This window comes from Argiope bruennichi, chromosome X2, assembly GCF_947563725.1.
Source record: "Argiope bruennichi chromosome X2, qqArgBrue1.1, whole genome shotgun sequence".
Taxonomy (NCBI): Eukaryota; Metazoa; Arthropoda; class Arachnida; order Araneae; family Araneidae; genus Argiope; species Argiope bruennichi.
The window spans coordinates 99,777,858-100,066,215 of NC_079163.1; the positions used below are offsets into that span (position 1 = coordinate 99,777,858).

Below are 288,358 nucleotides of genomic sequence, written 5' to 3' on the forward strand. Positions count from 1 at the left end.
CTTTATTAATTTTCATTCATATTCAGCGAAATTCCCTTTCTTTATGTCATGTTGTGCAACAGTTTTCTCCAACTTCCAAATCATGCTAGATATACTCACAAGACTACCTATTGTTGACCTTGCATGAAATAAGTTTGTCTCATATAAGCATGAAAGATTTTTAACGTGAATATAAAACAAATGATATGGTAAGAGAAAATTCTACGTGCTTTAACATTACATTTGTCTAATACTATGCATGCATTTTGTAGGTAGTATTTTATTTAAATAGATTTGTATGGTATTAATAAAGAAAGAAGGAATAAAGAGAGAATGTAGTAGATTTTTTACTTACTTCCTGAAGTAACAGAATTTTCCAATCTTGAATAGTGTTTTCGATCACTATTCACTAGTTTGATATTTTCGAAATTCAATTATCAGTTAATCGATTAATTTGGTATAATTTTGGTTTCCTTACAGTGATACTAATTGATAATGATTATGAAAAAAATTCATTTCAAGAATCAATAGTATTTTAATAATAATTAATTATAAATTAAAAACCAAAAAGCAGGAAATAAGTAAACGAAAAATGTTTTTTTTTCTTTTCAATACACTATTAAAAATGTGTTTGTGAAAACTGATTTTATTGAAGCTATTCAATTATATGCCTGTTATATTATTTACTTGGAAAATAATGCCGCAATTCGAAATTATCTAGTTTCGTGAATGGAAGATTTCAAATCAGAGAAATGCAATCACAATTTCAGTTTCAATATTTACTGTTGGAGAATAGAGTGTCAATGAGCTGAATAACAAGATGAACATAAATAGAAAAAGTTCAAACGCTTCTCTTGTAAAATTCCATTTTCTTCTTATTTATCCAGTTTATTATTTGTTCATAAGTTACCTTGAAGCTATTTCAAATGATATTTCGTATTTCGCTTTTTAGTTTACATCTAACTACATAATTGAAATATTATTTTCTTCAACGTCAATATATTATTCTAAATAAAGGCAATAAAAAGCATCCGTGATAGTTTGAATTGGCCTTTGTCCTATTTGAAAATGCACTTTCTAGCCCATTTTAGACATAATTTATGATTTCATTTAAATTTATTTATTCTATCAAATTATTTTCCATCTAGTAAAATATGCCACTAACAGCGACAACCGTAATTTGCTTTCCCGAAATCTATTTTACGCAGCAAGTTAGAGTATGTTCCAAAGAATCCATCATTAGGAAGTAAACGAAAATTATGCCGGCAAATTGTATACTTCAGTTAGGAAAGTAATAAAATTATGACAACCAGTTTTTTCTATCAATCATCTTAATTCTTTTTATAAAGTATAGGTTGCGTATGTTGTAAAGATATATGCATATAATTATTATAATTTGAATGATATTGATTAGATATTTTTATATTTAATAATTAGTTATACTGAATAACATGATATTTCTATAGCGCATTTCGAGAGTTAAGCAGCACTTTCGTACGACACGGTTTATTAGTTACTTTAACACGATTCGAAATGTAATCAGAAGTAAAAGTGAATGGTTTGCAAACCGTTCTTAAATTATGATATGGATTTCTGCGCAGCACAAAAGGTTCGTAATCTGTTTACGGCGATCCAAATTCTATCAGTTTTTTGGCGAACACAGGGGAATTTTCAGTTCACATTACGGCGTATTCATATATAGTTCGTCATTTCTGCGAATATCCAACGAACCTGCAGGATGGAATTTGAAAATCCAGGCAGATTTTAATTTGTGTATCTTTATTTCCTTTCTCTGTTTTTATTTTAATTATGGAATGTTCACAGAAAAATTAACCAAAATTGATTAAAATTTACGAAGTTATATCCTTCCACTGAGATCCTTAGCTCAAAGAAAAGGACCCTTACAATAATTAATTGATTAAATAAATTAATAAAAATTCCAAGAAGGAAATCAATGCTGAAAAGAACATATCACAAGGGCAATGTAAGAAAAAGATGTTATGTTTGATAGATTTCAATCGGAATGAAAAAACGGAATAAAAAGAACCAAAGGAACAGAAAAAGGTTAGTTTTAAGATATAAATAATGCAAATGCAGCATATTTTATACAATTTTAGCTTTTTTTTACTATTAACAATGATTTTATACAATTCCGGTTGTATACAATTAATTTTCAATTGTTATTCAATTTCATTTTAAACCGCCAGCCGTTTTCGACGACCAGCTTGCTTGCTTTAGTTAGTTATTAATTCATAATGCACAGTATTTAAAATTTTCTCTTCGTGTTTGATTTTTTTCTATGCCTGGTTTCGAAATAATATACCTTATTTCCTTCAACAAAAAGTCTTCGTGTGGTCGAATGTTCCTTTTTTTTAGTCAAAATTTCTAAAAAAAAAAAACAACAAAAAACAAAAAACAACAACAACAAAAAAAAAATATGAATTATGATTATTGAAAAATTAAAATGAAACTTAAATCTGCAATAGGAGACCAAAGCAAAGTTGTTATTTTCCATTATTACACCATAAAAAAAGTCAACGAGAAGTTAGTGTGAGAAATTAGTTCACTATAGAAAATGTATGAAGTGAATACAAAAATATCACTTTACTGATTGAGCATGAGTTGAGAAAAATATTTTAAAAAGTGTGATTGTGGTAATGGAAAAAATAGCCCAAACAATGAATAAATGAAATTTTACTTTGGGGTTAATGTATCTAAGAAAGCAAACTTTGTTAATCATAAATTTGACAATGAAAAAAAGAAATGTGTCTAAGCAAACAAGCATCATTTTAAGTTTACGCTAATATTTATTTTTTGTGAAAGAACCCAAAGAACTCCGAATCCAAGCGCTTCCTCTCCTTTATTGCCGAGTGGCAAGTAATTGTTAATGGTTCGCGGTTGGTTTCTTATGAATAGTTGCACGGATTGTTCGACTTGCAAGTTTGTACATATTCGCTGTAATAATCAGCCTTGTTACTAAGACACCCGGGAAATATAAATGATAAGACTGCTGCCTGTAATAATACGGGAATAGGTTACCACGCAAAATAGACCTCATTACTAACGTATCATGCATCCACCACTCACAAGGAAGTATATGTCTCGTCATCGGGGATGGAGTTTTTACTAGTCTCATCATAATCATTATACCTGCAGGGGAATCAAAAATCTGCTTACTTCTCATCGTCATATACAAAGATGGCCCCCTAGAAAATTCAAATTGATATCGATATTGGTAAACATAAAGCTGCAATTTTGTAGAGGGAAAAGGGAAAAAATAAGAAAATTTTGACATTTCTGTAAAAATGTTTAAGAATTTTTGACTGAAAAAGAAACTGATGAGTCAAATTTCGAAGATATAATATTTGGAATTACAAATTGTTAACATCCGTTAGTATGAATGAAAATGAAAAAGTAGACCTTTCTATTTGGAGCTATAGTTCCAAATAAACTTAGTTGAAACTATATTTCTTAAATAAAGATCCTATGGCTGGAAAAAGTACTAATTTTGAGAGAGAATTCATAGCTTCGCTTATAACGAAATTTATGAAGGTCCATTATCTGAAATTTTGTAATCTAAATTAACAGCCTTTTTCAAACTCCAGATTAAAGATAATCAAACTTCAATGAATGAAAATAAAATTAAAAATTGAGACAAAATAATTTGGTAATTTAATACAAATTATTTTACATTTCTTTTGGAGAAAATTATTTTAATTAAAATATTCCTTTTATGTATAAATATATAATATAGTGGGCATTAACTATATATTCCCCACCAGGGAGTGCCTTGTTTCGCATAACATGACATTTTTTAAAACCTTAATTACCATGGTGTACAGAACAGCCTGTAATAATCATTGCAATGTTTAATAGTAAAAATTCATATGTTATAATTTTAAGTATTATCTCTATCTCTATATTTTTTTCTTTTAAAACTTAAATATTATCCGTAAAATTAGACATATGTTGTATTAGTAGCCTGATTTATTCGATAAAATGTGATTCCTCAAATTTAAATCAAAGTATTTATCAGACTCGGAAACGAATTGAAAGCGGTAAGCCGTACTACTTTAAATATTTTTCTGCCGTATGTTTTCTTAATAAATACTAGAATTGACTTAAAACTATTATAATTTTTATTTAGACAGAGTAATAATAATTATTTATTGAAAAATAAAATTCCTCTAGAAGATATAAAAGAATCATTTTGCGAGAATATAACACAATTTTTAAATTCATTTTCTAAAACTAACGGCGGGATAGTTATATTCTTATTTATAAAATAAATGCCTATTAGTCAATTGATGAAAAATCATTTAAAGATACTTAGGGGTGTAAATGTGATAGATATTTGGTCAAATAGAATGACCAGTTTCGTGTTAAGTAAATACAGTTTTTTTTTTTTTTTTTTTTTTTTTTTGTCATTTCTGCAAAATGTATAATAGAAATGTCTAACATTCTTTAATATTCTGTTATAATGTTTTTTGCGTAGATGCATATGGATTTCAAAATTAATTACAATTAATTTACATTTTAATATTCTACTCTAGACAATGAAACACGTTTTTAATTTCTATTTTATAGTATTTCATTTCTCTCAAACTCTTTCTCTTAAAATATTGACATTTCTCTTGAAATTTTAATCTTTTAAATTTCTCTTAAATCAAATCTTATTATGCCAAGTAAGTATTGTTTTATATGCACAAAGTAAAGAAAAATGCCCATTTTATACATTTACGCTTATTAATAAAAATTACCCTTAAATAATATATTGAATTTATTTATTAATGAATTAACTTGCTTATGAAATAATTAGCTTGATGAGTTAACTAATAAAATACTGAAAAATATGCTTTTCTCTATTTTTATTTCCCTTTTTGTATATGTCAAGTAAGCATTATTTTCTATAACTGTACGTAAACATTTCCTAAAATTTTAAAATAGAAATACTTAATTTTAAAGCCGAATTTATTTTTTCAGAAATTTCCTAAATTTAAAAATATATTTCGAAAACAAACGGTTAAACTGATTTTGATTTTTAACCAAATTCTGGCATATTGCTTCAATCCTCGATTTAGAAATGTGCTAGTCTTTTAATACAGTATAATTAGAAAAATATGTAAAAAACAGAATTGCAAACCTTTTGCTTTGCTTTAGTTGAAGAATTAAGTATATACTTCTATATCAAAATTTTTAGAATTTTTAGATAAAAATTTTGATTTTTTTTATTCTTATGACAGTATTAAATTATTCTAAAATTTTCTTTCTTCATTTTTCGATTGTTTTTTAAACTTGGAATGGACAAATAGGCAATTTCTGGGGATTACATGATCAGATTAGCATTATTTTTTCACTTTTGGAAGGAAAAAAAAATTTCTCTTGTCCTAATTTTTAGATCCTGCTTTGAATTTATTTGCATATTTTGATTTTTTTTACTTGCAGTCCTTAAGATTTATTTATATTTCTTTATCACGTAATTGCAACTTATTCCATATTTGTAGAAAAAATTTATGTAAATTAGTTTCACATTTAATATCATCAAGATTAAAATTATTAAAGCTGCATTAAGTATGATTAATGAAATATAATAAAGACTTATTCCTTTTGTTACTGACAATTATATGATAACTTTTTATGTTATTTAATTTTGAGTTGGTGTTTTTTCTTTATTTTATTCTTTTCTTTATTTCTATAGTATCAACGTCCAGACAATTATACATGTATCCATTTCCAAATTTTTAAAAATATGTTTTTTACTATATTTAGGGGTTCTAAAGAGCTTTTTTTCCTGTTTATTCAGGAATTTTGTTTGTATATTTAAATTTACGTATTCAGGAATTTTGTTTGAGTACCTGAAGCTTTGAATTCGATTATACTACGTATCGAACGTTTTTTTCAGAATGAATCAATTTCATAATTATAAGTTTGCTTTTGTTAAATATTTTTTTTTTCTTTTTTCATTCTAAATTTAATGTTTATGCGCTTGTTTTGTGTTTCGAAGCATTGGAATACCACAGTACTTTTTAAAATTAAAAATAAGTTAAAATTAATTTATTATAAGAGCACTATTTTCCTATTTTCAACTAAATTTTAATATATATACATTCAGTTAAAATTCTGAGAGAGTAAAATGACAATTCGTACTTAAAAAAAATATATATATACAAGTTTTTTCAAAGAATCTGCACAGACCAATCAACTTTGCGAAAACTGAAACTTCTGCGCAGACAGATGAAAGCACGTTGTGGGAGAGTTCGCAACCTGTCTCTCCAGCTGATAACCGATTGCAACTCAATTATTTCTCACTAGTAACTTGAACTTTCCTCTTTTTACTTTTTAATGTAAAAAAAATCTACTCCATCTGTCGAATTTCACTTTCTGGGAATCGGGTTGATCCCACCATCCAAGACGAGAGACAGAACTCCACAAAGTGGATTTGGACCCCTGATCACCCCCCACTGCACAGCACCTGGCTCTGCGTGTCGTCAATGCTTCGCTAACTTTCCATCCGAGAAAGATAACAATTGGAACAGTTTCAAGGTTTGGGAGGAGGTGGCGTACGACTGGACACAATGTGTTCCTCAGAGCGAATCTTACTACTTCTTTCTGGTAACAGAAAAGAATTGAGCGATACATGTTAAACACATCTTCTCTCCAACGCACTCTTCTTTTCATTAGGCCCATCCTTCCCCATTCAATTTCACTTGGCTGAAGATGGACTAACCTTCAGAAAAAAGAAGATTAAAATAAATGAAAACCGTCTGCAACTGTGGAACGCTTCTAGCGAAATCAGAGCTATCCGCTGGTACAGGCATTTCTTTTTAGATCTCCAGCCTCAACCTTTGGACCATTCTCATGCCCGTTTGGTAAGTATTAGGAATTTTGCTAAATCAATAGCCCTTAGCTTTCCAAAAATGGTCGTTTTACATATTATTGTACATTTATCTTAAATATCACTAATGGACTAAGCTCAACTGTACAGTTTCAAAGTTGCAAACATTTTTAAACCCTGTCTAAAAAATATTATGCCTTCATAGCAAGATTTTTCATATGAAAAAATTGTTTACAAAATATGAAGAACGAAACAGAATTAGAAATATGATGGTACGGAATTTACCACGTTGGCTTCTGCTTGAGCCCTTTGACTCACACATGCAATTCACACTTATAATCTAATTTGGTAACTTCTTATCTATTATGGAGATTGTAAAGAAGAGGGTCATTAATTAGGCAGTAGCTATTAAGTAAAATTTGATCATTAATTTACAATATGAAAATATATGAATTTTATTTACTATAAAATATTTTATAATAAATAGAAGTACATTATATTGTTTATATGATATATAAGAAATATATTAATATTATACAATAAATAATAAAATTTTATGTAAAAATTATTTATATAACATTTTATATTTTATATAAAATACAAAGTTTTTATTAAATTTTCTTAGAAATTTTGTTTTGATAAATATCACCTGCATTGATTTCACAATAAGCATAAAACTTAATTTTAACTTACAATTAATGCAATTTTTCTCCACAGATTGACAATATGTTAAAAAAAATACTTTTGGTTTCCTATCTTACTAATAATTTCATAAAATCACTATTTTTAATAAGAATAAATAAATTGATGTTTTAATATGCATTCATGAACTGTCGATGAAAAATAAATTTCTGCTAAAAAAATTATTTGATGGTCAAAGATTTTGATAAATATGGCTAGATAGACATATTTTTAGAAATAAATGTTTATATTTCCTTGTTTCATACAATTAGATGGTATTATATTCATAAATAAACATATATTAATAGCTATTGTTCTAGATATTCATACATTTAAATTATTCTAAGCAATTCTCTTTAAGTTCTCCTATCTCAGATTAAAATTTTTATGTATGATTTTAAAAAATATCCCAACCGCAATTATGTAGAATCTGTCAAAAAACAAATTAGGTCTATAATTATGTAGCAACTAAGTTGCAATTAGATTTCTAATCTAAAGTCATTTTAATGCAAATTTTGTTCATGGAAAATCTTTTACAAATTTTTGGAAATGTTAACCGTAAAATTTATTCTAAAGATATTAATGAAAGATGCTTCCTCTTTTAGTATGAATGTTTTGTATTCGGACTGTGCTGAAAAATATGTTGATTTGCCCGTATAATAGTTTGAAAAATAATTGAAAACAGCTTGCTTATTTTTTATAATACAAATTTATACTTGTAGCTTTTTATGCTTTGTTGCATTTTTCACGTCTAACAACAGGACAGTATTAAATAATAGACTAATTGGGCTTTAGCAAAATGGTGTCATTGATCGAAGAGCGTCTAAATATTTACTGTGCTGATTTTTTTAAAATTTTGTAGCAACAAATTATTTATTTGTAATTTTAAATATGTAAAAAAAAGTTAAATGTTGAGTGGAAAATATAATTAGGTCTTAACCAGACATTTATCTTTTTTGTGATGTCACATAAATACATTTATCAATTTAAAAAAATTATGCACATTTAATGCATGGTTATTTTGTGTGTGCTTTTTATGTTATTGCTAATCATGTATATGATTGTGAGGATGGAAGCTCATTTGTAAAGTCGTATTTTTAAAAGGCTCCGAATCATGAAATTGTAAATTGTTAATTTGAGAACAAGTGACTTTTTCCTTCTCCATTATTTTATTAAATAAGTATTTTCACTGGATCACAGGTGTTTCTAGATACAGTTTTGATAGGATGTCAAATAACTGAAGCTCTAAGTGGTCCACTTTGAGCTTCTGAAAGAAACTGATTCGAACTGATTTTTTGTTGTTGTATTTAATTACTTTGTATAGTATCAAAATAATATTTAAGGCTCTATTCTTCTTAACGCAGCGAAGGAAACTTATCAACCTCATTAAAAAATGTTGTTCAAAACAAAAAATCCGTGGCACGAATAAAGAAGATTATGAAGCTTTTACAAAATGAAGAAATAATATCACTATTCAATTGAGAATAACTTTAAATATCTTCATTCAACCACTAAAACATTTATAGCGAATCTTTTCATTCAGTTGAAAATGACTTTACATACCTTCAGTCAACCACTAAAACATTTATTGCGGACTTTTTCATTACCCGTTGTAAGATAATCTCATTTATTCTTATTTCCCTCCATTTATATTCTATATTCTAAAGTAAGCTGAGAAGATGATCGTTTCCCTCCCTGTGTTTTAATAATAAATAGTAATCTTATGTTTTCTCAGTATCTCATCTTTGAAAGCTACAAAAATATATTTTTAAAAAATTAAATTGCTGTGTAATCTTTAAGATTTTATTGTCTTAAAAGACTACAAATAGCCAATGTATATTAAATTTCCTCAATTAATTTGATTTAACTTTGTTAACAACCCATTTTGAAACAACGCAAGAGTTATTTAATTTCCCAAATGTAAAAGATGTCACATAAAACATCAAGAATTCAGACTTAGGTTCATGCTTAATAACTGACTGTTCAAAATCATGAGGCTTTAACATAATAAGCTGGTTTGGTGCGCATTTAAATATGTTGGAGTCAAAAGTTCTCCAGCTAGTGTGATGTAGAAGCTTGGAGAAAGGGGTATCGGCTCAAACGTCGACCTCCTCATTTAATATGGGCTCAAAATTAACAGATATGTTCCAAAATAACCATATTGTTGCTTCACAACGGGGCGTAAATACAAAGAAGAAAAACAATGTACCTAGAGTGGATAAATAGCCCCCATACTTTGAGAACATAAGGCATTTTGTAAATAAACAAAAAAAAAACCTACTAATTATGTGGAATAATATCTTCAATTACGGTATTATTATAATCTAAAGTTGGTTATACCATAGATAATTTCCATATGACATGGTTGTTAATTTCTTAAAAGAATGCTGTGTGAGATGAATCTGCGTTATTCGAAATTTTAAAAAAATACCTTCAAACAAAAAAAGAGGTCAGGTTTAAAAATAAAAAAAAAAAAAAAAAAAAGCTATGCTGTCATATTTGTAAACGAAGAAAAAATATTTATTTAGTTAATTTACTCTAAAAGTTTGATACATTAATATGCATTAAATATATTTTCTTCGTCATCACTATTAAGGACTATTATCTAAGGGCGTTTTCTTTGTCAAAAAGATCTTCATTTCTTAACTTTCTTCCGTATTATTTTGGCATTATTCTCTTTAACTTTATTATCTAATTCAGTACATTTTAGACTTAAAAAATTAGTTTACTCTGATTTCTTTTATCTAAGAGAGTTTCATAAATTTCATTGCAAGTTACTAGATACTGGTGAAGCTCTGTCTAAATATCTTTAGTGAATGAGTCTTCATTTAAGAAACATAGTTTCCAACTGTTTCGATAAGTCTTTTTTTAAATAAATTTTTTAGACTTAATTTGGTTAATATTTGCAAGGATGAAATTTTGAAATCGATTTGTCGCTTACTTCCTGGAGTACTATAATATTCAAGTTTTCTATATTTATGGGTTCTCGATAACAATACATTTTTTTAATATTTTCAAAATGTTATTTTAATTTCAAAAAATATTTAATCTAAATTTGACCCCATACGTGTGACATCACCTGGTAGTGAATTGGGAAAAAAATTAGATTTCAAGAGTCAAGACCACTTATTATAATGAATAATAAATTAAAAACTATAAAATGGAAAATAATTTTTAAAAATAACTTTTTTAGTACACTGATGAAAGAGCATTTTCAAAAGCGGCTTCAAATTTATTAATGTTAAGCTTGTTTATTTTCCCTTGTTCAAGATTCCTCTGATATGTATTTGCTGTATTCTGTATGTAATTTTTCATCAAAATCATTGCTTGACGATTTTTCAGACTTTTAAACCACGTGATTCCATGAGATCCGAGTGTTTTCATTAATTTTTTAAAAAAAGTATTAGAGTGAAACAGTGTTAAAAAATGCCTTGTTAGGCAAGAGTTACATGTATGTACATCCAAATTTAGCCTATTCCACACACACACACACACACACACACACACACACACACACACACACACACACACACACACACACACACACACACACACACACACACACACACACACACACACACACACACACACACACACACACAAATCGATTTTTGGATGTTTATCTGTCTGCATGAAATAGGTCTTCAGGATTCTAAATCGGTGTAAATATTTTCTAACAGAATTTATGAGCATTTTTTAAATCGGAATTGTAATCGTTTATTGCTGTGATTAATAGTTTAAACTTTTTTCCTCAGACTATGATTTTTCTAATGTAATAGCTATTATAAACATAATATCTCCAAAGGTTTAAAAAAATTGAATTTAATATGCCTTTTTATAAAAGTAATAAAGATAATAAACTGACATTATTGTTATATAACTGTTTTCTAAGAAAATATCAGAGGTGTAATAAGAAAATAAAAGGTGTTTCTAAAATCACGAGACGAATTTTAAGAATAGGTCAAGCACACAGAAATAAGTTTTTTGATAATAAAATATGGAGTCGAAGGTGAAAACGGCAGCTCCAGTAGGAGACCGTTTGTTAACGAATTATAAAGTGGCAAAAAATGATACTTCGAACACACCCGGAAAATTTATAAAACATTATAAAATGGTTTCCTTTTTTTGTTTCTTTGTTCTAATTGGCTGTTTTAAACTCTTTTTGAAATTTTTTCCTAGATCTGGCGTTTTTCATACTGCAAATACCGCTCCGATACCAAGTATATTCTTTTATTTTGACTATTATACTTCAACAAAACAAAAAAGATGATATCATTTGAAATTTTCGAAATTTTGTCACTGCACTCATAACTATGAAAATTGAGCCATTGATTCTCACATCATTTTTCGGCACATTCCTTGAAACCTATTAATCTATAATTTCCTTCAGATTCCTTAAATGGTATGACGGTAGGGAATTCATTTATTTGCAAATCATTTTTATGATTACTCATTAATTCAATGGCAAAAGCCTTCCTGCAGCGATCGCTCTTTGCGATCTCATATTCTGTTGTAAAAAGGACTATTTTCTCTATGTGTGACTTACTTCTAAAATTCGTCTCATAACTTTTGAAATATCTTGTACAAAACTGTTTGTTGTTAGACAGTATTGTGGCTTGATAATTTAAGATTAATCGAAATAAAGAAAACTTCCGATTCTGATGTATTTTACGGAGGATTCAAAAATATCCTTGAGTATTTTCCAATTTCGTAACATGATCTCAAAGTGAGCAAGAAAAATTCGAACCCGATTACGTCATGCAGTCAGCGGTGACTTCCTTGATGCACTGAAAAGTTTTTGTATTTGCGGTTGACAACAGCTAGAATGTAAATAAAGATATGCGTTAAAACCAGTTTGGATATTAACCCCTTTTCTCATCCTGACTCGAAGTGATTCGAAAATATTTTATATTGTCAAAAGATAGGTTTTTTTTCGCTTTATTTGAAACAATATTACAGTATTTCGTATAATGAAGTGCATCTACAATTTCTTAGTTCAAAAAAAGTTTGTTTTCTTATTTAGAATGAGCCGTGACAGTAACATACGTTTTGAGTGCATGAATATGACAGATTGGAGTTGTTTGGTAATTATATATTGTGACACTTATTTGGAAATTGAAGATGATAACCTTTCTTAGTACAAATCCATACACTCGTTGTTTCAAGTTCATTATCAATTTGGTCTGGGGATGGAATCGGATTCAACCGATTTTCTAATGTTATGGAAGTAAGCACATATATACTGAATTATTGTATTTTTATCTCAATTAAAATAGTTTCCGATTTTGATTAGAGCATTTAATTTTTGATCGAAAGAACTGTATTAATAAATATTTATAGGACCTTAGATGCCTTATTTTGGATTCATTCTATTATCTTTTCACTGTGTGAATGAAGCCACCGGAATCATCATTTAGCAATAATGAATTATTACTTTGCGAATTAACATCAGGAAAGGGGAAAAGACGTGTAATTGTTTACCAATGATCGTCCTCAAAGAACAAATTCCGAGTCTAACCCTAAGAAGCGGTGTTTTTACAACAGCTTTATTAATTGGCCAACTAAGACATTCAATGTTCCAAATCACGGCGGCTAGGATTAGAACCGTCAATATATTTTTTTAAAACTCCTTTATTGATACCCAGTATCTTCATATTGGTCTAAAAATTAAATAAAAAGTTATTTTGTGTTACAGATATTTGATCCGTTTTCTTTGAAAATGGTGTAAGTTCTTTTTATGTTATACGGCGATATTTAAGTTTCTGAATTTGAATGATTTGAAAAATATTGAAATATTTTAACACGCTTATTTTATATTTTTTAAAATATTAAATTGATTTAAATTTATTATATGATATTTTTTTTAAAAAGTTTATAATTTTGATGACATCAAACGGACTTGCGCCATTTTCAAACATACATTTGTTTATTATATATGAGATTTCAATTGAATCAAACTTCTTTGTGAAATTTTTATTAAATATTAAAAAAAATTAAAAGGTTTTATTCAATATTTCTTCAGGTAATGCTTTTTAAATAATAACAACTTTGTATTGATATATGCCATTATGAAAACGTTTCTGAAAGTAGTCATGATGTATTAAAGGAGTATATATTTACATATCGCTAAATGTTTCGATGTTCCTCGTCAGAGATTAATTTAGTGTTTTAAAATCCGTATTTTCATCAAACGAAATTTTATACAGAATTGTATATTTTAATTTTTAAAATCCTTATCCAACATATGTTTAGAAGTTTACTTCTTCACCATGATTTTTTTTTTATTTTTGCCTTCTTACAAATGCATTTTCTAGTCGTTTCATCGAAACAAAATCAGCTTGATTCATTTCATGTAAAATAATTTGTTTTCGGCAGTGTTGTATGACTTTGAGGACGTTTAGGAATGGACAGTAATTTTCTTCTTCTTAGGGATAACTCGATAGTTCCAAAATCGGCATCATTTAGTTGGTAAGAATATCCAGAATATAAAAATTTGTGATCAATAATTTTTATGATATTTTGGAATAACGGCACAATTTTAAGCCATATTAAAGCTAATTTTAAATTCCTATTTTGTCCAGTATATATATCGCTGTAGGTTATTACATTAATATTACTATTAAATAAAGAAGTTATGTGGTATAATTTTTGAGCTAAATATGTCTTTGAGGAAAGTGCACTTACTACACTTTCAATGTAATTATATTTGTAATTTCATTAAATACTTCAGTTTATATTGACAAAATTTTGAAGGATATTTTCGGGAACTCTTTTGAGATTAAAAAAAAATTCCTAGAAGATTGCATACATTGTTATTATTAACTAACAACTTGTCAAAAATGGACTTAACCACTTTCAAAGAAAATCGCTCATTTAAATATAATTTCACCTTCACAGATACTTTGTTAACTGGTAAGATGCAGACACCCCCAAAGTCATTGCACTTTAATGAATAGTAGTTAATTAGTGGTAAAGGAGAACGGCAGAAGACAAAATTAATTAGGTATTCAATTTTATTTAATTAGTAACAAATTTTGTCATTACATTAATGCAGGTACATTTAATGGGAAAACAACTTTTAATTTTCCAACAACTAACCTTCGATGAATTGTGGAGTTTCTGAAATGGCAAATTCAATCGTACATAGTAATTCTATATTTTATCTATTTCTTGAAAAAGAGTTTTAATTTTTGTTGCTGTGAAAATCGACCAAATGCAGATTTTGCAACCATTTTTTCATATTTTGTGTTTGGAGTAAACTTAGCATTTTTATAATCATGTCCAAGTTTTATAAAATTGAGCGCATGAAGTTCGCGCTGGTCACTAATGATAGAGAGAAATCTTTCAGGCTGAATTATTATGATTCTTATTATTATTTAGTTTGCGTATATATTTAAAGATTGAAAATCTTTATAGAAAAAAATATCATTTGAATATCGCTTTTGTTGAAATTTATTAAGTAAATGGCATGTAATTTAGAAATGCAATGGCGTTATTTAAACAGTGTAGACAATAAATACAAATATTTTAAGCAGATGCTTTTATATGTGTATTAAAAAGGAAATTTATATGTGTATTAAAAGGAAAAAATATTTATAAACAATCTGGAGTGTAAACAATGAAGAATAGAAAAGAAAGGGAAAAGGTTATAAACACAGACAGACAGACAGACAGAGAGAGAGAGAGAGAGAGAGAGAGAGAGAGAGAGAGAGAGAGAGAGACTTATTGAAAAATTATTTTCATTTTCAGTATATTGATTAAAGCGTTTTTTATATTTATGGTTTTTTCCTTTTTGGCTTTTTATATATTCAGGAATTCATGCTACGAAAACATTGGAATCTAAAAATTAATATTTCTCAAATTTTCTGGTGGCACTACCTTTGTGAATTTAATTTTTAGCTTTACAAACTAATAATTAATATCTCTAAAAATATTAAAATACTCTGTTTTTATCAGGAATCAATAACTTAAAAAAATTCCAAAATTATAGCACGTTAGGAAGTGAATGGAAAATCGACTGAAAGATTCCGTCCTTACATAAAACATTCAAAAAGTAAGTAAGAACTTTCAATAAAAATATTACATTGCTATCGGCTATGGCGAATCAGTTAACTTTTATTTGTTTGGTTACTGTTCTGCTTTGAAATTATACTAGGGCTATTATTGGGTGGACTTTGAAATGTAATTGATTCATGTTACCATGATACATGTGAAATGCGCGCGACGAACATTAATTTTGAAATCCATCGCTCAGTTTTCAGGAGGAAAAAGAATGTAAAATCGTAACACAGTATAAGATAACGTATAGTTAGTTGTTAGATGATAGCCTGCGTAGTTCAGTTGTCGATTGTAACGTAACGTGATTCCTTTTTAAGCAGGATCATATAACAAGCACGGACCAAAAGGAACCCTAATGTCCAAGTGTCCATTAACAGACTCAAATAGTGTATCTGTGGTTCAGTTAATTCTTAAATTTATGAATATTCGATTTCGCAGAGGAGACTCGGCAATTAGGACATCGTGATCTAAAATAAAAAGGTAGAAATCTAAGCTCAGTACTTAAAGAGTTAGAAACAAATATTAACTACACTTTTCATTTTATTGATATTTCTCCTAATAAGAAGCATCCTATGAATTTGGTTTAGCGAGTCTGGATGATGACTTCTGGAATTTCTCAGCTTAACCTTTATGTTCATTTTGTATAGTGAACCATACATACAACTTTATAAAAATATACTGTTATTATTTTATTTTTATGTTTGTACCCCTAAATATGTATGTTTATTATAAAATACACATGTCTAAATGTTTGTTCTTACACATTTTTATATATACATACCTATATAGATTTTTTTTTTTTGCTTTTCTTCAAAAAAGCAATTTTGCCACGATAAGGCTTAATCATTTGAAGGATTTATTAATTAAATTAGAATTCCAAAATTCTTCGGCAGAGGGCGATCCAATAACTGGTATGAAAAATTGTGTTTCTAATACTGAAGGGTAGAAAATCACTGGCATAAATTGAAACCTAATACATATATACTGAGCCTGATTTGACTCGACCTGCACTGTGAAGTTCATTCAGCGAATAAATCTGAAGAGCAGGAAATTCTAGAGCATATCCGTGAAAACAAGCTCAGTCTATTGTTACAAGACATGTCAGTTAGCCTCATCCTTCTTTAACTGTAACTAAAATACATCGTTTCGATTACTGACAAAATGTTATCCATGTCTTGGATCGCGTTTTCTTGAGTTGTGAGTTTCTTCACAAACAAATCTAAAAATTATCTGAAAACTTTTTGATGCAGATCTGATGGGATGAAAAATCTCTAATGCAGTGATTATTCAGGGAATTTGGGAGAATAGTCAAATGATAAAAGAGGTTCGAAGAGTTGGCGAGACAAAAAAATCTTTTGTAACTCATACAGGAATTGATAAATTTCAACAACATAGAATCAGATATCCTTCTTAAGATTAAGTGAAATTAACAAAATGGGCATTTTTATATAAATTATTCGGCATAATTTTATATAATTAATTCGGAAAAATTCTATAAAAACTAGTCTGGACAGAGTTTCAAATAATAAATGCAGAGAATCGCTTCCCAAATGCATCTCATTTCTGTAGGACAGGTTGGACTTCAATATCATCATTTATCAGAATTTGATACAAATTATGATAAATGGTACCAACAAAATTCTTTAGATTTGGATCGGAGTTTTCTTGAAATATGCAGGTTTTCCTTGAGTTTCTCGTCGAGAAGCCTGAAGATAATCTTCTTTATGGTAAACATCTGTCAAATTGTGCCAGTCCCCTAATAAAACGAGTAAAGGTTGGTTGAAAAAGACTTTATATTTTCTGTACATTAGGAAGACATAATGGCGCGTTTTTCACTTTATAAAGTCGAATAAGATGATGGGCAGAAAAAATACTATTCCCCGGGCATCACTTACCCTTGCTCCGCCACTGCTCCTAATGCATCCCATTTTTATAGGGCACCTCATCCTTCCGCCAAAGGTGCGAATCCTCTGTAACGGACCGTCCGCCAGACACGTGACAGGTACCGCAAGTCAGCCGAGAGAATCCAATCGAAAACCACGTGTTTTGCAGATCCCCACAAGAGGCCGAGTAGGCGAACAGCTTTGAGGTGTTCGACCGGGTTCAGTTGCCCACGCGGGTCGAGCCTTCCCCAAGTTAACCTCATTCGCTTCTGCCAAAGCGTCTCCGGCCTCAGTCGAGCGAGAGACTTTTCCCTCTGAGGCTTCTCCACTTGGATTACATTTGGTCAACAGAGCAGCATGAGAGCGAGGTAGGTTTCACTTCATTGTCTATTCCAGACGGGGGAGAAAGATGGGTTTGAAATCAAATAGAAATCGGATTCGGGATGTTGATTCGGCTTAGAGAGCAACTTTCATTATTGTATCCCTTTATTTCTTTGTAAATATGCTGATTTTTTGAAAAATTTATTTTTCTTTAAAGAATTTAAAAAATATATCAGTTTATTTGGTGCAGATTGATTCTTTTCTTAATTTCTGATATTGTTTATGGTAGGTAGATTTCAGGCAGGATTTTTTAAACTGATTTTTATGAATATCGAATTTAACTAATTGTCTATTGTATGCATGCTAGTGGAAATAGATTGAGTTGAAAAAGAGTAGAAATTGTATTTGAATAAATTATTTGGGATGTCGATTCCACTCAAGGTGTTTCTTTTTTCTTTATAAAGGTATTAACATAAAACAGCTCATTCAGATTAATAAAAGAGCATAAAATTGATTGTATGTTTCTGATAGTTGGGTACAGAGTGGCTATATACTTCATTTTCAGATTTTGATTTTCAATATTGGTTTTGGTTAGTTGTTATTTTATGAGTCTAAAATTGAACTGTTTGTTCATTGCACAAGTAATGGGGTGAAAGCAAACTGACTTAAAATTAAATGGAAAATGGATTCGATGGAATATTTAGTGAGTGTAACTTTTAGCATTATTTCCCCTCTCTTCTATGTGAAATCATTGCAATTTAATATTTATTCGAATTCTACATGAAATTGTGGAAATGTTCGAGCTAATTTGGCAAAAGAATCCGTTTTATCTTTCATACTTTAAACTGCTTTTTTATACAACTAGAATTGTTTTTCAGGTTTAACCGAAACGAATCAATTGATTTCTTCGTTCATTAATCTATTTTAATTCTGAAAATTAAGACAGATATCTCAAAATACAACATTTCTAAAATAGTAGGTTTGCAAAATATGTTAACATTTGGGACATTGAACATTCTTATTCAAATTTGACCAAAATAAATGTATTGAACTTTAAGATATTTCAACGCATTTGAGATTAAACGATTATGTTCCATGATTTTTGCATAAAAATCTTTCAATCTGTATACATTATGCGTTATATGCATCAATGCATCATTTCAGCATTCGGTGGAAATGGTTATTGCATTCCACATGGTCGAAAATTAAATTTTACCTTTAAGATTATTAATCGTTTCAACTTATTGCCAGCATTTTTGTGATTATTTCTTTTGTCTTTCGTTGATTTTAATTAATTTATATGAATATGATTTCACGCTTGAATGCTATATTTTAAATTTAAAAAGATCATTTTAAAGAAAACCTTATATAAACTTTGAGCAATTTTTTTTATTAGGTCGAAACTTTTGATTTAATAACAGAGTTTAATTAGGCGGCAAGTCATTGTGCCCACTTACCATTTTATTTCATATTTTGTTAAGAAAATATTACTTAATATTTACAAAATTAAATTAAAACATCAAGCAATTTCCTTTGTAAAATCTAAATGCACATGAGAAAGGGGAAATATCGTCTAAAACCGAATGATTTTATGAATTCTCCATTTTATTACGTAGGAGGTTTCTTAGAAATTTCGACAAGTTCTCTGCGCAGGTAGTGGATCAAAGTTCGAAGGCTTTATTTTAACAAAAAGGAAAACCAGAATTCAGCAAGGCTGTTGAGTCCGTACTTATTCTCACGATATCACCTTGTGTACTTTTAACATCCATAAAGAGCAAGTTCAAGAACATAAAAGTGATGGTTAAAGAACTTTTGACGTCTGTATTCTTCTTGTATGTCGTAGAACGAATACCGGGATTTTTGACGACGCTCTAATATAACGATTTTCATTGTTGAGTAATTGTGCCTGCAATTTTTTTTTTCTCTTGAACCACGAACGAGTTTTAAAAATATTTTCTATACGAAATTACTGGTTATTTTAAAGATTTATTTAGATGAAAAGCTTATGAAAAGAAAAAAATAGCAATAAGTGAATAATTATTTTATGTGGAATTTATAAAATTTTAGCCAAATAATTGTTTTAAATATATCACAGGATTTTGATACTATTAATTATTAATACCTAAAAACTTTTCTGCTATTAATTTGCATTTAATTACTTTTGAGGGTGGGCTTTTTATTTTTATATCAACAGAATGTTTCTTATTAAGATTTATAAATTTGTTTTCTCAAATAATTTTTTATTTTATTTTTAAACTTTTTATGTTTTTTGTGTTTTATTGAGGGGTCTCATTCTACCAATTGAGAATAATTGCTTGCCTAAAAGTGAACCATTTAACAAAGAAAAAAGTTTATTATAATAAAGTAGTGAAAAGTAATCACATTAAATAAGAAATAATAATATTTAGTTTTAAAAATTTGATTAACAGAAATTTTAAATTCTTTTTTAGTAAGATTCATGCTTTTTAAAAAAATCAAAATTAAGTGGATACAGATTTTTAGGAGAATAGTTTGATATTTCTAGAGGATAAATTATATTTGAAAACATCAAAAATTATTATTCAACCTGCTGCCAAAAATTAAAAAAAAAGAAGATAAAATTTATGTTCGAATCTTTTAAAAGTAAATTTAGATCATTATCTAAGCAACATTTATTTTCCATCACCATTTTTTATAATCGTATGGGCAATTTTTTAATCGTGATCTTATGAGTATTTTCAGTTTTTAAAAATGGGTAATTTAATTTTTACAAATTAATTAAAATGAAAAAGGTCTTATGTATACAAGAAAAACCCTGTTATTATTAATTATTTTAAAGATTTTTTTGATAAATTAATAATTTAATTAGTAATGCTAGTATCCATTGAGCATATCGTTTTTCTAATGTGGAAACTAATTATTTATGATCCATTCAGCCAATTTTCTAGAGCTTTTTTTAAAGACTTAAATTCCTTAATCTTTTGATAATTTACAATAGTTAGTTATTCAATTATTAGGAATTTTTTCATTTTCATAAAACAATTTTTATCAATGGTTCTAAATTTTTTTTGCAAGTTTAACGCATTGAATATCACAATATAAATAACTGTATTCATATTATATCCACTTAAAGAGTTAATTTCAAAATAACTTATTGCATTATTCCACCTTGACACTAAGCGAATAAATAAAAAAAAAATAGCACTAAAAACCTTAATAGTATGTCCTTCATTGTAATAAAAATTGCATGCAATTTGTTACATTGTAAGTAAATCTTCTCTCTTTTGTTCTTTTATGAATATGATTTTTCGTTTAACGTAAAATGAATGAGTTAAAACATAAAACAAAATGAAGTTTACCAAAAGTAAAAACGCGAAGAAAACCTCTTTATAAGTGATTCAAGGTCTTATATCGCGTCCTTCATGAAGTAATGACTTTCACAACAAATTTTGCAGTTTATCTGTTTATGGGTCACGTTTACAAACTCTTTTGTAGTTTAAACACATGGTTATTCCCATAACATTCCCTTTCCTCATTCTTTTTCCCTTCGCGCATTTTTCCTTGCGGTTTCATAGATGATTATTTTTCTTTTTCAACAAACTAAAATGTAAAAATTGTAAACAAAAAAAATTAGAAGTAGATTTAAAAAAAAAAAACTCTTTGATATTCTTCTTCCTAACTTTTAATATATATATTATACAGATACTCTAATGTAATCGACGTGAATGAATAAATCTAAAGAAAAATAAATGAAAGAAACATTATTAGTGCTTTTTCATCTCTCTTTTATTTATTTTTTTCGTCTCTTTTCTTATTTTTAATAGCTTACTTTTTAATTGTTTTGCTAAGTTTTATTTTATTTTGTCAAATCCACGACAATATCATCTATTATTATTCTTCAAATTACTACCAACCCTGAAAACCAAGCCTTGTTATATTCAGAAAATCAGATGACTTTTAGTTTATGTGAGATTTTCTAGCGTGATATTTTAAATGGTTTATCAACTTCAGTGAATTTCAAAACCTAGATTTGTGTTTCATAAAAGTTTACTTCCATATTAAAAATCTGAGCAAAAATCTTACTATTTAATCCATTTTAATTACTTTGTTTATATCATTTGCATAATTCTTTAATATCTATTCTAACAGGCAGCTATTATCATTGAAGTTTCATGCTTATGTTATTATATGAAGGACAACAGAATGAAATTTTCATCTGAAAGAAATCAGATATCATTTCCTTCATATCTGGAAGTTATGCGAGGCAAAATTTAAATCTCCTAATCCTTTAAGACCCTTGTCTTTCAAATGGTTAATTTAATTAGATTAATCTTATTCAGAGTCTTATACCTTCTGATTATCCGTATTAAATAATTTAAACATAATGCTATTGAAAATATTTTTTTCTAGTTGAGTACAGGTGTAAACACTTGGATGCTGCTGATAAAAACTCTAAAAATTAAAATATATATATTTAAAAATGCTAATATTTAATTTTATTGAGGTGTCACATCAAGAAACATTTGTTTACAACTCCGTCGTTATCTTCAAGTTATATTCCCTTATAGACAAAACAAACAATTCATTAACAGAAATTAAAAATCTGTAAAGTAACTTTGAAAAATGTTACATATTTCATTTAAGCAATGAACATGATCTAGAAGCCGTGACAAAGTGAAATTAAATTTTGTATTTGTTCATATTGGAATCTTCTCTTATAAAGCCAAATTGAGCCTGGTGCTTGTGGTTATTTATTTAATTATGGACGGAATTTTAAACAACTCAAATTTTGATTTATTTTTAATTAAAATTCTATGCCTTTATTCTTAATTCTTAAAATAAGCGACTTTTGCATGCATCTTGTCTTATTTGATATATGTTGAATGTTGTTACATGAATGTTCTGACTAAAGTATAAAGTGACAAAAAAATCTTATAAATAACTGTAAATTACTGATAATTCTGTTACTGATAATTACTGTTAATACTGATAATTGTTCTGTCAGTCATAAGTAGAAATGCTTGTCATTATTTATTTTAATTAATATTAAGCTATCATTTAGTTTCTTGATTAATATTTAATTAAATAATATAATTCTGATAGAAGAATAATTAACTAAAGTTCTAATTCAAAAAGTGAAGCGTAAATAGACCCGACGCAATTTAATAAAAGTTTCCAATAAGCAATTGTAAGATTTTCTTTTGATATCGTTGAAGTAATACATTATAACAATTACTCATTGAATGCTAAAAAGGAATGTTAACAAGTTCATTGAATTAAACTTTTGAAAAATTTTCAAATAAAAAAAACCTTAAAAAATATTAAGACCAAATTATCTGTTTACTGAATTACAATGTCGACAAAATTAAATTAATTTTGCAATATAAAACATATTTATTCAATAAAGACGAAATATTTAAATTTTTTTTATTTTTCCGAGACAGATATTTGATGATACTTGAGTGGGCACATCGGCATAATAAATGAGATCTATTAATTCTTTAATTGAATGCGAGAATTCTTCTATAAAAAGTCAGTTCGATCGAAAGATAGAAAACAATGAATAAATAAAAACAAAATAATTTTGATACTTTGAATATGGAATGATTGTAATTTATTTTTAGATTTCATTTCGATTTATTAGTTTGGCATTATGTTTTGAAACTATTCGAGGGATGTTTTGAAAAGGATTGCGCAATTTTGAACGGTGGCCGGATAAAAAATGCAAGATTAGAGTCCTTCCTCTCCAAATATCTACACCATACAACGAAATCTATTTTTAGGAGGGGGGGAATGGATGAGCATGAAATTATGAAGAATCTGGCCTAGTTAGATACAAAATGTATGCAAAAAAAGTTGAAATTAAATTTTTAAAAAATTTGATTTAATTACTTATTATAACTAGTCAGTACTAAAATTTATCGGTAAGGACATAAAATAGCATTAAACGAATAAGCCAGCATGAATTAGTAATGAAGTTTATTTTACCTCGTTAAGCATTAAATCAAGGATTCATATTCAATGAGTTTAATTTGACAATAAATTTATCCAAAGTTTAAATCTCAATACATCGCTTGTTAATTCAATTTTTGAAGCTAGTAATGACAATAGTCGATGAAGTAAAAAAAAAAAAAAAAAATGCTGGTTTGTATAAAGTAACAGTTTTCGTTCAATAAAAAAAAATAGATACTACATCAATCTAACTCGAATTTTATTTATTTTTTCTGAAATACTGAAATGGAAAGTAAATGTGTTCAATTTAGCTGCGTTTACTTAGTTAAAAAGGTTGCAGACGCTCGACCTTGGTTAATAAAAAAAAAAAAATTAAAAAAAAAATGACAGTTGGATTACTTGGAAAATCAAATACTTTCATGTCATAACTATTTTACTTTAAAAAATATAACAAGAAAGTAACTTCTAACTCTTTCTGAAGTGCTTACAGAAGTTCTTTTGTCAGTATTTGAAACAAGTTTTTTGAATCAAGGAAAAAAAAAAAAAAAATACGCTGATCTAACGCATTACTTCAAATTTATTATATACTAGTTAATAAAGTTCAAGCAAATTTTATTTAAATATTATAATATGCAAAACCTGTTTCAATACATTAAATATTGAAATTTTAAAAAAGTTCAAAAACAGCGGTAGAGCCGTTCAAAGTCTTAATGTTGTAGAGTAAATGAGTACTAACAAATTTCTTTGTTTCAAAAACATCTGTATTCAATTTTCCAAAGAATTGATAACAACTAGAAGAAAAATTGCACAAAAATGAATTTGATATCTTTGTAAAGGTAAAATTTTTAATTTTAAGACTATGCAAATTTTTTCAGAATAATTTCCTTTAATACTTAATTAAATATACTTCTTCAGATTTTAAATCTGAATACCAAATTTTATATAACTAGTTTTCTTCCTGTTGTCGTGTCTCGTATACTATTTGTACTAACTTGTGTGTGGACAACCGGACAGACAGTCTTCATTTGAAAGAATTTCTGTTAAGATTTCAAAAATATACAAATTTGGATTATAAACCGTATATCTAATTTCATCCGTCCAGCTCAAAAAGTTTTTGAGTTCTCGTCTTCACAGACAGATATAACTCCAAAAATGTATTTTTCTGACGCAGTGGGGTCTGGAATGTGGAGATTCGTCAAAATCTTAAATTTGAATTATTTCCAAATTACAATAGTTTCTTTTTGTCTACTTCGTAAACTAAAAAATAAAAGTGAATCGCCCAGGGGAAAAAAAGGGTTGATTGAGATTTTTTTCAATTTTGCAGGGTTTTTTAGAGTCTTGTCTACGTTTATGCTTAAAATAATTTTTTTTTAAATCTTAAATTCGTAATACATTTTTGTAATCCTTTCAAAACAGCTGAAATTAATTGTCCAAAAGAATCACATGTTTGTTTATAAGAACTTTAATAGTTTCTTTTCAATGTTCACTTTATTACTTTGTTAAACCCAAGATAAAATATACATGAGCTGATTAATTATTTTTTTAATGTGAAATGAGCTAACAAGGACAGGTTTAGATATTTTTTAATTTTGCATATTAAAGCAATCTAAAAAAGAATCGAAATACACGAAATCCACTCAGTATAATTTGGATTATTAAATTTTACAACAAAATTTAGTGTAAGTTTAAAGTTGAGGAAACGATATTTCATTGGAAGATGTGTATAAGAAAATTACAAAAGATAACAAAAAGTTACCTTTTTATGCAATGAATTTAAAACTTTTTAAAAGAATGGTTAAAAGTTTTTAAGTATGCCTATCATTTTCTTATAGACCATAAATTATCGTATAAAATGCATGAGACTCATTAAATGTGACATTCATTACTTTTTTTTCCTTCTGAAAAGTATGAAAGAAAATTGAGTTGAATAACCGAGCTACTAGCAGATTTAGGAGGATTAAAAATATAAACGAAAATTAAAATTTAACTTTGGATAAAAATTGTTGAAATCTGCTGTCATTTTATGTTGTTGTTATTATCAATTTTAAGGAATTTTATTGGCTGATATAAATGTTTATATATATTAAAATTTATGCAGATAGTTATTTAAAAAAGTAGTAAATAAATAAATTGTTGTAAATATAATTTTGTATACGTAATTATATTAAGTAGTTAAGTCATTCAATTAGAAGATACCTTAAAATCAAACACATAGTGAAATTTAAAAAAAAATTAAATTAGGTTCGAACATCTGATACGAACAACGTAGCGTGAGGATATTTCAGGCTTTATTCACCTATTGTTATTTTATCTAAGAAGTTTACTCTGTATTATATAGAAGAAAAAATGCTCACACAAAATGTACTTTTATCGCCACAATTACTCCAGGAATAAATTCTGTATCTAAAACAATTAAAAATATATTTAAAAATGTTTGGGAATGACAGAAAGAAATATTCAAAAATGAAATCAATATCACTGAAAAGCTTATTCTTTGAATTTTAATGTGGTGTAAATGGTTTTAGTGCTTTAATATGGTCTGAATTTATTAGGGGAAAATTTTTTAAATTTTGATTAGTCTTTAGTTAAAAATATAATTAAAATTTTGTTTTTTTCTTAATGAATACCATTCACCAAAGAAGTAACCACGTGCCTTATTTAATAGTTCTAAATTCAATGACTTGGCCTATATAATGTTTTGAAAGAGTATTTAGCCATGCATGTTGTATGCTGCAATGTGCAGGTAGTGTACCAGCCTATAAACATTTTCATATTAAAGTCATTCCACAGTACTATGAAAGGTTTTGAGAGACGAGGTGGCTGAGTCTTATTAGTTATATTTAGTAAAAATCTTTTTAACACACAATTACTTTGAACAAAAAAAATCCATTCTACTGTGATCAAAACTAATCGAGTTATGAAACTTTAAATTCCATTTTTTTAAATAAACTAACCGCTGCCTTGAAAATTTCTCGTTTCTGTATACCCGACCTACCGCCTTTTTGACACACGATAATCAAAATGGCTTTACTGATGCTTAGAAGTTCTGAGGGTGCTGTATTAGTTCAAGTGATGCTTTCTTTATCTGATCAAAATCCAAAATTATAAGATTTGGGTGAAAATACCAATTATACAATTTCGAAATGGTAGGTATTAATACATATTCCATCTTCCCTTTAATGGCTGCAACATATAAGTCACATCTATATCCCTATTCTTACAAATACATTTATTCACGTTGCGAGTAATTTTCAAAGTAGTTTCATTTGTACCTGTTAACTTTTCTGATGTCAACAGTTGAAATCGAGTCTACATTTAAGAATATGTCACTGTACCACTCGAAAACTTCGTTATAAAGAATAATCGTTAAATATAAATTCGCATATTAAGTTATAAAAGCTAGAAAGAAAAGACTGAAAATTATCTATTTTATTGATTTTAACACATAACTCGAGCTGTTAAAAAGATACCAATCTTATTTCTTACAGGTTAATTATGAAGAACATATTTTTAATAGAATTTTCACACTTTTATAGAAATTGAAATGCCTCATATATGAAACTTTTTTGAAAATGTAATTCCCTTAGTATTATATATCAAATGCTGTTAGTATTTTTTTTTCTTCAGGAGTTTTTTTTTTTCCTTCTAAGACCTCTTCATTTTCATCTTCAACGCTCACTAAAGTGCCTTCAATGCATTCCCTTAACAACTGGCAATATATCACGTTTCGCAAATTATTCAGCGATCACACATTTTCTTTATGAAGAACATTGGACAGTTCTGTATCTTCAGCAGTTCCAGTGTTTTCTAGATGCTGTTATTTCCCCCAATAGGCGATTTGATTGTTTTTGTTCGAACTTAGCAAGAACTCGGGGTACGTTGTAGGAGAAAGAAAATTTGAGGAGGAAAAATCTGGAAACACTTCTAGACTAAAAACTAAATAGAAATGGTCTTTACGATTGCAAGAGAAAATATTGGCCGAAATAGAAAACTTCGATAAATGGAATAAATTGATTGGAGACTTTATTGCATTATATGAAAAACTAATGCAATGCATTCTCTTGCTTACATCTCACCGGTTGATTCTCTAAGCTGAAATAAATGAATCAATTTTATAAGTGTCTGGAGAACAATGATTAGATTACAGAGCAATTTATGAATATTTCAAATCGTGAAGATATTAAGTGGGAAATAATAGTAAAAGATTTTCATTGATAAATGTATAGTAATATTTGTAATAAATCCTTTTTAATGTTTAAAATCCTAATTACTGAATACTAAAATAATTTATGACTGATATTTCAGAGAAAGATTTGACAGCAAAGATTGTATTAAGAGTAATTCTAAAGAATTTTCAGTTCACATTTCCCCATAAAATTCTATATTACACAAAAACGCTTTCGAGTTTTGAATTTTTAATATTTGAAGATGTATAGTGGGTCTAACTGTTTTAAAAAGATTTTCTTTAATAAATTTCATAAATCAAAATAGTTTTTATTCCTTAAAACTATTCTAGAAGAACCAAAAGAAATAAAATATGTAATACAAATAATTTTAATGAAATTCTTATGCTTTTGTCTTTGTACGAAAAATATTTATTTCATAAATAATATGCGATTAGTAAAGAACTAACTATCTTTAGTAGTAAATTCAATTAGAAAATTTGACGAATATTTTAAACTTATAATCGGTAAAGCGCTTCACGATAGATTATGCCGTTAAATTGAAATGTATTTCCTGTGCAAGGACCGAAAACAATGTTTCAAATATATATAAATAGGATTTCATCTAGTTTCTGTTCCATTGCATTAGAACTAAGATAAAAGAATTAAATGTCACGCTTCGTTAACTTGTTATGAAAAACTCCGTAGGGAAAACGAATTTCTATCTTCATCAAAAACTTATCTATATGAAGTAGAAAATTCCATACAAAACATTGACTCTCAAACGAAAAAAAAAATTATATCGTGAAAATTCTTTTGATCTTCATCTTTCGATGATTCTTGTTTCAAAAATGAGTCATATCCTACGCTTTTTTTTTTTTTCCTGAAATCCGGGTGAAATGTTCTACTCTTGATTCGCCCTCAGAATCCGGGTGAAATGTTCCACTTTAGACTCATTTTGAGAAATCGGGTGGAATACCCCAGAAATCTATTACGACTACATCACGTTCGAAAAAGACATACCAAATATCTGTAATTGGTGACACTTTAGTTATATGACAAAAGTTACGAGGTATATATCATCATATTAAGTCCAACAGTCTTGAATATGGTCCTTTATGCAGTTTGAAATGTTTGAATAAAATTTTATTCAAAGATTTTAAAAATTAATAATTTTCAAAATCCAATCTTTAGTGAATTAATTATTATGTATTTTGTTTTCGGTATTTAAATGAAAGTGTTTGATTTTATGGAGTTATTTCTATAGCTCTCAATGACAAAGGAACACTTTCTTCTGTGATATAGCTGTCGGAGTTTGCTTATTATGAAAGTTAGGAATAAACAGCAGCTCCCTGATTCGTTTTTAATTTTTTGGTGTCAAATAGACTTTTAAATTATAATCTGAATAAACTTGCCTAAACTAATACGCTTTCAAATGCTACGCAATTCGAATAAATTTTCATAGAATGTAAATTTTCATTGAATGTGCGAATGTCCAGAAAGAAGTGAATCAGTTTCATAATCTGAACGCTCCTACTGGGATATTTTCAACCGATTTTGAAAATGTTATCTTTCATGTGAATATTTTTCTAATTTAGAGGGCTTTAGAAATTATCTAATATGGGAGTAGAAGTAACACTAAAAAGCATTTTTAGCGTAATTCTTAAGTTTCGGAGAAAAAGAAATCACTTCAAAGCGTATAAAATAATTATATTATTACTAAATATTTGAATTATAAAAGGTCAAAATTCCCATGAGAAATTTGAAATAATGTTGCAAAATAAATTTAAAATGTCTATTCTTGAATTTATGCATAATTTAAATGCATATAGTCGCTTTACAAGCAAAAAATTATCTCAATCTTCCAAATTTTACAACAGGAAGAAACAAAAACTGGATTTTTTGTAGCCGATAAAGAATATTTTTTTTTATAATGATGATCGCATGTTTTTTCTCATGCTTGATGTGAAAAAAATATTGATTATTGACTGTCAAAAAGTTTTTTATCTTTTTTCGGAAATTAGAAAATTGAGAGAATTGGTGCAGTTTGTTAAGCAACGATATTCTAAACTCCCTATTTTTAGGATAGTATTAAAACTGTAATTGATTTAAAATTTTACGGAAAGAAACTGTAAAATTTATTGCACTTTGTAGTTATTGTAAACAAGATGGCTAAATTAATAGTTTATAAATAGCTACTTTTACACAAAAATGAACCTCACAATAAGGAGCAGGTTTGCTATTTAATTCTTTTCTAAAATGGAGCATACGAATGGATTAACTTTCAAGGCTGGTATTCTGAGAAAAATGTTCAAATAATAATCATATTTGAACATTTTCCAAGTAAGAAAGAACATAATCGAATATCTATTTCATTAGAAACAAACAACTTAAAAACTTAAATTTGCGCATTTACTTTAATTCTCCCTTTGTAAATATTCCCTTTGACGTGAAAGCGTGCAATGCCCTTTATTTCGAAAATCAGAAGGGGGGGGGAATTAAAATATTCCTACTTCTAACTGGAATTAACTATCTCAGATACCTGCGATTACCTTCTTCCATGAACACCCTGTCGACGACCTTGTAAAATTAATCGTATAACATTTAACAAAAGCGAATTTATCTTCGGATTACAGGTGAATGAATAGACTTGAAGATAAATGGATCATTTTAGACAGGTATAAGAAGAAATAAAATTACTTGACACAAAAAAACAATAATGAAATCTTTTAACAATCTTAATCTCCTGATCGTTAATGGTTAAACAACATTCCCCTCAAGCGTGTAATAAATCATCTTCAGAAACGGATTCATCCGGAGGGATAAACAATTTGTAATATTGCATCACGAGAGCAAGGTTTCAAGAAATACCTCGATTCAAAAGTGGAACCCATTACAAGTTCAAAGGCTACATTTGTCTAGATTCTTATTGAGGGCAAACCAGCCCTCTCTAACTGCCCACACATTTTTCTTTAACTGCCGCCTCCGACATCGGCAAGGTCATCACTCCCAGCCATCGTCTACCTTGCAAGGGCGGTCGTAGAACTTCTCATTCACTCGATGGACAGCGAATTCAATATCGATTACAAGTTTATGCGAACGGTTACTCACAGAAAGGGAAAATTAAAAGTGACTGCAAAGATGTGCTGATGACGTTAATGCATTATTCAAGAAAAGATTATATCAAATATTCGCTCTTTATTTCTGGTGGGCGATAGCTTGCCAAGTCGATGGTTTGATATCTTTGAATGTTAGTATTGTAGATGAAACGAATTATTAAACAGATTCACCAGTCCATTCCATTACTTAGGAGAGTCGATTTAATTTAATGATTGTTAGATCATTTGGAGAACCTCCAGTGGAAAACTTGAGCGTGAATTAGGGTTTTACTTGCTATGTGTACTTTACCATCTAGCAATCTCACCATGCTCTCATAAAAATAAATTTATACTTACATAATGGTGTAACTTAGGCGAATGATTTCACAGAAAGAGAAAATTTAAAGTGTTGGAAAGGTATTTTGGTAGATATTGCGCTACCAAAGATTCGCCAGAAAGAGTGTATATATAAATATTCGCTTTCCAGGGTTAATGGAAAGAGCTTGCAATTAAGAATGTTTGGTTTCTTCATATACTTGCTCTGTGTAAGAAATTTTTAACTTATATAATAAAGGAATTCATCGCGTGAAAGAATAAAACCTTTATGAAACGACTTCATTAAGAAAGATTCAACGTTCAAGTTATTCTCTTAGAAGTATAAGGATGGCTATTGATAGCAAATTTTGCTAAGCAAAGCTATTTGATGTCATTTGATCCGAGATTTTTAGAGGTCATTGAGCATCTCCTAGGAAAAACTGGTTATACATTTACTGTTATATTTTTTCAGAATTGATGCATGGTTTCCGCCCTTTCATCTAACATAAAAGATAGAAATTTGATTAGATATCGACAGTTCGCCAAAGCCTTATGATTGCTAATAAATCGAAGTTTCTTTAACTAAATGTGGTTTTAGTTAAATTAAATGTTAATGTTTAAATGTTAATTTAGTTTAACTAACTGTTGTTTAGTTTTTAAGTCTTGATTGATCCTGCATCGAGGTTTTGGATTGAGGCATGTTAAAATTTTTTAATAAAATGTGGATAAAATATAGAAATGTGAAATTTCACAGATATTTTAAAGTGGACATTTAACATACTTTTCCAAATTACGAGGGAAGTCTCAAAATGTTGAAGCGAATTAATCGTAATTAAATAATATAAATTTGCTGCTGTATTTTACAAGATAGATAACTAATGTCAAGACAGTAGCTGGTCTTAGAAACATGATTTGATTAAAAATTGCAGTAATTTGAGGAAACGATATGTTTTATTATTCTAATCTAATAAATTATAATTTGTCACAAAGATATTTTCTCAAAAAATGTTCTTATTTGATAATTTCCTTATCTATTTAACCGGAAATTTTTCATTTTTTTAATGAAATTGCAACCACTTTTATCTTCTGTTTATATGTAACATTTGCGAATGCTTCTCAGAAATAATATCATTGTATCATCCTCCAAATTATACAGATAAATTAGTCCTTTATATGTCGACGGTACTTAAAATCACCGTTTAGATTATGCTTATTCTTCGTAATATGTCTAATTTTTTATAGTATTCGAAAGAAGCATAATTAGCGAAGAGTGTAATTCCGACACCAATCATTAGATATCGGCTAAAGGTAGAAATTACGAATTTTTAACTTTTAATCAAATTATTTTTATTAATTTAAAAAAGTTTTTCCCTTTTTCCTGGGCTTAGTCTCACCCAAGACTGATCTAATGATACATAAAATTGAAAAATTGATGGGAAAATCATTGAGTAAATAAATTAATAAGATGCGATTTAAAGGGTTACTGTAATTATATTTAATCCCTTAGTCGACTTGGGCATGCGTCATGCGTGTATCGAATTTTGCTCCTCAACTTATCTGTGAAAATTAAATCAATGAATGTTACTTTAATTTGATGTAATTATAAAATACAAACACTTCAAATAAACCATGGTTTCTTAATTGATTCAATAAAACAGCACATTCCCAAAACGGAAAGTGTCTTACCAGAAAAAGCAAAAACTAAGTGTTTAATAGTGAACCCTATTTGAAATGCAAAACATTTCAAAATAAAAATCATTTTCTTCCTTTCTGCTAAAGCAACGCGTAAAAGCCATGTTCTTCATTTGTGCTGTTCTATTGATTTTAATAAACTCTCTTGACGAAGTCAATTGAATCGTCGTAAGCATCCAGTCTAATTATTTTATAACAGAGTAAGTTAAACGTTTAAAAAACACTATATTTGGCTTAAAGAGTTGAAATTCTATACAAAAATAGAGTAAAATATTACAATTAAATCAAAGTCATGAAACTAGAATAAACCTGACTACTTATACGAGTTAAAATTACAATGAGATTTGTGTGATCAGGGACAGATGTCCATGATTAAGAAACGCATATTTTGAGTATAAGTGGAATAATCTCCATTGATTACGAATTGATCCATATAAAGCTTGAGAACATTTCTGAAGCTGAGTTGCGTGATCAAAACTCATCGCCATCTAAGAGATCTTATTTTGAAAGCTAAAAATTTCAAAGCATCTTGCTAGATTTTTTAAATGGAGTCAAACTCCTCAACATTAACTGGAAAAAGAAAAAGCACGTTAGGTGATTCACATGCAGTAATTGTTCTAAGAAAATCGAAATCGCAGTTTTATCGGAACGAAAATTCAAGGTTATGTAATCTCGCTTTGAAGAAAAAGAATGACGAAACAGATAAGGCTGAAAGTAACGATTTTAAGATCCTGTAGAATGACCAATGAATCCTTTTTCAAAATAAAAATTGAATTTTGTGTTACAAAATTATCGTTGCTTGTTTCTTCTGGTTAAATAATGTAACTTTTGAATTTTAGGCAGTATTATTACTGATAATAGGTCAAAATGAAATGAAATAAAATTTGTACTGTCCATTAGAAAACAGATTCCAGATTAAGACATTACTGAAGTATCTCGGATAGTTAGAATTAACTCTGATTCCCATGAGCCAAGGGACTTGGGACCTCATAATTCTGAAATTCTCGAGTTCCCTCTTCAAAAATGACGCTACTTAACTGATGGATATTTAATGCATTTGCATTAGCCGGGTTCCCAAATTCTTCAGAGTGAACTATCCTAATGCACAGGCATGCTCCACAGGGTTTTCAGTCAATCATTTAATGAAAGTAACGATTGGGAGAAGGTATTTCTCTGAAATATTCGAGCGATCATTCTACTTTGATGCAACGTGGGTTTCGGGCGCTTCAGTATGGAAAGAGTTAAAGAACTCCGTTCAAATGACATTAGAGAGGAAGAATATTGACCCTAAGAACATAAAATAAAGGTATGGGTTTCAGGAAATGAATCCATGAGAAATATTCTAAAAAGAAAAATTAGAGAAATCTATGAAATACACCATTATATAAATATAATCCATATGTCGTTGTATAATAATGCATTCATAGTCATTTTATATATTAATGATGGTTTGTAAATGCTATAGGAGTGCAATAAATAATAACTGTCATAAACACCAATTATTTATTGAATTGACACTTAAAGATATAGAGTTCAAAGGGAAAAGTCTTTTTTAGATGTTTACTTTGTTTTTAATAACTTTTTTTTTTGTTTGTAGTTTATTTCTTTTCTGGAATTTATAACATTGAAAGATGGATTTCCTATGATCTCTGGTGAATTTTATTGAAGTATTTCAAACAATACTGTATTTTTATCTCATCTTGCTAAGGTTCTGGACTTAATTTCATATCCAATTACTGAACCCAAAACAATTAATAAAGGAGTATAGATTTCCACTCCAATTGTTCATGCATTTTTATGTATCGATCAAACTAAGGACAATCCCATTTCATCAAAAAAGCAAATTCAAATACTGAGAGTCATCTCAAGTCGAAGTTTTTTGGTATCTTTCGAATCTATTTATGAATTTGTCCCAAGCAGTCCAGGTTTTCCCGTGAGAATAACATAGAAAAAAGAAGCCGACATATACAGCAGTGACTGAAACGCTCATCTCCCTGCATCAGATTCCATTTGTTATTCTTTGCAGATAAAATAACACCGAAAATTGCTAGCAATGCTATTAAACTAAAATCAAATACCACTGTCGACTCTCTCATTAACATTAATAATTATTTCTCACATTCGTTACTGAATATTATTAAAGTAAGAATTGATTCTTAGATTTAATATTATTTTTATACACCTTTTATAATGTTGTTTATGGATGATTTATCTCGTTATACACGGAGAACCATGCTAATTTTTAAAATTGACATAGAGCATTCATCTAAATAACTTGTTGGCAACGTCTTTTGTTTTTTTATGAAAGCTTTTAATTTTAAAGACATTTCTGTGATAGAAGTTCTTACTAGAACTATTTTATACCAAAGTTATTCCTTAAATTCTACAATATATGTAAATCAAATAAAAAAAAACTAAATGAATATCGACTCCTATCGATATTATGATTTTTTAACCATATTTTTCTAATAAAATGGAACATTCACTCTCAAATTTCCAGAAATTACGAAAAGAGAACATTTTTCAAATGACAGGAAAGAATACAAACATTCATTTCACAATTTCTTTAAGGCTAAAAAAAAGACAAGGATTATTATTTTGAAAATAAATACATCGCAACATAACATAAGATAATAAGTTAAGACTGCTAAAAGTAAATCCGTAATTGTGCACTTTACATAATTTTACGTTGAATATATATATATATATATTGATATAAATTATTCTTGTGAGACAGTGAAATGAAGTTATTTTCTGCTGATAATTTTATCAATAGAAAGAGGCCTAGTTGGATAAAACGAAGAAAACTATAAATCTTTATTGTTACTTTAGAAGCATTAACAAGATCCAAGCGTAAAACCAATTTGGCTTTATATTTTTCATGTGTAAAAACTTTTCAGAAAATGGGATGTAATTTATTTTTCTCTTAAAAATTGTGTGTATAATTGTCGTAGAAATTTCACTGAGTGATGGACGATCCACTAGTCTAAAGATTTTAGTAGAAATCAAGTTGAGTGAAATAACTGAAAAATAACTCTTTCTTCTAATTCTAGGATTCACTAGACTTGTAGTGCTGAAAGTACTAATATAACATTAACACGTATCTACCATTGCCTAAGTAAATCATGTGTTCATTAAATTCAAGATATTTAATTACCAATATTTCTTGAAATAGGGAAACCCATGCTCTATTGTAGTACATATTTTGAAAAGTTTGAGAGAGAGAATTCTTCAAATGCCGATTTTTAAAAATTAAATCTAGTTAATCTTTTTTAAAACGTCAAAAATTTACTTATGAGTACAAATGAAAAATTTATCAAAACTGGAACAAATCAGGGACTTTTTTTTAAATTGGAAAAAAAACTCAATACTTAGATATCACATTTATGAACGTCCGGCTCCCAATTCTGCTGAAGACTGTTCTGAAAGAATGACTGATATAAATGTCAAGCCTGACTTTCAGTTCTACTGAATACTCTTCCACATGTATAACTCGTTGGTATAAATTAACATTAGTCTGACTTTCAATTCTACTGAATATTATTCTAGATCCATGACTAGTGTAAATTACAGTGAGTCTTTATTGTATTATCTCCAAGTTAGTAAGATGCGAATTTAAAAGAGGGGATAATGACAGTTATAACTTGTTCGAGATTTTTTATTTTTTTCTTACTATTTTTCTCTTTAGAAACACATTTGTGGATTATTATAAAGTAAAATTGCTTTAAATTATTTGATAATTATACCAAAAAAACAAACATCCATGAGAAATTTAGTTATGGTTGCAAATGGCCATTTTATTCAAAATTGGAACTATATTCCTTGGTAAAACGCAATGAAAAGGAAAATATATAATATTTTTGTAAGCATAATTGATGAGGAAAATGTGTGACTGGACTAATATGATATCGGAAATACACTTTGTGTGTTGTTGTTGATTTAAAATAAAGTTTTGCGCCAATTATATTTCCTTAAGAAAAGAATGTCTGAACTATGATTCGAACCGGATTCACCTTTTATTATTTTTTAAATGTTTTAGTCCTACATTGGACCAGGTTTGTTTCCAGTTTCGAGTGTGTACGGCAGTTAATTTAAGATGAACCGCCTAATTTGAACAATGGTTAAATGACAAAGTACGCAAAAACTGCCCCACATTTTGCTTAGCTTTTTGGTGGGATATATTTAAACCAATCTCGAAAAGTTGAAGTTAATGTCAGTCATACAGTTTAATTTTTTATAAAAAGTTTTTCATTCAGTTGGCAATGCTATGCACCAACGGTAAATGTTTAAATACGTGAAAAAATTACACAAATCAAAGAGCTTTAGTAAGTTGTGTGTGCTGCTATGATTAAGGTTGGTGCATTGTGTGATGCAGTGAATTTTTGTTGTTCATTACGATATGTATTCTTTTATTATGAGTGGATAACTTGTGTAATAATAAAAACGTGTTTTTATACTAATTTTGAAACTGTGAAGTGGTGGAATAATATATGTCCCACCCTGTTACAAAAAGAAAGTACTGAAATGTGATTATTTTTTTCTCATTTGAATGATGTTTTATGTTAAATAATCGAAATGAGTGTTTTTTTATATTTTTTATAATAAAGAACAATTCTGTTCAATTAATGTTTTTATTTTCTTTAAAATCGTTCACCTCAAAGAGTTAACTTCATCTAGACCCCGCGTATGCGATGGATCGTTGATAAAATCGGCTCTCGATCCTGAAGTACACTATGACGAAAATTAGAACAAAACAATTCTTTTATTTTAAGCATTATATAAAATCTTTGTAATTTAAGGTTTTCAACAGAAAGTTTATACAAAAAATGAAACTGGCTGAGATCATGTTAGAACAATCAGTTGAAAACGTTAAATGTCTGGTCTGACTGAAAATTGAATTTTTGGGATTCTGAACGTTTGACGTATGCAGTACTCTAGCGTTATAATTAAAAAAATTATTTCTTGCGAAAATCTCTCAGAAAATACAATTATTTTTTCATTGCGACATTTCAAAATTAACTAAGACAAATAAGTGACTTTATAACCAAACAAAAATGATTAAAGATATAAATTATTTTAATGGAACAGCCAAATTAGTTTTGTGTCTTGCTTTAATTCTCTATGAAAGGTTCCCATATTCTTTAACTTGACTTGTTTCAAGTTCATGATGAAGGGATTTAATTTTGAGCAATATTTCCCTTACTTCCTAATGTGTTGGATTTCTAAAAATTTTCAACCATGTGTATTCTCGATGACGATAAAATACTGCAATATTTTCAAAATTTAACTGTTAATTGACCGATTAATATAAGTTAATGATGATATTCTAGAAGCTGTTGCTTGGTAGTGAATTTCAGAAAGAAATAATTTCAAATTTGCACATTTTTTTTATAAAATGACTTAAAAATTTAAACTGAAAAATAGCAAATAATTAAAATAAAGATAATTCTTATCTGCTACTATTTTAATAAAAATACATTTTAAGAATTGTTTTTATTAAAATTGATCAAAACTTTATTTTTAACAATCATTTTAAATATCTTTAGTGAGTTTGATATTGGATGTAATAAAAAACTTATCTTTATATTCATAAACAAGAGTAAAAAGAGAAAGAAAAAAAAATCCCTTCATTAGAATACATAATTTGCATGCTATTTCAATTGTAAATAGACGAACATAAAATGAATTTTCACTTAATAGATTAAAAAAAAACATGAACGATTATTTTTCCTCTTATAATCATTCATTAAAAAATGGTCTTTATTAACTTTATTAAGTGCAATAAAACTGTGACCTTGATATCAATAAACACATGTGAAGGGGGCCAAGAGACAAACTATTTTTTAAACAAATGATGCATTCTGTTTCTATTTAAAATGTGCAAACATAAAATCCGTCGTCGCTTCTTAATTATCCAGTGTCTGGAATCGGTTGATCGTGAAGAGAGTCTGGAATCTATGGAGAAACAATGACCTTAGTCGTGAGTCGGGGATTTTTTTTATTGGACGCTTTCTTTTGATCGGCGCCGTGGAGGCCTCTTCGCCAGACGCACAAATTACTATGGGCCGGTTGGCCAGTAACTTGTGAAGGGCTGAAAAATGGGCCCATGATGAATAGAGACTGTTTGTTAACATTTTATTTAGTCCCCATAATAGCGAAAGCAGATGCTACAGTTGTTCAGAGAACCATTTAGACATCATTTTTTTTATCATAAATCACAATTTTCATCTTTTTCGTTTGATTGCATTTTTGCATTTGACGAGAAATGTCCTTTGGCGTTCAGCAAGGTCATTATTCATGGATTGATAAAATCATCCCCCCCCTTTTTTTTGCTTTGCGCTTAAGTGAAGGAAGAGATAAATTATTATCTGATAAAGGTGCGCTCCGCATGTAAATATCTGTTCTTGATTTTTATCCTGATAGAACAGTGAATTCGAAAAGAATTTTTTTATACTTTCTAAGGTTGAGCATTTTATTTGGTTAGTTAAATAATATCGTCTATTGAAATAAAATTACATTAAGCCGCATCCTTTGGATTTTGAGACCCCAGACATAAATGTGGAATGAAGCCTTAATGAATAAAAAAAAATAGTTTTTAATATAAGAAAATAACATATGCAACATACATTCTTATCTAAATAGTAATACTGATAAACACCAATATGAAAGAAAAACAAGATTGATATAATTATATATTTTTTGCTTGAGAGGTTTTTTGTACATCTGAAAGTACAGGAAATAAATTTGTTGAAAGATTATGCAATTTTGTCAATTTCTGATCTGCATATTGTGTAGCACACTGCTAGGTCAGATGATCAACCATGGATAATAACTGTAAATAATATAGTGCAATAAAAATTTTCCAATTTGAAAATTTTAACTTCAAAATTCTTCTCACAAATATTTTTTTATAAATATATATCTTTACATTTTTCCAGTCTGCCCATTTTAAGGAATGCTCAAGGATTAGATGTCCATTGTACTTGAATATACCTGAATGCACTACCATCTCATTAACGCGAATTTTTCGATGTTTACTTTTTTTTGCGCCACCTTTGACTTAAAGTCCATAATATCTACAGCTTATAACGCCCGTTTTTAGACAAATGTATTTATTATACATGAAATATTATACTTGAAGAAAATTTCTCATGAAAGAAAAAGCTAATATCGGTTTGTTACTACCTAGTGTTAAAAGGTCCGATACAATTCATTTTGCTAATTTGTTTTTATTTTTGCAGCTCTAAATTCTCTCAGTGATAGATACAAATTTATATAAAAAGCAATGCTATAACAAAGGCCAATGATTAAATATGATGATTTTATTGGTTATGCGAAGATAGCCCAGCAACTCAAGGATTAGTCTACTTTAGAAAAATTGATTTTTCCCATCTAATTCTAGTTCATTTAATTAAATCTCTTGTACTATGCGTAAGTATTTTACTTGTTGAAAAATTTTTGACTCGGTTATTTGTAAAAGACTTGTAAAGAAAAATGTGACTGGATAAAAAAACTTATTAAAAGTTCGTCCCAATCACATTTTATCTGAAAAAATTCCATTCATGTGTTATAAAAATATTTTAGCCGCCATCTAGTCAAAGGGCATTAGTTTCCGCCTTCATATTTGTCGCATATCTTTTGTAATCTCTTTTATTTATTTTGAAGATTTGAGAAAGAGGTTATTACACTTAAACAGATTTTGATCAAAAATAAAAGGCATATATCCGTATTAAAACAAATTCAGTTTTAATATAACTTCTCTGAATGGAATTTAGAGGATAATATATTAAAAATATGAAGAATTTTCTTTCGTATTTTAGATGCTAATGTACTGAGATATTGTAGATAATTCATGAGTAAAACTTTTTAAAGTGTTCGGAGAATAATATATTAAAAATATGAAGAATTTTCTTTCGTATTTTAGATGCTAATGTACTGAGATATTGTAGATAATTCATGAGTAAAACTTTTTAAAGTGTTCGTGTCGGAACATTTACGAGGAAAACATAATCAGGTATAAGAAAAGGTTGCCGATTTGTGGCTTCTTAAACTTTTTGCAATATGCGATGATAAAGAAGTAATTTTAACAAAAAAAGCAGAAGAATTTCATAGTTTATTTATTGTAAACAATGTTAATTAACTTTTTAGAGATATATTTTAAAATAAAAAAAAGAACCATAGCAAAAAAATTGTATAATCGATTCAATTACGGAAACAGGTTTCAAGAATTGGACCACCAATTACTATAATAAAGTTGTCGTAATTATCAGTACTGTTAAAGCGAAAGTAATTTTTCAAAATTGAAACTTGATCTCAGAACACAATGAATGAACCCAAGTATGGCAATATACCATCTCCTATTTTATTATACACTATATCATGTCTTCCTTTTTCATCTCTTGCTTTATATGATGCAAAGTCAAGTAGCTTGCATTTTTTTTCCTTTTTGAATCAACATTTGATGCCTTTAATGTCCTTTTATTGCATTTTTACTTTTTAATACACGAAGTATATAAAGAGAAATTATCATAATTGTTAAAAAATTCGAAATCGAGATTTTGACGATTCTCTTTCTTGAAACTTTCTTGAGTCCGAAAACACGTTTTTGGAATATCTGTCCATCTGTATGTGAATACAAAATCTCAAAATCGCGAAAACTCAAATGAGTTAGACTGGTGAAATTCGGTATATGGCCTATATATCAAATTTGTAGATTTCTATTAAATTTTGAGTGAAATCCACTGTGAAGATATCTATGTCGCTGTTTAAGTACAGATGAACTTGTAATTACAAATCGTAAAGAACTATTTGAAAAGAACTAAAGAACTATTAAAATTTGATACATAGATTTAAACATCTAAAGTGTAGATATTCTTACTTATCAAATTTGAAATCAAATCTGTCAAATGATCTGTACTTTCAAAAGCTTTTAAACGCAGTAACTCAAAAATGCAATGTCTTGAAGATACGAAATTCAGTATGTGACTTTGTGACTATAATTTTAGTTCTGTGATTTTGTGACTAAAATTTTAGTTCTGTGTCAAATTTTGGTTTTAATCAATTGGAAAAAGCCGTCTAAAATGCACAGTCGGGTTTTTGGTAGTTTTGTATTAACCATTCCTAACGATTAAACCCCAAAAGAGTGCACTCTAATAGGCTCTTTTATAATTATTCGTTATGGAATGACGTTCGTTACTGACATGGAACATTTTAGAAAGTATGTTAAAAATTTCTGGAAGACACTGCCGCTTGTTTCTTTTGGCATGTTCCACTTTGAAATTATAAGGGGAACTAATGAATGCTTTCTGGGCTATTCCTCTAGTTCAAAATAGTAATATAATTGATTTAAACTGTCCAATTTTATGCAATTATTTGGAATCCAAACAACTTTCTTCCCTGCGCATATAAAGATATATATTTTTCAAAGGTATAGCTAAGGATTATTTATCTTTTGTTAAAATATTTAATCGGTGATATTTAAATGTGTAATACTTATTCCATAACCAGGTACCGGTAGAGTTCTTTCTAAAAAATTGCTTTATAAAACAAATTTACATTGTTGCATCATAAAATTAACAGAGCCTTCGCGAGTGTAGTGCCGCTTCCAGTGGCAGAATTCTAGCATGTGCCCCCCCCCCCTTTCAACGCTTTCTCAATAACATTTCTTCTCTTCTTATCTCTAGTTACAGATTCTTAGCATTTTGGTTTTCCCCTCCTCCCGGCGGGCTTGTAACTTACATATTTTATGGGCAAAATATTTAAGCTACGATACAAGTACCCGAGTCTAGATTGGTGGTCGAAATTTCAAAATTCTTTCTTCAGAGAAATTTGAAGCAGTAAAACCTTATTAGATAAAAATAATTTATTCATCTAATGGTTATGGAGTTTGAAAACTTCATGAGATTTATTAAAAGCTCTCTCTTGCAAGATAAAAATATCAGCTTAGAAGCGTTGCTATCATATCTGAGCAAATTTATTACCATTTGTATTGAAAGTTCATTGTTTGTTTAACAATAGAAAAGCGACTTGGTGGGGTTGAAATGCAAATTATCGCACATCTAGAATGAGTGTCTGTAATTTATTATAAAATGCTAGCATGTAGAAATGAAATTTGTTTTATACATGTTACATTCAAGGGCAGCTTATCAGTGTTTGAATATTTTATTTGGACAACATCCAGACATTATTAATGGTGAAAATATATGTCTGAAATGGAGTTAACGTCTAAAACAATGTTTATAAGCTGTTATTTTTCCATGTTTATTTTCACTGGACTTTTCAATTATTCTAAAAGTGTGTTTTTAAAATCTTACAAAAACATGTTGGAGAACAAATTTCTGTAGTCTTTTCATCAGAAGTAATTTAACATTCATATTTCTATATGTTTGAACTTTACTTGATTTAAATGCTGTTTTATGCTTTAGTTTTTAAAGGTTTAACTATTAAGATATTAGAACAAAACAAGATTCAAGATTTGCATTCGTTATAAGCATTTCTACCATTCTGAATTCTTTGAAGATTTTAATAAATCAACGTGGAATTAGTTGAATATTTAGCTAAATATCTGTTTGTTTTCATTCAAATATGATGAGTAGCTACCTAACTTGAAATTCATGTCTGAAAAATCATTAACGTTAAATCAATAACGTTTCATTTCTTTCCTTTTCAGGTTTCGGATCATTCTGTTGACAGTTCTGCTGGAGTTATGGCTTCAAGTTCTGTTATCCTCCACAGAGATGGTGGAAGTCCCCATCATTGGAAGAAAGACACAAAGAATTGTCTCGAGAGTGACAAGAGGCCTTCGATTGCACAAAAGGCAGTTGGGTCGATTCACTCAGCATTTAAAACCTGCCAAAGAGATTGATCCCATACCAGAGGGACCCAAAGTACTCATGCCCAGGATATCACCCGAAGAAATGAAGAAGTTTATTGATCAGGCCGCCGATCATGTTCGCTTTCGAATGGAGAGCACAGAACCGAGCATTTACAGAAGTGGTAAGAAAAAATTCCAATTCCGAAACTCGACTAGAATTAGAGGTTAACATGTAAATTAGATAAAACTTGTAACCAGTTTAACCTATCTCTATTCATAACATTGTGTGTGTGGTGGTGGGGATTAGTGATTGTAAGAATGCCAAATTTTGGTGGAATGTGTTAACAGCACTTAAAATAAATAGCACTTAAAATTTCCTAAAACGAGGAAAAGAGGAAAATAAGGCGAACACAAACAGTAGGAACTTAATTTTATAGATGTCGTGAGGTAATTGACTCACAATCAGGGTGCATATTATTTGTAGATTGCAAATGGTGTAGATACGCAAAGGAGTTTGAAAATTAGCATAAAACACAAATGAGTCCATGGAATGTATACTTATTATAAAGTATACTTACCTCAATTTTAGAAGTCTGTGGTAAACTGTTTTTCTAATTCTAATTGGAGACGCTATTCTTAATCACTTCAGAATCAACAAAAAATATTAATAAATATTTTGATCACGTAATGTGGTTTCAATAATCAAATTAATTATCAGTTAATTATTGTTATTCTAATACAGTGATGCACAAACACCTACAGCAGACGAAAAGATTGACGTAAGTTCCCGCCAAATTTTCTGCTGCATCGAAATATTTGTTTTATTTTATTCCAAACCATGTTAATTTATTAATCACTAATCTATCAAATTAATTAACAAACCAATTTAATGCTACACAATAAGTTAATTTCCCTTTTTAAATCGATACCTTCTGAAAATATTTTAATATACAATTATTAGAATCAAATGGCCCTTTTAAGAGTTAATTCATGCATATGAAGTAAAAAATTGTAAGGTGAAAATGTTATTTTTAACTAATTGTTTGCTTTCATCTTAGTTGAAAAAAATTCAACTAGTAGTTTGTTTCCGTTGTGAAATGAATATAATCAAAATCTGATGTTATTGTTATTTCTCCCTGGACTGCTAAAAAAAAGGATAATATTATTTAAGACGCCCTGTAGATGTAGATATTTGCTTCTTCCTTTATAACGATTCAAAGGCTTTACCAAACATTTTTTTCCTGCACGTGCCTCCATTGACGTTGCGTCGCGATTGCATTAAAATTTTGTTTCTTTTTCAAAGCTAATCTATGGGCAAATTTCATTTCCCTGTTGAAGATATTACTCCCATTTCCTTTTGTATTATTATTCGTAGGCGCCGTTTAAAAAAAGAGTAAATTAAACGGTTATTAATGCCCTTGAAATTGCTTCATAATTTAATAATATTTTATTTAAACATTGAATTTTCGTCTGCTGTTAGTTTCCAGAGTATATTCAAAATGTGAATGTCGGAATTATAGCATAATTGCACTTTGTTTTATTACATTTATTCAATTGTGAGCACTATATCGTTTACATTTTATACTTTTTTTTTTCATTTAAACCTTCTCGGAAGTATATAAGAAAGGAGGGGCAATTGAAAATCGAATAAATGTGGGTTTAAACTACAGAGCAAATGCAAAGAACTTCTTTTAACAAGCTTTCATTAAAATATCTTAAAAACCTGCCACGGGGGGGGGCAACGATATCTTAAGATGATCACGGATGAACTCCCTTCACGAACCCCATAGAATGTATTTACTAAACATTCCAGCCCAATTTCCCTTCACAGCGGAGGCCCCTGTTTTTGCTAGGTAGGAAAAAGATATGAATTTGAGTTGTTCATTTAAAACTGGCGATAGCTGAATATAGAAGGTGTTTTTTAAAGAATATTATTGAAAGGTTGAATATTCCTCATTGATAAAATTAGAAACGTGGAAGCAATATAAGCATGATTTAGAGTTCTTGATTTTCCATTTCTAAAAATTATGAATCATAAATTGTAATAGTTTTAGAATTGGTTTTAATAATGGAGATTTTGAAAATTCAGTTTTACTTCTGTAGTTGATAATATATTTAACTTTTTTAGTTTTACAAAATTAATATCCTAATTAAAATTTATATTATTTTGACCCCATTTAGAGGCTTTAGAAATGAGAAATTATTATTAGAAAAAGATTTAGGCGAATAAGAAGTTCTTGATTTTAAGAATTGTCATTGAACTGTTAAAAATCAGAAATAATAAAATTAGTTTTTATAAATATATGTTTATTAGTGTGTTAAAAGGCGGAATAATATTTTATTTACTTCTTTTTAATCATTAATTTATAATTTATTTTTATGATTATAACGCAATATTGAAATAATTTTTAATTTCATTTTCAAGTGGTGCTACGAGTATGGTGTCAAGATTAAGCTAGAGCAATCGATTACTCAATCGATTATCGTTCTGAAAATATTAACATAATGTACAATCATCGAGAACGTTCAAAGTTGCATGATTTCAAAAATGTATCCCACCAGTAAGTGAATGAAAAATCTATTAAATTATTCCATTCTTATAAATATAAAAAAATGAAGTTAAATATGTGTTAAAAAAGATTAATTTTTCTTAAAATGTGAAATCTTGACAATTTTATTTTAAGAATATCTAATCATCAATGTGTAATAAGTTCCAGTCATTTTAAGGCAGTTAGTAGATATTAAAGTACAAAAAAAAAAAAACCTATCTTTGAATAAGCCTCTATATAATTTTGAGATTAATGGTTGAATATTATACGCCTCAGGGCAACGTGAAATGGTTATTATTACCAGTTTTTAATCTACCGCATTGTCATCTGTTAATTACCTGAGTATTCTCAACTTCCGAACCATATTGGAATACAATTATTATTACTTTTGTGGATTTTTATAGCATTTATTGTTTTCTGAACATTTTATAACTACAGGATGTCTACAAAATACTGTTACATATATTGAATTATTTTATTTTACTAATATAAAATGACAGATATACCAATATGATGTACATCGAAAACGAGTATTTGCCTAAAAATAATTTGATTTGAATTCATCTCCTTCATTATCGATAACTAGAAATAATCTCTTATACGGCATGATCTTTCTAAGAGATAGTGTCCCATTCAGGCAATATTGAAGCTTTAAGAAAATCCAAACTTCTTAGTACTCACTTTAAACTTTCAAATCATCCGCATGTAAAAATCTAAAAGATTTAAATACTGTGAAGAAGGCAACTTTTTGCTTGATAAAATTCGAACATTTGACGTGAAATTAAATGTGTATTGATTTGCCTGGGTGCGATCTTGCTGAAATATCCAAATCTTTTCGAGATAAATCCGTTAACATGTAGTAATAAATTTTTTAACTATATGTCCTGTTTTGTAATATTCTGTATCCATTTTTACCCCATTGTCTATGGATATGAAAGGTAATTTCCCCCTTCTTTGAAACTACAGCCAAATTGTAATAGAAATTTTATTCTGAAAATGTTTAACGATTTTGAAGGTTTTCAGATATGTCAAAATTTACTGCACCATAAACTGGGACAGCTTCATCAGTTTTTGAAGGGGAAAAAGATTTTTTTTTTGGTTTCCTATTAAATCTCTATATCAATCAATAAAAAAATCCAATGATTTCATCACATAGAGAAAGCATTTAACGATTGCGTTCATCATTTTTTACAGAAGAGTTAGTACTAATGAGCAAAAGTTTTTTTTTTTTTTTGCAGTTTAGAAAATATTTTTTCTAATGTCTTTTTTTTGGGGGGGGAGGAGGGGTTGATTTTGATTGGTTTTTATACAGTTGGTTAAGTTGCCTTTTTCCAGAGTAACTCTGCCAATACTGTTTTATATTTTGAAACATATAAATGTTTATTTATATTGTCATGTTTCTATAAAATATGAAACTAATGATCTAGACAACTGGTTTATGGTGCTTTTGAAGTACTGTTATGCATTGCTAGTTTATAAAGCAGTTGAGAGAAAAATTTACGGAAAATTTGCTCTAGTTGACGATATATGTGACATCATTTCAAGCGTCATAATATTGTTAATTTTTTCTTCATAGGAAACTATTATTCTGATAATTTTTTTCGTTATCATGCCAGTTCAACACTCTTTTTCATATTTGTACTTTTTTATTATTTGTGCGACAGTCAAACCTTGAAATTTTCTTTTGATATAAGTTTAAATATCCAGGTCTTCGTTTATGATAACTTGGACGGTTATACATTCTGTTCTACAGCTCTTTTACTTGCAGAACTTTGTGGGTTTCTTTGTATCTTTTCACGAATTCTCTTAATGCGCTCTATTGCAAAAACTGAGAGTAGACAACTTAGCCTCTTTTTTTTAAATTTTTTTTTTATCTTTGCAGCTATAGACTATTTATTAAACGATATTTAGCTCAATATATAAATGCTCTAATAGAGCGAAGACATTTTAATTGCTTAAAAATTGTACTTATATAAAGGATCAAATTCAGATCTCTGAATATTATTTATTTGTCTTCCGTCTTTAATATAATTCCAAAGTTTAGATTCATTCAAAAAATGGTGTATATTAATAGCAAATCCATTTCGTCTAAAAACACACAAGCTTTTAAATGTGGAACCAGCGGGAATGGTTTCATAGAAACATTGTCGTATATTCTCTAATAAATATTTTTGTGTATTATTAGCTTTATGCTAATGGCAAGCATTACAAAAGATCCGAATACAGTGCGAGCTCTGGCGATTAATATGCAAACACTCGAAAAACGAATATCCGTTTTAGATAATTTTATTTCGACAGATTAAAACAAAAATTTTACTAAGAAGTAATCACAAAATCACATGTCATTTTCCCTATATGTAAGTTATTGAGTTTTTTTAGTTATGGCATTCACATGCTTGTAAAAGAACAGATCAATTAACAACCATCTCGGTAACTGATTTGGTTTAAAATTTGATAAATACTTGCACTTTAGATGTTAAATCTTTCTACCAAATTTTATCCATTTAGCTGTCTTTGTTTTGAAGTTATCTTGCTAACTTATATCCGGGCAACCAAATATATAGATTTTCTCGGATGGATTTCTTTCAAAATTTGATAGAAATCTTCAAATTTGGAGTAGAGACTATATATCAGATTTTATCCATCTGTCTCAAGTTAGCGCGATCACAGAGAGACGGGTAGAATTCCAAATATGCTTTGTCCGGACTCAGAGAAAACGAACTCAGAGGACTCTGAAACGTGGAGTTCAGTGAAAAATTTCGAGTTCGAATTTTTTGACAAACACAATACTAAATTAACTACAAACACATAATTTTTATACTTGATATGCGAGAAAGTAAAAAAGCATTACAATCTCGATTAGGTAATAAGGAGTCACATTCGTTGATAATATTTTGATAACCCAAAGATCAAGCTTTCTCGATTTTCTTTCTTCAACATACTTTAATGCTCTCAATAAATTTTCATTTCCGAAGGGCAACAGATTTGGATTAGTAAACAGAGTTTGTGAAAGAAAAACTGTTAAGAACTGGGAAACTAGTTGAATTTGTCTTTTTTAAACTGTGTTTGTGAGCCAATTGCTTTTGATGCCTTGAAGGAGTGGCTAAGAGCAAGATGCTAAAAATAGCTTTTTTTACCAGTTAGCTGTGAAATTTATGAAGTAAATTTTTCTGTACGGTTCCTGTGTAAAAGGTATATTTATTTCAGTTTCTGACTCCTGAAAAATGTCATCCAATAAAGTTAGTTCGCTACAATTTCGCACCCTGCTTCTAGAATATATTTTCACGAATTATTTATAATTCTGATAAGTAAAGAATATATTTTTATTAAACATAATATCAAATTGAATGACACTATAAGCAATCAAAATTTAGTTCATAATATGCGTTATTTTAAAAAAAGATTCGGCATTTTAAATTAATCCTCTTGCGTGAATCAATGTATGTATCAGTTTTTCGTTATAATTTTACTCACGAAACAATTGCATATTAAATAAATTGCACCATTGTATTAATTTTTATTTAAAAATTATTTAATTAAATGATTTATTAATAATGATTTAATTATATACGTTTCATTCAAAAGTATTTGAATATATGTGCAAATCCTTGTAGATTATAGAGATTAAAAATTACTCATCCTTGAAAAGCTAATTACCTCATACAATGAATGCCTTAAAATTTTTATTTTATTTTACTTTTATTTTGCTTTAATTTAATTTTTTATTAATTTTACTTTAGCTTTTATGATTTACAGTACGAAATTTAGGTTTCTTGAACTTTTTAAAGGTCATTTTATCATCTGAAATAACTATTTTTAATGATAAAGTTTTGTTTTCCCAAAGATTGTAAAAAAAAATTAATTTGATTTAAATCTACAAAAAGGTGAACTAAATAAAATGCATAGAATAATGGAACATAGAAATCGATCAACAACTGAATTCTGATCAAGTCAGAAGTAACAAGGAAATTCAATTGCTAACTTTTCTATATTCAATTACAGAATAAATGAATAAGATGAATTTACTGCAACCACCCTTAACAATAAAAAATAAATTCAATGATCGGCATGATAAAGAACTTCTTTCTTTTTAAAGATGATCCTAATCGAATTCTTGTAAATAACCCAGATTTGCGGACAACCGGATTCAGGAGGTTGAGGTTATAGTTTGAGTTTCTTGCTAGTGACAGGCCAGAACGTGCTTTCAATAAAAACAACACCAAGGATATTCATCCCTTGTCCCTGACCTAGAATTAAGAGATCTTTTTTTATGCCAGCTTCACACCCACACAGTTTACTTTTTTATATTGCGAGCCCTATATGCAGGTTTTGAAGTGCCATTCAATGTCAATCCAGTTTGTACTGCATTATAATGACAAGTGTTTTATTACGTGCTTGCTCTGCCTTGTGGACATAAATAGTTACATAGATATTTTTATTAGTTTGAAACATTCTGAGTTATTGAACTTGTAGTCTTGAACTAGTGTGATTGTTTACAGGGAATGGTGACCTGGCCTATAATTATTGACAGATTTACAATCGAAATTTCAGCTCGTTTTTTCATTGCCGAAAGGCATACTGTGAACTTTGGAGGAGGCAATTCAAAGTATGCAAATACGATTCATTAAGCATTTTATAATACTTCAATTTGAATTCTCCATTCTATGATTGGAAAATAATGTTTCAATACCAGTTTTTTGGAAAATGTTTCAAACGCTAAATTAAAACTTTGATATCAGTTCTGGAAAAATGGAGAATGTTCAAATGTGAAACTACTAAGACTGTGAATTCAAATAATAAATTTAAAATAGATTTGAATTTTAGATCGCGATGCAAAATGTTATTATAGAAAAAACCTCGCCGCTTATTGAAAAAAAAAAAAAACCTAAATAAATCGTAATCAAAAAATGTAATTGGGATTATAAGAAAAAAAAAATGAATAAAAATCAAAAAGCATTGTGGAGTTATTTATTTACTCCAAGATATAAAATCGATTCCAAGTCTTGGGAGAAATAAATACGAGTGGTGAGAAAAAGGAGTATTTGCTTAAGAAGAGCAGCGAGAAAGATAATTTTGCTTTTCTTACATCAAAATTGTTCGAAGAAGAAATTATTTTCACTAGTATGTTTCCAATTTAGATATTGTTTTCATATTCTTTTGTTTTAAACCAAGTTTGTTCCGTTTCTTTGAATACATTCAGTAAACGGAAAAGAAAGCATAGAATATTTAGGGCACAAGAAAAATATAAAAGCAATACTTATGGCACAAGCAAATATTGTTATTTGCTTTCTGTCTAATGACTAAAGATTAAAACATAAGATATTAATTTTTGATTCAAGGTGTATATTTCTATTTCTATGTTCTATCAAGATATTTTTTTCCTTGTTTCGAACAATGCAAAATTTTTATCTGATGTTTGACATATTCGAAGCATCAGAGTTTATCGCACTTGTGACAAAAAATGGATTAAGCTGGAACGAATAAAATTATGCGTAAATGGTTAGTTATGTTAAATGAAAGACGAAGAAAAGTTTCAGTTCAGAAAAGTATTTTTTCAATTGATTATTTTATTCACGATTAACCGCCTTTAGCCAACAGCTGGTTCATTGAGGATATTGATGTTTTCTTATGTATTATTCAATACTCTTATGTATTATTCAATACTCATGATTATCACAAGATAATATTTTGAGGCATCAAATTGTGACAGAAATTAAAGCCGTGCTAGGTTAGTAGATATATGCTTATTTTGTTTATTATATATGAACCGCCCTAATGGAACCAAGTCCCATGACATCATTGCTCCTAAAAATGCAATCGCCTGGTTCATCTAATTTTCGCGGTATTGTAATTCCACTTTATTATTCATCATTCGAGTTACACAGATATTAAATAGAATAATTTCCCCTCAGCTTTCAACAATGGAAGATCACGCGATTTGATATTTGATGAAACAAAAAAACCCAGAAAAAATTTGCACAACTATTAAATTATATCATAAAAAGAAAATTTTTAAATTTTAAGATGGTATAAAAATCATTTTGGTCTGTAATATTTTTGGGAGGTGTTGTTAAAAAACTTTAACATTTCGTTTAATTTTTAATTAATTAAAACTCTAATAAAAAATTTTTAAAAATCGCATTGGGATGCACATTTTTCTTTCAATATATATTTTCCCTGAATTCGGTGGTTCTGGGTTTAACGGTTTGTGACTTGCCAAGACGCACACATTCATCTTTATTATTAGAGATTAATTAAAGAAAATCTCTAATAATAATAATAAAGCATAGAAAATACTATAAATCTCATGCTATTTGTATGAAGAAATCAGGGGTAGCAGTGTTTCCGAAACTTTCTCTCGGACTGCTTTATGCACCTCCATCCGCATAAATGTGTGGAACTAAAGTAATGTACCGCGAATGCCTTGCATGGCACTGGCGAACAATAGTTACGGAATATAGATCTTTAGTATGAATCTAATATTTAAACTGAATTTGTAGCGCGAATATGTATTTTGGATGCATTTCTTTCTAATCAATTAGAAAAAAAATTGACCGGAAACAACAGTTGAAGTTGCAAGTTTACATACCGAATTTCATTGATTTAAGATATTGCATTTGTGAGTTAGTGCGTTTACAGGCATGCGAAAGTACAAACTGACAGATGATCAACCATCTGACATAATTATATCAAAATTTGATTAAAAATTTATATTTTTGATGCTAAACATGTGTGTTAAATTTTATTTATATATTTCTTTCAGTTTTATGGTTATTTAGCTCATTTGTACTAGAACAGCAAGACAGACAGATTTCCTCAGAATGAATTTCATTCAAAATTTGAAAGAAAACTACAAATTTGGTTTAAAATCCATATACTAAATTTGAATCGTCTAATTAAAATGTTTTAAGTTATCGTGTTCAAGGACTGATAGAATGCAAAAATTGTATTTTAGGAACTCGGAAAGGTCTGAAACGTAGAGATTAATCAGAATCACGAATTCGAATTTTTTTGAAGTTTCCAATACCTTCTCTGTACTTCGTATGTGAGAAATTAAAAATAGTTCTTCATAGTAAAAAAGTTTTTATATTTCAGATTTCTAATTTGAATTTTCACTAAAGTTAACTATATTATGTTTTTAAAAGAATCTAACTATGGAATAATATAAATTTTAAATTGTATGTGGGTATAACACTTTAAATTAGAGACTCGTTTTGAAAAACATTAGTTTTATATTTATAATCTAAGAACTTTTAATATAGGTTATAAGCGTAATTCATTGCAAAATTTTTTATTTCATTCATATTTGCAGGGGCTGTTCAGAAGCCAGGTACACCAGAATACTACGCTTCTGCAACCACAAGAATCAAAATGGAGGCGAAGAATTACTCAAGAATAGCTTTAATCGCAGAAGAAGCAACGCGGAGAATAGCCAACGCGTAAGTACAATGAATTTCAGATGGATGGTTGGAAAGCAAACTCAGCCGTAGTCCTCGTTATCGAAGTGCTGTTCAAAATTACTACGTGCATCCCTGAAAAGGCTTCGTGTAATTTCGAAACGAGACGATGGTCTTACGAATTAAGCACTAAAACAAAAGAAAGTTTTGAAATAAGAGTTGCTGTTGGAGTATGTTAACATAATAGTAGTATAGTATTATAGTGTACTGTACAATAAATTTTTGCCCATGATTTCAGATTTATTCTACGTAAATAAATTTATAAAAAATTAGTTCAGATTAAATAAAAGAAGATTCAGAATAAAATGCTGCTTAAAAGTTATTTAATGTGTGAATATTGCGAATCATTACAATTTCTAAATTTTATTCATTTTTACCTTTTACAATATGAACTAAACTAAAGTATGTGTCTTCAATATTAAATTCGCAGACTAGGCAGAAATGAAAAATAAATTTTCTGGCTCCTAAAGTAAGGCCCAAGCAGAATCTTCTCATAGAGTGAATAGGAATATTAGGTGATTTATTTCAGTTATTAATGAAATCTTATGGATAAATACTTCTAAGAAATATACTGAATTTAAGTGGCTTAAAAGTCCAAGAATTTAAATTTAAGTTAATTGTTTTAATGGCATTTTTAACTGAGAAACTATTTTTATACACCATTTTTTTAAAAATAAATTTGTTAGAAACCCCGTCTCTCTTTTTCTTAAATCTAGAGTTAGAGGTTATTCAGTCTCAATATTTGCTGGAAAGGTTTCACATATATAGTATTAAAAACATTTAAATGGTTTAGAATAAAAAAATAAAGAAAAATAATTTAATCATTTCTAGAAAGAATGCTGTCTAGTTGATTAATGAAAGTTTGTTTATTATTTCATTAAATTTTGTAAACAATTCAATGAATAATCTAAAGCAAAAGTGTTTTTTCTTTTAATGTAAATAGTTTTTAGGGGTATCTCTAATATATGAACCATTTCTACCATTTTGTTCTCTGTTGTGTATCCAAGAGAAGTCGTGTTTATATGATAATCAAAGTGTCTTCCGGTATTTAGTCAATTAAATATCCGATTCTTCAAAAGATTCATCATACATTTGGGACTAGTTCATTTAAATTTGTCTTCATGTCAATAATAAGTATTTGCCCATCCTAAGGTCGCTACCATTCAGGGAGTGATGCGTCATGCAATGCAGCTACAGGCCAAATGACAAAACTCGCTCAAAAAATTTTTTTTTCTATTTTTTAAAAACAATTAAGAAAATAATAAAAAATGGTTTTAGTTCCCAATTTTTTCGATTTTACTCGAGTTTAATTTAGAAAAATCACGATTCATTTATTTTTAGAATTAAGTAAAGAGAGAAACAAAGTTGCCAGCAGCGAGATTCGATCCAGGGGCCTCACGCATAAGAACCTATGGAATGATTTATATCTAAGACGAAACCTAATAAAATCTGTGAGATAGCGTTGAAGAATTAAGAAATGCATGAAAAAACTGTGCTCTTTCGAGAAAACTTTCGGTGCCACTAAATTGCCTCTCATTTTTACTCCATCTTCGCGCTTTCTTTATTTGAGAGATAGTATTTTTCTACCACATAAACTAAATTGGTTTAAAATTCCGAGGTCCATCTCCAACAGCTTTCTTTTATCTATAACACAGAATACTAATCAAGTAAACAGTCAGAATTTAAAAAACTTGCGTACTTTTTCATGAACAAGGCAGACGGTGAATATAAATTAATGATCTCGAATTGTCTGTTTTAACCATTTAGAATCCGTAATAATTAAAAAGAAAGAGCTTGTTTATAGTAGCTAATGCAAACTAGCTCTTGTTCAAAAAGAATAGTAATAATGAACAGGTGTTTTCAGACTACAAGCAGGGTAAATTTTTTCCTACCTTTTCGTTACTAATGTTTGTCTATTTTATATTCTGGAATACACACCCAAGATTGCTTGCGCATCACTTCTTATCTTTTATCTCATTCGTGTTGCGCAGACAAGGGATTTTCCCCTAATTAATCCTGGTAATGAAAAGTCAGAAACAAGCAGAAATGATCGTGGCTGATTTCTAAACAAAGGATGATACCAAAAAAGTAGAAAGGATTTTCCTTGCTAATGAGTGGTTCTGGTTACATTGTTTTGGATATCAACTTAAACAATAGGTCAATGTAAGCTATTTAGAAAGGAAAAGCACTAGGAAACGTCTCATAAAATTATTCAGTTTGCGGTAATATTAAGAACTAAAATCCTTGTGGTTTTTATAAGATATGAATTTGACAGAAAAGATAATTATTTATATTATCTCGGAAAATTCATAATTATGTTATCTCGGAAAATTAGCAATTATGTTAAAGCATACATATAAGTACAAATAGAAATTAAGGTGAAAAGAAAAACATGCAAGGTAAAAAGCTAAAAAAAAAAAAAAAAAAAAAAAAAAACATTTGTTTTTTTTTAAGAAGACTTCGCCTTTTTCTATTTGTTCCATCCAACCCCACTTTTTTTTATTTAAATTAATGCATTAGCTCCTATTAATGATGAAGTGAATAATCCACGATTTCAGTAGCTTTTTACTGACACTTTCAAATTAAAAACTTTATTAAGATCTATAAAATCTTAAAGCAATAATAATTTTTACTTTTCCTTTCATTTTGTTTTATGTCGAAAAAGTGTTCAGTTTTCATGATGTAAGCGAGGTATAAAACTACCGACAAGTTGATGTGCATTAGACTGCATTTTTAAATAAATAGAAAAGAATTGCTTATTTTGCATCAAATATTAGATTAAAAATAGCATTTATAAAATGCATATACATTAAACGATAAGGATGATTTTTTTAGTCTAACTTTAGTTTCATTTTTGGAAATTTTAACTAAGTAGGGACATTTAAATTGCTTCATAATTGTTTTAACAGAGTGAAGAAACGAAGAAAAAAATGTTTTATCGTCATATTTATTTTTTTACTGTCAAAGCGATTATTCACTGCCTTTTACTGATTTTTTCCGCCTCTCTGTTTACATTAAGTTGTAAATGTGTTTTTTCACAGATAAAAGGATATTAATCTAACCATACATATTTTAATCCAAACGAAAGTTTATCACTGAAATCTTTGAAAAATAAGGCAGACAATCGAGCCGATTCTTTCTTTTAGCACTAAATATTCCATTCACATGACGATGTTCGTCTTACTTTCTTGAAGTTGCTTACAAAAACTAAACGTTTCGTAATGCAAATTTTACTTTTTGCAGCTTTCTAACAACTTTCTTAAACATGAATTATGAACTATAATTTTGACGTATAGAAGCAATAATTTGATTGGAAAAACGGGCCGCGGTGGCCTGGTGGTAAGGTCTTGGCTTGGGAACCGGAGGGTTTCAGGTTCGTGACCCGATTCCACGGAAGAACCGTCGTGTAAGGGGGTCTGTTGCACGTTAAATCCGTCATGACCAAACGTCCTCCTGCTGGTGTGGTGTGGTGTGGAGAGGGGATGCCAGCTCAGGTGTCGTCCTCGTCATCTGACCGCGGTTCAAAATTACGAGGTCCGTCCCAAAATATCCTTAGTGTTGCTTCAAACGGGACGTTAATATAACCAAACCAAATTGATTGGAAAAACATGAGCAATAATAAAAAAAATCATTTGGGAATTTCATGCAAATTATAATTTTTAAATTGGCTGAAAACCATTCCAACTGGAATATATGAGTGAGAAGAGGAAATTAGGGGAATAAAAATAGTGATAATCCATATTTCTATTAATCTTTAGTGTTAGCATCTTCAGTAGATGATTGAAGTTTTCCCTTTCATAAACCGATTCATTAAAAATTGCGCTTCATTAAGTGAATCTCTCTATCTATTTTGCAGAGAAGGGAATATATTGATTGAATTTTCTTTATAAGTACAATAAGCAAAACATCCATAGAAATTAATTTTTAAAATGATGTTTTTGGTCTAATGTTTTAATGTGTAATGTAGTTAATAATATTATGTGTTAGAATATTTCGTACAATAAAATGCTTTGTTTTCTTAATAAAGCTTTTCTTCAACCGGATGCCATGTTTTTATAATCCTCAAAATCAAACAACGAGTTTTACATGGTTATTAAATCAGCAAAACAAAAATTATATTGTTTGAACTAAATTGTTAAATATAAAAATGTGCATTACATTAACAAAGTAAGAAATTATATTAAGATTTTGAACATTGTTTCTATTCTCTTCTCACTCTTTGAGGCATGATTAAAAACACATTTAAAACGATTTTATGCATGGAATAATCGATGAAAAAAATCACAACCGATCTGCAGCAGGGGTAGAGGTCCTTGAGTCTGATATATTTTGAAATTTTTATTTTTGGAAATACTTACCAATTTGCATGCTACAGTTGGTAAGTGTTTCTATCCATCCAACTTTACACTATTTTAAATACTAGAATCATATACTGACTACTATATACAATTGTTTTCCGAAATGCGATAATTTTTTTCAGTACAGCTCTACTGTTACTATTTTTATTGGAAGCAAAAACATCCTTATTTATATGATGAATTTTATAATTTTTTTAATATATTTTTAGTTAAAAATTTATTTTAGATTCTTGCGTGGCCCCATATTTTCTAAGAAGTGGAAAATACGAGGCCATCTTTGAAATTTGACGTTTGGCCAAAACATTTGCCGGTGTGCAATTAATTAACCTCTCTTCAGGCTTTGACGTCGAGCTATTCGTCCGTCGTTTTATTTTGTTTCTAAGCTTATTATGCAAAATTAAATCTGATGCAGAAGTTTTCATTCATTACTAAAATTGTGTCAAATTTATATGCATATTAATAATTCTATAGACGTTTCGTTGAATGGAAATGGCAACAAATCCAAAAAGAAATCTTATTTTAATTAATAAAGAAAACCAATGCATTAACGAGTTAAAAGGACAAAGGATGACTTCGAAAATGCATATTCTTATAATTCTTATAATGCCAAGATCTTTGTTCTTTCAAATCCAGTCTTTCTGTTTTGTGAATTTGTAAACTAATGCATTGACAATTCTTTTTACTCTTTTAATACACAAAATATCATCCAGTTTTTCCTCCATATTATTCTGCCCTTTCCCACTGTTATTCATTTCATTTTAATTGGAAAATTTTACATTCCAAAATGAATACAAAATGGTTTCTATATCTGCTTTTTTTAGAAAAGGAAAGGAAAACTTTTAATTAATAAAGAAAGTCAACTTGCATGTGAACTACATAATAGTCATCCAAGATTTAGAGCATAGAATTTTTATCGATGAATATTTAAAATAGACTTATGTTACTAGACATAAGAATTTTTCTCTGAAACAAAGGCCAATATCGAGCATGATATGTGTGAAATTCATCGACAAACCTTTCCCTATATCGTCTGGGCGTATCTCGTTTGGGCTCAATGCACTCATTAATTGGCTGGAGACGGAAACAGCAGGTGGTTTACTTCTTCTTTTGATATTTTATTCAGATGCGTGGGGAAGGGCAGCCCCCCTTTTTATTTCCTACTTCCCCTTTCTCTCAAGGTGGCCCACTTTTACCCTTCTTTCTCGAATTTTAAACAGTAGAAGTGAGAAAGAGGAAGGGTGCTACTTTGATATGCGTGACGCCAACATAAATCTCATTCTTATAATGCGAGATTTTGGGTCGAGGAGAGGATCTTCAAATGCGTGGCACTAATTTTGTTGTTCGAATAAACAGAAAGAAACCGGATATAACAAACAGCAATTTGATTTTACATCGCATAATCATTCTATATATATGTACGAATTCACTTTGTTTTTCTCATGGGATGCTTGTTATTTTTGTTGCCATTGATGGCCGCTACTGTTGTTTCGTGGTTTCTGTTATTAAGGTTGTCGGGCATTTCATTACCTGATGGTGTTATTTTTTGTAGTTTTTTTTTAGATTAAATAATGTAATAAACGTTTTTACATATTGAGCAGTATTGTACTTCTGAATAGTTTGTAGGGAAACGATGCTTCATGAAATCAAAATCAACATAATATCAAAAATATAAATAAATAAAACCAAAGTACATTCTTACCGATCTCATTTTAAGTTTAGAAAATAAACTCAGAGGAAATTAAATACTTTACAATAATTCTGATATATAATATAACATGATCAATATAATACTATTCAATGTTATAAGAAAACATGCTCGGGGGGGGGTAGTAATTTCTTTTGCATAACGTGTGAACTTGAAAATAACTTATTTAAAACGATTATTGACATAGAAACTGTCATTTTCTATTTTATCCAGCATCACAGTATTTTAAAAATAAGTATCATTCACGGTGTTCCAAAAAAAGTGGAACAAACATTTATTTCCCTAAATATTGCATCGAGGTATATGCTTCCAATTGCAAAGATTCGTTAAGTAAAGTGAACTAATTGCATGAAAACGCTTTGGGTTCTATGGAGACTGATAGTAAAAAGAAATTATAAGTTTCCCATACTGCAAAAATGTCAATTAGTAAAATGCTTCTCTTACCTTCACTTGATACCAAGACTTCTATGAAATGTGGTGAATTGTAATTACTATGATTCTGATAAAATTTTGAAGAGATACTGAAAAAAAATATTTTCATCCTGTTTTTTATGATGAAACTATTACTATTTCAAGAGACCAAAATATGAATATTTACCTTTATATCTTGATTATGATTTCAAAATGTCTTTTTAGATTTAGATCCAGAAATAATTTAAGATATATAAAAACGTTAAAGCTTCAGGTCTGCAAGAAAGTATCTTTAAAATGATAACTATGCGGCTTTCCTCTTTTGCATTTTATTTTTATATGTGTGTGTTATGTTTATTAAGGATTACATTTCAATGTATGAAGCACATAAAAACTTTTAAAATGTAAAAAAAACATAGAAGCTAATATCTCATTTTATAAATTTTATGCTATATTTGGAGAGTGCATATTAAATAGCAGTATCTCTTAATAGCATGAGCCATTTTCTTAAAATCTGTGAGAGTTGAAATAGCATATTGCGACTTACATTATAGGAAAAGATAAATTATAATAACAATTTAATTTAACAGAAATCTTCTTGTCATGATTTTCGGACAGTAAACTTATTGTAAATGGTATATTCGGAAGAAATCATGCTCATGCACAAATTTAATTTTGAAATTCATTACGCATCATGCAGTAGTAAAAGGAATCGACGTCTCAACGCAGTCAATGGCATACACAGCTCATGCGATTGCGATGCTATGTGGATTAACTATATTTTTAATGACATCCAATTTAATTTCAATTAAATTTTACGCTCAATATTTTTTTATCGTCTGCTCAACAGTTTCTTATCGCCTGTTTTTGTTTTCGATTTTATTTCAGGTTTTAAAATTTATTTGATGTATATTTTCATGTAAAGTTTTTCTTACATTAATTAGTAAATGAAAACATTATTAAGGCAAATAAGGAAGCGTCTTTTTTTTCTATATTTTTTGAAATAAAGGAAATTCATTCATTGAATATTATAATTTTTTTTAGTTCCGGTTTGGGTAGACAAAAGCGATAAATCTATAAATTTAAAAAAAAAAAAAAAAGCGTGGATGAAATATAATTCCGAACATGAATGAGAGAATTTTGGGGGGAGTGTCAGTATACTTTACATTCCCTCGTCAACTGCAAACCAACTTCGATTTGTCTGCTCGCAGTCTATGAACCTTTCAGTAAGTCACTGGCACCTGTTCTTTTGAAAGGATATTGCAATGGAACGGAAGCCTAACGGAGATTCCCAATCAGTTTCTCCTGCGCAAGACAATGGCACGGGCACCTGCACTGGCAGGAAACTGATGGATTCGTTTTCCCCCAACGGAAATAAAAAGAGAGTTTACACAGCAGATATTCGAGTCAAATCGTTTGCTGAGATATAAGAAAGATAAACTGCGTTTTCGAACTCGAATATTCCATATAACGTTGTGCACGTTAACGTAAGTTAGAATAAAGACAATTTTTGAATAAGGGCAGAAAAAAATTTGTTTTTGTGTGCGTGTGTGTAAGTTTGCGCGCTTTAAATTATAAATTGTTCGGACTATGGGTATCTATAACTTGCATTTGTGTTTAAATATCAGTTTTTAAAAGATTTTTTCTCAAGATGGTATATAATGACAAAAAAAAAAAAAAAAGCAGGAAAATCTTAAATGAAATCAAAATAAATTGAACCTATTTTATCAATAGTAAAACGTCGTCTGTTATTAACAAAAGCCCATAATTCTTTGTTAATATTAAAAAGCAATAAAAAAGAATTTGATGCAGACTAATTAATATTTGTATTAAATTCATTGAAAAAGGTTCTAAATAAAAAGAAAAGTGCCAAATTAATAGATATGGAAAATTATTGGAAAGATTTGGTCCCAATTACTAAAAACTTGAGGATCACTACCTTAAGAGATGTTAAAATCGATTTATTTAATCGATTTTGATAAATCCCCGCATTTAGAAGCTATAGGAGAGCTATGAGACTGTCACAATGAGAGATACAAATAGGTTTGCAGACTATTATTAGAAATTCACACCAAGTCATCCGATACTATTACAGATTTTAACATGCACAAGTCCCACTCGGGCCATTATACTTTATAGGAGCCATGATTTGCATACACGCTTTGCAGATGATGAAAAGGTCATTACAATGTACTTTCAAATTGTGTTGAAATGTATTCGATTTTAGATGGGCCTGAAACAGCGCATTTATAATTTTCTGTAATTATTTCATTATTAAAGGATAAATAATGATTAATGATGCTTAAAATATTTAATGTGGTGATTTTTCCTTTATAAGAATGCTGTATTTTAAACAGAAGTAAAAATCAACGATGTTTCTAGGGAATAGGAAATGTTAAAAGTGTAAAAAATTATTTTTAAGCTTAACAAATAATCAGTTTTTGTATTTTGATTCGCTGATTTATTGTTAGTGATAGTGAATTAATAATATATTTAACACGTTGCCGCATGACTCGTCTGTAGTTCACACCTGCTATCGAATTGTCCCAAACCAGCTATCTAATTAGATAACTCCTTCTCTATTATAATCCAGAAATTGCAAGCGGGGCAATTCATTAGATTTATTATTAGGTCTGCATATCAGACATGAGTGCTAATCAGATGTGCAGATTATGAAATAAATTACTGTAGTCATTAAGGATTCTGTTGAAGTAAATAAGATGGAAATTTCTATTTAAATCACACTTACTTTAAAAACTGAATCAATTTATATAATAAAAGCCATCTATAAGCAAGATTTATAAATTAATGAAAAATGACTGATTATTCTTGTATTAATCATGCTATATATGAGAAAAATAGACATATCGATTCGGCAATAAATTTTAAAAGAATATAGCATAAAAAACAATATAGGTAATAAAGAGAATTTATTTGGTAAGCTATTGAATTAAATACAAATGAGTAATTTATCTGTGAAATTATTTAGTAATTTTCTCCTCTTTTCTTTAATGAATTTAGCCCTCTTACCACCAATAAGATTGAAAATGTCTTAATTATTACAATTTGACTGACGAGGCTGTTATAGTGTTGCATATAAATAACAATTCGCTTCATTCTAAAATAATTGGATTTGTCCTGACCCCATGCGTATAAATGGTTGTTGAAAAGAAGTGAATTTAAACTTTCAAAAAATAGAGTATTGTTCCAAGTTGGAGGGTTAATCATGACTTTATTGAAAATAATAATGACAATAATAATTAGAAAAAAATCAAGTATTTCACTAATAAAAATAAATAAACTTAGAGCGCATTTAGCTTTTAATGTTGTGAGGAATTCGGTGCAATTGACAAACAATAATCACATGCTCATTATCTGAATACATAAACATCCGTAATACTTGAAGTTTACATTTGCGTGTCCTTAAATAATGATTCAGTAAATGATATTTTATCTAGTCATTAACCTGATAATGGAAGAATACGCCAGCATCTGTCTTTTTCTCAAATAAATGAATTTTATTGTATAGAGTTGCATAAAACGAAAAAAGACAAAAAAAAAAAAAAAAAAGAGAGAGAGAAAGAAAGAAAGAAAGAAAAGAAGTCTTTCTTCTCTTTTTGGTAGGAGATTGCACACTAGAAATACATGTGATGTCGTTTTCAAAAAGATTCAGAGTTCATACATATCATCGGAGCTACGCGAGATAGCTCTGAATTTCTATGAAATTCGATAAAAGTATCCCAAAAATAATTTCAAAAAAATCAAGAAAAGCATATCTAACAATAAGACGAATTAAAAAAATTTTCATACTTGATTTTCTGGTTTAATGCACGATAACAATATGTATGTTTGTGTATAAGCTATAAGCTGTTTCACAAAACTACAATTGCTAAAATTTAGCATACGAAAATGAGGATTTGTTATAAAATTTCTGTGGATCTTATAAAAAGTATATAGCCTGCTCAATTTGTTCTTTGTAAAGTGGATAGTGTACATTTTTTTCTTATTTTAAGTTTACATATACTTTTTTCGATATTTTGAATGGTTTAAAAATATGGCTTAGTTCAAAATTCTAATTTTTTTACTGATGATTGAAATCAATTAATCCGGCCAAGTGATTTAATAAATAACACGAAGTTTTCAGCGAAATTTCAGAATTATTAACTCAATTATTTTCTTTGATATACTTTTGATATTTTTTTCATATGTTTTTAATATTTTAAGCATCTTAAAATTGTAGAAAGAAAATTTTACTGCTATTTTCGCCTTTTATTCGAAACGAAACAGCGTTTCTTCGAATATTCTTAGTAAATTCTTGAGAATTTGACAGATACACTTCAAATTAAAGCAGTTATTTTTCAAGGATCCGAATGAAAGACTAAAAAGTTGCATCTTAAAAAGATTTTTTTAATGCAAATATAATTTTTTGCTTTTTTAGCCAATGATTCTCAAACATTTATTGTTTGTAACTCAACTATTTAATTTCTTTCTAATCCTAATTCTTTCTGAATCTCAACTATTAATTAACTATATAATTTATAAATCTGCTTTTTTCCAATGCATTTTTCATTTTTAAATAATGACTTAAAATTATATTTTGTATTAATTATATGCATTTACCTATTTTTAATTTTATTTTTATGTAGATAGTATATATAATATTTTAGTCTGATTTCGAATATTATTGTTCACGGTTTCCTAACATTGGATAAATAATACTGATTTCTTGCCTAACTGTCTCCTATGCGAAGCGCAGAGGAAGTATTGTAATCGGCAAAAGATTCAAACAGATTTTTATTAATTTCGTCGAAAAACACAATCATATTTTGATGTAATTACGGCAGACGGTTGATCGACAGTCGTATCGATCGATTTTGCTTACGTATAAACGCAGTGTAATAATTTAAAACAATGAAATTCTGTATGTGAACTTGTGACTACAATCGTTGTTTCGTATCAAATTTTTTTTAGAATCCGTCAGAAACAATGACATCCAAAATATATATTCACACTATAGTTTCAGTGAAAAGACCTAGATTCACTCCGAATATGTATATTTTGTAACCATTTTTCGCTAATGTCATGCAAAAATATTCTTGACCTTACCAAAGGTCCACAATTTTATGCGAGAGAAAGTGAGGATAAGATTTTTATTTGAGAGTATGCTAGAAAGTTTGGGGTACTAGAATCCGGCAGAAACAATGACGTCCAAAATACATATACGCACTATAGATTCAGTGAACAGGCCTAGATTAACTCCAAATATGTATATTTTGTAACTATTTCTCGCTAATGTCATGCAAAAATATTCTTGACCTTACCAAAGGTCCACAATTTTATGCGAGAGAAAGTGAGGATAAGATTTTTATTTGAGAGTATGCTAGAAAGTTTGGAGTACTAGAATCCGGCAGAAACAATGACGTCCAAAATACATATACGCACTATAGATTCAGTGAAAAGACCTAGATTCACTCCGAATATGTATATTTTGTAACCATTTTTCGCTAATGTCATGCAAAAATATTCTTGACCTTACCCAAGGTCCACAGTTTTATGCGGGAGGAAGAGAGGATAAGATTTTTATTTGAGAGTATACTAGAAAGTTTGGGGAAGACCACTCCTGCTGGTTATCATTGTCTACGTGAATCGTATTTCACTCCCTTGAGATTGAAAATTATATTTTTGAACAATTATTTTTGTTAAATTTCAATATTTATTACATAAAATATTAATTATATGTTAATTCACAATCGATTATTCCATTTCAGTATTAATTTAATAATATATTGTATGCTTTAAATTTATTTAAACCTTAAAAGTTTTTTGCTAATATCGATTCACCTTATAATTTTCTGAGAATCCCTTTTGATTCTTACATTTTTCTGAAGTCTCTTTCCACTGAATATAACAATCCAATAGTTCACATTAAAAAAAAAAAAAAAAAAAAAAAAAAAAAACATTTCCATCACATATAGCAACCAAAATACAATTCTTTTCTAATTTTTTTTTCACTGAGCTACTAAAAAAACTTTTTGAATATCAGATTCTATATTCAACAACAACAAAACGAAATTCTGGAATCGTTTCGGTTTATTTTCCGGCTGAGTGAAAGCACAAATAGTTTGATGAATAATGCATGGGTTGCTGTACGGTAGTTTCTCCTTTATTAGAATCGGACGAACAGCCTTCTTAAATTTGAATAATTTTCGGATAATCCTTGAGCCAGCAAAACTTCATCATTTTGAAGAGAGTCTAACTTGCATTGACAAGAACAAAAGGAATCACTGCAGAATGATAATAGTAATAATGATAAGACCTACTAACCCTAACTTTCAACTCCGCCTTGTTTGTGTACATTCAACAATGCCTGAGGAGCGTCGAATGCGGAAATGAGTGCAAAAGATGCTCCCATACACTTTATTTAAGATGATTTCTTAATGATGGAAGGATTTAATGAAGATTATACTACAAATTCTTTCGCAAGAAAAAAAAATCCCTCATCGTGAATTCTTCATCAACAAATAAACACCTTTGGCAGTTCGTGATAATGTTGTTGATTACAGAAAACATGTCAATTGCTGACCAAATAAGTAAACAGAATAACAAATATTATTAAGCAAAAAATTCAGATCAGTGCCATGCTAACAAAATGATTTTTATGCCATTTAGATTTATGAATGAAACAGGATATTTATCACGGAATTTTCCCTACTTATCCATAGTTTAATGGTTTATTAAACTGTGTGTCGCGTTCGTCGGGTTAAAGATCATTGGGAGTTTGAAAACAATTAGAGCTGCAACTTTAAGGGTTTTTTTTTAATCATTTGTGAACAAAATTAGTTAAGGGAATTGTATTGCCTTGAAATATTTTATTTAAAATTATAAAAATTATTTAAATTGAATTTGAATACATTTGTTTAATTTCACTTCATTTTTTTATCGAATTGCTTCCTAATTTTTCATTACATCAAGACTTAAATTTTTCTTAATAGAAAGTTATTAAAGAAGCCAGCTATTTTACCTTTTTTAATCGTTATCTTCGTATGATAATTAGATCATCATTGGATTACTAATTTAATCTTTTAAGAAGTTACATTACGAAGTGGTTTTCTTATTGTCAATATTATTCTTGAAATTATAAATGTTTCATTCTATTATTTCTTATGAAGCTTTACACCATGATTGGAGAGCGTTTGGCACAAGCGTACAGTCGAATTTTAATGTGTCAAATGCTAATTTTGAAAAAAATAAAGAACCAACACCCATGAATTAAGAGAAGGTTAAAATGAAATGCATTACTTCGACTAGTTGTCTAATTTCATAAATTCCCTGAAGAATGGGAAAAATGATTTCACCTATTTTCTCTCAATTTATTCAAAACAAAGAGAGAAAATGAAGTGTAATCGAACATATATTAGAAACTGAGCAGCTGTAATTGAAAAATGGTTTATCGCATACATTTCTTTGATTTTGTTTTAAAACCTCTTAAGTCCAAATTCTCATGAAAATAAGATTTACTCGGATAATACTAATAGAAAAATTTTAGAAATATCATTTTAAACCCTTCGTAAATCAGGTCATAGAATTTCTGCTCCTAGCGTACATTTTAAATAGCTATTGGTGTCTCTTGAAATATCTCTATTTTCCGACTTAATGGGTTTTAAACAAAGCCGATGACATGCGGTTTCTGAGCAAAATGTTGACACTTTAAAAAAAAGCTCCTGAATATCTTATTTTCATGATTTTTAATTTCTTTACAAAAATAATAATATCAAACCTTTAATGGTAAAAAAAAAAAAAATGTGAAGAATTTGTATAAGAATGTGATGCTCTTGTAATGAATTTTCAGTTGTTAATCCTTATTGAACAGAATTAGTTTTGATGTAACCGAAAATATTCTGAATTATTTTGAGTGATTTCATTTTATGAAAACAAAACAAAAATAACGTAAATATAAACATTTTACTTTCATGTCATTTCAGGTATGAACTGAACAAAAATCAAGTAGCTTATGGTTTACCAACAGCTGACATCAGAGGAACTATTTTAAGTACCAACTGTCCATTCGAAGTGGATTTTCCATGCCAACCCAGAAAATATCGAGCATTTAGTGGCTATTGTAATAATGTGCAAAATCCAACATTCGGCAATGCAAATCGTCGATTTGTTCGTTTTTTAGCGCCTGATTATGCTGATTGTAAGTGAAACATTGCGTTCTTTTATTATAAAATATACTTTAATAAATTACCACCAAATTAATGTTTATTTTTAAATATTGAAATCACCTACATTAATTTTAGTTGCAACTAATTTGCACATTGTACAAATATATTGAATTTCTGATGTCTCCATATTTATCCGCTTTAAAATCTCCCAGAAAATAACATAAAAAATTAAGCAAAAATTTCAAAAACACGGAAATCACAAATTATCAAAAACACGACCACCTGGCCATCTCAGCCGTCCAGTTTATCTGAACGATTGAACCGTCTCAGATAATAATAAGGATAATGTGGTAAATAATGGTAAAATCATTCTATCAACCTCAACCCATATATAAATCCGTCTCTACGAAGGTAGTTCTGCCATCGGCGATCGATGGACCAGTTAAGTAGGAAATACCATCATTTCTATACCTGCAGCAGAAGGAAAATTTGCCTACAATTTCTTATCCACATACCTTACCCCCCCAAGAGTAACTCCAGATAATATGTATGGCCTATACTTATGAAAAATACATGAACACCAATAAATTACGATTAAAGGTAATAAATTATTTTAATTAATTCAGTACCTGAAACAGATTAAGAATTTGATATAGATTGAAGTTAATACCAAATTGACATCATTTATATCCTTTTGTGAAGCAAACGTCCTTGAAAGGACGTGGGCCATAATTTATCAAATGCTTAACACAAATTCATAAAGTATATTCAAATAACTTCAAGTATGAGTATTTTTGAATATAATTCTTAATAATAATCATGCTAATTTTCAAAACCTGCGCACTTTTTTCTAATATTCATGAAACTCTTTATGTCGTTGCAGCGGTTTCTTTACCAAGACAGTCATCTAGCGGAGAATATCTTCCAAGTGCCAGAGAAGTTAGTTTGTCCGTTCATACAGATTCTGACAAACCTCATACACATGTTACTTTTATCTTGGCTATCTTTGGTGAATTTGTTTATCACGATTTGGCTCACATTGCACAATCTGCAGGTAAGCTACATTTGAGTATTTGTATCATATCCAGATTAGACGTGTATGTAGCTTATGAAATTCTAAATCTAATATGGATCAAATGGCATGATCTAAAATTTTGCAAACAGCAAATTAATGATAATGATAATAATAAATAAATAAGTTTTCGAAAGATGACATTTGATATTTGCAGAAGTAGATGTAACTTTCCGAAATAAAAATGAACGAAATCAATGAAATTGAGTGAATTTATTGCTTTATTTTGTTTTTGTATAACTTTTATATTCATTGTATAACTTTATTATATGACCATTGTTGTTGTTTGTTAGGACTTTGTTACTATTGTTATATTTATCTAAGCATTTCCATGTAAGGGGGTGGCTTTTATGTTGATTATGTTAATGTGATTTGATGGCTGCTGCTCTGTTTTGAGACATCTGACGAATTCTTTTCGAGGTCGTTGGAATTTATGTCGATTTCTGATTTTCGGTATCGACAAGTGTCGCTTGTGTCTTTTTGCTAGGTGGAGTTGCTTATGGCGACGCCATCTATTATTTCCGTTTGGCCTTTGGCTTGGTCGAGGTTTGTTTATCTTCCTAGATAAAAATGAATACAAACAATGAAAACTGACAGTGACAGTTTTTTGAAAAACGACACATTTTTTCTGCTAAACAGTTAGGTGGTTTATCTCTAGTTACCTATACAACTGCAACAAACAGAATAACGATATGACTGAATATACGGAAACTATTAAAATAGGCTAGATATATTGTTAAAAATATTGAAAAATTTCAAATTTTAGTTCTACGCGCTCCTTTTTCACACTATGTAATATTTCTGAAAACAAATATATATTTTAAAGCTATTATTTTACATACATAGTTGAAGAAAATATGACATTTAAAAATACAAAATCCAAATTATTTATATAAATTATTTGCATATAACTAAAAAATTTTTAGTGTATTAGAATTGAGAATTTAGTATAAATTTAAAAAAGTCCAAATGAATATATTTTGGCTCAGTTTGCTGATTTCTTTTCTGAATATTTTCTGATTCTGTTCTAAAACAATAACTGTTTTAACTTGTTAGTAAGAAATTGTTATATTTATAATAATGAAAAATTGTATTTTACAACTATTTTTATTATTGATTAGGATACCAAGGTAGTCGTATTAAATGCTGTGGGGTTGAAAAGCAACAGTTCCACCCGGAATGCTATCCAATCCGAGTTCCACCCACCGATCCTGTTTTTGGACGAAGAAACCAGAACTGTATGGAATATGCAAGATCTTGCACAGCTCCTAGGATTGGATGTACTCTAGGACCTCGTGAACAAATCAATCAAGTGACATCGTTCTTGGACGCCTCTGTTATCTATGGATCTTCTGTAAATGAAGCTAATAAATTGAGGACATTTAAAGGAGGAGAACTGAAAACACAGAAAACACCAGCCGGACGAGAATTATTGCCAGCAGATACAGAGCAATCTTATTGTAAAGGTCTTGGAAAGTCCAGATGCTTCCTCGCAGGTTAGTAGTTTTCGTATGCATATTTATCCTTTCAAGTGGAGAATTGTAAAATTGGTTTGAAAAAGACCAGTCTCTTCCATTAGGTATTTTCATATTTTCATCATAGTTGAAAAAAAAATCCCTTAAAATTTAGCCATGACCATAGTATATTGAAGTAAAAAAAAAAATTACGCCCTCAGTATGAACAGTAACTGTATCGAAAGATGAAGTCAAGAATCGTTATTTTAGGGAGAAATCATGACTTTTAATGTACTGAATCGACACATTTTCAAAATGAAGTTCTTGCAAGTATTTCAGATGAGAGTTCCCAAAATTGATACCAAACAAAACAGAAAGGAAGAAGCTGTAGTCAAATAAGTCTTCATTTTTTTTTTCATATTGACCAAAAACAGAAGCTCCGTAAGTCACTTCATAAAATATAAATACTTTCAGTTTTTTTAAAGTGAAGTTTTTCTGTCTGAAGAAATAAATATCTGTTTCATAAGTTTTAGAAAAATTAGCTCAATTTTCCCTGCCTCACTGGATTGTTACCAATATGAAATTAACAAAAATCAAATCATTTTATAATGAGAGAAAATTTTGGTGAGACTTAAATTGAGAAAAAAAAAATTATGAAATTATAAATACTAGCACCAAAAATATCGACAGTTCAATATGGTCTTTGTATAATAATTTCAATTTAACAGCGTTCTTAAAATGAATTCGTTATAATCACTTTGATTCAAATTTAATTTTAACTTTTGAGCTATGTGTGTTTTTTTCCATACTTCTCAATCAATATGCGCCTAAATTAAATGCTCTCACAGCTAATAATCTTCTTTTGAAGATATATAATTTCTGAATAAATTCTGAAATTTTCTTCATTCTACTTCTGCTTTTGGAAATATGTCATCATGAATTTCATCAGGTGTGTTATCAGGCCATGAATTTAAGAACGAACTTTCAAACGCATCTCAAAATTGAACATTTTCTTTGACACCATAAAGAAAATAAAGATACCATTTAAAGAATTCATTCCCTACTTTCTTCTCTAGAAAAAGTATTACATGCATATATTATAAATGTGTCCCAATATTAAAGCAAGATTTGAATTTGCCACCATTTGCGCAGTAAAGTGTTAAAACCCTATTAAAAAACCATTTTATAGCTGATAGTTTAGGGTTAGTAAAAATGGAGCGTTGCACGATAGAACAACGCATTAACACAAAATTTGAATTAAATAAAAAACACATTTTTTTTCTTTAATTTGTTATATTTTTATTAAATCGTAAAGTACGCAGGATAGGGTTATGTATGGAATAACACATAAGGCAAATGAACTCCAGGGCTTTGCTGGCACATACGCATTCTTTCGTCGGAATTGATTGTTTGTACCCATGACCATTTTGCTTAAATGCGGTTGAATTTTGTTGATAGAGCGTTGAGTTTCCTCCTTCTCAATGTACGCGTGCTTGTAGGCTTGTTGTCATAGGCCTTTGACTTCAAATAACCCCATAAAAAGAAATCTAGTGTTGTTAAATCACATGATCTAGGGTATCAATTCCCAAATTTTTCGAACTGTGGCCGCCAGACTTTCATTATTTTTAAAATATTGTTCAAAAAGGAAAATACACTGTAACTCTCCATTTTAAACGATCAGCTGTCAAAGAGCTTTTTTAATAGGGTTGTCAATACTTTACTTCACTAATGATGACAAATTCAAATCTTGCGTTAATTTTGGGACTCCCTTATATCATAATATAGAACTATTTATTATGTCTAAAATTCGCCTATCTACTAACTGAAACTTGTTATTCTGCTATAAAAAAATCTGAAATTTAGTTTAAAGTGGAAAATTTATAAGCAAATATTTAAATAATGCACAATACTTTTGTTCATATACTGAAAATACATTTGCACATTGGTTTTTTCATTTAATTATAGGCGACATTCGCGTGAATGAAAATGCAGGATTAATCGTTATGCACACAGTTTGGGTCCGAGAGCACAATCGACTGGCACGAGCATTAGCTGCGCTGAATCCACACTGGGATGATCATCAGCTTTTTGAAGAAGCCCGAAGAATCGTTGGAGCTGAAGTAAGAAATTCTTGCCATACCTGTAACACTTACAACATCACGATTTATCGTGATTGTTTCCACGAAGATCAAACGGGCGATATACTTTATTTTTATTTTTCTATATTGTTAAAAAAAATCTCAAACTTGTTATTGAATGTAGATTATTTTAGGAAGTATTTTACGAACCCGTTTATAAACAATCAATGCAAATATTTCTTTATATTGTTTTTTGAGAAGATTTTTGATAGCATCTGGAAAAGAATTTTGTACTCAGTTGACTTATTTGAATAATCTGATTTCGATGCAAGATAATTGGTTAGTTATTTTATAATAGGTTATTTTTTTATGCTGAAAAATATTTTTATCTTTTGAAACAGAAATTGACATTCATTTATATCAACGATATTATTTTTTTTTCAATTTCTAAATAAATTTATGTTTGAGCAATGATAAATTTGGATTTCCTTTATTCTCTAGGTTTTAATATTAAGTTCCTATTAAAGATTTCCTTCTGAAAATAAGAAGAAATGACACCAAACTTTTTATTATGACTCGGAGCAATAATCTTTTTTGTTGGTTTAGTTTAGTCACTTATCATTAGAAATTCTAAGAGACGTCTTTTTTTTTTTTTTTTTGGATGGACATTGAAATTTCTGATCATGATTGTATAATGAAGTTGACATCTCAGAAACACCCCATTTTCCCGTATTTTCTCGTTAAATCAGTGTCAGGGCATTTAAAGAGCATCAGACTCTAATACACAGCCTTTAGAAAAATTAGATCTTGATATAGAAACATACCGATAACATTCTTCAGAAGAAAACGATGCTAAGACCATATTCGAGCAAGGAACATAATAAAGGAAATAAATTGTAAATGCAGAATTCTCAAATTGTTAACCCGTTAATCGCACATATGCCATACGGGAATCGAATTATCATTTCTCAAGCATAAATTTAAATTAAATCATTAAAAGTCGTAATAATTCGGTACAAAAATTAAACATAATCCAATATGCAGAGTATTGCACGGAATCTAGTCATGATTTATTATCAAACATTTAGAAAAAGAAGGTGTTATCCATTTAGATAATTAAAACCTAAAATATTTAAGAATATTAATGTTCGTGTGATGTATGAAAAACCCAACTGTTGAACTTACAGTTTCAATTGAAACTGGAAAATAAAAGATTTAAATCAAGATTGTTTTCTAAATAAATAAATTTAGGAAATGGTGATGAATCAAATATTTTCATAATAAACTATTGTGGTCTGGTTTCGAAAACCGAGGAAAAAAATATTGCAATGTCAAACATTCTAGACATTCTCATTCATTCTAGTATTGGTCTGGTGTGAAATTTCGGAGTGTGGTGAAGCAACTCTATACGATAGTTAGCCTTGTCAGGAAATATTGGCTGAAATTTACGAAATCCATCCGTAGAAGCCTTGTTAGAGTTTCAAATATAGGTGTTTATCTAATAAAACAGCGTTATTTTACTTCGTGATGCTGACTCTTTTCAGTTTTAAGAATTTACGTTTAAGATCAGTGCGAAATTGAATTTTGTGTAAACGAGAATTTGGAATCATGAAGCATGCTGAAAAATTAAATGTTCGTGTCCAAAACATGAAAACGTCTTCAAAAGCTCGGCTACCTTCGGTTTATTTCATTCTTATAATCATTTTTGCTTTGTCGTATATGAAGTAGATAAAGAGAAAGTATTGAAATCGCAAAAAATTTGAACTCAAAATATTGACGATTTTCCATGTTTCGGACCTTTTTGAGTCCATTTTTGTTTTATATCTATCATCTGTGTACACGATACCTCAAACGCCTTTTCAGGTAGATGGGTGAAATTTGGTGTGTATTCTTTCCACCCAATTTTTACATTTCTGTCACGTTTTGAACTAAATCCATTTAGAGAAAGTCTGTTAGTCCGGCTGTCAGAATGCAAGTTAACATAACTCTAAAACAAGAGAGCTAGATGGATAAAATTCGGCACACAGATTTAACATTTAAAGTGTAGGAAGGTACCTATCAAATTTGTAATTAAAGGTCAATCGGCTGTTGGTCTGAACTTTCGTAAGAATGTAAACCCGATAACTCAAAAACGTAAGGATTTAAATGTATGAAATGTGTTATGCGATATTAAGTGACTTCATTTGTAATTCTGAGTCAAAGTTTCAAAGGCATGCGATAAATCGCCTAAGATTGCAAGCTAATAGACTCTTTCATAACTATTGTTTACCATTAGCATGCAGTTAATAATACACAAGTACATTTATTAGAGAGTATATGAGAAACTATACGAGAATATTTTATTAATTTGATTCTGAGATTAATAGGGGAGATTCCAATAAAGAATGTTAACTTTCAATTATCAGCATAAATAAATTTTATAAAACGTGTAATGTTCATGAATTTTTTCTTTCAGCCTAAAATCATCATGTCTATAGCTAGAATCAAATTAAAAATATATATATAATTCAAAATCTTCTTTTCTGTTACCATACGAGGCCCGAAATATAAAACTTCTTGAATACGACCTACCCCATTTCACATTGTAATCATTTCATACTATTTTTTAGGTTATATTATTATAATTTGAATTAACGCGTTCACTAAATAAATTTTTCTGCTACCTAATTAGATGACCACTTCTGTTTTTAAAAGCCGTATTAATTGATTTAAAAGCCGATGCTTGAGATGCTTATGAGTTCCATATAATTTATATACCGATTTATAACATTGGCGAATGATTACATTTTAGTCTATTGGTTTATTTCAGTTATTATTTAGCTTATTAGTTGAAACATATGGTTATCCCATGTTCGGACCTTACAGTTAATGAGTTTATACTATACAGTTCAAGCGACGAATTATTTTATATTTTTAATCGCACCTAAATAGCGATTAAAAATAACTGAAAAGTTGCCGCCTTGTTCAACTCGAATGTATTGCAATTAAGCACAAAAATATCTAATGCGAAATCGATGAATGTGCTGAATGATATGTGCTACTTGCGTTAATTCAACTTTACTTTTGCTTCTGTTTCGTTTCTAATAAACTCAATTTGTAATTTCAGCTCCAACACATTACATACAAGGAACTACTCCCAGCCATTCTAGGACAAGATATAACAGACAAGTATGATTTGCAACCCCAAGCAAGTGGGCACTACACCGGTTATGACATCAATCTAAATGCGGGCGTGTCGAATGCTGTCGCCACGTCGGTTTTTTCGTTTTTGTTTTCGATGATGCCCTCCCACTTCGAGCTCTATTCCAAAGAATACAAGAAAGTCGGCTCCAAGCCCATGAGTGAAACATACTTCCAGCCTTCGGACATGTACGACCCCAACAAGCTCAATGAATACTTACTTGGACTTGTGAGTCAAAAGGCTCAGAATAGGGATGAGTTCATATCAAAAGAGATGACAAACAATATTTTCACGGAAACCAATTCAGGTAAGAATGATTGCTGGGAAAAAGAAATGGATGTTTTGGTTGGAAATATAATATAGTAGCGTCAGATTTTAATTTTAGATGAATGCTCATCTGGTAATTTGATTGCATAAAGTATAGCTTAGGAGAAAATGATGGTATTATGTGTGGGTTGTTTCCAGACTTTTAAAACTTTTCATCCATGCTGAATAGAAAGTGAATTCATATTCACCATAAAGATCGTGAAGGTCATTTCATATTTCACCAAAACCAACAGACCGTATCTGCACGCTCATTTTACTTGTTTAAAGAAAAACTGAAGGAACGATTATAATAAAAGAATTCAATATACCTAGTTATTAAATCAACTGCAGAGGTATAAAGTTAAATTATATATTCAATACGTAAGTATACACACTGCTGAATTTCATTTCATAGCAATATTGTAGGTCATTATCTATCCGAGAAGTAACGTAACCGAGGTCATTATCTATCCAAGTCCAACCAAGAAGTAACATAATGGGAAAAAATTACCATTTTTGTTTATATTCAACAAATCCACTTTTTATTACTTGCTAATTAATTCTGAAGATTTATACAATTGTTTTGCATAAATGATACATAGGTGCCTTATACTTCAAGCGAGGCTACTATTTTGGAAAAGCAGTTCTTCTTAGTATCAATTCGAGTGCACTTACAGGTTGAAAAATGGGAATAAAATCCATAAGCGCGCGCACGCACACACACACACACACACACACACACACACACACACCATAATGTTTTACTTTAAATCGAAACGTGTGCCATATTTCCGAATATTGCTTACAAGAAAATAAACATCTCCATCTTTCATTTAATTTTTATTTTGATGAAATCGTATAGTGCATGCGTGAAAGCATTGAGGGTCTCTGTATCTTAAAAAAGAAATATATATATATGTAAGCAAAATTTTTGAAGCAGAATCATGGCCGAAGACAGAGAAGACAATTTAAATTTTTAACGATTCAGAATAAATAAAATAGTTAATCTTTAAAGAAAACTAAAAAGAGATAAGAAGAAATATAGAAAGGTGTAAGTAATGTTTGCTATTATTATTGTTTTTCAAAAGGATTCATACATGTTGGCTATGCTAGGATAATCACATTCTAAAACAATTTATAAAAATAAATGCCGTGAAAGGGAATTTTTTTGAAGCAAATATGCAAACTATTATACCTCTTTATGTAAATATGAGTTATTTACTGATAATTAAGAAACGAAACATTTAATACATCATAAATTTTCAATTCGTAAAGACTAGGAAAGTTGGAACTGTTCTGATTAATCTTATAAATTTAAAGTAATAAAACTTAAGGTAAAATCTTTCATTACTGTAATAAATTATTTAAGGTTTGTTCTTCCTCATATTTTAAAGAGATGTTATATTTCTTAAATAAAAATGTATAGTTAGAAAGGATATTTGATTAATTTAATATTTCATTTAAGAACTACTGAGTTTCCTTCTTAAGATAGCCCCCGAGGAGGATACTTAAAATCAATTTTATTAAACTTCTTAAAAAGAAATATGTTCAGTATTATTTTCTAATAATTTTATGCATTTAAACTTTTCTATAACGTTTATAAGAAATTCTTCAAAAGACGAGTTCGGATAACATTTTCGTTATACTTTATAAAATTAATATTCATATAAATCTAGGGAGTAACTTAATTGATAAAAATTTTTTTTAGTTTTCTTGGCATTTTAATTATTATTGGCATTTTAATCTGCCTTTCCTGTCTTTGGTTTTCTCTGATTCGTCATTGGACTATCATTTAAAAATTATGTGGCTTTCAATACATTTCATTCATTCCTATCGATATAATATAATATGTAAGAAACTCAATTTATCCACGTTCTTAAAATTAATTATTTTCTAATCATTTAAGTTCAAATTTCACTTTAATTTCTAAGCTTTCTGAAACTCTCCCATGCTTCTTAGAAGTCTACACGAGCCCAAACTAGATGCAATTTCAATTAAATTTTTGGAAAATTCCTTTTTGAAACTATATAAGTTCTGAATACATTTCCACACCCTGATTTTCCAACTATCTGTTTGTTTTGGTAAGGTGTGCCGCGCACTGGTCATGAATTAAATGAAGAAATCTTATTGACTGCTGAAAATGAAACTCTTTTATTAAGTCATCACCAGATAGATTCTTCATTCCTCTTCTGTACAATTGCATTCTGTTTTAACGGCTATTTTACCATCTTTTGTACAGTCACATCCTGTTTCAATAGCTACTTTTCTCTTTTCTGTACAGTCACATCCAGTTTCAACGGTTATGACAACGACCATACCACCCACTCATTTTATCGTTCCTCCTCTCGGGCGACCAACCATCAACAGAAGATAAGATCTCAATGCAGAAAATACCTGATATCCTTTCTAATGAAATTTAATACTTAGTATAATACTGGGTACTTTATTAATAAAAAAGATGCACCTAGAAGGGGCGCTGAATAGGTAATTTGCGTCTGTAAGGATGGACAGTTTTGAGTAGCTATTTGCTGATACGCATCCTCAAAGATAGAAAGACTTAGGCGGCTATATTAGTTGATACTAGTTTAAAAAAATGTTAAAAAAATCCTTTTTTATCATTATTAATGTTTTTTCTTTAAATTTATACAGTTCTTCACTAGCTGACAAATGAACGTCATGATAAAGAATGAGTCGTTATTAACTGAAAACAAGATTTCATCATTACGACATAATCTCAGTAGGTTAAATGATTTGAAGGAAATTCAATTTAGGAAAAAATAAACAAAGAAATTACAGGGATATTTTATATCTCTTTAAGCAATCTTATGTTTTAATATGTTTAGAATAATCGAACTTTATAAGCAAAGTATAAATGTATAAGTTTTAGGAAAACTTATACATTTTCTAATTTCTTTATCTGAAACCGATATTCATTAAACATTAATCGAAGTTTGACTGAAACTAGAAATTTCGTCTGATTGGTAGGAAAACGCCTTGAAAAATGACGAGCTTCAATATAAAAGGAATGTATAAACAGTATACGTTTTTACTTTAACATGAGAAAGAGAGAGGATATTTTTTATACATGATATTTCAGCACTAATGAGCCATGACTGGAAATCTTCAAAGTTGAAATAAAGAATCAAAAGTTTCCAGTTTTTAATATCTTCTCGAAGGTAGAAGGCTTCGAGTCATTGTAAATTGCTGCGTTTCAGCGAAATTCACATCATTATCACAAATGTTGCAAGAAGGTGCTGTCTTATGTTAAAATTTCGAACTGGTTGTTGATCATTGGCGTTATTGTAATTTAGCGGAATGACAGTAGGCTTGCAAAATTCCATAATACTAATTGACCAGGTTATAGACCAAAAATCATTCGTGATAAAGTCTCAGCTTTGGAATTCATGGCTCCAATATTTGACTCTCTGTTTCACTGAAGATCCACTATACTTGCTGTTCTGATCTTCGTGAAACCTTTGTCTGAAATAGAAATTCGGAGAGTAAGATGTTACTTCTAATGTCGCTCGCTTAATGTGATTCCGATTCAAAAAGGCGAAATCCGTTGTATCGCTTCCATCGTAGGATTAATCTAGAAAAAGGACCGATTAATCGAATGAGTTAATTCATTTCAATTTTTTTAAAAATATTTTTTATATATTAATTTTGTTTTTATAATACAATCTTAAGATTTTTATGAGTAAATTATGTAATTTGATACATTTTAAGAATTATATGCAGTAAATATACAGTTTGGCGTTTTAGTTCAGTCGTTTTAGAAAAAGAGACCCGTTTTATTCTAAATATGAAAAGTTTACTTTGGCCAAAACATGAAATGATCGGAGCTGCATATGAATATGACCCTTGACTAACAACTTTTATGGTTCTTCAGCAAAAGTTTAAAAATATGCATCATATCTGGAAATTATTATAAAATGCTATTTCTATGTCAAAAAATTCCTACGAGGCATCAGTATTAATTGTATTATGTTCTCAACTTCGAAAATTTTGTGAAATAAGCATTCTATTATTAATTATTTTCGTACTTCTTTCTAGTTAAAATATAACGACCAGACGCGACATGCATTTATTAGATGCAATATCGCTTCATTCAGATTATTTTTAAACCGGTTTCAGTAAATTTAATGCTCTAACCAAAACACATGAAGACCATTAGACCATTTTCACTAAGTCCTTTTTTTTTTCCAACTTACAAAATTTTTTATGTTATCACTTTAATAGTATACGATTTTCCTCTTTTAGCAACCACTTAAATAGCATCGTTTACTTTCATAAAATTTGCATGAAATATACAAATCGCTGTTGTAATTCTTGATATATTTGTAAGGATGGGCAATTTTTTTTTTTTTAAGTGAGACGGAACAGACCTCGTCCGAATCTCTATAAAATAATACTTTTAGATTTCCCATTTTACTTTTTCATTTTTATTTTTTTTATTTTTTCTAGAATAACTGTAAACTTAAACATGAAAAAAGGTCAACAATTTTAAGAATGGAGAAATATTAGATATGTGATTGGGAAATAACCTTTTCTGCATTCTTTATACATGAATCCTTTACATAGTATTCATGATGTACTTTACAGAAACCCACGCCAATCATTTTTAGACTATTTTTCTCCTCTCAGATGAAACACCCTGAATTAAAAGAGAGCCTTTTCGTTTAGTTATTCCTTTTCTATGTTGTTATTGGTTTTCTTTTTGCATCGTTCTATTTTGTTCGAAGCATGTGCAATGTTTCTATTTATTGCTTAGGAACGCACGCACGCACGAACCTCTACTATTTTATGTAATAAGTCTGTAAGTTATTAAATACAAGGTAATCGAAATTAAACATCAATCAGAAACTAAATATATCTTATTAATAACGCAATTAATTGGCTGTTACCAGATATATTTACTTATATACATAAAGCTGATAAATTTGCGGCAGGAATCAGAGCGCATTATAAATATTATAATATTTTTAAGCTCACCCCTATTGTGGTGAAATTGAAGTAGCGCAGTGCATGTGCGAAAGTGCTGAGGTTTACTGATTTGAAAATGGATTGCATATTGAATAATTTCTAAAATATTTTTACTTGTAACTGAAGTTGTATGCAGTTAAAATCCAAAAGTAAACTGTGAATGGTAGCACGTTCTTTAAAAATTTTTTTAACCGAATTACATTTGATTAATTGATCTCATTTTGTATGAAGAAATGTAAGAAAGCAATGCATTTCTGTTAAATATGCCTCATCATTTATTATTAATGAAATGTATAAATTATATGATTGGAGGAATACAAGCAGGTACCTGTTTAACAGGTTCCTCATATTTTGTTTTCAGTTTTTTTATCTGAATTTATAACTTATTTCTGAAATGAGGGAAAAAAAACTAACAATATGATTTGAAAAGATTTCTTGGAAAAGATTTAAGGAAAATAGAAAAAGCACAATAATTGTTAAAAATTAAGACGATTTCTCTATTCTCCCCATTCTTCACAAAACTGGTAAAGATTTGGTATTTGTTCATGATAGCAAACATTCATTTCTAGGTGCAGGAACAGATTTAGTAGCTTTCATATTGCAGCAAGGACGAGATCATGGAATTCCCGGATACACCCACTGGAGAAAGTTTTGTCGAATTGATCCAATCATCAATAACTTCAGCGATTTGAGAGCTGTCATGGCAAGCGAAACTATTGAGAAACTTGCTAGAATATACAAGTTAGTATAACTATTTCATTCTTGTTCATACAATGTTAATACTTTAATTTAGGTCTGTATTATTTTTCCAAAAACCTAAAATCGATGGTAAGTGAACAGCTTATTGCGGTAAAGTGAGCTTTAAATGACTTTTGATTTCAAATGTCTGTTGAATTAAGAAATGGGAACTATCAAGAATAAAACTGAACAAGTGCAATTCTTAAAAAAAGCTGAGAATATTTTTTTAATGCTTAAATCAGATATTTAATGATTGAATTCCAGCTGATTCGTAGAAAATTCTGTATCTTTGAGAAATTTCTTGCGATTGCCTTACTACAAAAACATTTTTTTAAATAATTATTTCAAGAATTGTTTTTTGATTATTATATAATATTTTCGGAAATTAAATTTTTCTCTATCGTAAACAGTTATGATCGATAACCTATTGAATTCGTAACCATTAAATAATTACTAATATTAATGTGTCTATCTTATTGCATAAACAGGAATGGCGCAATTCTGTTCTTATCAAGATGCAGAGAAGAAATGGTTGTAAAAAACTATAGGGATGAAAGACTGATATTATTAATTTTTGTATCTTATGAAGTACTCAATTTTCACCATATTTTATTATAAAATAAGGTGCTTGTGTGCCTTTTCTATTTCTAGCAACTAATCTACTTTCGATGTAAGACTATATGGGTCATTTGCATTACTTATGACGGCTAAGGTAGAAAAATTATATTATACCGCAGGCGCCATTTATACTGACTACGCCATTACCAAAATCAAAAGTATTTTCTTCATAAATTTAATTTTTTGAATTTTAATATTTTAAAGCATATTATTACAATTGTTTAATATTAAATGTATTTTATCCTATTAGTAATTTTAAAAAAAATTGATAACGTTTATAATCGGCATGACTAATGCTAGTACCTTTTTTTTTTGCAGTTTAATGATAATCTCTAAACAATTCAATTCTTGCTCTGCGATAGATTTACCAGAAATGTAAGGGATGATTGAGTAACACTTTAGAAACGAAACTATTTGCAGAAAAATATATTTTTAATATTAAACATTAAGAAACTGTAAATAAAAAAAGCATGTTATCTGAGAAATCGTTATACCTAATATAAAGTATATAATAGCAGTTTATAATGAAGGGTTAATAAAAGATTTATTTTTCCTGATGACACTAAAATTCGCCTGTAAGAATTTTGCATCTTATTTTTGAATCCTACTCTTAGTTTTTATTTTTTGAGTCATAATTCTTTAAATCTGTATCGTTTTGATTATTTAAATATTTATTTTAAATGTTCATGTATTTTTAAAAATATTTTTTAAGGAATGTTCACGACGTCGATCTTTTCACTGGTGGTTTAGCAGAGACTCCTCTGAATGGAGCTGTTATAGGACCGACTTTTGCCTGTCTGTTGGGGAGACAGTTTCACTACCTTCGTCGTGGAGATCGGTTTTGGTACGAAAATGATATACCACCATCTTCCTTTACCAAAGGTATTAACAAGTATTTTTTCATTTAAATGTTATAATAAAACAAGGTACACTTTTTGGGAGCTGTTAAATGCTTCTGAAAGCGTAAGTTTAAATCTATGAAAAATAATTTTCATAAAATAAGTTTGCAAAAAGAAGAAATTCCGAAAGATTGTTTTTAACAGCCCTTTTAAGCTATCCACCCATCCAATTAGTAAATGCAATTTTTTATTCATTTATTTTTTATCTCTCATTTTTCTATACTTATATGTACAGTAAATAATTTTCATTTTGCTTCTAACCAATAGATGGCAGCACGAACGAACGTTTTATTTAAAAGCATTTGTCCTTTTGTCTGCTGCCATCTACTGGATAAATATTGAGATATAAGATATCTCTATTTGGGTAGATTTTGATTCTCTATACAAAATGACCTCTCTATATATAACTTTGGTAAAACTAAAACTTCATTCTCTTGATTCTTTTAAAGGAAAAATCTTTAAACCATTTTTGTCAGTCAAACTCTACCGCTACTCCGACATTGGAAAATAGAAAATAAAATAAAATATCAATTAATGATAAATAAAAAAAAATTACTATCAAATAATACAATAGAAAATTTCAATAAGATTTTAAAATCAGTCATTTTTTTTTTTTTTTTTTTTTTTTTTTTGCTTTTTTATCTGACATATTGCAACGTTTAAAATAAAGCACTGTGAACGTTAACATTCCTTCTCCCCCACGTGTTCCTGCTTAGATTTGTCCCACAATTTAAAGAATCCTAATGTAAAATTTAAAAATCTATAATACTCCTTTTAATCGTGAGAAAATTAATGCGTGCTCTTGATTTTAAAGTAAAACTTAAAAACGTAATTCACTATAAGTGAAAAACTTATTATGTAAAATGAAGCATACATTTATTTTCAATTATTTATGAACCTTATCTTGCATCGGCTTTGTATTTTTAGAGGCAAGGTTTACTATTCTATTTTCTTTTCAGAACAACTCGCTGAGATCAGGAAAACGACTCTAGCTCGTGTATTATGCGATAATGCAGATTCCGCTGATTTCATGCAGCCATCAGCAATGTATATTACTGACCCATTTCTGTAAGTACAGAGTGAAATTTGAAAAAATATTAAAAGTTCCATATTTAATTTTAAATCGGTTTTGCCTGAATTTTATTAATTAGTTCTTACTAGAAAATAAGTGCATTTATTTATATAAAATTATTACTTTATTAGGAACGCATATCAGACTTGCAGTTCAGCTGATATTCCTGCTATGGATTTGTCTAAATGGAAAACTCGTAAGATATTTTTTTTAAAAAAATGTTTATTATTCATGATGTTGTTTTTGATCAGCAATAATTATGATAGTTTAAAAAATGTTGAAACTTTTCTCAGTTTGCTTTGGAGCAATTTAAAAAAAAATGAGCTACTTGGAGGGCAGATTTAGACATCAAAATATTAGCAAATATGTACATTGATTGATCGATTTATAACTTTATATTTCTTTATCGTATGTTTAATCTTATCAGATCATTTTTTTCAATCCAATGTACGAGTTTTTAAAAGTAAATTTTTGCCCTTTTCCGTTGGATTGTGCCAATTGTGGAAGAGTAGATAAATAGTATCTTTATTTTTTTAAGCATGATAGATTTAAAAAAAAGTGGTGAATATATGAAACAAGATTTTATATTTAGTATGATGAGAAAAATTTGGCTTATGTTGAATATCTTTAATACAAAAATAATTCGGAAGCTTTCTGATTTCTCAAAAAATCATCAGCTTTCAAATCATGTACTACATAATTCTCTCAAATTCGATTGGGTTAGAACATTTTTCTTTGCTTTTTGATACTTTAATGCTCACTGCATTACCTGAATGCATTCAACAGCAGAGGATTTGATGTTCTGATAAAATTATATTAAAACATATTTTTTTAACATTACTAATTTGCGCTATTGTATAGAACATATATCCAGAAGTTTGCACAAAGAAACTCTGAGATGCAATCATAGCACTTGATTAAATGCTGAATTTTATTATATCTTATCGTGTTCCCAAATGTATAACTATTTTGATTACTTTATGTGTAATAAAAAGAAATGACACAGGCATTTTAAAATCTTCTTTAAAATCATCGATTTTTAGAAAATGTATCGTATCAGTTTTTTTAAAATCTGGTTTTTCGTCTTATTTCAGTATCTCCTCGTTTTCAAGTATCACCAGCAGTTTTAAAAGATTCTTTGTCTCGGGCTAAAAGGCAAGCAGCAGCTTTAATGGAGAATGAAGAAATTTCCATCAATAAAAGTAAGCCAAACTTTTTTATTTGAATTTATAGTTTTATTATTTTCTGTTCATTAATAAAAAGTAAATCTGATTTTTTTTTTTTTTTTGTAAAATACTTTATTTTGTATTCAAGTTCTGAAACATATTTATCTTGATACATCTTTTACAATCCTTTTATTGGCAATAACAGTATGTATGGACATGGTATCAATGAGAGTGTAATTATTAATTAGATGTTTATCACGAATAATGTGATATTAGTCATTATTTAAAATGCGGCCTCGTTTTAAAATTATAAGCTTTCAGATATGCATCTAAGTTTCATATTATATGCACAAAACACTGTTACCTTCATATAAAATGTATTTTTACTTTTGTTGAGTTTAGACGTCTATACGCTAGTTTTCTTTTTATTATTTTAATATGTCAACTAATGATTGTTTATTCTGTAATGCAAAATTATTTCTGCAGATGAGACTTTAAAAGCCTCATTTAGGTAGCACTAAAAAATAGTCTGTAATACATGGTTCATTATATAAGTTTGCTTAATATTTATTTTCGTGCATGGGTATGTTTATTTATATAAATAAATGAGAAATGACAAAACTAAAAGCCAAAATTACTTTTAAGAATGCATTCAAATGATAAATACAAGTATTGACTTGACTATCCAACATGCCACATAATATTGTTTGATATTCTACAATATTACACAATATTGTTTAAAATTACGAATTGTTTATGATATTACGAATATTATACAATATAATACTATATTGTACAATATAAATGTACGACTGGAATTGTCTAAATTTAAGGAAACGTTTCTAGTTTTCTGCTGTTACGCTAATTAAGCCTGAAATATAAAATTTATTAGATTTCAACAGAATTTAATTAAATTATTTATTTAAAAAATAAAATTATTGCTATTCTTTTCTTTTCACATGCATAAATGTGTAAAATTATCGTTGGGGTCTATCAAATAATATAAAACTTAATCGTGCTGAATTTTTTTATAGAACAAGGTCTGGCTGGTAGTAAAAGCCCACAAGCAGCCCATTTAAGTTTCTTACGACCAAAACGTCAAGCTCGATTGATTTCTAATCAGTCGGTCGTCTTAGAATTTGCCTCTCAAAGTTTCGCTAGTAACTTTTTAAACAGGTAAGATCACAAAAATTTCTTGATGTATATAACATAAAATGATTATACATCTCAACGAGGAATTTGCTTTTTTTGACATTGATAATCATTTTATATTAAATTTGTCTTTCAAAAGCGAAAATTCCTTTATTTTGCCTTATCACTAACTATTTTTTTCAAGTTAGTTTTTTTTTTCAAGTAATGAACGACTTAATAAAAATATTTTCAGTCAAACAAACACACTATTTTTATTGAAAAAAAAAACAATAACGTTTAGTTTTGTTTATTCTGTATCATAAATGTTACAAATATTGGTTGACATTTCTGTATAAAAAAAATTTGAAAATTTGTCTTTGCTTAATTATTTATGGTTTAGAAGTCTTGGAAGCGTCATTGTATTCATGTTGTTTGTAATTCGATATAGATAACATAAAATCTTGGTTATAACAATTTATTTTTTTTTTAAATTAAAAATGCAGCATATACAGCAAAAAACCTTAAAATTTATTACTATTTTCAGGTATTAAAATATTCTATATACTATAAGAATATCAAAAATTATTATTAATCAAAATTCTAAAAAGGATTTAAAATAATATGTATTTTCAAACATAATAACAGGTCATATTATACGATGTAAATTATATATTTGCTCATAATAATTACAAAACAAACTAGCAGAATATTTGAATTTCCAGATTTTTTTAAAGCAAAGAATTCAGATTTATAGAAATTTTAAATGGTTTTTGTTTAGCACAATAATCTAAATTTTGATTTCATCATGTTTGAAAATAAATTAAAATTCATTCACATACGTTTTCTTAATTATTTTTTGCTGTTTTCTACAGAAATCAAAGGGATGAAGAAAACGGGCTTGCTTTCAACTCCCTTCAAGACTTGATGTCAGCTTTACCCAATGTTGACGTGACTGATTTATTAGATATCCCTAAAGTATTTGATTGTGACGATCAAACTCTTCCTTGTGACCACACATCGAAATTTAGAACGATCACAGGATGGTGCAATAATCTCAACAATCCAGAATTGGGCAAGAGTATGAGGGTGTTTTCCAGATTGCTTCCACCCATGTATGCAGATGGTATGTAGAATAATTAAAATTAATTTGCTTCTTTTTTGGGGGGGATAAGTTTTATTGAATACTTGCTAATTCAAAATTTTATATTCTGTAATTATGCTAATGGAATAGAAATACCATGCAGAAGTATTCAACCAAATATAATAATCACATTTTTTTCCAAATGCATTTTATGACTGATGGAACCTTCAACAAAGCTGTGGAAGGAAATTTACTATAATAATATAAAACTTAATGATATGCTAATATTTCATATTTTGAAGTTTATAATAGTTCATTTAAAAGTTAATAGAAAACTAGTTTAGAAATAATAGTTATTTTCGCTGCATTTCTTTCGTATAATTCCAGTTACTGGTTTTTAGTATAATTTTAAGTTACTTGATCAAAAAAATTTTTTCAGTGAATATTTTGAGAGGCTAAGAAATAGCTTTTATGAATCTGTCGAATTTTTAGCATAATTAATTAATGGGGCTTTAATTGTTTCATAGGAATTTTTAAATTTTGGGACTTCGTTGTTAAATTCATTAAATGTTTTTATTCTTAAAATTATGACTGTGTCAAGTCTATATTTGTAAGGAAATGATTTATTCAATCCTATATTGGAGAGTTAAAAATTGTGTATAATATATTTAAATAAAATTCAGCTTTCAAAAGATTTAAAATAACAAATCTTAATAAGATAAATAAAATGAATAATAAAAATACTTATAGAAATAAAAAGGCGAAGAATTTCTAATTTCATAAGTTTATGTGATATATCAAACGAGTAAATCTGTTTTAGAACACATAATAATAATATTTTTCTTTGATTTTTAGATATGAGTTCTCCTAAGGTTACCGGTCGTTTAGGCACGCCTCTTCCAAGTGGAAGAATAATTTCAACCCAGGTACATTACGATGTGCAAGCTCCACATGTCAGATATTCTCTTATGGTAATGCAATGGGGCCAGTTTTTGGATCATGATATTACATTCACCCCAATGAACGCTGGTAAGTTTGGATTTTAGAGCAATAAATAAAATAAAATTAAGTTTGTTTTGAAATAAGATTAAGTTAAAGAATTTAAATTCAAGTCTGATCGAAAATAAGACATTGTTGCTTTATTAATTAAATATCGTTAAAAACTTTAAATCATGAATTAAAATATAAATAAAACATGCAGAATGTATTTTATAGGACTACGAGATAAATGCTGAAAACTACATGCGGTAATAATTCCTAAAACAGCAATATTCTATAATCAAGCCATATTCATATTGAGTACCATACTGAATTTATTAGAATGCTCATTGCATGACAAAATGTGTTCAGATGTAGCGATATTTGAAATTAGAAAAATAGGAATATTACATGAGAATGATAATTCTGTCAGATGCTTCGAGACAGGTGATCAAGAAGGTTATAGATGCCTTGGACATCGGTCTCTGGAAGTGCCATGGGGATAAACCATTAGTGTATTTATGCTACTTTTTAAAATCATATATAATGAAGAATATATTATCACACCCATGGTGCCAATTACATCTTTTAAGTCATTAATGATCACCGAGAAGAGGCGAACATGTTTTGCCCTGAGCGCCGCTTACCCTCGCTACGCTAATGAATAATTGAAATTTATTATCAATGACCAATGGGCACATATTATACGTATTTAATTGTTCAAGTAATGTTCTGTGAAATAATGTTCTGGTGTAAGAATCCTCATATTCTGCATGTTATCATTTAGATCCTGAAATTTTTTATAGTATTGTTAGTTACCAACTGTTATCAAAAAATTATTCCAGAGACTTTTGATAATATTTCTCAATGTTCTCTAAGATGTTGAAAAATTCAAGGATATAATTTTTTAAATTTATTTCAATATAAATCTTTTTTCTCTCTCTGCAGCTAATGGTAAGCCACTGGACTGTTCCGATTGTCATTCAGCGACAACAGTACATCCAGAATGTTTGCCAATTACAGTTCCTCCTGATGACCCTTTTTATCCAGCTATCAACAGAACGACCGGAAGGCCAACTTGCATTTCTTTCGTGAGATCACTTGCTGGTCAGCTTACTCTAGGTAAGTTATTTATATTTAAACAATTAACAGCAATGAATATTTGAAATGTTAGTATTTCAAATTCCGAAACCCAAAATATATTCTTGATGCTGTATCAATTGAATTTTGTGAGATATTATTCATATTTAGAATTAACTATAAAATTACTCCTGAATATTGCTTAAATTTAATTTTTCTAAATTCTTATCCTTTATTTTAATTTGTGTTTAAAAAAATGATTTGTTTTTCTTTCTAAGGTCGACGAGAACAACTGAATCAAGTGACTGCTTTTGTTGATGCTTCTAATGTGTATGGTTCCGACAGATGTGAAGCTCGTATGTTAAGAACTTTCATTGGTGGTAAACTGAACGTTACTAGGCATCCTCAAGGAGCTAAAGATCTTCTGCCCCAAACAAGTAATCACAAAGACTGTGTGGCTCCGTCTGGTCTTTGCTTTGAAGCTGGTAAGCATAAACTATTTCATCAGTTTTCAATGCAGAAAAGTGCAATTTTAATAGCATTTCTTTATAAATCAATTACTAAATTTTTCAAATCCTAAATGTCAATTAATATGTGATGTAAAAGGTAAAACATAATACATTAAAATATCTCGTTACCGGCCGTATAAAAATAATGACACTTTTATAGGTACAAATTTGCATTCGATTTAGGTCAGTGAGATTTAAAAAATGCTAATTGATTAATGAAGAGGAGATGCAGGCTTGGATGAATGCAGGCAATTTTGTTCCCCTGGTATTCGCTTTTAATGATGAAAAAATAGGCGAACAAAAACTGGAAAAGAAGAAACGTGATGACGAAAATGGAGAGGATAAAGACAAAGACGACTCGAAAACTAAGAAAATTATGTAAAAGGAAGCAGAAGAAGAATTGCATAGTTTTGTGAAATTTTCATAACATTTTATTGCAATGTTAATTTTTGCCTCATTATAAATTATTAAAACTTCAGTGATTATCTTGTAAGTAGGCAGATATCATATTAAAAGTTATCATACTAAAAGTCCACAACTTTCATATGATAATACATGCACAATTATTTAAAAATGTTATATAACATTTTTCATAAAATATAAGATTGCGTGTATACGTTTTAACTAAACTGGGCGATTTTTTATATTATTTAATTGCGAGCAATAAATTGAAAATAGCAGAATTCGTATGCTACAATCTCTGTAGCTTATATCACAAACCACATATAAGTTAATTTTAAAAACAACACCTTAACAATCGATTAACATGCGCCATCACCTGCTTCAATTTTTCAAGTGGAGGAAATAAATTTTTAACAACCAATAGCGAATATTTTTTTTTTCGCATCTAGCGTAATATGCGGTCTCATGTTCATATCAAATGTGGGAAAAAAATTCAGAAAAATCGGTTATTGATTGCAAAAACTATTGGAAACTGAAGTAGATGGTGTTGCTTGCTAATCGGAGAAAATTAATATATTTTCTGACATCGGTGTGGTCTTATACCTGCCATTTAAGAGAAATTTTACTTTATGATGTAATAAATTCATCACTCAAATCTTCAAACAGAATGAAGTTCAAATATTTAATTAAAATTTTTAAATAAAAGACGTTTAGAAAACGTTATTAAAAAGTAATTTACAGAATATTTTGCTACTACTTTAAATAATTATTTTTCAGAAAGTTAATTCATTTGTATTTTTACATTAATTAGGAGACTCCAGAGCAAGTGAGCAGCCTGCTTTAGCTGCTATGCATACTATATTTATGAGGGAACACAATAGGATAGTAACAGAATTGCAGCGTATTAACCCACACTGGAGTGATGAAATGTTGTACCAACATGGTAAGTGTTGCTTTTGAAATGCCTCTTTTTAGTGCCTATATACCCATTTAATGAATCAGTTGTAATCAATTAAGTGAATTTGAATGCGAATAGTGTTTATGCTATTTAAAAAGATTTCTTATGTTTTGCTTAGTGTGCATATCTTTTTCTGCATAGGTCGCCGTATTCTGTCAGCAGTAATGCAGCAAATCACTTATAGTGACTTTACATCTCGAGTCTTGGGAAAAAGCTTTGCTAACAAATACGATTTGCTTACTCAGACGGATGGCTATTTCGATGGCTATGATTCTAAGTGTGACCCCACAATTTTCAATGAGTTTGCAGCTGCTGCCTTCAGATTCGGACACAGTCTCCTGAAACCAGTGTTCGACAGATTGGATAGAGGATATCGTGTGCTAAATGATCCATTGCATTTGAGAAAAAGCTTCTTTAACTCTGATATGCTGTATGCTTGTGAGTATTTGATTTTTTTTCTTTTAATTAATTAGAAGAGAAAATAATTAGTTGAATTCGAAGGAAACGAAAGTGATATAATTCTAAAGACATGGAAGATTCTTCATTTTCCTTTTTCAACCTAAATTACAAAAATTTCCGTAGTAGTAGGTTTGTTTCTGATTTATAATAAATTACATCTTTATAGACCGTAGCAAAAAAAAAATGAATAAAGTGACACAACATTAATATTTGCTATTGAAGCATTATGCGCTATCAAGAAAAATCAATAAAATTTTCTTTTTTGTAAGAATTCTTGCGAAATCAGATATTAATCGATTGTATTCTATTTCTTTGAAACGGCCTTATCTATAGAATACTAAATCTATTATTTGAAATATAAAAAAAAATGGTTTTCCCATATATTTGTAGGATGTCAAGGATGTATATTATTGTCCGATTATCACACATTCAATTAATTTATCCTCCGGTTAAACTTTTTGGAAAAGCCAATTATTCAAATGGCTAAATATTGGTAATATGACCCTAAAATACTAAGTAAAAGAACATAGGTTTTATAGTCTTGCAGTATTGTTCTTTACAGCTTTTGTTGCAAATAACGCTGGCTTATTATGTGGAGTAGCTACGAGAAATAGATCTTTTATATGAAGTGCCACATATTAAATAACGATTTCGATTTTCAGATAATTACTTATTTTCTTGTTATTTTTCATTGGTATGTAAAAAGATTTTGAGTGGTTTGTTTTGGCAAAAGAGCACTAAAAAGGAATATCAAGTAGTACATACTGAAGAAAACAGCCATATGAAACTATTTAAAAAAATCCAGTTGGTGAAGAAGGTGAAATAAAAATTTTAACATTCTAAAGCAAAATTTTATAATAAAAAAAGTTTTTTATTCATATACTTCCTCTCAGTTGTTTCTTTACCGGCGGAAAATTTCTCATAAGAAATTTTAGAAAAATGTCTGAGAGGAACGAATATACATGAGACGTTTTAAAAAGATTTTTTAACCAATGACATTTTTATATACCTTTCTTTAGCATATAGAAATATTTCCAACGTTTTGGTCTTTTTATATTCCTGTGAGATTAAAAAACAATTAGAGGTGCATGAAACTAAATGAACAGAAACTCTCCCATTTCTTCATCTCATGAAAATTTTTTTCTTAATGTTTGTTTGAGGGTTAAAAATAGTTATCCGAAAATCCTACATCTTGATTGTATGGAAAATATTTAAGCGTTGTCTATTATAATTTTTGAACTTCTCTTGAGTTGAGCCAGCATTGTGGAACTTTGTATTGTCCTGGAAAAAGAGAACACTGAGAAGCAGAATGGGACATCTTTTTAGCCGATATGCGGCACATAACCTTTTTCAAAGAGACATGCTGTATCCGTTATTTGTCGGTCATCAAGAATTAAGTCATTTTTGTCAAATTTTCACTCCAGTGACACGTTACCAGTTCCTCAACGGCACTAGTTAAATTTTCCTTCGTCATTTTTAAGCTTCTTGCGTCTTGTGCCATTTATGTACTTCTGACTTTGATATTTAGTCATTAGCAATTAAACCATAACGTATTTCATTTGTGTAAAATTTCAGTAGGTTTGATGCTTTCCTTTATTAAAAATTCAATGATTATTCATTGCAACTTAAGTAGATATGCCCACTTAACCTGCTATCGAATAAATAAATGAACATATGAAGAATAAAATGACGCTACATTATTATTTAAACTTTAAATAAATTATCATGGTCACTATAACAGCATTTGTCAAAATCACCATTCGCTAAAGTCTCGCTCATAATTAATTTACTCACTTAGTATTCATTTAAATTTATTACTCATTACAAAAGCAATGATTGGAAAAATCTCTTCTGCATTAAGTATTTAAAAATTTTTTCTCAATATCTTTCATTTTAGCTAATGCCATTGATCAAATCTTGAGAGGATTAGCAACTAGCAGCATAGAAACTCTGGATCATTCTATTACAGAAGAAGTAACTAATCACTTGTTTGAAAATAAGCAAGTACCCTTTTCTGGGATGGATCTCGCCGCTTTAAATATACAAAGAGCTAGAGATCATGGAATACCCGGATACAACGAATACAGGCAATTTTGTAACTTAACTAGGGCAAAATCATTTGAAGATTTAGCCAAAGAAATACCTTCTCACATAGTAGAAAGGCTAAAAAGAATTTACAGGTAAGAAAATCAACAATATTATAATATGCATGATTTTTTTTCTTTAAATAAGTTTTTTTTATAACATTAGATTAATATAAATTAATTTTTAACTGTTCTCTATCTAATATTATGATCTACAGAATCTAATAAATAGGATATAAATATTTGATTTAAATGAGTTATTTGGAAAAGGAAAGTAGGATATATATTGTTACCAGTTTTTAATATTATTTTCTTACTTAGTTAATTTCATGGTAAGGAAGAGAGTTCTATAGATATTTTTAAAGGTTTCTGAATGGATGCCAGATTAATGATCTCTAGTCATGGTGACAAACTTGGCGACTTTGGTTACAAAAATTACATATCCCGAATACTCGACAGCCTTGGCGATAGCTTCATGTTCGAGTTCCAATATTTGTTCAATAACCTTCGATGCCTTCTCGCTAGAGCTTTTAAAAACGGAGGCGCCACCGACAAGAATCAGCCAGTCAATGTTCGAGTCGATTTTAACGAGAGTAGTTGAACAAATTTTATTTTAGAGTGCAGATCTCCAGCGAAATTTCTTTGAGCGTTCTACAATGTTACGATTGTTTAAAAGCAATTTACTGTAAGTTTTGTTTTTGTGTACGCTTAGGCTGTGTTTTGTTACCATGTATTCGAGTTTAATGGAGTGTCGTTATCCATTACTGAGATGTAGAATTTTCACCGTACACCTACTGGATCGATTACCAAACCATTACAATAAGTATATAATTATTTTTTGAGATGAAATGGCAACAGTCTAAGAGGAAAATTACACTAAATAATTTTTTTTGAAAAAATTAATAAAATATAAAAAACTACAGGTACTTTAACTGGATATTGTTCTTAATTACAGCCATATCGATGACATTGATTTATTTTCTGGAGGTCTAGCTGAAAAACCATTGCATGGAGGCTTAGTTGGACCAACTTTCGGCTGCATTATTGCTAAACAATTTTCATTTTTGAAAAAATGCGACAGATTTTGGTACGAGACATCTAATCCTTTGATTAGGTTTACTGAAGGTAAGGATTACATTTCATTAAAATTATTTTTCATTTTTTGAAAAACTGCAATGTGTGTTGTCACGGAATTTATTTTCAATTTTTTAGTATTCATAACTTAACTTTTCCTATAAATTTCAGTTGCGTTTTACCTTCTACGATTTTTGTTAAATTTTCTTTTGATTGAGGATCTATAGGTGAAGGCAGTTCGTTTGGCCAAATGTCAAAAGATTGATACCAAAATATCTTTTGAGAAATGTGTATACATACATGTATTTAACTTTTCCTTCCTAAGCGCATCATAATTGGTATCAATTTCAACATCTATAGGTACGACTATCAATTATAGTCTGAGAGGCTCTCGTGTGAGGTATGAGTAAATTAATTGTAAGCGAGTTTCATAAGTGTATAGAAAATACTGTCCGTTTACAGATATGGAAACCACTAATCGCTTTTGCGCCTTCACTAGTCTTTCTTGATGTAGAATAAAAACAGTCGATTAAGTTTGTCGCTTAAGCTTAATAATGCTTAAATGCTCACCTGACAAAGATCTCCATGAAGGCATTCTTATTCTCGATGTATTCAAGGTCGGATTAGTCCTTCTAGCGGTTCTTAATCAATCAAATCTAGAGGATCCCTTTCTCCTCCAAATTTTCAAAATCAAATAATTTTAATCGATTTTAATTAAAACTACTTATATAAGGATTAAAATACCAAAATTTGACATAGCAAAACGCTTAATTGCAGATTACTTTTTTAATTGTTGATTTCAGTATATCGCATGCATAAAAATGCAGAATTGAATTTTAAAAGTTATCGCAAACAAAAATGCAAAAAATGGCAAAACTTTTCTTAACACAATCTAAATACTATTTAATAATGGAATCTGGAGTTTTTTTGAAATTTAAGAACTCCATATCTTTTTAGAATTATAAAATGATATATATAATTTAAAGATGCAATTAATGAATTAGGAATATTATCAGAATAATGTTTCCAAATTAATTGAAGCAATACTTGATAATTTAAATAAGTTCAATAGCACGGCCTTTATGTTTAGATGAAAGCACAAAATTAAATATTTCTCAAAACACTGCAAAGAAAAGAAATCGCAAGGGTTCTAGGATTCTTGAAATTGTAGGGCGCCTCGGCAATTGGCTACTTTGTCTATTTAATAATCTGGTTTTGTACGTATCCCTGCCTTTTGCTGAGTAAAATCGTCCATAAATAATGTGTGCTTCTTACTGATAGCCTTTGAGAACTGGCTGCGCTTTTATGTTAAATCAGTCAAAAGAAAATAATGTCAATTAGAAACTATCTAGTGCAGCATGAAGTTTATAAAATAGAATCAATAACTAAAATTATTATTATTAAAAAATCTTATGGAATCTTATGGAAAAAATCTTTGGAAGAATTCGGGATAATGGTATATTTGTTTACTTCTCAATAGCAGAACCTTACTCCGCACTCTAACGTATAGTGGAGATACTTTTTATATTAATTTCTTCGCTAACGTTAGTTAAAAAATAAGTTTCTCAATTATCTCAGTATATTTTTTAATTTTAATAAATTTTTTAAAGTATGTCAAGTATGTTTTAGAACAGCACTTTTTATTGTTTTAGTTACTGGATTTATATTCAAGCACGGTGGAGCAATATTACGTGCATTTTATTGTTGCTATATAATTAAGAATTTTTTAAAAAATAAAACAAAAATAACGAATCAACTTTATAATGTTACATGTTTAAGATAAGAGGCTCAAAACTTTTTTAAATTTCTAAATATAGTATTATTTCATACCACACTAAAGAGACATTTCTTTGAGATTCAAAGCCGTTACTTCAGTTGATAATTTTTAGAGTATTCATGTACAGACTGGTATTATTGTGCGATGGATCAACTGTTATGCTTTAATTATAAAACTACTTGAGGACGAGCAAACTAGACATTTAAATAAAGGTACTAAATAAGTCATCTAGTTAAATGTAGTATCAACATGAAAACAATGTGTAAGTCATTATAATTATTAGCAATTCTGTGAAAATCTTTTATTGCCTAATGATAAACGTTAAAAAGATTCTAACCTCATGACCTTTGAATTAGTTTCAATTTTGCCACTATTATCTTCAATGTAGGATATTTCATTAAAAAGGCAATAAAATGTGACTCATTTTATAATTGTAAAGGAAATAATTATCCTTTTTTATTACATATTAGTCGCGACTACAGAAAAGAAGTTAATGAATAATTTAACATTGGTGGAACTAATTAGGTATAGTGAAACGAAAAATTAATCGCTGAATTTATTAGCAAGGTGAGATTTTTTTGTTAAGTTAGAACATTATAATTAATATAGAATTCCATTAAATGAAGCATCGAGACTTTTTCTTCCTAACATAATATTTATTAACTGATTGTTAAAGTTTATTACCAATACTATTATGTATGTCTTTTGTAAAGATCAATTCATAAATAGTGTGACCTAATAAGTTCAGATATTTCTTATTTCATCGAATGCTTTCTTTATTTTTCTTGTGAACAATTTAGCTCAATTGACAGAACTACGCAAATCCACTTTATCTAAAATTATATGTGATAATTCCGATTCCATTGAAAGTATACAAAGATCTGCTTTCGACCTACCAGATCCATTCATGTAAGTATTGAGCATATTTTTTATGATTATTATCTTTCTTTCCACAATACTATTTTGTTATAGTTAATTTTAAGCATTACTCACGTAAATTTTTTTCAGATAGCACAATTTGAAATAATTTTTCCTGACGGTTTTATTATATATTGTACATTATCGGTTTACACAAGTTTCATTTTATTCAATATCTTGCGATGAAACACATCAGATCTCTTTATTTCCATTTATTCCGAATATTCATCAAAGAAAAAAATAATTTTAATAAAATAAAAGCTTTAAAGAAGAATATTTCAGTTTTAATATCAAACTTCTTCTAAAAAAATTAATGCTCTTAATATTTTAAATCTCGCATATCATCGATTACCTTTGGTAAATATGTTAGTATAAAATTTTTTTATTAACATATTTACAAAGCCTATCAGAATAAAATAAAAATATGTTTTGAGTGCATTATATATTTTTCTTGAGTCTCAAGGGGATATTTTCTAATAATCAATGGATTTTTTTTACCTTCATCTTTTTTTTTTCAAAAATAATTCTAACTAATCAGTAATGTATATGCTAGACCATTTTTTTAAACATGTTTTTCATCGCATTCGCTTAAATGCAGATAATTTCCTTCAAGTAACGTTTGATAACACAAAAGATCAGAAAAAGACTAGATATAGTTATCATTTATATGTTCTTAGTTTCTGCCAACAAGATATAAATAATTCATTTCTCCCCTTAGTATTAGCTTTGTCATGAGTGAACCCTCTTTTGTTGATCGAAGTTTGAGAATTCATTAATTTAAACTCAGAAACTATTTCCCGCTTTTTTGTGTTTCATAAATATATATTACATTTGTTCATTACATCGATGTATTTTGCTAATTTTTAGTTAGTTATTAATGCGAATCATTTAACTCGATTTTTTTTTAATTTTAAGAAATGCACTTAATTTAATATCTTTTTTTGCAATTGGATGGTAATTTCCAATTCGAGAATATGCTAGGTTAGAAATTAAATTTATAAAAAACAGAATACTTAATCCACACCACATTATGTGTAATTTTTATATTGAATTATCTGATTTCAGCATATAAATTTGAAAAACGATCATTCAATGCCCGCATTATACATGGGCACAATGATTAAGGGGTTAAGTAAATGAAAGCACTTCTTCGAAAATTAATGTTCATTAAGCAATGCCACCGACACAAATCAAAGCTGGACAGGAAAAAAACACACACGAATTTTACCTGCAAAAGAAATTCCATTTACGCTTTGCTTCATGCATGTAGTTATCCAAAAAGCGGTAGTACGGTCATTAGTTGAAGGGAAGAATTACTAAATGACTCTTTTTCTTTAATATTCTCCCTGGCACAGCGAAACCAACATTAAAGTTAGTGATTAAGTTGGAAAGTCGGTTTGTCGAAAATATGGAACGTTTTTTTTTTTTTTTTTTTTTTTTTAAGTACTAGAACATGTACCCGTTTAGATGGACTTTTATCCTGTTAACAATATCTCGGATCTGATTGTTACATATTAACTAACGGAAGTTGTAATAGAAAATCTCATGCACATCACATAGTGCTTAAGAAGCAAAGATATTATTTGAAGTACATTTTAATGTAAATATTTTACATTATAAATTTTGTTTCCATCTTCTTATCTTCACAATCCATAATGTTTTTAAGAACATTCAAATCCAAACTAATCACTAAAATTGGTTCTAGAATAAATATAAAATAATAAAAATTGCAAACCTCAGTTCATTAACCTTTGTTACAATCTGGCATAAAAAATGTAACTAAAATAAGTTTACGATATCATGATGGATTTTTATTCATGTTTAGCGTTATTCAAATACCGATAAGTTAGTCAATTTAAACATGAAAAAAAAACTGTCTCAGTCACTAGACTTTAAAACAGAAGTTATTTCGCATTCAGTAAAGATGACAAGGATATTTTTAACTCCAACTAGCGTTACAAATGGCGTTGGACACTATATTGACTTTTAATTTTTTAACCATTCTCACCATAAAATTATTTGAATTTGGTTTCTTTCATTGCTTGGGGAGTTATATTTTAAAAATCTGCATTAAAACGTATTTTATAAAAATAAATTTAATACATATATATTTTTTAAAAAAATGGTATTCCACTACGCTTTGTAGTTTTTGAATTAAAGAGTAAGAAATCTATTTGTTGAAAAGGATTTTATGACTGTTTTAATGCTTCACAATTAAAAAAAAAATGAAAACTTTTTGGTTAGTGATCAGTCAAACAGTAATAATTGAAGACTAGATATACCTTATATCTTGGTTCAGGAATTTGGTAATAACTTTCTTTAACTATCCACAAGATTTTAAACAAATCATTTGATAAACTTTTAAGCAGGAAGGTTTTTGTTTTTCCTCTTTTTACTCCTCCCCCCCCCAAAAAAAAATCAAACAATTTCGATTTTTGATTTCAAATTATTTTATGCAAAAATTTAAAAAAGTATTTTATAACATTTTTCAAAAAAAAAAAAAAATCATATAGTCACATACTTTAAATTGTGTCTTTCCATCCTCGAACTCTAGATGATTCTTCGGAAAAGGGTTGAAGTTTATATAGAATTTAATTTTGACAACGTAAGACAAAAATAGCCTTAACAAAACTCAGGTCGACATGATATATTCACTGTTACTTTTATATTCTTAGGAATCCCCGCGTGTCTTGTTCCAATCTTCCAAGCATTGATCTGGAACAGTGGAAAGAACGTGTTTCTTGTACAGTTGGAAGAGTAACCATTGACGTTGGTTCTGCCGACAGGATTTCTCCTTGCGTCATGTGCACATGTACGAAAGAAGGGGTAAGGAAATATTTTTATTTAAGCGTGATCAAATATGATATCTGATGACAAACTTATCAAGATACATCCAACGGATTCAAATCTCGAACTTGAGATCAACTGGTCTAAATGTCCAGAATTTATTACCAGGTAACCGCGATTCAAAGCAAAACTAAATTTAAAATAACGGCAATCCATATTAGGACGCTATTACTTTGCAGTCCTTTGTTGTTAAAATTAATAGATATCTTTGTCATCAATAAAGCAGAGAATTAGTAAGTAGATCACTTATTACTTTTGTTCTGAATTTCATTAGCACAACCGAATATTTTTGCCATAAGATTAAGAAGCAAAAAAGAATGCAACATATAAATAGCTTTGCCAACTTTGTGTGGTGTTTCGATTCTGTTCTTCAATAACCTATTATTAATTAATTTTGTAAAAGAAAGATAGAGGAATTTTAAATTACTCATTTGTACAAAGAGTTATAAGGATACATATAATAGAATAAGTTTCGTATATATTTGTGAGTTTTGAATAAGATATATTATTTCCCATAGCTTTAAACTAGTGATTAAAAACAATTAAAGGAAGCATATAAGTTAATATATATTTAATATTTCACCATCAGTATAGAACAATGTATCGAATATAATGTAATAGCTAAAGTCTCTCCTGAATATTATATATCATAAAAAAGATATAAAACTCCTGTTATTCTCACATATCCTTTTTAAACTAGAGATTTTTTCAGAAAAACGAGAAAGCGCGTGCTCCCACTTTTAAGATATCAAGAAATAAGATTTATCGTTCACTGTTAGTTAGTCTGGCTACTCTTACCTTCCTTAGCATAGTAAAAAATAGAACAGGGAAATAAGATTATCAGTAGGGTGATCAGGGGCTTAACATATTCACTACATAGAGGAAACTGGATTATAATTGATTAGTGGTACGACTGTTGCTCTAGGCCTGCGGAAAGGAAAAAAAAATTAGTACAGTATCTGCAGATCCTATACCAACAAAAAAAGTTAGCTTTGGATGTTTTACAATAACAATTTGCAAGCAGATTTGTATCAAATGATATTAATTCCAACATTTTCTTTCAACAGCCTATCTGCCAGTCCTTGAGAATCAACAACTGTTTCCATCTTGCTTCTACGTTTTCAAAAGAATCTGTGCTGGCCGATCATGTGTGCAAAGTCCAATGTGCTTACGCCTTCAGAGCTTTCCCGCAAGTGGATATTGCGAGAAATGGCCGCATTTTGAGCAACGGAAACAGGAACATTCTTGGATTCAGTACATAGCAGCAATAAAAAAAAACCCCAGAAGACGTGTATTTTATGCTACAAAAGTAGTCATTTCACCTATTCATGTAACGGGAACTTTCATCCACCGACTGGTGTCATTGCACAGAAATACTGGATTGATAAGAAAATGAGTGGTTGATAACTTGCCATTGATATAAAGAATGATGTGATAGATGTGCATTCAAGACTTTTACTCATATGAAAATCTAGTTTTTATGCATTGCCAAGTTCTCACAATGCCCATTTTTTTAATGTGATAAATTCTTAGCCCTACTTCCATCCTTACTCGCTTGTGTTTTTCATATTACCTGGTACATAATTTGATTATCACACAAAACTCCACTATAATATCGTGGAATTTAAAGAGAATAAATTACGAATCAAGGTGACCACTCGAATAGTGACCTGTTGCTAAATTCCAAACAGAGACAGGAATATCCTTCCAATTAGAAAAATGTTCTAAATAACGTAAGTAATTATATTTTATGTTGATTTAGTCTATAAACGCATTGCTCATAAAAAAAATTACGAAATATTAATTTCTGTACAGTTTCCACAATCTTATTAATTTTATTGACAAATATAGTGTTGATTTATTAACGGTTTAAACTTAAAAAGTTCTGTACTTCTTTGATTAAAACTAACCAAGTTATGAAGTTTTGAATTTCAATACGTTAGGCCAATCAGTGGCTATCTCAAGGAGGCGGCTTTCTTAATGATTGGATTTTTCTCAATGTGGCTCTTGAAATAATCTAAAATAATGACATTTTCTCTTCATAAGTTTGTCAATTTGGATAGAAGATATGTGGAACTTCTCCCATTTAAACTTTTAATGCATCAAAACTATATTAGTCAATAAAACTAATAGAAGGGAGGGGGTGTGTATAAAAGTCTAGACTTCCTAATATTTTCAGCAATATAGCTATTTACGTCACACAGAATATTTTCTCTGCAAGACGTATACGTTTGTCTTTGATTGTATAGAAATTAGTAACTTGCACATTTAGAGTGGTCATTTTGCATTTAATTCAATTTTGCCTTCCATTTTCTTTAATTTCCATGATAAAAAAGAATTTTAGCTGATAAATATCATAAATTTGTAACAAGACACAAATAGAGTGGACACCTTGTGTATTAAATTAATAGAATTTAATTGGAGATTCTTTCATAATTTCATTTTTTAAAAATTATAATCAGATGCAAATGTGAAACATTTTATATTTAATGCTCATGTCTTGACCGTATCTAATTATGCGGTAATGTCCTATAAAATTGTGTCATTTCTACTGCTACTCTTACATATTATTTTACTCTGTCCTGTGACGTCCCGTTCTTTTTCCTCTTGAGAGATGCGTAGTGGATCCGAAAATAAAATTGTTGACGGGAATGTTATTTGATCCCATTATCTGCCAAATGACTTTATTGTTTATTAGATAAAGAAATTTGTCTTAAGATTTATTTCATATCCATTAATATTTATTGTATTTTTGATAGTTAATTTTGTATTTCATCTTTTTCATACAACTTTTTCATAAAATGCTTATAATAATTCGTTACATACCTTATAAAAGAAAATTTTCATAATACAGTGGAACTTGGCTAATTCGTAGCTGACATGGACACAATAAATATTCAGTTTATTCAGAAAAACAATTTTTAATTTGAAAACTGTAGTTAAGGTTAATTTTAAAAGATTCTATGATTTGATTGTATTTGGATGTCTCGTCAATCTTAAAATAGATATTCTATAATAAATAAATAGTAATAATAATTAGAATTAATAATTTTAATAAACAGTATTTTGAATATAAAAATTTTACAATCAATATGTAACATTTACCTTCTATATTGAAATTTTATTGATTGTCGTTTCAATTCAGGATATCTTAAAGAGGTCATCAGGTGACCTAGGGCCTTAAAAGTATCCACTTACAATCACTCAGGGCACAATATATAGATTCCTTTAACTAACTAAAACTATCAAAATAAAGGAGGCTTAACAATTTTTAGTTTTTTGCATCAGCATTAACCAAAATAAATCCGAAACATAACTACAATGTAATATTATCCAGAGAAAAATTCGATCCAACCAAGCTCCACTGTATTAAAACAGTTTTTTCTATATATACTTTAGATAGTTTAAAAATCAATGTTAGTTAATGTGTATTCGACATTTATAGGAAAACTGGTAAAATATTGGTTAAAAGGGTATTGCACTATTTCTCTTAGAAAGGAAGATTTCTAAATTTTTAATGAAGAAAAATTCTTCTTTATCCCATTTCAACAACAAGGTGAAATCCATGTAAAAACTAAAGAAAAAATAGTTCCCATCAGATTTAGAAAAATTTATTTATTTATTAATTTCTATTCTAATACAATCCCAATGGTTTAGTTATAATCAGTGTAAATATATATGTTTCAGTTTTTGTGACTATTACTTACTTGACTAGCTCGACAATTGTAAAAATAAATTTACATATCTGAACTAAAGTGTTATTTATTTGTTCATTTTTACAAAGATTTACCATACTCTTCCATAAGAAAAATAGCTGTTTTGGTGTTTACAATCAGTAAAACACCAATCTTTGCATTAAGAAAAGATTGTATTTACTGATGCATTTATTTCTCGTAGCATATTAAGTATATTCATCGAAATAAAAAGTGTTTATGTTTGAATTCATTGTTTACATGATAATAAAGTGTGCTTACTTTTAGATGTTGTCTTAAATTATTATGAGCACTGGAGATAATTTTCGTCCAGATTTTTGAGTAAGGTTTTTTTGTTATCACCATGATTTATGCACTTGACATCTCCAAGGTCATTTCTTTGTGGACTAGAACCAGAAATCAACTTTTGTTTCAATGGCAGGAGACTGCAGCCACATTTGAAAGGGTTATCTGAAAATAAAACAATAACAAAAGTATCCTTAAAACGTTTTAAAATCACTCTTCGAAGGTGGTTTTACTATAAGAAGTATAATTAGTAATAACTGAAGTTGACAGTACACAAGAGGACGAGAGAAATTACTTCAGAACTGAATTGCGTTGAATGAGTCTCTTCATCAAAACATTATATAGTAAGTTTTTTTTTAAACACACACTTACATTTTTATTAGAACGCTGAAAGGATTAAAAAAGGGATTTTTTTTTGTCAAAAATATAGAGATAAAATCTTAAAAACATGAAACAATCTTAGGAATGTTCTAAATAAGTTGGAATTTTAATAATATATTTTAAGTTTTTAAAGAATTATTTTCAACACCGTTAAGTTTATGATTTTGTTTTAACTTCCATATTTTTTATAAAAAAAATTTAGTAATGAAAAGAGAAAATATTATATTTTTAGTATTTAATTAACATATAAAATATATGAAAGCTCCTTTAATATAATTATTGTAAACCTCATTTTGTATTTTTTTTTACCGAATAAGATGTCTCATAAAATGAAAATTTAATTAAAATTATTCGATTAAATAATAATTAAGGGATTAAAATATCAGAACTCGATTGCTTAAAGGAAATAAATAAAAATTCGATCAACAATTTCATCATTATAAATAGAGTTAAATCAAAACGTGTAATAAAGAGATCCGTGAGAGCAAACAGTTGAATATCGTCAAACAAAATAATAAATATTGTTCACAAATATTTTCTACTGAATTATATAAATTAATTTTGAATAATTTGCCATCATATACAGCTCAGCTTTCTTCCTAATATTGATTTATGGTGCTGATTTTCGGTATACTCATGTAGAGAATTGTTTTACGGTTATAAAAAATTATTGCATCTACGTTTTTTTTATAATTTATTAAATTTCTCTAATGGTATTAACTCATATATGTACATTTAGTTTTTTTTTATTTAAAAATCTTCTAAAAATTAACTTTGTTGGATAATAATTTAAGAGAATGAGACCAACTTTTCTTTACATCGACGAATTGTTTCCGAAGCAAAACTTGTAACTGAAGATATTAAAATTTACGGTTTATTATAGCGTAATATGAAAATATTCAAAAACAACATAACGTTTTTTCTAAATGTACGATTTTCTAATCAAAAACTATTCTATATTCAGGAATTGCTTTCAGTTAATTTTTGAATGAAACATATACTTACCGCTAATATAGAATGACTGTAACTGGCTCCAAATAGGATCAAAAACAATGTTTTCAAAATTTCTAAATTCATTAGCAGATAAGTCTAAATACTTTAGAGCTGGCATATTTTCGAACATATCTTCTGGCAATGTAAAGAGTTTATTGTTCCTAAAATAAATAAAACATACATAATTTAGAATAAGGAATATCAGTTATTGTAAAATTAGGCATTTTTATGTTTAGCCGTTATTTTTAAAAAAATTAAGCAAAATAGAGATTACAATCTCTAATGAAAGAAATTCGTAATTTCAGGAATTTTTTCCTTTCGATTAATTTCGTTAAAACGAATTAATGGTTCGTATAAACAATTCATACAAGTAAAGGAAAAAGTATTACATTTTTTATATTAAATATTATGTGTGAATGAATATATTTGCATTTGGACTCATACACATTTATTGAAAAATAATTAAGAAAATGAAGCATTAACTAATGATAAATTAAATCCATTACCATTTAAACCGTAAATTTAAATGAAATATTTTACTTCAATAATGTTTTCAAAGTTTTTTTCTGATAAATATTAAAACTGTGCAGACATGAAACATTTTTGAAATTTTTTTAATTCCAATACATCATGGCAACGCACTTAGTTTTGAGATTAACCACTTTTAGAACCCCTCATATTAAAGAATCATCAAATGTATATAAGCAAATAAATATTTGATTTTTATATAATGATTGATTTTCGATGCTGTTTAATTAGATGGTCATCTTCTATTTTGGGAATGTGCTGTTGTCGCACTTGAGGTGATATGGATTTTCGGCTATTTTCATATAAAATTTTTATATCTATGAAAAGTTAAATAATTGCTTATAAATTTAAAATTACCGTAAATAGATATGCAAATGAAGTTCATCTTCACAGTTAAGGTATTAATTTCTAATTAAATCTCTTATTCTTCACAAATATCTGCAGTTTAAGAAGGTGAGAAAGTATTTAAAGAACTCAATACGTAATTTAAATTATTTCTATTCTGAAAATAATTATTTAATGTTTTATTTTTGGTCCAATTGTATGTCATTAAAATATTTTTTGTTGAATGATGTATGTCATTCAGTAAGTAATTTGAAATATGATTTTTTTTTATCCACAAATAAAAGCAAAGGAAGCTCTTAATCATTTGGAAAATTTTCTGGCCGATGCTCACGCTTTGGGGTTATACTGGCTGAATGTAAATAAGAATCTTTTATGTCATGGTGATGACGTGGGCTCATAGAATGTGAATGCTGACATTTTAAAACTTGAAAATTGAAATCTTTTAGGAAACAGATACTTGAATAAGCGAGGAAGCAAAAGCCTTTAATTAAAGCACCCCCCCCCCGAAAAAAAGGGATAGTATTGAGAATAAAAATATTTTCAGGCGATATATGTTACAACTGAAAGATATATCTTTGAAACATACGGAACACATCGTTTAATTGTGAACATCACAAAAATTCAAGGAGTTGGTTATACAAAACATAGAGAAACGCAACTAAAAAAATGTGATATATGATCAAAAAATGATTTTAAAAAGTTTTTATTTATTATACAATTTTCCCAATGAATTATTTTATATCATATACAGATTTTTCAAAAAAGTTTGTGAAGAATATTGCATTTATTATATTATTTTGACTTTACGAAAGATTTTAAAAATTTGAATGATTGTGAATCTTATATTTTTGAATTATATAGTTTTTTATTTCATCTTATAAATGCATATAGTAACTTAAAACGTTTAAGCACTATTCAATTTGTATTGCGTCATGAAGCATATCGTAAAATACAATATTAGCAAATGGCATGAATTCAGACAAAAACAGAAGAAATAAGATCGTAACAAAGAGTATAGTTTGATTCCATAGGAATAAAAAAAATTGTAAAATTAAGTAATTTTCAAAAATGTAAAATCAGTAGATCCGTTTATTTTAAAATTATGCATTAATTTGCAAATAAAAAAATAGAAATGCAGTTATATAGAGAATTCATTATTTGTCATGTATTTTACATTATTTTGAATCTCCTACAGTTTTGTAATCCTTATTTATGACTATTAAATTATTTTAATGAACTCCATGCGCAATTTAGAGCATGAATTAAATCATAACAAAAGCATGTCAAGACTGACGATAACGATGACATCCGTGCCGAAATAAATTTCAATACAAAAAATATAAACGGCAGGAATGCATGAAGTTGAAGGCCAGTAATTTGAGCATTAAAGAGATAATATGTCATTCCTCATTATAACTTTGTAAAGTTAATAATTTTCGAAAGTAAAAAAATGTATAGACCATTTTTTTTAAAATTCATTTTTAAATAGAATTGGAAAACGAGGGAAGTTGATTGTTTTCGAAAGGTAAAAAAATAATCAGATCGATGAATTTGTATTAAAAATAATCATAAAGTGGCACATGCATTTCACATGATATTCACAAGAATTTATTTTTCCATATTTTGTAAATTAAAAATGCTAACATAGATCTCAAAGTTCTAAAAGATCTAATGGGATCTTAAAAGATATATGGATAAAACGATCATTCAAAGATCTAAAAGATCTAATGGAAGTTTTATGATGTATATATGAAAAAAAAAAATCCATTACCTGAAGTCCAACTTTTCTAAACGAGGAGCGGGATTAGCAAACATGGTTCTAACCAAATAAGGAAGATAGTTTCCGGCAAAATTGGCTTCTCTGAGATTAATAAGCTCAGGGAAAGCCTGAGGATGAATTCTGTAAACCCTGCTGTATGCTACTGTAATGCTTTCTAATGATCCACCTCCTATTTCTGCAAACTCATGTCCGACGAAATCAATGGGAGATAGGACGATTTCAAACCTCTTCAACTTCTTCAAGTTCCTTACCTCAGGCCAGTACCATTTCGAAGGATCTTGTGTAGAAGTAATATATACTTCTTCCAAAGAATCTTCAAGTCCATCAAATGGGGATGGTTTGTAATTCTGGACTGAGTAAAGATTATCTAGGTTGCTGTCTTCTAGGTACAGTCGTTTCACTGACATACCAGAAAAAAGACCAGCGGGGAAGAAAGGAAGCTGAATTTGTTTTAGCTTCAAAAAATCTATGTGGTATCCACGGAATCTTTGAATTTCTTTTATGCCCTCGGTACTATTTATAAACCAGCATTCAACTTTAGTACCATTCCCTTCATAGAAGACGCCATGTGTGCACTCACAATTCCTACCCAATTCTTTAGGTGGACACTGAGCTTTGATAATAGCTACTCCTATCAGCAGTATAAAAATCAAGCACAAGATTTTCATTTTTTCGTTTCCTGAAAAAATAATCAAAATTAACTCCATGTATGACCAACAGATATTGAATAATAATAATGCTTTTAAATACTTGATTTTAATTTAGTGTTAGGCATTTAAATATCATCGTCTTTTATTATATATACATATATAAATGAAATGAAATTGTGCAAACTCACTTTAAAAGCCTCTAAAGAGAGGCATATAAAAATTAAGCAGTGTTATATATACTTTGATACCATCAAAGCAAACAAGTGTTGAATTCCCATCATCTTACTTGATAACAAGATTCTTCTCTTTATACTTTAAGAAATACGCTTGATAAGATTTATTGTCCTATCTTTTATGCGAGGTAATTGATAACGTTTCTTCTTTGATTTAAATTATCGATTCAACCCTGAAATTCTGAGGAGTTAAGTATTTGATGAGATTAAATCTGTAACAGTAAATTTATACATTGGTGACTACATGTTCTGCAAGGGATATAAGTCCCATTTTCAATTTTTTCAGATTATTTAGTGAATTCTCAACGATAATAAAAGAAATTCCAGAATATAATATTCATAATTATTTAATCTAAAAATTAGAAGATAAAAAGTCCATATAAAGTAATTTTCAAAGATGATTTAAAATTCTTCCAAAATAATAATAGCATTTTGCAATTTCTTTTGAAACACCGCAGTGTCAATCAATAGTCTTGCAGGTGGGAAAAAAGGGACCAAGATGTCATGGTTAAGTAAATTTTATTTTCTGCATAAGCGGCAGATGACAATTCAGGCAGGTAGTTTGTAAAGAAACTCTTCTGCTGATTAAAAAAGAAGACATTTTTCCTTTCTAATATTCAAAAAATATTTATAAAGGATTGAAAGCAAATAATATAATAATAGCATTTACTTGTATAATTTAATAATAGTATTTACTTGTCATTATATTATGAATTACAAAAAACATTATTTATGCAAAATTTCCACTCTAATCGTTGGTCAATAGATAATTTGTAAACCGTTAGAAATAGGTTTACACTTCCATTTGGAAAAATGATACAACTATTTAATTTTTATACAATCCGCCGGTCCTATCGATTATATTTAGTAATATATTTTTGATATTAACATCTTAAACAAAACAAAAAGTTCCACACATCGAGTTATTAAACGTATATCTTTAATCTCGAGGATTTTAATACCATATTATTTGCAGTCTCGAGAAAGATTATATATATATATATATATATATATATATAACCACAAAGCGCTTTTTCGAAGCGACCGTTGATTGGCCTAAAAATAACTAATTTTCACTATTAAGTCAGATTTGGTCCCTGTAGAATATAATTTTTTATTTAAAATGTTAGTATGTCAACATTAATTTATAAAATATGTCTAATTGGACAGAGGGACTGCATTTAAATTTAGACTTCAGAATTTTTTAGGATCATATTTATTGACTAAATCAACATAAAATATTAATCTGTTTGTCATTTCGAGTATTTTTTCAATCTTAGGTATATGTCTATCACTAATGGTTTAGTAATTAGTTGTTGGGCAACCTTTTTGGAATAATATTTATTACCTGACTCAAAAATTATTTTGAATAGTTATTAATTTAACCGTTATCATTTATTTCGTCCTTTAAAAAAAGTCCAAAAGCTTGTAATTTTAGTTTATCAGTTTATGTGTTAATAACCGAAACAAAAAAAGGAAACAATGAAATTGAACATACAAAAAAGAAACCCCTTCTGAAAACTTTATTTGGAAAATCATTTCATATTTGTTTGATTGTTTAAAAAATCATCTTGAGTTTTCGAATATTCTGATGTATATCATAAAATCTATTATTACATATCGTCTTCAAGTAACGTTTGGTTATGTTGATGATTTATACAATATATAATCGTAAGACCTGTCTAATTGTAAAAGAATACAAATGTCATTTTCCTAATTCTCGGCATTCTTCTAGGAAGTGTGTTTACTGAACGGTTTAGAGTTTAAAAACTTCAGACTTAATTAGTTTAGTTATAATGACGTTTTAAAGCAACGTTACGACTATTTTGAAACGGATTTCCTAATTTTGCGCCGCGATCAGCTAACGAAGACAATACCTGAACTGGTAACTCCCTCTCTAAACATCCGCACCACACCACGGGTACAAACTACAAGATTTTTACATTTCCAGATAGAAAAGGGGAGGATAAGGTATTATACATGCGATGCAGAAATTGACATTTTCGCTTATTTTCCAATTTACCCTCTGCCTGTGTACAAACAATCAGCTCAGAACTCGACATTCTAAAACCGCCAATGCAGAGAATATTTCAACGTAACAACTGGCATCCACGTAGTATTTGTGGAATCCACGAATATCTGACTACAACAGTTAAATAGACCAATCGATGTCTGGAATTTTACAATTAGACTCTGCCTTTGGTAAAATCAAAGCCTTCTTTTCTGAGAAGTACAATTTGGACAGAGGAATATTGCTTTAATCCAGATGGAAATATTGATATTCAAAGCTATCTCTTTTGAACAGTAAAAATCCATTCTTCGCATAACAAGTTCATTAACAGTGGAAATTTTCTATAAATATGTAGTGTAATATTTTTAGAATCTATTTGATTGGTTCTATTTTGTACAACAGTATGCTTGAATGGTGACCGATATATTCTGTTAATTTTTATTACCTTTGTGTTTGAACTAAAAAATGGAATTGGTTTGCGCAGCACACGCTCTGTAGATCTTTACCAATGAATTCGAAAAGCACACGCTTTTATAAGATCACTTGTGTCTTAAAGAATTCCATCTTTAAGTCACAAGTAATGAATTCACTCGCATATTTGCAAGTATTATCAAAAGTATGCAACTTTGTATAGGTGTCAAAGGTGTTCAATATGAAAAAAGTTTTTAAGCATTTCAGTAAATATTATCTGACTATTTTTAAAAAGAATTAATGGAAATAAAAAATGCTTCATCATTTTCTGAATCTGTCCTTTTAATAATCTTTCATGATATTTATAATATGCCTGAAAAATGCAACAATAGTCTCTTTCGAACATCCGTCAGAAGTATGGGAAAATGGACTAAGTCCATATATTTGCCTTGAAATATTTCAACGAATTTTATAGATAGAAGCATGGAGAAAAATATTTTTCTAACGGTCACATTTTAGCTATGGGGACTCAACAAAAATTTCGTTTTTCGAACATTTTACTATCTTCCTCTACAAAATCCAAAATAAATTCATACATTTAGGTATTTTATTTGATAAAATTTTACAATTCGAACTAAATATTTATTTATTTTTTTCAGAAAATGAGCACGTGTTTCACTTTCTTGGAGCACCATAATAAATATATATAAAGTGATTAAGCTTTAAAATTAAATATTCATTTTTGCAAAATACATTTATTACAACTTCTAGTGTTTGAAATAGCTGTAAACGTACGTGATAGATTCCTGTTACTACTTTAAAATTATGATCTGATGATCTTTTTATAAAGTGAAATTTTTTTTTATAATCTTTAAAGTTTGAGAATAACTTTGTTATGTACTTATAACAATTTTTTTGTTATTTTTTATAAACTATTAGTTTATTTTAAGCCCAAGTTTAAAATAAACCTATATCATTAAAATGCAGGTAGATTAATCAATAATTTCTTGGAAATGATAATGAAGTAAATCTTCATTATCATTTTTCGGATAACATTCTCTTGCAAATCCAATATGTTCTTTTGTATTTATTTATTTAAGGTAAAACTTTCCATAAGTTTTTAATAATGCTATATCTGCTTTGATTTGGTTTCTGAAAGCTATTATCAAACTAATATGAAAAGTACAAATAATTAGAAAAAAAATCCTAAAGAAAAATAAAATTTTGTCCATTAAAATTATCTTTCAATCCAAAAGAGCAACAGCATAAAGAAAGAATTAATAATTGATTAACACATTTTTCTGTCACTGCCGATCCCATCTATCAACTCTAACAAAATTCATCGAGGTTGTGTGAAAAGACTTATTGAAAGAAAAATCCTAAAAAAAAAGAATTCTTTGACATCAGAATTCAAATTGCTGAGATCACAGGGGATGTACTTTACAGCTTTCTCAATATTTTTTCAGGCATTGCAAAGTGCTTGTTTTTCTGGAGTGGGGTTAATTTCAAGCTCCTCTGTGTAGGACTGTCAAACGAGATGATGCATATGCAGTGAATGTCTTGCCATAAATTACTTACGTAATACATATAGAAGGGCTCTATATATCTATACAAATTTTTTACACAGGCGGCCAGAATTTCGAAGCTCGGTAGGGGAAAAAATGAAACTCGTATTTATTACCAAACTTGGGCTCTAGAGTTCGAAATTAAATCGAACCCAAGGGACAAATGCATCAGACGCTTGTCAACTCCCATTGCTTCAGCCCTGCCGTTCAACCTGATTGGATCCCAAGCCCAACCAATTCTCCCTTACCCCGAGTTTCTTTTCCCCAACACCGAGTTCCGTCCCATACCTTCAGTTTTTTTCTCTTTTTTTTTAATCCATTCTCCCTATCTCACTTTATATTATTTATGTTTTTTGAGAAATATTCACCCTACCCGCAGAAGTGAACTTAAGACTTAAGGACAGTTGGTAATTGGTGAGAAGTTTTGAGGAAAATGGTAATTTTTTTTTCTTTTTTTTTCCGGAGACTTTATTAAAAAGGTTTAGAAATTGCTTTTTCTGTGAACTTACTTGCTCCCACACTATGTGAAACTTCAATAAAGTTTATGAACTTTTTTTCTTGTTTTTTTTCAATAAGTCATTTTTTTTTTATTTGTTATCAGTTTTCGAAAAGTTATCTGGTTTGAAGATATTGAAAAATATTTAGTTTCTTACTGATTTTTTTTCTCTCTTGGCCTTGGAATCTTTTTAGATGAGATTCTGTGCGTCAGATAACTTAAAGCTGAAATGACAGAAGAAATATTTTTCTAAGAAGTATTTATAACTTAGATGTTATTTCCACAAACTTATATACTGTTTTTCAAAGCAATGAAAAAACAACTTTTCTTGAATAATCGGTTTATAGCTAAAAGTGACCAAGGCAAAATGAAAGTTACAGTAAGTTATTATATTCCCGTTGTTTTAAATTTTCATTTCTGTAACAGAAAAGTTTTTTTGCATGTCAATGTATGTGCAGCTTATATTGTATGCTGATGTCATATTAATATGCGTGACAGAGATTGCATTAAAAAATAAACATTAAAACAGTTTTTCTTTATTTTACCTGGTCACACTTTAGTGTGATGCACGCCGTGAATTGCATCACTTTTAATATTGGTATCCATTACAAATTTATGATGAAGGAAATGAATGTTATGTCACAGTGTAGGAAAACAATTGCAGTGAAATATTACATTTCAAGCGCATTTACGTTTATTCGGTGACAATGGCCTTAAGTTAACTGGAAGGTAATTAACATAACGTTAATAACATTCCAAATGGAATAAAATGTTAATTACGTTTAATGCTAAACTTTAATTAACGTTTTAATGAAATAATTACTTAAAATATTACTTACTGGTCAAATATTACTTAAAAAACTTATGCAAAATTAAAATTACAGAAAGTCTCTAAATTAATTCGAAAAAATTATAAAAATTTATTTTAGAACATAAATATAAAACTATGATTATATATGCGTCTAATACAGTATTTCATTAAACCTTTTAGAGCAAATGAGTCACTCTGTTTATTTGTTACTACTGTTATTACTTTGTTTGTTTGCAGAATTTATTTCCCGATTAGAAAAATGAAAATATAAGAAAGTATGGCATTTGTTACTCTTTAATATATAGCAAAAGAATTTTGTAAAAACTTTGTTTGCTATTTTGAAGCTATTTGCTTTTTTTTTTTAAAAATCACTATTCTCTTTGAGTGGTTAGAAATTATGTGATTTTAATTGTTCAGTAGTATGAGATATTCATTCGGCTTTAATTCATAAGTTAAAGCTTGCTCTACTTTCTGTGTAACATTAATTTAGAAACTCAATATTTGTTAAGTGTTTACTCGCAAAATTTTGTAATTTCGAGCTTTTTAAGGATTTTACATTTAGCTTGTTTCGAAATTGCCAAATGTTGTCCAGGTGATATCGAAATATGCACCATAAATTGGTGTAATTATAGTTTTGTAGGACTGGTAAAATGACAAGCGGCCTCGGACTTAAGGGCCCCCAATATAAAGTGTTACAATTACTTAGATACATAGACTTTGCTGGTAAAAGTAATTTTTTAAGACTCTTAAACATTCGCCGGTCACCCCATACTGTCTGATTTCTCCACTGACACTATACCCTTAATTTATATGGCCCAATTAATGTTTATATGAGAGTGAGCTTTAAATTGGAGCTTGTTTGTTTATATTAACGTCCCGTTTTAAAGAAATTCTTGGGTTTTTTTGGGACGGACCTCGTAATTCTGAACCGCTGTCAGATGACGAGGGCGACATCTGAGCTGGCATCCCCTCTTCAAACTTCCACACCACTAAAGCGGAAGGACGTTTAGCCCCGGCGGATTTAACATGCACCAGATCCACTTACACGTCAGTTCTTCGGTGGAAGTGGATCTCGCCCTCCGGTTCCGAAGCCGAAAACTTACCACCTGGCCAGGTGGTAAGTTTTCTACCTCCTTCCGGGCCTTTTTTAAATTGAAGAAGAAAACAGTTAAAATAAGACTTGCTAGCTTGACATACCGAGCAAAATATTCTTGAAATTCAGTGGAGTAAAATTTCATTTTGTTGAACAACTGTGGGTCATACTTGAAATGACAATGCCCTTTCCACTGTAGTGGCTCAGGGATTTAGATACTCTGGCAGAAGTTACAAGGCCATCTCTTCATATCATAATCTAACGACAATCTGACAAGGGGGCCAAAGAAAAATATTATGCCTTGGAAGCCACTTTCTCTCATTACCTCTTATTTAAAACTTATACTCATAATAAACTTATATTACTCAAGTGCCGAATTTTCAAATCGACATTTAAATCAGTGATTTGCTAGATGACAAAACTGAATCTATACCATCAAAAGGTTTTCAGCACAACACAAAAGGTTTTCAGCACTTTTGTTATATCTGACGATATAATCAAACGCTGCCAGCTTGTCTGAATCCCTATTTTTAGTTCGTAAGTCACACCTACAGTTAAATTCTATGAAATATTCCTTTCTCAGATTGTGCGAAGTATACTTATCAATAAATTCATTAATTTTAAAATGTCCAGGGAAAACCGTTTTACTATCTCTGATCAGACTACTATCTCTTAACAATTTTAAAAACTACAAAAAAATATGAATAAATTGATCACTTAATGTTGTTTTAACAATCAAATTAGTAATTATTAATCCTCATCACTACTATTTTGAGATAGTAATGTGCCAATATCTAAGGCTGAAAAGAAGGTTGGCATAAATTATCATCAATTTTTTCAATGAATTTTAATATTTCAATCTCTTACCTTAAACCTTAAAGAAGCCTTGAATTGGCTCTTAATGATTAATTAATTAATCAAATTAATTTTACCTAATTAGCAGAATAATGTTCGTATTTTAGGTCAGTCGCTATCCCAACAATATTTAAATATACTTTTACTAAAAGATGGCTCTTTTGAAGATTAATATTATTAATTAGGGAAAAACATCAAATTATTTTTTCTTAAGAAAATATCTAGGTAAATCTTCCTTACAGAGAAGCTTCAGTTTTTTTTATAGCAGTATGTATAGATTTATTTAGTTATAACAAAAAATATCCAAATAAAATCAATTGTAATATTTTAGTTATGAAAGTAAATATTAATAATTATTAAAATTTGTAAAATTGCATAAAATATCTAAGTAATGCTTAATATACTACAACATATGGGTGTAGATATCTAATATTTGAGGAGCAGGTTGACTGAATTTTAATCGTCTTGTTTTCCTATTTGGTTTTTTCGCTTCCAAACCAAACCAAACCATGCGACATTTTAGATAAAACTTAAGTAAATGGGGAAAAATATCTATATATTTATCAAATCATTTCTGACATTACTTTACTTTGATATGAAATTTCAATTTTCTTTCGTCATAAAATATAGTTATATTTTTCATTTCTCCCCATAACTATTCAGTGACACTGTATATATTGGACATTTCGAGTGAATGCAAAGTTGGCATAGGACTTTTGTAAATTTACCTTGAAATAACAGTCATAAATATAATTAAAAAGGAATTTATTTTCCAATTATTATGAGAATATCATATCTGATAGCTATCTTTTTCTGAGTTCTCGAGTTTCCTTTGCCAATCCTATATCCAAAAGTAGATAATGCTTAATCCTTAATATGATATATTAACTGTTCACACGATTTTAAGTTATTATTTTGTTTTTAAATGATAAAAATAAAAACAGTTTTTTTTTCAGACCTTATTTGCTAAGATTATAATATATTATGAAAGTTTCCTTAATTGTAAAATGGTGTTAAGAAAATTAGAATGGATAAAAGACTGAATATTTATATTTTCTGAAGAAATTATTTCTATTTTTATGCCATTCAAAAACACTTTAAAGCCTTAGTATTAATTTATCTAAAAAGATAATAAAAAAGGAGAATTGCATTAAAATTTGTAATCGATTGAAAAAAGAATTCCAAAAATGTTTCTAAAAAAAGCTAATTTCTGCATATATAAGGTAGAATTTTAATTTTAAAACAATATCTGGAAACGCAAAGAAATACTGTAAAGTTATAAATACTATTACATAATAGAAACGAGAAATTAATATATGTGAGGAAATATCTTTAATAAAATAAACAATGTTTCTTCTGAACTGTAGATGGCAGCACTATGTAGTTTGTAGATACTGAAGCTAAATTTGTGGCTTGAATTTGTTGCGTTGCAGTATCAGCTGCTACATAATCAATGGCCTTTTTAATTTAAAATCTCAAAAATGAAATTATAAACAATGATGAACAATCGTCTTTATTTAATTCAATTTAGCAAAAATTAAATTGTCTTAAAAACAGAATCGAGGGAAGAAGATATTTTATCTTCCCCAATAATTTAATTAAAAAGGCTGTGCTAAATCTTGAAGTTTTAAAAAACCGTCAAAATGCTTTTAGATAATCTGCACTAGGCATAAATCGAAATTCTTTACATTTTTTATTGTTTTTTACTCAAAATTGCAAAAGTCCAAAATCATTTTTTGGCTTTTGATTTTAGTAATAGTGTTATCTGAAGTAAAAAAATATCAATGATCTATGCAGCAAAAATAATTATTAGATAAATTGTGCTTCGAAAAGTTAAACAACGTATTTAACTACGTACTGCAATATTTAATAATGAAAACGACGAAAGAAAACATCTCTTTATATCATTTTTAATATATTTTGTATAATCTTATTCCAATAACTAATTACTGAATTACAGACGTATGGATACACATTTAATTGCATATTTCTATTAAGGATATTTAAAAGAAAAGCATATATATATATATATAGTTCACACCATATATATTCTTCTAATAAATTATACTTATAAGCCTCTGACTTTGCTCATTCAACTATTATATTATTATATCATACTGTTTCTTTTCGGATCGTACTATGTATATCTCACCTTCCATAACAAATTTCTATAATAATTTCGCATTAGTGATAATTGATCAGTTCGAACGAATCAAAACAAACATAATAAAGAAAATTGAATTCGACAATTAAAAAAAAAGGGGGGGGGTTGCTTTAAAAACGCATTTCAGAAGCATTTAATACCTGATGTCAGTAGTATTAGTTATTATATTGTTAACGAAGTTTAAAATGAACTTATTGCGTAGTATTAATCATTAAGAGAATAGAATAGCCATTATTTTTTCAGAAAAATCCTGCCTTTTAATGACATATTCAGGCACGAGGACAAAGAGAATCTTAACAGAACGATTTTCAGAGAGATCACATTGTTATTAATAAATATATGCAGATCATATGCGCAAAAATTGCTATTATATCATACATTGCTGATATAAAAATTGCGACAAAGAAAAAATATCTCCTCTATGAGCGGATCTTTTTTGATATCATAGGTTTTCAGCTTTTTTTTCTTTCTTTTTTTCATTTTCGGTCTAATAGCTCCTTTTCTTAAATTAGGAAAAAAATTTTAAGAGCTTTAATTACTCGCAAACAAAACGAGATATTCTACAACATTGTTACGATATCTTCACAATAGTGTAACCCATTTCCAATATCGAACAAACAAATTAAAATACAGAACAAAATACAAAAATATAAAATATTTCTTATTGAATATTCTTAGTTTCTGAACAGTCTTCTTCATAAAACTGTTTGAAATTTATTTTTGTTTATTCTTTGGTAAGTTTCCTTAATTTTTATATTTACGTAATAGATGATTTAATGCTATTTTACATTTCTAAATGCCAGCTCTAATTTTTGGCAGAATTTTATTAAAAAAAACATCGCAAATTAAAAGCTAATGCATATTTTTTGTTCAAATTTAGTATAATCATTTCTCAACATGTTCTGCAATTTCTGAAAAAGGAAATAGGCAATCTGCTCATTTCAAAATATTTTGTAGTAGTATAATGGTTCACTATGACAAAAAAAATCCATGCTGTTTATTTGTCGAAACACAATCTTTAAAGAATGACTTGAAGGAGAGCTTCTTCATTAGTTAAGAAACTAGGAAATATATTTATTAAGCTATCTGCAAGAGTCTTAGCAAATCATTTAGTAAGCTTTTAAACTGCAGGATTTTTGCTTTATATCTCTTCTTAGCTAAAACCTCCAATTTTTTTTTTAAATTGATATTTAATTGGTATATTTTCGTTTTATGAATTTTTTAAAAATCAATTTATGTAAAAATTAAAAAAAATATTACCATTTTACAGCGTTTTTCAAAAGTTATCTTGAAAATCGTCACATTACCTTAAAGTCACAGCCCGTCCTTTTATTAATATATTAAATCATTACTTGAAAATTTCTCGAAAATAGTCCTAGCTTTAGAAAGCATTATTTTTTTCCATCATCTTTCTATTAAGAGATTAATGAATTGTGACAGATGATATTGATTTTAAGAGAAATCATGAAAAGTTAAGTATATAATTTTTCAGTTAAACATAAATACAAGCTGTCAGAAATTATCTGTGTGGAAATATTTGTATTCATATCTTTGTTTAAAAAATATTGTTACATCTTCATGCTGCAATTTCTTAATGCTTTCAAGCAAATCTCAATTGATTAATTTTCTAAGGAAGAATATTCTTTAAAGAACCTGATTAATTATTTTTATATGGATATTCGTTCATATTCTTTTCTGATTTGTAAATACATCAATTGAATATGAAATTTTCTTCCTATTAGCTCCAGAGACAAATTTTTGGTTTAACAGTAATTCTATAAATTTTCACTTTCCGACAGAGTAAGAAAGTAAGATCAAAATGTTCGAAATTTCAAATGTATCTATTAAAAATATTTAAAAAAAATACTAAATCCAAGAGGAATAAAAGAATTATATCTAAGTAAAATAGGTACTCAAATACGACCGAGAATTTTTCTAAGAAACATTACATCATTCAGCAAGTGGATAAACTTAATTTAATATTATATAACCCGCAGGATCAGATTCTCTTCTATCAGATTTCTTCCCATTCTGTTCTATTTATATCAAAGAAATGAGTTATTAAAAATGGCCATGCAATTTTCTTTTAAATCCTGTGCATTTGATTTCATTGCAGACTGGGGGATCAATTAATGAAAGCAATTAACTTCTGCAAATCAATCAAAATGGACCCACCATCGCATTATTATATATGCTTTTTATTCATCCCAGTAGTTTTTAAATTGAGAATTCATCTTAAATTCAGTTCCAAATAAAGTAAAATGAAATTCTACATGCAATATTATACAAGAGAAAATTTAATTACAGCACAAAACGTATTGATGTAAGATAAAGATCTGACAACATTTTTTATCATAATTCAGGAAGCGATTATATAACGAATGTTTTTTTTTTCTTCTTCTTTTTACAACGAAGAAATATTGATACGACCACTTGAAAACGGTCATTATTATTTTTATTCAATTCATATGCATTTAATTTCAATATAAGAAGAATGCTTGCTTTATAACATTAATTATTTAAACAAATCTATCTTGGAAAGAGTCTAACTGTTCGATCGTTTTTTATGCTTTTTATTTGCTAAAATAGCTTTTAAGCTGTGAAAATTTCCTAAAAACTATTTCAGATAACCTAAAACATTTCTACATTGATTAATCCATTGGAGAAAATTTAATCCAAGTGCAATATACATTGATACAAGATAAATATCTAAAAACAAATTATAACATCACTCAGGCGGGAAATTTCCAACCACTATTTAATAAAATCAAAAGAAGCATGTAATCATTTCATTGATTTCTAATTAGAATTAACGGGAATTAATTCATCCAACCAATCGTGGAAACTAAGAACAAATTCAAAATAGTGTATACATGCATTAGAGCTAAATTTAACTTAAACGTAAACACACATTTAATGAAGATCTAAATTTACAAACAAATAATACCATTATTTAGAAAAAAAGTGTACAAGCATTATTTTATAAAATAAAAAGCTATAAATTTAAATTAATGAAACTGAAACGGCATGTTCTTAAATCAATAAGCACAATGCAGACGACTCAATTCTGCCAACAAGCAGTATCACTGGTCAAGAGGAGAATTGAATATATTATTTTATATAAACAAAAGCATCGGCCCAAAATTTTTTTCTTCTCACCACTTTGAGAAACGGATTTTACTTAAAAACGCCCTCAATGAAAATTTCCTCGAAATCCTGTCCACTTCATTACGGTTTCTTTTGACTAGTAATCGGCAATCTCTAGGGAGGCTCCTCAGTGAAAGGTTTGGTGTGGTTCCTCTCCAGTCCATTCGTCAAGTGGGGCAGAGTGGCGTTGATCGACGATCTGCCTCCAGATCGTTTCGAGCGGCTTCTTCATTTGTCTCCCAGAGATGGATTGAAGGAGGAAGGCCAGGATAATCAAACAGTAACCTTCCTTCCGTCAGAGATCGAAAAGAAACAAACAAAAACGGAGAAGTTCCCGCAGAATGGATTGCTTGCGGTCTAGGGTCTACAATGGAAAGATGTAAGCTTTGATGGATTGGAAGGCAAATATTAGGGACTTTGGAGGCTGAAATCTTGGGGCCCAATCTCACGCCCCCTATCTCCATTTTGCTAGCCATCATTTGTCTTCGGCCCAAATGCCTTCGACCGCCACATTCTGACTTTGCGACCAATGATTTGTGGCGACAATCGCACTTCACGATTTCGCAAAACAAATTGCCTTGTTGTTTATCTCCAGCTATCAGAGAGGTTTCACGCACACGCGCCCAAATCTAGAAGAGACCATATTTGGAAGATGAAAGCTTTTAAATCTTAAAAGAAACTGATTTATGTACGTTTATCAACTTAAAATGAATTCATGCTTTGCCGTTTTTTCATTTGACATACAGCATATATTCCACAACGACCCCTTTCAGTCTAGAAAATAAATAATATAAAGAAAAAAGTTGTAAGTTTTTTTTATCAGTGTTTTAAACAGAAAAAATAACTTTTGTATCGAGCATTAAAAGTCAAAGATAAAAATCGTAAAAACGTGAGGCTCAGATAGAAAGGTTTTAAGTAAATTGTAATCTTAATCACATTTATAAGGCATTTTAATGTTTATACGCTGAATGTTTGAGAGAGCGTGGCCTTATATAGCCCCATTCTGGCTTTATTCAGCCTTCGTTATGGCTTTATATAGCGTTCTCCTAAAATTTTCAGCGCCAAAGAGAGTTTTGTTTTGACGTTTAGATATTTGATAAAAAAATATTATTTTCTTTGTAATGCATAATTAAAGGCATTTTTACATTTAATATTTTTTAGTTTTTATTTATTATGACATACGTTGCAACTTAAAAAAAATGAGTAAAACTTCTAAGCTAAGTAACTGAAAACAGTCATGTTGGCGTTGTATCTCTTTATGTAAAAACCCTATATCAAATCGTCAGGTTTTCTTTAAGTTTAGATCCCTATTTTAAGCAGTCATACAACATTTTATAACAAAGAAAATTACTGTATATTATTTATCCAGATTTCTAAGAAAAAATATTCTAATTTCTACAAAATTTATAATTTTAATAATCTGCTAAGATAGTAAATATTCTAGAATTTTGGATAAGTAAAAATGATTATTTAAATTAAGCCATATTTGTATTAAAAAACTTTGCCCTCATCTATGTCGTTTATCGCCTAGAAAAATGCTTCACATCTTTTAAATCATTGCCTTATAGAAAATATTGAAGAATGTTTCAGAATTATAATTTCAGTATCAAATGTTTGATACAAATTATGAATTAATATTAAGTTAGTAACGAAACAATCTCTTATATACAAATTGGGAAAATGGTTTGAAAATATTGGATTCTGAAATGTTATAACAAAAATTCATTTCCATTTATAGAAATGCTCATAAATTTCATTGCTTAGGGACAGAAACTGTTTAAAATCATTGGGAAAATATAATTAGAAAATTTTTAGAAGAATTTAAAAGGAAAGCCGAAGAATAATTTTGCTTTGTCCCCTTACATAGAATAGCGCAGCATTAATAATTAATATTAGAATAGCTTCTGAGTCATTCGTATAATTTTCTTTATTTTCAAGGGAGGCGTTTATTTTTTAAATTGACAAATTTTTTTTCGTTTCAAAATCTAACATTTTTATGTTTTCCCGTTCCTCATTTGTTGTTTCAGTTTTATTATTTAGAAAATCATTGATCAAAACAATTTGCACTAAAATTAGAATGAAAGGAATAATATACTTATAAATTTACAAAAGTAAGTCTTATATGAATAGTAAATTTCCAAAAGAATTTGCATATTTATTTAAAAACGGATGTACCCATGGAATAATAAACAATCAATTAGCCAGTAAAAAACATGTTTCACACTTGCAATGTAGTTCTACTATATAGTTGGTTGGGGGCTGTTTGGCACGAGAGTCAGTACTGGCTAAACTGCGCCACACATATGATTAACCTATGACTTGGCTATGAAATAGGAAGGTTATATTGTAAGGGGAAGGTATCAGTCTATCCACAGTTTCCATGAGTGTTTCAATGCTATATGTATTCAATGGGCAACCTAGCAATTGCAGACAGACACTTAAAAAAAGACATGGTTGCTGATTCCCGTTTCGTTAGAGTTACTTTGTAGGAAGCAAACTTTTCGGCATGTACAAGGAACGATGTTATGTCAGAGTGCAAAGACGGTTAGATCACTAATAAGGACAGGCGGTTGCTGAAATTTTCATTGGTCCGATATCGTATGCAAACATTATCCAGATAATATTCAGATGATATAATTCTTTCATTTTTGGGTCCATTTGAACCAAAAATGTCGAATGCAAGTTCTATGTGGCAAATATTTATGCCAGAATGGTAATTTTTAAACTGAATTATATTGTAATGTAACATGTAGTGATTCTGTGAAGGGACAATAATGATGCTGAATTCACAGTCTAGCACTCTCAATAGTAGAAACATATAATTTGGTTTATTGAATCAGAATCCCATGTTCAAACCAGTGGTTTTTCCTAGGTTTAGAGAACTGTAGAAAAAGTCTCTTTTCTCGACTACTTGTTAAATGTCAAATGCGAAATTGGAAATAGCTATTTTTCTTACGGAGCTATAGCTATTTTTTCTTTTTTAAGTACTAAATATTTTAAAGTAAAGTTTTTGTTTGGGCTTCAAATGCTAAATCATTATGTAAATCCTATTTGCTTGGATGTACTAACATAAAAGTTTAGGAAAAGTCATATATTATACATAACGAAACAATAACAATTGAAAATAAAAAATAAAAAAAAATTGAAAATCATAGTAAAAAAAATATTTTAATCGCAACTTAAGGGGATGAAATTAGAGCGGATAAAGAAAAGTAACGTTTTCTGCTACAGTATCGACCAATAAAATTAAAAGATACTGCTATCACTCCAAACAATATAATAGACCATAGTAAATAGAAATGAAATGATTGAAGAAATTAAAAGTAAAATGTGCACCACTAAAAGAGAGAAAAAGCAATGCAGAAGCCAAACACATTCTTTTATATGTTAGACTGAATTTTTTCAGTGCAGCAAGTTGCAAATTTGGCTTCTGTCGGTGTTGATTTTGATTTATATGTAGTTTTGTATATATAATGTCACAAATAAGTGCACTTGATCGAAATGGCTTTCATTAAATATTTGAATATTTTAAAACGGGAACTTATATTTTAATGATTTTTTTCATTTACCCTTACAAAATAATAAATTAAGTTTTCAGAAAGTAAGACACTTATAAAATGCAAGATTTTAATTTAATTGTTTTAAATAGTTTAATTTGATTTTTTTAACTTTCCATGCTATTATAACTGAACATTCAGCTTGAAAAAGGAAAGAGGCACATTCTTTTTGCAAAAAAGGTGTTATTATATAGGTGTATATTGTTAGCTGTAAAAATGAAATAATAATCTCTAAGAAAACACTGATGTAAAGAATCTTGTTCAAAAGTATGGTTAAAAAATAATTAATAAGAATTAAAGGAAATTTCATTTTATTTTCCTTAGAAAATAGCTTTGAGATTCGTTCCCTTCTTCAAACTGCTAAGTTAATTATATTAAACAAATTTGAAATACAACATACTTTTCAATTTGTAAGCATTTTTAAATATATGAAATTACGTCGAATGATTGTACTTGCAGAATTAGTACTTATAATCTAGCTAAAGCAGTATATCAAGTGAAACTGCAGTGTTAACATCAAAGGTTGTTTGATACCTCATCAAGTTTATTAGAAAAAAAATGAAATCTACGATCGCAAATTTCAAGTAATCATGTCAGAACATTATTATGTTTTTGTCATTATTTGTCTTAAGTAATTTAAGCCATTAAGCAGTTTAAACAGGTTTGAAACAATCACGAGACTTCTCTATCGGTCTCTATCCCTCTCTCTATATATATCTCTCTCTTAATATATAGTGGTAGTTTTTTGAACTTTCATTTTTAATTTTTCTAGCTGGCGAACAAAGTTTTAGAGTTCAACCGATTTTGAGACAAAAAAAAAAAAAAAAAAACATCGTTTTTTTAAATATCGACTTATGCTTAATCTGATAGTCTCGTGATTGTTTCAAACTAGTTTAAACTGGTTAACGACTTAAATTAATTAAAACAATTCGTAAGAATTCAGAGAATAAATAATTTGGAAATCAAGTTGTAACTTTAGTTGGCGATAAATCGCCAAATGTGACAACCTTCTGCATTATTTTCTAATAACCCTAAAAGCGAAAAATTGATGCCTCAAAAGCGATAAATCGCCAATTTGTTGTATACGTATTTTGGGGCTTCAAAAACCTCAAACCAAAACAACATCATGTTCTCACATGATAAGAACGAATTATATGATTACCAAAACCCGTACTATAAACATTTTCTGACGATAGCACGATATTGTCATTAGGAATATTGTTTTTCAAAATATAGAGTAGTCCTATGCTTGTTCTATTTGGTGCTCTGTAGAGCTGATATCATATTTTTTGGTACACCTACATACTGCATTACACTACATATCGCACTGCGAAACGATGCGAGTTGACTGATTAGAATAGCGTTCCATTTTGAAGCTAAACGAGGACAATTCAGGCACTAACCTGACAACTAAGAAGACTAATCAGAAAGACATTCAAGATATTTCAAAACAATGCATTTATATGATAAACTCAAAGTTTACCGTTCTTTTATGAATAGTGTATAGGCAAAAGTGAATCGATGATAGTAGTTATAGAATTTAAATAAACGCAACGCTATATCGGATTGGTGTTAAATATACTTGCGGAAAAATGTAATTTGGGCATCAAATATTTTTTCACCAGCTTTGAAATCTTGAAAAATAATTAAATTCATTTGTTGAGTTTGATGAAACACCTCGCTATACCGACACAGTGTTTAGATAGCATACTCACGGAATAAGCGTAATCTCTATTAAAAATTCCATTTATCTATTTTGAAATGCAGCGAAACAAATAAATTTCATTATTTATAAAATATTTAGAAAAAATAAATTCACATACAATATACCTTTATCTAATTATTGGAACTGAGTGCAAGTCAAATAGACGAAAAATTAAAAACAAAGAAATGCTTAATTTTGGCATAGCTTGCTATTTATAAAAATAATTCAGCTTAAAAATTAACTTTAAATTAAAACCAACATCAATAAAGCAGAAAATTTAGAAGTATTTTTTGTACTACCGTACACAGACATTCTTTTAATTTTATTCGTATTGGCTTATGATAATTCTTTATACAAATTAAAATTCTTTAGAAATTAATTAAATTCAAATTCATGTTGACGAAAGCAAACAAAACATTTTTATTGAAGTATTCACAATTTATAAAAAAAGAAAACGCAATTAATTTCAAAATACTCTAAGGATTGAAAGAAGAAGGAAATTTTAATCCTTTTCCACTCTAAAAAATTATTTCATATAACGCCATTTATTCTAATTGCTAATTTAAAAATGAATGAATGACTGGAAACCATGTTTTGGAACCACAAGTAAATATGAATTTGTTTTAAAATAACTCTATTCTAGTTATAGAGACTTTTCCGCAATTCTAATTAGGAAATCCTATTAAAACTATCTTTCACACTCTTATATGAATAATAAAGAAAAGAATACCAAGTTATTAAAAATGCCCATAATTGCAATCTTTAACAGACATATTCTACCCACTCTTCAATACTGATCTCTATTCACTGCCGTTACTTAAAAATGGACGAAGAAATTAAACATCTCTTTTTAACCAAATTCTTTTCCATTCTTCCGGGAAACTGCATTAGAAAAGTTTTTGAGAACGGAAATTGGGATGCATGTTCATAACATTTTATTAATTTACGCCAATTGTAATTGGTCTTTAAAAATATAGAGATTTTAATTTTTATTTAAAGATCTCTTAACTTTTCATCATTAATAAACCTTTGATAATCCTTGATACTGATTAAAATTTTTGAAATTTTATACCAAGAATGGCATTTTTAATTTTACCATACTATGAACAATCCAAGTATATTTCGCTTCCATTTATTTTCATTTTATTTAAAAGCGAATAAAGCGAATTTATCATTTTTCCTGAGAATTTTGCGTCGGTTTCGAAGTCGAATTAAACGTTTTATATAAAAATACAGTCTCTTAGCATTGGTTTTGGTCTCTATCGAGCACTGAAAGTAATATTTTATGACCTAATCCCAAGGAAACTCTCATATAATATCCTAATAAGACGCTTCTCTATTTATTTGAAGTATACTTTAATCTTGAGAAAAATTATTCGGTCAATTAAAATGTAACTCTAATATTCTTGATAATTTTTTAAATTCTTTATTTCTTTACATATATTAGGCAATTTTTAATTATTTAATAAATGTATACAACGATACATAATCCGTTTAAAATAATTTTTACATTGTGCTAGTTTTATTAAAAATCATTCAGCATCTCTGAGATGAAACGAAGGAGGAAACGGAAAAAATATTACGTAAGTATTAAACAGGAATATTATTAACAGGAACATTAACAGGAATATTATTAACAGGAACATTAACAGGAATATTATTAACAAGAATATTAAACAGGAATATATAAAGGAAACGGAAAAAATATTACGTAAGTGTTAAACATGAATATTATTGATATACAATTTTCATGTTATGATATATTTGAAATTATATGTGACGAAATATAATAAAACCAAATATTAAATTGATTGTTCCGATGATCTATTGATCTGCAAAAATAAAATATAAAATGAAAAAAATAAATTGAAATGAGAAATTTGCCCTTCCAAATACAAGTATTGGAGGTTGAGGCATATTATTTATAAAGAAGCGGAATATGTTATATAATATGTAAACAGTTTGAAATTACATCTGTTAAAGTTAATGAAACGGATAATTAAATCGATTTTTCTTATTATTCAATTAACCGATCATGGGGCTGAGTTCTTTTATATGCAAAATTTTTAAATGCATTTTACTTGACACTACAGGTATCGTTCATATTTTTCGATATTCTGCACTTTTTGATAATGTCATATTGAAAAGAGAAATTTGTGATTTAAAACATATAAATTGTTGAATTGCATTATTTATAAATAAATGGAATTCAGATTTTTTTTTTTCACTTTCCCAGTTTATCAACTTTATTGATATTTTTAATTTCGTGACTCTCTAAAGGCAGTTAAGATTATGGGACGAAATTTAAAGAAAATGATATTTTATTTGGGTGCCATATATTTAAAAAAATGTATGGGAAATATTTTAAAAAAATTTGAAATCAAATTTATATATTTCCTTATCACCGCTATTAAATCATTAACTAATATCTTAAAAATTTATTTATAATAAAAACAATACAGAATTTCCAGATTTTTTTTTGTGAAACTATTATTTATAGTAGACACTAAGTTATGAAAACAGTTGATTTTTAAATTTAATTAAAAACTAACTAATAGAATTTTTTAGCTATAATTCTCTTCAGATTAATATTAAAATAACTAATCCCGATATATTCAGGATTCTGGTAAAAAAAGAACATCACTTTTAGGACAAATTTCACTTGACTTCATTTCGTACTTTGTAATTGAGTGAATAATAATCTTGAAAAGAAAACATTATAAAAAAATTAGGAGAACATTTCTTGGAAGAATATAATTTTTTGAAAAGAGTTTGGCAAAATCAGCTTTAAAAAACAATTCTCGAATTTTAAAATTCGACTGCTCCGATTAACCTTTTGGGGTAAATGATATATTCTATAGATGTTTCTGTTAATTAATTTATAGCACAGGAGCTTAAAACAGATATTTATTTGTTTTGCATATATCATTAAAATAATTTCATAATTATTCTACATTTTGCACGTTTATTTTATATTTAATTTTCTGGCTAGGAAATATCAGATTTCTATATCATAGATATCTGCATTTTCCTTCAGAACAAAAAACAAATTAAATGCATTTTTTCCCACACAAATGAAATAAAAAAATAAAATTAATAATCAGCAAAGCATCGGAAAATATTTGGTCGAGTTTAGTTAACAGAATTAAAGATATCTTTTTATATATAAAAAAAGAATGAATTTTTCAAGAAAGTAAAATCTTGAATAATCTTTAATTCGATAAATTAAAAGATTATTAAAAAGTAAAATTGGATCATCTTTTCAAGAAAGAATCTTGTGTTTCTAAACGATAATTACGGAGAAACACGTTATTTTCTACGCTTGCATTCCTATGTAAAATAAAGTTTATCTTGGATATGTTAAGCGGGTAGATTCGAAGAATGTATATTTTATATCCTTTTCAGATATTCATAAATTTATATTGATTTAATATTGCATCCAGCAAACACACGGTAATTATTTCTAGTACGCAAGTTTTTAAAGTTTGAATTATATATATTGTAGTTTTATTATATAGTAGTTATATTTAGTTTTATATTGTAGTTTTTAGTCTTTTACAAGCCACCACTTTTCATGAAACAATTAAGCGATTTGAACTTCTTTTCAACAATGAAAAGTATTGCTAAATTTATGTATAAATAATTTTAAAAATTTATTAAAATTAGATAAAAATAGGCAACTTAATTGGGGTTATTGAAACGATGATCTCTTACATTTTAAGGTGATATAAAAATGACTATTAGATTCGAAAATATATTCAAAAGATTTTGTTAAAAAACGCTAAAATTTTGTTTAATTTTAATTAATTAATCAAAATTCAAAAAAAAAAAAAATCGCCCTGAAGTGTTTTTTTTTCACACTCTAAAGTTTATTTGTATCAAATATATTTACTCTAGATCAAATGTTCCTTCTGCACTAACAGGCATGCACACATTCGCTTTTGTTTTTAATTGAAATAAGCACTTTATTTAAAGAATTGATCAGAATTGAGGGAGATTGCAATTTAGAACTAATATTCTCCGTAAACGTGTTAACTCATGCATGGTATATATTCCTGAATTGTTCGGCATCCATTGCAATGTTTAATTACGAATCCATTTTATGCATAAAACTAAATGTGGAAAAAATACTGATGATTTATTTACGGTTTAAAAAGAATATGCTTCACTTAAATCTGGTATCAGAACTGAATAAATAAGCGAAATCATTTTCAAATATTCTATTTACATCTCCGCAGACTTTTAAAACGAATCAAAAAGAATTCAACTGATTTTTTTTCTTTTTACTGATCTTGTTTAGATTCGTTATGAAAGCAGGAGGTTTATATGCATTAATTAAAGGAGTTCCATTGAAATAACATCAATGGTTATTTTGATTTCATATCACTTTTCCACTTCATTTATTTCTGATATATGTTTGAAATCTTTTTCATACACTTTTAAAACTGATAAACTCGTGTTTTCTCCACATGTTCATTTCAGATTACTTTTTTAAAATATTTTTTCCACTTTTCGGTTCATTTGAGCATCGTTTAATGAATGAACGTTAAACGCAAATTAATCGTTTTCCAAAATACTCCATTCAAGTTAATAATGGTACAATTCAGTAAAAGGTATAAATATTTTACCCCACAAAAATGCTTTATTATGATATTGAGATGTTTAACCCTTATCGTGGCAAGATTGCTTTTTTGAAGAAAAGCAAAAAAAAAAAAAAAAAAAAAATGTATATAGGTAGCTTCTCTACGCTATAAAAAACATAAAAAAATAATAAAAGAAAATCGTGTAATAAAAATTGTTTAATAAAACTAAGTTAAAAATTATTTTATAGTGGTAGTATATTTTTATAAAGTTGTATGTATGGTATACTATACAAAATGAACATAAGGGTTAAATTACTAGAAAAGTATACTTTTAAATCGTTCGGTCCCAATTCCCTCAAACTTACGGAATACCTTCAATATAGCGCTGAAGTATACAAAAGATATCTATTGTAAATAAATTTAATCAAAGTTGTTCTGTACTGCTTTACAATAGTATCTGATAGATTTAAATGATCAGTTATTATAACAGAATTATTCTTTAATGCAGTGACTATCTACGGAGATACCTCAATTCTCGGATTTCTTTAAATTTCTGTTTGTCAGTGATCTCTCAATCTCGATTCTTCAGAAGAAAAAGTATATACAAAACCAGCATGTGTTCTTCCTAACACTGTTTTATACGTTAACTAAATGTGATATATATTGTTTTTAATTTTAATAAAGAAAGATGATTATGGATTTTGGTTTCCTTTACTAACGTATATATCCAGAATTTAATACATCTATACAATATTAATGATAAGACCACGTACCAAATTTTATTTATCTAATTCATTGTGTTTTTGAGTATCGCGTTTACATATTCAAGAATATGCAGATCGACATAGGGTTAACCCACGTATGGTATTAGATTCATATATTTAATTCAAATCTCAAAATCTATAGATAAATCTACATGCTTAATTTGATCTATCTAGCTATTTATATTTTTAAGTTACAGTGTTCACACGGAAAAATATTATTCAGTCTTTGAGAGAAATTTGTAAAGATCACATAACAAATCTTATAGCTTCCGCTTTTGAGTAATCATGATTAAAGGACGATAGGTAAAATTCCATTTTTTTTTAACTCGACGATATTTGAAACGTGGATATTTGTTGAAATTTTCAAAATCAAATTTCTTTACAATGAAAATGCTTTCTATCAACATATTTCGTATGCGAGACAGTGGAAAGATAAAAAATTTAAAAGAAAACAAATTCAGAAAACAAACTTTAAAAAATTACCTTCAGTTTACACAGGAAGTATGCACCATCCTTAACAATATGTGAGTATAAATATATGATTACTTAAAGCAATTGCTTGATTTTGAAATCGTATTCCAGACAATGGATTCGGTATGAATATCGTATTTAAAACTCAGGTAACAAAATTTTGCTGTCTCAGATATTTTTTATGATTACAGCATTTTGAACTTAGATATGAAATTTTTTGAAAAAGTGTATGTGCAGAGAATTGGGTTTCTAAGTTTCTCTGCGATTCATTTCCAATGAAGTTAAATTTAAATAAAGTTTTTTAAATATTGAATTTGAGAAAGGACTATTTATTTTTATATTCAAAGAAATAACGCGAATTATAATTTAATAGGAATTATTTAAAATTTATAAATTCATTTAAAGTGTAGCGGAGTACAATTGAAATCGACACAATAAGTTCCACTTTGGGGGAAGACTGGCATTTAATACAATAATTCCTCATATTTATTGGAATTCATTCTACTTCCGAATAGAACCGGTATCCTTCTAAAGGCTGAACATTCTTATTTGAAGAGAAAATCTTAGAGGTCTTCATTGATCCTCTTCTCCATTTCCAAACCGACTTCTTTCTCCCTATAGGCAAACAGAGCTCCTTAACACAATAGCCTTCGTAATTCAACCCTTTTACTCCCTCCCTGTTTGATGACAGCCATTGATAATGGATGAGGAGGTCCCTTTAATGCCGTAAATAGTCGCCGAATGACATCGCCTTCTTTTCCTTCCCGGTTGGATGAAACGAGCAAGTGTTTCATTCCTGATGCTTCCAGAACCGGGATTAGAGGGGATTGCCGACGGTACGGTGAGTTGGATCCCCGCTAATCAAGCTTAGAAACCAGCTTGCCCTTGCCAACAAACCGTCATTTATTTTCCTTTCGCTACTTCTTCGACTTGGAGACTAACCTTTCGGAAATGTGATATTCTTGGGAGAGAATGTTATGTCAATGATATTGCAGAAACAAAATTATTTCGCATTTGGATTGGTTTGGGGGGGGGGCAAATTAAAGTGTTTCTATACAGACCTCTGTAGGAAAAAAACTTGTCATAGGGATTAAAAAATTCCATCCGATGTATTTTAGAACACGAAAATATGACAAATATATTAAAAATCCAAAAATGAATGATAGAGAGCGATAAGCTTTAATGTAAGATTAATACATTCGTCGTTGCATAGAGTATCAGTCATAGGCATTACGCATGTAAATTTCAGGGGGTATAGAAGTACAATGAATATTAACAATAATCATAGATGCTTAAGAAGAAAATTTAATTAATGTATTAAATATGAAGCACCAAAAATGAATGATAGAGGGCGATAAGCTTTAGTGTAAGATTAATACATTCGTCTTTGCATAGAGTATTAGTCATAGGCATTACGCATGTAAATTTCAGGGGGTATAGAAGTACAATGAATATTAACAATAATCATAGATGCTTAAAAAGAAAATTTAATTAGTGTATTAAATATGAAGCATCATTAAGAATTCTAAGTTAAAAAAGGTAATTGGATTAGATGTTTCTTTTCTTAACTTCTTTTTTCACTCCATTTTTCCCCTCACGTGATGAAATGCTACCTTTCGAGATTTAACAGCTGTTATTTTTTCTTCATAGTCAACTGAACAGAGATTCGTTCTTTCAAATCATTCTGCAAATCGCATCAATAAGTCCAATTAAATCTTTAAAAAGTTAATAGAAAAGTATTCGTTTCATGCTTCTTTTCATTTCAACATGTCTTTTACATTGGCAAATTCTTCTTTGAAATTCTTTTTTTCTCTGTGCAAGGTTCTAGGAAAAAATACAAAGAGCTTGAAATTGAAAGACATTTTGTAAGAAAAATTTTTTGGTCGAATAGATTTTTAAAAATGACGAATTCTATAGGCAAGATTTTCTTACATTCAGTCTTCTTTCGCATGCTCCAAATTAAATCAATCGAGCGTCGCTTCTTGGAAAGTGTGTTAATGCTTTCATACAAAAATTGATTCAAGCTCAAAATTTTAAAGGGTGATATTTGGAAATATTTAGTACACAGTTGCAGCTATGAAATTAGGTTCTTTCCCGTTCCTTTCTCTTTTCATATTTATTGTCTTGTTTCTATTTCTTTTATTAAAATTTATTTCCTTTAAGAACTAGGGAAAGTATGCTACGTTTTGTGAAATACAAGATATCCAGAAGATGTATTAACTACCTAAAATTGCTGAAAAGTCTTACAAAAGCAGAATGATATTTTTGGTATCACTATACATTAATTCACTGATGTGTATTTTAGACTCATTAATTGAAAAATATTGTATTGTTTCTTCTAAAAGGCAATATGTTTAAATAAAAACCACAGAAATTTCTTAGATATCATTTTCTTAAATTCATTGCATGTTTCATTATTACGGGAAGTTAAAAAATATTGGATAACATCGTCTTCATTCATAGTTAGTACTATAAAAGTGAAACTGTTTTTCAGTTCTTTAAGTGGGAGGTTCTCTTTATTTTTACACTTGATATCTAACTGTCTATGCTAGTTTCAATTATGCATCCATTACATTATTTGTTGAATCCTTCCATCACCGTATGAACTCCTGAGTTTTAAATATTTTTTTATGAAATTATGTTCTGCATTACTTTTATATAATTGGCCATTTGTAGAGTAACTTTTTATTTTTCGCTCAAAAGATTCACACTTGTCTTACTTTGGTTTCAACAATTAGCTTTTCTATTTACTTTATTTTAATTATTTTCTTTCCTCTTTATCCACTCTTATATTCAATTTTGTTTTGTTTCACAGGGTGAGAAACAATACCTAACGTGTTGACTTCTAGACTGAATTTCTTACAATGTAATTTTATATGGGTGTGCCGGTCACTAGGGATCTCCACGACAGTCAAGGTGTAAAGAGAATTGCAACTTTCACGACAAGGTAACTCATAGAAATTTGATATCTAAATGCAACTAATTTTTTTGTATGCAAATATTATATCCGATATAATATTTAATATATATAGAAAGGAAGAGCTGTTTTCATTATAAAACAACATAAAAATAACTGCTTTTGAAAGATTTTTTTTTCTGAACGCAAATTGAATATTTGATGCAACACTATGAGTTTCAAATTCATAATCACAATTCAATATGTTCCGAAAAAAGAGTTATGAATGAAATTCTTCGAAATTTAATATAATACATGTGTGTTGGTTCAAGAATTATAATGAATTTATTTTCATTTTAATGTACTTGAAATAAAAACTTAATGTTAAAAAAACAATGAACATCATGCCATTTGAAAGAGTAAAAAATAAATGCTTTCTTTCATTATAAAAAAATTCATTAAAAATATACACCAGCGCAAAAATAAATAAAAATATTTATAACATATGCATATTATTTGTAAATATTGTGGTATAAGATTTCATTGGATAACAAGGAAGCGAATTGTAATTAATCTTATTGAAACTTGAAGAAAAAGGCAAAAAATATCTATTATAAGTATTTTTATCAACTATATTTTTAAGTTAGTTTATTAGTTTTTTCAAACTTATACATATTATACGTTTTTGTTATCTGCGGAATTCCTCCTATTTTTTGAGATTAAAATTGAGAAATTGATTTTTTTTAAGTTACAAATTTTTCCAATTCTTTTAAGAATAATAATTATTATCTTACAATGCGAAATTAAAAACCGCAAAATTCTGATGAATATATAAATATCGCTACGAAATATTTTTAAATAAATTTATTTCAAGGTTAATTTCGTCTATTGAATTTGCATTATAAATATGAACGCTGTTCTATTCATTCCATTAGAATCAGTTTATTCAGCAAAAAGTGAACGCTTGCAGTGAACTAATCTTTACAGACTCAACTCTTCACCGTGCATCTTTTTGAACTCTTTTAACCTTGAAAAAATTGCGACCCTGTATGTGGAAAAAAAAACTGCTTCAAGACTGAAACACCATTTAATATCAGTAAAATAAAGTATCGAACAAAGCATTAACTGATGATAAACAAAAAGAGATTAGGTTAGAAAGATATATTTAGAAATTGTTAACGAAATTTTTAGTTCTATTTCTCATTATCTCAATAAATTACAAGTCTTAAGAAGCGATATTATGTACATGCTAAGTCATAAATATTTATTAGATAAATTTTTCTGGTTGACTCCTCTTAAAAGAATTTCTTTTATTAGAGCTTTAAAAATTTCATACTGTAGTATCCTTTGTGTATTTCGTTTCAGTTCAATATTTTAGTGAAACAATCGCTACAGAAGAATCCAAGTAGAAACTTAAGTTGTTAAACTTTTCATGATCCATCTTATTGATATTCGTCAGTTTCCTTTTTCTTTAGAAAAAAAAAAAAAAGGAAGAAAGAAATACGATTCAGTCTATGGAAAAATTATTATTTAACCCTTATCGTGGCAAGTTTGCTTTTTTGAAGGGAAAAAAATGTATGTAGGTAGCTTATTTTATATATTATATTTTTATATTTTATATATATTTTTATTTTATAGTGGTAGTATATTTTTATAAAGTTGTATGCATGGTATACTATACAAAGTGAACATAAGGGTTAAAGACCCAAATTATACCTAAAAGTAGGAAAAAAATATTCAAAGAAATAACTAATAAGAAACAACGTAATTAGTTAATGATAATAATTATGATTAAGAGTGATTAGGTTAAAAATATCTATGCAGCAATTTTTAATGAAATCTTTAGAATAAAGATGATTTCTGGTGTTCATTTTTCTTTTAGAATATTGAAAGACGTAATCAGAATAGAGAACATAACACTTAAAACTCAAATACCTGTTTCCTTTCAGGGATCGAGATCATAGTTAAACAAATTTTTAATAGAACATTTAATGATAAATGAAGAAATACTTGACGCATGGTAAGTATTTCCTCATTGAGTAAAACTCAAATAAAAAGGTACTAAAAAATGTATTTCAAATTCGATTAAAATTGTTAGGCTTTAAAAAGAAAATAAAACAAATTTCTAATTTCACAATGTTGTTTTATGATAGATATAAGTCTTTTTCTTTTCTTTCTCTTTTCAATATATACAACAAAATAACAACAAAAAATAAATAACCAACACATTTAATTTGAGAACGAAAAATAATTGACAGAAAGATAATTTAGATACATTGTTATTCTCCCATGTTCAAATGATGTAAAATGAAAATAATGAGCTCCATTAGCAGAATACTTACACAAATTGTTTTTGATTGATCAGTAAAACAATGTTTGGTTTAATTAACTATTTTTTTGATACAGTTAATAATAAACAGACTGCGGGTCAACCAAGCTTTTTTTATTTCTTTTGATGGTTTAATTAACTTATTGATTCCCAGTTGTTTATTTGATCATTAGTTTTTCCTTCATTTACACATTTATTTAAGGAAAAAGGTACTAGTTCTCATTTTTACTTAATCAGATATTCCTCCTTTTCCTAATACAAATTTTTACCTTAAAAATTTTATATCTGCTGTTTCATTTTTCATGTTTTTAAATTTACTTTTCATGTCTTACTTTCCAAGTTTTAAATCGCTGAGAAGATTTACAAGCCTTTTTATTTGCCCAAATTTTTCTCTTTAAGAGTTTTGACAGTTTAATTATTCACTTGTACCGATATTAAATATATTGAACTCGAATACTCGAAAATATTGAACAGTTATTTTTATTTCATTTTCGCACATCATAGTAAATATTTTTAGTATACTTTAATAACAGCAATTTATATCAATTTGCACGTCACATGATTAAAAAATGCCCAATCATTTATACTGTAGTGGCGCCATCTATTGCTCTTTTAATTTCTTATTGCGATACTTTTACATGAATAAATGGGGTGATGTGAGCACATTCAAAATACTCAGATATACACTATTTTTCATTAAAAGTGTATAGGGCTGTGTTTTGATAGAAAATAAAATTTGACGAAAGATTGAAGGTAGAAAATTTGTAAATCATTTAAGAAAGTAAACGTGATAACAGTTTTTGATTGGTTGACCTTTTGGATGCAGAATGAGAGTCGTGCATATATAGCTCTTAAATAAAAAGATACTTCAGTTGTATGAATAAAGTATGCTTATAGTTAAGTGCTTAAAATATAGCTTCACCTTTTTGCTTTATTGAGTGGCCAAAAAAGGTCAATCTGGACTACCACATATTCGTTTGAAAATTTTGCCTTCGATTTCGATAAATTGTAATAGCATACGAATAATACGTTAATAAGAATCCATGTCCGAACGTCCTCATTTATTTGACGGTCGAATTCACCTTATATGAATCAACAGTGCAATGTTTATCAAAGTGAAAAAAAAATGCAATCCGCTTATGTAAAACTGTAGAGTGTATTTACACATTCTGCGAACAATTTCGACTTGAAAAATCCCTTTTGCTTATAGGAAAAAAAGCTTTGGGAGAATTTCCAACAAAATATACTACTAATTTTAGTCGAGAAACAAATAACTCTAAATAAATCTTTTCAACGCACAGTCTTTTAGGCTCCAAAACATTAGAAATTGAAAAGTAAACAACATCAATCGTATATACTGATGGGAGGAAAAAATAAAGGTAAATATTTCTGACACTTTAAAATGTTTAGTTTATAGGACTAAAAAAAAAATGTTGCAAAATTTTTTGAACTCATCGATATTAACTATAAATAAAATCATTAATAAATACCTATACTGGATGCACAGTCCGTTAGCTCTTACTAAAGGAGCATATCAGATATGAAATGAGAAGTTTCAGTATAAATAAGCAGAATATCGCTTAATTAGTGGGCATAATAACAGTGTGGCCCTATGATGACGGTTGGTAACTTTAAATGTGCGTGGAAGAAAGAGGTGGATGCATTAACTGTATTGTAATGGGGGCCATCATTCGTCCATTTAGGTGCCTGAGCGAAGTATCGATTCAATCATTCATTTCCCTCTGCGCGCTTCGGCATGACCACGGTAGTTAACTTATGGTTAACAGAATTAAGTAAAGTTTAATTATATCATCGTTCTGATTTAAAGCAACACTAGGGATATTTTGTGATGGACCTCGTAATTACGAACCGCAGCCAAATGACGATGACGACACCTGAACTTGTGCCTTCTCTTTAAATTTCCTCACCACACCAGCGGGAGGACATTTGGTCCTGATGGGTCTAGTGTGAACTAGGCACGCTAACATGACAGTTCTTCGGTGGAGTCAGGTTTCGAACTTAAAAATCTTTTTTCCTTTAGCCGAGACCCTACCAGCACGAAACGTGGTTACTAGGGAATATGACAGAATGAAGGACTACGTAGAAATTATTGAATGAAAAGGATTTGGTCATACGCTCAAAAATGTCGTAATATAACAAACATTTTGTATTTTTTAAAAGAGTATGTTGAAACGGAATGATTTAATTCCGATAACGATGCAAAGATAAAAAAAAAAACCATCAGAGGAGTACAGAAGATTTTGAACGAATTTGGCTATTTAATTAACGAATTTGGTTATTCAAGCTCTTTTTAAAAAATGGCAGTAATTAGTTTCAAAGGAAACTTGTTTGACTATGATTTATTATGATAACTTTATTAAAACAGTTAAAAGATAATTTAATAGTTAAGATAAAAGATAATAGGCATTTTTGCTGTTGTTTTTATTCAAATGTTGCTCAAAATAATTGCCATAATTGGACAGTTAAACTCAGTGAGACTATTTTTTGAAACATAAGAGTAATATTTATAATCACTAATATTTATCATAAACTGAAAAGGGAACAAGTGAAAGAAAGACCAATAGGAGTAGTTTCCAAAAACTTGCTCTTATACTCTCTAATAAAGGTGTATCTTCCTTCATCGCTGATATGCGGTTAATACACAAGTATCAGAAAAATGAATATGTATTTTGGCTGTCTTTCTTCCGACAGATCAAAATCAAAATTTGGCATAGAGCTACTACTGTAGTCACAGGATCACATAAAATATTTTTATTTAAGTTATTGCTTCAAAATTTGATGGAAATCTATAAATTTTGTGTAAAATACAAATACCAAATTTCATCCGTCTAGATCAAAGTGATTTTGAATTATCAAGTTTACAGGCAGACGTAATTCCAAAATATATAATTAGGACTGAGAACGGTCTCAAACGTGGAGATTCGTTATAATCTCGAGTACAATTTTTTACAATTTTCTACAATCCTTTCTCTTTGTATACTTTGAATACGAGGCAGTAAAAAGCAATAAAAGATCATTAAAGACATCAGATGTTGGCTTAAAATGAACGAAAACGCAGGCTAACTGGACTTTATTGTATGTGAGAAAACAGAGGAATAAGAAATAATACATGTCATACTTGGACTCATACATTATGTGCTAATGTTAATCTTAAAATCGAAAAATAATCTCACTATAATTGTGCTTGAAGTAATTGGTGACCAATTTTGGAAACCAGTGTCCTAAACTGACTGATAACATGTTTTTTTATGCTATTTTCTACTTTAAGACTAAAAAAATTAATTACAAGTCATCCCAACGAGTTAAATAAGAAAACCAGAAAAAAAATCAATTACATTTTTAGTAAAATTACTTCTGTATCGTTGTATATTAGAAAATATTTTGGTGGCGAAAATTTGGTATTACTCCCTTGCTTAGCAAATAGTTAGCTAGTTTGTACAGAAAAAAATGATGAATAATGATTTACATGTGGAATTGAGGAAAAAATCTTTACAGAAGAAAGTTTAATAAAAATAAAACAGTAGCTAAAATAAATTAAATTTAGTAAACAAAATTTAAAAAATTTAGCGAATTTATGTAATATTTTCAAAACTTACTGCATATGTGTCCTTCAAAAAGCAAAATTTATTTTTTCTTTTGGAAAAAAAATCCTCTTATAAATTTCAAAAATTTTAATCGATGTCCTAAAAAACTAACTGATTGTTAACACATTGTAATTATATAAAATAATTTGATACTCATTTTTTGCCTGTAACTATCTGTCTCCAGAAAATAGTATCTTTTGATTGTCAGAAAATTTTCAATTTTGAGGAAAAGATTAGTATTCATTGACAGATTTTAAACAGACATCATTTGATTAGGTTTCATATAAATTACAGAAACATTTGATTTTCAGCTATCAAACTATCAGTGTGAAAGCCTTGCGTTCATAATATCTCTCATTATATGAAATCCTGCGTTCATAATATCTTTCATTATAGGATATCTTGCGTTCATAATATCTCTCATTATAGGAAATCTTGCATTCATAATATCTCTCATTATATGAAAGCAGTGGCAAAAAAGATAAAAAAGTTATTATAATTAGGAAGTTAATTATAATTATAAACATAAACGCTACGAAATGATAAGAATTTTTTTCTAAATGCTGTTTCAAAAAGCAATGCAGAACAATATTGAATTTGAAAAATAACGAACAGATCTGTGTGTCTTATTATGAATAGAAATATTTCCCAAAGCACCTTTTAGAGTATAACATGCACCTTATTTTTAAGTTTGTTTACTTAGTTTTCTTTAGCACTTTAGTATTTTTATTTCATTTTATTTATTCATTGTTCTAATTAAGTACGCTTTGTGATTTAAAAAAAAAATAATAATAAAAATCGATTTTTATCTGAATTAATTTTGCAATACTTTTTTCTGATGTACAAACAAAATAGCACAAATTTCCATAAAAAAAACCCAAGCATCTGCATTGCTGAGCTTTCAGTTATCTTTAATGGGAAAAAAATGAAAATCCAATATCTGTACCTAAATAAGATAGCCCAATATTTGCAACTAAATAAGATAAGTGAAATTGAATGGAAAATGCAGAACACTTCGTAACTACTTTAGCAACTTCAAAATAACTTGATTGAGAAAAAGTAGAAGAATTTCTTTTACTGCTTAATCTTCGCCAAAGAAATAAATGCTAAGAAATTCGATGACAAAAGACTCGCTTACTTTTGTTTAATACTTACGTGTTTGTGACATTCTTTCCCTTAAACCGCTGTCTTTGATTGGCGGAGAAGCGTTTCCAGTGCTTTGGGGATTTATTTGAAATTCGATAGCCTAAAAATTGAGAAAAAAGAAAAATAAATTTCGAATTCCAAATAACGAGCCCAACTTACTTTTGAAAATGAAGCAAATGCCAGAATTGAAACAAATAAAAATAGATTACATATACGGCAATCTCGTCTTTAAGTGGAAGAAAACCCAATTTTTAAATATAAACTCTCGAGATTTCAATTCGAAAATCTGCAGCGGAACAAATCAAGCTTTGTAAATAGACTGATTTCCCGTATTTAATCACAAGCGAAAAACATTTTTGATAACTTCCGAATCCATCCCTACGGTATTAGCCCCTCATAATAAAACCTTCGTCCCAGCTTTATCATCTTTCCTTCTGTATCGAATTTACCTGAGTGATGGTAGCACGCCAATGACTGTATTGTAGATTTGGAAATTGCCAAGAGAAATCATTTAATATTAAGAGAAATTCGCTTCTTAATCTGTTTCTTTAAACACAAAAGTTGATCTGTGACACGTGCATTATTAATCTGAATTCATTCGGAACTCGCTGAGAATGAGGTCTCTTGAGTTGAAAAAACAAATCAAATCTCTACAGAATTCGAGGCATTATCAATATCAACTTTGAGTGAACCTGAATTCTACAATTTGAATGACTTTAATTTGCTTTGACCGGGAAGTTCGTTGTCCCCATGGTACAGGCTGATTTCGGTGGTTCGAGAAAAAGATACAAAATCGAGATTAATTGCATATTTCTAAGTGGGATTCTCGAAATCTATTTCCGATAGTAGTTTGGTATGCTTAATCCATCTTGCTTGCGCAAAAGCTTGACTGAACTTTAAACTGAGCTTATAATAAATAACATCAAACTTAAACAGAAGCTGATGGGTAAAAGTAAACAGAGACTCCACAATAACTCAGGAGAGAGATGAGTTCATTTTATTACTTAATTGATTTTGGATTGCTACTGTTTATGGAAGATATAAACTTCAAAATCTCTAATAGTAAATTATGTCAAGATGAGCGAGCTGCAATTGATAAAAATAGGAAGAAATTAAACAATGATTTGGAAAAATATATTGCTTTCCTATTTAATGTGCTTAGTATTCTTTTTGCTTCAGCAAAACCTTAAAATGAAATCAGTAGGAATTACATTTCAATACCATATTTAGCTATCCCTTTTGTCGTTAGCATATTAATATTTATTTCAAAATTTTAGAACTTATCCTTATATATTTTAAGAAACAAAATTTAATTTTAAGAATATATTTTATAATAAAATAAAATAACAATGCGGAATATGAGAGTGTTTATCCCATTAAGGATATTTCTAACTATAAGACAATAAAATGGTATAAAAATAAATTTCAAAATATACTTTCATTAGCTAAAAAAATGAAGATTCTTTTAATTTTTATTATTATTTATTCGTTTGGTCATTGATTTACAATTGATTAATATATATACTATGGAATCTTGAAACCATAATTTTTCTCAAATTGTAGTTGACGCCATTGATTTAGAAACAAAAAGTAGTTAAATTAATCGATTAACTAATATTTAATCTATAGAGAGAACAGGAATGTATAAAATTTCGAAATTCTCGCACATTAAGAAATGAATTAAAACCAGGTTACAAAATTCCCTGTTTAAATCCAGGAAACAAGTTGAACTAAAGCGCGAAAAAAATGAAAAATATTGAAATAACCAATAGATACTTTGTTTCTCTCTTCCACTTACTCTTAAAAGCGCAGGAAAGGGAAAGAGCTTTACTTTTAGAAGAAATTAAGAAATAATCTTTGAAATAAGCATCTAAATTTATTAGCCAGAAATTTAATAACAGTTATTACTTTGTGATGAATCTATATTTATTAAAATGTGTCTATCTTAATTGAAAATGCTTATATCATCATTATTTAAACTTTTATAAAGTCTATTGCTCTTACCTCTTAACAACAAAACAGGTTTCTTTGCCTTTTCAATGATAAAAATTTGAGGCCTAATAAAACTGTCATTTTAGGGTTAATGCTATAAAATGGCATTTTTGAAAAATTGGGTTAATAAATTTATAAAAAATGTTGCTAAAACAAATTTTATGCAAAAGTTTCTCAAAATTGTCTCTGTGATTCTATAAAATGCTTCCAATTAAAAATATTTTATATCTAGATATCATTTACGATAGACAAGGTTTTCTTTGTAAAAGGAAAAATAAAATATCGGTACATATAAAAGCTATAAAATCTGAAAACTTTGTTCACAAATTTTTATGTTTTTGAGCATTATTGTGAAGTTTTGCTTTATACAAATTGCAATGTTTCTGAGTTGCATGTTTTGCATCAAACATGCTGTATGCTATAATTTGTAGTATCAACAAAATTATTTCCAGTTCTCATTCAGAAAGATAATTAAATAATTTGAAGTTAATTTACAAAAGATTTTCTTTGTAACTTCAGTAAATTATATAACTCTTGGAATAAACCACATTGAATTTGCTTTCAGAGATCCTACAGCTGTCTTCCAAGCTGCATTGTTAACCTTCAGAATTGGTTAATATATTATTAAAATAAAAGGTTTCTATAATCCTTTTCAGAATTGCACAGTTTTAAAGATTTCTAATTTTTTGAAAAGAGACGTGAGTAGAATATGGGGGTAAATTTAAGCCTAAGATATCATTTCTAAATAGTGACTAAGTTATTTCTTAAATAAGTACACGGGAAAGAATTTATTTTATAAAGCATCTTTCTTTTCCCTCTTAAACGTTTCGAGTACAAAGAAAATAAATAATCGAATCTTATAAATGGGGTGAGAAAAAATATTTTAATTTGAAAGCGAGCGAAGATTCCCCCTTAAATTAATCTGGAGTGAAAGCCGCATTCCAAAGTGTTTCACCTTAGTGGTTCCTGAACTCCTTTTCTTTCATTGAAGTGCAAAGATAAAGGGGTCTAGATACTTAAAGATGCACTTCACGGAGCGTTCGTTACTTGAAGCGTAAAGTAATTAAAAGTTTCTATTTGGGGGTTGAATGAGAATGCAAAATCACAATGCGGGGATTCATTCCGAAGGAAAAGAATTCTTAGATTTCTCAAAAATGAATTAGAGGAAGACTTCCATGTTTGAAATCAGTCGGTTGCATGTCACGTTCAAACGCGTGTAATTAAAGAAGGATTCAAAAGGAAGTTCTGTACAACTTTTCCTGCAGCAAGAGAAGATCAGACACTAGGCGAGATGCGCTAATTTTGTTAAAAATAACGAGATGGTAATATGAAAAGGAATATGAAATATTTTGTCCTCGCAGTTGAAAAGGGATTTAAACTTTTCCCGGACTTTCCTCGACGGCGGAAACACATTTAGGTTTCGGAATCTTTAGAAGTTACCTGCTGAAAATAAGCGCTCTGGACATTTGCGCACAGCTGTGGTTAAAGGGATTGGTTCGCTACTTGATAACCCATTTTTCTCATCGTCTCTCATGACACTGATGACCTGCACCGTCGCGAAAAATTAGACATCCAATTGTGTAAATGGCAACTCTTCATTGAAGGCCATCATTTAGATGCTAAAATTTGCCTTACATGTAATTTTCATTTATTTATCATTTCAAATTTTAAAAAATCTATACCCTCCATTATATATTTATTAATGACCTCGTTTTTATAAATATTAACTCTTATTGTTTACTCTTATTACTCTTTCTGTTATTTTCCCCCACATCGTTACATCATTCACAAATGCTGTTTCAATGTGTATTTTGTTTAATTTGAATAGAATTATTGATATAAATCAATAAAAATCAATTTTTTATTCTTTTATTAAAATTAATAGAACTTTGACATTGCTGATGTTTCTTTCATAAATGCTAATACGAAAAAATTAGAAGTCATGCTTTCAACAAGTTTTTTCAGTGGTTATGTTTGGAGATTGAAAGATGCCTTACTTGCCATTTTTAATTATTTATTAGTCAAATTACCATTCAGTTTGATTCGCAATTCATTGCATTATTTCAAATAATAAAAAAGATAAAATATTTATCACTTAGAAAAACTTTTAACTTTTTATCAAATCTTCAAAAACAGACCTATCATCAACTCCGAGTTTGCAACCATTCTATTAAAGAGGTTTTGTCTATCATTTTTATTTGAATATACCCAAATTCGAGTATTGACATAAGTTTTGTTAAAAACAGAAAAACTTAATCATTTTCCAATTCAATGTTATTTACAGAGGTGTAAAATTTTTAAGGATAGAAAGCTACTATTGGAATCCAGTAATTGCGTTAGAAACAAGATATCGTTCTTATTTTTCGAACTTTATTAAAAAGGTAAATTTTTTTATTGAATTGTTTAATTGTAATTCGTCAAATTTTTGCTTACCTGATTTTAATTTTAAAAAGTCTATTCTAATTTGTATTCTCATCTGAATGTTAAACGTACATCAATTTTGTCTATGCAATAATTTTTGATGGAATCAAGACTCAAATTTATGAATTTGTGATCATGGAACAAAAATTAGTCCACATTTATTAATATAATTAAAATAATTCACAAGCTACTAATAAAATCCACCTGCTGCCTTGATTAATGATTTTATTTTAATAAAAATGTTAGTATTTTTTCAGAAAATTTATAATCTGTTTCCTTTAATTATGGAACGAAATCTACTATTTAACTGCCGATATGCATGTACTTATTTTATTTGAATTTATTCCTTTCATTTTAAACTTTTGATCGAAAATTTTAAAGTACAATCTAATTTTTTTTCTCGTCCCTAACGCAAAATAAAAGGCTTTTATTTGAAACATTATAAAGATAAAAAATTATGGAAATATTTTTCAAATAGTCTAAATATGGAGGGATTCTACGTTAATTAAATCCGCCTGGAAAAGAGAAATGTTACTGAATAAAATTTTAAAAGCTTTTTTAGGCGGAATTAATGAAATAAAAATGATAGCTTCAATGGAGCAAAGGATGTAGCTTAAAAGCTGAAATATATATAGCGTTAAATCAATTATTCATTGATTGTTTTGTTTTTTCTAAAATTTTCTCACAGACCCAAACTCGTCCTTATTTTGCTTAATTAAAAATGCGTTTTTTAATTTTCTAAACAATGGTAATTAAATTTAACATAGCTAGTGTTTTTAAGCGTATATTTTCAAATCGCTTTTCTTGTTGACTTTTTAATTAAATTTATTTATCTTTTTGTAATGCATTCTCGCTCTTGATGTTTTTCTTCCGAGTTCAGTTTATAGGCAAATTTCATTTGTATTTATTCTGAAATATAGTCTTTAAAGAATTATTTTGCTTTCCGAGTTGATTGCAGTACTGTTGCTGTAAATTCTAAATTCCGTTGCGCTTCAAATCTCTAACATTTTTGCCTTTTTTTATTTAATAATTTAACATATGTTGCATTTTGAACATGTTGTAAGAAAAATCAATCTTGTAAGTAAATTTTAATTAATCATGAAACTTAAAATTAATTTTTTATTATGTTTCTATCATTCCATATGCTGTTTTTCAAAGATTGATTAAACGTCTCTTGAAACATACAAAAACATACAATTTTGGGTTCATACAGTTAAAATTGTCTCGCCTATCTAGGAAATGTGTTTACTGTACATTTGTAACTTTCACTGAATTGCAAAAACAGGAAAAACTTTTCAAGAATTAAGATTTCCCTATAATTGCGAATACCCTTCGTTTTTGTCTTTTTTTAAATCATTAATGCTGAATACCTCACTAATATCTATGTGCGATGCTCCTACGCTCATTCATCTTTAAATCTATTTAAATGAAATTCGATCCGATTAAAATTTATATAATCAGATTTAGATTAAAAATTTTAATTGGAGTATTTTATTAGTTTTATTCGAGTAGAGCATTGCAAAAAGACTAGGTGATGCTAGTAATTTAATTCATTGCAAAATAAATGAGAAAACCTTTCACAGTACACTATCATTACATCTGTTGCAATATATTAGATAAACACTATGAAGTTATAAGTTACCGGATTTAACTAAAACTAAAGATGAATCGATGAAGAATCTTTATTATCATAAAGATTCTTCATTATTTATAAAGAAGATGAATGTTTTTTATTATCATATCTTCATCTTAAAATGATGCAATCTCTATTATAAGGCACCCAAGAAATGAATATATGTGAATTCGCCAAATTTGCATATATACAGAATTTTAAGTAATAATAACAATAAATATTTGCATAATGTACGCAAATTAAATTCATCAGCTAATTGTGCCATAAATTAAACAAAACATAATAAATGTCTAACCAATACAATTGAAAACATTTAACTCTTCTGTTAATTCTTTCTCTGCTACAAACAACCTTTTCATAAGGAATGCTAAGAAAAATGCAGATAAAGCAGTGCGACTGAAAAAATTATGTTAAATGCAAAAATGTCCAATTTTGTCAAATTCTTCAATGATAAAATCTTACATTCAATATATTGTTTTTGTAAGAGTACTGTTACAATATTTTGACGCTTTTTATGCAAATAATGTCATTAAAATTCCATATTGTGTGAAAGCTTAGAGTAATAAGATATAAAATTGTCTTTGCCTTCTCAAAATATTAAAATAGCTGACAATTTCAGTTAAGAAAAATGTGAACCTGAAGAAAAGTTATTGAATTTTTTTCTCGTTTATATAAAAAAAAACCTGTTTTGTTAAAAAAAATGGGAGAAATTTGTAGTGAATATTGCTCTATTTTCTGATGGTAATATGTTAAAAGGCACTTTCACTTGACAAAAATTTACTGACAAAATTTTGTTTGAGAGCAATTTTAAGATGTAGCGCAAACTGTCTTACTTTTCTTTATTGAAATAGCAAGGTACCAAAGTTGCTTATAACATCTCGTCATTTCTAACATTAACAAAAAGATTCGTGAATATGAATAAAAATTGGAAAAGTGATTTATCACTTTTTGCCATTTGAGTATAGATTTATCCGGAATTCAGCAGTAATATTGATTCGCAGATTCAGTATTAATGGGGATTTTTTTGTCAATCAATAATTGCGATTGCTTATGAAATAAGAATGCTTATTTTATTTTTATTAATTTAGTAAGGTTTAAAGAATTAAAACTCAAACTGCTATTTTAATATATTAAATAAATGACATGTTTTTTCGTAAATAGACCAATTATAATAAAAGGTAAGATATGTATTTCGAAATAGCAAAGAAAGAGAAACCTTAAAAACTAGGTTAAGTTATCATCTGAATGAACTTGCAGGATTTTTTCTTTCTAAAATATTTCTAAAGCTGTATTCTGTGTATCTTGAGATATGTCTATACATAAAAGAATTTAATGATCATTGTAACATCTTAATTTGTTCAATTTTAATGGCAATTATGAAATTTCATATCATTACAATAGGAATATTTTATATTAAGTTCATTTCATCTGAACATATTATATGAAAATTTCCATATTTCTTAAGCGGTATTCCTTGCTTCTCAAAAACCGACTTTTAATTTATCAAAAAATTTGTCAGAAGCATCAAGAGCTTAATTTTGAAAAACTTTTTATGAATGCATTATGATCGTAATTTTTGTGGGAGTAATTGTTCGAAATTATCATTAAAATATTTTTTTATTTAATTATTTATTTATTTTTGCATTTTCATCGTATCCGGCAAACAGTTTATTCGCTTCTCAATCATAATGCAAGAATGATTTGGTGAATGAAAAGATTCTATAAGCCATCCTTTAAAGTTAAAATGCATGAATTGACATTCTTCCGGTTTCGATGTATTACTGGTTTTTAAGAAAAATTTCTTTCCAAAAAGTAATACAAATCAACCCACAAACAACGATACTTAAATGTTTGCGAGATTGACGAATCACCCGCTTCTCAAGTTCAAAATAACACATTTTATCAACTTCTGAAATGCTACTTTTGCGCCTCTTTAGCTCGTTGCTCATGCATTGTTCCTCCAAGAACAGTACACGAAATTCCTCTTAGAATATGCTAAAACGCTATCTTTACATGGCGTAAGAAAGTCATATTAATACGATGCGTATTTTAAAGTTAAAACCTTCATTAATTATTGATAATTCAGCGAAATTCAAAGTTGGCTTTTTTTGTTGTTGTTGTTGGTCGCGTAGTGTTCCAGTTCATTACCATTTTTCCTCGAGGCATTATTTCAAAGGGGTTAGTCATAGTTCCGTGAGTTTGTGGGAAGCAGTTGTGTGCGTAACTCATTTGAGGTACTATCAAACCTCTCTAAAATGCATCGTTTGAAAATGCCGGAAAAAATCTCTCTTCTCCGCTGCGAGGCTAAACAGAAGTGACAGCTTTCCAATAATCCTGGCAGTTAATGAATATTCAAATGAGTGTGTACACACATCCATATCTGTATTGGTCCGTTCCTCCTACACAAGAGCGAAGCGGAATGGCATAAAGACGCCGCATAAGCAAACACGATTATTCAATGCGTAAGCCTTTAAAATATGCGACCATCTTCGCTTTATTTGTTCGCTCACTTCAAATCTCACCCTTGGAGAGATGGGTTTGCAAATTCTCTCCTGCCGCCTTCGTTCCCACCCATCTTCCAATAAAATAATCGATACCACTGGAAAGCCATTTGGAAGAAAAACGCTTGACCATAAATACTATTTGGGGAGAACTCCGACCAAAGAACAACCTGTCAATAAAAGACCAATTTTATCATTAGCGGGTGGGAAGAGGCAAAGAAGAAAGCAAATCCGGCGGTGGAGGTGATCAGGAGGGTTGGGAGGCAGTGAAAAAAAATAAAATGAAATGAAGGGGGAAAAAAGAGGAGATAAGGCAAGAAAAAGGGAGGCAAAAATAAAGGTTAACCTTACTAAACAGCAGTCGCTTTTATTTTGGCTCTTTTATTCGGCAGCACAATTACGAATTCCGTTCGGGACCAACTTTTCCTCACTTTTCACGATGTCTTCGTGAAGTGTATTTATGCAGAGCGGGTGGGGGGGTCTCCTCTTTGCTTGACACTTGGATAATTGGGTTGTCCCGGCGAATTCGCAGGCCCATTCCCCCAGGCAACTTGGAAAAGCACAAGGGACCGGGGCCAGAAATAATAACTTTTGGTATCGTAACTCGTTTCGCTCCTTTCCTCCGCTTCGCTGGTCGGGACTCTGCGCGCAATTTGCCTGGCAAAGTGTGGACCCAATTTTCGATGCGGGACTGTGACAGTAATTTGCTCTGTGTTTTAATCTCGTTTAGAGCAAGCTCATAAATAATTATTAGCTCGCTCTTCCAACGGCGGAAACTAAGTTTGGTCGCTACATGTCACCCCGGCCGAAAGAATCTCCCAACTCCCCAATTATGCAACAGAGCTGGGCTAGTTAAGTTATTTTCTTACTCCGGCGCAAGATTTCAGTTCGCATGAAAATATTATATTTCTGACCGACTTAGCTGCAGTTGAAGGCGGGCCTCAAATGAAATATCGCTAGTGCATTTTTTAGTATCTCCTCACAATGTGACGAAAGCCGCCAATCGACGCATTATCTCGGAATTAATTTTCTTTCTGGCTCCGCACTCAAATATTTATATTCAGACGGAATACTTGATGGAAGTCGTTGATAAGAGACAAAAAAAACACTGGAGAGTCAATTTTATTAAGCGAAATTGCCAAATGTTGCTTAAGCTGTCGTGAATTTCCATTGTAACTATTTATTTCTAATCTGCAGTTCAAACGTTTCTTTGAATAGCATATATTTGTGTTTTATTTAATTTATTGCTGGATATTTTCGAACTATTTCACATAGAGAGTGGTATAACTGTTCGCGGTGCGCTAGAAATTAAAAAAAAAAAACTAACAATGGTCAAAAGAAGGCCTAATTTCTCTGGTAACCACTTCAGAAAATGAGAAAAATAGCAAAAGAAGCAGATAAAATAATTTTAAAAAATTAATAGAAGAAATACCGAAGAGTCAAATGGCCAAAAGTCGCTTAAATTGTGTTGGATTTAAATTGCAGCAATTGCAGTTTAATCTAGAGTTCCTTTTTCGCTGAATGGCAATTACTTGTTTTACATTTATATTGCTCCTCTTGTTTTTCTAGTTATTTCGTATAAAGGATAACGGGTTAGAAATAAAGTATATATTCACATTGAGCTGTAGTTTAATTTTTAATTGTCATAAGATGTGATTTGTAATAGTCGAATCGCGCAGACTATTGCAGAACATGAAAAATGAAGCAGAAAAGAGGGATGCATAGGAAATAAGGGGAATTAAAAGATCTGACAAAAATTATGGTTTCTTATCTGAGAACTTTCTTTATTTTTCACGTGAGCGTGCATCAATAAAAACTGACATTTGTGGACTTATATGTGTATTAAATATCCAATAGAATATCAAATTCACTTTCGCATCAATTGCATCATTAATATACATCTCTTTTGTATTAGAATTGTCATACAACGACATCTGAATTAAATTTATGGTTTGAATGGCTTGTCATTTAATTCATGTTTTTTTTGTGGTTCTGAATAAAGAAGCTTTAATTTAAACATCCTGTATTATAATTTTATTCTACAAGAAGGATCTGTATTAAGTATTTATAAAAGCGAATATCTTATCACACAAAAATGAAACCCCGCTATAATAAAAGCCACATTTATCTTTTGTAATGAATTTAGTTCTCAGTTTTCAGGAATTAGAAATGCCTGTTGTGATATATTGCAAAAAGTATTAAAAAATACTATGCGAAAGTGCAAATAAGTTTTATTAAAAGAAGCAATTTGATTGGTTGTTCTGTTGTTCAAAAACTATGTTACTGAAAACTCACCATCTTTCCTTCAGAAAGAATTTCAGCATGGATTTTGAGTTAAATTGACACTTTTGTTACAATTAACTGACAATTCCAATTGTTTTATACATTTGTTAAGTTACTTACTTCGATGGGCATGCATTTTTGATAGATTATGTAAAAAAATATTCTGATTAAGAGTGGGTTTAGGTTTTATATAAAAAGAAATATCGCTTTGAATGAATATGATGTTATGAACTATTCTATGATGTTAGATATACAAGAAATCATTTCGCTTACTTAAACAATTCTATGAATATAATACTAACCCAATTAAAATTTATGAATTTTAACAGAGTTTAATTTTTAATAGAATTAATTGATATTCTGTGTAACGAAATTCTACACTTAAAAGTAAAAATTGCACAAGATCATTTTTATTATCTTCGAAACATAGAACTACGTATTACATCGAACCTTGCAATTTCCAGCAAATATCATTTTTCATGGAATTTTTGTTGCTTACATTTAGTTCTTTCCTTACCACGCAATGAACAACCTTCTCGATATCTAGGAACAAATTATTCATATACTTAATTTAACCATTTCCCTTTAAACCAGGTGCTCCATGTCATAGTTTGAAAATAAAAGAAACATTTTATGGTAATTGGGAATCAGTTTCTTCTAATAAAATGAGTCGGAATTGTTTATCTAACTGTAGTTTGTTTAACTGTTTACTCTATTCTTAGGAACAGTTCCTGGCAAATAGACATTTTTTCCCTGACGATTACGCAATTCTTTAAGTGATCTTATCTCTAGATTAGATGCAATTGAGTTAAATGCTTTGTTTACAATAATAAAACAATTAAAATAAAGTGATAGTATATTGTCACTGGCAAATAAATCTTATGCAAACCTTTCCTCAATAAATGTAAAATATTTAAAATTACCTCGCTGTTTCTTTTTCTTTGTATTAAAATCTGAACAATCATATCAGTTTGATATGAAAAAGAAAAATGGAATTTGAAAATATTTATAAAGAAACAGCTAATAACATGAAATTTATTTGAGGCACTCCATGCTTATTACTTAAATAAAATTAGGTAAATTCAAGTAAAAAGTGAATTTTACAAACATGCAAATCAATATTCACGAATTATCAAAGAATAAATAATGTCCCATTTTAAAATAACAGCAGACAAAGAAAAAAAGAATATGAAAGATTAACTAGGCAGTCCTATATTATCTAGGAGCACTATAAATCATTTAGGCTGATTTTAATTTTTTTCATTAGTTCCAAATTTTAAAATTAAAACAAGTTTCTTGTTTAATTAACAAATGTTTGGGAGACAATTCTTCACAATAAAATCAACTCATGTTCACATGATACTCATGAAATGTCCGGCGCCATTATAATCTTGGTGCGAAATACATGACAGCAAAGAAAAAACAGCAAAGAAAAAAAAACGCCCTGTCTTTAAATGTGTGATGGCATGTTGTGTAACACCGTTAAAAATTTGTGAAGGCCAGTGAATTGTCTGTATTCAAAAAACAAATAAATATATTTAAAACTCATTCTTTCAAGCAATAGATAAAATATCACAAGATTTCCTTTATAATGTTCCCGAAAGTATACAAAAATTCTTTTTAACGGTTTTCTAATATAATCGATGCACGTTGTTATTCCAAAAAGTACATTTATAACGACAACAATAATATCCTAATATTAACATAAAATATATTCAAAAATATATAATATTAAAAAAAGAGCATTGTTACCTTGTCGCTTCTATTACTTAAGAGTGGATTACATAGCCCCAGGATAAACATAAAGAGAGGTATTCGGAACGGAGTTTATTGGACGATGGGGACTCGTCACTTTTGAGTCACTTGGAAGGAGGGAAGACTCAACAGCAGCACTGAGGTTTAAGGACTGTCACTTGTTCACATGTTTTCTACCATAATAAGCCAGCTCTTTATTTCTACAGATCATTACAAAAAAAATGTGAATAAATACTTATAATAAGTATAACTATACAATAGGCAAGAATTTCATTTAAATTTATAAATAACTGATATAATTTCTAACATCACAAGAATATTTTTAAATTGAAATAATTTTTGATTGTTTAGTATCACACAAATTATCGAATTTTTTTAAAAAATATCGAAGATTTGTTTAAGGAGACTGTTTTAGATAAATTTTTGAGATAAGAGAACCATTTAATTATCAATATGCAACGAGTAAAAAAATAAAGAAAATAAAAAAGGAAATAAAGAAACTAATAAATTTTGAAAAGGAAAAGAAATTGCATGAAATTATATATTAATGAAATCCATATTTATGTAATATCTTTTATACACTTGAATAGTGTATTTGAGAGTACAGGAATTCTTAAATTGAAGGTCGTATAGAAAAATGTTTATAAACCTGTATATTATCTTAAAAATTGCGTCATGTAACATTCATGATGAAAACATTATTCAAAGCGCTCTACAGATAAAAGGATGGACCTAGATCTAACAAATTAGACACTAAGTTACTTCTTGCGTAATGAGTGCTTATTAAGAAAGCGTTCTTCAAAATAAGTGTTTTTCAAAATTTTATTTAGATGTTTGATTAAAAATTAAAATTTTTACATCTTTCCTCAATAACTTCGGAGTATGTCATAACACAAATATTATTTTTACACCACTTTAAAATTTAAAAAAAAAAAGTTTTTTACAGATACCAATGCTATTTCAAAATCCTTTTTCTATAATTTTATTTAATGTTTAAAAATATTTTTAAATTTTCTTTCAAGAAATATTCATTGTTTTAATAACCAGATTTAAACGTGTTCGGACGATATTAAATAAATTTTGCGTGTGTTTTGTTATATAATGAGAACTTTACTATATATATAATTAGAGCAAATTTCGAACACAAAATAACACATAATATATTTAAGGCCTATTTTCCTAGATAAAATATGCATTAAACATATTATGTTTTTACTAGAGTTTCAAATTCTGTTTCTTTCGAGAATTTTCTTTAAAATTTTCTTTTAAAATCTTAATATTATCAATCAAAAATAATGAAGAAATTCACCTTGACTTAAATAGTTTTATTAAAATGTGCTCAATAACTGATCTTAATTCAATTTCCTGTTGTTAATTCACATTAATTATCGTTTTTAAAAACGTTTATTTTCGTTTATTTACTTTATCTTTTTGTCTGTTCGGTGGAAATTTTGCAATAGATTTTAAACTAACTTCTCGATGAGCTAGAGACTCGAAACTTTAAACAAAGCTCAGAACTGGATGATGATGCAATATTAATTGGCTTTCTTATCTGTCTGTATATTTGCCTGTTCGGTGCAAATTTTTGCATTCGATTAAAAACTTTCAGTACCCACAGTTAGCGCCATGTCAAATTATTAGCTCATAGGGAAGTTAGCTTAAAATCGATTGCAAAATTTCACATACACAAAAATAAAAAGTAGAAAATAATTATTTAATTATTTTTTAATTTTACTACGCTTTTAAAATGGACTAAAAATATAGATAATGAGCTGTTCAAGGCAATTTGTACGGGGAAAGGAATCTACATGGGACTGGGAGAAACAGTTTTGTGCTTTTTAGTTCATTTATAAAACGGAGTATATTACATTTTTTTTTATTTAAATAATTATTTTTATTCATTTCGTAATATTTCGTTGGCGGAAAAAAAACCCATTAAAGTTTTATCCACCCAAAAAGGATTTATGAGTGGGAAAAGTTTAAAAATTCAAGAATAATTTATTAAAATAAATAGTTACACTGAAATAATTGATTTTGGTGATCTACGAAATAAATATTTTTAAAATTTTGAATTGAGTAGAATAATTAAAATTTATATTAATTGAGTTGATAAATTTTGCTTCACGTTTGTTTGCAGATAATCTACAGAATAAGTTCAAACTGAGTTTTATAGTATGAAGAACAACGCAAACAAATATTACTTAATACTTTTTCGATATTAATATTTCAAAAAAATTCTAGATATAATTGATTTTTGCCAAATGAGTCATTTTTCAAGGTATTGCAATCACATGAAAAAATATGCTCATCTTCTCACATCCGACTGCAAGTTATTTTACAAGATGCTGTTACGTCATGCATTTTCATTCCCAGGATAGCGATATATTGCAAAATTAAAGAGGAGCAGCAATTTTTCTTACATCACTTTGCAAGTTTTAAATTTGTCTTCCTCAAAACCAAATAATAAATAAAAAAGGAGAAAATTACCAAATAACAACGAATATTTGTAACTAATTGCAATACTTAAAGAAAAAAATATTTATATTTTTTTCCATTATCTTCATGTCTTGTGTTTATACAATCTGAATCTGATGAACCTTGATGATTCCAACTGAATCTCTAAATTTCTACAAAATCTCCTTTCTGAGATAGTAATTGTTTTATTTAATATTTCTATTTTACCATTGTTTTCAATGTCTTTTGTTTTATATAATCTGATGAACCTTGATGATTCTTACTGAATCTCTAAATTTCTATAAAATCTAATTTCTGAGATAATAAAATTTTACTTAATTGTTTTTTTACTTGTAAAATACTATCCTTATATGGAATTTAAATGGAATATTTTGAAATAATGATGACAAACATAATCACAAAGTTGATTTTAAGACAGAGAGGATTTTGATGGCAAAAAAGTTGCATTTGAGAAATCGCTTTTGCTTACTCTGTCAGAGGAGGGTCTCATCTTATAGGAAGATAAGTAATCAATGTAGCAGCTAAGCATATTTTTGGGTAAGTTTACAAGAGGGTGCGATATTTTTTACAAGGCAAGAAGCATTCTGTTGAAGAAAGAGAGAACATTCTTGAGATTAAAATTTATAAAACTAGTTGCATGCCATATTAACGCGTAGTCGTTGTAACAAAGTAAACTCAACAGTTTGGGAAAGGAGAAATTAATGAAAAAATATTCATCTGACGGGTGGCAATATAAAAGAAATAAGGAAGGAACTGTATTAAAAAAATCACATGTGTGGAAAGTCAAATTTCTTTCATTTCATTTATAAATGCACATATTCTTCAGATTCCTACAAAAAATTACGTGTTTGATGAAACAATGAGAATTAAGAAAGAAATAATACTTATATCCTTTCCGATTGTGTAGCATTTTATATTTATTTTTAATTATTAACTTTTTTCTTTATAAGCCTTGTTCATGTTGATATTTTGTATAGGATATTCAAGTTGATTAGAAAGTCTAAAAAGAATAAAAGCAATTAAAAATTAAAAACATTGGTTTTATTTTGTTGTCAAAGAAGTGCGATTACATAGAAGCTTATTTGAAAGGGGCTGATGGAAAAAATATATATATGTTCAGATTTAAGCAGAATTATGTGACCTAAAAATTTATATTCTAACAAAATGTTTATTATCAATCTGGTTTATAAACACTTTTATATAATTTGCCACGTTTTATGTTTGTAATTATGCAATTTTGTAATTGATTTTTCATTGTCATTCTTTTGAATCAGAGTTTTTAAATTTTATACACCTTTGTATTCTCGATGCCTCGAATTAAGTCCTGAAAAATTTAATATTTTCAGGACTTAATTATCAGTAAATCCCTTATTTTATTTTTTTTCTATATGAGTGATGCTTATTGTAATAAATTTGAGAAAAATTGATTTCAGAATTCCATAATTTTTTATAATGAATTGCACATGAAGGATTAAAAAGTAAAATAAATTAGTTTTGTATATTAATAAAAAATATACTAAACCACCAACTACTTCACCACCAACAAATGAGTGAAAGTGAATGAATACAGAAATGGCAAGCAAAGAGCAAGACATCAAATTTGTATGTTGCTCTTTCTAGCAATATATCATTTTGTTAAGCAATTCCACCAACTATCAATCGTTAATTTGAGATTTTAATGGTTTATAAAGGATGTTTGCAATATTTATCAAGAGTTACTTAATATGTATAAAAATATTTAGTAACATCGTAGTGATAATTGTATTTTTCACACTTTTCAATATATTTCACTTTTCTAAAATATTGTATCTAGCTAGAAATGTTTCAAATATACAATTAATTTAACATTAGAATAATATTTTTTTACCAATTCCAGTTTCTTAAAAATAACAGATCTCTGAATTAGATTTTTTTTCTTTCATTTTTAAATATTCTAATTATCAGCATGTATTGGTTCTCCAAATGAAGATACAAATTTTTATTCTTTTTCGAGAATTTTTCTGTGGTGAAAATAATATTTTTAATGTAGTGGTGTTTCTATTTCTATATAGAAGCAATTTGAAGTATTTTTCCCCAAAAAAATTGTAAAGCGATACCTTGATTATAAAGTGTATCTTGCATGACCGACCGAATGGAGACCGAATATATTCTTTATTCATCTAATATTTATTATCTGAAGCATAAATATCAACTGAGAAGTTGTCGATCAAAAATGAAACATTCAAAGAGGCAAGTATGTACTTTTAATTGTCATTATTTTGAAATTCTTCTTATTTTGATAAAAGAGACCAGGAAAAAAATTATGAGATAATCTAGTCAAAGGCAAATTTCCGACTTGACCGAAATTTAATTACTTGCGGTTTTGTGTTACAATCCCATATTTGGACATGCCGTATCAAACATATGTTAAAGGATACTTTCTGATGTCATATTTTAGACCAATATTTTAAAATATTTAGAATGTTCGGAAGAAGTAATTATTTATTTTCAAACTTATTTTTTTAAATTTATTCTTTCCCTTTTGCTATAGCATTAAACAACTCATTTCAGTAGTATCAGTGACCATGAGGAATATTATAAATATCCAACTGAAAATCAACAAGAACTAGAAAGATTGTTTTCCTTATGTATGGTCTGAAGTTGAGGTATTTTCCATTTGGTTATAGAGATTGACAAATGATCTCTTCTTGAAACATGCAGGATTCATGACAATAAAAAGCATTAAAAAATAATCTTAATTAGTTATTTTTTTTGCAATGAAAATGTTTAACAGTTTAAATCTTCTAATTTCGTAAGTTTTTTAAAATTCTTATTCAACAATACTTAGCGTATTCTGTTTGTGCATCGAGTTACAGAATGTTTGATGCTAAAATCTGCATTTCAATCAAAGAAGTAATTAATACAAAAAGCAAAAATCGTTTGCGCTCTTTCCTCATATCTTATATTAAATATTTCAGGTACCTATTGCTCTTTTATATTTTGAAATAATATTAAAATTTGTCTGAAATAGGATGTGCCATCTAATTAGAAGGTTACATAAATACATGAATCAAGGGGTTAAGTTAATTTGATTGATTGACCTCTTTTGAAGTTTTAATAGAAACTATTTCGTACGAATCTGGGCACTTGATGGAACTGACAAATGGCGATATAGGTTATCTTATGCTCGAAATTCCATGTCTCGTCGGCTTGGTGCCATTTCTGACATCTAAATTTAATATAAACTCCGTATATGCATGGCATTTCTTTCATAAAATTGATATTTGAATTCTTGTTTTTATGATCACTTAGAAGAAAAAGAATGCAATTTCAGGATATTTTTCTTATTGAATACCGAGTTTCTCTAATTTTACGTATAGTTAACCAAATGTAAAAGAAAACGAAATTTAAGGACTTTTTTCTGATATAAGTAACAAAAGCTGTTAGTTAAAGAATTGTTGTAGTGATAATATTCATTTTTGAATGAATTTAGAAATAAGATTATTGTAAGTTCGATTTATTGATAATAGTGACTTTTGTCTTATATAAATTTAAATATGTTATAAGCATTTTAGATGTAAAAACGCTTTATGAAAACGAAATGAAAATGACTGACTACTGAATATTAATTACGAACTGTGATACAATCGTAAAATAATAAAGCGCATAAAATCAAATTTTGAACCCGATTTTTATTTATAAACTAATTTTGCATTGTGGAATAGACAGAGTTCATTCGATTAACCAAAGCGCAGTGAAAAACGGATGTGATTCCTATCAATATATAAAATACAGATGTTACCTAAATGCACCCAAAATTGCCGAAGTTTGTTGTATTTCAACAAAAGATACTTCAGTCAACATTTAAAAATTTGTTTTGCTTTTTTTCATTAAGTTTATGCGATGTCATATAATATAAATTTGCTGCAGACTTTCCACTTCATGAAATGTTTGTTCAAAACAGCTTTAATATTTTTATATTAAAGATGGTACTTAAAAAAACGACGGCACAGAATTTAGTCAATTGGTCATCTGATTAGTTCATAATTGTAGTAGTTCAATGGCATAAACTCTTTTTTTTTTAATGGAAAAAACGAGAACATTTGAAAAGCTGTTTTCAACTAATTGCATTAATTTCTAAATCAAATATTTTGAATTGTTTGTCTATTTAGAAGCTTCAATAAATATTCTTATAATTATGGCGGACAGAAATTTATTATTAATTAGACGGGATTAAAATTAGTTACTGTGTTTTTGTCGATTTATTAAATAGATAAAAATTATAACAATAAATTGCATGGAGTGACGAATATATTTTGTTTTCTGTTTCACGAAAAATGTCTGGATGTCTCATATACATTATGAGTGTGAGACTGAAAATGTCCGAGCTTAAATCAATATTTTAAAATTTTTTCTATCTCGTAATCAATTAATTACTAATTTTTATTTTCTCATATACGAAGTATAGAAAAAGTATTGTAATTTTCAAGTAAGTAGAACTACACATTTTGATGAATCTGCACCTTTAAAACCTCATTGAGTTCGGAATAAACATTTTTGGCATTAAATTCGTCTGTCTATGAGCATAATAACTCAAAAATGCTCTGAGCTAGACGGGTGAAATCGGGCATACTGCATCTAATCCATATTTATCGATTTTAATCAAATTTTAAACATAGTCCATTCAGAGGATGCTCAAGTAAAAATGAACTCGGTAACTTCAAAACTAAAAAGCTAGATAAATAAAACCTGGTACAGAGATCCAGCATCTAAACTGTAGATTATGAAATTTCGAACCAAATCTGTCAAAAGGTTGATCGTCTGTCGGTCTTACTCTTTCTCAAGCATGTAAACGCCAACCTCATAAATGCAATGACTCAAATCAACGGAATTCGGTATGCGATCTTGTGACTACAGCTGTAATTCCTTGTCAAATTTTTATTTCAATAGGTTGGAATATAGTTCAAAATATATATTCACACTATAGGTTCAGTAAAAAAAGCTAGATTCGTAAGGATTTATATATCATAACTGCTGTTCGCCAATGTTTGCTTTGCAAGGCGTTCGCGGCCTTACCCAATGTCTACAATTTTAAGCGGGGCTTAAAGGATAGGACTATTATTAGAGAGTTTATGAGAAGTTTGGGAGAAACCACTTCCCCTGGTGTATATTTGATACAGACAGTGGTAAAAACCAAGAAATAGGAATTAACTTTATGTAGCTTTGGGAAACAGATACTACCTAACAATTTCGATTTGTTTGCTAAGAAAATGTCTCCTAGTATTAATAATTATAGATAGCTGTAGAAATTCTATAATTATATATCACTATAATTTGCCCTAAAGAGAGTTGCTATAAATATGAAGGGGAAAATAAAGGCAGTAATATATTTATTTGTTACTAATTTGAATCATTCACATATTTGGAGGAAATTTATCATTATTAACAAAAAAGGTCTTCTATGAAGTAAAATTAATGTTTATATAAGAATATATCATAAAAGAAAGAATATTTTATATTTAGTATACATTTGATTGGTTTTCTTGAGAAAGAGATGCCAGTATGCTGCTATATGAACAAATAACATTAAAATTATTTTAATTCGAGGCATTTCATTTTGAGTCTTAATATTAAACTTCAAGTTAAATGACTAATAGCTTTTATAATTAATGTCAGCGAAATGAAAATTTGCAGACTGACTTATTTTGAAATAAATGGAATATTTTCTGATGTATTACGTGCTTGTCATTCCACCGGGATCCAATCCTCATCCATCGTACTTTTTACAAAAGGTATTCAATAATTTTTCTTAATTGATAATTGCTTCAAGTTCGTAACAAACTCTCAAATGAAAATATATTTTCAGCGACAGTAAAGCCTCATCTAACCCTTTGGTAATGAGCAAAAGACAATGTTTTTCTCTTCCTCCTTGCAATTTTGTATCCATCCATCATGAAATCTGCTTTGAATTCTCACCGGGACGCTGGGTTGTGCGCTCGTACTTGCTTTGGCATTAAAGCGGCCAACAGAGGATTTATCGAGCAAAGTTCTCGCCAACATTTCAGGGATCTCAACCATCTTATTAGCGTCCTTCTTTAAAGCCTCACTTAGCGTATGTCAGGCTGACGAAGTTTGGAAATTTTTAATCTTGAGCGCTTGGTTCCCAGTTGCCTGCCTGTTAATAACTCACGGGCCTCAAATATTATGCAAAGATTCCGTTCCAAGATGAATTTCGATCGATAACATTCGTCGTTTGCTGACTCCCCTTGGATTCGCGAATCCCTCGGGTCGAGCCAAACTTTGAAAGTGGTTTCCCTTAGATCTGAGTCTGGAGGGACAACTCATAGAGCGAAAATATTTAATCTTTTCGAATTTCCCCAGCACAACCCTGGATTCTGCATAAAGATTAAAGTATTAGACTCGCAAAATAGAAATTCTACTTAAAATGCACTTCCGACTCAATGATATTGACCTTTCCTAATTGATGAGACTTCGATAATGAATGATAAGAAGCCAGAAAAATCGATGCATCTGCTGTGATGAACAGAGAGGAGCTTTTTGTTAGGCGTTCATAATGGAGGACATTAAGCAGAGTTTAATTCCCATTGATCTCTCATTAATGGATCACGGCTTACGGACAGCTGCGGAATTGAATCTCGAATTAGTAGAAGACATTAAGATTCACTCAGTTTACCACGCCTATTGTCTGCAACGGATCTTGGTGAAGTTTGACGTAATAGTGACCCAAAATTCATTTCAGTAAACATTTTTGAACTCTTCAGGAAAAAATGGGGCTTATATGTTATACCACCTTTTTATAAATATAATAGTTAATAGATATTTGTAGCTTTAATTTAGATAACCCATAAATTAATTCGAAATATTTTTTCAAAATTGTGATAAACTGTACATCTTTTAAACTTTTAACTCATTTTCTGATTTCTTTTTATTTGACAAATTATTTTTTCACATTCTTGATTTAAACAGTGGGAGTGATCTCTCCGAAACCTTCTCACATGTTCACCAAAAACAGTTTTATCCTCCCCTGCATAAAATTATGACCTTACTTGCACACAACGCCTTGCATGGCATTGGTGAATGATAGTTACGAAATATAAATTTTTGTCGTGAATCTAGCCTTTTTATTGAATCTGTCGTTAAAATATGCATATTCTTATTCCAAATGACTGAAACCGAAATTCGACACTGAACTAGAGCTGTAGTTCCAAGATTACATACCGAACTTTATTGATTTAAGTCATTGAAATGCATGTGATTTACATGCAAGCGACAGTGAAGACGATAAACAATCAACCTTTGGCATTTGATTCAAAGTTTTATGTTTTAGATACTAAACTTACTTAACAAATTTTATCTATCTTGCTCTTTACATTTTATAGTTTTTGAGTTCAATTATACTTGAAAAACTAGACAAACTTCATTTGAATGGATTTCGTTCAAAATTTGATAGAGATCTACAAATTTGGTCTAATGACCAAATACCAAATTTCATCCATCTAGCTAAAATCGTTTATGTGTTATCAGACAGACAGATATAACTTCAAAAATGTGCTTTTCGAGCTCAGAGAAGTCTGAAACTTGGAGTTCGATTCGAAAAAAAAAAATAGAATGGTTCGATTTTTTTTTTTTTTTTTTTTTTTTTTTTTTTTTTTTTATGATTCCAATACTTTCTGTATACTTCGTATACGATAAAGTAAAAAATATTGATCAGTTACTTTAGATTTTCAAAACTGAAGCAGAATGGTATCAGGCATCAGGATTTAGGAGGTCATCTAATCCACTTATTTCTGCGAGTTTTTAGGCCTCTTTATTAGATGAGAATTTCCTAAACTGTAGGTCCCGACTGAAAAGTATGGCGTAAAAAAATGCTATGATTAAAAAATTTCTAGCAACAATCTCCTCAATTATCTGGAATTTATAGTCTGCTCCTGTAAGAGGTGTTTCTTTTAATGGTTGGCAATGAAGCGATCGGATTCAATTGAAATATTGTACATATTTCACATTAAACGGAATCACAATGTGTTATTGCTCACATTATTTTGATAATGATTTACTAATCTTGTGCATATTTAAATTTTTGAGACCTATTGAAATATTTCATTTTTGTCAGTTTTATTTAAGACAAATTCCAAAATTTCACACTATCGTGATATATAACCTATGATTAACGATTTCCATGTGGTTACAGTCAAGTGTTCTATCACTTTTAATAATAAGCCATCTGTAAATATATGATTCCAAAAGTCGATATATTAAAAATTATTTTATGTGTGGAATATTTGTTCTTGGAATTTCTATATGATTACTACACTCAAAATTCTATTGTGGTATTAGCATTTAGCGCCACATTGGTAAATAATACCAAATGACCTACCATTTTCAAATTTCCAAAATTCCTTCTGAGAGAATTTGACAACTTCAAACTTTTTACAAATGCGTTTGCTTTTTTCAATAATACTCCATTTAATTTTCATAGATACAATAAAAAACATGTTTCAATTGGTAATTCAATATATTTCAATCCTTAATTCTTAAATTTAACAGTAACAGTTAAAACATACAACTTGAGACTTTACAGGGGCTAAGAGTTTTATTGGTAGCAGCATTACAAACTTGATTCGAATTCGGAAATTATCGAGTAACTTCTGTAGTTCTTACAATACTTCTGCAATTCCACTGATGCAAAAGAAAAAGAAAGTAAAAAAAAACCTAGAAGAAAAATTTTTTAGATCTCAGAGGCACAATTCTCTTTTCTGACAAAGAAATCATTTGAAAAAAAAATTCCCTGCTTCCACCAGAAGTGATACAGTCGATAAAATATTCAAACGCACTCTATCCGTTTACTCCTTGCAACGTTTAAGGGATTGGAGAGAGTGAATTCGCGTCTGGAAATGTATTAAGGATCGAGGGGAGGATGCTAAATCGGCTTTTCAGGTGTTGAAGGACTTGCCCTGTGGCCTTAGACCAATCGTCGGATCGGGCAGCAGCTAGGGACGTAATTGGATCTGGGGAGGCTGAAGATGACCAGTCTCTGACTGTGACTCAGAGGTTGTGAGAATTCGATGCCCTGAAACCATGGTCTCTAAATCTGGCACTTGCAAGTTTTTAAGCTCAGAGGATTAGTCTGACGGCGATATTGCCTTACAGGAACGAGGAGGAGGAATTTTCATTTAAATCCAAAGAAAGAAAAAAAAAGTTTTAAATTTCTAGTTGTTTTAATAAGTTTGAAAAGTGATATGTGGGCATCTATTTGGCGAAAAGGAACAAGGAAATTTAAGTAAAAATCGGGATAAGTCGCAAAAAACGGATGCGCATCAATTGAGAAACTTACAGTGCACTTAAAATTTTATGTTCAGTATCAGCTACTCAATTGCCTGCATATAGATACCTTTAAATAAAACGAATTTAAAGATTTTTTTTCATGTACTGTCTTCGAAGTTAACGTGGAATTACTTTAAAATTACGTCAATTTTCTTTCTGAAAAATAATTATCACATCAGGAATAATCGGTTCTGAACTAGAGAAATAAAGATAAATTTAAAAGTTACGTAATAAGTAAAAAATGTTTTTTTTTTCAATACTGCGTTAAAGCGAAATAATTAGAAGATAAAAAGAAATAAAATAATTTATATTGAGGGAAGGATGAGACAGAATATAAAATAGCAGAAATTTGATTTTCCCTAAAATTAGGGATATGCTGATGGCTTTGCGTTCCTCCCCCTCACCTCGACAGAGACATATATAGTTTTTCTTATTTATATGGCATTTAGTTGTACAAAATAAGAGATTTCGTGTTCACAATTCTAACTATTCTAAGCTGCAGAGAATTTGAAGCCAGCCTGAATTGGTGATTACAGATGATTAATGATTACAGATTTTCAAAATCAAATTATATGTTTGGACTGATAAGTTAATAAAATATTTGTCTTTATGGCACAAAATAATCAAAATCTCAATCAGGAAAAGTCGTTTAGTATTATGGCAAATTTTTAAAATTAATTGAAAGATAGACTACAGCTGTGCTCAGATCTGTAGCTTACGAATAGACGTGTTTGTTTAAAAAATGGGCAAATGAAGTTAAATATGAGGTATAAACAGGAGAAGCAAATATGAAATTAGAAAAACAATTTATCTGACCATATACATATATATAGTGGTTTCAATTAATAATATCACAACTAGCCACCTTTGGCTACCAACTTGTTCTCCCAGTTTATTAATTTTCAGGCTGTTAAACTATTAAAATGAAAAATATTTTTTTTTTTAAATATTACATCTCAATGTTTGATAAGAATGAAAACATGAATTTAATTGAATCAATTATAAATTATTGAGCTGACAAATTAAAAAAAATGTATACTACAAAATAAAAGCGGAAATTAAATTACTATTCAATTTCCGTTGACTATTAATTACTATTTAATTTAATTTATTTTCTTTTTATCTTAATTTCAACAATGATAAAAGCAAGCGATTGAATGTTTTGATGGACAAATTTGAATTTCATCATAACATTAAAAAATTGTAATTGATTATACATCAAAATAAATTTTAAAAAATTATTAGAAACGAAGAAAGGAATTGCACAGAAATGCAACATGATTAAAGCAGTAATTTTTTGAGTTGTAAGATAATGCAATGGAAAACAATTAAAATATTGAATCTTAAAATAATTTTGTAAGATAATAGTTTTAAGGATTAGAACTATTCTCATAAGAAAGTCATTGAGATTTATATCTGAAGATAATATACACATTTACTGTAATGACTCAAGACAGATTTTCAAACATTCTAAGTAGATTACCCATTCTTTGTTTACATTTAAAAACAATAAAGAAGGGTCAAGCGATGGCGTAATATGATTCGATAGATATTATGGTACAATTAGATAGCAGGTAAGAACAACAAGCGAGTTACGCGACAGTAAACACGTTAAGCCTATTTTTGCTCTCACTTAAAACTTTTGTTCCTACCTGTTTCTATCACATTGATTCCTTTACATTTTCTTTCCTAAAATAATAAAAGCGTTGAATAGAGGTTTAGGCGAACTCTCTTCCGAGAATTTTTTATACTATTTTATAGTTCATTAATTAGCTAAGCGAAGCGTTGAGTTAAGAGCAGCTGTAAAAATTTTCAATAAAACAGTCCGAAATGTTTGTGCAACATTTGTTTACATTTGACTAATGCTTTTCTACAACAAGTAATAAGAGTGATTTCTGTGCCATGCCTATTAGCGTTTAATATTATATATGTAATGATATTTTAAAATTTAATTTAATTAACATCTTTATTTTTTGCTCAATTTAGCCCATATTAATTTCATTCTAGAACATTCTCTTATTTCCTGATCCCATTCCACTTTATCTATCTAATTAATTCAAGAGAAGCTTTGTAAAAATGCTGAATCGGCTAAAAGCCTAAATATTCCCACACTCCTAGTAAAGAAACAAAATACCGCTGACTTGACAAATTCTTCTAAAAGATCCCTGTGTTTCCCTTGCTTCTTGATTGAAATGCGATGGAAATCCCTATTAAAACATCACAATATATAAGACCAGGGATAAAAGGTTTATCAGCTTTTCCCTCATTTCTTTCTGTGTCTTTCTGTGTTGTGTGTGAGCTCGTTTCTCCTGCTTGTACATAATGCGTGCTTCTCCGAGATTAAATAAAACGAAGTCAAGAAATTGAAAGTCTCTTCACTGTCTTCTGATTAAAAAATTATATGCTTACACACACACTATGATAGATAGACAGACAGACATATAGACAGACAGACAGAGATAGATAGATAGATAAAGTGCATGGCATAGAAAACTTTTAAATTCTCTCAGAAATCAAAGACGCATATTATCAAAGACGCATAATTTAATAAGTTTTACCCGAATCTGATCTAATTTCTCCTGTATTGAAATTTTAAGGCTCATTTTATTAAACAGAATCTTGTTTTATTCATATAGAAGTTTGAAGAAAAATTTATGTTATAAATAACGTTATAAAAACTGTTTACGAACTGATGACTTTAACCTCAATCTTTGGTGCTTTAATTAATAATAACTTTTATATTTTATATAATAACTGCTATACTTAATTATATAATAATTGCTGTTAATCCCTTTTTAAATGCATGAAATCAGTTCTTGGGGAAAGTTAACTACTTTCAAATGATTTTCAAATTTTGATGCTCTTTTCTAATGTAGAAACATGTCATGTACAAACAATTCGGTTGTACGATTGAAAATCAATTTGGATGAAAGTTTCTGATCTTTTTATTATCTAACCGAAATGAAAATTTCTGGCAGGGTCAAGAGAGTAATTTCTAATGAGAGTATTCATTACATTTGCTAATACCTTAAAAATAACTACTCATCAAGAAATTTTACTTCATAATGTGTTTCATTTGGTTTGGGAAAAAAAGATTCATACCATATAAATAAGGATGACTTTCTAAGATCTTCAAAGATCATTCATCTCGTTTTTATCTCAAAATAACATTCAAACTGCCAGTCTAGAAGTGGTATCCGTCTTATTCATGCGAAATTTGAACATTTCATTGAGGGTATATTTTCATGCCGAAACAGACCCCTTCCGTAAAAACATTTGCTAATAATATTTATTTTTAACAAATGTCTTCTGCTGACCATTTAAAAAATAAAATAAAGAATCTGTGATCACATCGAAAGAAAGTAGCCAAGGATTTCAAACAATTGTTTTGATCTTTCACTCAATTTACAAGCCTTGCAGTATACATATACTATTATATTTAACGTCTTAAATAGTAATAAATCGATATAACGATTTTTACGTAGTTTTGATTTAAGAGAGGTCAAGTCCATGTTCTTAGATTATCTATGATATCTTAATTGAAAAAGGAATTTAAGTATATAATATAATAATATAGCGAAATAATAAAATAAAAAAAAACGCTCAACGATTTTTATTGACAAATGAATTAAAGCATGTAATATAATGATATACCAAACGTAATAATATAAAAGACGCGCACCGATTTCTAATTTGCGATATTTCAATGACTTTTTAATACGCCTATTTTTAGACACAATTGAATGAAGTCATTTCTCGTTACAAAATTATTTTACATCGTCAGAGATCAAATCTGAAATTTAGTTCTACTGACTTCGAAAACTATTCAAGACAAATAAAAGAGCATATAAATTATTTGAACAAAAAAATTGCTTAAATGTTTGCTATCCAACATATTTATTTTCATCTTCACGTTTTAATTGAAATAATTTAAAACGGAATCAATTTTCTATCTTAATGAAAAAAGCATCATCTGATTTAAAGAGTAAATACTTCAGTCGCCTACATTTTTATACAACACCCGGTATATCCAGATAAAAGGACACATTATCGTTATGCACTAAGTTGAGCATAATATTTGCTTTCTAAAGCAAATAAAATTCATTTGCTATTTTAAGTAGGGGGAGTTCAATTTATTTTAAGTAAATATGAAAGATTAATTGTGTATATTTATAATTCCGTTGCTGCATTTATTTGTATTACTCTCTGAAAAAGTTTTTTTACTCCTAAATGCAGCACGTCTGAATAAATAAAACCAAAACATCGTTGCAAAATTTATAAATTTATGGACTTTAGAAAGATAGATTTGATATTTTTTTCAGTTTTTCTATTACATCGAAGAAGAAAAATTGTATTTAAAAGAAAATTCACTTTTTCAAAGATGCTGATTTGGATGCAACATTTTTATTTTTGAAAAATACACTTGCGTAAGAAATAATTTGGCATTTATTGAATTTCATTTTTTAATTTCTTATTTACGGAGAAGTGTGTGTTCATAATAAATAATTCCCCGCACCTTTTGGATCCCCAAGAGACGCAAAAGAAACAAAGACATTTTTTATTTCGCATAAATGTTTTTTGATTATAGGTGAGTAAGCTCTGTGTTTTCTAATATTAGCTTGAATTTATCTATAAAAATGCTTAATATTTTAAGGAAGGTGGAAATTATTAGTATTCTTTTGTTTAAATCATTTAAAATTGTTCTAAATTATTTTATATTTAAAGTAAATTCGAGAAAAATTGCTTATTTCTCTTCTGGGGTGTAAAAAATGTACAAAAGTAATTATTTGCTTTAATTCTCTGTAGCTAAATTGTTTATTTGTTTCACTACTATTTTTTTTTAATTTCAGAAATGCGAAAAATTAAAAAACTAATTAATAAAATTATTTATTTTCTGTAGTTTTAACTTGAAGCAAAGTTGGAAAAATTATGAATTAACGATTCATGATTTAATTAATAAATTTTTGCCGCTTTTCTCATGTTCATTTACATAACTTCCATTGAAAACAAAAAGTATGCAGAATAAGATTACTTTGTAGACAATATATACATTCGAATAACATATTCAGACAAACAAAAATCTCAAATGATATTTGCTGGTAGCAATTAAACCAAATGACATTTTTCTATTGCTTTGTTGTCCGCATTTGCCATAGTTTTGGGCCGGTCTATCTGAATTCGAATGTTCGGTGGCAAATGGAGTCGGTTTATGCTATGTAACACAGATCATTTGACTTGGATCATTTTAATTTTGCAATTCTTAACTTATCTTGAAGGAAAAAAGAGTATGATATCACAGTATGAAACACTAGGAAATTAAATGTTAAAAAGTCAAATTTTGATTTAATAATTTATGAATTATATTATTAATTATATTAAATATAATTAATATAATTAAAATTAAATTATTTATTAGTACTCATATGATGTAGAATGTTAGGTTTATTATGCGGCTGTGTTGCTATGTTAATTGACTCTAATAATCCCTTAATGCGCTCAACTAAGTGAACAGGCTCTAGTTAGCTGAAATCGATGTGTTATGTAATTATTTATGTAAGCCTATAAAATATATTTTTTCACTCTTATAAAATGTTACCTCACGTTAATCATTTATGCTTACATCTGCAATATTATTTGAAGTATACAATCATAATCTTGAATCAGAAAACTCTACATTTCATAAAGCAGAGTTTTTACATAAAGTAACACATTTACTTAGTTATCAGCGGAAAAAGAAGATTTTGTTCCTTAGAGAGAAAAAATATATTAAGGGGTCGTAAAAAATGTATATAAATCTAAGCGTTGATATAAGATATAGCCTATATAGAAGATATTTATAAACAGAGCAAGCAAAACCCCTTTAAATTGACCGATTGAAACCAAGAAAGCTTTCAGAATTAATATGTCTTTAAAATATTTTGCTTATCACAACTTTATTACATTTATTTTGTGCCTTACTTAAGATTAGTGTTTCATAGATGATAAAAGAGAAGCAATTTTTTCTTTTAATTTGTATTTAGACAAACCATTTTCTAAGTTATTTTTTTTTTAAATCCTGAAAAATTATTTTAATATATTTACCAAAATCCAGAAACTAGCAGTTAATTTTCCAATCTCGTTTGTTGTCAGACAGTTTATTTTTTATTTAACTCATGTAAGAAGATAATTAAAATTAGACATGTAGTTCTATCGTTATGACTTGGCGAGAAATCTGAGCTTTTCAAAGCCAAAGATCTTGGAAACTATAGAATGAATTAGAGAAAATGTATTATACAATCGTAGTCAGAAAACAAACTCGCAGAATTTAATAGCTTATCCAGTTTTCTATGTGGTATAATTTTATAACTCAAACCCATCGAAAAACAGTGTATCTATCTAGGCTGAATGAACCTTTCTACAGCTTGAAATTCGACCGTAAGCCTTTACAGAAAATATAGAAATTTACTGGTTTATTTTTTGGGTAAGAAATATAAGAACTGAGTTCTGAACTTTGTAAAGAACTGAGAGTAAAACTGGCATTTCGGCAGTAACGTTTTCGCACTAAGCAGTTTGGCTATTTCTTAAGTTTAAAAAATACCAGGACTCGATTAAACATTTTGTAGCTTTATTGTTTATCAGTGCTATTAGATATTAAACACATACGTATATGGAGCCCCAGCAGCTTTGAACAAGTAGATTATTATTTTTTTAATAAAAACTGGGGGAAAAATGCTCTGATAAGGTTTAGAGTTAAACAATACCGTTTCGGTATAAAGAATCTAAGCGGGGAAAATAAGAAAAAGGAAGATTAATATACTGTGTGTACAGGAAATGGCCACAATGTAAGTTATCGTTGTTAATAAAAACATTTAAAGTAATTCTGAATCGATAAAAATATTCGATATAAAAGAAACAGCTGAAATAAAGAATAGAACATCGGCAATTAGGAAGAAAATAAATAAACAAATAGCCACCTCCAACAAAAAATGCAAACATGAGAAATATATGAAATAATGAAAAATAAATTATCAATATATGTTTAAAAATATTCACAATTCAATAAAGAATAATGACTCACTATAAAGTTTTCTGAGTCTGTATAAATTTAAAAAAATACTCATTTCACTAAAAAAATTTTTTTTTCATCAGAAGACCCAGTATTATCAAGCAAATATGGGTTGTAGATTCAAAATTAATGTAAAAGTTGTCTGAGTTTTATATTTTTTGTTTTTAAGAACCTGAACGAAATATTTATCAAAATATTTTCAACATAATAAATTCTAACCATAAAAGATTAGCGACTAGTTTTGGAACTACATGGTGACCGTTTTGAAATGGACCTTGGTAAGATGAAGATGGCAACACCTGAACCGGTACTTACATTGCTAAATTTTATCATATCATCATGAGAACGCCTCACGCGCCGCGTGCACTGAGCTTACGTATATAACAGATCTTGTGGGGAATTTGGTCTGCAACCACTGCACTACCACACCATCGGGATCCTTATTCTATTTAGTATAGAATTAAGATTAAATTTCGTATTTATTAATTATCTTACTTCAACTAAATGACAACTAAACTTTCAATAACAACCTTTAGGCGATATTTATCATATGCCATTTAGCCATGGAATGTAGTACTAGATCATGTTTTAATTGGATTGGCGGAGAAATATCAAACATCGATTAGACCCGTTTTTGTGATTGAATATATCAGGCTAAAATGAGATGTATTTAAAAATCCATATTGTTTTTAAAGTTTCAGATAGAAATCTACAAACTCGCATTGATGTCAACAACCTACCTTCTAGGAACTTTTATTTATTTTCTTTTAATCATAAATACATACAAAGTTTGAAATTTTATTCGTGCAGTGAATTCAAGCTATACAATGTGTGTGTGCAAGTAAAAACCTGAGAATGGTAATCAAACAGATTATGAATGCAGATGAGTGCTGAAAACTGAAGTATCAGAATATTTTTCTGAAACAAAGAGTAATATCATGATGGTCAAAATCAGCGGTTCTCAAGCCTTAAGCTTGAGAGTTCCAATTTATTCTATGAATTTTAGTTCTGCCCATTTCCGACAGTTTAATTTTTTTCCCGTTTCTTCTTCAAATAATTGAATTTCAATCAATATCTAATCAATATCTAAAAATATCTTCAGTCTCATTTATTTACTTGTAAATTTATAGGCCTTGATTATTTTATAAAAATATTTTTATCTTTAAAATGTCGTATATGTATATTAAATGAAATCGAGTTCTAAAGGTGTAATTTTCAATTTCAACATTTTTGCAATACAAAATGTTTTATTTTCAGTTGTATAAGTGCATTTAAAATTTAAAAATATCTATCCTACATATACAGTTTTATCTTAAGTTTCTAGACTTTTAGGAAAACAATTTTTTTTCAATAATTCGTGTTCGTTGGTAATTCAATTTCGGAGACTACAATGGAGGAGGAGATGCATCACTTACTCAATGCTCTATTCTATACAATCTCTATGACTGTAAAAATCATAATAACATTAATCAATAAGACTCAAAGGAGTTTCCAAGCTCCAGACTAGTCCTAGCTAAGAATAAATAGAAATTAAAAAAACAATCTACTAAAGAAAAAGAAAATTTACCTTATCATACATTCATTTATCAAGTCATGGACTTGGCAGTTTGCAAGCCTTGATACAAATAGATTTAGCTAATTTTTCACATTTTAAATTTACATATCCGATTTATTCTTTTCTTATGTAATTGTTAATTCACTCACGAACTCAAATTAAAAAGCAGAACGATTTAAATTTTTAAAAAATATTTAATATTTAAATTTAAAATATTAGATTTAAATTCATAAATGTAAATATAAATGGGTTTCTTAAACTTATAAAGACATCAAAACGAACAAATATTAGTTAAATTACCATCTCTAAAGTCTTTCAAAACTCTCATTATACAAATAAAACAAATGATTCCATTCTTAAGTCAGTCTTTCAAATAAATGAAATAATTATCCGTGAACATTGCTTAAAATTATTTTTACATTTCCGTAGTTAAAAGTGAATTGTTTTTTACAAATTCAATCAATAAAATCAAATTAAGATAAACTAAATGTTTGTATTAGTGTTAAAAGATCAACAAGAATTCTAACACTTTAAATCATTGTTGACAGATAATTTTTAATTACTTTAAATTAAACAACAAAAAATACCAAACTAATAATTGTTCGCAAATAAGAATGCATTCTATAGTACTCCCAATCAAGATGGATTATTACTACTTTTGTATACTTACTTTGACTAGAATAGAAGCAAAATTCTCAAGAATGTCGAAATACAAAATAAAATATCTTGCACTAATAATTTTAATTTTATATTTGTTAACATATAAAATACTACTAAATGCTAGATAAAAGCTAAAAACTATACACATCTTAGAATTTAAATTTATAAACATAAGAAAATGTCTATAATTTAATATCAATCAGACTCTCGAAAACAATGATAAATATATCTTTACTTGTAATAAAGACACGTGCGTGTGTGTTGGTGCTCTACAAGCATACCACTTGACTGAGAATACCGATGTGTGTGTACCTCTGAGCGATTTTTCGCACTTTTCCTTACAATTTTATTTAATTAAACGAAATTTTGGCGTTCCCCTGCTATAAATTCCAAAAATACCATAGTGCAAAAATTATCTTCACGTCGTATTATAATTCAAGAGAATAATTTTTTCTTTGATATCAATTTTTTAACATATAAATTAAGTTCCTGTTTCTAATCAATTCTAAAAAAACAGTGAGCATATTTTCCAACTATTTATTACACAAAAAATAAAATTTAGCTTGCATGAGAACGTTACGCGGGCTTGGGGAAAATTAATTTTTATCAGCAAGTAACCATTACGTTGACAAATGCCCAAATAAAACTCTTAAGCTGACTTTTACTGCAAACTAAATCTAGAAAAGTGAAATTTTAAGCTCGTATTTATAAGAAAGGAAATAAACATGTGATATTTTCTAAAAAGCTAAGAGCTAGAAAAAGTTTTTTGTTATCTTTCAAAATATCTATATTGTTAATTCCATATATCTGTAGTACTTAAGACAAACACAGCTTATATTTTATATGTGCATATATTAGCCGCCTTTGCTGACCAACTGGTTCGCCGGGATTAATGCTCGCTAAAATTTTCAATATTTTATCTAATTTGGCCTTTTAATCACTTTTTTAGTAAAATATTTTTAACCCTTTCTAGGACCATGGGAAATAGGTTTAGTATCAAATTCATCTATCTTTGAATGAAGTTACGAAGTTGACATAAGTTCTCAGCAATTTTTCGATAAAACAAAATAATAGATACTTCAGATTCTTATCTCAAGCAAAATTATGTGCTTTGATTTGTTACTTAATTATTAATTAATCAGATTAATTAATAAATCAAATGAAATTTATCTAATAAGTTAAATGAATTACTTTTCTTAAGCCAATCTCAATCATAAAAATATTTTTAAATACCATGATTCGAAAAAAATGACCGTTTTAAGGGTTAAGCTGCAAATTTTGATAGCCATATAACTCATACTATTACAGAAGCTTTACGCCGATCTATGCATTGTACTATGTATCTATATAATTTTCTGTCAGCTCTCTTAAAATTTGAACTTGAAATTGTAATGAAAGTGATGAAAATAAACTTTTTTTTTGTTGTTGTTGAAACCGGGCATGTTTTATTAAAAAAAAAATATGAGTACAAAAAACGGAATCCTTCAGCATTGAAATTTTATATGCATTCAGTATTGAATTTTTTTTATTTGTAATTTATGCAATATTAAAAAGAATCCTTCAATAAAAAATTTTTATCATTCATCAGTTTTTAATTTTAAAAGGATTTAAATAACGTAAGTAATAGTATTTTATTTTGTTTCGGTCAATAAATGTCGTTCTGAAAAGAAAAAAAAAAAAAGCACGAAGTCTAAATTCTTATGCAGTCCTTTGGACCTCTGGAATCATGTTTAATGAATTATTTTTGACACTCCAACTTTTTATTTAAAACAAGTTTCATTCTTGTGTGATTAAATCTGACAGAGTTGTAAAGATGGAATATCTTATTTTAAGACAAATAGTAATTTCATAATTTTCGGCTAATCAGCCTTGGGGAAATTCCGGGAACCCACTGGTATATTTTTTGAAGCAGTTAATGGAGTGGTTGAAACTGCGCGTTTTTATAAGATTGTAATATTTAACTTTTCTTAATTTCTTCGGTTTTAGTCACAATAGAGTGGACTTTCCTTATATTGTATGAACTTATTTTGCGCTGTTAGACTCATATATTGGGTAAGAATGATTACTTTAAGCATGGCTTGATTTGCGCTATGGAATGATATGCCAAAAGTCAGATTCCGACAAGTTGAATCCTTATATCATTTAGGAAGAAAGGTTTAATAAATGGCGTCTTCATTCCAAAATTTGATTTGAAAGTATTTAGAGATAAAATAATATTTTCAATACAGAGTAAGTGTAGAATTGTGTTACACAACTAAAAATAAATTTTGAATAGATATATATTCTTTCATACTATTCTTGAAAAATAAACCAAGAAAATGTCCAATTCTCATTTGAAATGAAAGTTGCACTATATTCATAAAATATCTTCTTCATTCGAATGCTGTATTCATGATTTCGTTCATTTTTTATGCAATTTTTCTGGAAAATTTCAGATAAAATTCTTATCTTCATACTGTTCTGAAAAGACCTTTTTACCTCTAGATCGACTCATATTTCTTTAGCTTTTCAGAATAAAATCGACAAAATTTCGATATAGTAAACTAAGTAAGATATTTTTTTCTCTTAGAAACATCTAAGGTAGGTATGATTTCTACTCCGTTACAAATCACAAAGGACAGATCGAAAGTGTCGAAACTATTTCAAACTTCACGCTTCAATGGTATGGATTTTTCTTATAACTTGATTCCGATTGGGCAGCTGGAATTTTTCAAACACCTTTAATAAAAATTTTCATGACAAATATTGATTAGTTATGATAATTAATAGCTCTCCGATGCTTGATATCTTTCACATGCAAACTTATTGAAGGAAGAAAAAAAACAGTCTAGAAAGGGCATATCCAATTAATAGCCGTCTATAAAGTGTTTTGGCATTTTAAAACCCCACCTCTTTGGAATGCGTCACAAGGTGGATGGCGCAATCAGGTGACGCCAGTTTTTAAGAAATAAGAATCCTCGTTGAAAATACGAAGACAGTAATCCGCAGTTAACAATATGAAACATGAATTCTTTAACTACGTGCCCGCGCGCAATCCTTTGGATTTGAGTGCGATTCGTCTAACCAACTCATTATTTTGAACAAAACCCTCGATCCCAAGAAAGCCTCCTTGCATAAAAAAAAGCTAAGCTTCGGCCGCCTAATTTCCCCCTTCTCTGTCGAATTTTTAGATCCCATAAGTTGAACTGGAAAAAATAGATTTATCGTCAGGATTTCTCCTTGGTATTACTACCAGAAAGGAAAGAAATGTTATTTAAAAGGAATGACAAGGCTCTCAAGTCCCAGAGGACAAAAGAACTGATCGCGTGTTTTATTCGTACTTTGCATTCAATCCCCAAAGTTGGCTATTATACAAATGAATTTAATTACGGCGCAATGAAAATCATCTTTAGCATTCATCACACATACATCTTTCATTAGCAGTTCCTTGAATGGCAGAGATAAAAGAAAGACGCTCACAAGTGCTAGCTTTGTTTTGCATATGAGTAATAATTTTAATTTTAGTGCTATAGTTATTTTTGCATGCGATTTTTTTTTCTGATTCATTGAGTCGAAGACAATCCCACATACTGACCGTTCAATTTGGAAGTCCCCCTAGACATGAAATATTCAAACAATCCCTTTTTTCTTCCATCGAAATGTAGATCGGTTTGAGATTTAAATGCTCATGTTTACTTTTAAATTGCATTAATGAAGCGGCATGTATTCCTCTTCTAAAATATGCGTACCTGCTTTTACGAAAAGGGAGGATTCTTGACTAATTAGTAACGCTTTTTTATCGTTTCTTTCTTCCCGCTTTTCTTCTGATTATCTTTCGAGTTATCTTTTCTCTTTGAATAATTATATCGCACTAGACAAACAACGGAGTGTCATTATTGATATCGCAAAGTCGGCAAGAAGAAAAAAAAGACCTTCCAACATCAAAAGTGCTTTAAAAGTCTTCTTAAGAGTTTTCTTCGCAAAAACTCATAATATTGCTAAAAGAATGCGTGGTTTTACCTTTGTTAGGATTAGAGTATTTTTTCTCCTCCCCTCTTTTGTATTTTAAATTAATATAAACTTCTCGTGTATATTTACTTTTTGTTATTTGTCGGTTTGTTTGGTTTTTCTTCGTAGCCTCTTTTTTGCCTCCCTCGGCGAGCAACGAGCAGGCAATGATAATTAGCGTTCTCAACTGAGGCCGGGTGTAACACATCGCGCGCTCATGCCTTATTCATGAAGCAAGATGCGAAAAACGTCGACTCGTCCTAATGAAGTTCGCCGCTGGGACGAGTCGCTTGCAATGCTGACCTGTAAATGCTTTCATTTTGGACTCCTCCTTTTTTTTTAAGGGCTGCCAGCCTTTTGGTGACAGACGCCCGGGGATTCACTGTCAAGGCACTTAGTCTTAAACAAAGACGACAAACGCCTCCAGAGCATTCCGCGATGCTATCTGAGCGTCTATTAAATCAAAAATTGCCAGCTCCTCCGCTAATAACATTAAAGAAACGGGACCTTTTTCATGCTAGATTAGAAGAATGGGTATCGGCCTCCCTTCTGTTGACTGGGAAATATTACGCTTTATTTACACGTTCATTGCCTTAGCCCCTTCTAATGCGTTTATTTGCATTTTGATTCAAACCATCTTTTGTTGACTTCCTTCTGGAGACGTGGTTTTTTTTATTCGACTTATGAAATGGAAAAATAAATAAAACCTCGTTAATCTGATATCGGTCACACCGCACATCCTGGATTTTTTTATTATTATCTTTTCTCTCATTCCTTATGTAATCAGGCCTTGGACTCAAAGGTATTGCCCTCGGGGGCATGCAATCCAGTGAGGTGTTTTTAAATATTTGGCTTTTTCAGATAAAAAATTGGCCTTTTCCGAATATCGATCCCAGTTTATTTTGCCTTTGCAGGACAGCGTGGTGAGGTTAAATCACCCGGGAATAATGCATAATTACCTAATGATCTGGATGCAAACTGCCGGATCAGAGCTATGGACGGTTAAATAAATAGATGTTCAAATAAATTGTTTATTCATTGGAATCGCATATAATATGAATACGAAATATTTCAATGCAATTTTATTATATTCGGATTTATAAAAGAAAGGTTATTTCTGTTTAACAAGTCATACTATTTTTCATAGCAAAAATATTTATTAATTTGTTCTCAACGTCTTTGAGGAAATAAACAGTTGAATGAAAAGTGAATTTCTCTGATAAAGTTGAATTTAATTTAGATTATGAAAGATAACTATCTTGCTTTAAAAACCTTTTAGAATTTTATCATTTTAATCTGTTACTAAATAACAAATTCAATAAAAATATAAGGTATAATTATTTAGTTATTAATAATTAAAATTCATTTTTCAAATTTAAATTGACATTTCATAAAATTCATTTTCAAAAAATATTAACTAATCTGTTCTTGATATACTTCAGTAAACACATTTGAATAAAATTTATGAGAAGTGAATTTCTTTAATGCAATTGAACTTAATAAAGATTCAGGATATCTGTTTCCCCCTAACAAATTTGTATTGCCTTTATTAATTAACTAAAGCTCAAAACTTCCGTTTTATTAGGTATAAGAAAATTAATAGTATAAATAGAATTTGGGATTAAAAACTCAATTTATAATGCATGAAATTTTTTTAAAATTTATGTTTACTTTCAAGTATATTAAAAATGTACAGATGTTGGAATAACACTAGACAACATCTTATTCCCTTTCAGCTAGAAATAGTTGAAAGAGAATAAGATGTGGGAAAATTTAATTTTTAAATTTATGCAAAATTTTTAAAAATTGCTAAGTGACATGAAAGAATTCTTATAAAAAACTTTAAAATTAAATGTTATTAAATGACCATACAAATTTCATAAACAACACATACCATAATTGATGTTAAATCATTTGATAACTAAGAAATTTTCAAAGATGTAAATGCTTTAATGTAATTGCGCTTTTAAAACTTCTGAATTAGGCATACGAATAAGAAAATCTAAATGCATTCTAATGAGGAAAATATGCATAGTTTGGTGTTAACAAATATATAAAGTATTTAGATAAATAAGAGATAAATAATGAGCTCTGGCTACAGTATACATGAACTAAATCTTTAAAAAAGGAATATTGCATGCTTTTTTATATTCTTTAATGTTAGAAAGTAAAACTGATACGGAAAAAACATCTTGATTTAAAGATTTTAATTAAAATTATTCAAAATTTCTATTTTTAATAACACACACACAAAAAAAAACTTCACGAGTATATTTTTTATTAGCATGTATAGTTTCGATCCATAAAATTAATTTCGTCTAGATGGTATCATTACATTTTTTGTAATAAAAAAAAGTTTCTTGAATGAAAGATATTTAATATAAGCGTTGTTAAACTTACTTTTATTAATGCAATTTAATTTTTATTAATCCTCTAAAAAGTAGATTTTTTTTTTATGTTAATCCTTCTCTTTGTTTTATTTTCAACTTGCCGCCTTTGGCGACCAGCCGGTTATCCAATCTTAATGCTCGTTAAAATTTTAATAATTAAATATTTTATGTAATTCCTACTTTAATAGCTTCTTCATTAAAATATTTTAAAACTTCAAATTTTGATAGTCATATAATTCACTCATAATATTATAAAGGCCTTTAGTCATAACGTAATCTGTATCTCTCTAATTTTGTTACTTCCCGTAGAATTTATGCTTTAAATTAAAATGGAAGATTAATCTGCAATTAATGTAATAATATTTTTTACTGAAACAAAGCATTTTTTTGTAATACAATTACTGAAAACAGAGTCACTAAGCATTTAACCCTTACGGGCACTAAAAAACTTCTTAATTTATGTAATATCTCAAGAATTTGTCATCTGTTCTACGCCATTCTGTCTGTTCATCATGAGCAGATCGATTAATTAACAATGTTTCATCTTAAATGCATCAAACATTAAGAAAATAAACAGAATCGTTTAAAATAATCGTTCAAAAACAGGTTTAAAAAACTACTTAAAAACGATGTATTTAGAACTAAAAGCATATACAAAAAATATATAACTAACATAAATACAATTTAATTAAAAAAGCATACAACTAACCTAAAAATAATTTAAATCAAGTCCGCATCCGTTGAAAATATTTGTCAACAATCAGAACACAATGCGCATGCGTGAATTCTCAATGCCAATTATGGTACCGCAAATGCGTGAATTTTTCTACGCCATTTGGGGTAACGCTATGCAGATAAAAAATTTAAATTTCCTTTATTCTGTTTTATTTTAATTCAAACGTACATCAGAATGAATCTGAAAGATCGATTAATAAACAACGTTTAATTTTAAATGCCTGAAACATTAAGAAAATAATCAGAATTATTTGAAATAATCAGTCAAAAATTTTTAAGCCTAACCTCATTAGCGTGGAAAAAAACTGAAGCCTTACTCATTTGGCGGTGGGGAAATGAAGATTTCTTTGGCTGGAAAGTTAGGATTTTAATTATTAAATAAAAACTAACTAAAAATTAAAAAAAAGGGATCCAGGTGCACATTCCCGCCCTTCAAGGGGTACATGTTAAAAATTTTGTAGTTGTAAGTCAAACGGTCTGACCTGTAGAGCGCCAACACACACACAAACACACTCCTTGAGCTTTATTTTAAGTATAGATTTATAATTTATGGTTACAAATGTCATGAAATCTTGAAATCAATTTTTCTCAAAACTGCAGTTGGCACCGCTGGTGTAGAATCAAAATTTGGTTATGAGAATCGGTTAAAGATGAAATTCTGAAAATATTGAAAGGTGAGAATACACAATTGTCTTCATCAAAAATACATAATTGCATAAAATTTTAAAATTTTAGCACATTAGAAAATCAGGAAATAAGAAAAAAAATAATTACAAAATTCCGACAGCATAAACATGAAACAGATAAAATTAAATAAAAGTGTAAAAAGCACTAGAAGTCCCAATTTTATTAATTATAAAATTAGATTAATTTTTAATGTATAATCTAATTTAATTGTTAAAAGGAGAGGGTAATTGTGCATTTATTATTTTCTTGCAATTATTGCAAACATACTTGTATATTGTGAGCCAAAAAATTCATGTTAAGCTAAGGACTGTCCATTACTACATGATCTTTCCCTATTTATGCTGAAAATTTTATCGAATATATTTGTCTTAGAATCATACATTTCTCTTAATGAACTCGTTACAAGGAAATTAATCCTAATGTTAAATGCTCTTTTATGGAAATACACATTTTCCTAGTGAAATGTGTCCCTATCAAATCGTTGCATTTATTTTTCAATAACATGGCTATATAGAAAAAAATGCCGTCAACTTAAAAAAAAAAAAAACTTTTACGCCATTAAATGTTTATTAGGGCTAAATATATGGTTTAAGACATGTATTAGAATTTCTTGAAGAAAATGAATATTTAAATTTTCTTGAAATATCTTTAAAATACATTTATAAGCAGATGGAATCTGCCGCTTAGTAGTACACAAGACCAAATATTGAATCAAGCAACAACAACAACAAAAATGAGTAGCTGTAATCAAATTTAATAGTACCGGATGAGTAGTTGCTATTGATACCTTCGCTGAACCCTGATAAATTATCCAAACCAGGTTTATTTTTTAAAGTACATGACTACGCAATTAAATATACAAATTGCATAAATTAGATAGTATTTATGCAACAGAAATAAGTATTTATCAAAACCGCTATATCATTAAAATCTAAAACCAATCATTTACAAACATTTGTAAACAAATTAAGATAAAAATAAATGAGGAATGTAAAAAATCAAAATAACTTGGGTTTTAAAGCACGCTTTATGTGAATTTTCCAAAGAAATTTGTGATAAATTTTACTTGTGTAGTTGCCACAACAAACTCACTAAATTCGCATTGATGTTAAATTCGTAATCAATTTATTCTTATTTTGACACTAAAAGTGCTGCACCTTCTTTTATCTGTCATGTTTGATATGGTCCAACCACAGAGCATCCCAATTTTTTCCACTTATTTTGCTGGCACATTAGTCATGTGTTATTAACTTCGAAATATTTTATTGAAGCTAGTGGGAAGGTATTGCTTAAAAAAATATTCTCAATTTTTGAGTTGAAAAACTGCTTTATTATTTACTCATTATTTTGCAGTAAATTGGCTCTTTTTATAATATATGGCAGGATGTATCTTTGACACATGCAGATTAAAGACTGACACTCGTTTCAATTTGTATATTAATTAGAATGCCCAAGAAATATTTCTTTCATATACAGGATTCCTAAATATAGATTAATTATAAATCTTAATGTTAAAGATTTTTTCATACTGATTTTCCAGAAGACTATGAATTCATTGAACCATTTAGTAAAAGATTTCTAAATGCCTTTTAATTCCGGTTCTGTGAATTTTATTACTTATGAAATCTTAGAGAACAGGAGATAAATTGAGGTTAAGGAATATTCCTTATTCATATTATGGCTTTTACATTACAGAATAATAATAAAGACCTTTCTTTTAAATAATGCATCACATTAATATATTTCATATTCAAATTCATTTTTTGAATGTTTTATTAAGAAAATTCATTATCGCAATTTATAATCTATAAAAGATGTTTTTTAAAACATTACACAATAAATACTATTTTTTTTTTTAAGATTTGCTATAATCATTCAAAACAAGGCATTTATTATCACCGTAAGCTAATCAGAATTCAATTCAATTCATGTCATGCCATTGTCACATAAATAAACGTAGTAATGTTTATTTTTTAATATGTTTAATATACACAATGTTTTACTTTTTGGCAAGGAGCAATATCCATTTTCTTTCAACAGCTAGCGAAATGAATTACAAAATGAAATTGGCGCAGTCCATTTAATAAGTATCATGTGAGCATCAAATGAATTTATATAGAACTTAGGCGATGCAACTGACTTGTTACAAAAAAGTATCTAGATCATTTAATTATCATAAAAACGACAACGACGAGCAAAATTTAGCCGTAAGGAAGTAAGGTAATTAAGTATGGGAAGAAATAGTCATTAGCATAGATAATTAGAGCATAAATTTAAGAATAATTAATTCAGCATTGATTCCATACTCATCATGTTATTCTAAAAATTCTTCAATACCATTTCCAAAGCCTCGGTTTTATATAAGACAAAAGAATAAATTCAAATGAAAAATAGTCACATAAAAAACGTAATTTTGGATGTCTATTAGCCTGTATATTGGCTGTGATGCAAAGCCTTTTTTTTATTTAGAAGATACTCAAAAGATTTGTATTCCAAATTCTTGCGTCGAAACTGACGTGTATCACGAGGATACAATTGCGTCCATTACAATAAATGATTAAATTAAAAAAATTATAAAATAACTAGAATTTAAAAAAAACTATTCACTACCTTAAATTACTCTTCATACTCCTAGAAGCACAATTTTAAAATATCCAAAATACAGACTAAATTTTTACAACATTGTTCAGATCAAGCTATATCGAAAAAATATTGTATTATAATATTAAAACATACTGGGAACAATGCATTTGTACAACCAGTTTTAACCGAACGAACAGTTTTTATATAACCTTTTCTGAAATTATACTTGCACCATCGAATATGAAAACAAAATATTCGTGATGTTTTTTTGGAAGAATTTTTAAATGTGAAAATATTTTAGGTTAATTCTTACAGTAAAAATAAGAGAACTCTGGCTCATAGTAAGAACTAACAGACCATGAAAACGAAGGTTGGCTCGTTAGCAATCATTGAACCACGTAATCACTCACTTCACCAATCACTGAACTCGGTTAGACAGATGATCTTGGGCAATCGAAATTCGCGTGAACTTCAAAGAATCTCACCATCCAACCATTCTGGTCACGCGTGTGGACCTTACCGAGATTAACAAGCCGGTGAAATTGTGAGTACCTTGGGAATATGCTCGAAAGATTGTTGGTCAACGCCATGCTCAACTGGAAGATAAAAAAAAAATCACTCAAATGCTGCAACGGAGCAAATTTAATTATAGTTCACCAGTTTGCGGACGAAATTTCATCGCATTAAAGGTTTTTAAAAGTTCTTCATGTCCCTCCGTGTTCGGCAAAAATTGAATTCCCTTCCAAAATCGTATTAGTAAGTTAGAAGTTGGGAAAATAAATCAGTTCCGTCAAAGGCATAGTGATAGCCCTATGACACTCAGATTGAAGAAATGGGGAAGATTGTGAAGGTGAAAAAAGAAATAGATGTTTTATTATTTCGCCTATATCCGAGACTACTTTAATTAATTACTTAATAAACCACATTAATAATAAGGTTAATTTACCTCAGTCACGATTAAATATTTATATTCTCTTTGTTTTCCTCATTTAAAAAATAAATTCAACTATTTAGAAACCAATGTCATATCATTTCACATAGAGCGACGTATATTTTAATCGAAGACTTCATGTCAACTTCCTAAGTAAATTACCATATAATATTGAATGTATAATATTATGATGTCTAATTTATATGATAATGTAGACTGGTTTTATTTGCTTAAAAATCATACGCCTTTGCATGTTGAGAAAACTGAAGAAATATTCATTAAAATTTATTAAGATTTTATTTATGGTTTTAAATTACTTTATTCATGTTTTAATTACTGTTAATAGTTTCAACTGAAAGAAATTTATTAAAAATTTGCTTTTACTTTGCAGAATAAACAAAATAGTGATGTTTTAAAGATTTACATTGGGAAAGGAATTGCATTATTAAGATTTAAATGGAATTATTGTCTTCTCGAATAAACATTAGTTTGCGACATTAATTCAGATATTTTCGAAATCTTTTTCTAATTTGGCTATCGATAGATTGGATTTCTAGAAAACACAATAAACATATCTATATTATATTTAAGTTAACGTTTCATAAATAGGCAAAAATAAGATTAAAAAAACTGATTTTTTTAAAATAATTTTTTAAAAAGAAAAACTGCTAATTTTAGAAAATTTCAAGAGCAGGACCGAATAACATTTTAAAACATTTCAAACTCATTCTATTCATTTTATCATTTAAAAATATCTTACAAATATGTCATTTTAAAACAATTTTAGATATCATATTATTTAAAAACATCCTACAAATTTGTCATTTTAAAATTATTATACTTTTCTTACCGCTTAAAAACATCATAACAATATGTCTCCCAATCGGATTTAGAAAGATAAAAGAAATAAAAATAAGCCATTATTTAACTGAAATTCATGACATCATTTTTAAAATAAATATTCCAATAAATTCCGAATTAATTTAATTGCAAATTTTTGCTTTTATTTTTGCACCATTAGATATATTTTGGTGTAGATTAACCTATTAAAGTAGAAAAAAAGACATTTTTTAAAAATTGTGATACTTTAATTAATTTAATAATTTTAAGGAATTAATATGTGATTTTCTGCATCTTTTCTACACTACATTCTTCCTGTTCTGGAAAAAAAAACACAAAGGAAAAACTATTATAGTATGAAGATAGAAGAATGATTAAAGCAATACTTCAAAGTACCGTTGGAATACAAAGGGTTAAAAAAGAACTCAGAATTTCTCATGTATATTTATAATTAAATTGGTTTTGAAATATAATAATTTAGCAAATAGCAATATAATAATTTAGAAAGTAGTCAATACAAGCTAAAAGTAGAAATTAAAAATATTTAATTATTAATTAAATTAAGATATTTCGATAAATTAAAAAGAATTCTTGGGTTTCCTGGTATTATTGTGCAAAGAAACTTAACTACTGGTGCAAAATTAAAGTTGGAAAGTTGATGGTAAAATAATTCGGTAAATAAAGGGTTAAAGAGCCGCCTTACATGACTTTAAATATTTTCTTTGTATTGTTCTACTTTACGGGAAGAACGATGAAATTAGATTATTTATTAACAGTAATTAATATATCAAAGTATATTTAAAGTGCATAGTTATTATAAAGAATGTTAAAGGCTGGAATTTGTAAATGCTGTAAGTATCATAATGCTTGAAAAATACAAAAAACGTTCGACCAGGCTTACGAACAACACACTAGCAACCTCTTTACATTTTCGTTTGAAGTAATTAGAAAACTACCAAGCGCTTTTCAAATTGACTATATTATAAATCATTGTTCATTTGACATTTTAGTTTAAAAAACAGTTTAATTTTTTTTGGGGGGGGGGGGCTTTTAATATGTAATAGCTTTCCTTTTATGTAATAATAAGTACGTGTATTGCAATGTTGTATTTAACAGGACGTGTTACAATTACACAGTATTATAAAATTCATCAATCTTACGCTGCATTAAATACATTCAATATTTATTAAAAAACAAGAAGCGGCATTTAATAGTTTATTTACATTAAAGTTTTTAGCAATGCATTAAATTTTTAAAATAAAAGCTAAATTTTGTGGCACCTTTATATTATTATTGTATTTATATTATTGCATTTTCAATATAATATTCAAAAATAATATGCAATATTAATATAAAAAGCTGAAATTTACTTTGACCTCTAAATTGATTAGGATTTTATATCTTAAAACAATTCTAAGGTATTCTTCAAGTGAATCGAATAATTTGTGTGCATCATTGATTTTCTATGCATATTAAAATATAGCAATGTACTTTTAATTTTTGGCTGAGAAAATGAAAAACTCATTTGTATGATGTGTTCATGAAATTTAAAGACTACTTCAGCTACTCAACTATTCACGTATCTAATTTTTTAAAAAATAAGTAAGAAATTTAATAAGTATGTTCACATTTGACAAACTTTTTCTTTACAAACATAAGAAATCTTATATTGCTTTGTCAAAAAATAAACAAGTATTAAGAAAAAAATTTTAAGCCGAACAAAAAAAAAGTAAATCACTTCACTAAATTTTTCCTTTCCTTAGAAGTTTTCAATGATTACAAATTTGGTTAATATAAAAGTCCTAAATGTTTCTGAAATTGAAAGGAGATTAATCAAATATAATTGCTGTTGAGAAATATTACTATCAATATGGGAATTAACAAAAATGAGAGAAATTATTTGTCGGCCCAATAAGATTTTTAATGCTGCATTAAACACTACGTGAAGTACAAACATTTGAGCACATTTAATCATTACCTTATGATGGGTAATTAACCTTATGATGGGTAATTAACCATATGACCAAGATCCTTCATTTCATTATCCTCTTGTAAAGATTCTTTAAAATGATATTGTAAAGATGCTTTTTCCTGAAAAAAATCCTTTTTTTAAATCTAAATAAAGCCAGTAATAATAAATTCATAGATTCTTAAACATCGTTGTTTTTAATATATGTAAGATGTACTATAGATTCAGCAATTTCAAAAATGAGCAACAGATAGAAATGAAATCTGAATCAATAATATTTTCAATGGGAAGTGAATGATTTTTTATTTTTTATGTAAAATTCTCCAAAAATAATATTTCAAATGTTTATATTAACTCTCTAACTGCACAGCTTAGTATGCTTTTTCCAAGCAATTCTGTTAGAAAAGTTTGGAAATGCATTTGCTTCTAGTGCATTTAGATGAACTAATGTACAAATACATTTATTAAATGCTTTTTCTAAAGAATAAATATTTCACAAAAACGGGAAAGCATTTCAAAAGTGATTCCATAAAATTTCAGAAAATTTGGGGTGCATGTATCAAAAATCTTTGAGGGTGTAATAGACCGAAGATTTTAAAGCATATAGTTATGCATTACATTTTCATACAGTTATGCATTACAGATACCTTCTGTTCAAAATACAGAAAAATTTTGATAAAAAAATCATTAACGAGAGCTTCAAATGTTCATAAAAGATTTATTTATTAAAATAATTTTATCGTGTTGTCTATTACATTCTTTGAAGTTGAGAAGTTACATGTAAAAGAAATTAAATATTTCCATTTTTTTTTTTTTTTTTTTTTTTTTTTTTACTTAATCTGTTTTTTAACATTTATTATTTCCCTAAAATTTCATAAACGAACCAGTTTTTTTAAAACTAATAGTGATATATATATATATACTTCTAACAGTAATATTTTAAGAATAGTTTTGTTTTTTTGCCCTATAAATTATTTGTATCTTTTATTTTTTTCTTCAAATCTCATTATATACCTTAGAGATTACCAGCATATAAATGCAGTTTGAATTTTTGGGTAACTAGAATGGCTTTGGGTTTTTGGACAACTAGAAATTTTCTAAGTACAGTAAATAATTTCAGATTATCTTATGAAATCCAAGATTATTTCCATGAAGTTGTTCTTCAATTACTACAATCTATAAATATTAAAAATTAAGTTTTAGACAGAACATTCCATTAAATAGATATACTGTTTTTTTTTTAAATTTTTATTATCTTTCGTCATTATTTGAGCAAAAGAGACGATAGGCACGAAACATAATATGCAAAAATATTTTGGTTATACTCAGAAATATTGAAACTTTTCATAAAGATGTTGAAATCTGATATCATCGTAAGAAGACATTAGAGTTTGCTTTTTGCACTAAAGATAGGAAAAAATATAGACAATAACAGGATTCACTTTTAAAAGATAGACTGCTGCATTAATAAAACAGAGTGCTATTTATTCCATAATCGATTGCTTTGGATTGCTCTTCTATTTTATTGTTCGGTCTTATTTTAATAGCCTTATTTTACAGTCCTTATTTTAATAGCCTTTTGTGCATGCAAAATGCAGATTTTATTTGCTTTTAATACATCACCTTTTACAGTAATTCGAAACTATTTGGCAAAAAATTTAACAAACGATTTCTCATTTTATTTTATCAGATTAGCCTTTTGTGCATGCAAAATGCAGATTTTATTTGCTTTTAATACATCACCTTTTACAGTAATTCGAAACTATTTGGCAAAAAATTTAACAAACGATTTCTCATTTTATTTTATCAGATTAGCTCTATATTACATACTGCAGTCAAATCGGAAGAGTAATCCTGTGACATTAACTGGTTCGTTTAGTACAACTCATCCTTATCAAATAAATAATAAAATAAATGCTTTAGAATTTTTTCATTTTGTTTACTTTCTGCCGCCAAAGTTTGAATTTTGAAAGCTCGCTTAAAATCGCTGCGATTTATAAGTCTGAACAATACGATTTAATTCAAAGTTTGATAACTTGAATTAAATCCTCCTGTTCAGACTTATAAATCCCAGCGATTTTATTTCATTGATTGCTTAAGACAATATGGTTTTTATAATGAATGATAGAAAATGTGAGAAAAAGAGAATGCGTTTCCAGTTGGAGGCAAAACTTATTTTATGAACCAGAATTATAGTTAATAGTATAATAGTATTTTTTTTATTTCAGGAGAACCAATTTAATATACCTTTTCTAACCGTTCCAGAACGTCATGGCTGGAATGTTCATGTGTACTGTATTTAATTTGGCTTATTTTAAAGGATAGTATTTCCCCTGGGTTGGATTATTCAGCAGGCAGCTACTTTGGAACAGGGAAACCACGATATTTTTAATAATACAGTTTTGTATTTCACTTTATTTGCAAAACTTCTGTACTAGAACGTTTTTAAATTAAAATCAAGCAACTTCAGATCAATAGTCTTAGGATATATTTTTTTTAATATTCACTTGCAAATCTTTTTTTTTGGGGGGGGGATTAATCGATTTATTTAATTCAAACTTACAAACTTAGTATATGAGTATTTAAAATGTGTTAAAAAGTTTTGTATTTTTAAAAAAATAATTTTAAATCATTTCTAAATTTAATTTTTTATTTGCAAGATATGGAAACCAATTCTTCTGAAAGTAACCTGAAATTGTTTTGTTTAGTTTAGTTTAGTTTATTGTAATAGTTTTTTCTTACAATCTGCTTTTATAGATATTGTATAAAAAGAAATAAAGTATGACCAATTTTGGAGGGGGGGGGAAACAAGAACTTAAAACACGTATTGTCTAAGGACTAAACCTAAAATGGTCCAGAAGACAAAACGGACCAAACTGTGCCAACACTTGGTTAAAGATAAAAATATATAAAAATGATTTATATAATCGACCTATTTTAGGAAAAGAAATTCGGCATCCTGGCATAGGGGTAGCGCATCTTCCCCGTGATCTGGGCGTTCTAGGTTCGAGTCCCGGTTCGTGCAAGCGAATGAGTGATGCGTGAGTGGCAAAAGTCGTACTCTTGGCCCTAATTGGCGCTATTAAAACAAGAGACGCACCTTATCGGCTTAAATCGCTGTCTTCGTAACAGCGGGCTTGTTCATGGCAAGTGCCATAAGAAACAACAACAGGAAAAGAAATAATGCATCAATCATCAAATATTTTATATGCCTTTATCATTCGTTAAGAAGTATTTCTTCCATATATATATATATATATATATATATATATATATATATATATGAATATCAAGGTACGGGTGAGAATGCATCATTTATTATTTTTTAACTCTTGGTTTATAATTCAAAACTGAAGTCGAAAATTCATAAATGTGTTGTTTATTTGAGTATGTATATAACAAAAATTTATTGGATACAATAGTTTCTTCAAATCAATATTAATTAAATATATTCATAGCTTGAATCTGCCTTTCAAGAGCTAATTATTTAAAGAGTTCATACGCAGTGAAAAAAAATGACCATGCAATTTCTCTTTTGTTTCGAAGAAAGAACACATTTGAACTCATTATGGTCAGTTCTTTATACATAGAAATAATTTACGAATTTTTCACAAATCTCTTATGCCGAAAGACAATTTTAAGCATATCAAACGATTATTAAAAATATCGACTGATTGAATGATTGATTGATAAGAATGATTTTTTTTTCTTTTCATTATTTAATGTGAAATGTCATGTAATTAAAAACATCTTAAATTTTCTAACTAAATGTACCCTGCAAAGAAACACAACGCAGAAAACTATCTCTTTTTAAAGATGGTGTGTTCTTAACGTGCAGGATATAATATTATTCCCCCCAGTTTCCGAAATTATGAGTTTTGTAGAAAATCTTGTTTTTCGTCTTTCGAAAAAGACACGCGAAATTCGCTCAGGAACAAAATTAAAAAAAAGGGAAGAAAAATTATTCCCGACATATATGAAAAAAAAATCCAACATCAACAACAATACAGTTGCTTCATTCTCATGCAGAAAAAGAAAGAAAACAAACTCTGTATCGGCATACCGCAATAATTTCTCACCAACGACGAAACTAGATTTAAGGACGTCTTCGTCAAAAAAATGCCACGAAAACAAAATAATATTAGTAAGGAGCCAATACAAACTGCATCAGATGCATTGTCAATAATTCACGGAACTTTTTTTTTTCCTTCTAGCTTTTTAGTTTTCTTTTCTTTTCTTGTGGAGCCGTCCCTGGCAATGGGATTAAGTGCAGAAGCTAGGAGGCCTGCACAATTACTTGATGATGTTAAGGGGCCTAGTAGGCGGACATGTCCTTTGTAAACAGTCTACAGCACCTTAAGCAAATCCCTAGCGTAATGAATCCACTTTTCCATTTACCGCTGCCGCTATAACATTCGCTAGAACAAATTGTATGGTTAGTTCCTTCTTGCGTTAATAGATGGCACTAGTAGTCTACTTATAAATTTGCTCCTTTTTGCCTGCGGAAACTTTCCGTAAGGTGTTTAGGAATCATAAACTGATTTCCTTTGTTCTTTTTTGTTTACTTGTTTTGCTTTGTTTTGTCTTTGTTATGTCTTTCTCTTGATAATCTAAGTAAATTATAAATAGTTATGAAGCATTTGGCATAGAAACAATATTTTCTCGAAACATTGATTTTCATTAGTTCTTTTTCTGTGAAAAAAGTGGAAAATTAAATCGATTCGGAAAAAACGATTAAATAAGCAATAATTAAGAAATTGCATCTCATTTGTATGAAGTCGAAACATTTTATTTATTAGGTCTTACATATTTGCCAATATTTAAGGCTTTCGGTTCTGAAATAAATTAATAAAACTAATTAAATTATTAAACAGTGATATATCTTACGGAATATTTATACTTGAAGAATATTTACTTATTGAAAATGCCAGACAAAAAAAACTATAATCTTTTTTTAAGAAAATTATGCGTTCATTTTGAAATATTAATCTCTTTTTCCCATAGGCACAAAAAGAGAATGAATATTTGCAAAGGGGAATTTAAAAAGGGGCATTCAGAAGTGTTCCGGAAGATTTCACAAGGGAAAAAGTTCGTATGAAAGTTTAATATAGAGAAAAAGAATATCTTGCAAGGTAACTATCAAGCCTCTACTCTGGTCTTAGAATTACAATTATTGTTGATACGCTTTCTTGGTTCATCACTTTTCGTTTTTATGTCGTCTAAAGACAAAGCAAAACTAGAATCCATAAAACATAATTTCTCTAGTGAATTAAAATGATAGGACAGTTCGGAGAGATCTTGAAGTGCATGACATTACTATAAATAGGTATTTATCATTTTGTCCTCTTGAATAAGGTGGAACATGATACTGTAGTACTGAAGAGTAACAGGTGTATCCAAAGAGAACTTAGTTTACAATGTCAAGCAGTATTCTGCATAATAAATATATAGGTTCTGATGAAATTTATTTAACATCATGGAACTCTTTATGGTTCTACGACAGTCTGTTGTACTACAGAGCTAAAGGTATTACTACAAGTGATGTAACTCTATGGCATAAAGAAATACAATTTAACATCATTCCCAGATGATCCCAATCGTGGCTTCCCTCATACTTTTAGCATGAATTGCCACTGATTATTGGACTAATAATGGAATAAGCATGCGTCTTTAGAAATGTATTCCAATTATTTTTATCTATCTTTTGATTTCGAATCTTAGGTTTTTAAGAATACTTTACATATAAAATTACTCTTTTAAGAAAAAAGAATACTACCTTTAAAGAATAATCTTTAATCACTATCGCATTTCATTTTTTTTCAACAGTTTAACCTTTAACTATAAATGACTTTGTGGGAGAATGACTCCACCAAATACATTTAACTTTTTAAGGGCTTTAAATTTTCTAGGAAAATTTTCGAAATTTTTTTTTTATTGAAATGCATTGTATTTCTATCTTTATTCGTTATCAGCTTTTGTACTTCTGTAAACGCTTTTCTTCGATTAGATTTTGTTAACTTCTTTAGTTGATTCTATTTAAATCTTAATAGAACAACTGTTAACTATTACCAAACTATTATATATTTATTCAAATATATGTGCAGAACAGCATAGTTAAATTTGGCTTTTACGATTAAAAAAAAATTCAACAAGCTTTCCATTGATTTGGCATAATATTGATTTACAGTAATAATAAAATAAGGCTTAGTTTAAAATAAATTTGTTCTTATTTTTGTTACTTATGAAAATAGGTTCTATTTAATAAAAAAGCATTTGTACTTTCTCCAATTTTTCAAACCTAAATTCTTCCTTTTTGAAGTATTGAATTGTTAAAGTTTTAGTGCCTTAAATCCAACAACTGAATTTAAAATCCTATTTTTAAAATATGATAAATTTGTCTCTATTATCCTTCCCCAAGAATATTGATAAAGAAAATTCCCCAACAAACATTTGAAGGTATGAAGCAGGAAAATTTCACAGAATTTTAAATACATATTTTTGTATGGTGGGATATTTATTCCTTCATTTCTCTTACAGCATCTAAACAGGGATGAAATAAATCCATCTAATTTCTGATGAGATAAATTTTGCATATGAAAATTCTCACTACCTTCGCAATCGATGAACTGGCATTACATTTAATGAATTCTATTTTTGTGTCTTATATGATAGAATATCTTAGTCTCTAAATTGAAACATACCTAAATCTATTATAAAATAAATTTTAATATTTGTGCATGCAATTCCCTACCTTTTCGCATTCGATGAAGGGGCACTACATTTAAAGAAATTGATTTTCGTTATTTTCTTTAGTATTTATTGCAGAATCAGGGTTTAAAGAGTCCTAAATTTATGATATCATAGATCTTGAGCAGCTTTTGATGAAACGAAAACTGCTGAATTTATTTCAGTATTTGGAAACTTCTAAAAATAAATTTAAAATTGCCTCATTATGAATGCACGTGTTTTTATTAAAAAGCACGATGAGCCATAACCATTTTAGTCTATGCCTTCGTAGCATCACCAACTTATTATTTTTAAGTCACTAGAATAAATGATTTTTTTTCTATTTTTTTCCCCCTTTAATCATACTATCCATAAGCGTATACCTTCATCGAAAACTAAAAGTTAATTTTAGAATATTTTAAAATTTAATTAAAAGAGCCTTCTCAATCAGAAAAAAAGGCTTGTAAACCACTCAACATCTCTGAAGTTTTAAATTTATGCCGTCTTAATTGCTAAGAAAGGAACGAACAGAGAAGAAAAAGAAATTCTTATGAATGTGATAAGCAATTTTAAATCCATGTTTGCTTTGCTTGTTTCATTTTTTCTAGCCTTTTTTTTATATCTTTATTTTTAATTTATGATTGTATTTTGCAATTAAGCTTATAGGGCATGCAACAGCTTTTGCTTTGGTAAAACTGCATAAAATCTCGGTTTCACGTCTATGAATATTTATGAACCGTTAAGCTAAATGCTTTTTCGTAATTTTTCGGATGAACTTTCATCCCTTTCTCCCCCCCCCTTCCCTAACCACGTAGTCCCAAAGACAAACTCGGTATGCATGAATGCATGCTGCCTGATTAGCATACGGGACCCATTCACTGTTATTAGTAATTTAGCGTAGCGGTATTAAAAGCTGTGAACAAGGCAACGTAATATTTCGAATGCATAATGGGAGGCATAGCCCTAATGAAATTGATAGGAATAGAATGTCTCCCCAGTTTGACTTCTTGCTCGTAATTAGGGAGGGGTAAAAATATAATCTAAAGTTCGCCAGCGAATTAGGGATCTGGTAGACCCTACTCGGGGTATAGGTGGGGTGGATTAAAGTGGATTGGGCAAAAATGACCCGCTAATAGAGCCGTTTCGAAGAAAAAGAATTATCATACGGGAGTACTTAAGCTCGATACTGATGACTTTATTTAGGTCAATGATTGTAGCCACAGCGAATGCATGCAGTTCCTGCCAGTCAATGTATGACCGTGCGTGATTCGGAATGGAAATTTGTATGAAAGGGAAAACTGCGTATGATTGCAGAGAATGAGTCATGAACACAGGCATTTAACAAAGCGGCCACAATTCCACAGTGGCAGAGAAAGTCCAGATCTGTTCACTGATTATATGTAGGAAGCGAACATTGATGCGTTAAATATGATGACAAACCATCAAATGACTGATCGTGGCGGTAGCATAACTGAATTATTTTAAAGCAAATTTAACATGCGTATTTATTCTTCTTAGTAGGGAAATCCAAAGTTTCTTCATCGATCAAATATAGAAAAGGGGTTAAATGTCTAGGCAAATCAATAAATGACTGATGCTCTTCATATTCTATGAATTAATAAGTTTAAATCAGATTTAACAAACATATTCTTCATAATCATACAATTGTGTGATTATTGGAAGAACCACCTGTAATTATAATGAGTGTGATATGAATCCGAAATTCATGAAAGTCATATTTGTATAGCTTTTGAGAGTCATAATCCGCTCATATGTTCAGGTATGAAGCGTACTTGACAGATTACACTAAAAAAAAAATCAGTACATGGCAACTTTTTATGTGTTGTAATTGAATTGTTTTTAAACCATACAAAACGCTGATAGTTGCTATTCTTGTCATAATTAGAAAAACAATGAATGATTATAGTGATTAAATCATGAACAGCGAAAATTAAAAGTGAGCACAGGCGAAAAATCCACAGACATTGGTCAAATGTATGAAGTTTAAATAATTAAATCTCACGATAAATCAACAAATGGCTGATGAAATCTATATAATATTGTAAAATTATTTTAAAGTAAATAATTTCTAAAACCTACCTCGGTTCATGAAGTGACATTGAAAGTTAATATCTGTTCATTTGTTAGAAGTGTAGTAAGAATTTCGATGAGTTATATACCAACAAGATTCATAACTGTACAATGCGCCTTACTTGCTATACTTGAATCGTATTGAATCAGATACGAATTTTTAAAAGAGACTATTGTATTATGGTATTAACGAAATCCGATACTTACTACATTGATTAGTTCAATTAAAAGTGTTCAGTTACAGTTTGTTATGTAGTTAGTTCAGTTACATTTTCATAGTTGTACTTTGTATTATTAAAAGATTTCTTGTTTTACTACTCTCGTTACATCTAAAAATTTTGAATGTATAGTTTTTTTTTTTTTTTTGAAGAACCGAGGTACTCGCAAACCAGTTAGATGTGTTCCATTCAATATTTTCACTAAATAGAAAGTATGCTAGTGGTAACGTAAACCCGCCAACAAGATTACCTGTATTGGAGAACCTATCATCCACTCATGAAAGCATATTTTATCATCCTATTCAAGATATCAATATATTTGGAAAGAAACTGGTGAGTACATTTGACATGGAGTGACTACAATGGAGTATATGCAATTTTAAATATTGTGTCATATTTCTTTATAAATTGTTATTTCTCAAATTTTCATGTTTATTTGTAATCAATAATATGCGTATTTAAATTCAGTGCGAAAAATTAAAAAAAGACTTAATAATCTTTCCCTTTTTGCTTTTAACTAGCATTAATTAGCAATCAGAGCATGAATCTGTCACTGATTATTGGAGAAATCTAGCAGAGAATAAATACCCTAATATGCGTAGAAACATAAAATACGTCATTCTTCGATGAAGCTGCCAGTTATAACCATTTTCGCATTGCCAAGTTCACATGGCTTGGACTTTGATAGATTTTCTTCTTTCTTTTGTACATACGCACTTCGTTCACATATGAAAATGGGACATATACTATTCACGGTGGATATGCAGAGGCAGACACAAAAATGCTATCGGATGGATACCACTGGAGCAAATCAAAGTGGCATTAGAAAAATTATCTTCCTTCTCTACTTCTTGGATATTGCCAAATTTCAATGCATTAATATTAATTTAATCAAATTCCATAAGATTTCTAACTTTGCATTATAATCACAATTAATATTAATTTTTCCAACATTACTGTATATTTCGATATTCTTTATTTAAAATAAAAAAAGAAGATTTATTTACTTTATTCAAATTAATTCTTGAGAGAAAGTCTACTTTCGCTCAAGAATATTAGAATATATTTCTCTCAAGAATATCAAGAATATTACCTTGTACAGTAAAAGATATAAAATGTTACAAAAATGGTGCTAACCTTGCGCAGCTTTTATGTAATGTACAAATATTTGATTTAAATACCGAATAGGTGTGATTAAAATTACAAAACTAAATGATATTACAATATAATCCTACAATTTCATCAAAAATATGGCATAAGATTTCACTTTTCATCACCTGAGACCAGGGTATGTGGTAATTTTAAGATTCAACTCGCTAAAAGCCGATAATTTTTCTATAATATATAAAAAGCAAAATACTATATTTATATATGCATTAGTTAATAAAGGGTATGGAAGGATATTTATCACTCTTTCACATGTATTTTGATCTCCGTACATTTATATAACACCGTCGTCAATCATGGATTAATTTGTTGCGAGTTATATACTATTATTTGCTAATTATTAATTATTCCAAAATCAAGTGAGTCAAAGCCTCTTTTCGTTTTATTTCTAAACTTTTTTAAAGGAAATAATGAACATATTTTCAATTAAAATATTGTGTATATTGTGTAAGTATTAATATATATAATTACAATATTTTATCCCAGTTTCAAGTTCGCAATTTTGCCCTCAATATTAAGATTGAAAATTGTAATTTTTATCATCCTTTTATATTTGTAAATTGTTTTTTCCCAATTTGTCTTATTTCTTTTGAAAAATGAAAACAATTCATTTTTCAATTAGGAGAGCATTATGATGTGGAATTTCAAAGTATTATTGCTCAATTTTTGGGATAATAACCATGCACATCTTCCAAGAAAAGATTTACCATAGATGCTTGAATATATTTATTATAAAGTGTAAGCCCATTCTAATATTTATCGTTTAGTAAGAAAATTATTGGATTAGAAGCAATCACTCTTCCTATTGTCTTAGGATCTGGATAGGAAAGAAAAATCCAGAGAAAGTGTACGCTTGAATGGGTTTTTCTGGTTTTCACTCTGATAGGATATTTCTGTGAAAGAACTAAACAAAAATAATACTGAGGGTGGGAGATAGAACCATAAAACACTATTTCCAGTTTAAAGAAGTGATTTCTCATGTACAATATTTTGAAATAAAAGAAATCATTTTTGCTGACAGGAAAAATTTAGCATTAATTACATGCTTGGCAATTCGTTTACTATCTTGAATCTCACAATGGTCTACTTCTTCACCAACATTTACATAATGTTGGGAACTGCTATAGAAGATGCCTTCCGATGCAAACATTAATATTACAAGAGCCGCCTACTTAAACTCTCCTCCGAATGTACCCTAGCAGAGTGAGAGAGAGACGGAGACAGTATTAAATAAAAATGCTGCAAGTATGCGGAGTGGCAAAATCTCGTCCGACGAACTTTTGACGTTAACGTCAGAGCCGGAGAAGTTGGTAAAAGCAGCAACAAGAATTCGTCGCCTTGACAGCGCCCATCTATCTTGATACAAAGCTGTAATTTATTCTCACGGACAAACCCCGTCACTTGTTTGTGCCTGATCAAGGCAAAGCAGCGGGCTCTAATAGAAAGAGTTTTGACTAGACCGACTTCAATTACCTGCAACGAAAAGGGCTGCAAGAATATAATGTAATTGAGCAGACGGCGCCTGTAATCCTTTTAAGGGACCCGAGTCTTGGCTTGAAGAATGAAATTTGATGATAAGTTAAGCAGAACTCACAACTTTGTAATTGGCCGCCGTTCTTTAATGATATTGGTGAAGCGTCGTGATCCGCTGACAGTAATTAACTAATTTCGGGGCTCAATAATTATGGAAAGCTGTCGATGAAAACAAAAGAAGGCGCTTGTCTGCGGGTAATCGAGCGATCGTTTAAGGGGGCCTGCGACAGATCAGATTTCCATTAATCTGCATCGAGCTGCTCACGACTCCACGACTGTCGATTGATAGACGTCCGTATCAAAGAAGGGAAATCAATTCATCATCGACTCATATTAATTATTGATCAATGAAAATATGGAAGAAATATGATTTCACAAGTGAGTATAAAGATGGATTTTTTTTGTTTATAAATTATTCATCTAGCTCGAAAGGATACATCAAATCATATGTAAAGCTAAACAAATGCAATATTTAAATGAGGATTTTTGCAAAGAGGGAGTTATTTTAGCTAATAAACTAGTATTAATGAGATACTCGTGGATTTACGACTGTCGATTGATAGGCACCCATATCAAAGAAGGGAAATCAATTCATCATTGGATCTTATTAATTATTGATGATTAGGAGCATGGAAGATATATGATTCCTGAGCGAACACAGAGATGAATTTTCTTTGTTCATCATGCTCATTTAGCTCGAAAGAATATTTTATATCATATGCAAAAAGTTTTTTCATATCTTTGATAAACAGCGTTGAATACGCAATACTTTAAATAATTGTATTTTTGCAGAATGGAAGGTATTTAAGGGAATAAACTAGATTTAATGAACTGCTTTTGCTTCAAAAATTAACGATTGACAAAAAGAAAGTAATTAATTCATCATTATCATTCCATTATAATTATATTGGCATTAAGGATTCTAATGTCAATGTTAACCCCAACTTTCTTTATTCTTTAATACTAATATTTATTGAATATTAAATTTGTGCCCTAATATCCAAAATAATACTATCAATTTTGTCCTGTCATGCACCATTTTTTTTTAATTTCAAGTACTTCTAATTAACAGCATATTAAGAAGTGCGTAATATATTCAAAGAAACATGAATGGCAAATTTTGAGTAGTGAAACTGTGTATTTAGTTTTTCTCATTCCGTATAATTTTATCTGGATATTAGCTGATCAAAATATTTCAATAAGTACTAGGAGGCTTGTAAATGGAGTAATTAATAACCGTTTAATTAATGTAGACAAAACAAAGCTTTAACAAATGCAAAATGTTGAAACTTTACATTGGTTAATGTTAGGCAACATATTTTTTTTTTCATATCTAAAACAGAATTCAAATAAATTATTTTGCCCTTTTTAGTACATATGTTGCGTTGTTTCGTAACAAATGTACAATTTCGTAATAACAATGAAGAAGTAACAATTTTTGAACAACTGAATGCAATTATTAACGTTCTATGCTTCAAAAACAAATGTGAAGCATAAACTCATTTGTTAAAGGTATTTATTTTATTAGACGAAAAGGGAGGGCCATGACAAATATAGGCATGATAGATAGTAACTTACTGAATAATAATTTTGTGCTTTAAAATCTTGAAAAAAGTAGCGTGGAATGAAAAAAAAAACTTTAGTTTCTGGATTCCTGTGATGTGACACTAATCGAAACTGCTTAGAAGTAGAATATAAACCACATGGATGAAGACTTAGAGCTATAAATCTTCACTGATTGAAACAAGAAAAATTTAACAGTTGTTTTTCTCCATCATTGCAAAATTCCAGCATCAAAACTAGTCAACCAATAGGCCCAACTTAAAGAGATATATGAAAATATTGCTCAAGAAACCAAATTAAAACCAGTGAAATATTTACAGCAAATTTAGGGTTTTATATTTTATTATAATGCTGACAATTTAATTTTATTCATTTGACTCGAAAGAATATTTGAAATCATAAATACGTGGATTAAATAAGCACTATTCCAAATAATTCACTCTGAATAGGAATACTAAATTATTTAATAAACTCGTAGCACAAAATATTATAAAAATAAATCTGCTATTACTTGATTAAAAACTTTAGTATGCTATATTTAGAAATTATAAAAATTCTTTTGAAATTCATGTTCGTCGCCAGTACTAAGTCAAACAAAAATCCATTAGCCTGTATTATTGATGATTTCAAACGGGCGTTATTTTTCTAATTGTTGTGTGTTCCATATAGGTGTGTTTAAATCAACAAAAATCGATAAATAAAAAATTGAATTGAAGAAACTAATTTTTATAAACTGAGATTCCACTTACCTGTATCTTGTTAATCTTTATCTCGGCACTACTTGATTTCATTATTCAGTAATAGACAGTTCTTTAATCAAACTAAAAGCAAACACATTATTTTATAAGCAGTTTAATAACAACTGAAAAATTCAATATGGATATAGTTTTTGTAACTTTTTGTTATTCTTATATTTATATCGAATAATATAAAAATTACTAAATTGACAAAGTTCAGGTTAGTTGTTTATCAAATTCATATTGTTTTATATTTATAGATATATACAAAAGTCTCTATTCAATGAACTTCTATTTAACGAAATATTCTACCTAACGAAATTTCCTTTAGAATCTTGATGTTAAACGACATTTATATGTTTTGACTCTCGGTGTTACAAAAGATAACTTTCTGTCTAATGAATTATCTTTTTTTATGCAACTTTTCGCAACTTCTCCTTAATCTAAGTTCCCACAAAATCAACCAAATTGGCCGCCGCGAAATAGGCAAAATCTGAAAGATATGGGAAACGAGGGAACATAGTATGTTGCTGTCTAATTTTCTCCATGTCGATAAAGACACTGTGATTGCTGAATATCTTACGGAGCAAGACATATTGCAAAGTTCTATGAAATATAAGGAATACATTTCGTGATGAAAATCATATTAAATAAGTTATTAAAAATAAGAAAAAAAATTATAAGGGCATTTCGAAAGAGATAGCAGTTTCAAGAAAATATTACAGATTATACGTTTTTAAACTAAACAAAAATGAACATTTTTATTTAAAAAATAATCCGTTCAATGCATTAAACCTACACAAAGCAAGCTTGCAACCGTTTTTTTTATATATAGATTAGGAACTGCGCCAAAGCCAAAAACGCAGATTAGTTTACTTTTAATTCCTTTTTTGCTTTTAAAATTTAAATTTTTTAAAAATTATTACGCTGATTTTCCTTATAGCGAAGTTTTTAAAAGGAATAATGAAGTTCGTTAAATAAAGACTCGATTGTTATTTATATATAAGAAAAAAATCATTTTTTAAAGTGAAATGTCAACTGCTTCATTTGTCTCAAGATTTCTCTTCAAAGCATTTCATTTGTAACTGTCAAGTTACATTAATTTATATGCATACGTTAACGCTAAATAACAATATCATTACTTCATACGATGGCCTGTTCTACTAATGAAAAAAAAATGTTATGAAAAAATAAATATAACAATATTATGTAAGATAAAAGAAGAAAAAAATGTTTCACAGTAAATAAAAGTACTTTTTTATTACGAAATATTGTCATATATTTATTGTAAATTCCATTACAAACATTAATCATAATAGTTATCATTCATTTTTAATAATAAATATTTGTTCGTTTATGTAAACGTTGCAGTATTTCCATTGTTCTTGAATATATATAAGAATTAGTGATCTGTTTAAAGCTGTGACAAAAAAAATAATAATAATAATTACCAATACGGTTTAAAAATCACATTTTTGCAATAATGGAAAGTCTTTTGTAGGTAATATTAAATATTTCAAATTAGTATCCGCACTTAGTAATTTTCTTTTTATGTATTATGCTTTCAAAATATAAAATGATTCGTATTAGGATTATTTTTAAAATTGTTACATATTTTTCCATAGTAATAATTTAAAAAAATGTTTGTGTTTAATATTTTGTTAACAATTGAAATATAAATTGGAAGAAAGGTTGCGAAATAACATGCACAATAATCAATCAACTACAATAAATTTCTTATCCTGAGGTTTCAATATTGTATGCACTTTATACGCATTTCTAAGAAAATTTTTGTGGGGAATGAATGCTTGAAAATGTGTAGTCATAAATGATGGAATGTTGAAATGTGTAGTCATAAATGATGGAATTTTAATCCATTGAATACTTTAAAAAACAACAACGATAACTTAACCTTTAAAAAGTGTAAGAATCTACAATTTAGAAACAGGGATATTCAAATAATGCAAAAGTTTTATATGTTTATTCAAAAGCAGTAATCTACAATGAAAAATTTTTTTAATATATTTTTGAAGTAGAAATAAATTAAGTTCTAATAAAAATTATTTTTATTAAATACAATTCTTAAATCAAGAAATAGAAGAAAAGCGTTTCAATATAAAGAAATAATTGATAGTAGATAAAGAAATAATGAGTAGTCTGATTCTAATTTAAACTGTAAGCATCGCTACAATAGTAGCTTTCACAATTATATTTCTTTACTTAGAATTAAAAAAAAAGTAATTTAAAAATTTTATATAAAATGCATTTCGATTGATTAAAAAAAATTTAATTTTGCAAATTTAAAGCTTTATTTTGAAACATAAAATTAAAGTTTATAATTTTTCTCAGCAAATCTTGAGTTTATTAACTAAAAATTTTTTAAGCCTTAAATTCTCAATGATATTTTTCTTTAATTTTTCATCCTTTTTTATTTCTATCAAGAGAAAAAATTTTCATTTTATTTCACAAATGGATTATTTCATTCAGCTTATACTTATTTGATTAATTCTTGAAATAATTTTATCAGCGCAAAATAGCATCTTATATCGAAGTAAAGGAATCTTAGTAGAAGTTGCTAACTTGTGAAATTTTGAAATATTGGCTGTTTTGAAAATGAAACAGAATCCAAAGGCTTTCATGGAAATCTAAAAGCTACTAAAATATACGAATCATTGATTATGAAATGAACTTCTTTAAAGTAAAACAATAATGTTACTTTACTGAAACCAAATTGCCAATTTAATCCAAGTAAAAAAAAAAATTCAGGCAATGACGTAATGATTAAGTCTAGACATTTCTGTTAGCTTTGGTAGCATGTCAGAAATCAATTTTTGTTTACATTTTGATTAATTTGCCTAAAAGTTCTAAAGACACTTCTAACTTAAATATTTAAAGCATTTTTAAGACATTCATCGTAAGCAAGATATATAAAGAACTCATTACTGAAGTTTATTTTAATTTTACCATGCACTTTTTGGACATTTAAAATTTTTTGTCCGTTATTCTTGCGTTAATGATTTAAAACTAAATAGAACCTTCATGTTATATTTCATACATACTTATTCTTAAAATTCAATATTTTCGGAGAAAAATTAAAAAAAGCATTTTTAAAACAAATATTTTTCTATGGGTATTTTAATCATATTTATGCCTAAAATTGTGCTATTTTTGTAAAATATAATATAATATATATTAAAAAATATAAAAAAAGCCTTTTTTATAGAAATATTTCCCAATATATACACGTATAAGACATTCATCTACTTTGAAAATTTTTTTAATGAATATGTTTTTACTTTGAAAAACTTTTCCCGCATATTTCATAAACATTAACGCTTAAAATATATTATTTCCGCGCCTCCACTTTATTGTGAAATATTCATATTTACATAAATAACTTAATCCCGTGGGTTTTGCCTTAAGACGATATTTCAAGCTAACATCGGTCGAACTGGAAGTCGAAACCATTCTAAATATTGAACGAGTGACTGTAGGATACCACACACGCAGAGAAGAAATCCGATACCATCGTATCCCAGTCATTTACTGTCGAAATCACCCTTTCAGCAGTTATCAATTTCCTTTTTAAGTCAAAAGAAGTAACCGCTAAATTTACCCAAAGTTGTCGAGCGAAAAAGTCAATTTCAAGTTCCCGTACACAATCAGGTCATCAGTAAATCTTTGATCCACATAGAAGAGAGCCAGCTGTTGCTATGGTGATAATCTTCCTGCTCCCGAAATGAATGACAGCGCTATATCCCAGTGATTAAAATGAATAAATGGAGAATGATAAGTTTCCCCTGCTCTTAGTTAGCGTCCCGTCCCCACTATTTGATCGACAGCTAGAAAATGAAGTATCTGCACCTTTTAACACATCCTGATGAAGGCATAGATCGCAACAAAGACCTGCTTGATTGCTTTCCGAAGCAAGAAGATACCAAATTACGGTATGCAAGGGTTTATTTGGCTTGTCGCGGACCCTGTGGTTTTCGCCAACAACACAATTAGCACTAGTCCCTCAGGTGACTTCAATACTCAGTTGTCAATAGAATCTTTCTATGACACTCTCGCATTCCAGTTAAAGGAGCTCCCTTCTTCATTTGCGGCTATAGTTTCTCTTTCTGTCAACAGATAACTTACTTTCTAAAGACTGTGATTTTCTCAGTCTTAAAGTGCAGTTGTAAGCTTCAAGAGTTTTTTCTTTTTATTATTATTGAAGAATACTTATTTCATTTTTTTTACACAGAAACTAATCTATAATATCACAATTTAAGAAAAATCTCGAATTTCTCGAAAATAATCATGCTTTCAAAAATGTTGTTATAATATTTTCTAGCAAGGGAAAATAATTGATTTATATTTGAAATGTGATGGTGGGGATGTTATTGTATTAGTTTCATTTGCGTAAGCTCTTGGGAGTTTATTTCTGATCAAAGCTGATAAATTCTAAAAAAAGGCCAAGAACTGCCATCTTAATTGACGCATCCGAAAATCAGTTAGCATTATTTCGCCATTTTGTATTTCCTGCAAACTTCAATTAACACTCATCTCTCAATTATTTTTATCGTAAACCATAAAATTTTTGCTTTGAGGACAAACTTTAATATAAAATATTTTTTAAAAATCATCAGAACCAATAAAAGTGCAAGCAAATGAATTGTTGTCATATTCACTGAAGTACTATGTTTTGTGAATATTACTAAGCCAAAAAGCAGGCCACTGAATAAAAAAATATATTCCTAAGGATATATGAAAATCAAAGGACAGCAGCAAGCTGTGGAAAAGTCACAATATTTTAATTTAAAAAGGAACATCATTTAGTTATTCGAAAATAACTGCATTCATACATCAGTTTTCCCGAGACACTAAGTAACTAAATGAAGGAAATTTTGGAAAGCGGTTATCTTTGATAAGATGTTGTTGTTGTCATTTAAGGGTAACTAAGAGTAGTTCATATCCTTTACTAGCCCATACATTTTTTTGTTACTCTTTTACTGCCCTGTCCATAACAGCTTTCACGTAACTTGAAAATGGAACACTAATGATTGAAAGAAGTTTCAAAGAAATGCAAATAATATATTTGTAAGATTACCTTTAAAGCTCATTTGTGGAAGTTAGAAATTTTTTTTATATATGCTATGAAATATTATGCGTATTCGAATATGAATATTTTATCGTAAACCATTAAATTTTATTGCTATCGTTCATCCTTAAATAGTAATACTCTTGCTCGACACAACTTGCTTTGTTTGATGGCAAAAAGCTGCAAATCTAAATTTTAGCATAAATTTTGATATATTTAGTAAATATAGATTGTTTAAGTCATTAGTTTACAGCTATTTAATGATTAGAACCTGAAATACAAATTAATTTTAATTACTCTTTTTGAAAATAATCCAAATCAATTTTATCCAAAAATAAAAGATGATAGACAAGCAATGTCTTTATCTTAAGATAATCTAAACAATTATTCGTCCATAGTGGAGATGTATATTAATTATTAGTTCTGTGCTCATACGGCAATTTGTTTTAAGTCAATTTTGCCAAAATTTGAGTTTTCACTTTATGGGTCTCATTCGATAATGTTTGAAAGGTGGCAAAATATTGTATGTAACATTGGGTTATGTAAACAATTTAGTTATTTCTCGCGACATCTTAATATTCAAGATTCACGAAAATCGCCTAAAAAATTTGCCTAAAATTCATAAAAAATGACTTATAATATTTTGTCATCTCAATACAGAACTAGAAATTGTAGCTTTAGAAATATTAAAAATTGTCATAATTGTCATAAACTTTTTAAATATTCATATTTAATGTATATATGGCAAATAACAAATTCGAGAATTAATTATATTGATTAAAAAACGTTTTCGTTCGTCACTTGTTGTTCATTCTAATTCTGAAATGCATAGCAACATTCGGAGTTTTAATGATAAGTTTTTTTTTCTCTCTGTTGAGCTTGAACAGAGATATTTTAATTTTAAATGATCCTATATCCCAGTTCCTGCTATCTTTTGGATGTAATTTTTATATTATTATTTTATCCGCGACTCTCCGGTCCCTCGAAGAGTGACAGGAATATCAGATCGACAACCCTATTGATTTGGAAAAGAGAGAGTCATGGTTTTATAGCTTCGTAACTGGGCGACCGTAAAATTTCGTATTATGCCTGACATAACTGTTCATCCAAAGTCTCAAGCGGCATATTACATGGGGATTCAACTCTGTTTACGTCTCTTCAATTTACTCGAATGGAACTATTTAACATCACAGGAGTCTTTTTTACAACTCCTTTCACAAAGTGTACGAGAACGTAGCGTTTAACTTTCTTTTTTCCCGAAAAAGAGAGAGATCCGGTTTTAAAGCTGCATCAAAGAAATGAAGTACTAAATGGAGTGAGTAACTGTAAATGCCAGCCTGCCTTCAAACAGGGTAATGGTGGAGGATTTTTTACACTCTTCTCCAAGTACGCGCTGATCGAATCTTCAAACTTGAATTCCACCTCCCCACCTGCTCGCTCAATCGGTTTTTTTTCCCCTCCGCTCCAACCCTAGTCTTGCTTGAGACTTTATTCGTTCTGGTTTCCAGCCCTAGGCTGTGACCTAAAGAATAACGTTTTAGTGATGGAATTGGGTCTTCGTTTTATTTATTTATTTATTTTTTTCCTTTCATTCGCTAAGTTTTTACCTTTCCTTATTTCTTTCTTTCTCTGTTTCTATTATTTTTTCATTTCGATGCAGAATATATCTTGATTCTATTGCGCCATAAGATGTGCAACATGTTCGAAGTTTTTTTTTTTTTTTTTTTTTTTTTTTTCATTTATTTTGAAAAACTTTAGGTACAGAAGTGTATCTCGATTTCTTTGTACAATTGTTTCGGCAATATTTTATGAGGAGAGGTCTGTATTTCTGACTGAGTTCAAACATGATTCTCTTATTTCATACTCCATGTTTTGCAAAAAGTGTATCTTTCTACTATTCAAATGTTAGATTTAAAGTACAATATTATGAATAAAAATTCCAGAAATACTATCCATATTTTGCTTAACATTTGTTTTTTCATTGAAACAAGAATAATACGTTGATTGCTTAGAGTACAGTAGAACTCTATAAATAGAGTTCTACTGAACTCTATAAATATAGCTTAATTGAAACTATAAATGAACTCTATAAATATAGTTTAATTCTATATAGAACTCTATAAATAGAGTTTAATTGAAACTATAAATAAACTCTATAAATATAGTTTAATCCAATATAGAACTCTATAAATAGAGTTTAATTGAAACTGGACTGAATCTGGATAGTAAAATATACGGATAATTAATGGAAAAACGTTACTTCTTCGGAAAAAAACGAACTCTTGTTTATAAAGTTCTAATTTGATACATAATTACATAAGTAATCATGTTAGTATTTTATATACTTGAATATTGTTTTACAATGTCACTGCTTGAACGCATCAATCAGTTATTTCATAGGCTTTACTCATTTTTACTAGAGAAAATTTTGTTTGTGGTTTCCTATTTTTTTCCTAATTGAATTAATTTAGCATAAATTAATTCAATTAATTAATTTATGCTAAATGAAAATTAATTATTCTTTTTATTCGATAGGATATAAAAAAAGGTGATTTTGAGGAAACACAGGCTTTTATTAAAAAGTAGCCTTTTGTGTGAAAATTTTCTTTTACTTGAATTAATATTTTAGAAGTAATTCAAAACCATATATTAAGCTTCGATGAAATTATTTTAACTGGCTCAATTATTGTACCTAAAGAAATCAATTAATATTTTTAAATTGTAACATTAAACAACATTAATATTAAGATAAATAGAATTGTAGTATATATATATATATATATATATATATATATATATATATATATATATATATATATATATATATATATATCGTTAAAATCTGGTATAACTATAATACATCCATTCATAGCGTTTCATGTTTATTTTTTTCTGTTATTTTCTGTCTTTGAAAAGTAGCTAAATGCAAGTAAATATTTAAAAAAAATATTCAATTCCTACTTAGGTCAACAAAGAAAATTTTTATTTTAGTTACTTTTTATTAAATAATTATCAAAAAAATTATTAAATATAAAAAAATTATTGATTTTCGCAAGAATTGAACTCGCATTCTTCACTTTCACGTGAAAAATACTAAAATCCTTGTATTTTACCGATTGAGCTACTGCCTGTTGATTTCAATTTTCGTTACATACTGCTAAAACTCTATTAAAAGTATTAAAAATTATTTAAATTTAATTAATGAATTAATACAAGTTTTAAAAAATGTATTTGAACTTGAGTGGATGAATAAAAAGTATTTTATATACAACTGAAAATTTGAAAAAGATATATAAATATATATATATAAGTAGGGTGTGAACTAATAGTAGGAATCGAAAAATAAAAGAGCATTCATGACGTTCGTTTTAATAGGATGTACATATTTAAGAGATTTGTATTTAATCAGTTTTACTATCCTAAAATGTGAAAATATGAATTTAATGAAATTATCATCATCATTTCTAGTTATTACAAAGCTTATTTTCGAACAAAAACATAAAAAAATTGCAACATAATATGTAAATAATTGAAGGAATTCGTAGTTTTGTATAAACAGAACCTTAATTTGATATATATACATTAAAATATTATATGAGCAAGATCTTGATCGAAAACTAAGACGATACCATTTCAAAAATTTAAATTTTTCTTTCTACTTTTGAAATTTAGTTCTTTTTGTCATAAATGGATGCAGCCAAAATTTGAAATGACTGTAATTAAAATGAAAAAATAAATAAATAAAAACCTAAATTTGTCTTGCAAAAAGCATTTCGTACTTTTAACAAAAAAACGCAACCAAAAACTAAGAACATTAGTATGAATGACAAACAAGCAATATTCCAAATGTTATAGGAAATAACATGAAAGGGATAATTGATTGATAAAATGATTTTTCAAAATATACTTGCTTTAGTACTATTTAATTTCGTTGAAATATTTCCGTTTATTTCATTAAGTAAGCCTTATAAAAAGGATTAACTGTCATAGATACAAGTCACAAACTTATTCTATCTAAAAATGTTGCTCTATTTACAATAGCTGAAGTTTAATTTTCACCTCGAAAGGCCTTTTGAAACGAAATTTAAGTATATATATCATACCTTTTAATGCATTAAATCTGAATTTTTAAAAATGAGTCAACAAGTTTTTTTTTCTCGATCAGAGTACATTATTAAATATCAGAATTGTTAAATCTTTTTGAATTTCTTATGTTAACACATTCCTTAACAAGAGGCACCACGAGTGGGGGGGGGGGAGGTATGAGAAGTCACCGATGTAGTTGCAAGGCTCTAATTTCCCTATTTCCCTAGAGAGGATAACAATGTTGTGGGATCGAGTTATCGCCATCCTAAAACGGGGCGTTTCTCCGACGAAAGAAGTTGGGTAGTGGCTAGTGATGACCCTTAGGAAATCAGTCTCAGTTTCGTACCTCCAGCTATTGCAATGATGGCTATTCAGATAAACTCTAGCGCTTAAATAGAGAAAGTATAGTTCCAATGTAATAAGTTAATCCGTTAAATAATAAAATGGAAAACATGTTTATGATAAAGAAGAAGTTACACGTTACTTCTAGTTTATTTTATATTATATCACTTTATCAATTTTTACACAACTATCGATCTATAATGTGAAAAATGTAATTGATGTAAACTATTAATTTATTCAAATAAAAAAATCTTCAAAATTGAAACATTTCTTACAATTACAACAGCAGGGAGCTCTATTTTAAATACAGTTTTTTTTAAAAAATCGATTTTTTTTACCCCTTATTTTGAAGTTCAGTTTTTCATTTTTATATCTGTCAATATAACGTATAAAAATGAGTCACACAAAGAACCAACCTCATTTCTATCCAACATTCTAGCTGCGTCATAAAATCTGAATGAAGTAAAAAAAGTTTATCTCACCCTCAAAATATATCATTAAAGCTGGGAATTTTCTCTTATCTTTCCTCTGTACTCTTTTATTCTCCTCCTCAAAATGTATCCTGTCGTCCGCGAGCTGAAGCTTAGTAATTCTTTCCAATTGGAGTCATTTCCAGCGAGGGCTTTGGGTGTAATATCTCCTTCCCTCGGTAGCTTGTCCCCAGGGTAGGTGTACCACGGGGAGTCGTTACCAGTGATAATTCATCCCGGGACCAAGATCTGACACCGTGCTAATTGGGAATCATCCACCAAATGAGTTGTTGATAGTAACGCACTCGCAAATAGCAGGGGGGGAATCCATAGGTGAAATACCCAAGAGCAGTTTCCTGGATTATCTGCATGCTGCGCTAGGTCAACAGGATGTTGTGATAACGCATGAAATCTCTTAAACGACCACAAATTCGATAAAGTGGTTAAAATGGAAAGCTACTGTTTGTGTGCGAAGAATCGCCGCTTCAGAGGATGGACGATGACTCCTTGTATGGTGATTTCATTTTCAAATAATGTATTATCGTATTGTTAAGTGCGTAAATTTCTGTTGTTTCTCTTGGCAAGTATCGATTAAGTGGGACATTTTCATTACTTGCGCTTTGTTATAAACTGTATTAGATTTTTTAATCTAATTTAGTAATTTGTGTTGTGTAGATTAAATTAATTTTTATTGTAGTTTTTAAATTAACGTTCCAAGACGGACGTTTAGCATGAATCTCTCAATGTCAAATGTGGCTAGATAATGGATATGATATCTGCACATGCAACTGCCTTTCCAAACTTCCACACGGCGTCAGTGAAAAGGCATCCGATTATGACACATTTAATCTGCATTAGACCCAGATGCACGCTATCTAGGAAATTTAGTTTCGAACCCATGATCCTACGATTTCAAAATGGAGTCTCTGCTACCAAGCTAAGAAGTCCTAGGGAGACATGCTGAATTATATTGGTAAAATTTTAAGAATTGTTCATTTATTTTTTACATGCCAGGATTCACTCCATTTACTTTAACTTAGGGGATTTTGTGAAAAGACGAGAATTTATCATTTGTTAAAAGAAAGGGAAATATATTTTTTGTATAATCTAAAATTACTATAAATATTTGAGATTAGTTTTACTTTTTAATCTAAATAGAAGAATTTTCCCTCATTTCCTTAAGACTCTAATAAAGCCTTTATTTTTTAATAAAATTTAATTATTTAGAAATATTCTAGATATTAACAATTCATTTTTATCAAAGGTTTCAACATATGTTTTCAATAATATAAACCCTATGAGTCCTGAAAATCAACAAAATACTAGAACCTCGGAATGCTGAAATAACCGATTTCCGTTTTCAAAGATTAGAGAAATTCCTTACTCTCTGCAAAACCAACCATATATAAATAACCAACCACATATAATATTTTGTAATTTTAAGGGATTCATGTACAAAAGAGACGTTTTGTACATTACAAAGACTTTCGACTTTTAGCCGATGGCTCTGAAGGAAATTTGTAAATGAATGTGTTTGACTCATCCTTCCTTCAAGGTGAATCCTTTGAACGGACAAAGCCTCGGGTATACAATCAATTACACTTCACATTTCACAGTAAAGTTCGGACAATCCCCGTACTTTGCTTGAAAGCATTTCAGATTCATAGGTATTGAAAGAGTTAAAACCCAAACATAAAATAGTATACGTATATCATATTAATTTAGAAGTAAGTATAAATATATGAGATATTCTATAAAATTTTTATATGCTCAGACAAATTTGGTTCGCACTAACTGCCATAAACCTGTCAACTATAGAGACTTACTTATGCCAACTTTAAATAAACCAGTATTTTTTCACAATTTTCTAATAAAAAATGGTCTTTCTTCCATGCTCTTCCGGATCTCGATAAAAAAATTAAACGCTAGATGCTCAATAGTTTAATATAGTAAATATTGAAATTTTTAATTGATTGACAACATAATAGATTTTTATTTGATGTTATAGATTATTACATGAATATTATTCCTCGATCCACTATCTTAAAATTTTTTGGCTAGTTGGGCTTATTTTTAATTAATTTATTTAATTAATTTATTAATCTATTATTAATTCTATATTTATATAATTATATATTTTATTTATTTATTTATTATCTTTTTAATTACTTTATTAATTTAGAGTTATTAAATATAGAAAAGAGTCCCTACAATAATTTATTGGGTAAGTTCTTAATTTATCTTTAATAGAAAATGCTATTAATTCTTAAAATTAAATTAAATTCTAAACTGGTTATTCAATGCTTACTCGTTATTAAATTAATCCTTACTTTTTTAACCCAGTAACCCAACAACAAGATTAATTCTACAGAAGAACGAATGAATAAAAAATATTCAAGTTAAGTATCTGAGCAATCAAAATCTAAAACTGAGTTACAAATAAATAAAAAGATACTATGCATATTTTAAAACAAATAATTAAAAAATATTTTGTATGAAATTAACCATTTTTATTGATGGATCTAAATCTCAGTGCGTTGTTGTAATTTTAAACCTACAGGTTTACTTTGCAATTTTTCACATTCGGCATGTTTCTTTAAACAACCCTTTAAAACAAGAAGACAACGAAAAGGTTTTGAATTTTCTATTTCTCAATCACAAGAAAAACAAATGAAAACCTTAAATCAAAATAAGAGCAGAGAAACGAGAAAAAATATCAAAATTATTTCTCGTTGGCACACTCTTTGTACAGCAATGAAATGACTGTAAAATATAAAAGAATTAGTTTTTTTTTTAAATTTAGTTTGAGGTTTTTGATCGATCAGTAACTAAACACTTTGCATACAGCCGCTTCTTTGAGTTAATTATATTATCATTAACAATCTTTGTATCTTAAATACGACTCCATGTTTGTAAACATTTTAATCCGAATGACTTTTGTCTGGAGAATTTCAGAGTAGCTCTCGAGTTTCATAAAAGTTTAATATATTACTAGCTTTGAACGAGAATTAAAATGAAAGCATTAAAGCTTATTGTTTTAATAAACGTAAGTAGATATAATGAAAGCATTATTTTGTTAAGCAAACTAATTTCCACTAAACCTTCATTATTCATATTTCCTCCAGCTAATTTTCATGTTTTCTATTAGAACCTCTTCTAACTCACACGGAGCATTCTGGCATAATGTACATTCATTTGCATTTTCAGAATACAGATATTATGCTCGCGTGTTATTAGTTCGTCGTTCTGCGACAGAAAGATAATACATTTAAATTTTGTGTACGATTTCCACAGAAAAAGATTTTAGTGATCTCGTAAGAAAGCTTACGGAGACACCTGTGCTATTTACAACACCAAAATGTGTGTAAGAGTTAACTGGAACTTATAAAAGGAAATACCTGTCAAAATTTGTTATGAATCCTTTCCACATTGTGAGTTTACTACTATATATAAAAGAACAGGCTAGCAAAGGAGCTGCGGTTTAAGCAGACAATTAAAAATACAATTAGAGGACTGGACTTTATCATGCAAAAGCATTTGCTGCTGTAATCTAGTCACATAGTTTGGACATTTATATCGAAGGACTACAATTTCAAGATCTCACCCTGGATACATAATAGCTTGAAGCATTCATAAAGTGAATTAAGGCTCTAACAAAAATATTCTTTGAAAAATATTCAATTTTGCTTTTTAATCTTGTGTGGCCTTGAATAATGCTAAATAATTTTAATCCAGAGTAAAAATAATGAAATTTTAAATTAATATCACCCTCAAAAATTATTTTAATTATTATTAGAAACAGAATGGGTTTATTTTTAATTTTCTTGCTAATAAATAATTAGTATAAAAAGTTTCTTAAAAAAAGAATCAACTCAAAAGCAGAAAATGGTTTTACCCCCTCCAAAAATTTGGAGACAAAACAAAATTTTAAAAATATGAGTAAGAGATAGAAGTATTTCCAAATAAACTGGAATTTTAAGTGTATTCATGATTTATTCTATTTCCTTTTTATGATATTCATTGAGCTTGCATATTTTTGTTTTACAATTTTCAACGCCTCAGGTTTCTCAGTTTCCATTTTTCCCCACAAATTGACAAAAATTTTACTTTTCAGTCAATTTGTAACTTATAAAATTATTTTTTTACGAATTCGTGTCTTTAATATGTAATTCATTATCGGAAATGTCATGGAATTAAATTATTATTTTTTTTACGAATTCCTGCCTTTAAAATATAATTCATTATCAGAAATGTCATGGAATCTAATCAATTCTTTGCCAAATTTGCCACCAGTTAAGATTTAAATACTTTTCTTATTATAAAAGGATCTTCGCAAAAATGTTCGCTTATCTGTTAACGAAGTTAGAAAATATTAAAAATTATACAAGTTGGAAAATATTACTACCGAAGTTGGGAAATATTAAAAATTATACCATATTTCATCGAGAACAAAAAAACGTACAAAATTCCAAAACATCAGGAAGAGAGGGATATAACTATTACAAATTTAGATTTTTGCAGACATGAAAAAAATCAAAATAATAAAACTAAAACGAGCAAAGAAATTGTTAGTATTTTGAATTTGGATATATCATGGCTTTAATTATGATAAAAAGTCATAAATATAAATGAGATAAATCAATGTATTAAGCTTAAGGTGCCATCTCCTTAGTCTCAGTTTGTAAAATATTTTTAACACACTAAAATTTCAAATAAAAAAATTTCCGCTGTTCTGCGATCAAAATTGACCGAGTTATGAAGCTTTGAATTGCATAATAAGCCAATCAACTACAGCTGTGAAGAAAGGTTATATATTGACTAGCAAACCTTCTTCCATGTTTCTATTGAAACGATCTGAGGTTGTTTAAAATATTTATTTTCAATTTTTCATAACTCAGATAGTTTTAATTGCGAATTCTAGAGAATTTTTTTATTTAATAAATCAAAAAAATTTTGAAAGGGCTAATTGAACTAACTCACCGTTTAAAAATTTGGGCATCGTAAATTTTATTAGAAGCATATTAATTGATTCAAACACATAAAATACAACTATTTACGTCGTTTAAAGCATTTCTTCTCAACTGAAAATAGCTACTAGGTTTAGAAAATAGCTACTAGGCCACAATCAGACTGGACAATCTAAGTAACGAATGTCCCCGTAAAACAAACTGTGGCTGTTTAAATCTAGTTAATTTAATGTTACGATTAATTCAATTTTTATAAAAGATCTAAGAATGTGTCAACAAAAAAATATCTAATAATTTGTTTCATGGCAGCTTAACTTAAAATGTTTGAAAATAAAAAAAGGAACTGTTTAGTAATTTTTCAAATTTTCTTTTTATATATTTTGTTTATTAATGCATTCGCATGAAAAAGTGTGCTGAGTTATTTTTTAAATTTTCCTTCGTGTTTTACTTTGCCAGTTTTATACCCTTTTTGTGTATGCAAATGGTTCCCATATTTACATTTCTAACAGCCACTTATATTTTTTAAGGCTCATAAAAAAGGAATAAGAAATAAAATAAATTTGAACAACACTGAATAAATGCAACATCTCTTCAACTTTAAAAAAATGTTAGAAGCCAGCTTTTAAGGAGAGAAAAAAGAAAACGGTCCCCGTCTTACTCTACCATTTATCACTTCCTTTCTCAAACAATTCATTATTCAATAGCATTTTAAATTACGAAGGTATCACGGGCTAAAAAATATTTTTAAGGCAAGCGTTTTATTGATTGATATAAGCAAATCGTTAACATAAGAACCATTAAGAAATATAAGCGCTCTAGAAAAATATCCCTGAAAAAGGGGAGATAAAAGGAAATATTAAGGAAAAAAAATCTATCTAGAACATTTTGTTACATGAAAATAATATCCAGCTACCATCAAGCACTACAACTTTCCGTGTGACTTTGCTAAATGATGTCTTTAATTACGTTACAAAGAAAGAAATTAATCGAAAGTGACAAGAATCTGTCTCCGAACTAATTGCGTAACGGTTTGGATAAATTTTTTGTTATTAATTGCTGCATGTGATTAAGTATTTCTTTCATGGTCCCCAAAGTGATTTGTTATAACGCGAAAAAAAATAAATTGTCAACACTATCAGTTTCGCCTTTCGAAATCGGATAACAGATCGTTACAGTCAAAGGTCTTTTTTGCGTGAGATGCTGACAATTTGTTGAATACCCTTCGCCCATCTGTTAAATCTGATAGATTTATATTTCTTGTTTTATCTTTCAAATTAGAATGGGGACGGATTTTGGACAGTTTAATCCATAAAGGAAATTTTGAAAGAAAAATAGCTTTAAAGAGAGAAGAAAAATAAAATCCCATTAATATAATAGTAGCTAGGAGCTACAAAATTTCTTACTTAAAATTTAAAATACACAAGAAATTTTTGAAAACTGTATAATGTATTATTTGCAGCAAACTGCAATGTTTCTTGTTATTTTTAAAACGGGCTTTTATTGTTTTTAGAAAGAGATGAGACGTTCTTAAATATCTAGATATTAAGAATTTATTTTGCGGTTTTTAAAGTGATGTTAAATTAATTGTGTTATAACGCGTAGCTGTTAAATTTTGACAAATGTGAATAAATTTTAGATAACAAATCAAAGTATCAAAGATCAGAAGATAAGATCCAAAGAAAATAATTGATTTTTTTTATATGATGAAAACAACACAATTAGTTAACCCTTTCTAGGGCGGTGGGAAGTATGCTTCCCACCAAATTTATCAATCTTTGTATGAAATTTTGTTGGTTGGCATAAGTTCTGACAAATTTTTTTAGAAATACTGAAATTTAGATGCTTCAGTTCTTTATCTCAATCAAAATGATGAGTCTTGATTTGTTAATTATTAATTAACCAAATTAATTAATCAAATTAAATTTATCTAATAAGCTAAATGAATCCCTTTTCTTATTCTAATTTCAAGCCTAAAAATATTTTAACATAATATGACTAGAAAAAAATGGCCCTTTAAAGGGTTAAATATACCCTCATATTTTAAATTTAACATATTTATGTTTCTTTTTGTATTGTGTATAAAAGAATGGAAACGGTGTTTGACTGGTTTTATCTACAAAGAATACCAAGTGTAAAAGATAGTTATAAAAAGGGGTAAGAAATTTAAATAAGAATTTTTCATGTATTATTTATTGCAAACTACACAAATATATTTAAAAAACAGATTGTTATAATGTTTATTGAATGACTTTAGCTACAATTAGTTGTGATGAAAGATATTTGATGCTGTCACTTCATTGAGAATTCCTTGCCTATATATCAAATCTGATAAATTAACATTTCTATTTTTATCTTGTGAATTGAAAAGCTTTTCTGATGGTTTAATCTGAGAAGGAATCTTTGGGAGAAAAAAATGGTAGCAACGATGAATTAAAAATGAAGCTAAATAAATGCTATTTATGCTTTATTTGTAGAGATCTGTAGAAATTTAATTTTTAATGAATTTAGAAAAATATTAATTAACGAATTCAACTAAGATTGAAAATTTATATCTAGTTAGGAAGAAAATTTACTTTAGATAGTCTTATTTAAATTGATATCTTTTTTTAAATACAAATGGAATAAAGCATTCACAGTACAGAATTTCATTGTAGTAAGGAGACTGATCTAATGAAAGGTAAGATATTAATTAAAATAGCGTATAAAATGTATCATTGGAACTGATAAAAATATCTTTAATAAACAAGTATGATATTTTTGGTGATATTGATAAAAAGTAATGAGAATATAATTTTAAAATATATGTGATTTGGTCCTTTTTTGCATTCGTTTGTTTCCAATTATTTTCATTTTTTATGAAGTAACATTCAAATGATTTTCCATTTTTGTTAATTAAGTATAATCAAATTTATTATATTTCTTTAAAAAAAGACAGGGGCAAACATTTTATTGAGGATCAATATAATTTATTATAAAACTCAAAAATAACTCAAAAATAATATCTAAGATTCTTCAACACTGATTCAATGAAAGAAACTGTGGCTGCAATTCTAAAAGCTATATTTTGCTATAAATATGGCTGTTTTGCAATAAGAAGCAAAATTTTGGAATTGTAGAAAATGCTACATCCAAAGAAAAAAGTTCAAGATTTAAATACCTATTTATTGAGTTTTAAATTATCCAAGGTGATTGCGGTTTCAATCAGCTTGAACAATCAAGATTTTATGGCAAATATACTTTTTCCATCATTTTTCAGTTCCTACTATTAGTTCACACTCTCCCTATATATATTTATATATCTTGTTCAAATTTTCAATCGTTAATAAAATACTTTTATTCATCTACTCAAGTTCAAATACATTTTTTAAACTTGTAGTGGATGACACTTGATGTCAATAAAGTTTATTCAAATATTAATTCATTAATTAAACTTAATTAATTGTAATTATTTAATAAAAAATAACTAAAACTTTTTCTTGGTTGACCTAAGTAGAAACTGACTTAATTTTTTTTTTTTTATTACTTGTTTTTCTCAAAATGCAGTTGTCAGTAGTGCAGGAAAACAAGTATTTCCACAAAACAAAATAAGTACATAGGTTTAAAAGTACATAGAAAATACTTTTCACAAGTCTGTGAATCGTTATTACTGTCATAAAATTCCAGTTTAATCGCTAGCAAAAAAATTCAAATTCAAAAAATATTTTTAAGAGGTTTAGTCTGCAAATTTTAAATATTAAGTATTCTCAGGCTTGTATTAAATGAATTTCTTTAAAAATGAAATAGAAAGATTTTCAGTACATTCAGAGAACTAGAATTACTTTTAAGTACTTACAATATTAGATCTATCGATCATAGCCTGCTAATAAAAAATAACTGGTCATATATGAAAGATTAAAAATGGCTCTTCTTTTTGTTATCCAAATGCTCTTTATTTATAGCCCATATTTGGAAGATTCATAAATGATCATTCTTTTCGTTGCCCAATTTTTGTTTGCTTGTAGTCCAGGTTTGAAATATTGGGAGAGAGTTTGAAATAGTCTTCTGCGAGATTATTTTTGAATAGAAATTTATCAGATTTTGGAAACAATCTTCTAAAATTTGAATTAACCTTCCATTGGGCGCAACTAATCTGTGAGATGAAGTCACATTAATTGAGTACTCATATATACTCAAATACTCATACTAAATATACTCAAATGTAAGTGAAAAGTTCTGTTTAATATGTTTTTTTAACATACATTCAAAAATTGCATTAATTGAGTACATTAATCTCTTAGATGAATTGAGCCCGATCGTGTTAGGATTTGCATTGCGCCCGACGGAAGGTTAAAGTCAACAGAAACCAAACTACATCATTATCAACTCCAGTTCCCAAACTTTCGCACAACGCCAATTTCAGTTTTTTTTGTCATATTCAGGCAATATCCTGAATATATGCCGATATCTTAATATATTTATTATGTTTAAGGACTCATTACATTTTCTGGATCCGAACATAATTCTCGATTTAAGACCAGAGACATTTACTCTCAGCAGTCATTTGCAACGAGCTTTTGCGTTAAATGAATTAGAAAAGAGTTTCTTAAACTGTGAATAGCGACTCCAAGAGCTGTTGTAGTGTAAATTTGGAAACTCAAATGTAGAGTGAAATTGCAATTGCGAAAAATTTCACAGCTCTTTCCTGTTTCAGATTCTTTATCGTATTTGCACAAAAATAGTGGGGAATTCAACTTAAAACATTTGATTGAATTTACTGGATCCCAGTTTTAAATTGACTCTTTTGTTCTTTATCCTTAATTTGTATTTAATTTCCGTAATTATTTTCAGAAATTATCTTAGTATTAAATTATTTTTTAGTCAAAATGATAAGATCAAAAAAAGCCTTGCATTAATTAATCTACTTATTTTCGCAGTGGACGTATCGCATCTTCCTATTTTATTTATTTCATAAGAATTACCACAGGCACTTTTAATGATTTGAGTTTACACTTCAAATTCTCATAATTTTTTCGCCTTTCTTGCTTTCTGTTTAACAAATTACATCGATATCTTTCTAACTAATCGATAACATACGTATAAAATTTATTTTATTATAGTAAAACTTCTATTCACCTATATGAATTATGGTAACTCAGTGACGAAGACTGGGCGCTTCAGGTTTTTTTAAAAAATCTGTTCAAGAGCCGATTCCGTTAAATGACCATCTTAAAGTTTCAATATTGAAAATCTGTACAATCCTTAAAAGTAGCGATTTCAATCTTAAAAATTTTCTGACCCTAAATTAAGCATATATTAATGAAAATTCGGACCCTCTCTTTTAAAGAAATGCAGCCTATTTGTGAGCAAAATTTTATTTTTCTGAAAGAAAATATTCTTTTACTTCTTTATTGTAATTGTTCGGTAAGTAAACTACCTACAGCTTTCTCCCTTGTATTCAAATGATTTATGAACAAAAACCTAACATTGGCGGCACTGTAATGATTTTATAAAAGATTTGAGAAAAAATAGTGATTTTATATTTAAAATAAAAACTTCAAAATCCCAATATTTGCACATTTTAACATTGATTTTACTTATCTTTATTCTCTAATTTGATGATTCATTGACACAACACTGAAATATCCGATTCTCTGATATCAAGAATTTGCAAAAATTTAGATAAAGCTCATTAAAATATATAATTTAATAACAAATTTATTTTTCAAATGTATAAATTTCATATTATTTGAAGAAAAAATAAAACAATCTAAAAATTTCCCTTTCAGAATAATCATGTCTTGCATTTTTTTTTTTTTTAATTCATGCCAGCATTACATTTTTTGAAGAACTGTTATAAAAGTTTTCTGAAAAAATAATGGTTTTGTACTTAAAATAAAAACTTCAAAATCCCAATTTTTCAACATTGATTGTAATCTTTAATCTAAAATTTGCTAATAAATTGCCTCAAGTCTGAAATATCCGAATCCCAGATATCAAATAAAAATTCTAGCTCATATTCAAAGTACAGCATTTGGATAAACGTAAGTTAATTTTACTAAAAGACAAAACCATCTTTACTTTGTGGATATTTTATTTAAAAGTAATGAGAGGGGAAAAAAAAGAAAAAGAAAAAAAAATCCACCAACAGTTCTTTTTCCCCCTCGCATCGGTTGTCACATCGTAGCCTACTACGTTATGTAATTTTCGTTATGTCTTTACTGAGCAGCAGTTGCTTTTTTTTTTTAAATTTCAAATGCCGCTTTTAAACTTCCCAACGTCTTTCCCCTCGCATCAACATAATTAGGCGTAATTAATGAAATCAAGCGCTTAGGTTCACCACGCTAAGAAACTTAGTAATTGATATTCAGCTTTCATCCAAAACGTCGGAAACGAATAATTACTTTTTTTCGTCCCGCTCTCATAAAAGGACGCAAATGTAGTATCATTTGCTTAATTTGGAGAATAAAAATGAGAAGAGGACTCCTAATAAGCAGTTGAGCTGTTGCAATTGCTGTCGATGACAAAGTGTCATTTTTTCTCGACATTTTTTGATACCTTTGATTTCGTCGGTGTAAATAAAAGTCTTCAAACTTAATCATATTAAGCTACTGTTGTATAGACGAGACTTGAGTTTTTGCAAGAGCATTTTTAATGCGATGGACGGATCTCTTAGCCATGTTGAAACTGTCATGTAAAATTATAAAAGTTAATTACAATTACTTGAATTTTTTTATTATGATTTTTCTTCAGTACTTATTATATATATATATTTGTTGTGATTATATCTAAAGATCGAAGATTTAATATTTGATATGCTTGCTTAAAATTTCTGATTATTTTAATACTAATTACTGATGATTACTGATTACTTTAATACTGCTTATTATAATTCGCATAGATATATAAATTCTATGTGAATTATCATATGGCAAGAACGGTGCTTTAGCATTCACTTCGTTTCCAAATTTCCACACCAACGCAATATTAGCACTAAAATATCATACGAATAATATGCATTACCAATGCAGTTTTTTTTTTTAAACTTTTCCATATACAGTGCTCAAATATAGATCATGATACACGATGTATATTCGAATTCAAAATTCCGCATTTACCATCCTCTTTCAATCCTTTAGTGGCAAAAGATTCCCCGATTTCTTAAAATTTTATGGTATTCGAGAAGAGAGTTTGAGAATTGAATTCTATATTTAGCTACTCATTAGTTTTTCTGTTATTATGAATTGCACTGGCACTACACACAATTTTTTTTTTGTTTGAGAAAGTTAATTTTTCGGATTATAATTGCTGTTGGAGTTTTTTTTATTCCATCAATTATTTCTTGTTGAGATCATAATTAAGAAATACAAATACAAAATACTAAATTACTCAAAGTATACTAACTAGCTTTATCTATATAGTAAATATTCATATAGAATTTTAATTCGCGTCCCTATATGGAAGATAAAGAAAATGGTAATCTTTTTTTTTTTTTTTTCATTAGAAAAATTCAATTTTGATCCAAAATATCAAAAGCTTAATTGATCGCAATTGAAAAAGGTGAAATTTAAATCCAAATATCAATTTTAATCCTATTTTAACTATATTTCAAAATATTAATTATTGTTAATTATTTTTCTCACCGATGCAGAAAAATGTGGTAATATTTGTAAAATATTTTTCATTTTCGATGAATGTTTAACAATTTATTGTTGTATATATTGTGGAATTCATTTCTTTAAGGCATAGGATTTTGTTAAGACATCCAGATTTGTGATCTTCTTTAATAAAAAATTTTACTTATATTGTTTTCTACTTCTTAATTTTTAATAAATTTTTTAATTCATTATTCTAAATATGGTAGAAATATTAAGACTTTTTTTTTCAAATTCATTAGTTCCATTCAAATAAAAACGAAATTAAAAGTTAATTAATTAAAAATATAATCAGCTCTGAAAAATATTAAAATATTGATTTGTCATCAGGAATACACAACTATACAAAGTTTTGGAACTCTAGCGCAACAAAAAGAGAGGGAAAATCCATTTTAAAACTCCCCCTTTACAAACAGAAAAAAATGACAAAATTAAATAAAAGCGTTCTGCATATATGAAAAGGAAAATAAGACCGGAAAATTATTTATAAATTAATGATGCTCAAGAAAATAATTTGTTATATTTATTCATAAAACTTTAATTACATATTATAAATAAACATACCCTCATCATTTTCCAAATTTTGACAAATATACACATTGCCAGCATCCTTATGATTTTACAATTTATATACAGGATCGCTCATGGTGTCGATATACATTGTTTAAACTTTTTTGGAATTTGTGCTGCTGCGTAGAAAACATCACAAATATCTGGAGAAAGAATTTTAGCAAATAATGTAACCTATAAATATTAAATAAAAAATATTTACAATAAGTGTTGAAAAGAGCAAAATATTGTAAGAAATATCACATTTTTTGAAGAAATGTATATTTATTAGCATTACAAAAATAGAAATAAATGCTTTTTAAAATTAAAAATGACGTTTAATAAGATATCGTTAAATTTTTACACAAATCTGGTTTTAATACATATCATCACAATGATCTCAGTCATAAATATCAATCGTAATTTTAATTAACCACCTAATAAATGTAACCGTCTGCAAAGTGTAATTTTTCCATATCGTATTCAAATATAAATGTTAAGATCTAGATCAAAGTTTTTACAACTATGAATCACGCCTCCCCCCCCCCCGAAAATTATCTGCTGTTGTGCCGCTATCTCATTTTTCAATGCTGATAGGCAAAACGAGGAGCGAAATCAATCTATATTTCAATTCTAACTCAATTCCTAAGCAAATGTACGCAATAAATCCTTATAGACATATTAGTGAATCTTATTTGTATTTTTTTAACGGAGACATACATTTTGGCTTGCCTCAATTTTTTTTCAAACTGAAGTGGGGGGGGGGATAAGGAATCTGCTCACGGTTGCAAATTCTAATCTCTTTTCACACCAACTCCTTAATCTCTTAATCACATCAGATTAACCTTTTGCACTCTGAAAAGTAATTCGATACAAAATTATTCACTTCATACAAGGGCTTGTTTATTGTTACGAAAAATAAATACATACAATTGTTTCAAATTGAATTTCCCCTCAAAAATTAATTTTCATCTTTTTACCAATCTGTAGATATTTTTAACAATAAAAATTGAAAAATAAATAAATAAAACGTCAAAATGACGCACCGTCATGAATGGGGCCTGAGAGATACCATCCGAGTGCAAAGAGTTAAACCCCGAAAATGATTGTAATTGTGCCACAATCTCAATTCTCGATGCTTGTAATTAAAATGAGTGATACCAATTTCTATTTTAGTTCTAATGTAATCAATAAGTGACTGTAGCCAATAAATCTTTATATATCCATAATGAACCATTTATTTGAATTTTTTTGAACGTGCACATATATTTTGGATTGCTTTTGAAAATTTGTACTTTAATAGAACGGAAAAAGAAAAGAAAAAAAAATGACAGGAATCTCAGACCCAAGATAGTAAAACCTAATCGCTTTTCATACCATTACCCCAATCTCTTATTCACATCTGACCACAATTTCGTCGCCCGCGACATGTAACGTAATAGTATCAACAATCTTTTTCAGCAGAGGAAGTAGATAAGACAAGAAAAAGCTGCGAGGGAAAGCGAGAAAAGAGGGGAGGGATCAAATAAAAACAACAAGAAAAGTTTCACTCATGACTGGAGTATCTTGAGATAGCGTGCTGGGGAAAACGGGCTGATTTATAGAAGAGACAGCCGACACCTAATACGGCGTTGTTGGACGGCTATAACTCGTCGACCCTGCGGCCAGGCCTGTTTTCGTTCAGGGGACGGAGACCTCCCCTGCTACCTATTCATTCCAGGCTGTCACTCTTCTAATATTCTTTTCCCTAGAACTGGAGATACATATATTTCACTCGAGAAAAAATAATCTTCCCCACCCTCCCTCCATGGGAATAGCTGCACGATTTAGATTTTTAAGCGAAGAATATAAAAGACGCTTTAGATAAGTACAAGTTGGCCATACTCATTTATTTGTGTTTCTCGCAGCTCTTTTTTCGGGGGAGGGGGTTATTGAGAATATTTAGCACGGATTAACAGACACCAGTTTATATTCATAATTTGTTTATTCTGTATTTGTGAAAGTCCCCCTTTTCATTAAAAAATTTAAATAGATTTCCTTAATGATTGTGAATTTTTAAGGGGTGTTCGTTATTCGGAATACATTTGGATCTTATGGTATTTGGTTGCTTTAACCTTACAGTAAATGGTCATTTGGCACACGTTTTTATTTCCACTTATAAGCTTGATCCTTCCAAAGTGCAACAACAAGTGTTTGGAAATCCGTTTTTAAATGCTTTTGATAAACATTTATGGAAAAGACCAATATATGACATAATATGATACTAGAATTAGATTTAAACTGGAAATTTAGAAAAATATCAAGATGACAATTGTATGAGTACTTATACAGCTAAAAATATTATCAATATATTACCTTCTAAAAAATACTTTCGTAAAAAGGGACTTTTATTTTTGCTGCAAAGTTTTTATAACATAATTTTTGTCACTAGGATTTGTTTTATTCATCATTTAACCATTCACAAAAAAATAATTACATTTTTTAAAATAATTTTCCTAAATTATATAGAGCTATTCAAAACGTGTACGATTTTTTTTGTAAAAAAAAAAAATGTCAGTCATTTTAGGGTTAAATAGATATCGTATCATAATTTATTATTATTATTTTACTTTTCTTCCATTAACAACAATTATTTGTTATTTATCTTATTAAGTTTTTCAAACAGAGAGTAAGATTAATGTATTTTATCAAAAAAATATGAAGTTTGTGTCGGAAGCGCCCAGATTAATTGAATTGAAATCAAACTAAAGTACAAACTAAAAAAAAAAAAAATGAGAAATTTGAATCTTTACTCTGATGCCCTAGTCTTGGTTTTATAGGCATGTTCAACAATTTTCAGGAAGAATTATAGCCTAAAAATGTTATGCCGTTAAAAAGAGAGATTCTCACACTAATCAATTATGGAATAAGGTGAGATCCGTTTTAATAAAATACAAAATATTTACAAGAAATAAACATAATAATCCAATAAGCATAAAAATACAATATACTAGAAATTTGTAAAAGACTAACACAAATGAATAACTCAGAATTTTCTAGTAATCAGTGAATAAAAATCGAAAGCATCGACGCGATTGAAAGAGCAAGCGTTAATATATTCAAATATTCAGCTTGTTTCATATTAGCGGCCGTTGCATTCCATACTTAGTGATTTTTTACACCACCCATTTACAAGGAGAATGCCGGGTAAAGGCATTATGTTCAAAACTTACATATAATCTGTTAGTGAACTAGAACTGAGTGAAGAATCGTATTGAAAGAAAACTCTTCTTTTCAATGCAATAGTAATTTACATGTTTTTGAAAAAATTCTAGTGAGGGGAAAACGTTATTTTCGATTTTTGAATAAAGTGTCCCCCCATTTCGATTTTTTCCCCTTAGTTTATTATTAGCTGTTTAAAAAAGATGGAGTGGGTAGCTGAGAAACTTCATTTACACTACTGGTCAAAAGTATAGCTAGTTTGAGAAATTTCACGTTTCTTCAAGAATAAGGCCCCCAAAAGTAATATTTTTTTTTCTTTTAAAGCTATATTTTTTATACCAATATGTTAAATTAATCTAAAGGCAAAATATAATTAATTTACTGAACCAAAAAAATCATTCAATTTCAAAAAGTACAAAATACAAACAAAATTTACAGATTAACAGTATCAGAATCCATTTTGGTTCTCAGGAATAAAATGAAGTAAAGAAAAAATTTCAAGTTCTTTTGATCAGAAACGATAAAAAAAGAGTTTGAGTTAATTAAAAACATTTAATATTTGGTTGGGCCGCCTCTGGCTTCCATTACAGCAGCCACTCAGTTAGGCAGGAAACCCACAATGTTTTGCAACACTTCTTTCAGTATTTCATGGTGCCAAACTTTAATTATTCTTTCTTGAAATTCTAGTTTTGTTCTGGGATGATTCTCAGTTATTTTATTACCCATTATATTCCATAAATTCCTAATGGGGTTTAAATCTGGCGAGTTTCCTGGCAATGCGAGAACATTAATACCATGTTTTGCAAATGCAGCTTTAACCTAAAATAACGAATGTTTCAATACAGAGGTCATAACTGAACTGAAATGAAGTTTAAAATTAATTGTAATGTTTGTCTTATCTTTTTCGATGTATGGTAGGGTGCTAGATCTTGCTGAAATATCCGTTTCTGCCTTGGGAACCTGTCACGAGCACTACGAAACAATTGATCCTTCAGTACACCAACATACTTGTCACCATTTATGGTTCCCTGTACAAAATGAAATCGTCCATTTGACTGATATGACATGCACTCCCTCACCATTAAGCGTTCTGGATGTTTTTGATGCACGAACCAGACAATCTGGCTTCATGATCTCCTTAGCTTTACAGCAGACGTGGCCAGGCGTGTCAGACATTAATGAAAAGCGACTTTCGTCGCTGAATATAACTCGTCTCCTTTCCTAAATACTCCGATTTTTGTGCATTTTAGCCCACTCCAATCGTTTTTCCCTCATTACTTTCGTCAGTACTGGATTTTTTCTAGATAATTGTGCCTTGTAACCAGCTTTACAGAGTCTCCTGCGAACTGTTCTGGGACAGGCAATGACAAACGTGGACTCATTCCATTCTTTTGCAAGTGTAGCAGAATTTGCAAATCTATATTTACGTCATAATCGTGTCAATGTAGCATCAGCGCGCTTAGAAGATAACCTCGGGCAACCACTTCCAAGCTTTTTATTTACGGCTCCTTCGTTTTTGAATCTCTTTATGAGGGGTAAAACAGTCGAGTCACTGCAGTCGTACCCATGAGCAATTCTAATATTTGAAATGTTTGCTTGATATGTTAAAATAACAACCTGGCGCTTCTCACGAGTTAATTCACATATTTAAAAAAGAAAAGAACAGTTTAAATTGAAAAGCAATGCACAGCGAAGGCACTTCGATAGCGCAACAAACGAAACGAAATCCCTCACAGTCGGAGTGATTTTATAATAAATACTGGGATAAAGCAATCGTTGCATAAGATTGCTTCACAATGAATGACGCAATATCTTGAAACTTCATCACATTTACACTAGAAAATATCATTTTAAAGGGAAAAAAAATATATTACGTTTGGGGGGGGGGGCTTATTCTTGAAAAAACCTGAAGTTTCTCGAACTTGCAATATTTTTGGCCAGGAGTGTATATCTGTATTCTTTTTTGAAATTAAAATATTAGTATCGGTGATTTTCAGTCTGCTTTATGGAAATATGATTGAATTTTTCTTCTGGATCTTTTTAATCTAAATTATCACGGCTACGATTTAATTAATATCAAGGCAAAAGAAAGACTTTGCGGAAATTTGGTCATAGCTTATAAAAATATGTTTAATAACAAATTTATTTTTCAAATGTACACATTTGATATTATTTGAAATTAAATACAATGAAAATCAAAAAAATTCATTTTCTAAATAATAATTTCTTGCATTTTTTTTAAAATTCATACCAGCATTCCTTGAATTTTTGAAGAACTTTTGCAACTGGATTCAGTGGTTTTTTTTAAATTTTTGCACTTCGTAATTTTTTTTTTTTAATGATCACTTTATTTAGTCCTGTTGAATACATTGGCTCTAATCGAATCATTCCATCAATTATTAATTTTCAAAAAAATTAATGATTTCAATTTTAAAATTTTAGCTCAGAATTTAAAATAATGGCTATATCATTTTATTCTTAATATTGTTTTAAATTGATAATTTAATTTATATTATTATTGAATTTTGCATAATATTATTTTCAAAATCTAAGAACTGACAAAAATACTTTTCTCTTCAAAAATAATTTTTCACTTTATAAAAATGTGGCTTGAGAGCCCTCGTGGTTAAAATGAGGCAAAGGCAATAATCGATAAGGGTACCGACTACTGATTTTAATGTATTTGTATTTATGAGATGTTCTATGTAGCACAGTCACAGTTTATGAGGGGCTTTCCGTCCAGTTTGCCACATACTAGGTTTCGGACCAGATACCCTTCATGGTTATAAAACTTTTGTGAATGAAATTTGTAATTGTTTCAACAAAAATAACAGAAAATTGTTCTAAAATTTTTTTTCTGTAAAACCTGGATGGATATTTGATTCATCTGAGAATTCGTAGAATAAATGTTTTCTTCACAACTGAAAAATATCGAAAAACTTTTAAACTTACAAATGAGATAAATGCCTTTGTATACAAGTAAGAATAAGAAAATTAGGTTATATTTTTCAAATTTTTTCGATTGAAAACAATAATAGCAGTGACGGATTTTCGATTAGGTACACAGTCAACTCCCTAGGCTCCCTCAGCTGGCCTGGGGCCAAAGCTGCCAGATCAATTTAAAAAGTTATTAGTCTTTTGCCAAATGAATTAGCAAAAAGTGCAAATTCTATGAATTATAAAATATACAGATATTATTGATACTTTTCAAGTGCAACTGATCAAATTCCTAGTTTTCAAGTGCATCTGGTTTATTTTATTCATTTCACTTAATTATTGCAGATTTTGTATATACCGAGAGTCTGCTTAAATAATATTGCTTATAAACAAATGCTTCACACTTATGAGCCTTAATATATAATTCTACTAATTTAATAAAAAACTAAATCAAAATAAATCATTAATATATTGTTAATCTAAAAATGCATTGAAACATGAAATTAAAATAACAATATATTAAATTTGGGACCTCATGATACGTACTGCCGAGGGCCGCAAAATTCCTAAATCCACCGCTTTAGAAGAGAATATTAAGCAAAATGTTTCACTGTTTTGCAGTTTCTGATTAAAGTAATGACATTGCAAGTATTTTTTTTTTAATTTAGAGGAAATCCAGGATAGCTTTTTTTAAAATTTAGTCGTTTTGATAGGAGATTTTCTAAAGAATATTTAAGAGGAACCAAAATTATTGCATACCTCAAGTAGGATATAACCTTATGTATCCTTATTCATTTGAGAATCTTCAAAAGACACTAGGATGGCTCAAAAAGTGTTTCGATAAAACTTAGACAGCAAAACTATTACAACTCTGACATATTTTAACCCAAAATTAGAGATATATTTTTCATATTCGATGTATGATTATTGGGGATGTATTATCTTTACTAAATACTCTTGCAAGGTTTCAGGGTAAAATCAATAATTTCTCAGAGCTATTAAAATTTCTTTAAAGTCTATACCTCCTGGTGAGAAAGAAATGAAATGTGATACTTGGAGTTAAAATAGGATATAAAAATGATGAAACTGAAATTTTAATAAAATTATGTAACTAAAACGTGATTGCGAGTTAGACGTTCAATATTTTAATGGTTATTTTAGAGCATTTTAAAACTACGTTACATACACAGTTTTAAACATATTATGTGAAATTACCGGAAAGATTTCAAATTAATTCCATGAATTTTTGGTAAATTATCAACGTCGAATTGTAAAACATTTAACAAGTCTATAGTTTGAAAGATTTGGAAGAAAAAGGACACCGGAAAAAAATGTAAAGTGCTTCAAGATCTTTTTTAATAAAAACATGACTGGCTAAATCTTGAAAAGAAAAACCAAAATTACAATTGCTTCATAGTTTTAACTAAATTATGCACTTGATTTTCATGTTTCATGTGTAAAACTAAATTTCTTTTACAAATATTCTGGCAAAGTTTCAACTCTAAATCGAAGATGTAATTGCACCAAAGTCGGTACAGTGAAACATTTTGAAGCGAAAGGAAAGAACCGAGACGCTTAAGGGGTTGAAGCATGATCCATAAAACCGACAAAACGGAAAGTGTTATAAGATCTTCCTTCATAAAAACGTGGCTGGGAATTAAACGGCCGAACACTTTATCGGAGTCTCACACTATTTGGTTAGAACACAGCCAATGAAGCACCATCAGTGTAAGCAAATGATTAAAGCGCCTCGCAACTTCATCCATTATCGGACAGCCTAATTTCGAACTCGACGCTTTGCCGACAATTTCTTTTATTCTGTCAACGTAATTAAAATCAGCAGTATAAAAAAGAGCTCGAAAATTATCTCTTTTAGTCAGACGTTACTTTTTGCTGGCAATTAACGTAATTAGCTTTTCGGTGAAGCTCTCGCTTTTAACGAAGTGGAGAAAAATCATTAGTGAAATTGTATCGCTGATACGGACTTCTTTGAGGTGCTCGGTTCTTTTTTCTTTCTTTTTTGCCGGCCTCTCGTTGTTTCCTGCTTTCATGCCTTGCTACTTTGTGGTTTTGTTTGAGTACGAATTTTACAAGAATTTCAGGGCTTAGTTTTATCTCAGTAAATCCTGCGGTTACGTATTTAATGAAAATATCCGATGACGGAACGACGCAAGCGTTTTTAATCTTTGTTAAAATAGATAAGAATAGATAAATACTTTTTTTTGTCAATTGAATTCATCGAATAGCTTTCAGATTTCAAGCAATTCTATACTCTGTAATGCTGGGATGGTTGCAGAGTTTGGTATTTATCTCAATGAAACCGTAAGTTATCAAGATAGTGAAAATAACACGGGTGAAATAAATGAAGCATTTTTACGCTGTTTAGTAGATTTTAGCTGTAGAAGAGTAACTTGATTATTTTCTCCGTTTAACTCTTTGAAAGATTACTACTACAACTCATTATTCAATCATATGAGATTTCTTTATCTGATTTCTTACAAAAATTAATTTATTAAATTATTTTCCAAAAACTAATTTATTTCACATATGGCGGATATTAAAAATTCATACGGTCATACAGATAGCGAAAATATTTGTTGTCGATACACTGCAAACACTTTTGATATCTAATAATATAAAAAAGAGCCAATTAATATTTCCATACGTTGAGTTATTTACATAATTGCTTGTATTTAATAATAAAAATTTTCCTTATTTAGATTTCATACTGATATTCGTAATTAAATTAGTTTGAAAATTCAAATCTCAGTGATTTTTTTATTCCAGAATATTTAAGCATCAAAACAACGTATGCATAACCTAATTCCTACTTATTTTGTATTGAATTTATTCTCTAAAATCTTAGCGTATTTATTAATATAATCTTATGGATGCATTTTGGAATCTATAATAAATGGGAAATGAAATAATAACTAACGTTTTTGCATACAAGGGTGCACATTGGGAAGTTATTTAAAAGTAATCCTTTTTTATTATTTTTCAGAAATCTTTAATAACCGTCGCATGATATTAAGCACAATACTAAAAGCTATATTATTGAGCCTTTTTCCTTTTCGGGAATTAATGAGTAGAAGTTTGATACCGTTTCATTAAGCTTAAAATGTCCATTATCTAATAAGTAATTTTCTTCTATGATAGAGAACTTAATTGTGAAAGTATAAACCGAGCATTAGAAAGAAAATAGTGCAATCGTTTTATGTATTTTACTGTAAAAATAGATGCATGTTCATCATAGAAAAAGAATTGATAAATCGTTTAATATTAATAAATATTTTAAATACAAAGACAATAGAAAAACCAGTTAATCATTCATGATAATACAACATTATAAATAAACTTTTCTTCATTATGAAAGCTTTGTGGTAGTATAATTTAACTCTAGCAAAATAGAAGTTTTCAATAATTAAACTTTTATCTGAAGAAAATAAAATATTTGATAGATGAATCAAAGTTCACCTTAACCTCATTTAATCTTGAATAAAGACTTTGACCTTTAAGGCAGGTAACTACGTTGAAAGCGCCCTTACCTCGTAGATATAGCTCTAAATACACAAATTGGAAACAGATGTGACAAAGAATATGTTCCAGAAAAAAACCTTCAAAAACAATTTTCAGAATATTTTATAAGAATTTTCCATTTCATTCCAAGGAATAAAGCAACGCAATTTAAATATCGGAAACTTAAATATATTATTCACTTCAAAATTAATATTGGTCAAAAGTAATTTTTGCTATGTAATGATATAAGATTAGAAATTTACTGCAGTCGATAATATTCTTAGAGATTTCACAAAAATGAAGTTAAATGATACTTCTCTGCAAGGCAAAAGGACCCCATGTAAGATCATTTGTAAATTAAAGGCAAAATATTTTTTTATGTTATCTTTAATATCAAAATATGATGACATCAGATACATTTACATAGAAAAAATATATTTCGATTTTTTTTATGGATGTCATGACTTGAAAAAAAGTTGAAAGTAGGAATTTAAGGAAGTTATTTGTAACATTTCGCGTCTTAACCACTCTAATAGTAAACTAACTAAACATACTAATTTTAAGGAAAAAAATATAAAACACCCCAATTGCGCAGCACTTTTCCACGTCATGAACAACTAAAATTCAAACATTTACAATTACGATTTGCACAGTAGAATTCCACTTATTCAGGATTTCTTTGGGAAATATATAAAAGAAATTTACAAACAAAATCTCGAAGAGTAAAGACAGCGAAACAATTGACTTTGGCAGAATGATGCTAAGTATACGAAATGGAAACAACGTTGAATTTGCACTTATTAAATTTACCCATTATAAGAAATTTTCGGTTGTTTTTCCCCCATAAGCACATTTTTTTGTTTGTTTTTGTTAATTAGCCAAACATCCGGATTGTTTCGTTCCAATTAATACCGATAGTTAAAGTTTTGCAGCACTTTTAAATGTTTTTTTAATTGCTACTTGATTTCAACTTTCGGAAAGATACATCACATTTTATGTATCATGCTTAAATTTTGAGAGACAAATATGTAAATTGGAACAATCCTCCCATTTGTGTATATTTTTTTCCTATTATTTTACATTAACATTTAAAAATTAACAGGTGCTATACGTAAGCAAGTAGTATAAATGCCTGCTGAAAAATGCCATAAGGACCGTTGCCCATATTCCGATAGTGGTTAAGATTTCGTAAGCAACAATGTTTGCATGTCAATTAAAACCTTGCCTTATTTCACTCATTTACTCTTCTTTTTAATTATCTCATATTTGTGGATTTTTTAAAGTTGAACACTTCAATAAAAAAGCTTTTTTTTAAAAAAAATTTCAATAAAAGAAAAACAATTCAAACTCACTTTTGGAAGATAAATCTTTTTGTTATCTATTTTTATTAAATTAAAAATAGCTGACCATGAATGAAATATATCCCACTTCCCTAAATATATTTGATCAAATAATCAAATAGTTTTAAGCTAGCTATAAAGATGTTCCATAGATTGCATTAGTTAATCTCTAAACATGCATTCATTTCTTTAATATTTACAATTGAAAAAAAAAGCCAGAAAATCGACTAATTTTGCAATTTCGTAAAGATAAAAACCAAATAAATAAATATGAGTTATTTCATGAGTTCCTTTTGAGACCAAAAAAATGTCTAGTTTCAAACTTAGGAAGACTATTCCAATTACAGGGTGTCCGAGAAATCTTGGACATATCGCAAAATTATGTAAAACAAAAGATTCAAAGTATTAAAATATCTTTATTTATTTACACTAAAATTTCTAAAGTTAATGTCTCAACGAGAAATCCTTTGATTACGTGTAGTATATTCGAACAATCTTCAGTTTTACTCTATATATTTTCCAACGCTTGAGCAATTATATATATAACAACACTGTGATACTCTGCCTTAAATCCAACAAATTCTGTAAGGAATCCGATACACGTAATCATTCCATAACCCAAACATGAAAAAAAAATCCAAGAAACTTAATTTTGAAAGTCATATATGACTACAAAGTGAAATTTTCTCATTAAATTATCATCAGGCAATACGTAGTGCCATCTATCAGATACTGAGAAATAATGTTGCGAAGTAAAACTTTACGAGCCATTTAGTAATACGTAACATCGATAAACTCCCTTATTCCTGATTATTCTTACACAATTTTTTAATGCGACCAAAAAATTTTGAACAATATGTGTATCTATTTGCTTTCATTTGCTTTAAAAAAAACTATTTTTATTCACAACTGTACCTAAACAAAAGATAAAATAAAAAACAAAACGACGCTATCTACTTCAATTGATCACATCGCATAAAACTAACTTCACTAGAAATGCCATAATGATCTTTAGCCAGTCTGAAACACTCCGTGCATTTTTTAGGCATCCAATTGACAAACAGTGTGACGGTTCATTTCACAGCTTGATAAAATCCAAAGCGAATCAATAAATATAAATCCTTGGCGATGTCTCTGGAGCCAAACAGTGGCAGGGTTTTGACAGAGTTAGCTTAACCTTGTTCGTTAGACAGCAGCTGTAAATGAGAGTTCTGCTGTTTGGCACGAATGAGTGGGAAGAAGAAGGAATGAGTGAAAGGGTGGAGGCACCATCTAGGGAATCACTATAGGGGGAAGGGAAGTCTTCATTATAGTCTCTGTGGCTGTAGACTTGGTCTCATTTGTCCAGAGGTCGCCAGGGACCTTGGCTCATTACTAGAATCTCTAAGCTCAGCTGCGCTACCCGAATGGAGACTTCCCTACCCTCCCCCTCTCCCGGACTATTTCTCGCCTCCCACACTTACCTAACTTTCGTTTTTCTTTTTCCTTTTCATACCATGTCTATCTAATACCGCTGCTCCCTTCCGGTGGCTTTTGCAAAAGCACTAATGCTCTGCTATTAAGGAACAGCAATTAAAGGAAGCAACACTTGCACTCTGCTTTTTGCCAGCCAAATCCGCATGGTAGATGACTTGGGTTTGAATTTGTATTAAGGCTGAAAAATCGATTTTTTGCGAAAACATCACTTTTTTTTTTTATTCGACATTCTTAATTTCGGAACTGTGTTCTGAATAAAACCGCTTGAATTTTGTTTTCAAGTTATTTCTTTGGGAAGTTGTATTGACTTACATATTTGCATAATACACTTTCTGATGCTATTTTGCATTTTTAAACGTTATTTTCTCAAATTTTAAATTTTAGTAAAATTTTCTTATGAAAAACCTCATAAATAAAATTCAAATAATATTTTATGCTTAAAATTTGTATGATAATTTTCTGTTCTGCAGTTTCTGAGCTAGAGGAAAAAGCAATTTGTTCATTTAAAAAGATTCTATATATGTTTTATTGCATCAAAATGCAAAAAAAAGAAACTGAAAATTTCATGTTTATTTATTTGTCGAACCCCAGTATTTAAAGACTGAATAGAAAGAGCTTACTTTTTTAGTTTGGAAACTAAATAATATTTCTCAACCTATATGCATGATTTTGAAAAAATTATATTATAAACCGCTAAAATAGAAGGTTTTTGTTTTATACCTTTCCTTAGACAGACCCCACCCTTTTTACAAATGTTAAAAAACTTTTGACATTTAACCGGTACATTTTGGTTTCATAGACTTTTTTTTTTAGTGATCGATTTTAAAAAGATCAATTTGAAAGAAGACATATACCTTAAAATAATATCGTTTATTTTAATTTTGTTTATACAAAAATAAAATGAATTTTAACTAAATTTTTCTAGTCAGAAAAATGTAAACAGCCGATGAGTGCAAACTTTTTATTATTTTAACATCATTAAAAAAGTTTATCTATAAAGTTTAAAAAGAACTTCAATTGAAATTCCATTGATCTCCAATATAAATTTTGTCATTTATTATAATCAAAAATATAACGAATTCTCGAACACATTATAGTTTGGGCCAGCGAAAGACATAGTAGATAGCTTCGGTTTGAATCTGCCATATAATGATAATATTCATTTGAATTTTGTATATTTGGAGATAAAGTGCCTTTTAATCAAATTGCTTCCAGCAAAGAAAAAAAAGTAGAGAGGTGATGAAACTTCAATTTTTTTTTAACATTATTGAAAGAGTTATTTTCATCAATAAAGTGCTAAAATTTATAAAAGAATTTTATTTGAGTGACAGATATAAATGGTGGCACCAATAAGCCACTATAATTTAAAATGTAAGGAATTTTTATGGCCTTAATGTAAGGGAAAATAATAAATAAATTTATTATGATTAAGTCCATTGTGATCAAAGGAGTTCAGAACGTGCATTGACAGTCAATTAAGTTAAAAGCTAAATTGGACAAATATTGGTTATATAAAAAATATTGCAAGGTCGAAACTTTTTCACTTCAGTTTTTGCTGGCATATTTATTTTAATTTTACACGACTGCAACACTATTTTAAATTTACTTCATTTAATTCATAGCGAATACTAATATATTCCTTTCGAGGGCTTTTATAAAAAACTAGAAATATGATATCAATTAGAACAATGCTTGAACTGTAATTTTTACTATTGTAGTCCAGATGGTACAAGCTTTCAATTTAAATTCATATAACAGCTTTTTTAAACTGAATTAGTTTATTATCATTATTTCAATTTCTTTATTAGAAGAACACATTTTAATGAAATAATCTTTTAAACTAAATCAACGATTTCGGATTTTGATTCATTGTAAATTAAAATATAATGAACTTTTTATTTATTATTAATATATTGATTTTTTTTTATTGTAAAAAGGTCTTTCTATTGAGATAATCATAAATAATATACATAAGGGAGTTGGAAGTAAGCAAATTGATGAGCAGATTGTTTAATTTTTTACATTATCTAAAGAGCGATAAAAGAACATTCATAAGAATAATCTGAGTCAATTATTTAATTTCCACTTGTAATTGTAAGTTGCATAATAAAATCTTGAAATAGTCATTAATCATTCCCGGCTCTATTATGCAATGTTTCTTTAATGGGATATAAACTTGTTCTGTATACTGCAAAGATAAACGATAAAAATTTGACAAATACCGTAATAGAAAATTTTTTTCTGAGCAAAATCTGAGATTCCTCAGAATCCTTTGAATTCAATTATTCACCATTAATTTTATATTAACTATTTATGCACATAAAATTGACTACAGACACTACAGCGAGGGATGATGATGATAATAATGAATAGATTATTAAAAAATTATTTGCGAGATTAAATATTAACTGCATTCGATACAGTGTGAAGGGAATCACGGCTTGAAGAAGAGATACAGGTAATGTGTTTTAGTCTTTATAAAAGTGCTAAAAGTCATGAGAAAAAGGCATTTTATTTGAGTAATTATATTTTTATAAAATGCTGGCCTGGAAGGTTATTTTTTGAAAATTAGGATAGATGTTAAATTCAATAAAGTAGCTAGGTAAGTTTCAGTCTTTTTTTTTTTTAACTTTCTTTAAAATTTAATTTACAAATTTCAATTAAATAAACTTTATTTATAAGAACTATTTTAAGAAACGATGAGATTGTTAAATGTAAAGTCGACTGCATATCGTATAAAAAATGACTATTCATAAGGAAAATAAATAAGGCACATTAGTTCATTTTCTTATTGTTGCAAAGTTTTTAGGAATTATCATAATATCGAGAAAAGGAATGTGAAATAATATTTCAAAAATGCATACTATTTATTGCACTTGCATGTAAATATTTAAACTTGATCACATATCAACCATAAATATTTTTGAATTTATTTGTGTATTTTGTAAATAATATCACAGAAATTATATAATTTTTTTTTAAAATCTTTGCTTATGTTTGCTTTCTGCCAACTAATATATGTTTGAATATGTTATTTCTTTTGCATTTTGAGAACAAAATATATTATGTGCAATAAATCCCTTTCGAAGATGAATTTATTACTTTGCGTTTGCTACCTAATGGTGACTCACAAGAAAAAAGCTAAATAAATACTTAAAATCGAAAAACATTGGCTTGAAAACAGAGAATATTTTAATAATTACTTCTAATGGAAAGAAACATCAAAGAAAATAAGTTATATGACATCACAAAATAAGTTGTGTTTGTAATTCCTTAGTTATCTTAGCACCTTACACATTAAGTAAAGCTAGATCAAAATTTAAAAACGTTTCTTCTTTGGAAACTTAAAACAAGTACATCTAATAAAACTCCGTAATGCTATTTTTAAGGCCAAAAATTAAAATATTGGCTTATTCATTCGTGCTTAGTGGCGTTTGCGACATAACAAATTCAGATTTGGAAACTCAGCTATTAAATTTCTTATATTTGCTTATGAAAATATTTGCTTGCGAACGAACTGGTTGTTTTAAATTTCTATTTTCTCTAACGTCTGTATAAAACTAATGCATTATATTAAAATAAAGAAAGAAATATGAATTAAGCTGCTTATGCCAGCACTTACAAAAAGAATAAAAAGAAAACATCAAGATCTTGCAACATCTTGATAATTTCTCCAGCGTTCTTTTTCTTTCTATTGAAATACCTTTCATGGTTACTTGAAGATAAAAATACATAATTGGTAACAATAACAGAGAATAAATTTTCATTAAATATTCTTATTTGTAGATGTAAGAATGGTATCAATAATGCATATTTTATTGCAAAATGAAAATAAAATTCTCAGCTTGGCTAAACGAGAAATTAGAAATAAATGTTTGTGTATTGATTTTCCTTTCATTTCTGTGCAGAGACTTTTCTTGCTCGTCTGAAGGAATTTTTCTAACATCTAGTTGATAACATAAAATGCTTGTAAGTCGTCTAAATACGTATATTTGGCTAAACTGCATCCTCGAAGATAATTTTTTTTAGATTTCCATAATCTGCTCATTATGAAATATTAAATTCAAATCTCTGAGAGGTAGGCTAGAAAATCCATCATTGTAAGAATTTCAATGCCCAGTTTTTTTCAATTTTGCCGGAGAAAATATGATAATATAAAAACAAATTTATTAGAAAAATCAAACAGAAAATTACAATTCATGAGATTGTTTTGTTGAATAAAATATGCCCTTTAAAAATTCCCGATAATTTTTAGGGGGGGGGGAGGGGTGACAGATTTTACGATTATGAACGATATTAAGATGACAAGGACCACATTTACTAAACAGTATCCCACTAATTATATGTCCGATATTAATGTCAAGGCAAAGTATATTATTGTCAAACATTGCGACTTTGTTGGACGAATTACACATTTTGAACAATATTCAAATGACATGGATAGTCTCTTATGTCAGTACCCTACTCTTCAACTGCCTCACATCAACGCGAGAGCATTAAATTCAAGATATGAAATATAGCACACAATTAAACAGTACGTCTTTTTGAAAGTGATGGATTTACAATCCATGATCCTTCCATCTCATTCATTAGGCGCTAATCCAATTTAAACATTTTCCTGCTCTTAATAAATTTAATAAAAATATTTTTAAAATACGCTTTTGTTATTAAAGTGAAAAGTAGGAAAATTATTATTTACTACTATATAGCTTTTATTTTAAAATTCATTACTATGAATATTTTCGAATTTTTTAATTTATTATCAGATATTTAATTACTAATTTTAACTTTACTATCAGGTATCAGTATTTTTTTAAAATTACTATCAGGTAGTGCCAATCGTATGGAAGCACACAGCTCCACAGACGCTGAGGTATCCGATAAGCAACTAGCTACCATTTTTTCCCCACAAGGAATGCTACTCCTTAGCCATTCAAAATAATCAGAAGCGCAATGTGAAGCACATTGATAGGAGTTGGATAGTGCATTTTCAATATCGAAACAATGTAGGATAAGCCATTAGCTACAAAAATCGTTTTGTTGCAAGAATTTTAAAATGTTATAACGTGTGCCGTTCAAATGATCGTCTGCAGATGAGAAAGGAATGATAAATGCTTCCAAAATATGGTGCTCTTTGAAGATGGACCTTCGTTGGCTAATGTCCAGACGCGAGTGATAACGAAATTAAAAGTGTTTGGTACAGTTGAAACATCCATGATGGAATCCTGGATTGATACAGAATTCTGAGCAATGATATTGTCAATGTATATATTTAGTTGTCACCCAGTCCGTCAAAAAGGTATTTGAATAGTATTGTCGTAAGTTCTGAAAAGCATTCTCTTAATTTATAAAATTAAATTAAAGGAAAAAATGCCATTCGATTCTGAAGAACATCCTTCTTAAAAATATTAAATTGCATTCCCATAAGGGACCGTCTAGATATTGCTTTTTATATAATCTTCAAATTTTTCAATTGCAACTATTAATTTTTCGTCTTTTAACTGTTTTTGTGTGATGACAAATCACCAGTTATAAAATTTTAGACAAGTCGGTTTTTAAAAAAAAACTGACGTATGCGCGAAAAAAAAAATTGGGTCGTTTCAATATATGCAAACGTAGCAATTAGACCACTCTATTAATACTTTCCTTTATTCAAGTTTGCATTTCTGTCGTTAATATGGTAACTTTGCTCTAAGAAAAATTAATGCTTTACTATGCATAGCGTTATTAGCAGTGAAATGAAGCTAAATAAGAATTCGAAATCCATGCTTTTATTTAAATACTTAATTGCAAATGAAAAAAAAAAAAAACATAAATAGCATATTCAAGGTATATTATTTAAAATAATGGACATTTTTGAATAAGTTTAGCAATTAATATTAATAAAACTAGATTAAATTAAAATTATCTGAAGCAATTGAAAAATAAAAATCAGATGCTTATTTTCTAAAAATATAAATATCACTATGCTGTTGATATGCACGTTCAAGTTTCTATCAAACGATATTAAAAATCATTTTCAAAAATATTTTATACTAAATCTCTTTTTATCTTAAAGTGTATTATATAAAAATAATTACCAAATTAAAATTTACAAAATTATTTATAAATTTTTCTTTCATTTTTTTAAAAAAAAATTTATTTTGTCGAATTTAATGACACTGCATCATCTACATTGAAAGAATTGCTTTTGTATTTTATACAATAACGTTTTATGTATTAATATATTTCGCGCTATATAAATTATGTGCTTTTTGTAATTAATTAAAGATCTCACAAATCATTTCTACAACTGTAATCGGATCTCCTTTATCTCAAACGAAACTTCACTTGAAAAGTAACCAGAGTTTAATCTGTTACACGAATCGAATTTTCTCCCCGTCACCTTAGTATTTATATTAAAAAGAAAACAAAAATATTAACATAAACTAACGTTGAAAGCCACACTTTGTTTTCTGCTCCGTTTTAACGGCATTTTACTCCAACTGATGAACTCTTTTGAGAAATTGAGATGCCCGTAAAAATGATACCTGGATAACTGCAAAATGAGGTTAAATGTTATGAATGGGAAAATAATTCCGTTATTTCTTTCAAAAAGAAATTGAAATATTCAAGATATTAAATTTATTGGAAATGCGTACTAACAAATGTTATTGAAATTTAACCAATAAGACTTTTCTTTTGTTGGCGGAATTTAATTTTAATATTTCATTTTTATGATTTAACCTAGTTTAATAATGTTATATTGAATTTCATATAGAAATAATAAAATTATTGATACAAAAAAAATTAAATGGTTTTTAAAATATATTATTCCATTATTCCAATTATGTGGTCACTAAGAAAAATACATATTAATGTACTTACATGTACATACATAGAATATGTACATCCATACACTCAGAAGAAACAAAGGAATTTTATAATCTTAAATTGCATAACATAATAAATTCGAATGCTCTGTGCATCATTTGCTTAAAATTAAAAGTAACTGATTTAGGTTGAACTGGAATTGTTTATTTGATACTTCCATATAATCTCGCACAAACTCATTTGATATATCTAAGCATCGCATGACTTTTAAAATTCTAAACACTATATGTCTTTTACATAAAAAATCAATCACTTTTACTCTTAAAATAAGAATTTGCAATGAGTAAAGGAGTACTGATAAAGTTTACTAAAAAGTTTTTTCCAAACTTAACAAGTTAATTTATTCGATCACTATTCAGTTTTGAAGATACTCTAGAGCTATATGGACCTCATAAATTTGTATCATGGGCAGATGACGATTCCCACACTGGAATCACCGTTAATACCTCTACAATTTTCCCATAGCACACTAATGGAAGGACATTTGATTCCAATTGCCAAACCTTTGCAGCAATAAGATTTAATTGAATCAAATTAGGGATTATGATGGAATTCTTTTAATTAGAATCGGAACTTTCCTATCTCGAAAATAACTTCGTTTTTACCTCAAAGTTACCATTTTTAAGAACACAACAGAAAATTGATAACAACTATAAAGGATTTCTTCACAAAAATGTCTGAAATATTGGCGAAAACTTGATTCAAAAATTAGGAAGAAATCGTTCTTGTCATAACCAAAATTTATTTGCTCAAATATTCTTGATTTCTTTGAATGATTTCAGAATACAAATTAATTCTGACTGAAAAAACGATGAGCGAATGCATCACAAGCCTGAGAGTGCAATTAACAAAATAAAACAAAAGGAATTATGAATTCCTTTATATACTATTCTGTCTAATTTGCCTCCATTAATTATATGTTAAAGTGACATTGTTTAAACCATTTTTTTATTTAACGGTTGATTTAGAACGTATATCCATGCCTTAGTGTATTTTGTTTGCATTAACGATGAAAAACGCATTCAAAAATAGGTTTACATTTATTAATGAACACAGACAAAATAATTGAACTCTGATTTAAAACTTATTTGATGCCCAATTTTGAAATTTCATTACCTCACATATTTTATTCGTGTTATTTCGTTTGCTTAATAAACTGATCGTAAAAATATTCACCGAAATAAAAACAAAGCAGGTGAGTTAAAACGTTTTATTTTATTTCATCACAAAGTAGATGACGAAGTAAAACGGAATGCATTAGCAGTAATTAATTTTTTAGAAACATTGATCAATGTAATGAATATCGAGGGTTTTTTTTTCCTCCCCAATTCATTAACTTCCTTTCAAGGATAATTACTCTTTTGAAACATATGAAGTTCTTTATTCTAAGCTATTAAAAAATTCTAAAATGAGCTAAAAGTGCTTCCAATGCATTTAATAAAAGCATGCATTTTGCTCTTTGCAAATGCCTTCCATTAATTTTTAAATGAAAAAAAAAATTCAATCTGTTTGAATATTTAGAACATTGAAAAGTTGTTCTTTTAAACAAATATACTCAGATAATAATTAATTGTTTTCAATAATAAAAATATGCTAAGTTTTAGTGAAATAACAAAACTAACAAAAATCGAACCATTGCAGACATTAAAAATATTTAAAAAAATCGACGCAGGAATTATGTTGAAATATTCTCAAAAACAACTGATTTTATAAGTGGCTTTTAAATGCGAATCCCTTTCCAATTTTTGAAACTAACATTTCACTTTTCTTTCTAAAGAATATTGAATGCAATACCAACTTCATTATTTTTTATACTTTGTTTCGTAAGAAACGTCTCGAAAGCTACAGTAAAAAATTTGCTATCAGATACTGAAAATCCAATTTAGCCTTGAGTTTCCAACCAATTTCTTTCTCTTATCGCAAGTAGCGATATCTTTAATTGGTCGAATTATAAATTAAATCTAAATGTATTAAGGATTTAAACATATTTGAAAAGGATATATTTTCAATTAAATAAGAATTGATATCCTCCAATAAAATAATATCTATAAAAAGAGTGATTACTTTCTCAGTTTGTTTATGCATTTTATAATGATTCATTATTATATATAAAATCGCGGGATTCAAAATTAAATGCTTGTAGTTAATTTTAGTTCATTATTTACCTCTTCAATCATACGTTTGTGATTTTCTAGTATTGAATACATATTTCAGTACACAGTTTTATACTTTTAAATAACTTCATATTCAAAAAAATTGATTTCAAAGAATTAAGGAACGACATAAGATTTTGATCCGTCTATTAAAAGTTTAAATCGGCTGGTAAAAGGCCTCAAAATTATAATTAGCATTCTAGATAAGGGTTACCAAAGCTAAATACTTAGAATTTGATTCATAACATTTATTTTTCATTGGAAAAGCTCCCATCAACTTTGCAATTTATTTAAGTGCCAAAAACATGAAACAAATAGCGGATCATGCATATTTAAAATGGGAAGACATATTCAGTTTCAAATTGCTGGTACTGAGCCTGAATCATAATATTTACGTCCAGTCTTTGTCGAAAACATTACTTAAGAATTATTCATTTGCATCTAAATTGATAAGTCTAAATGTCTTCATGGATAGTATGACTTTTTTTGGATTGAAATATGGGCGAAGGAATATCTGAATCATCTAAATTTTACTAAAAATGCTGAAGTTAAACTGAACAATGTTTTTTAATGATAAAAGTACTATAAAATGCAGTTAGTATCATCAATAAAAAAGCAGATGAAATCTAACAAATGATCCATATTTTTATCAAGAGGAATTTTTTCCTAAGGAAAAGATTACTTACATTTTAATACTACATTATTATATCTTATTAATATTTAATGACATATCAAATGTATTTTTGGAATATTTTCTCTAACATTAAAAAAAAAAGCCATAGCATTCTGGTAAATCTTCACCGCATTTTATTTCATTTATTAACTTCTAAAATGTTCAATAAGAATAATTAGCTCATCATATCAAGTATTGGAAAGCCATGTTGTCAACAGATATTCTTATTTGCTCTATTTATTCCATTATTTATCACCCTCAAACATTTTTAAACATTTTTTTCCAGCTGCAAGAAATCTAATTTTCATTGTGTACTGTCCTCCCACTACTGAATGCAGAGGTTTGGACTGAGGAAAATTGGCTCAGAAGTCCTTTCCGTCATCTGACCGCGGTTCAGAATTACGAGACTCATCCCAAGATGTAGCTTCAAAAATAAATTTGACAGATCAAACTTGTCTTAATGCGCTTTGAAAATTATCTATAACGTTATTATTAGTTTTATTAAATCTGTATTCTTTAAATTAATGCATTTCAATCTATGAGGGGCAAAAATTCTGGAAAGATCTTCACCTTCTGCATTCTTTAGTAAATTAAAACAAAATATATATTTTTTTAAAATCATTTTAAATTAAATGATTTAAATAAAATTTTATTGTTCACTATTTTAAATCAAATTTTAGTTATCATGACTTAATGATTGAATTTATTTACTTCATAATTTTAAGGCCGTAACAGAGATTTTTTTTCTTTTGAAAGGGGTGGGTGGGTTATAAATAGGATCGCGAATAGTGAAAGTTTTAGCAATGCTGTTTGTTTCAAATTGATAAATAGAACAAAAATTATAATAGGAAGAATACTGCATAACCATAACTTACAAAATGAAGCATAGCCAGTATTTTCAAAATATTTTGAGCACTAAGTTACCCAGTTGATTAAATAATGAATCAACAGAACAAGAAGCGTCAAAAAGTAGTAGTACTATCTTTCAGCGTCAGATACTTCTAAAGTAAGTTTTTTTACCTTAAAACTATTTACACAGTGAAACTACATATAGAGTCAAATAACCTACCTCTTGCTGAACATTTCCCGACCCTCTTTCCTTCTTCCCCTCCACTTTTTTCTTTCCTTACTTTCTTTTTCAAAGAGCATGTTCTCCTTTTCTTTTTACAAAAGAAAAAAAAAATTAATTAAAAAGAAAGTCATAGAGGAATCATTATGTGCTTTGTTCTAGGTAGTACTCGTAGATCTTTGTTGGAAGGAAAGTTTTGTTTCAGATGTATAACTGATAAAAAAAATTGTTTCTTATTTCTGCTCTGAATATTTTATTCGCACCGTTAATTATTTTATTTTAATTAACCCTTTGACAACTAACGGGACATACATGTCCTGCCTGTCATTAAAATCCATAATTAAAGAGGGATGAACTCTAAAGTACTGAATTGAATTAGATATGCATCATTAAAACAAAAAATGAAAATATGATGAAAATTGAAAATGAATCTTAAAACAAATAATTAAAAAAAATTAAGTTAGCCTTTTCTTTTCTATTTAAAACTGTTGGTTAAATTATTAGATGTTAAATTTTTATAAAATGAATCAAAAATTAAAAATTGAAAGTACTCGATTACTGATTTTTTTTTTTTTTTTCATCTCCAGAATTGAGGATGAAATTATTATTTCATCATCTGCTGAATTATTATATGTATTCCTTATTGGTGTCCATTTTAACTAAATTTCTACCCTAAAATTTCTATTTGCCTCTATACCATTTATGAATTTAGAGAGAGTTTTTTTTTTTTTTTCGGATTGGTTTATTCGTCATCTTTGGAACATTATTTTCTATAAGAGCTACTGAAGAGAGTTCCCATATTTTAAAAGTTGTTCAAATGATGGAAATAGTTCTCGAGCTGCAGGACCATTCTTCAATTCAATTATGGGGGCACAATACATTCTTCATGCGAACAGATAGAATTTTTGTGGAAAGCCAAATTTGTGAACTTACCACCACAAAGTTAAAAAGGATTTTTTGCTTTTTCCGTACTTTTCGGATATGTTGAAGAAAAAAAAATTATTTTATAAGAATATTTATATTTCATGAGTAAACATTTCTAAACTATAAGATCATTCCACTGATGTCGCACTCACCTAACAAACTTAGCTTCAAAATAAATATAACATACAACTGCTCGTTCTCTTACGCTTTGATGTTATGTCACGTCTTTCTTTCTCCTTCCAGATCAGAAATGGATTCCTAAATCAGTTTAGCGGGTCGCAATTGACATGAAACATGCGATCATGAAAAGATTCTATTTCAGAACCTAATTATATTTTATTGTTGTATGATTGATTTTTTAAGTAGTAATGAATAAATAAAATATATAATTATATATAAAAACTTAAGTGTTGTAAATTGTAATCGAAATGTATTATCTCAGAAAAAAATTTATTCAAAACTTCATAATTAAGCAAAAATTCAAAGAAAGAAAGAAATAGACTCGAATTGATTATAAAAAAAAAGCTTATTAATTATTTCCTTGCATATCCAATTTTCTTCTATGGCGGCTTTACTCTATTCCAGAAGGAAGTCAGAAAAAATGCTCTTGAAATGAAAAGGTAGGCTGGTTCCAATCAAAAATACTTATTTCTTTATTTCCCTTCAACCCAACAATATAGTTAACTTTCCTACATATATATTTCTGCCTTTTGACTAAGTTAAATTAAAAATTTGATATGTTAAAAGTTCCTGAACTGATAAAATATAGGGGAAAAAAACAAATAAAATTTAATTATTAAAACATTTCGATTTTTTTCGACATTATTTTGTATAAAATTATCTAAGTTTTAATATTTTTCCATTTTTATATCCATTATTGTAAATCATATTTTATGACTTCTTGCAATATCACATAAATACAGGAAGTAGGCAATATTTAACTTCTGATATAAATACCATATTGAGACAAAGCAAATACATTCGAGCTTTGAATATAATTATAATAATATTTTTATATTCTAATTAATAATATATTGAAATTATAAAATTATAATATATTATTAATTATTAAATTATAATTTTCTCATTTTACCCTGAACTTTCTTTGAAAATTTACATTGAGATTTTATTATATTTTGGTTATTTGTTGGTTAAAATTTTTATTATTATTATACAGAGCACTGTTTTTCTGAAACATCATAATACTGACTAGATAAAACAGATAGCATATGAATGTAAACTGAAAACGGGCTGCGTTAAGATCAATATATTGCAAATCTTTAAAGTTAGTGTATAGTTAAGAATATTTGTAACTTTGTAAATATATGTAATAGGAATAATCTGCAGAAAGAATTACAAATTTTAATGCACTTATTAATTTTTGGTCTTCAAAAATCTTATTTTTGGGAACTCATTTTAAAATCATTTATTTTTTCAGAATTACTTTTATTCCATGGACTCAGAAGAAGATAAATTTAATTGTGGGTTTTTTTTTTTTTTTTTTTTTTTTTTTTGTGGAGGGAGCTATCTGAATCAAAATCTGACTCTGCTTTCCGAAGAAGTTGTAGAAATCATTCAATATAGAATCAAGGCATACGAATTTAATCTCAAGTGTAAGAAAAAGTTTTAAAAATAATTAAAGAAGTTATAACAATTTTAAAGTAAAGTAAAAGAATTTTTTAAAGTAAGGTACATCAATTTTTAAGCTTTCTAGTTCTTTTTACAGATTCTTTGTATTACATATATTTACGAAGTTGCGACTACTTTAAATTATAGATAAACTTCATAGACATCCTGAATATATTACATTTGAGAACTAGTTAAAATTGTGAAGTCCCTTCCTTTCTCTATATCAATTTCATTTCTGTTTGAAGCTTGCTTACCAGCACTAACAAGTGATTTTCGCGTAATCTATATAAGTCACTTGAGTCTGAGTTTTGCAAGACATAAATTTTTGATGAGTAGATAATGCCTTTGTGTTAACCAGAGAGTAATTAGCAAAATTAGCGTTTCAAACAGTTCTTAAGAATATGGCAAGACACTAAAAGGAAAGTAACACTCTTAATCAGAAAGTATTGAGATAAATAAACCTGTAAGAGAATTGTCTCACGTAAAAGGCTCTTGTAATCATTTTGTTCAAAGTTTGTGTCATTTACTGCTCTCAATTTTTCAAGAGAGCTGTTTAACGTTCCCCAGGTAAGAGCTATAAATACACCTCAAGAACAAAGAGTATTTTCACGTTCTGTGAGTCCTCCCGGGAAAAATTTCATAGCTTTTCCAAATCTCTAGGAATCAAGGAATGAACTGTTAAATAAATCGCTTCAGACAGGGGACCAATATGATACATCGATTAAATCGCTTTCAGTAGATATCGCATTTAGGCTTAAGATTAATGTTTATCTTGGAAGACTTCCTCTTTCGCAAAAATACTTCTGTTTGGTATAATCCCAAGACACTGAACGCACTGTTCGTTGAGGTGCTTCCCATCTCCAGAGTCACTGAGTACTGCCAGAACTATGATGAACTTACACCGGCATGGAAGGGGAGGGGGAGAGAATGTGTCATTGGTATGCATGATGGTAAACCCGTCTGAACCTCTCCCCACCCACGCTCTCCCTTCTCCAACAAAACGAGTGGTGAATCCTACCAATGCGAGATGTATATTTCATACATGACTGCTCGCATGTGACTCGACTTAGCTGTTGCGCAGTCGAGTTCCGGAGTGCTTAATTGAGATTAATAAAGCTTCTGGTTGTGTCCCAGCTTCCCCGACGTGGCAGGATGAAAAATCATCTTCTTTTCGTCAGGGGAACCTGAATCCATCAAGAGCCAAGTTCCCTAAAGGTTTATCCGGAGACTTGCACTTGTGCATTTATATTTATTTGTAACGTTCCATCTACGGCGGGATGTCCATGCTGTACGGAGGTGAGAACTTTGGACGCATGAGGAATGAAATATAGTGGAGAAGAACGGAAACCATTTTCGGGGCCCTGTCTCACTTTTTTTCCCCTTTTTCTGGCCTTTTTTTTATTTTTATTCTTTTTTTTTTCTCTTTCCTTTTTCCGTAGATGTGGTCGAAAAGTCTACGCGGGGTGGATTCGATGCTTGCCTAGAGGCAGGAAAATAAATGGTTCTTCTGCAAGAAGTTTCACGGAACAGTCAACATTCCTGACCTAGTGTCAAAAGCTGAGTTTTACAATGTTCTTTCTATCTCGAACCCCTTTTTGCCTTCTGGGAAAGCTTTCCGCTTTACCTTTCTTTTTTTCCCCTCCTCTTTTAGCCCGGAGTTTTCAAACTTTTATGCCTTCCTTTTTTATACATCCTTTTTCCTATTGTTGCTTCACATTTTTAGGATTCAAATATTCCATGCATCAAGAAATATGTCACTCAGCTTAGGAAAGGGGAAAACGAAAACAGAGTTTGGAAACCAGAAAGGCATTTAAGCATCCAGGAATTTAAAAGAGATGCTGCAGACATAATATAAACGACCCCATCATTATTTTACCCATCCCTAAATAAGTATTTTTAAATATTATAAAAAATGCCAATTCCACATTTCGTTCCATTGAAAGAAAATTAAACAGGTATTTAAGAATACTTATGCAGTTTTTAATACCATAAAATAACAAATTTCAATCTTTCCTTATCATGAAACCGGACAAAAATCACTTAAATTAAAAAGGAAACAATTTCCTTGGTTTGATCTTTGAAATTGCTAAAACGTGATAACCTCATCTGAGTTGCGAATAAATAGAAAATATTTTTCTAAATATGATATATTAAATTCTCTTTTTGTAAAATCTCAAATTTATTTTAATATAATTTCTTTGGTTTTAAATACGTTTTGAAATTTAAAAAAAAATATATATTGAAAATTCAGTTTATATAAATTAGATACGAAAATATTAGCTTCAGAATAATTGCGTAATCGAATTGCGTATTCTTAATTTTTAATTGTTTTTATATTTAGTTTATTTTTTATTTAGATTTGGATAGACTATTGAGCCTATGAAATGACCGTAAGAAATGTCAAATATTTTTACTCATAAAGATTTTTACAGAAAAAGAAATTCTTTCTTTTACGTTTCAATACGACTCAGATACTACAACTGATATAATATCTATTTCTCTGAAAAACAGAAGAAAGAAAACTTCTTGCCCTGAGAGAACTATGGTGAAGAAATTTAATAACTGTAGATTGTAATGGGAAAGCGCCTAGCCATAGAAAATCTAGATACTTGAATTGTTCAGTCAAAAGGGCATTCTTGTCCAAGTAAAAGAACAAAATATATTAGGAAATTTCGATTTCAGATTAAACCTTTGTATAGAAAAGCAAATTTTTGCAGTTTACATTTACTTTAGAAATAGGAATTATTTCTTTAATACAAATTAAAACTAAACAGTAGTTCAAAAATAATTCATAATGACTAATCCAAAAAAAAAACTAACTAAACTAAAAAAACTTCAGTGGGCATAGATTACAAAATGCAAGAAAGTAACAAGAAGACATTTAGGAATTATAATGCTTATGATCAATTTAATTAACAACAAAACTAATTAATCCTTATTTTAGGTATTTATTTAGTTTCCTATTACCTGACAGAAAAAGTATTCAAATAAAAATTTGAAATGCTTCAACGAAAACATTGTTAAACAATTTGAAATTAGAACATATTTTAGATTTTGCGAATATATCTTATTCAATTAGGTGTTCATTCTTCATTTTGGAATCTCTTGAGCTTTAACTTTCTCTTGTAGAAAAGATCAGAAAACGTTCTTAAATTAAACATTTTTTTCTTAAATAATAAAAAAATAATAAAAAATATGTAATTAATTGACATAAATAAAAACAAAAATAAAATAAGCATGCTAATGAATTATTGTAAGAATGAAAAGAACATGAATTCTTAAATAAAATACTAACATTTTTCAAAATTTTGCAAAACATTTGGTTTATAAAACAAGTATGTATTTTAAGATACGAATAATTAGACATAAATTATAGCCTACTTTGGGAATAAAGGGTTTTTTCCCTTGATCAAACTAATGCTAATAGAAAGTAATTATTATATTTAATGATACTGAATTAAAATATTAACCTTCACAAGAAAATTTTTTTCTTCAGTCATACATTGCGAAATAAGTTTTCCGTATGGAAAATAAATCCCGTTCCGAAATAATTCCCATGGATGTGTATTGTCCAATAGTTACTTTTTATTTTATTGAATTAAGCAAGTTCGTCTTATAAGAAAAAGTATCTGATTACACTCCTTAAAAATCCACTTATTTTAAAATAATTCATTAAGAAATTATCTAGTCACACTACTACCAGTTGATGGAGTGGAAGTTCGAACTGACAAATGTATTTTCACCTCTTCTAAATGAATTAATTACAAATTGCTCAAAAAAAAAAGTAAAAGTAAAAACATTGTCATCATTAATTACTTATATATGATTTCAAAAATTCATTTTTTCTTTTTTTATCCCAATTCCTATCTACCTCACTTGCCAACAACAAATTATCACATCCATTATCCTTTTACAACTGCATATCGCTAGAAGACCTGTTACAGTTCAAGTAAAAATGAATAAAATTACCATATTTGGAAAAAAAATTATGTAATTTAACAAGCTAAGTTTACAGACGAACTTGATGATATTGCTTATACACTTTCCAGCAGCTACCCCCTACCACTAAAAAACACTGTACATTTGCTCCGACGTGGACAAAACTAGTGAAATAATCTATGTCAGAGTACCTCCCCGATCTGCGTATGCCTATCGAACTATCGAAACACAGAAGGGAGGCTAGAGTATAACCCAAAGGGTGGGGGGTTGCCTTCAGGGGATGAAATGGGAACAGATGGCAAATCGGAAACTGTAGCCTCGGAGCCAAGAGCTCTATCCAAAGACAATGAAGTTCGAACCCAGGATGATGGAGACCCAGATAATGCGATTTCACTTCATAAATGCCTCCCTTTGCCATTACTCACCCGCAGAGGTCGCTATTTATACACGCGCACGAGCAGTCAAGTGCTAGAGGCCTTATCTTTATCGCATCTGTTAGGCTAAGTACTGCTTTCAACAATCCTATATGTTATCATAGTAGTGTTGGGATTGTTTGTGTGAGGGTCATCTTTTCCTGTGGTTTGAAATCTCGAGTACATCCATTAAACGCGCATCTTTTCATGTTATATTCGAACAGCATTGTGAAATCGTTTGCAACTAAAAACGAATTGAACTACTTCGGCAATTGCGTCGTTGCTCGTTTATGAAACAATGAATTCCTAGGTATTGTTATCAAAAATAATGGTGAAGGATTTCGTGTCAAAAGCATCTACAATCAAATGTGTTTTTCAAATGGATTAAAATATCTGTTTAAGTATTTTTAGTTTAACTCTTGTTTTTAAAGTTGGAACTTACGGCGTGAATCTTAATTGCTCATTATTTTATATTTTTTGTTGAAATGTTTTGTAATTCTTATATTCAATTTTAAAATTTTAAATAATTACTATACAAATATGATTTGTATTATTTATAGAGTGGTATTTTTCGATTTTTTTTTCTTTTTTCTTTCAACAGAATGTGATTTTTAATTTATGTATTGATTGAAATGAAGACTTTTTTTTTGGCTTTATTTTCACAGTTATTGGGCCCTTCTTACTTTTTCACGCCTTTCTATGAAGAATTTAAATATTAATAGATAACGAAATAGCTCTGAAATTTAATCCTTAATTTTTTTCCATATTCTCAGAGTTCAGTCAAGTTTGGTCATATTTACGAGCCTTTTTAAAGTAAACTGAGACTATTTTAAGAAGGAACTGGTAATCTTGAATTGCGCTCGGATTACATTGACAAAACCTAATCTAATAATCCCCTTTCCAAATTTCCACACCATACCATGGGCAAGGCATTTCACAATGCAAAAATTAACCTGTTCTAGGCCTGCTACACAACGGTTCTTCTACGAAATCGGGTTTTGAACCTGGAACTTCTGTCTGAATACGAGAACATACCATTAGGACACCATGACCCCATCAAAGTTTAATGAATAAATAAAATATCAGCTCTAAAGGTTCCATCACATTGATATCAATATTTAAAAAGTTTTGTGTTCGTTCTAAAAAAGGCAATTAAATTCAGCTAATATAAAAAAGCAAGTCAATATCTGAAAATCAATAGTAAAATTTTAATTTTATTTAAACTCGTATTCAACGATTTATAAGGAGTTTAATTAATCAGAGGGAATGACCTTCATGAAACTTTTTCGTGCACTCTTTAATAAAGATCTTATCCTTTTAATTAGTTCCTGCTTAAAATTGTGGACCATGTGAAAGACCACTAATGCCTTACGTGACATTGGCGAACGAAATATAAATTTTTGGAGTGAATCTAGTACTTTTGCTGAATTTGTCGTGCAAAAATGCATTTTGGACGCCGCATTTCCAACCGATTGAAACAAAATTTGACACGGAACGGTAGCAGTAATCGTAAGATCGCACATATCAAATTTCATTGATTTAAGTCACTGCCTTTACGTGCATGCGAAAATACAGATTGACTGTGAATCCTTTCACAGATTTGGTTCAAAATTTGATAATAATCTGTATATGGGATGCTAAACCTGTGTTAAAATTTTTTACCAATTTAGCGTTTTGTAATTATCGAGGTCACTTGTACTCGAACACAGCCAGACAGACTTATTCTGAATGGATTGCATTCAAAATTTGATAGAGATCTAAAAATCTCACTCCATAAACCAAATAGCTAAAAGCGTTTTAGAGTTATCAGACAGACAGATACAATGTCAAAATTTGGCTTTTCGAACTCAACGAGGTCCGAAACGTAGAGATTCATCAAAATTTAGAATTCAAATTTTTTCACGATTTTTTTTTTTTACTTTATTTGCGATTCATGTATGAGAACTATTAAGAGTTGTAGCTCATGTCAGAGCTTCAACAATGATCCTTTTGTGTTACAGAATAGTAAAAGTCATATGAGCTTTTACAAAAAAAGATATTTTTATGACTGTTAAAGAAAATAAGATCCACGCTTTACTCTAAATCATGATGCTATTTCTGAGCAAAAATAGCGATTAAATCAAAAAATAATTAATGTATGAGAAATCTAAAAGCCTTAACGTTAGATCTCTCTTTCCCCTTCCGATTCATAAAATTAATAAGTAAAATGAATGCAATTATTAAACGAATGTTTTTTATAGTACACGACCAGTTATCTTTCTTAATTTCTGTACTGAAAAAAACAAATACAACTATTTGTACTTTTGAAATATGACTGTAACCTTTTCTTCATGTCTTGAAATCCGAACTCAGGATCTTCTTGCACCTTCTCAGACAACGATTAAAAATTTATTTTTAAAGAATGCAAAAAATACAGAAATAATGTGATTGAATAAAATTTAATTAATTTAAAATTATCTGAATAAAATTAATTTAATTGAATAAAATTAATTTAATTGAATAAAATTAATTAAAATTTATCAATACCTGTCAGAAAATCCGAGAGTAAATACTAAATTTTAAAAAACACTCAGCAGTTTTTTACAATTTATTTTCGAATGACACATATTTTAACTATTTTTTTTATACTTTTCTTTTAGGGGTTCTTTTGAGATCATTTTTTATTAAAGTCTTTTCTCAGGTCTTATAGCAACAAGAAAAAACTCAAAAGTATTCAAAATGCAATAGTGTATGACGTAAATATTTAAAGGATTTGTTTAGTTTTTACTTCAGTTTGATATAATATTTTCCTTCCAAAATATGAATTTTAAAGTCAGTGTAAGGTTTAATGCTTTAAATTCCAAAACAATTCTACATAAGTAGCAAACACGGATTTCGTTTGTGTGCAACGTTTTAAAATAATATGTAACTCATGAAAAAATATATTAAGAAAAGTCACCTCTAATAAACTGGAAAACCACGCATGATGTCTGAATAAATATTAGATTTATTTTTTAGTTTGAAATATAATATATTTTTTCTTAAAATAAAAAAACATAGGCTGGAAAAAAATCATACCACACGATTCTTTGTTTCTGCCCGATTTTCATTTTTTTGTATAAGCAAACAATTTCATAGTGATACAATAAGCTATATTTTGAAAATTCTGCAGGCAATTTGTGTAAATACAGCATTAAGATATAAATATTTAAAGTAAAAAAATCACTTACCGAAATACCATGGAAATGGTCTTTGAAGGGCACTAGAAGCATATAATACGTCTGTTCTTTCAAAATGTTTAACTTTCTTTTGTTCTATGGACTTCCAGAATTATTTATGTAGAAAATTTGTCAGGTAACACAATGCGATGTTCATCATAAAGCAAGGAATTCTTAGAATGAAATGCCAAATTAAAGAAATTAAGAATTCTTGACTTTCAGAGTTCTTTTCCTAAATAAATTTATACAGTTTTAAGCATGATAAAACCTTGAATATTGGCCAAAGCACTTTCTACGTGATACAAAACATTCCCATTTTTTTTTAAAGTCATATATCAATGAATGAATAGTTTTTAGAACACTGGTTACCAGTTAATCAATATTTGCATTCGCATCACTCACTTTTCGAAACAATGAGGTTCTGTGCACAGCAGATTTTCCTTCTTTAACCAATTTCCTCTAAGTCCACTTTCTTTCTGTCTTTTTTTTTTGTCATGAAGTTCAATCTTGAAATGAGGCAGCAACCAAACAAACAAAAACTAATTTATAAGGGTTTCAAAATCTTAAAAATGTTCCGAAACAGTTTAAAAACTCGCACACTTTTCAAAATACGAGGTTTAGAAGATAAATAAGTTATTAAGCACCGTTAAGTTGTAGCTATCCTTCATTCGGAACTTTAAGTTTAATAAAACGAACATACTAGAGCAAAGTTTACACGTTGTTAACAAGAGATAACTCGAACATGATCAGTGATCCCCATGTTTTTGACTACTAAAATTATAAAAAATAGCACTAATAAATATATGTATATCTTAAATATTCAGAAGAATTTAAATTTTCAAATAAAATCATGAAACATTTTTTAATTGAAATTATAAATACTCTATATCTTTTAAGAAAAACGAATCTTGCTTGACAATATATTTTAAAACATCATCCGGAAAAATTTTCATCTAACCTTTTTGTATTTTTTTTTTTTTCGATTTCTACGAACGGAAATGGGAAGAATGATTTCATTCAACATTATTTATTAATTTTCGAAACATTTTCGTATTCACAAGAAGTAAGGATATCAGTTTTATATTTTAAATTAAGAATAATATATTAAAACACAATTTTTGAATTATCACAGATTCCCAGCCTTCAGAATTATCGAGAATTTTGAAGATATTTTTTTAAAACTCCAGTTTCTGCGTTTATAAATTATAATATTCAATCCAAAATATTCACATTTCCATATACACTATTGCATTACTTTTTTTTCAATTTCGTTTTAGAATCGTAGGAAAAATATTTAGGGAACGTACGTTTAAGAAAACAATTGATCCAATTCCTCAATTTTTATTTATCATAAATGTTTAGGATCCGTTTAGGGTGATTACTTAAAGATAATAACAATACTAACTGTTTTGTATTGTTATTATTTTTTGCTTGGAGGAGGGGATTGTATTTGAATGCATTATTTTATATCTGACTATTTTTTTTTATCTATATCTGACTATATTTTTTCTCGCAATTATTCGAATAGCTGTGTGTACCTGGAAAGTGTACTTTCCATTACTAAGATTTTCTATTCTAGAAAATTAAATATTTATTTATATTTAAAAAAATAATTATGTTAATTTATTTACATTAATTCTAATTTGCACTTTATACTTCAGTTTACATTAAACTTCGAGTAACCAATATTTATCTGCTTGCAATAAAGGCGCAAGTTAATAAACGAATAGTATTCAATGAAATATACATTACTTTTAATAATAGTTGGTAGCAATACTAATTAAGAATTTTGCAGTAATTATTTCTTAGTATAAGCAAACAGATTACATTTTTTATCACTTTTCGGGCAGATTGATTGAATTCTCTTATTCATAGGAAAATATATGTATTTTATTTCACTGTATATTTATATATCTTGTCGGGTTGCATTATAATGGAAGTTGTATAGAATTTATATCATTTTGGAAGATTTTTTTTTATTTTTGATAAAAACTTGATGGGCTTAATTATTTATACAAATGATTGTTCCTTAATGTAGTACTGAAGCACGGAGAGTATGATGCTAACTCAGCTGTTATCTTCTTCCCGGGTTCGAAACTATGAGGCGTCTCACATAAAAAGCCCTCGTGTTTCTTTAAAATGAGACGTTAATATAATTAAACTAATCCGAAGGATTAGTTTCGGGTGAAAACGATCGATTGGCTGGATTTTCGGTTTCAATGATTCATATATATTTTCAAGATTCAAATCCTTTTGCATACAATGAAGTGTCTCAATCATGCAATTGATTACAGAATTGTTGAAGTTTAAATCCTCAAAAATTCTCCCAAGGTTACAGTCAAAGTTGCAATTAAAATTCAAGGGGAAAAAAAACATCTGGACACACATAGTATTTCAGATGTTCTTAAATCCATTATAAGAAGATTAAATAAATTAATAGGTCAAATGGTTAATATATCATATGTACTAAAGGTTCAGTTTTTCTGAAATGTTAATTTTAAAAACACATGCTTATTTAGTGTTCTCTTTATTTAAAAGTCGGAATACTCCGCAGATCTTTGGAGATTATTCACGGGGGGGGGGGCAAAGCATTTCTACTGCTATCAAAACTAAAATAATTTTCATTTTTTTTTTTCGGTTGAAATCACGATAAGTACTTAATTTCCTGTGTATGGTTTTTGTTTACATTTTCAAGGTCTTACATGTGAAATGTATTGTGAAGCTAATTATAACGACAAAGGATGCAAGTGTCCTAATAAGAGAGGATTTTATATTTAAAAATAGTGTACTAAAAAGGAAATATCAAGTTTGCTTCTGTTTTACTGAAACATTTCTACATTTTTGACAACACAGAAATAATGCTCTGTTTTCAAAAAAAAGCAGCGATTCATATCTTTGTAAGATCATTTGAATCCTATTGTGATTCGGAGCTCAATAAGAAGACCGAGAATCTTTTTGCATTCAACGTTAGGAAAGAAAAACGTTTGAGGCTTTTGGATTCGAATAGTGTGTACCATTTTGAATTTTTTTTCCCCATTTTCTACGGCTGCCATTTACAAAAATTGTGAACAGTAAAACTTCAAATATTCAATGTCTAATTTCTTTTTTTTTTCCTTTTTTCCTTTTTTTTTTTTTTGATAATTAGACACGGCATAAATTTTATCCAGCTCAGTATACTTTCTCATAAGGCCCTTTTCCTATTAGTTTAATAATACAGTGATGTTAAGTGAACATGAATTTGGACTTCTTTATCGATTATTTCTAAAATTTGGAACAGATTCACGAAGTTAAATTCTAAATCATATGATAAATTTAACTTACAGTGCTTCTTGCGTTTTTATGTCAATGCTTTCACAAATGCACAAATAGACAAACTGGTAAAAAATCAACACTTTCTCGAATCTATTTCAAAATTTAATATGCATCTAAAACTGTGCTGATACAACTATATGCCAGATTTCATTCATCCAGTGCGTCGCGTTTTTCAGTTATCGTATTCATGTGCGAATTTGAAGATTTAATTTCTTGTTAAAGAATTTCGCCAAAAAATTGATAGAAATTAAAATTTTGATAATGAACTAGGTGTTCAGCTTCTCTAGCATATTGTGCTTTTGAGTTATTAGACAAAGAGGCATAATTCCAAAAAATTCTTTTCTGTTCTAAATGTTGTGATTCATTGAAATTTCAAAATCGATGTTTTAAGAATTACTATACTTTCGCTTTCTGGAGAAAATTTCATTTTATAAACACGATTACTTTTACTATTATTTCAGAAATACAATGATATACAAAACCTTCTTAGGAAGCAATTTTGGGTGCAGAAGTATTTAGTTTTGTATTTAAGATCGATATTTTCGGCACTTATTAAAATTAATCATTTCTGATTATAAATAAAATAAACGAGATCTAAAAGATACAAAAATCTGAAATTTAATTTGACGCATATTCATATTGTTAATGTTTTTATCGAATCTCTACGAAAGACTTTTGTAAAACTGTTAACAAAATCACTTATTTATTAAACTAGATTAGTTTTAAGTAATCATCCAATTATTAATGAGTGGCTCATATTTTAAATTCTTTAAAAAATAAATGTTTTATATTACGAATTGTTAAAATCTAGCAAGTAGCTAGTCATTGGTAGATTTCAATAGAGTAAGAATCAAATATTACAGCACAAAACTCATCAAAGAGTTCTATGTGGAATAATGAGAAGGGGAGTCAAACTGGTTTTTTCAATCAGAACTTCCTGATCGACTACCATGTTCTTGGATTCTTTTGAATAACAAACTCATAGCGTTATGAATATATTAACATAATTTTGGCACTATTCAAATTCGTCCGTAAAAATGTTTGATTTATCACATGAATAACGCAGTTCTTCTGTACCATACATGATAAAAAAATTTAATTTAATACGCAACATTATTTTACAAAAATTAAATGGAAGGAAATTACTTTAATAAAAATTAGAATTTTCCCTTTGAGTGTATTTTAATGTAAAGTTTTTGTTGAAAATTGAGTAAGAATCCATATTTATTTTTTATATCCTTGCTTAACAGAATGTATTTGTAGAATATTATTGTACATTGTCTTCATTTAATAGTGTTAAATAGAGCGTATTATTCTCTTTTTTATATACGCATGCGTTTTCCAAACTGCATATATTCATAAAATAATATAATATTCATAAAATAATATATATTTATGTTAAAATAACTCCTATTTTTAATCTACCAGTAATTTTTAGGGAAAAAATCTCCTGGGTTCTATTTTTAATGAATATAAAATTAATCCATTTCACTCCTTTTTTATCGCAATGAAAAGTATTTTCAATAAGTTAAATAATAGCATGTAATTAAAATCAAAGAACTTTTAGTCGTTAAACAATACAAAATATATAATGTTAAGATTAAATTAAAATCTAATTAAAAACTAATATTTCGAATGTTTCAAAAAGTTCACATTGAAAATAAAGAAAGTGAATGCTTGCTTATAACAAATAAATTTTACTTCTAAAAAAACAAAAATGATTATTCCACTTATGTACTTAAGACAGATCTACTGATTAAAACTAAATATCTTAATTCTATTATTTTGAACGTTGTTTAGATACAATTTTTCAGTCAGAACCTTCTCTTCATAAAAAAAAAAAAAAAAAAAAGATAATAATAATAACAACAACTGATAACAACAACCACTCATGATGATTAACGTATTTAAACGTGCATAATAATTAAAGTATTAAAATTGATTTTATTTGTTAGATAACAGTTACAGAATAAAAAGCTAATTTATGAATTATTTAAATGCATATGATTGGAAAACTTAGTGAATAATCTTAAACAGACTATAAATTATAAAACTCCCAGTTTAATCATTAAAGAAAAGAGACATGCTTAATTTCTTTTAAAGTATAAACTTTAAATAATCTGATCATTATTCTCATGAGAAACGAAAAAAAGGTATTCTGAAGTTTGCTATATCATTAAAAAGTTTTAGTTTTAGATTATTCATCCATGCTAAAAGTCTATTATATTTAATGAAAATTCGATTAAATCCGCTAAGAATTTAAGATACGTATTGCAAGTTGTCTCATTCTATTTTGTCTGTAAACAAAATTATGCAAAACTTAGCTATAACATCAATTTTATTTAAAATAAATAAGCACTCAGAAGCGTGAACATTCTTTAAGTTACGTTAATATAAATTTGAATTATTTTAACCCTTTAAAGGGCTATTTTTTTCTAGTCATTATATATTAAAATATTTTTAGGATTGTGATTGGTTTAAGAAAAGTGACTCATTAGCTTATTAGATAAATTTCTTTTGATTAATTAATTAATTTGGTTAATTAATAATTAAATAACAAATCAAGACACACCATTTTGTGTGACATAAGGAAATGAAGCATCTAAGTTTCCGTCTGATTGAAATATTTGTCAGAACTTACGCAAAACTACATAATTCCATACAAAGATTGATGAATTTGGAGAGAAGCATACTTCCCATGGACCTAGAAAGGGTTAAAGCAAAATTTCTTTCTCTTTTTTTTAACAATATTTGAAGCTCAAACTGCAATTAATACCTGCTTATGAAGTAATACAAAAATCAACAGATTTATTTATATTACTGAATTTTTCTAATAAATATATTCAAATTAATTATTATTCAATACATCATTCATATTTTACAACTAATTTAAATACAGCATTTATTTTTTATAAATTAACAACACAAATAACTAAAAAATTGGGACACATTTTTGACATGAATAATTTGATTTAATTGATTCTAAATTCATTGAATTGATACTGCGTTTTAATTGATTCCAAATAAATGTATTAAATGTTCTAATCATGCTGTAAAAAAGGCAAAATACCTTTACCGAAGGTATCTCTCTTTAATTCACTCAGTTTGAAAGTCAGTTAATTTATAACTATAATTTCCCTTCTAAAAGTCAAAAATTCCTTTCCGGAAACAGGAAAGTGCAGGTAACGATGCGAAACATTATTTACTTACTGCATCGTTAAACACCTCTTCCAAAAATAAAAAATAAAATCATCGTCAAAACACCATCAAGCACAGATGGTAGATCCGGATAAATCATTTAACACAACAAATAAAATATATATAAAAAAAAAAACGATATCGACCGTCTACTCGATTTCCCGCAATTATGAAAATGTTACACCCTGACTAATTTTGACACGTCTGGCATTTGCATAGAAGGCGATGGTGACAAAGCTTATCAGAGGTGAACAAATGGCTAGCGGAAGATCGGCACGTGCAGACCAATATGGCGTGACACCCTGCGCTAAGAGAGAATTCACGTGGTCGAAGTCGCGACCCCCAACCTAGATTCAAAAATTATGGACTAACGCGTAACCTGCTGTTCGTACAACCCATCAGAAATACGGTTCAAATGAGATAGGGCGTGTTGCATTGTGCGTGAAGCCCGCTTTCCTATTTGCGCTCTCAAGCATAGGATTTATTTTATGGTGTTGATGGCCCCTGTTTGGAAGTTGAAAGTATGTGGGGAACAGAATCAGGTTGTTCCGTTTGGATGGTCGAAACTTAGGGTTTGGTTTTCCGCTACGGAACTTTTTTGGGTTAGGTTTTATTGCAAAAATCTTGACTGATTGAAAATTGCTGGGAGGGGGAGGGGAGGATCAATACAGACTTATGCATGTTCCATGTTTTTCAAGTTAAAAGAACGTACTGGACGGAGTTCGTTGCCTTGTTGTGACAAAAGAAAATTAATAAAGGTTTGGTTTTCAGAGATGGATTTTTTTGGATTAAAGCTTTATTGCAAAGCCCGATTAAATAGAAATCGGGAAAATAAATTTCAGTTTGTTTCTAATAGAAGAGAGAGAGAGAGAGAGAAGACAGAGATTAAATTGCTTCAAATAGTGCCAGTGAAACATGCCATCTATTCCGTCTTTACGAATAAGATTTGTTGCCATGGAAATTTAGGTTACACATTTAGAAGTAAAAAGAAGGTGGGAAAAAGAATCAAGTTTTTTTTTTTTTTTTTTTTTTTTTTAATTCTTGTGCTGATTTATTCTTTAGAGGCTTTTTTTCTTGCGAAGTCAATGGATTTGGTTGGAGTTCTTAAATCTTGACAAATGAAATTCATTGACTTGAGCCGGACTTGTTTTTCGGAGAACACTTTTGGCTCGCAGAAGACATGGTTTGGTTTATCTTCTTCGCGGCTCGGTTTTCTGGATTGCTTTCAAAACAGAATTTGTTTCAAGTTATTCATATTCTGTATTTGAAAGTCGAAAAGTCGTTTAAAGAAAGAATCAAACTGATGATAATTTTTCTTTTCTTTATCTATGCAATTCAAAAACCCATTACGAAATCTTTGGATCAGAATACTGAAATTCAAACTGATGGAGGTAATTAACTCAAATGTTATCGGTAATCCATCAAAAATGTGGGTTTAGCATTCTTATTTAATCTTAACAAGATTTTTATTCTTTTATAACAAGAATTCTCTTTCTGTAATAAAACTTAGAAGGATGTGATAATCATCGAAAATAATAAAGTTGTCGTACTGTATTAGCAATTTGTCTTTATAAATGTTATATTTTTGGTAAAGTATAAGATTAATGACAAAAAAGTAAGAAAGATTCGAGCCAATCTCAATCCAAGGTGAGAAATATTATGTAAATTATGCTGCAATATTAATTCTCTTGGTTATTCCCTAAATTGTTGATTTTCTTCTGTTATGCTTTTTTCTAAGATAGGAACATAGTTTGAAAATTATGAACAGATTTTAATTGTTAGACTAGTGCTCGTTGATCCTAAGAGCGGTTTCTGATAAATTTTCAGCCTCTAAATGAGTCTGATGTACTTGAATGCTATAGAATATTTCAAACGAATAAGCGTAAATGCTGCATGTCTCTTATATCGCTTACATGCCTTAGAAACATAAGTACTTGGATACTCTAAATGAGTCTGATGTACTTGAATGCTATAGAATATTTCAAACGAATAAGTGTAAATGCCGCATGTCTCTTATATCGCTTACATGCCTTAGAAACATAAGTACTTGGATAAATAAGTAAATCTATTTCCTATAACATACTCTCTTATTTCTCTGCATTATATATCTATTTGCATAAGTTGATAAAATGCACAACAGACATCAAACAGTGCATAAAATTTGATTTTTAATATCATCTACATTAATAAGTAGATTTATTCCATTTGTTCTAAGCAAAAATGGTACGATTGAGTGCACCTACGGAAATTAATTTTCAGAATTAATCTTTGATCTGACAGAAGGCATGTCATTTTTACAGCATATGATTTCAGTTTACCAATTAATTAAATGAATTTTTTCTATTTGAACCATCTCCAGATAAATATGACAGTATGAGACGCCACTCTTTTCTCCAATCTTACACACACACTAAGTAATCATTATCTTCTATATTCCAATAGGTAATTAACTTATATCAAAAACTGTATAAAATTGATATGTATGCTTCGATTTTTTAGGTTCAGAATTTCATATAAGGAAAAAGTAATATAAAATTAAATGGCATTATAAAAAAAATTTATAGCTTTTTTAATATTTTTATTTATTTGTTTATTATTTTTTGTTTTGTTTACTTTTTTTCTTAAGAATAAATATTCTCGAAAAAAAGACACAATTTTTTTTTTTGATGAATACTATGAAATAATTTTTATATTACACTGTTTGTCAAACTTTTGCATATCATCTAATACTGTTATAACATTATCACTCCTTCAAATACTGAAACAATTATGAGATGTTGAAGAAGAGAGGTCCTATTGGATAATTTGTTGTATTTGAAATGCACATCTAAATTAATCAGAAATTTTGCTGAAATTCTAAGGAAACAATTAAAATAAAATACAGTTCAGTTTCCTTTATAAAGTGTTTTCAAATCGGAAAATTATTTTATTAAAAGTTACCCAGTTATTCGAGACTTCTATGAGAACAATTTCCATTTAAGGAAACAGTGGCAATGATAAATGAAACTGAAACATGAAACAACCTTTTATGTTTCTGATGCATTTCGCCTTATTCATTTAGATTCGAGATAAAATATTTCTATCTGAAATTGCACATTGTGTATCTATATTTCTGAAAAACAGTTGCTTTATTCGAATGTTTCACTTTCTAGAAAGTCTGTACTATCTGCAACTTTGTATAATGACTAGTTTCGAAATGAGGTCTAAAAAAAGTGCTCGCGCAAATAACTTCTATGAAATGAATGCAAAGGGTTGAAAGATTGAGAAGTGGCACATAGCAATATGAGTTATTTTACGATTTCCATATGAAAAATGCTTCAGTGATTGACAAGTAGTTATAGTCAGGTTTTGAATTCCAGCTCAGAATCCCATTTGCAAAAGCAATTCCTCAGGGTCGCTTGCATGACAAGATCATAGCTGACGGCAGCGCCTGCAGCTAGGCAACAAATGCAAATTCTCTTTCCTTTTCAACAGGAGGGTAACAACAAAAACAATCAAGAAACCAACACTTCAGACACAAAGAAGATGATAGAAAACCCCTTTTGAAAAATAAAATTCAGAAAATAGGGGGGCTGAATAATAGCGTGCGCACTTTCGTCATGCGAGATTCAACGTTTGGCAAAGCCGACAAGAAAATTTCCCTCTTTTCCGAGTATTAAATCAAAAACAACAATGTTTCCATAGTCCTTCCACTCTGCTTTCTGCCCTCGAAGTCAAAAAGATAGATACGAAAGAGCATGTAACGCGAGAAAAAGTTACACAACTGAAGAATAAACTGCTGGAATTATTGAAATTTCTCGGAATTCATTTTTTCGCCTTCATCTTATTCCAAATATTTTAATGACTTACGGATTTGGAGTTGCTTTCACTCCCGGAAGCGTTTGTTAAGGGCGTGCCGCGAAACAGAATGCAAAAATATGGTTGCTGTCTGAATATATAATAATTTTCGTCTCTAAAACTGAGTTCCCTCGTGTCTGGGAGGCCAACAATGCAGACTACCTGAGAAGAATCCTCGGTATCACAGCGGTAACAATATTGAATACCAAATAAGAGAAGAAAGGTACAGTGAAATTACCTACCGACTCTGAAATGCCTCATTGTTCGCGAAACCTCTATTAAGAAAGCAGCCAAATCTCGTTATTCTTCCGGAAACTTCAATCACTGCTCCTGCACCTGAAGGAGCGATGCCATGAATGATAAAGAGGGGTAAAAAGAGAAAGCATTTCAACCGTCACTTTTATAGACTATTAAGTAGTCATTAATGGCAGACTTTCACTCAGAACTCGAAAGCCATCTTCACTGATTTTTGCCCAAGTGCCTCGTGTCGGTTAATAACACTATTAATATTTCAGGATCTCAAAAATTAATATTTTGTTTAAGCATTAGGCTTAGAGCCGATTAGAAGTAAAGAATTTAGCATGCATATCAAGTGAGTATTTCTTTGATAGAACATTAAACAGCCATTAATAGCATACTTCCACTCATAACTCAATATCCATCTTTATTAATATTAATAACTTCGTGCCAATTATTAACATTATTAATATTTCAGGTTATCAAAAATAAATGAGCATTAGATTTAGAGCCTTTTAAAAAAAATCAGTATGTATTTTAAATAGGATTTATTTGATAGACTATTAAGTAGCCATTAATGAACTGTTTTCAATCATAACTCAATATCATCTTTATTAAATTTTGCAGAAGTGCTTTATGTCATTTATAAACATCATTAAAATTTCGTATAATCAAATATAAACTTTTTGTTTAACAGATTTAGATCCAATTAAAAAGAAAGAAATTTAACACGTAAATGAAATAGGAATTTCTTTGATAAGCTATTAAGTAGTCATTGATGGAAGTTTCCGCTCGCAATTCAACATTTGATGAAAGTTTTGACTTAAAGACTTCACGACTACTTCAAGTTAAATTGAGTTAGTAAGTCTCATACTTTACTTCTGGGACAAGTCTAACATTCCTTGTTATTCTATTTTCACTTTTTTATTTTTGTTTCTAAGATAACGGAAGATCCTTCATGTAATTTTTTATTGCAATGGCCCGAAATATCACTATCTTCGTTTTGGTGTTTCTGTGTCGGACTGGAAAAACACTCCACAGATTTCCCTCTTTTTCTCCTTAACTCTATTTTCTTCGGTGAGAAGGCAATTCATTAACTTTAAATGACTTATACACTGATTAGGATCATTTAAAAAATTGTGAAAATCAAACGAAAATTACAGTAATTGCCCTAACGTCATTGGAATATTCTGTGTTCACATTAAAAAGTGCGTATTCTAAGAAACAAAAGCGGAAGTAAAAATTTTGTCTTGGAGTTTATATTCAAAGAAATCAATATTTTTATCATAAACATTAGATAAATTAGTGGGAAAACGCGTGAGAGAATTATTTAATAAAACAATAAATTGGTTCCCATTTAATTATAACATTCTAAAACACTGTTTCATATTATGTTTAAAATTGTTTTTGAAAAATTTATAAAAATTAAAGAAAAAAACGAACGATAGCAAAATGATATTTAAAAGATAATCGTTTGCTCTTTAAGATTATATATAAATCATTCTCATGCAATAATTATTGCAGGAATTAAATTAATAATTTACTGGAAAAAATGAATAAAAACGCTAAAGGTTTGCTAAATATTTATTATTTAGTTAAATATCTTAGGAATTAACTCCCTTTGAAAATTGAAAAGACCTCTGTCGACCTAGAAATGACCATATAATTGCGTGTATAAATTTCATGCCTCCACCTTCTAGGAAGAGTTCCTGTAACAGACGGACAAATGTACTTTCCGTCTATATATTGTAGATTAAGTAATCATTTATAAATAATTTTCGTCATTATAAATTCCGTCATTATTTCATTTATAAATATTTTTTTTTTACTTCAAATGAAATTCACTGCATGATTTGTTAACAGTAATAATCTTAAAGGCTACTAACAACATATTTTGTGGCATACGATAAAACAGGAAGAATTTCACTTACATATGGGATAAGATAGTCTTTGTATTTTTACAGACAACTAATTAATGACTTGCTTCCACTAATAATTCAATAAGTATCTTTAACGATTGAAATAAATTTCGATTTCATGTGATTTATTAATTTTACCACGCATTTATCTAATAGTATGAATGGTTAGAGTTATTAACAATAAAATTTCGTTTAACATAATTTTTTAACAATTAAACTGAAAGTATTATATATACATGTTACTAACAAAGTATGAAATATCGACAAATTATGGCCGTCAAAGTATGAAATTATAAATGTATCACACATTTCCTAGGCATTGTGTAAAATGCCAAGTAACCAAAGTATATGACCGGCAAAGTATGGCTGTCAAAGTATGAAATGATTAATATATCAAACATTTCATAGGCATTGTGTAAAATGCCAAGTAACAAATTTAAAAAATATAAAATACATTTCCGATGATCATGCTTTATTTTTCATTCCTATTTATAATGAAGATGTTGGCACTTGTCCTAAAGCTACAAAATACACAGCATGTCCTAGAGCTGCAATATATATATTTTAAAGGGTAGAAATGGGTTTCTTGGAAAGATTTTTAAAAATTTTAGTTAGAATTTCAATTAATTAAAAAATTATGTGAAATTTTGAAGTTATTCTGCTATAATTTTTTAAAGCATTAAAAAATGATGAGTTCATTATTTCAAAATTCAAAATATTATATTTCAATTACACCTATTCTTTTCTACATAATTTTTTTTTTAATTTTTAGGAAATAATTGTAAGCTTAAATTAAAAGATCAAGTTAACTCTCGTTCCATATAAAAATATAATTTTTAGAACGTGTCTGCATTAAATTGACATTTTCCAGAAAAATAAATGCAAAAAAAGAAAAATGTTTCTGTGATTTTAAATACTCGTATTATTAATTCAATAATTCTGCGTTATTTAAAGCAAACGATGTTTAGTATATATATTACCGTCAAAGTTTGAAATTAGGCTTTCTATAGAATGACGGAAACTGGCCGCCAATGTATGAAATGATTAATATTTCACACATTTCCTAGCATTCTATAGATAACCAAGTGGCAAATCAAAAAAATATGAAATATATCAATAATGAAGCAAAATCATACAAATATATGTGATAAATTAGTATATGTAAGAAAAAGAGTCAGTTTAAAAAAAAAAAAACATGAAAGAAAATATAATCGTTGTTGAATTAAACCATCATGAAAATGTCAGTCTTACCGAAGAGATTACTGTTCCTGCTCTCCGTTGTGTCTATTTAAAGGAAACCAATGATGCGCTCACATAGGTGTAGTTAAAAAATTCTTCATTTTTGTGACCATTTTAGTAAAGATAATGAATTGTATATATTATCCACTTTTTGTTTCAAAACTGAAAATGCTATTAAAGGTAAAATTAATTCTAAAATCAACAACTATGCAAGTTCCTGTTCCTGACATTAACAAAGGCCGAGGTGATTCGATTTGGAAATTCTCACGTAATTTTAAAGCAATTATATGCTCGGTCACAATTTACTTTATGACCTAAAAACTTACTTAGAATCGAATGTGTTTGTGGCTACGAAATTCCATGCATGGAAGGCAATAACGCATCAACAAATATACTGTCACGGAAGTTTTCAGAAAATCTAGGCCCGGTGATTATGATGAAACAATCCAACATGCGCAATAACAAATAACATTTTATTTTGCACGAAAACATGAAGCGCAGACAACAAAACACAGCCGAAGCATACAATAACGGCGTGTGCTGACAGTAAACAGCAAATCGACAATACGTAACGCTAATAACTAGCTATCTGTAAATCTGTCTTCCTTGCTATAGAACTAACTGCATTGAGAAGCAATATTACAAATTCGTAATAATATTTTATGTTCCATGTTTGTGTTCTTTAATAAGAAAGACAAATTTTGTTTTGTATAATTTTAATTTTTTTACGCAATTTGAATGTAGGTTTGAATGGACTTTTTCATTATTTTTGTTTTCAAAATAACATTCTTATTTTTGAGGAATGAATAACTTTTAAGTAATAGCGTTATCATAGCGCTTTTTTCTACTTTACCTACATAGCATTTGTCATTCTATAGAATGCCAAGATACTATACACAATGTCTAAGGAAAGTATATAATAATTTTCATATTTCATACTTTCACTAAAAACTACGAGCATTCTATAAAATGCTTATGTAGTGTATAGAAAGCCTTCATTAAAATTATTCTATAAAATTCATATATTGGGGGTAATATACATATTAAATATAATACTACTGCATATCAGTTATTGTATTTAATAAAAAAACAAAGCATTCTTTAAAGCCTTACATTGACCCGAAACCAGACTTTAGCTTTATTAATTGAAAGAGATTTTATTTTTAATGTAGCACGAATGCAATATAAGGATACAGCTGCATGGTACTTTGTCTCTGTATCTTAGTTGAATTACTGTGATTTCACTTAAAATTGTCAATCAAGAAATATATTAAATGTGGTCGGAACAACATTTTTACTCTTTAATGTGACATGAATGTATGGAATTTCACAAACAAGTGTATGATATTGTGTCTCTTTGCTGAAGCTGATATTAATACAAATATAAAACCTCTATAGAAATCATTGTGCAAGTTAAAAACAAAACAAAATTGGCCAGTCAAAGTGAGATTAAGAATTCATAAACCCTTTTTTTTAAACATTAAACAGCCACTGAGGGGATCTATGTAGTCTATTACTTTTCTAACATTAATCATGTAATAGTATTTTCTTGCATGTAACCGGCGTTAAAGTAATAATTATTTCCATTTATAATCTCTGTGAAGTAATAATTAATCTGCATGAAATCAACTCTCATATGAAATAAGTCTCAATATTTGTTATTTTCCTTTCAAGGGTACACAGTAAATAATAACACTATTACAGTTTCTAGTAAGTATTTGAGCCAAGTAATAAGATAGCAATTAAGTTTCCACTCTATTTTTCATATTTCCATATTTATTCGAAAATGTTTGAAAAGACAGCATCTTAAAATAAAAATAGAAATAAAGCATGAATTCATAACATGATTAGATTGAAACTAGAGGGTCATTTTGAACAGAAGACACTTACACTTTGCCTCACAAGAACACCTCATATCCGTTCAGAGGAAATAAATGAAATTTACGTTATAAAAAGTTTTAAATGATTCTCCCCTAAAAATTTGTAAATTATTAATTTTTATTCTTTCCTTTACTGAAACATTAATTATTTAAAAGTTTACACACACACACACACACTTTATATATATATATATATATATATATATATATATATATATATATGCATCCTACACATTTAAAAGGTTTTCTCGCTTAATTACGTTAATATGCATTTCAAGTAATTTGTTTGTTTTACCACTTTTCATATGTAATAATTCTGGCCTCTACATTTTTTTTCGTTTTTAAACAGAAAATCTTATTGCAGATTATTCATTTTATTTGTTTCACTCACAAACTTTTACGCTAAAAATCTTATGCATACAACTTCTGTGCCAAAAGACAATATAGTTTTTATAATATTTAATCCTCAATGTTGAAATAAAATCTAAAATCAGCAATGTAAAAGCTCTAAGTCTTTTTATTTGCTTATAGTAATGTACCTACAGAATCTCGAAAGTCTTGCTTTGGATAGTTTAATATTTGTTTTCCAAAATATTGGATTCGGCGAATACAAAATAGGAAAATCTTGTTAAACAATCAGAGAATTTTCCAGTAAAAATGACGTATTAGATAATGGTGAGAATAAAATATAAATATAAAATAGCTTCTCTATTTAATCTAAATTGTTGAAATAAATTAAATTTGTTTATGGAAACATAAAAAGGAATGAGTTATTCTTTAAAACCTTTGTGAATGAAAAAGTTATTATTATCTATACTGAATGTGACAAATCCGGTAATGTGATATGGATGCGCTTAAATAAATAAGGCATAATGATCTTGTAGTCTGTGGATAAGTTAATCAACTAAGCTTACAACAATGTAAAATAATATTATTAATCGCATTGATTTCAGGGCTATCTTTTGTATTAACTCATTTAAATCACTATTAAATGCATTATTGTGAAATGGAAAACCCTTCCCAAGTCTCCAAAGAACTTGTCATTTATCCCCACAATTTTTTTTCATGTTAATATAAGTATACTGATTCTGTGGTAGCTAGAGAGCTGTGGAATCTTTTTCTATGAGTATAGTCCCCCAAGATTACTCTAGATATTCTTCTATGAGTTATTTTGACGGTTTTTCGTATTAGGCTCTAAACTTAATTATGCAGTTCTAATTTCTTTTTATCTGTACTGAAAATTGATTTTACTCTTATCTTGTCAATTATACATGCATCATTAAGTGATGAACTCATGGTCAATTTTTATACTAATTAAATAGAATTAGTAAATGAATCGAAATGAAATGGAATGGTTTTCTCGGTCTCCTAAAATCATCGGCCATTTTTCCACATGTAAGTATGCATGTCTTAATCCTATAGAACCTAGAGGGCTTTTCGAATCCTTTCTATGAGTGTAGACTCGCCTAGTTTCTCCAGCGATTCTTTCTGTGAGTTATTCTAACTGTTTTTCATAGTAGACTTTCATTATGTTGTTCTGATATTTTTTTAACTATATTGAAAATTAAATTTACTCTTTTCGGTATCCCATGTGAAGATTTTCTAAGATATTTAATTTTTCTGTTTGCTTTTTATGTGCGATACAAAATGACGCACCAGCATAATGCTTCCTCAGCTTAAGAACCGGTACAAATCTTATATCATTAAATCATAAGAGTTTTCCCTCCCGCCAGAACTATTCTCTAATCTATAGATAGTTATATTTCTCTGTATTATATCACCTCATGCCCAAGATGTAGGCACGTCGTTGACGAGGAAAGACAAGAATAAACAACACCATGGAGAGTTGATAGAAACCGCAGATTTTACCTTCGGATGATTTTAAAAAGTGAAGAGCATTTTTTCTACTTCTTCAAATTCTGCTTTCAAAATTTGTTTCAGAGATTTCCTCCACTTTAATTTTAAAATCCTTTATCAGGATTTTTGATTATTTACAGTTTGCTTCTCGTAAATAACCAAAAATGCATCAAATTATTAATTTAAAATCTTAGTACTGCATTTAATTTTTTTCCATATTATGTTGAAACTTTTCTTCTCTATGTTACAGGTTGCTGAAATATATTTTAAATTGTAATTCACGACTCAATATAATATGAATAAGACAGTAAATATTTGTACATTTTACGTTTTCCTCCAACTTCGAGAATTACGTTCCAGTTTCTTATTAATTTCAACTTCTTCCTATTCTATTAAAATTATTTGTTCTTTAGCAGATTACATTTAAAAATTAAATCCAACTAATTTCTCGAATAAACTAAAAGCATATAACAGAAAAAGATAAGAACTTCTGAGATTTGGTGTCCGAGGTAAACTGAAAAGCAATGAAAACTGGCAGGTTGTTAAAAATTCTGATTATGAAATTACTAAAAAAATGACACACTCATATACTGTAATTCAATTCTGATTTTTCATATTCATTATCAAGATCTCATCTACACTCATTTCTTTCTCATAATCTCTGTTTGGAATCTTATTATCTTTTGACGTTCATAAAAGGATAAGTTTGAACGTGAAAATAAACTCCACAAATTTTAAAACACGATGAATTTTGTATATATTAAACGGAAAATCATCAGATTTTTTGGTTAATAGATTCTTAAAATTATCTGGTCCCTGAATCTTAAACAAACACACTGTTCCTAAATAAGATCGATTAAATTATTTTCCATGCCCCATAAAACAATGATTGATCCAAATTATGTCGTGCTAAATACTAGTAAGAAATTATTAAGACAGTCATTCTAATTTATCATATGTAATTGAAATTTACCTGAATGTACACAAACATTTTGGTTTATAATTGATTACTATGTTTCCTTTCGTAAGGAAATTATTCTTTGTATGCCTTTTCACACAGATTTTTAGCATTTCACTTCACGAAAGCAATAATAAGATTTTATATAAGTCTGTATTTAGTATTAATTTCATAATAAGTAGTTTTCTAATAAACCCCTATTATGAATATCATTGAATATTTCAGATATTCTTGCATTATTAATTTTGACAAAGTTTATAACATTACATACAGGGTGATTATAATTAAAGTCCCAATTTGAAATGGCCATAAGAAGAAAACTACAGGAACAAATGTTTTCAAACTTGGTAATAGTTTAAAGGCGGTCATGGAAATTTCTTTTCTGCCCAGAAAAGTTCGAAAACACATCACCAAAGGAAAAATGGCGCTGTATGCAATATTGTTAAGCAAAATACGGCATGAAGACATGGTTTCAAATGTGTTTAATGGTTTTTGAAACGTGTTACAAAGCATGTTCAATGTGTGCTATCTCAAAAGCACTGTTTTTTGAAACGTGTTACAAAGCATGTTCAATGTGTGTTATCTCAAAAGCACTGTTTATGGTAATAAATCTAAAAAAATTGGTAGAACTGAAAGATGCGGTACACCGACATGCGCGTAACATTCCCCCTGATATGCTAAGAGCTGCTGTTGAGAATGCAGTAATGCGATTTAACTTGCTTTCAAAAAAATGGTGGACGCCACATTGAACATGTTTTGTAACACGTTTCAGAAACAATTAAACATATTTAGTCTAATTTTTCCTAACAATATTGCATACAGCACCATTTCTCCCCTAGTGTTGAGTTTTTGAACTTTCTTTCGGTGGAAAAGAAATTCTCATGACTTTCTTTAACCATTACCAAGTTTAATAACATTTGGTCCAGTAGTTTTCCTTTTACGACCATTTCAAAGTGGAACTTTAATTATAACCACCATGTACTTTGCGAATAATAAAACATTTGCAATGATTTATATAAGTCATGATTGCTAGAAATATAAATTATTCCACTGCCCTGACAAAATGAAAATACTATTCACTTTTCTTAAATCATTTCTTCTATTAAAATGTTCAAGAAAATCGGAAGCGTTTAAGAAATATAAAATTTATAATCGTAACTATTTTAAATATACCTTCAAGTATTTAACATATCTCATTTTATTTTAAAATATATTTATAAACAAAGCACTGATCTTTTTTTTTATCCTTTTATCATATCTTTTTAAAGTTCAGCACGGTGTCTATAAAATTATTTTTTAAAAAAATAGCAATAATAACTTCAACTTATGACAAATCATTAATTTCGGAGTCCAGCTGCCCCAAGAGCCTATCGACTTATTTTCCTCGCTTTTATTTTAATCATCAGAGCTCACTTCAGAAATTATGATCGCCGCAAAAAAAATGTGTTCCCTAACTGAGAACTCGGGCACCACGCGAGTCATCTGCATGTAAAGGAAGCAATTGTATTGGAAAGGCAACTCTGTATAACCTGCCTAAATCTCATTCCTCACGCAAGGGACTCTCTCCGAGATGGGGGGGAGGGGTTCTGACTCGATCAGGGAAGAGGGGGCTGCAGGGAAGTCGAGTGTGCAGTCATTTGGATATCAGTATAACATAGCGTGTTCGGGCAATCCTAGTGCAATCTGCAAATGACCTGGAAGACGGTAGGTTAATGTTCTCCATAGGCTCGTTGGCTCTGTGAACCGAACAATGGGCTTTCTGACATCATATATTCATTATTGCAGCCGTAAACTTGTAGAGAGGTGGGGGCTTTCCAGGATACCGGATAAAATAGCTAAAGGTGGAAATTCGGTGTCTCTGTCGAAGAGAGATGGTGATTCTTTTTTTTTTATTATTTGGAGAATTTCGGATTTTAGGAGTGTGCCATATTTCTTAATAAAAGCTGGATTATGAATGAATACGAAGTGTTAAAATGTATCTTGCTGGTCTGTTTCCAAGTTCCATGATGCTCTTTTAAAAGTATTTTGCATAAAGTACGATGAGATTTCCTTCCAAACTGAATTATATTGTGTATGCTTATGCACAAAGGTAAAGGCTTATGTAAAGGCAAAGGGCGCTTCATAAAACGAATTATTTTTTTATTATCAAAGCAAAACAATAGGGATTTAATGAAAATAACCAAATAATCAATAAAGAAATTAGCCATTCCCTTAAAACGATGATTCCTAGCATATAAAGTCATACACGTAGTCGCATATATTTATATTTTTTTTCTCCCTTTTATTCTTGTTTTACGTACATTTATCTTTACGCCGATTTTCTTTCAGTTTTTAATTTGTTTCATTTTCGTTTTTATATTTTAACTTGATTTTCTTTCTTATTTGTATAGTTGAGTCATACTTGTTACTCATTTGCTTTTTAACTTGATTTGTAGTGATTAATTTTCATCAGCTAACTGACTAAGAAATTGCTACTGTGTTAATATGTTAGGTTAAATTCATGTAAAATGGCGCTTGAAGCAAATATAAACCCATGGTCTCTCAGAAACCTCTTCGTATACACTCTAATAAAGATCTCATGCGCCTTTCCCCATATAAAGATGCGGACCTTCGCGAAGGCTGCGAATACCCCACATGGTATTGGCAAACAGTGGTTACGAAATTTAGATCTTTGACATGAATTTTGCCTTTCTGCTGAGTGTATCTTGTGAATATGTATTTTAGATGCTTTTTTTCAGCCGATTGAAAACAAAATTTGACACAGAGCTGGAGTTATAGCCACAGGATCACATACATAACTTTATTGTTTTCATTGTGTTTAGGAATTGATGAGTTTACCTGCGTCCAAAAGTACAGACCGACAGACTTATCCCTTTTGTAATTATCAGGTTCTTTTATATTTGAACGGTCAGACAGATAGTCTTCCTGTTAATGGACTTGGTTTAAATTTTGACAGAGATCTACAAATTTAGTCGCATATTCGCGAACCAAAGTTCATCCGTCTAGGTCAAAACATTTTTTAGTTATCGTGTTATCAAACAGACATATTGCCAAAAATGAGTCTTTCGAATTCATAAATGTCCCAAACGAGGAGATTTGCCAAAACCTCCAATACGAACTTTTTGACGAATATAATACTTCCTCTCTACTTCGATTACAAGATAATAAAAAGTGATAATAAACTGAATTTTTTTTAATTAAAATACTTTTATTAAAAATTTAAAATAATTTTATAAATTATAATAATTTTAGGCAAACCTATGTATCTACATAATAAATCCAATCAATCAAATCTGATAAATCAAAATTATTCTAGACAAATATATCAATGATATTAGACCTTGGCCAATTTTTCAGTAGCTTCAAATATTTCTTTCAGGTAAATATATTAATGTTCCATGTTCATCCTTAGGGTTTTGCAATGATTTTTAGATTTACGCGTTTAATCTTATATAACAACAGTAGGCCGGCGTCCTGGCACAGGGGTATCGCGTCTTCCCCGTGATCTGGGCGTCCCGTGTTCGAGTCCCGGTTTGGGCATGGTTGTTCAATCTGTGAGCTGTGTGAATGTGCCTTCCTGTAAAAAGGGGTTGTGCAAGCGAGTGAGTGATGTGTGAGTAGTCAAGTCGTACTCTTGACCCAAGATGGCTTTACGATAAAAACAAGAGGCCCTTCCCCTTAGGCTTAAATCAGCTGTCTTCGAACAGCCTTGGCTTGTCCGTGGCAAGTGCCATAAGAAACAACAACAACAATAGTGGAAATAATTGTTAAGATCATTTTAAGACATTCTTTATAAGTGGATTTCGTCTATATTTTCTTTCGCATGCTTTCATATATTCTTCTAATGAAGTTTTCCTGAAATTAAAGTGTAAATTTTATTTCTTGAATTATTTAGTAACCTCATTCTGAATGACTAAAAAATGTTATTAAATTTAATTGAATAGGGAAGATTGGGGTGTAAATCACACATCTAGCACCAAAAGGAATATTTGCTTAGAAAAGAGTCAAAATAATAAATTTACCATAAAATAACAAAAATACTTAGCAAATCAAAACAAAAAAATATCATTTATGAATTACATTAGATTGGACAAAACAAAAATTCTTATAACAAAAAATGCTAAAGATCTTGACAAATGGTCCTAAAATTCTAGAAAATATTTTGAGTTTAGATAAAACCCTCAACTAGATTAGATCAACCATCTCTAAATTATTTGTCACCAAGATTTAAGTGTAGTTTCATACAATAATAGTTTTTATTTAAATATATATTTTCTAAAAATAGTCCCCACCGTTCAAAATAATTTAGAATCTCCATATTGTATCTGAAATCATGAATGCATATCAAGAAGCAGTTTCTGTTACACTGTCAATTCGAATTTGGGTTTAAATCAACATGTTTCATATTGTCAGAATGGTTCACTATTATTACATAACATTATTTCTGGTGGTACAAATTTTGCACAGAAGATTTAAATGAATGCAAAATGGCGTTAATTTTATCATTTAATTTTAATCTATATTATTCAAAAACATATCTTATTTTCTTAGTTTTTTGCACCTCATCCCAACCTTAAATGTGGTCCAGTAACAACAACCTCACTGACTACATGCTAGATGCAAATCAAGAGTTACTATCAAAAAAGTAGTAGACTGTTGGAAAAATTTTATGTTTGGAATCATAAAATTAATCCAATTTTAATTTTTCTTTTACTTCTGACACTGAAAGCTAATAACATTGGCACAAATTTGTGCTTTGAATACAATGGTTCACAATAGGGAAGATACGCAAACACAAATTACAAGTACATACATATTTTAACACAAATTATAGTACATACATATTTTATACTTATTTATGTGGTAAAAAAATCTAAAAAGGGGGATGTATGGATGAATCTTAGAGGGCTGATGACTCGAAACTGATATTTCGAACCTCATAAGAGTCCCTTTGAAGTTCTATTACTGATAGATGGGGATTCAATTAGCAATTTTAAACATCGATTAGAATTTTTTTAAAACAGAACTGCTGACTTGAAACGAATGAACAAGATATGCAATCCACAATTCTTTTCTGTATGTATTCTTAGATACACTAAAAATATTTAATCAGCAAATATGAAATCAAATACGCATTAGCACAACAGAGAAAATGTTTAGAGATTAAAACAAAGCAAATATAAAATATTTCATGGTTGCCATTATTGCTGCCAGAATAATTTGTCACCTTTTTATGTTTTCTTAACTTAGAAAAAAGTTTATTTGTCATTTCTTAAGTCAGAATTCAAAAAATACATAATCTTAAATTATACTCATTCCTGTTTAGCAGTTGAGTATAAATCATAAAAAGGATTATTTATTAAAATCAATTGAAAATACCACAGACCATGACATATAGCAAATGGCATAACATAAGATTAGTAACAACGAAAGTACTCATAGATAAAAGTCTAACGACGTGAAATTTGTTGACTTCTGCTTGAAGAATATGTCTTGTAATGTCAATTAATTACACAAAAAACATTGATGGTAATTGGGAGTATGTCTCTATCAGAAACAGATATGTTGTTATCTAGTTTTCTTTGAAAATAAGAGAGAAAATGCAACCGTCTTCAAGTTATAACTGATACATACTTTGTTTAAATAAATCTTTAAGGCGGAAAATGCAAATTAGGAAACAGTGATAGAAAAACTTACTTTAGATTTAAAATTGCGAACGATCGGTTTGAGCTCTCAAATTATAGTTAGTAAAATTTGTATTGTGTTCCGAAACATAATAAATGTGCATAGTAAGTAAAGAAGGCAAGTTCATTCATATTGTAATCATAATACTTGGAAAAGTATCAGTTAAAGTGATCAAACATCAAAAATGAATATATTTTAATGTGAATATTTTATTGATAACTGGGTAAATCAATTAAGTTCAGTTATTCTTCAATTTAGAAATGGTCATAATATGTCTATAAATCAAACTGGAATCCACTATAGAAAGTACACTGCCCTATTGGGAATAAACTGTTGAAATTTTCAACTCTAATTTAAACAACTCTAATTTTTTTTTAACTGGATAGTGATTCTTAATTGCCTTTCTTGCATTTAACGTTAATTTAACAGTTTGTAAGCTTTTTGTATTGACACAGCTTTTCCTGTCAACGCCAAGACATTGAAAGAAACTAATGTGTAATATCTGACCTATGATTCCATATTTATAAACAAAAAAATGTCCTAATCCTATGTGATTGTGATATTCTTTAAAACACCAATTGTGTATTCTTTACGGCATTGTTATTAAACACACATATTGGTTTCATGGCAAATTAAAAAAAATATATTTGACAAGAAAGAGTGGAACTACTTCCAACTGTAGTTAGGGTTTGTGAAGATACCCTACAATCTGACATTACATGGTTACATAATTGGTGTCATATTGTCATATTATGATTGCTTAAAACTTGATTTTTTTTATTTTCCTTTAAAAGAAAAAATTTGGAAAAAAGAAGCTAAATAAATCAGGCTTAAACATTTTTTCCTGATACATATAAATTTTCTTCGTATATTAAAAAATATATAAAAGTTACTTTCTGAGATTTTTATTCTTGTATATGAATTCAGGATACGCCGTTGTATGTTTCGTTGTGTGTGTTGCTTTTTCCATTTGATATTTTACATTTGGAAAAAAATGTTAGACTCATAAATATTTACGTTTGCTATTAATTTAAAAATACAAATTTAATCTTTGATAAAATGTGACATTTATTACTATAATTTCGTTTTCGCCAACCGGAAATATATACAGTATTAAAAAGTTGCAAATGGGAATACTTTTAAATAAAGAATTTTCTTTAACTATTTTGGATGAAATTTAAATTAAGTTAACAGTGTTTTGAAAGCAATAGAATTAAAAATTAAGAATTGAAGGTCATTGATGGAAATTCCGATTATTAACATTACATTTACAGACGTATTGTATTCATAAACAAACGTTTTGAAAAATTTATATTATTAAATTACTGAAGAAAACAAAATGTCAGTCTAGTCCAATATATTTATCCTAAATATAGGGAGTTTAAAATAAAACTGTCAGAAGACTTTTTTCACCTGTTAAATAATTTGAAAGCGTATTACAAATTTCTAAACTGACATTTTTTTTTATCTGAAGTAACCAATAGTAAATATATAAATAAGAATATCTGTCACAACCAACACCTTCCTATCGAGATACATCAATAAATATAATAATAATAGATTTGATAATTATGCTGAAAGCAACTAAATCAATATTTTATTCGAAAATTTCTTGCTTAATGAATAGAATAAAATAGCCTTATAAGAAAATTAAATTAATTTGATTTTGAAAATTTCATTTTAAAGAAAGGGTAGGCTGATACTATTCTACGCAAAACGGAAAATTCACCCGGAATAATTAATAATCCTTTTAAAATAGTAGTTCAAATACGTATTCTAAAGAATAGAAAAGCGATAAGTAACTAAATATTTTAATCGGAATATTTTAGATTGAAAACCACCGGTTGCGAAGCCTTCTGAAAAAAGAATTTTCTGTTTTGGAAATTTAATCTGTTAAGTACTGCGCTCTTTCATTCATTTATGAAGGACACATTTTCACTAAAATTAATAATTCCAGTATCTAAATAAAGTCTTCCTGCATAATTGGGAAATAAAAAGAAGCATACCAGATTACTAAAATTAGAATTCTTTCGAATTATATTCCCACGCTAATCATAACTCGGCAACATCTCGGAAATGTGTATCCTGTATTTATATCTTAGTAATCACTCTTCGGCCATAGCTGAAATATTTGTAAATTTTTATTTCTTTCTGATTATTAGCTTTGAAGT

General features: G+C 28.7%; 2 protein-coding genes across 4 annotated transcripts; one reads left to right on the forward strand and one right to left on the reverse strand.

The window, feature by feature from the left end:
• Nucleotides 1-6,564: 6,564 nt before the first annotated feature.
• LOC129959954 (uncharacterized) lies at nt 6,565-105,005 on the forward strand. Of its 2 annotated transcripts, none has more exons than XM_056072875.1 (25): nt 6,565-6,848; nt 43,626-43,951; nt 53,631-53,757; nt 68,232-68,446; nt 69,298-69,468; nt 70,608-70,982; nt 72,906-73,060; nt 76,125-76,506; nt 82,058-82,229; nt 83,557-83,726; nt 84,703-84,811; nt 84,947-85,011; nt 85,910-86,017; nt 87,016-87,157; nt 87,985-88,235; nt 89,049-89,222; nt 90,120-90,293; nt 90,530-90,736; nt 91,974-92,105; nt 92,262-92,558; nt 94,477-94,759; nt 95,619-95,788; nt 98,315-98,423; nt 101,108-101,258; nt 102,347-105,005. In XM_056072875.1, exons 1-25 carry the CDS (start codon nt 6,838-6,840, stop codon nt 102,539-102,541), a joined length of 4,671 nt encoding a protein of 1,556 aa, XP_055928850.1. In that variant the 5' UTR covers nt 6,565-6,837; the 3' UTR covers nt 102,542-105,005. The 2 variants fall into 2 exon arrangements, with proteins under 2 accessions (XP_055928850.1, XP_055928849.1); XM_056072874.1 differs by lacking the exon at nt 6,565-6,848 and adding an exon at nt 17,673-17,804.
• Nucleotides 105,006-105,025: 20 nt separating this feature from the next.
• LOC129959956 (leucine-rich repeat-containing protein 15-like) lies at nt 105,026-156,560 on the reverse strand. Of its 2 annotated transcripts, XM_056072880.1 has the most exons (5): nt 156,379-156,560; nt 143,806-143,896; nt 109,296-109,983; nt 106,664-106,812; nt 105,026-105,442 (listed from the first exon to the last, which is right to left on the reverse strand). In XM_056072880.1, the coding sequence occupies exons 1-5, from the start codon at nt 156,427-156,429 to the stop codon at nt 105,276-105,278; spliced, it is 1,146 nt and encodes a 381-aa protein (XP_055928855.1). In that variant the 5' UTR covers nt 156,430-156,560; the 3' UTR covers nt 105,026-105,275. The 2 variants fall into 2 exon arrangements, with proteins under 2 accessions (XP_055928855.1, XP_055928856.1); XM_056072881.1 differs by lacking the exons at nt 143,806-143,896; nt 156,379-156,560 and adding an exon at nt 110,143-110,161.
• Nucleotides 156,561-288,358: the final 131,798 nt, after the last annotated feature.

Excerpts from the sequence above, each read along its gene's own strand:
- LOC129959954 (XM_056072875.1), top strand. Across the intron at positions 82,230-83,556 it reads AAACTTGCTAGAATATACAA|GAATGTTCACGACGTCGATC; the intron begins GTTAGTATAACT and ends ATATTTTTTAAG. Across the intron at positions 88,236-89,048 it reads TCCACCCATGTATGCAGATG|ATATGAGTTCTCCTAAGGTT; the intron begins GTATGTAGAATA and ends TTTGATTTTTAG.
- LOC129959956 (XM_056072880.1), bottom strand. The coding sequence starts at position 156,429 with ATGTTTATCCTGGGGCTATGTAATCCACTCTTAAGTAATAGAAGCGAC. Across the intron at positions 109,984-143,805 it reads GGAAAGAATGTCACAAACAC|GAAACGAAAAAATGAAAATC; the intron begins GTAAGTATTAAA and ends TTATTTTTTCAG. Across the intron at positions 105,443-106,663 it reads ACAGTCATTCTATATTAGCG|ATAACCCTTTCAAATGTGGC; the intron begins GTAAGTATATGT and ends TTTTATTTTCAG.